Source organism: Rhamphochromis longiceps, linkage group LG15 (genome assembly GCF_057381845.1).
Source record: "Rhamphochromis longiceps isolate RC_006_pf linkage group LG15, R_longiceps_female_GT1.1, whole genome shotgun sequence".
In the NCBI taxonomy this organism is placed as follows: domain Eukaryota; kingdom Metazoa; phylum Chordata; class Actinopteri; order Cichliformes; family Cichlidae; genus Rhamphochromis; species Rhamphochromis longiceps.
This window is the reverse complement of record NC_140571.1, coordinates 27,074,361-27,280,398: the sequence shown is the minus strand read 5'-3', so window position 1 is coordinate 27,280,398 and position 206,038 is coordinate 27,074,361. Positions and strand designations below refer to the sequence as shown.

Genomic DNA, 206,038 nt, shown 5'->3' with positions numbered 1-206,038 from the left:
AAACGTGCTCCGAACTCGAGTTCATACCACAGATTTTTCACACAGTTTGAGTCTCAGTGGTCTTTAGCTCTGGTAAAACGTTTTCATGCTGTAGTTCCTGCTGCACAAGCGTACACTTTACCTGTGTTGGTACTAGACTTTGTTCCAAAGGTCGGCGGAAGCTGAAGGTGTAAAAGGCACAAACACCTGTCAGGCCCAAATTTAAAGCTTTAACAGGATCAAAACAGGTGAGTTTAAAAAAAAAAATGTTCTCAGATATTTCTGCCATGAAGCTGGGAGTCTGGAGGGCGCCTCAGGTGGACATTAGAGGAACTGCAGCACACCCATCTGGCCCTACTGGCTTTACGTTTCAGTCCTGGAGGTCTCACGTCGACAAATATCTACAACAGCGACTCACAGCTTTCAAAGTGGAGCCCTCTTATGAAAACATCAGCTTCGGGCTCACAAACTCATGCTGCCGTTTAATGAAGTAAGAAAGTTTTCTGAGAGCAAAGAGACAGAGAGAAAAAACAGTGAAAAAGGAGCAGGCTTATATAATATTAATAAAAAGGAAACAGTTTGTTCCTGGCAGATCCACCAGAAGAATAAAAGCACTTTTATGACAGAGGACAGAACAAGAAGTACAGTGACTGGAATCGGCATGAAAAGTTAAAAACGAGTCTTTCAGGCTTCAGTCTGTTTGTCTTCCAAATATAGAAGCAGCAATGCTTCAATACAGAGAGATTTAAAAAAGCAGATGAAGACATATGAACAAGGAATGAGGAGGATGCACTGATCACAGGTCTGATTCTTTCCGAATCTTCATAATAATCAACAACATGCTGAAACAATAACGATCTCGGCATTTAAGACTTTTCAGGTTTGAGGAACTTCACCTTCAATTTTTACCATTAAAGAAAAAACTCAGTGACTCAGTGTTTTATCAGAATGATGATTAGTTTGATAGAGAAGTGCATTTATGTCTGATGATTAAAGCGTACTTTCATCTCTCACCCTGTCTCCCCGTCTAAAACAAAACTCACTCTTCTCTTCCAGTGACAATCTTTATTCGTGGAGTAAGTAAAGTAAAACAATCGGTCCTCCAGCTTTAGTGATCTAACATACAGGAGGCCTCTCTAATAAATCTTAGAGGAAGCGGCTAAGGCAGGTTTATGTTGACATAGAGGAACTCTTCCTGTTATAAAGAAGCCGGTGATTCAGGTTCTGGAGCAGCTGTGGGTAAATCAGACCGTTTGAAACAGAAATCAAAACAGCGTCTGCTTAAAGCAGGGGTGGGGAACTCCAGGCCTCAAGGGTCAGTGTCCTGCAGGTTTTAGATATCACCCTGGGTCAACACACCTGAATGAAATTGTTCTCCACCCTTTCCTTTACCTACCAGACCCTTGTACCGCAGGATTAACCTGAGTGTCCCAGTCCTGGACTTTTTTTTTGTTTGTTTGTTTTTTTTTTAACTGGGAGGATCCCAGGCCTGATTTTTGTTGATGTATTATAAATGTTCTTGTTTTATTGTTATTTACTTTATTCTCATTAAATACATATCCATTTGAAATTTCATGTTATGTTCATACATGTTAAAAATACCTGCAAATAAAATGAGTTCAGTGACAATTACTGTTTGTTTTAATCAAATTATTGATAACACAAAAGTTAAACTAATGCAACACATATAACAACATAACGAATATATTCAAATAAATACATTTCTTCATGCATAACTCATTTTGGAACGAATCTTTCAAGAATTGAAAACAGTCTGTCCATCCTTTCCCTGCTCTCTTGCGCTCTCCTCTCCTCAGCCTCTCTTTGCTGCCTCATGTCCTTTCTGATGAGGTCTAGCAGCTCATCATCCCTGTGTCTTTTCCTCTTTCTCCTTGTTGTGGGTGGCTGACTCACTTCCTCATCACTTTCGTTTTGGTCACCCACTGCTGAAATTAGGACAGGAGGCCTAATGGAAAGCCTTTGTCCTATCACCTATCACATTCATGAGGACACTCCAGTGCCAAGTACCAACAGTGAGCTTCCCACTGACTCCCTCTCCTGCGCCTGGATACTTGCAATCCTAAAGGCAGAGGAAATCAAAAAAGACAGTAGACAAATAAAAACAACACAACGACTCTTAGTAATTGCACATTTATTAATGTGCGTTCTTAAGAATTATCTTCTTGATAACACGCATACATACTTTGTATTTTTCTTTAAGATTTCCCATTTCTTTCTGGCCTGCAAAGGGGTGACTTTCCCCTGCAGGTCCAGCTTCTCCAGAACTGCCCTGATCACACTCAAAAAATAAGAGAAGAGAAAAAACCATGGCAACTATGTTAATCTGTAAATCCAAAAGTTTTCACAGCAGAACACAAGAGCTGTGAAATCTGGACATCACAGGTTCTGTACAGCATGAGGGTTAATAAAACTGTACTCATATGAATATGATGTGTAAATTGATTTATTCATGTACCTCCAATGCCACAGTGGCCAAATTCTTCACCCCAGTGAAGAGGTGATGATTTTCTCCTCTCATTTTAATAAACTGAGCCATTTGGTCTTTGTTCCCTAAAACTCATCACCAAAAGGTTAATTTGAAAAAATAAAATAAATAAAATAAATAAAAATTAGCTGTATGTAAGTGGCAATACATGAAAAACTGCAGGACCCACCATACAAGCTAGTTTACGCGCAATTTTTACGAAGATTATTTTAATTACACAATAACCATAAGCAAATGCCAAAGCCTAACAACACAACTGCTACTAAAATGTAACTTTTGTACCACCAGACTTTCTTATACTTACATTGAAAAGTGCATTCCTCTCCCGCATTAACTCCCGCTTCGACAGCAATTGTTATGAGAAAAATTCTCCTGTATGACCCGCAATGAATCCTGGGATATGGCTGGCCACAAAGGATACACCTGACCCATCTTTCAAATCTGGGGAAATGAAAGATGCATTTGTTGCCACATTTGGAGGACTCCTCAAATTTGGACAGCCTTCGTCGCATCGCTGTGATGTAAATGCCTACAAATGCGGCCATCGAAGCATGCTACCCCTGAATGGAGACAACCGTTGAGGAGGTAATTTAGCCATTTAAATCAGCTGTGTTGGATCAAGGACACCAGCCCTTGAGTTCCTCACCCCTGGCTTAAAGATGTATTCTCCCATTTGTCCACCAAGGCATCCTCCCTGCGCCAACTCTGTGGCTCTAAAAGTTTTCACTTCTAATTTCCAGTGAAAAGGTTGTGGAGACATGAACATTTAACTGTGACAGGTTAAGCTGGACATAACTCAGAGATTAGTATAGGTAGACATGCTGAAGTTTTGACGATAAGCTGGGACGCCTCACCTCTGACCGTCCCCGGCTGGTTCCTTTGGACTCTGCAGAAAACATCGTTGTGAAGCAAAGTGAAACAATGTGTGGCCACATGACACAGGAAACCCATCCATAACAGCCTCAGCGAGTCCTCAGGAGGATTTCTCAGAAAGGAGAGACTGACCAGAATCAAACACTGGTTCAGTCTTCAGGACGAACCCTTCTCAGCAGTTGTGGCTTTGCAACACGATCTGCTTTACCACAGATGCTCTATGTCAAATTAAATTGTGTTGGGCACCGCTTTAACCCAGACGTCTCAAACTTGAATGTGTCTGCATCATCACAGGAAGATACTTTCCTTAGTGCTGCAGTCACAGTTGAGAAAGTGGCTGCTGACTGCTACAGGCCCTGAATCATTTTACCTGAGCACGGACGAACTCGTAGTCTTGTAGCCGCTAAAGATCTCCAACCACTCAGTTTTTGTCGTCTTGGTGTGTCACTGTAGCAACAAGATGGAGTCAGTATTGGTAATTCTATGAAATCTGCCTACAATAATAGTTAACCATGACAAATCAGCAGACATCACAGGTCCTCTACACAGTGACATCGTTTTTTTACCTGCAAAATGGAAAAATGAAAGTATCACCAGAACCCAACCAGCTGCAGCGCTTCCGACAATCCAGTCCTGTAGGAAGACGTGTTGAGGACGAGTTGGACTCATCGATGCAGAATCATTTTCATTACTATCTGCCTGCATCTATAAATGAGCTGAGAGTGACATCATCAGTCCCACCAGGAGACCTGTCTGATCAGCACAGGATTGAAAATGAGTAGAGTGTTGCTACTAATATGAAAAAAATCAAAGCAATCATCTTCCTACTTGCAGGAAGTTGTGGTCTTATTTTTACTCTGCTGTTACCGAGCCGTGAATTATTCCTCATTTTCTTCGCTGTAGATTTGTGGTCAATATTTAGACGTGTCCTCGAACCTGTGAGCGGACATGAACCTGTGGTTGGTCTGCAGCCCTTTGGAGCGGGTGTTTGGAGTTGTTATTCAGTCACCGGCAGCAGATTAAAAGACCTACGCTGTTGAGTTGTGTTGCTGCTCTTTGTGATGGTTAGCTAAATGAGACTAATAGTAGAAGAAGCCGAGAGCTGCTGCCTCCTTTTGAAGAAATGGGTCCTCCCCGAGGGGCGGCTCAGAGACGACCACAGAGCACCGTCTGCAGGCTTCGAGGGTTTTCCTTCAGTGTTGGAGGATCTTTACAGCGCTGAGCTAATAGCAGGCTCCATCTGGTCCTACTATAAAGATGCAGATTTCATTAACATGGAGCTCATTCTGCTGCACGTCTGTTGGGCTTGAGCTACACATGCTTTCATTTCCAACACAGTGACATCAGTTATGAATAAAACACAAACAGGAAGAATCAACACTGCTGCGCATTTCCAACATTTTATTCAAATTGCTGTAAATCACTGATTCTGACAGAAGCTTCGTGCAACTCTGAAAACCTTCAAACAAACCAAGAATGATTAACATTAAATAAAGAGAAAAGAACTAAAGCTGAAACAACAACTGCCACCCCCCATCTCCACCAGCACACACACAGTGATATGTCAACATGAAACAAGCTTTCAGGAGATAATCCTCCGCCTCCTCGGCCACACGACGAGTCAGAAGGCCGACAGCCACGCTGCCCCAAGGCCTCGCCGCCTCCATTTATTCTGCATCACTGAATATCAGGACAGCGTCCGTTTGACAGTGACACAAATGAGACAGTTTTCTGTTACAGAAGAGCAAAACGCCAACAGCCAAAACAATCACAGCGAGCAGTCGCAGACATCCCGACAGCAGTGATTCAGACACAGACACTTTTTCCTTTCTGATATCGTAGAAGAAGAGAACCTGAAGCAGGGAGCTGAAGGCCGTCTGAAAACGAGCATAGCTCGTTCAGCGTCTGTCGCGTGTCATCTCACACTCTTGGCATTCTGAGGAATACTCTTATTAGTTTTATTGTGTGATGGGAAGATTGACATTTAGGTTGTTTTTTTTATATACTTGTGTGAAGTTCGAAGCTGCACTTAGAAGATGAGCTGATCGAGTCCGAGATCACTCAGCGCCCTCCGTCGCAGTTAGAAAAGACGTGACATGGACTCACTCGTGAAATCTCTGAAGATTTTGGGTAATTTTGCAGGAAAAATGGCAACAAAAAAACCCCCCAATTACTTAAATCTAGCCGCCAATTAATTTAGTTTGGCCCCTGAAACTCTTACAGTTGTGATTTGTCATTAATGCTGTGTCAGCAGAAAAAAGGTTGAATGTTGTGACCTTAAAGTTACTTCGAGCTTCGAGTTGAACATTTTTTTTCTCACCATATACACAGAACACAAACAGAGCCTGCTGCACTCAAACCAAATATTTCCGCTGTTTTTGTTGTGTCGATCTGCGAGTTCCTAAATCGTCGTTCTGCCTGTGACACAGTTTAGTGTCAGGAAAGCAGAACATTTTCATTTTCTTGTTTATTTCTCTTTAAAGTTTGAACAGAATGATTTCAGACTTATTTTGTACTTTTTGTACTTTTTGTAAAAAGTGATGTTTCAGAGATTTGCTTTCCATGGTAACGGTTTACCGATGCGTACGCGGCGAGCTCCGTGATGTTAAATGGCAGCCCGAGGACCTTCTGCTGTCTTCTCAGACCAATGATGAAGCTGTGATGTGCGTCAGTCGTCAGAGTCGCCGTGTTCTGCCGTCGGACTGTTGTCCTGTCAATCAGTGCGACTCGCAGCCACACACAGGCAGCTATTGTTGAACGCTGATTTCCATTGTGTCCTCGTCTGATGGCGAGCTCAACGGCCCTCTTCAGTGTGTGTGTGTGTGTGTGTGTGTGTGTGTGTGTGTGTGTGTGTGTGTGAGAGAGTGAGCTGCATCCTCAGCTCGCTGTTGGGCCGGATCAGTGACGGATAGAGTGGCGCTGCTGGAGTGAAAGGGGGGGGGGGGGGGGGGAGAAAAGAAGGGATGGAGGAGTGGGCCGGCAGGAGGACAAGGGCCTCATTCTTTGCCGGTGGTGAGGAGTTTCAGGGCTTTCTGGAGGTTCTGGATGGCCGTGCCCACGTCCTCGTACTGCAGGGCGCTGCCGGCGTACTTGCAGTATTTCTGGGCTTTGGTGAAGTCTTCCGGGGAGAGTTGGATGCCGCCTGGAGGGAGGGAGAGCGGAATGACAGGAGGATAAAGGATGGAGGGGGGCAGAGAGAAGGAAACTAGTGAGATCAGATATAATGTACAACAACTACAAAGCAATCAGAGCAGCTCTGAGGGCCGATCGCGCTTGAAGACTGATTTACTGAGAAACACAAAGGGGAGGATTGATGCCAACCATGGCACATTCCATCAAACGGCAGACAGACAGATCTGCACAAGCAACTGTTGAGTTTCCTTAGCTACAGGTGGCTTTAGGAAAGGAGACAAAAGAAAGGAAAACAGCAAAGGATCCCTTTAATGTAGATAACATCAACTCTATGATCACACCCAACATGAAACTTTATCTGTAACATGGAAAAAATGTCCCACAAGTGTTACAGTGACTTGAAGTATTTGGTTATTACTTCTGATGCTATACAACAAAAAACCCTGAAAGTTAAAGGTTACAGATTCATTTTACAAATTTCTTCTCATATAACAATACTTGTGTTACTGCCACTGTGTGAGACACAGGATGGATGGATGGATAACATGGTAAATGAACGGTTCTTCTCTTCTACCCCTGCAGTCACAGCTGTTTATACCGAACGCCTCATTTACTCATACGAGCACGTCTCTGCACTTCCTGTCTCAGCGATCAATATCTAAGCCACAGAAACATGCAGACTGCAGCAGGAAGGGTCACCTCCTGAGCTACAGCTGGGCCTACGATGGATGAATGGATGAATTCAGGAATAGCTGGAATTTTTCTAAAGTTTCCAGCAGCTCCACTCAGTTTTGTTCAACTGCTGCTTTGAATAAAGTTTCAATGATAAGAAAAAAAAAATTTTCTGGGGGTTATAATCAAGCCGCTGTCATCCCATTTTACCAATTTCCTGTAAGTTTCAGTTGTCGTCCGTTTTGTTCTGACCTGCTGCACAAAAAAAGTGTGTTTGATTGTGAGCATTGGAGAAACGAAGCACAGCATGAGTCTTCTGCTCTGCTCGGAGTTTATTTCTGACTTAAATTGCCTTTAAAACACTCGAAGTCCCGCTGTGATCCGCGTCAGCCCATCACTGTCTGTCAGTGTCAAGGGGATTGTGGGTAATTCATCTCTGCGATCAGAATGTATTTAAATAAAGACTCATCAGTAATCGGCCCGATGAGGGGAGGCGTCAGGGAGGAGACACAGCGTCTGTGTGTTGTTTAATAAAGAGATGTGAGGCTGTAACAAGTTCATGATCCTCGGAGATAAACCGCTCCTTGTGAGATCATCATGTCGCTCAGCCTCTTGCTCTAAACTTGTCCACGATCTTTTGTTTTAAATCTCAACAATTAAAGAATCAGGTTTTTCTTATCATCTTCTCCCGTCCTCCCCTCTTTGTCGTTTTACCTAAAATATTAAAAATGATGTGATGTTGACCGGTTTTGACCCAGCTCAGTTTAGTTTTATTCTGCGTAGCAATTAAAGAAAACACGAACAAAAGAAGTGTAAAAGTGAAGATCCCGACACTCCTGAGCCATTTAATCTAAAGTTTTACACCCTGTGTACAAACTACCAAACAGCAGGAGGTAGAAGCTCAAAACTTATCGAGACCGACTGCTTTTCGTCAAAAAATAAAGAAGTTAAAGAAAGATTTCAAGCTGAGTTACTCTCACACTGAGACGGCTCGATCGGAGAGATTAACATTTCCCATATTAAAGTTGAACACGAGCATTCCTCTCAAAGTCAGTTAATCTAATAAAAAGTAAATTTAATGGTTCACGGTTTTATTTATAGTCTTTATAGCTGAAACTTCATAAAGGTTGGCTTTCTTATATTTTTCCTGAGATATGAGTAATATTGAGTATCCAGGATCATTTGTAAATTCTTATTTCAGATGGGTTTTACTAATTTTAATATTTATACTCCGTTTCACAGTGGTGGAATTTTTAAGATTTCCAAATATTGTGAAATTTTATGACATTCTGTGTTTTGTTTTAATTAATTAATTAATTTTTAAACAGTCAAAGAACATCTTCAGATAATTTTCTACTTCATTCAGAGGTTGTTCCACGTTATTTCCCTGGCACACTGGTGTGTGACATCGGCAAACAATATGACCTTCAATGACTTTGACATTGCAGCCATGTCATTGATGTACAGTATAAAAAGCAGTGGCCTGATGACAGATCCCTGAGGAACCCAGCAGAGATTGATTGAGCTTCCAAGATAACTGTTAACCTATACACACACACGTCGTGGGTTAAGTAAACAGTTGTGATCGACTTTCTAACAATGATTTTTTAGATCTAAAAATATTTTCACAGCTTATTCTTTGGTTTCATTTGTAGGTGTTACTGAATCTATAAGGTCAAGCCTGCAGTGACAAAAAGATGTTTGTTTTTTCTTCTAAAATTCAAAAATGTTCTCTAACCAACAAGAACAGTGAAAAAAGGCAAGCTGGGGTTTTATTTGCAGCATATTCCACTCTTGGCCCTCCACCCATCAGAGTCTCTAGGGGCTCACAGCTCAGCCTGAAGAAAACACAGCTCTTAATGTGGGTGTAACACTATAGGATACATAGACCCTCCTTCACATACAGGACTCCAGAGTATTCTATAGGGGAAAAGAAAAAACCCAACCTTGTAAAGACCCTGCCTCCAGGAAACTGGATCATGAGCTCAGAGCATGTTTCTCTTTCCCTTACCTTTATTGCCCTCTTCTACTTGCCCCTCTGATGCTTCCTCCCCAATGTTTAAGCGCATGTTTTGAACGTTCCAGCTAGGAGTAACGGTTGTTTGGTTTCTACCTCTCTGACGATTTTGGAGCTTGGTCATGGACACGGATATGTTCCACCGTCTGTCCCTGCTTACCGGTTACCAGCAGAAACTTTGGTCCTTTAGCACTGCTGTTGGAGCTGTGCTGCTGCTCTGGAAAATTAGGTTGATGTTGTATTGTTAAGAAACCTGACCACACAAATGTAGGGTGAGCAGCTGATATCAGACTGAAAGTTTCTGTGAGGTTTCAGACTGAAAATGGCTCACAGTCGCTGCTCCAGTTGTGAGATGGGTGGAGTTCAAGTTATTAACTTAAAAAAAACAAACTTGTTTTTATGAAGTATGGGGTCACTGTGTCAGCACGAAGCAGGGAAAGATGGAAACAACTGCAGAGGCATAAAGATTTGACTCTTTGGACGTACCATTTCAGCTCTATGAGGACAGGTTACAGGTCATAACAGATCAGTGACCAGTCCAATTAACACATACTGTACAAACTGCCTCCAGCCATCAGATTCATCCAGTTTTAACTATATTCTAACTTTCTTCTCGTTCATGATCTTTTGCTTCTTACCTGTCTATCCTTGATTTTACTGTCTATCCAGTCACAATTCATTTATTTTTGCAAAATCGGTAGACATTAAAAAAAGCAAGAAATTTCAACACAATAATACAAATAAAATCTTGAAAGAATCCATTCCTAGAGTCCCTGACATTTATGTAGAGTCTTTGCTCCCTTGTTGATTTGCTTTCTTGTTTGAAACTGTTCCCTCCTCTCTTTGCATCTATGGGTGGTCGATTGGCTCCTTTGGAGTCCCATCATCTCTCTTCTAGCCTTTACCCGATCATTCCATTTTTCCCTCTTTCATCACTCTACTTGTTCAGGATGTTTCACTCCCTCAGTCAATCCTTCCCTCCTCAGAGGACACTCTTTAATGTAAACCAGGCCTCTGCTGCGCTCTCCTCGCTCTACGCTTTGCTCTGCAAACAGACCACGAACGTGTCCATACTTGCCGAGTTGGGCACGAGGCTCAAGTCATTACCATACCATGGTAACAAATCCAAAGATGATCTAAGATGCGCTACATATTTCTGTTAGACAGTTCGGACATAGTGAACCTCCATTTACAGGGTGTTTCCAGAAACCAGGTTTCTCTGAACAATCCTCAGACGTGACAGTGAGCAGCTGTCACTGGATCTACTTTGTACTCATAAAACAGTCTCACAGAAAAGCAGTGATAAAACATCCAACCATCTGCACAGTCTAAGGGCGATAACTGTCTCTTATGGACAAAGAAAAAAAAATCAATTTAACAAACCATAAAACATGGTGAATGAGCAGATTTCACTTGGAGATTCCACTCAATTCCACTCTTAATAAAAACGGTTTCTGTCTGTAGTTCACTCCCTTCGAGTTTCTTCACAAGTGGAAAATGATGCACATCATCTGCATTGAGCGCCTGTCTGAACACAAAGTCTTGAATATCCACTACCCACAATGCAAATCTCTGCAGCTTTTCCTTCCCACTGTTGCCACAGCACTTGGCTCGTATGGGTCATGTGATTGTATTGTAGGGTCTTCACCTTACAATATCAAGCACCTATCTAAATAAAACTGAACTGAACTGCATTAAATGCATCCACCCTCTTCCTGTCACATAAAAGATGAAAACTAAGATGGAAACTGTCCTCAGCAGTTGTCCTGAAGGTGGCCTCCAAAAATGCCTGCGTGTAGATAGTTTCCTTAAACATGAGAAAGTTAAACGCTGAGGTCACTTGTGTATTTTTGGGCATACAGACCGCAGCAAGACTTTTCTTCCATTAAACAGAGGGAATAAATCTACAGATCCATCCAGCTAATGCTTCTTCTGCACAGTTAATGTGTAGCATATGAAACAATAATAACACCAAATTAGTTTTCTACTTTAACATTAACATGGTGGGCGCCTCCATAAAGGACCTCTGAGAGTCTCTGACAAGCAGGGCAGGCTGAAAGAACAGATCAACAGATAATATCTCTCTTGGCTCTGCGGCTCTCGTAAAACACGCTCCTCTGCTCTTAAAAGTGTCCGGGAGAAGAACGGGAAAGAAATGATTGAATAATGTTTCACCATAAGCTTCTAATCCCCTGGCTGATTTCTCTGAGCTGGGAAAAGACTGGGAAAATATGCTGACTGCATATACTCCACAACTAGAAGAGCCTGAGAGGCAGAGGAGGGGGAAACGTGGAAAAACCAGAGACCACAGCGCTTAACGTGGAGGGAGACATTTGAAGAGGGGTGTTTGGAGAGGTGGTCGAAATAAGAAATGATCTCAGGAGTCATTAACTGCAGGATTGCTTGAAATAAAAAGAGTAAATGAAACGAGCTGACAGCTTTCATAATGAGAAATCAATTAGTTTTCAGAAGGTGAGCCAGGAAGGACCCCAGCTGAAACGTTCCTGTTACTGACTGACGCCGTTTCTAGATCTTATTATGTTTCTTTGTTCCTTCACTGGTTTTGTTTTCTGTTACAGTGACACATCTTTGGGGTGTTGTGAATTCATATTATTTATTTACATTTGCAGCACTCTGCTCTCCCAGAGTCTCGTCCAGAGGGTTAAATCAATGAAAACTGAAAACCAGTGCAGATATTCTTTGTGCTTCTCATGCTGCTACCTGTGCACAATGGTAAATTCTCACAATCGCCCTGCCCAGCCAAAGAGCCACGCAAACAGACACCAACCAGGAGCCATAAATCACACACGGGAGATTACTGCTATGGAAACTGGCATGAATGGGGATGTATATGGATGTATTAGTCCCTGTGCTCATTGGGAACGACTGCGTGCTGTAAAATCTAACGCTGGTGCATTTACAGAGGCCCAGAGTAAGTCAGTGGAACATAAAAAAATCTAGCTGATAACTATACAGCTCTGATATCTTAATGGCATTTCAACGCTGCAGTAAAACTCTCGTACAAAATCATGCCAGTGGTCAAATAAATGAGTGACAGTTTGTTTAAGGGTTAAAGATTAATGGTACTCTGTTACATCACACGTAAACTCAAAGAAAAAAAAAGAGGAGACTGACTGAATTAAAAAGTTTGACCCGGCTGCAGGGGAGACGCTCAGGGCTGCCGGAAAGAAACACCTGCTTCTTCACCGCATCTTCATTTCAGAGTCTTTGACGAGTTTTAACGGAGCGCTACGAGCTCCATTTTTCTTCATTATCTGCCTGGACTGAGGCTTAATGCGCTGCATCAAAAAGGCTTTTTCATTTTAATTATAACAGCGATTGGACAAAAGTTTAACTGCCCGAGTCACACGGTTTATTCAGAACATCTGAACTCACCTTGACAGAAAACTGAAGTTTGAATGATTCAGTGATTTGTCATAAAGTTGCTGCTGAGCCGGCCGACTGAATATTTTTATCTGAGGAACTGCGTGATGCTAGTTTATGCATGACTGGCTGACTAAGCAACCTGCTCAGTCTTTAAGGTTATATGGTATAATATGCTCTATGGCTGCACTGTGCACACTGCAGCAGCGTACAATTCCTCTGCAAACATTTTACTTTTTGCTTGCTGCATGAATGACACGTAATCACTGACTGTATAAAGGTGGGCAGGTTTAAGCCTGTGCACCTGCTTCATTTATCCTTGCTGGTAGCTATGCCCATCGTTTATGTTGAGTCAGTGGTCTTCATGGTCTCAATTAAATTTCTTTATGTATTGATGTCACAATAAAGCTGGTTAATCTGCAGCTCATAAACACAGTGATGTGTTACACATTACACAAGCATATATTAAACACTTTTCTATAATCACGCTGTGTTTGCACTGTAACTATCATGAACAGAGTAAAGCAGAAGGCCGCTGTGTCCCTTCTGAATGCATAAATACATTAGATACAAACATTAAACACGTCCCACGTGAGCCATTGTCGTATGTAAAGCCTATTTTTCGGCTGTTCTCAGTTGTTGTCACAGGTTTTTCTTTACTGAGAGCCTTTGTGAAGCAGTTTTTTTTTAACTTTGTGGTTCTTCTGTTCGTGCCATAATAGCAGGTGAATGGAAACACTGAAGCTGCTCAGCTCAACCTGCTTGTGCTCTGCCAGCCGCTGAGCAGCTTCTCTAAAACAATTTGAAACCACGCGTTTAAAAACAGCAGCAAAGTGTGAATTACGGGAATGATGCTCATCCTGCCCTCCAACCACGCTCCCCCTCTCCCTCTCATTCTGCGGCTGACCGCCAGCAGCTAATGACAGTCTAGACAGCGGCGAAGCGGCGGTGCTGAGGTCGTAATGATGTGTTAGATGGCAGACGGACGGACGAACGGCGCGAGGTCCAATCAGACAGAGGCCACCATCTCCTCGAGTGCCACTTTCACTGGTTATCTTATGTCTCCTGGTGCTCAGGAGGAGAAAGAGGAAAGCGCCGTTTCTCAGCCTGGTAATGGAAACTGGAAAACGATCCTTCCATCATTTCATCAGGCTCAGTGTGGCAGATTAGCTGCTGTCCTCTTTTTAATTGAGAAATAAATATGAATGGCTCTGCCATCAAAGTCCTGATTCATCACCAAAGTACTCGGCGGGGTTAATGAAACGCTCCGACTCATTACACTCCAAGGCTGTGAGTGAATCTCTGGGAATCTTGTTAGATGTTGCTCTTTATAATTCGCTCTGTGTAACATATTCATGTCGACGGCGTCTGAATTCAGTTCCTATCATTAAAGTCCATTAAGCTCCTTAATGCGAGTCCTCTTGTGCTACTCATTAACCACATACCGTTAGCTTCCCACTCACTCTCTGGCTCGCCATGTTCGCATCTTCCTTGGTTTATACTCGAGGCGTCTTTCCATCAACAAGTTTTACACATGCGTTTATAAAAAGTTTAATAGGCAAAGAAAAATCCAACAGATTCAGTTTAAGACTCAGCAGCAAAAACGTCCTGTCTGTTTGCAGCGGCGAGGACAAAGGAAAATGAAACACATGAAGTTCTAAATTTCTATGTATTAAATTAAATAACTATAATAGTATAAATTATACTTTGTATGTGTGCACAGAACAGAGGAGGAAAACAAAGCTTTTACTATTCTGAATAAATTCTTTGGGACATTTTTGAATGATGTGTCAGGCCTTACTCTCCAACATCATCGAAACAGCAAATGAAGGAAAGTTACAGGTGAACGGTGCTCATCCAGAAGAGTTCAGCTCACACTAACACACTTTACCTTTGATTTTTTTAATTTAATTTGTCAGCTGTGCACAGAAATATGATTCCAGTGGAGTGCGGTGGAGCGACAGACAGAGACCATATGCAGAAACTTTTTTTCATCCTTATATTAATACAATATGTCTGGTAGAGAGCGCTAAACGGAGGCCACCGGGGTCTCAAACTGGATTTAGAGGCAGTCAAAGTTTGGAAACAGTCTCAGGAATTTATTCCAACTTCACATTTTTGCATTTTCACTATAGGAACATTCGGTATCCAGATGAGCGTAGAGAGCAGCAGGAATGGTTGTTGGCCTTAAACCAGTGAGACGTCTTTTACGAAGCAGTTTTTAAACCAGTTCAATGTGAAAGCAGGATTACCTGCAGACACCAGAGAGCCTCTGACTCAGGTGAACCGCCTGCAGTCTGAACTTTGTGTTTATAGGGAGTTGGAAGGAAAAGCAGTTGTGTATCGTGTCTGCAGTCATCTGTAAGTGTGTGTTTTCTTACCCTGCTGCTGGGCGCTGAGCAGTGTGGGGTCAACAGTGGGCACTGATCGGGGCATAGGCACAGGTTTAACAGCTTCTGCTGGTCAACAAAAACACTTCAAATTATGATTGTGGTAAATATTCAAGGAAATACTCAGTAACGAATGGCCAAAACTATATTTCTAATAACTATGCCAGTTATCAATAATCAGCAGCACGGTGGGGGGATAGGTTAATTGGATAATCCAAATTGCCACTAGGTGTGAATGTGCGAGTGAATGTGAGTGTGAATGGTTGTCTGTCCCTATGTGTTAGCCCTGCGACAGACTGGCGACCTGTCCAGGGTGTACCCCGCCTTTCGCCCTATGACAGCTGGGATAGGCTCCAGCGCCCCCCGCGACCCTGAAAAGGATAAGCGGAAGCGAATGGATGGATATATCTAACACCTGCGTTAGAGTGCCAGAGATGGACAGGTCAACATCCATCATCTTCCTGACCTTTACCCAGCAGGCCACAGTATTTCAGCCCCAACATACCCCCATTAGATTATTGGATGCCGTCCTATTTTTCAGTCTGTACATCTCTGAAGCCTCAATCTCAGCTCTGACTGCACAGATATGAATATTTAGTGACAGCTAGCAGAAATCCAGACAAGAAACAACACAATCAAGCGTCTGAAAACGACCAAGCTGCCAACAGATGCTTCACTTTGGATGCTCTCCTAGTGGAAATGAACGAAACGTCACCAACAACACGCTGCGTCACTGCGATCAGGTGGTTACCTTGGAACGAAGCTGCTCTGTAAACCTGTCAGATTTCAGAGCTGTCCTCTGAAAAGTCCCCCTGAGCGTTCTTCATCAGTGAGACAGAACTAAACTTTGCACTCAGCCAAGCATGTGAGGAGAGCCCCAAACTCTTTCCCACACACCCGGGCTACAGCCTATCACATGGGTCTGAGCAAAAGCTTTGTTATCAGCAGGGTTCAGTCTCTCCTTGTCTGTCAGCAGGAGCAGGTCCACCTCTGCCGCTCCTCTTTGTGCAGCGGTGACGGTGGACCGATTGTGTGTGTGTGTGTTTGTGTTTGGGGAAAGTGTGTTTGGACGGTGTGTGCAGCTCTTTCTGCAGAAGCTTGTGTAATCTATAATCACCTTGAATTACTCGAGGTTTCTGCGTGAATGTTTATTTTTCTATTGTGCCCCATCACTCTGCGCAGGAAGCAAAAAACTAAACACCCAATCCTCCACGCAGATCTATGAGGTGGCAACAGTGCCTAGACAAGTGCTCTTATACAACATTTTGCCTTTACGCTGTTTCCATAAGGGAACAATTACATCTCACTTTGGAGAAATTTTATCTTCTTTATATCCTCCAGAGAACATCTGCAAACATCTGCGCCAGCAAACATGTGTACATGCGTCTCTCGGGGAGGAGTGTCACTGAAAGCGTCGCCGGTAAATTGCGAGGCCGTCACATACTTGGTGTTATCAGGGGAAATTAGCAGGATTACAGGGCGGGTGACAAGAGAGGCAGCTCTTCTAGTTTAGACCTTTAATGATGGCAGAACAACAGCACGCTGGAAACAGCAGTCAGGTGATCATGGCATCATTATCGTAATTCATTTATATAACACAACGTTTTTTGTCTATAATTAATCATCCACGTTTCAGTGATTGGACAGACCTGGACCCTCACTGAGCATATGATGAAGCTAGACCACTAACATCTAAACAGCACTGTGTGTGTGTGTGTGTGTGTGTGTGTGTGTGTGTGTGTGTGTGTGTGTGTGTGTGTGTGTGTGTGTGTGTGTGTGTGTGTGTGTGTGTCTGCTGCAGCGACAGTCTCTTTAAATAAAGTGCTCCATGTGCTGCACAACACAAGTCCCATATTCGACAAATTACAGTCTCTCAGACTCTGAAAGTCAGCTGCTGTAAATGACTCTTTCTTAGAAATATTGTACAGCACAATATTATTTACTCTGTTTTAAAGCTACAGAATTTTAAATTGCTGCTATTATTTCATGTTAAACCTCGATGTTCAGAGGCACGGCGGGCCCAGTGTGCTCAGAGGAAGCAGGATTTAATACTGGCGTTTTAAACTGTTTGCATCGTAACGTAGTGACCTCAGAGAGGTGTGGCAGGCACGGCGGCAGGCTGATACGAGGTGCGATCGACGCTCGGAGTTTGGCTCACTACGGTGGTGACCTAGTCTCGAAACAGAGCTGAAAGCTGTTTTCATGTGTTTGCACACAGATTTCCAAACACGGACAGATCTGATTGGTCCTCTGAGCTAAATGCTGCCGTGTGACAATGACATAAAACCACTGTGAGATTTTCGAAAGACAGCAGAACTGTCTGTGTGGAGCTGAGGCTGATGGACAATGGGAAGTGAAATGTTTTGCTCGACAAGGACACATGTGTCAAACATGGAGAGCTCAGCACGTACACTCAGCTTGCTATAGACTAAACCGAGTGACCAGCGTGTTGACATGTGGCCACGCTGTTTGTACACACAGCCAACCTCTGTCGTACCTGTAGGCGGCGGCAGCTCGGCCGGCGTGTTGGCCGGAGCGTGGGCTCCTGGTGGGATGTGGATGTTGTTGTAGTTTGTGGTCGGAGGACCCGATGGGGCTGATCCTGGACCGGAAGCAAAACCTATGCCAGGGGCGGGGCCTGGAACCGAACTGTGGTCCTGGTCTTCGGAGGCCTGTGAAGGAGGACCACCTCTAAAAGAACCCCCGTGGGAGAGGCCCAGGCCGGAGAAGCCTTCAGCACCAAACTCGTCTACCAGAGGGAGAGAGAGAGAGGGGGGGGGGGGGGTCATTAACTGTGAAACAGGAAGATTTCTTCAATGGACAGCAGCTCCAATAAAAACTACTGGAACATTGTTTATGGAAACTCATTTTGCTTTCACACTTGTGTATCACTTCCATATCTCAGAGTTTCAGTGGATCATGAAGGAATTTCTGTTTTCACTGGCACGCGGTTTCTCAGCCGAAGAAACGTGAGAGCAGTGTGGCCGGGATCAGATCCACCCACCTGATTTCACCACTTTCCATCCCGTCACTGCGCCCTAATCTCTAATAACTACATATCTGTCCACACAGGGTAAAATGGAAACACAGGGATAGAAGTGTAAGTGACGGATCGTGAAATAAGAAAAGTCTTTGTAGCTCACATCAGCCTGGATCATTTACAACCAGTGCCTTTGGTGCTCATCATGCTGCTTACCCTCAGACTCGGTTCAAGTTTCTGTGTCTAAAAGTGAAAAAGGACATTTTTTACCACACATCAGGATGCAGGAGGTGAACAGAGAAGCTTAAAGCTTTTGGCCTCACTTGGTTTCAATCACACAGTGAAAAAGGGTTCTTCATCAAAAGCACATCAGGTGGAATCCAAAAATGAGTTTGGGGAAAATGATTAGAATTCATGAGAATCTCATTAAAGTGAACAGAAAGGAGGTGTGTAAATCCCACAGATATTACATCAGAAATTGGTTTCAGATGGAGTGTGCAGCGGGGCATGTGTGAGCATTTGATGGAGCGACTGCAGGACTGCAGGTGACTGATCGCCCTTGTTTGTTGGTATTCTGTTGCACTTTTAAACACATCACAGGACTGGGGACGTTACACCAGCCACTGACTCCTCTGATTACATTACACCAGTTTATTTTCTGTTATCGACCCGTTAAGCATCATTTATTCAATATGGAAACACAGTTTACAGCAGACCTTCCCAAAGTGTGGGGCCCACCCCCTAGGGGGGGCGCAGGGCCATGGCAGGGGGGCGCGGTATGAAAAGAAAAAAAAACAAAATGCTTGGACACTGCTAGCACGGGGCGCCCACAGAAACACAAAGCAGGAGATGAAGCATGGCTGAATATGTTTCCAAACCAACTTCATTCTAAGCCAAAGACTAGAAAATATGGTGAAGCATATCTTTCCTTTGGTTTCACCTACACAAGTGCCAAGGTAGGTCTCCGCTGTAGAATTGGTCTTCCCTACGTCAGGAGCAGCGCTGGGCTCTTCAAATCACGGACAAACAGTATCCCACATTCTTGATTTTTAGTTCACAAACACTTGTTGTAATGACTAACTACTCCTGACATTTTGGAGATGTTAGCTCTTTATACAGTAAAGTTACAGTGGGATACAAATAATATCAGGCTGATCCTGCCACGATTTGTTCCCTCGGTTCAAATCACGGACAAACAGTATCCCACAGCTGTTTATGTTTTTAAACCCATTTTGCACAGAAAGGCATTTTTAAAAAAAAAAAATTTGTTGATAGCAATGTTGAATATTATTATACAGGGGGAAAACTACACGTAAAATAATCACACCGTGAGGCCTCTGCCTTTGTAAATGGAGGGACAGTAACTGCGTGTAAAACCTGAAGACAGTCAGATTAACAGTAACAGTATTTCGTCTCTATCTGCTATTCTGCAATTCATCTCATGTAAACAATAACGTGGCGCACAGCCTGACGTGAAAAAAGGCACACGCCATTAGGGCTGGGCCATATTATACCGTTCACGGTAATACCGGTATAATGTTAGGCAATGATAGGAAAATGAAATATCGCGATAGAATGGGAGTAAAACGCGCATGCGCGGTGCCTTTGTTTTCATACGCACATGGCCGATTGTTGAGTGAAACAGATGAACCAGAATTGGTTTGTAAAAATGGTGCAACTTCCGTGATGTGGAACTGGTTTGGTGTTTGTCCGTCAGATACACAACAAAGCACATTTTTTTGCAGAACATGCAAGCGGCCGTTGTTATTGTCGTATTTGTCGGACTAAGATGCTCTTAAATCTGGGAGTAATCTGGGTCCTAAACTCCTTATACTTCAGGTCAAACAACACTGCAGCATCACTTAAGAGTTAAAAACTGTCTAAATTCTTTCATCTTTAATAAAACGATCAGCATTGCTGCTTTACCAGGTGTAACTATAAAGTTTAACTTCCAGGCATCCATGAAAACAAAAGTTATTACATTTAACAGAGTTAGAAGTTAGCAGGAAGCTAGCGGAAGTTAGCTCGCTAGTTTCGCTAGTTACCTAAGCATGATATTGCATGTTCTGACTGAGAGATTTCTGAAAAAAAATCAAACGTACAGCTCTGCTATCACTTCCAACATAAATGAAGACAGGAAACTAAACAGCAGTGACGTTTGTAGGGTTACTGAAGTTGGGCTAGCTGGTATATAATGATGTGCTACGTGATCGCTAGCGACACAGCTATGTTAGCATAACATAAACAGTGAAGCTGGAGGACGAACACTAACACTTTTCCACTTATAAAAGTTAACGTGAAGGTTCTTCATGGTTAGAAACAAATGCAATCGCATGGCAGGATGCTGTAAACGGACCAAACTTCAGTCAGGAGAACAACTGAGATAATCCATCTGTTAGATTTGTATTGTTGATTGTCATTTATGCTTAGAAATATTTACTTATATATGCTTAGAGTTTTGTAATTAGTTGTAGATTGGTAGAGGTTTTGATCCTTGATAGTCTGCAAACTTTGTGTGTATTAGACAGCACTTTGGGAGCATGAGAGGTCATACCGTGTCTTATTGTTTTATGGTAGGATTAACGTAGTTGCGTCTGTTCTAGTCTAAGTGCTCTTTGTTTAGATGAACTGCAGGACTTCCTCACCGTGTTATCTAGGATGAACCATCTAGGGTGAGGGGGAGGCTACCCTCTTCCTGACCAAGGATGTTTGACCCTTTGATCAGCAGTCCACACACACACACACACACACACACACACACACACACACACACACACACACACACACACACACACACACACACACAGGCAAGGTACTCTTTGTTTGTATGTAGACGTCGTATGTTAATGAACCTATGCATATTCATGTAACCTCAATAAAAGGACAGTGTATGGGAGAACGGACGAGAGCTACTGGGGTCAAGCGAAGGGACGGCGCTCTGTCCAGTCTCTCCCGTGCACGAGTACCATGAAGAAGTTTGCCTACTTGCGTCTTGCTTGCAGTGTAATTATATTGTCTTAACGTTCCAGCGAATAGGTTCAAGCTACAAACCTATCACCATCCACAATACGAGGTTAGTCATTAATATACTGCAACAACATGGGAATAGAGCAGCTGCCAGAGAATTCAACATTAATGAATCAATGGTACAGAAGTGGAGGAAGCAAGAAGAATGAGTTTAATAAAGTTTGATTTATCTGACTGCTTTGTTTCACTTAATGTGCCTTATAATCCCGTGCACCTTATGGTCCGAAAAATGCGTACTGCACACTGCAGTTTAATGTTGCAAAGCACCTCTTTTTAACTTCAGTGGATATTATACATGGTTATGCTCAGGATATGTCAGCCCATTTCTACTGGAAATGCCTTTTGGTTAAACTTTCAGCAAGGAATTTGCATTTGCACTGTTACATTTTTATAAAGCTTTAATGTACATAAAAACCAGCTTCTTGTTTAAGTGAAAATAAATGGAAGGTTGTCTTTTTGCGCTAGTAATGTTGTGGAGTTGTATTTTGTCTCGCATCAATTATATCGTCGGTTATATCGTTATCGCAAATTTTCAAATATATATCGTGATAAATATTTTTGGCCATATCGCCCTGCTCTACACGCCATCATGTAAAACAAAGGGGGGCCCAACAAAAAAAGTTTGGGAACCACTGGTTTACAGTGTTTACGCATCACCCTAAAGCTCAAAAGTAAAAATCCCCTTCATTTTTCAAGAGAGTTAAAAACAACAACAACAACAGACACAAATTATTACACATCACTGGATCTAAGTAACATAGCACTGAAGGAGTTAACACAACAGATATATGTGAAAACTGAAGGTAACACATACATCATCATGCACCATCATACACCATCAAATCTGATGATGAAAGAGCAGAATTACAATAATGGAAGTTCTGCAGAAAATGGAAAATGATACAAACACAAGGCACTATGTGTCTGAATGTCCCAGCACCCACATTTATATTTAAACACACTGTTCTCACACAGCAGACTGTTAACAACATTACTGCTTCTTCATACACTGAAGCTCTACATGAACATGGAATATTTATTACTACAAAAACATCCTAAAATTTAGTAAGACTGACATAGCTGGGACCGAGATCCTCTTCACCAAAACAACAGGCTTGGCTTTTATGAATGATGATAACCCTCTTAATGCTTATCAGTCACACAAAAACAGCGAGTTGAGCTTTTTTTTTTTTACCATGTTTGGTAACTTTTGTAAAACAGACTCTGATGTCTGCGCCCGGCCCCTGACCTGTGACGCGTGCTTAGTGAAGAAGAGGTTACATTTGTACCCGATCATCTGCTGATGGTTTCTGTGTTAGCAGAACATTTCCTTTATTGAGTTACTGACAGTTTAAGTGACTTCACCATTTATTTTTTTTTCGGTAAATGCTGTTTTCATTGTGGCCTTCGACCTTCGAGCCCTCACTCAGTGGCAACAGGTACACTGAGGTTTGTCACACCTGTACACTCACGTTCAGAGTGGAACTCTGGGAGGTAACGTCATGAACAAAGGTGTCAGAGTTGAACATGCAGCGACAGAGAGTAATAATAATCCTGAAACAAGGACAGAGCCTTGTGAAACACATGAGACTGCAGTGATTTCACGTCCTGACTGCAAGCCCGCAGACTCAGCAACCACACCTAACACAAAGAAAACACTTCTTGACAGCCAGAGATGTTTGCAGAGATTAAGCTACTGGGCTGGATGTGCAGACACAGGCTGGATTCGACACCACGTTAGAGCCCAGCCTGTGTCATTACTGCATCAGAGACAAAAAGGCAGACGGGCATGAAGCAGAGATCTGACACTTTAGCTGGACCGCTCCATCTTTCATTAAGTTGTTAAACCGTGAACGTCCACACCCCTTCATTGTGGCATGCACGCACACACACACTTTCTCAATGCTCAAATATTTGTTACGATCTGTGCATCAGACTGAAAACTATATGAATAAACTATATTACAGTCTGTAAGTTTTTTATCTCTTATTTGTTTTTTGTTGGTACACCTGTACGTGTACAACTGTGTGTGCACCTATGCCTGTGCTCCAAACAGCTCAACACTCTGTTAATGTTCATGTACTTTAAATTTTATTTCCCCAGCATTAAAGGTCCAGTCAGCGCTCAAGCAGCAATAGCATGCTACCAGGGCTATGCTGGACTTACAGAGGAGACATTATAGGACTGAAATCTATAGGAGCCTTATGCAACAGCATAGACAGCGGGAGTGTGACCTCTGGAGGAAAGTTTCCTTTCAAGGCAATTACAGCACTTCCCCCCCTCCTTTATTTTCTTATAGACTGATGAGTCTGTAAATGCAGCAGTTTTGGTACGCCTTTAAAATCATGCACGAATACACAAAAGCAGGAGCCTCCTTAAGGAAATCATTAAATTGAATCCACAGCTGCATCAACTCGACCACAGTTTGCCCCACACCTCACCTAAAGAACACACACACACGCACACACACACACGCTATGATTATTCAGGGAATGATTTTGGGTTTCAGCTCGAAAAGTCTGTCAGACTGACTCTTAGTTCTTTTTTTAGTTTGTTATTTGTTTATTTTGCCGTTTGATGTTTGTAAAACTGCTTAAACAGCACTAATAGCATCTATCAGATTAATTACTGTTCACCCCTCGCTGCAGTACTGGGATAACAAATAACTCTTTCTTCAAATAGATTTTACATTGCATCAGTTAAGTAATATTCATGTTTGATATTCTTTCATGTCACTTTGTGAGTTTCAAAGAATATGATTTTGTGGGTCAACTGAAAAGTACACATTATTATTTTCACCCTGGACATCAATGAAAAGGTCAAACATGAAATCCGAGACTCAAAGTTTTCTGTGCTCTCAGAGTGTCAGTTTGCAAAGTCACATCAGATCATATTAATTAAGGTGGAACTGCTTTTTCTCCTTTTTATAACTGCTTAATTAGTGATAATCATCTCGCTGTGAATGGCAGTGGATCCTGAAAGGCACTTTTCCCCACACTACTGTAAGGTTTCAGTGGAGCTGTGTGCCATGAATGAAACATAGAGTGAAGTACAGCATCAGCTTTTTTGCCAGCAGGAGATTTTCTGAAGGTCAGAATGGAGACATTACAGATTTATGTGCAATCATAGAGAAAGTATCGACTCCATTTACAAACACAGTATCAGGCGTGTTAACACTGGGCAGCAGCTCATTATGTGGTTATGAGTTTTTGTCTATATCAACAGAAGTTTCACTCAAAGTTCCCCTGTTTACTCCCGTCTTCCTTTCTCTGCTCTCCCTAAACCACTGAATGATAAACACCTGGCAGCCATGACACCTGTAGCTCATTCAAAGTGTTCTGTAACTGAAACCGAAGAGCAGACAGGGAGCTCACAGCAGCCAAACTATGAGCGCTATTAACTCTTACTGCTGCCCAAATCACACTCTGAACCAAGTCACATCATCATCATCATCAATATTATCACCATCCCCTTTTATCGTTCTAATCAGGCTGGTACAAAACTGGTGAGTGAGCTGTGGGAGTAAATGGAGATTGTGGCCAGTGTTCTTCCTGCTCTGCTTCCTTGTTTACAGCAGTGGGTGAGTGAATTCCACAGCGGCTGTCCTGCTGCCGGACGCTGTGCAGCTCTGTGGTATAAAGATTGGCTTAGTGTCTTGCCAAAGGGCACTTGTTAAAAAGCAGTTTCTGAGCTCGGCATAGCTTCAGACAGACCCTCAGCCCTCCAGCTGGCGTCGGGAGGCCGGTCGCTGCTCTTAAGCACTACTTTGAGCCCTTCTCTGCTTTTGTCCCTTATGATATTCTTTTCATTCATTTTATTTATTTATTGCCTTTTTCTGTTGCACTGGATGAAATATGTTTTCCCCTTTCTAAGGACCTGTACATCCCCAAACTCATTTCCACCGTGGACACCAGCCAAGGCCACGAGCTGCTGTAGTCCTGCTTAAAACTCCTGACCAGTTGTTGAGAGAAATTACACTTCATAGTTTTCATGCCTTTAAAAATCATCAAAACAGCACCAGTTTCATTATCACCCGCTTTCTATGAAAATCTTATCGACAGTGAGCCATTCAGCTGCTTCTGCCTGCCCACAGCTGTTGTTCATCTGCAAGCTGCTTAGCAACCCACATCCATCCCAGCTCCTTTCATGGCTTTTGTGACTTTATCAGTGGGATATCAGTTCTCATTTATTCTGACTGTTGTTTGCTTTTAGCTGATTGGAGCATGGACCAAGGTCCCGGGTTTGCCTGTTGTTCCCTTGTTTTATTCATTCTCTCACTTTTGCCATATAATACATACATAAAAATAACACACAAGAAGTTCTCAAGCATTAGACTTCCAGAAAAGATCCAAAGAACAGACAATGTCTTTTCTGTGAAGGTTAAAGAGGTGAGGATCACATTATTTAGACACGATTCACAGATTGAAATAATCCTCATTTATTTTCTGATGAGCATTAGTTAACCCAGAAGCTGTTTTGGCCCCTCCCCCTTTCATCCAAGGTTCTTCTGATTTGCTGCCTGTTGATCACAGCAGGAGGTTGTAGCTGACGTTGTCTGAGAAGACCATATTAGGGTCTGAGAGCCTGAAACAGTGTTTGGAGATGGAAACTTAGGGAAAGCACAACAGCTCCACTTTGATTTAACCGTCTCTAAATTTACTTCACCAACCCTCGCAACGCATCAAAGAACCACTGTTGACTTGAATCCTTCATAGGAGGGATAATGGCCTCTAACCTATAAAGCTCTTTAATAACTGTGTCACTAAGGCTACGTTCACACTGCAGGCGAAAGCGCATCAAATCCGATTTTTTTGACCCTATGCGACCCATATCCGATCATGGTATGACAGTGTGAACGGCACAAATCCGATATTTTCAAATCCGATCTGGGTCACTTTCGTATGTGGTACTGAATCCGATACATATCCGATGTTTTAGAAAGCGACTGCTGTTTGAATGGTCATGTCGCATTAAATCCGTCTTTTACGTCACTGACACAAGACAGACGCCAATTATCAGCTCTGGAGAAGCGCCCGATAAGACATCGTGAATGCTTCCTGGCCATCCAGTGTAGATGTCAGTGAAACTGTTGGGAAGACAACGTTGGAGAAACGTGAACATTTTATTTGTACTGTATAATCTGCAGATTCTGACAGAAATCTGCAACTATCCTTTGAAGCACCGCTCCTCTCTAAAACAGCAATAAGGATAATTATGAGGTTATTTACATTATTATGTAAATAACAAAATAACTTAAAGCAAAAATTAGGAAACATAAAGTCCGAAGTCTCTATATTAAGGGCCATCAGTCAAACAATACTGTTTGCTCTGGGTCTAAACAGAGCGCGTTGTGTGTGACGTCTTCTTTTGCGCATGCGGGCCGCTTTGTGGGTTCACACTAGAGCGCGTTTGCTGTCGCATTTTATCTGTAGTGTGAACGAGCAGACAAAAAAAAAAATCGGATTTGATCAAAAAATCGGAATTGAGCATTAAGACCTGCAGTGTGAACGTAGCCTTAGTATTATACACCAGCCGGTCTGTCAGAATGGATTTGTGGGCTTCACAGGGCCTTAATTTAAAATCTGTTTATCCAACTGTCACTAAGGACCCCCCTTACACACACCGACCTTCTGTGTTGCTCGATTTGACTTTAATGTTTATGAAAGTCATGTTTCAATAACTTTCACCATATAAAGCATATTTTCAGGTCACAGAAAACATGCTTTATATTTTTAACAACTCGGCACGGGACGTTTTCTCCCTGTGCCCCACACCCACCCCCCAAAACCTCCACCCTTTCATTCCCTCCATCCCTTCCTTTCCTCTTGCTAAATACATCCTCCTCCAGCCAGCAGAAAGTCGGCGCAGGGCTGCTGGGAGACAATGATCTGCCTGTAATGACCGCTTGTATACTGGTGTTCTGCTGTGTGTGTGTCCAACTACTCTCTAGAGATCAATTAAGCTACTTACAGTGGATCAGTGGAGAGTCCGGTGCCTGCTGTCATGCATGTCCAGCAGCACGGGGACACACAATTCTAACATCACAGACTCACAGGTGGAGTCTCCATGTAATGATAAAATAAGGTCCAGGATCATCTCCTGCTAGCGCCTCAGAGACAGCGGTAAAGGGCTAAGAAGCACGATGTGATCAGGATTTGTGTAACACTGCTGTGAAACAGACCATGACTGTGCTGGCGGGCGAGTCTGCTTTAATAAATGAGTTTGACGATCGTATGGATTCTTTTGTTCAGTGAGTAAAACAGAGGAGCATTTATCGATTTATTTTGTAGGTTCGCTCCAAGAAGTGATTCTTTTAAGGTAAATAACAGCTGTGAGATCATAACCTTTTGAGAAATCCTGGGAAATTACACAATATATGGAGGGATTTGTGAAAAACATCGCATGAAATTTAACCAGCTGTTCCAGACGAGGCTTGTAATTGAAGGCTCTGATCTTTAAAGGTCAAGTCCGTAATAAAAAAAAAAATGTAAACACGTTCCTTTGTTCTAACAACCTTATCACATGGGAAGTTTCCCCTCTGTTCCTTGCCCTGGGTGAAAAATTTCTGAACTATTGAGATGTGGAAATAATATCTCACAAAGTTACCACGACAACAGTGCAGTAAATAAATGACGCCTGGACAATATATGGGGCCTTTGTTAATCACTACAGCTGACATTAACAGCGGGCATTCACTCGGTTCGGCACACCGAACCCAAAGAATCCACGTCCGAGTGTTCCTAAAAGTCAAACGTTTGATTTCTACTTCATTTGTTTTAGTTTACCACCCTGTGTGATCTGAAGGCAAAGGAAACATGTGGCGATACAGACATAGTTTATTCTTGGGGGAATCCCCCACAGCAACAGAAACAGGTAGCAGCTAAATCAGTTTTTTATTAACCGTGTGCATAAGTATTTTTTATTTGTGCACAAAAGCTGCCACTGACCCCGCCCACCTCTCATCAAAGATTAATTCAACTGCCAACAAATCACAGAAAAAAAAATAGATTCTTTAAGCTGCAGACAGTCACAAAGGTTTTAACCATTACGGTGAAGAGAGCGAGCACCCTGAAGTTCACTCTTTGGAGCCAGCAATGGCTGACATGTTCGTCACAGCAGGAGAAACAGAGAAACAAACTCCACAAATCATGTTGTATTTGCAGGAGTATCAACAATAGTAATAAATCAAAAGTGATCCTATCAGAAAGGAATGCTTTCTGATGGAGAGACAGATGTGCTCACTTTCCAACACACACACACACACACACACACACACACACACACACACACACACACACACACACACACACACACACACACACACACACACACACACACACACACAGAACTAAACTAAACATCAGGGGCCTGTGCTTCGTACCGCGCTAAGTGAGTTAGCTGGATTAGATTGTTGACGATTTCGCGTGATCCTGGATCGTTCGGTTCCCCGAAGCCCATCCGGGACTTGCTGTCATAGCAACAGAGCCGTAAGCGTAAACCTGCTGGGGAGCAGGTTCACTTTATGTAAACAGGATTAGATCGTGGCCACGCAGGTATGTCCGCGTCATTCATACGAAAGCAACAGCGATATTCCACCACTGTTTCACCATAAATAAATAACATCAATGTAACTAAAGATAATGCAGCACTTGATCCTTTTATTGATTTCACACAGATACATACAGGTCATTTCCTAAAAAAGGGAAATGTACTATTAACATTCTATTACATGTATGTGATTATTACAGATGTAATTCATATTTCAGAGTAGTAATTGTAAATTACTTCGTGTAATCAAGATGAGAGACCACGGCTATAAAAGCGAAGGTGGATTTGGGAAGCCTGTCGCAGCCATGTCCTGTCCGTATACGCGAGCCACCCATTGCGGAAGGTGCAAGATTGATAAGGAGAGTCCTCAGAATTCAGCGTATATTGCGGGATAGACAGGATCCTTTAGCTCAGCGCGACAGTGTGCTCATAGAGAGATATCGATTTTCCCGTGAGGGTATTATTCACTTAACCAACTTGTTGACGAGGGGGTGCAGGACCACCACCTGTCTTTTTTTTTGCTCTGCCCTTTTCTTGGTTGCTGTTATGAACAAACAAACAGATTATTTCAGGGTCTCTTTCCAAGAGACTAAAAGCAATATAAGTGATAAATATTACCATTCTGTAGAATATTCTTATATTTCACTTTTACTTGTTCCCATGTTCTAGTGGGTCCTGTTGTGGCTCTAATGTGAAAGGGGATATAATATAACATATTATAATATAATATAATGTAATATAATATTGGATAATATGGTGTGATATGATAAATCTACCCTACCGCCTACTGGTGTTGGCCAGAGGGGCCGATGGCGCAATATGGCAGCCTGGCTTCTGTCAGTCTGCCCCAGGGCAGCTGTGGCTACAACCGTAGCTGCCTCCACCAGTGTGTGAATGTGAGAGTGAATGAATAGTGGCATTGTAAAGCGCTTTGGGTGCCTTGAAAAGCGCTATATAAATCCACTCCATTATTATTGTTATTATTGGATTACTTACGAGTTTGATTTGTCAGCAACTTTCTGCCAGCCCTCTCTCTTTGCTTTTGCAGCCTTTGCAGTGTTCCCTTGCGTTTTAATTAAACTCTGAAACTCCTGAAATCCCTCACTCAAGAGTTCTTGCTCTGCTGCCGAAAAATACCGAGCGCGCTCCTTCGCCATTTTCGCCAACCAATCAGCGGGTTGCCGATCACTGTTTCTGCTATCGATGCGTATCCCCTTTTACGGCACCCAGTGATCGCACATTACTTCATCCAGCTATACTAATCGTCAACAGCAGGTGTGTTCGGGGAACCGGATTAGCGCGCTCGCGGTTAGCGCGATGATTTGATCTTGGATGTTTCATTTGATCTTGGATGTAGTAAGCGACGTACGAAGCACAGGGCCCTGGGCTGTCTGTGAGTCTGTGAGAAAGGACAGAAAGAAAACGGACACACACACACACACACACACACACACACACACACACACACACACACACACACACAGTAATGGTGTTGGAATCTTGATAAAATCCTAATGGAACAAAAAACCCCAAAACAAAACAAAAAAATACAGTAACACTGGAACACACACACATACACCATCCATACGTGCAGGGTGGATGATATCGCTATCATGATGTCATCACTGACACAGAGACCCCAACGCCGCAGGGAGAGGAGGAAAGCGTGAAAATCTGTGGCAGACATGGTCGGAAATACAAGAAAAAGTAAATGTGCTGTGTGTGTGTTACATGCGAGTGCAGATAAGCGCTCTTTGAGGTGATGTCACGGTCGAGCACGCCCGCGTGTATGTGGACTGAGCGGGCGTGGCCGAGCAGATGGTCGTTTTTGTAGCGAGGAATTCGTCAACATCACTCCACTGACATGAAAACTACGCTTCGAGTTTCCCCTGCAGGGACGGGAGACGTGTGCAGGCCCGGAGGTGCTCATGTCAAAACACACTCGTGTTTTCTCCTGGGCCTTTTGATGCAATTTCTCGCAGTCTGAGTGCAATCTGAAAATGAGTCCAGATGGCGTGGTATAAAATCGACTTGTAGATAAAGTCACCAGAGTTTAGGAATTATTAGCATAATCACATAATGCTCCCAAGAGATGTTGAGACGCCGAGCCACACAATCGCACTTCGCTTGTCCGATTCCTTCTGAAGGACCTGAACTCATCGATCACAAGCACATTTTCAAAGAGAAAGTATACCCCTCACATCACATAAAAATTAATTAATTAATTACAATTAAGAATGTCTTTCACAGAGAACTGAGCAAGTCTGCAACAATCAAGCAAGTTTCTGAAGGTGAGAGAAACCATGAGGCAAGAACACCAAAAACTGTTACCATAAAATGTATCCTGGATCTGTGAGTGACCAATGCTGCCGTAGCATGTCTAATTTAACGTACGACGTACAGGAATACAAGGAAAAACGAACTTTTGTACCAGCGAATGCGCGCATGTTGCCTGAAACATGGAGGAAGTCCGTTCACATGAGTAGGGGAAAGAAAAAAAGGAACAGCTCAAACCATTTCTATTCTGATGTTTAGATTTAACCCAGAGAGGCAGAGAATTACCACTTGCCAAAAGACAAATGCTGTAAGTTGCAGGATGGTCTGCAAATTGGACCACTTAAAAAGCCACTTGAGCAAAAACTATTATTCGGAGGTCGTAATCTATTGCAAATCCCATGTCAGCAGCTAAAGTGGCGAACATTAGAAAAAGGGTTTGTTTCCTTCCCTACATTTCTGCTTTTAAGAACAGGGTGAACTTTAAAGGCTGCTGTGGTCATTTTGTTGGTGGACTAATTCGGTCAATCTCCCCAGGATCTCATGGCGTTTTCCCCCATGCTTTCTTTCTATTAAAGGTTACGTTTTATGGTGCAAGCCTGGCATCAGCAGCCAGAACGTTACAATGTGACAAAGGTCAGGGATCTGTGTTCAATATGAGGAAACCGAGAGTAATAAAATAAATATCAGCTCATTCTCATGTATACACGAACACAAAGATCCGGCACAGCCTAGCGGCACACGCGCACTCAGGTGCATTTTCACACACATTTTCTTAGTTTTCTTAGCCAGACTGTGCTAATTTGAATCATCGTCACACATAAGCACAAACTTACTGTGGATGTAAGAACAGACCACATGACTAATCTACTCTCCTCACTCCTTTAATCTCACAACGTCTCCAGTTTCACCGCATGACTTTCCTGCTACAGCCCCAGACCTGATAAGGCAAACAATGCAGAGCCAAGGTTTATACACACACACACACACACACACACACACACACACACGCACGCACGCACACACACAAAAGGAATTTGGCCTCAGCATTCATTAAAGAGAACTCACACAAGAGAGGACTGTTTGGTAACGGGGAAAGAGGGGTGTGTGTGTGTTCCATATCAGTGTGTCCCACCTGCTTCCTCATCCTCACCCATGCCAATGGGCCCGGGCTGAGGCGTCTCCCCATTCTTTAGACAGTTGTGGATGTAGGTGGCCTTCCAGCGGGCATACTTCCTGTGCTGGATGTTCTGGTGAAGGCGAGAATAAACACACATCAAGGAAGTTATAACTGACACAGGGAGATATATTTTTCCACAGCTTTTACCCCAAAAACTAACTGCCGGTTAGTGTAAAACATGCGATATGGTCAAAGGTCGAGGCTGCTGAAAGGTATGAATTTAGTCACTGTAAAGGACTTGGAAGTTCAAACTGAACTCTCATTGATTGAGGTTGTCAATCATTAGTTCCTAATGATGTCATAATCATTAGTTTCCAATTCTCCTTTAATGAGGTCTTCTGAAAAATAAAAATGTTTGTGGGTCCCAGGGTGCTCCGTTCAAAAGCACCCAGTTTCACCAATCTAATTTTAACAAGTGGAACCATTTATTCTGCTCATGTTTACCATGGGTCCTAAATTCATTGTCATACACCAGCAATGCAGGATAGGGGCTCTCTTTGTTAAAGACGTTTTGCAGCTGCAGTCATGATCTGGATGAGGAACTTTCCAGACTGGAAGTCACTGGAACACTGTGGACGTCACCGGATCTACCTGAGACAGCCAGACTGTGACCTGGGCACTCGACATATAAAAAGCAGAGCTAGTACTGCTATATTGGAAGTCCTAATCCAAGTGGCACTTGACAAACGTGTTATGTTCGGTCCCCAAACAAAGAGAAGAAGGCAGAAATTGTTTGCTGCACCTGTCACATGCCAGCGTGCTCTGAGAGTGAGGCAAACTGTATAACTGCATGAAGTGTGAGCTTTGCTTAGCTTTATTAGTTTCTGGTCCCAGTACAGCTGTACAGGACTGGGTTTACACCGCCAACAAAAAGTAAGACTCATTCTTGTGAGGGCTCTGCTTTATCAAATATTCTGTTCCTAACTCTTGGACAGACTTGGACACGTGGACAGGCACAGTTGAGGAGTGGAGGGTGTTAGAGTCAGGATTTTATCTTTGCTTTTGCTGATGACATGGTTCTTTTTGTCAGGTGCTGACCTCTACCTTGCACTGGGGTGGTTTAAAGGTGGGATTAACACAGTCAAAGCCACGATTCCTCAGCTAGAAAAGATGGAGTACCAACTCCGGGTCAGGGATGAGTGTCTGTAGGTCTTGTCCATGAGTGAGGTGAATGGAGCTGAAAAGACTGACAGATCCTTCCTCTCACCAAGTGCTGGAATATTTATTCAGTGTAGCAGGGAGTGGCTTGCGGTGCCATGCAGGGAAGGCGGACGCACCTGCACGGCATCCGCAATCATGCCCCGCCGACTTAAATACGGTACTGGGTCCTGCAGGATGGTGGTTGTTGTCAGTGTGTGTGTGGTTGGCAGTGAGATAGAGAAAGCTGCAGCCAACAGTGTGTGTGAACAAGCAACCATTAATAAAGAGATGCTGCAGAGCATGAAAATGCACCGGGTCTGCTGTGGGTTTGTTACAGTGGTGCCGAAACCTAGGATGAGGACACAGCAGACCTGCAACTAGGCCAAATGTGGAAGGAGCTGACCCAAATGGTGGCTGAGATGGTGGCTACACAGCAGGAGCAGGCGGCAGTGTTGCGGCGCCGGCAGGAAGCATGAACATGCACTGGGGTCTGCTGTGGGTTTGTTACATTCAGGTCTCATTCTGTTGGCTATCCGATTTCCATCAGTACTCTAGAACATGGACCTAATGTGAATCAGGTTAGCTTTTAAAGCAGGGCCAGAGAAAGGAAGGTGTAATTTATTCTATGATAAGTAGAGAAAAGATACCAAAACTGAGTCTGAAACGAAAAAAGCATTACTGGTTTAATTTGAGCCAACTTTTAGGACCTGGATTTTAAATGGGAGGGTATAACTGCTGAAGGCCTGAAGACAAAGAAGCAGGTAAGTAGTTTTGAAGGGTATAAAAAGGTGTAAGCTATTTGAATTTGAAGTTAAAGAAAATAAAAATACTTCAGTCCCAAGGTTCAAGGTTCAGGTACTGAATAAAGTTCCATCCATCCAACCCAGAAAAGAAAACATACATACACTGTAAGGCTGTTAGAGGTTTTTATCCAGTGGCTCAGTCCCCTATACGACTATAGAGTCAGAGTAACAAAGTTCTACCAGTGGGGTTAACAGGTACTAAGTTGGGCACTAAACCTCAATTATACACTGGTTTGCACTCAGGTGTGAGTGATGTAAAATTTATGATCAGTGCGCATCTGCCTTTGCTTGGAGTCGCCCACAGAGAATTTACATTACAATTCATAAACTGCGTGTCCCAGGTCCTCGGTGTCAGGCAGTGAATGATCACGATGTACTACAATGGAGGTGTGAGGAGACGCAGTAGAGTGTTAATGGGGGCACATTAGAGTGAATCAAGGCTGAAGGATCTTTGAAATATTACAATAGGAGTGACGCTGATAAGACCTGTGAGAATTTCCTGCTTATTCCAGTTAAGTGCCAAATTCACAGAAGCAGCTCAGAAACAACACGGAGAGCTGACGCGTATTTGTTTAGCCTTAGCATTACCATCGCAGATGGATGAGGCTCCGGTTATTTTAATCCCTGGAAAAACACTTTTGAGATATTAAAGCACGCAAAGGGAAAGACAGGAATGTAACCGCTATAAAAGTTTCAACAGAAAGGTCACACATTGTAAAACTCTCGGTTAAACAATAACTCATAGCAGAGGGAAGCACATGCTCCCTCATGGGGCAATTTGTTGTCTTTGCATTCATTTAACACCTAAACAGGACTTTTGTAGAAGGCAAAAAGACTCAACAATATCATAAAGACAAAAAACTATGTTCCCTCTTCGGACTGTGCCTGGCCAGGCCCCATAGACTACTTGGGCCTGGCCTCAGGCGCTCGACCTCGGGCATCCTCCCTGGGCCTGGCTCCAGGGCGTGGCCCAGTTAACCCCATCCCGGGCAGAGTTTGTTCCTGGGTGAGGGACCAGACAATTCGCCATGGATGACCCTACCATAGGGCAAAAGCCTCAGATAACATACCCCCTGGGATCCCAGGGACACACAAACTCCTCCACCACAATAAGGTAGCAATTCACAGAGGGAACCACTGGACTTTAAATCTTCATTTGGACATTTGGTTGGTAAAACCTTAAACGTTTCAAGATATGATGAACCACGAATGCTTCAGTTCTGAATTACTTTCAACATATTTGTTGGAAACATCATTATCTTCATGCAGTCATGTGATAAAGTTTTGTGCACAACTGTGAAAACTTTTTCATGACTGTATAAAAAAAAAATCCAGATTCTTTTATATTCTAGGTGATGATCCAATTTTCAAAGAGTGACTCAGGAACATGTAGTTTCCCCGGCTGCTGACTCTTTTCTGTGAAGTACCACGATTAGGGTCACAATGCTTTCAATTCCCGTAATTTGTTAATGTAAAATGCATTGGCTGACAATGTCCCCAGGTGGGCTCATGGCCTCATGGTGGAGAGACATAATTATAGTCAGAGGCAGATGGTCCACGCTGCCTTTGTTAGTAACAATGTAGTGCGGTGACAACCGGAGTAGAAGAAGTACGCATATGAGCTTTCTGCTCGTGTAGATTTTTATGTCCAGTGCACGCTCTCGGCCAGGCACAGCAACAAGGAACTAACTGAAGAGGAAACAACTGGGTAATAATTCCAATTGATCAGGCGTAACAGCGACTCCTCGTGTAAAAGCAAAATTGTATTTGTTATATCAGGCCTGAACATAAAAACTCAACAGCTGCAGGAGGAAAGAGAAAACAATGGTAAAGTTAAAGATCTGGCAGCTTGATGCAGTTAACATGAAATCACACAGCCGTGTCTTCACATCTGAATATGGATGCACATCCAATTAAATGTACTGGAGGGCTGGACTGGGGCCAGATTGAGGATTAATGGTGTTCTTAATGAACAGAGATAAAAGGGAACGATCTCCTCTAATGGTGTCATCTCTCTTTTCAACTTAAAGTTTGTGGCCACATTAACAAATAGACAATACAATTCTAACCAGCTTCAAAATCTGCATTAGGTACGACAAACTTAATTCTTCAGTCTGAGCTCTCTGAGCTTTCTGTCATTTCTTTAAGTATCTTCAGGAAAAGATCTCCAGGATTTGTGAAGAGTATTTGAAGCTCTTGTTTAGAGGTTTTCTGCCTGTTTTTCCATTTCAGATATCCAGGAAAGAATCTCCACCCTGTGTCACAAATGGCTGCAGACTCTCACTGTTGGACCTCCTCCTGACCTCCTCGTACATACTGACCATGATGTGGATCCATCTCTCCATCAGACCTGTTCATGTAGTTTTCATAACTCTGCCTTTTCTCCCCGTTTCCCTACATTAAGAACTGCTTCCTGACAGCCGTCCTTTCAGTAACTTTCAGATACTGTTTATTTGCTACAGGCAATTGTTTTGGTTATTAATTTCTTCTTCAGTCACCTAGTGTTCTAAAAAACACACCATGCTGAGATATGGCAAGGTTTCAGTCAATAGCTCTGTGGGAATCACCTTGTTGGTGTTAACTTTGTTATCCTAGGCAATTTTTATAGATTCACCTAAAAAAATAAGAACAAATTATGAGTTTTTGTGAAACACAGGCTGCTCATAACAAAAAGCCACAAGATTCCATTTCAAACTGGTTCCTGAGTTGTCTGTTTTGTGTGAACAGCACTGGTTCATCCCTTGAGTTGGCTTTTTATTCTTGAAAATAAAATTAAAATAAATAAATAAATAAATAAAACAACTGATTATTGTTCAGAAACCCTGGAGAGCTGCTGCTCAAGACCACTTTACAGGACAAACGGGCTCCTTGGAAGCAAAAACATCAATAAATGACGGGTGGTACCTGCTGACAGGCAGGACATCACCTGACATCTGAGTGCTTGCTTTGAAGAAATGTGTGACATTAAATGTGTGCCAGCCTCAGTTACAAAGGCTAGAGTCATTTTTGAAAAGCACTTCTGAAAATACTGAACTGGATAGTCGTGTTTTTCAAAGTCACTGACTCACTTGTCGGGTTCAGAGACTGTTACACGGCAGCTACAGATTCGGTTTCTCTCTCAGAAACAAGTCAGTGGGATGAATTCTGACACACATGGGAACACATTGAAGGCATTCACGAAGTATAAAGGTCCCTGACGGTAACAGTGTTACATAAGATGGTGGCAACACTGCTGAAAACCTCTTTCTGCTGCCTGAAACTCAGTCACCAGTGGGTCTCAGTGTGGGAACATGACAGCTCACCATACATGAACTAAGTGCCCCATCATGCTTTAATGGTTTCTGGGTGATCTGGGAATCATACACACCAGGTGTTTACAGGAACAGAGCTAAGCAGGACTGTGTTCATACCTCACTTTCACAGTAAAGATTCGTACGCGGTCAACTTTAAGCACCTTGTTGTTGTGATTTGGTGCTATACAAAGAAAATGTCTCTGCAGGGTTTCCTAACGACAGGGTGAACTTTTATAATTAATGGTAGTGAAATATATTTGGGGACATACTTTGGCCATTTTTCAATCCATCTGGGAGAATCTCATTATCTGTTGTTAATTCACTGAGCCATAAGCCTACCCACTCTTATTTTGAAAGTTCAGTCACTGTCTGGGTGTCTGATCTCAAGAGGACCTCATCCCACAGCTGAACTCCAACATGATGGTCTGCAGTAGTCGATCATAACACCTCTATGCAGAGCTCAGCGCCCCTCAGAGGGACGAGCTGCAGGCTGACGGTGGAGATAACGGGCAGATGGCTGCAGAGACATCTACAGCTCCGTTATGTCTTCATCACAAACGCTGCACATAAAATGTTCAGAGCAGCGGCACATTTGAGCAGAATTTTTAATCACTTTTTTTAGAAAGCGTGGGACTCCTGCACCACACGTACTGTAATCTGAATCTGTGGGAAACGCTGCGCTGTGTTTCACACCTTAAGGCACAAATAACTCCCAGCCACTGCTAATAACCACTAAACTTAAACCTTTGCTTCCAATGATGAAGCTTTAATTTGCTCAGACTCTGATGTTCACACAGACTCTGTGGTTTGTTGTGTTGTGGCTGCACCTTCTCATCAAATGGAAATATTTAACGTGTTTGTGCATCTCTTCCCTGAAAATTCAGCATGGCACATTTGGGATCTTTGAAAATTTTTGGCTGCGAAATAAAATAAAGTTCTGTGTTTTAACAATGTCGGGCTGTGCGGCCAGTCTGTAAAGGTTCGCTAATAACTGCAGATTAGCGGGAGGATAAGAGCACAAATTTACACAAAGTCTGTTTATCTGCAGCACCCTGAATACATCGCAACAGCTGAGTCAACGCTTGGCCTCACAGCAGCTCTGTTATGAAAACAACAACAATGAAATATCAGAAGGAAGGGATTGGAGAATGACCTGAAGTCTCCTTTAATGACATTCCCACAGTGCAGTGACCTGATCGATGTCACGACTGTGTCACTTTCTCGTGTCTGAGTCGAAAGAAGCAGATGCATGACTGCTGTCAGGATCTGGCTGCACAGACAGGCCTCGGCAGCAGGATGAATGTTCTGTTGGTTTTGGTCTCTTTGGGGATTATTGGATCATTTATAAATGATTAAATAAAGTCGGCATCATCCTTCAGCCAGTTAACTGATAAATGAGCTTCCTATTGGGGTTGGTCATCATTATAACTCTGCAGAGATCAAACCTGGGACTCCCAGCAGGGTCTTTATCTTACCTCCTCTGACAGCTCCCCAAAAACAGACAAGACATCCAGCAGCAGACTTGAAGTGTAGAATGACTTGATCATGTTCCTGGAGGAAGGAAAGAGGCAGAGGAGGGGGACAGACGGCAGGAATTATGGGATATACGAAGGAGGAAAGGGGGTTGAAAAAAATGGGCAGAACAGAAGTGAATGAATAAGATGGAAGAACGTCCATTAGTCTCTTACTGTCTCTTACTCCATCACTGAGAGAGCCTTGTTTCTACAACAGCGATTTATTTATTTGCCCATGAGCAATTTTGCCAATAATGTTGGTTGAAGCTAAGAGAAGCAGTCAACGGAAAAACAACAAAAAAAAGAAATAGGGCCGTTTTAACGGCACCGTCTGCCAGCAGCTTTAGCGTGATTTGGTGCATTTCAAATAAATAAATTGTTAAGGTTCAAAATATTGGGGATGGAGACAAGAGAAAAACCACAATAACAACACTGGTCCGGCCGGGTTAAGTCAAACGATGATTTTAATGAACACCCGCGTGGGAGATGGACACTGTATGCAGACAGCCTCAGATCTCAAAATGGTGGAGCATTGCTCAAACTCTTATAGCTTCTGGTTCTCCCACCTTATCATAAAAGCCTAAACATTCACATGCTTTTCTCTCACACGGCGCCTAAGCTACGACCTTGGCTCCCCGTTTATCTGCTCCTGCTGAGTTGGGGCAGAAAACTCCAGTATATTCTGTTCTCTTCTAATCAGACAAATAAGGCGATGACTTTCTGCAAACAGTATTTCTTATAACATCATAAAACAATATCATTCATCCACAATAAATCAGCAGTCTAATGTAATGCAAATCAGTTTAACGAATGCAATAGTTATCAGCTTCTTCTAATTCAGGAGAATAATGCAAACTAAAACTACATAATAATTCACAATCTTTAGTTAGGGGTATAACATGGCATAAAATAATATTATAATCTAACAAAATAAACAAATAATCCAAAAGTAGCTATATTAGCAAAAGCACTTTCGATAGAGCTGAGGAAGCTGGTGATAGCCTAGCATACTCAGCCGGATGGTGGACACGTAAACGCTCATGCACATTAGTCGTGTTTGAGTCCTTTGCTGGCACTATGCGTCTGCACAAGCGGCACACCCCTTTGGTTACATCCTCAGGTTTGCCTCTTTGAATCTTTCGGTTTGAAGCCAAAGAAATCCCAAATTGGTGACTTTGTATTTTTTTGGGCAACTAGTTGCTCCATGTTTGGACTTCTGTGTTCTAAACGCGCAAATCAGTCTGTGCATGATTACATTGCTCCGCCCATCAAAAAGTCACCTGCACGAATATATCGCCTATCGTCATTTATTGGACTCATTAATGTGGGTTGGAAAAATTTCACATATCGGCCAGCCTTAATCAATACCAACTAAAAGTGGTCCAAGCTACAAAGGAACAAACCACTGGAGCAGCTGCAGGCTCAGCACCACAGGACCGCTCCAGCGTGCTGTAGAGCACAGAGCACGCAACACGCAAACACGACACAAACTGTCTCCTGAGACATGTTGGATTCAAACATGCATCAGTGCCAGGACACTGTATAAACTCACTCGAGTTTTAAAAGTGTCTTACAATCACATGAACTCAGATATGTCACTGTTCGTATAAAACGGCGTAATATATATTGGCTCAGAGTTATTACATTTGGATCATTGTTTTAAAAAAGAAAGCACCTTTAAAACTTTGGCTGGTGCAGGTCGAGAGCCAAACATTTGTGTTTTGAGGATTGCAGATTATCTTTCAGTTATCAGCATTTTTGTTTCCATTACTGTCCCACCCACATGAGCTGGGGCAGGGGCTTAAAAATGCCACTTAGACTGGAGGGGATGGATCTTCTATTTCTGTATAACAGCATTACTCATTTTACCTCTAACGTCACTGTAAACCTTTACTAAGCTTTTATTGTTGTTTATTAAGCTAACGTATACGTTATTACTAGTTAATTATTTGCTTAGTATTGTTTACTTTTTGTTTACTTCTTTATCTGTTATCTGACTCTTGGTAAAAGATTTTAAACAGCATGTGCTTGTGTAAGATGTTGATCAGATGTTGAGGCTGGCCGGGCTCTCTGGTTTGAAGAGTAGATACGTTTGGTAACCACAGCAACCCATCATCACACACACACACACACACACACACACACACACACACACACACACACACACACACACACACACACACGCACACACAGGTAAGGACAAAGAATGGGCTCCTTGTAGTGCAGAGTGGGAAGTTTTCAAAAAACATTCAGCTGTGTGACTCAAAATGAAGACATGTAAACATGTACGCATTTACACCTCTGTATATCCGTGTGACTGTGTGTATACCCGTGTATATCCGTGTGACTGTGTGTGTGTGTGTTCAGGAGTGACATAACACACGGCTGAGGCTCATGTTGGCAGCAGACCGCTGCTGCTTGTAAAACCGCAGGCGGGTTTGCTGACCAGCAGCAGAACAGAAGCTTGAGTCAGTCCTGCTTCATATACCTGCTGGAAACAGCTTTTGGGCTGTGTTTACACCACAAACAAATCCAGAGACACGTCGCCTGCATCCATTCATCCTGCATGAGCTGCTGCAGGATGACTGACAGAAAGGGAAACCGACTCTGCACGTTTCTCCCATGTCAAAGGTCAAAGTGCAGAGTCTCCAGAGTTCACAGAGGAGACGTCATGCAAGTTTCTGTCTTTTTAGCAGATCTGGATGCTACTGATATGCTATTGAATTGAATTGAATTAAATTGAAATAAATTGAATGAAACCCCCTTTTAACAGGAAGAAACCTCAGGCAGAACCGGGCTCGGGGAGGTAATAAAGTGTGGAGTGATAAAGTTGCAAACTTGCGGGATGTTGGAGCGGGTGTTTTCCTTAAGGATGAGCAGATTTAATTACTTTAATGAAATAATAACTCCTTTGGTTTCTGCTGTGGTGATGATGTCACTGTATTACTGATGACTATCTTTCTATCGGCTTCAAATTCTTTTAAAACTTTATTAATACAGCAGATCTTAAACAATGCTGCTGACCAAAGCTTCTCCTCGGACATGCTCACACCGCTGCATTGTCTACAGCAGCTGTGTTCATGCTGAGACTTCATCAACCTGTTCATCCATGCTTCCTATTGTTCAGAAGCATGGATGGACCAGCACCGCACCTATCATGTGAACGTGCAAGGGAAACTCCAGGTGAACTCACAACCAGATAACCAGCTCAGCCCGATAACTGCTGTTGGGTACCTGAATCCAGGTAATGGGAGGATAAGCGGGTATCTGAAGTCACTTTGTCATGCAGGCATGGTGGATTTCTTTGTTTAGTTGAAAGGTTACAGCAGTTGCACAGAGTTGCAGGTGCTTCTGTTTTGTTGTTCTTTGTCTCATTCCTAGGAAATGGTGTGTCTGAGTCAGACACAGGGTCCAACTTTTTAAAGACAAAGCAAAGAAAAAAAAGATTGAATTCCTGACTGAAATATTTGGCCAGCCTCACTTAATGTACCATTAGAAACGCAGATAAGACAAACAAAGAACGCATTGAAATCGTGTGGAGAACGTATAAACACTTCTGATTATTTCCAAGGTGTTTCCTGTCGGGCAGTCTCATTCCAGGTGATAAACTGGGGGAAGGAGAAATTACAAAGGAAAAGAGTAAGAAACACACATTTTCCAGAGAAATCCCCCAAATCAACTGTTCCAATAACCTGGTGTCATGTTATTCTTCCCCGTTAAATATGAGGATTTAACACAACCAGAGTCACTAACAGAAGAGTAATGATTACAAACTAACGTTTTTGGTTTTAATCCGACTTCATTGGTTCAATTAGCTCCAAAGGTTAAAGCTGTGATGGGTGTGAACACTGTGATTAGCAGCAGAAACATCTCTGCTAAAACACTCTCAGCTGAACGCTGAATGAAGATCAACAGGCTGAGGTGGTTTCCTGACCTAAATAGGCAGCATTTTTCCACATGATGCCTGAGTTACTGCTTCCATGGAAGGAGATGTGACCGGCTTTCCACCAAACGGTCTGGAACTGGATGTACGGACGCAGAAGTCCCCCGAGACCAAGACCGTCCCCAACAGGGCCGTCGACCATCTGATGGTGACGGCAGAAACTGAGCGTGCACTACAAGGAGCAGCATTCCTGAATATTCCTGAATATTCCTGAACATTCCGGAAAATTTCCCACTGTGACACTGTGACGCCTAAAGGGGGGCAGCTGTGCTTATTTTCTGCCATGAATTCTGCTCCATTCGTGTAAGTTCATATTAAAAACACAGGCAGAGTTTCAAATAATGAGCTCATTGTGCAGATGTGAGGAATTCAGCCTGCTCTAAACTCTCTGCTTCACCCAGGCCTTTCTACTCTTGGCTCTCGCTGACATCACTGAGTGGGGATAGCCCTGATACGGCCCCCTCATGCACGAGTGTGGGAGGAACCTAATATTGTGTTTCAGAGTGAGGAAAGGCTGAGGAGCTGCAGTATGAAAGACATAAAGTGTTGGGGTGTTTCCAACATGTCTCCTGTCAGAGGAAAAACATCAAGACTCAAAGAAACTAATAAAAGAAAAAATATAATTATCCAGTGAAATCCTCCAACAAACCCTTCCAGTGACCCGGTTAGATACTGACCTTCCTCGTGAATGATCAGATTAGAGAGGAAGGTCATAATTAAACCATGTGTGAATAAAACGTCAGACCGTCACTAATCGATTTATTAATAATTACAAACTTTCATTCTTGGATGGGCGAGTAAAACCTTTTGGTTCAAAGCAAGGATGAGCTGCACTGTGGCCCAGTATGAGTATAAGAAGAATTATTTTGAACACTGAATCATGCAAAGCTGGTCTTATAGAGCCCACAGTATAAGTAACGGGTCTAACTGGAATCTGAATATTACCTTTATCTGAGAAACTGAGTTTCTTTTGACAGAAGCTGTGCTCACATTTTCAAAGTCACAGATCGTATTGTTGTGGTCCACAGAACACCAGTGCACCAGGTAGTCTGTGCATCCCGCTTATTCACTGAGGTTTGAGATATTTTTTTGAGCAGAGAAACAGCAGGACTGTGTGGTTCTGAGGGCTGGGAGCTGCTCTGTGTTTCTTCCTGCAAGACGACTCCTTCCATGAAGTACTTGTACTCGTGAATACAAATCTCATATCAAGTCCTTTGTAATGGCAATCTAATGTTTAGACTCCATCATGAACTGAAGGTTTAAATACCTCAAAGTTTCTAATTGGACTAATCAGAGCATCATTCAATGATTAAATCATTACACTGACAAACCAGTTACGCAGGGCCATTACACTCTTCTGGGATGTTATGATTACAGGCCAAAGCCAACTTCAAAGTCCTGCTAGTAAGTGCACACACACACACACACACACACACACACACACACACACACACACACACACACACACACACACACACACACACACACACACACACACACACACACACACACACACTCTCTTAAGGAGTGGCTCGGTTCTCACTTGTGGAATCGTCCTGCTCTGTCCTCGTTGTCAGCGTAGAGGAATAATTTTAAGGCATAGTTTTCGATGTGGGCGTTCCCAACCACCTCCTGACTGATGGACTCGTTATCACTCAGCTCCTTCTTCATCTGCAGGAGAAACAAAAACAACGACACATGAACGGAACCGTGTAAGCTCTGCAGAGAAAAGCAATAAATCTGTTTTAGTGTCAAACTTTGGTTGTGAAAGGTGTAATACGTTTTAGCCTGAAACTGATCAACAGATCAGAAATATAGAAGAACATCTGCACACGCTCACGTTTGCAAACGGATAGACCTGCAGAGCTATTAGACCAGGTACTGTTTTAACTGCTGAATCAGGTGACACACACTCAATGCATTCACTGTACGAAGACCAACACTTACACACCAGTGCCCACAAATTCACACAAAGCCATCATTAAAACAGGGCCTCTCTTTGACCAGCTAAACCCTTTTTCTGGAGTATTCCATCTACTGGATGTACTTATCCCAGTATCTGCTTTATTTACAGTTTTTAAAACTTAGTAGGACCTGCAGATGATCCTTTAAACATCCAGCGGAGGCCGGAGAAACTAACCCTGATCCCTGGATGTGTCGCTTTTGGTTTGGTGCACGGAAAAACACTTCTGACTTCTTAGCTCAAATGTTTTAACTCAGGCAAACACGTCCTCGCTTCAGCGGGTGCCATCTAGCATGATGCTTGATTAGTCTCGCTCGCTCTGCTTCGCTTTGACTAGGTTTGCTCCACCTGTAATTGCTCCTCTATATGAAATGCCTAGCTCTGTCCATTACGGCGTCCAGCAGGCTTCGGGTTTCTTGTAAAAGCACTAAAGCAAACACGCAGGTTGCTTCCAGCAGGTGGACCCTGGCCGGGCTGAATAGATACTCTGTTCGCTGACTGTGAGTCGTAGCGGAGGAATGTAAAAGCACTGAGCTGAGCGTAGGACAGCAGAGGACAACTGGCCTGGGAATACAAGAATGTGGGATGAAAGGAAAGTCGCTAAACTCAGCCATGACTCTCAGGCTCGCTCGCTCTGGTTAGGTTTCCGTTTGACAGGCGACCAAACTTAAAGTGAAGCAGAAGAATTAGCGCCACTTTTTAAATGTAAACCTGGACCAGGTTAGAGCGAAGCAAGCCTTTGATACGAGACCGTGACGCCTTATTGACTCTGGGAGCAGCGAGTGTGACGCACGGAGGTGCAAACCAAGTCCAAACCAACAAACCGGGGCCGCTTCCCACAGAAATCCACACATGCACAGCAGTGTGCATGAGCGACGGGACGCCCAGCCACGCTTTCATGAGCTCTGTTAATAAATGAAGACCATAAATATGTGAGTGACAATGAATCACAGAGACTCCAGCTCCAACACCTCTGACTGCAGCTGATGCTTTATGCTCAAGTCTGCAGCCTCGGCCCACCTCTTCCTTTCCACTGTCGCCAAAGTGCTTGCTCATAGGGTCATAGTACGAGTGTTGGGCTTTTCTCTGCATCTATTATTGTAGGGTCTACCTTACAATATAAAGAACCTTGAGGCAACTGTTGTTTTGATTTGGTGCTGCATAAATTAAATTAAATTAAAATCAATTCAAATCTAAATTCTAGTTGCAGTCATTTGAATTTTCCTCCATCATCCGCTGAGCAGTGTTCATGTGTCTGAGCTTCAAGTCAGTGTCTCTAAACTCAGAAAGCTTTGAGTGTCTGAGATCAATACATGTTTCCTTGACGTTAGTGAGGTCTTAACCCTTTTTGAACCATGAACCTGGTGGTCCGTGTAAAAGCACGCTTTACTGTAACTCTGTTAATGTTTGTGTTAGAGACGAAAATCAAACGGTTTTGGAAAAAAGAGAACCTGTGCTCTGCAGTGATAGTTGGTGTACCAAGTACTCACAGAGTGGCATGAAAAATCAGCTCCACCGGGATTTTACCGTAACTCCTCGACCGCTCAGGGCTCAAGAGGAAATTCAAATAGCTGGACACATGTATCCATCTGGGTTTGGGTCTACATTTCTGAAAACCTTCAGTTCAGTCCATGATGTGGTTCTGATAAAGTCCATCTTTGTTCAGATGCGCGTAATTCCCACAGTCACAGGTGATCAGAACCACCACAGACTCATCGAACAGGCTCCAAGAAATCTGAGTCTTTGTACAGTATGTTTGATAAGGCTGCACAATTGATTGAATTATAACCTCAATCATTTTGGCTTCTCACCCTTAAATGAACACGACTGAGCAACAATAACAATGTGTTCTCTGCCAATAAAATGCAAAGTAGAAGCAAATCGAGCAGCTTGTTAATCTGCTTTACTTACAGAGCCAGAATTAGCCGCATTACTCATTCGCTCACTCCATTCGTAAAGCGGCTGAGCTGATTTTAAACTGGTGTGTGTTTTACCTGATAAACTCTGCAGGTAAAACAGATTGATTAAGTCACAGAAGAAGGACCACCTGTTTGACCACCCTGATCTCCCCGCTGTGAGAGACCACGGCGCTCATCCTCAGTGGCTGCTGCAGGAGACAAAGATCTAAATTTAGCAGCATCTACCATGACTGGCATCTCTGAGGTTTCCCATCCTGCATCACATGAAACTGATTTTCAAACAAGTGATCTTCCACCGTCCCAGTGAAAGGCTTGAGCTGGCAATGACAGTGGAAAATAAAAGTCCAGCATGCCTAATGCCTAGTACGTACGAGCCAGGTCAGTGGGGAAATTGGGAGGGAGGATTGGGGGGGAGGAGTGGGGGGTGGGGGTGGGGGGTGGGGGGTGGGGTTTAAATCCTGACTCAGAGCGCTGCAGAATGAGTCACAGCAACAAGCAACAGTTCATTAAGGAGTGGAAACCTCGGGGTGTCCCCGTGTTTCACAGAACTTGTTCGGGCTCCATCTGGACAATAGCAGCGCTTCCACATGATTAATTGGGTTTGTGCTGGTGTGATCACAGTCTGACTGCAGCTGAAGTTTACCGAGCAAAACCAAATCAGAATAAGACGGAGCCTGAATCAGGTCCGTGTTTGAACCACTCCTGCTGCCTGCTATCAGCCTGGGAAACAGTTTTGCAACAGGTTCACAACATGACACCAGTTCTCTCTGTAAAACCTGAAACCTGCTCTGAAAGCTGGCATCCGGTTGTTCAGTGATGACGTGACGAATCCTACTTCCGGGTCTAAAGTAGTCTGCGTTTAATATGGCTTTTGTGTTGTTAACATGTTTAATGTTATGTATTTTCTTCTATTTGATCTCAAAAAGCTCCTAAAACAGTCAGTGATCCCTGTTGACCTCCCTCGGCTTTTATTACCGCTAATCATTTATTTAAGCTCAGTTTTTAAAACCTTAGGATGTAACTACAGCCCAGCCCATGCAGCAGTATAAATGGTAAATGGTAAATGGCCTGTATTTGTATAGCGCTTTTCTAGTCCCTAAGGACCCCAAAGCGCTTTACACAACCTGTCATCCACCCATTCACACACACATTCACACACTGGTGATGGCAAGCTACAATGTAGCCACAGCCACCCTGGGGCGCACTGACAGAGGCGAGGCTGCCGGACACTGGCGCCACCGGGCCCTCTGACCACCACCAGTAGGCAACGGGTGAAGTGTCTTGCCCAAGGACACAACGACCAAGACTGTCCAAGCCGGGGCTCGAACCGGCAACCTTCCGATTACAAGGCGAACTCCCAACTCTTGAGCCACGATCGCCCCATTCAGTATATGAATGACTAACCTCGTATTGTGGATGGATTATCTCAGTTGTTCTCCTGGCTGAAGTTTGGTCCTTTTACAGCATCCTGCCATGCGATTACATTTGTTTCTGACCACCGAGAAAACTCACGTTAACTTTTATCGAGTGGAAAAAAAAGTTAGCTTGTTTATATTATGCTAACATAGCTGTGTCGCTAGCGGTCACGTAGCACATCATTATATACCAGCTAGCCCAACTTCAGTAATCCTACAAACGTCACTGCTGTTTAGTTTTCTGTCTTCATTTATGCTGGAAGTGATAAGAAAGCTGTACGTTTTAATTTGTTTCCAAAACCCCGCAGTCAGGACATGCTATATTGTATTTAGATAGAAGCTAGCGAGCTAACTCCCTGCTAACTTCTAACTCCATTAAATGTCATAAATTCCGTTTTCATGGATGCCTGGATGTTAAACTCAATTGTTACACCTGGTAGAGCAGAACGCTGATCATTTTATTAAAGATGAAAGACTTTAGACAGTTTTTCAACTCTCAGTTATGCCATAGTGATCGTTTGATATATGGACCTGCAGCGGAGTTTAGACCCAGACACGGCTAGTGACGTCAGACTTAACAACCGGATAGGCCCTGATCACTAGGGCTGGGCCATATTATACCGTTCACGGTAATACCGGTATAATGTTAGGCAACGATAGGAAAATGAAATATCGCGATAGAATGGGAGTAAAACGCGCATGCGCAGTGCCTTTGTTTTCATACGCACATGGCCGATTGTTGAGTGAAACAGATGAACCAGAATTGGTTTGTAAAAATGGTGCAACTTCCGTGATGTGGAACTGGTTTGGTGTTTGTCCGTCAGATACACAACAAAGCACATTTTTTTTGCAGAACATGCAAGCGGCCGTTGTTATTGTCGTATTTGTCGGACTAAGATGCTCTTAAATCTGGGAGTAATCTGGGTCCTAAACTCCTTATACTTCAGGTCAAACAACACTGCAGCATCACTTAAGAGTTAAAAACTGTCTAAATTCTTTCATCTTTAATAAAACGATCAGCATTGCTGCTTTACCAGGTGTAACTATAAAGTTTAACTTCCAGGCATCCATGAAAACAAAAGTTATTACATTTAACGGAGTTAGAAGTTAGCAGGAAGCTAGCGGAAGTTAGCTCGCTAGTTTCGCTAGTTACCTAAGCATGATATTGCATGTTCTGACTGAGAGATTTCTGAAAAAAAATCAAACGTACAGCTCTGCTATCACTTCCAACATAAATGAAGACAGGAAACTAAACAGCAGTGACGTTTGTAGGGTTACTGAAGTTGGGCTAGCTGGTATATAATGATGTGCTACGTGATCGCTAGCGACACAGCTATGTTAGCATAACATAAACAGTGAAGCTGGAGGACGAACACTAACACTTTTCCACTTATAAAAGTTAACGTGAAGGTTCTTCATGGTTAGAAACAAATGCAATCGCATGGCAGGATGCTGTAAACGGACCAAACTTCAGTCAGGAGAACAACTGAGATAATCCATCCACAATACGAGGTTAGTCATTAATATACTGCAACAACATGGGAATAGAGCAGCTGCCAGAGAATTCAACATTAATGAATCAATGGTACAGAAGTGAAGGAAGCAAGAAGAATGAGTTTAATAAAGTTTGATTTATCTGACTGCTTTGTTTCACTTAATGTGCCTTATAATCCCGTGCACCTTATGGTCCGAAAAATGCGTACTGCACACTGCAGTTTAATGTTGCAAAGCACCTCTTTTTAACTTCAGTGGATATTATACATGGTTATGCTCAGGATATGTCAGCCCATTTCTACTGGAAATGCCTTTTGGTTAAACTTTCAGCAAGGAATTTGCATTTGCACTGTTACATTTTTATAAAGCTTTAATGTACATAAAAACCAGCTTCTTGTTTAAGTGAAAATAAATGGAAGGTTGTCTTTTTGCGCTAGTAATGTTGTGGAGTTGTATTTTGTCTCGCATCAATTATATCGTCGGTTATATCGTTAGCGCAAATTTTCAAATATATATCGTGATAAATATTTTTGGCCATATCGCCCTGCTCTACTGATCACAGCCTTATTTGTGGCCATCCTCACCTGCAGTCTTCTCCTAAACTCTTGCTGCTCCTCAGAAAAAAAGGAAATTAAAGTTTTCTTTTCTTTACCAGATGTTGCATCAGCTTTCCCTCTCAGACTCTCCTTGCTCCTGCAGTGATGCATGGAGACGTCTCAAGCAACCGACCTGCTTGCGACTCCAAGCTGGCAATAGGCGTCAGAAAGACGACGCAACAAACGCGGCAGTCGTCACTCCATGTTCACAGCATCAAGCAGAAGCTGACACAGTCAGGAGTGACTGTTTGATATTTTACGACCAACAGTTAATATTCATATTTTATAAATGCTCACACTGAACAAGTTTACCTAAGAATATTTCCCTAAAAAGACTCCACCCAGAGCAAACTGCAGCAGCCAGCGGAGCATGCTAACATCACCACCGTGACAAGGTGACACCAGGGACAGCAGCTCATTGAAAAGGAGGACAGAAAATTATATATTGTGAGAAATATTTTCTGAGAGTAGTGCAATGCAATGTATGGCTATATACAGCAGGTGTGTGTCGTGTCGGGAAAGCGACGCACATGTGTGACGGAGATCCCTGGAGCTTCTGTAAAATCAGGCTGCATCTGATTCCTTTAACTGTTCAGACCCACACCTGATTTGCCACGTAGCAAGTTAAACTTGAAACGGTAAACGTTGGATGTAACCGTAGAAGTAGAAACATGCGCGATGAGGGTGGGAAACTACAGGATCAAAATGACATGGACAGTAAAACTGAAGCTGACGGATGTGTTTTAGAGCTTCATCACCTCTCCGTGGGTTCTTCTTAGTCTCGATAAATTCACTTGGCCCCCCCGCTGGGACACTCTCAGCCCGATCACCTGCTCCCTCCCTTCCTCCCGTCATCATAACAATTCCACAAAATCGAATTAGCCCATTCCTGTTAGCAGACAGGAGACAGCCTGCATTACGTAAATGTGACTCACGGAGAAGCACAAGATGTTCTCGTAAGCTTGGAGAACAAACAGACGCAAACCAACGTGTCTTATTCCAAAATTAAGTGAGACTTGTGGCACAAAGAGTCCCTAATGATAAAGATTATTTACCATAATAATAATACCATTTCACATTAAATGGTGAAAAGAGATAAAACCCAAAGAGTCTTCACCTGATGGAGCAGGATAACTTTACATCGACCTCAGCAGGAAAATGTCAGCACTGGTCAGCTGTGAGTGGGGGTTAAGATAACCCACAACTTACATCATCAGGCCTTTGCTCTCATGTGAATGACTGAATGTAAAATCTCTGATCAGAGGTTCAGGCTGAATGGTATGTGAAACAAAACCTTGTTATTGTTAGATTTATATATCGTTCGTTATCAATATAAATCTCAATATAAATCAAAGGTTGTTGATTACCTTGTTGTGGTCGGCTTACACTCCCTGGCAGTGAGGCTCAGGACTGTCTTAGTAAGGCATCTGTAAATATGTGCAACTTGACCACATATCCAGAGTGACAGTGAGGTGTGGCACAGCTGTCCAGCTGTCGCTCTGCACTCTGTGCCATCTGAGAGAAATGTTTCTGGCCCGCGAGTCGCTAACGAGGGTCAGTAACTTAAATGACGCTTAAATCCGACATTCTCCTGTCCTTGTACACACTTCAGGTTCAGAGCGCAGTGGCAGGAAATGGGGAGAACATTGTCTGGGTTATCACTGGGTTTACGTCTTATTGTGCACAACATGACATTTATTTTAGAAACCATGTACCCGTCAGAGTCAAAAAGAAGGCTAAAGCGGTGCATATTTCAGGATGGTTTCCTTAGATCCATACTTCACTCACCACATCTGCTTTTGAGAAAAATACAACAACAGCTAAAATGCCAAGTTCAAGGAAAAGTTCAAGAACTTTAGATACCAGTGTGTGACATCACATTATCTGCAGCCATCTTTTATGTACAGTCTATGGCTTAAACCATCTTTAAAACAATACAGGCTCAGAAATAACAGGCTCAGGCTCGTTGCGTGACATGGCACAGAACGTACTGATGAAAGTGTTCGTAGTTCATACATATATGGACAAATTGAAGGAAAACTTGAAGTATTATGACATTACCTGGCCTGCGAAGTATGTCTGCTAACAGACCTTTTGAAGGCTTTACTGCATTACTTATGATATCTTGCTGCCCAGCAGTGCATGTGACCTGTAGGGGGCCCTCTGGGGTCACTGGGACCCCAGCAGTATTTTAACCTCTCCGAGGAGAGAAACCTCAAAGCTCTGAGAGGACCTTATGCAGTGAGTGCAGCCTCTGATAACCAACAGGTAAATGTCAAGCCTTTTAGAGGGCTGCGTTGTGTGTGTGTGTGTATTCATATCTTTGTGGGGACCAAAGATTTAAAGTTTACTATACTTCTGGGGACCAAAATCCTGGTTTGAAGGCATTTTTGAGACTCATAATGTGGTTTTAGTGTCAGGGTTAGAGTTAGGTTATGGTTATGTTAGGTTTAGGATGAGGGTTAGGTTTAGGCATTCTTTTTTCATGGTTAGGGTACGGGGCTAGGGAAAGCATTATGTCAATTAGATGTCCCCACAACATAGTAATACCTGACGTGTGTGTGTTTTCTAAGAAAAGAGCCATTCAGCCGTGTGCTGCTGAGGTAGAGGCGGTGTACAGGCAGCGGTGCAGCCAGCGTCACAGGCTCGGAGCAGGAGTAACGAGGCTGTCGGCTGGACCGTGCAGCTCAGCAGGAGGTCATTGTTCTTCACGTAACACGTCACTTAAAATCTGATGTATATGAAATCCAACAAGATTCTTATCAACCCTCGAGATACTTCTATTCATATCTCTTATTAATTTACTAAACCTGAGCTGTACAGCAGGGGCAGACAAAAGCTCCTCAGACGTCCTCTATGAGCCTCGGTTTCTTACAGATAAATAAAAATAAACCGGGCTGATTTAATCTGGCAGATTTTCTCGATGCAAAGCTTAAACTTCAGTATAAAATAAATAAATAAATAATCCCAATGAAAGTATGAGCTGCAGCCTGCATGGCCTCGAGGCCTGCACAGAAACCAGGGACCCCCAAGCCCGTGTGTCCTCTCCACAGAGGGAGAGGGAGTCCAGAAAAATCAAGAGCATGTTTATGAAACAAATGCAATGACCATCTCATCTGCGTGTTTTTGTTCTCTTAATCACTTGAAGTCAAAAGCAGGAATGAAAATCAGACCCAGCGAACAGACCCAAATTAATCTTTCTCATTTAGATGCAGTCAGCAAGCTCCTGAAATACTGAAGCTCCTGGTTTGAGATGATTAAGCTAATGCGCTTCATTTACTCATTATTCAACGTGACACAATCAGCAAGAGAGAACTAAACAGGAAAAAGGGTCCGCACTGAAGGAGGAACAGGACTAAAGGGAATCCAACTCACCGTCTCCAGCTGGTCCATGAGTTTGACCAGGAACTTTCGGCACTCGGGTGTTTTGCTGTCCAGCTTCATGCCCGTCTGCATGGCGTAGAGTCGACCTGCGGGAGAGCACGGGGAGGAGATAAAAAAATTAAACAAGTCTGTTCTTCCACAGCTTCGCTCACACAAGACTCGACACAGAGTCCTCTTCATTAAAGTTTCACACAAGAGCTGCTGAAGATGTTTTCTTCTCTTCCAGGAGGAGGAGGGAAAGATTTCCACCTGAGACGAAGCAGGCCTGTGTGGACACACTCATGATCCCTCACCTGTCAATTATTTCTATTCTTCTCTAACATGATGTAACCTCACACCTGAGCAGCAGCACCGGGCCTGCAGGGATGACCTCCAGAAAAACTCTTAGAGAACTTGGACTGGAATTATTTTCCAAAAATTATAAAGCTAGTCAGAAAAAAGGTGCTGGTATGATAAAGTGTTTTCATATTACTGTAACGGAGGTCAGGGAGGGCTCGTGTTTCTGTGATGTACCTGCAGCTCTTTACTCAGTGTTCAAAAACTGTTATGAATATGACAGATATGCATTTACTGAATGTATCTGCTGGTATAGGGACATTAAATCCAATGTTATTTGAGCCAGAAAAATACACAAAACATTCACAAGGAGTGATACAACCTGAACTCCACGTTCAACACCACAGACTGTATTTAAAAGATTGCCCAACAAGACTTCACAAACAATGAAGAGACACTTGCTCACACAGTCTATGCTCACAACACAAACCTCAGAAAGCAGACTGAGAATGATGTGCACAGCTGTCACACAACACATTTTCAAAAACTGAAAAGAGCTCCCCATCAACAATACACACACACACACACACACACACACACACACACACACACACACACACACACACACAGAATTCAGCTGTTTGTTGTGTGGGTATCCAGGTTTCAGTTCAGGGGTGTGGCTCGTACACCTGAAGTCCGTCACTGTGCTTCGGTTTGCCTCGTGGCTACACAAACCATGACTTTACACCCCGTTAGAGAGTTTGTGTGTGTAAACGTTTTATGGAACCATGCTGATGCCTTCCTGTAGATTCTGGGCTGAACTGCACTGCAGACTCATCTCTGTGTGAATCAGCCCGGGGTTTGTTAACCAGATGGATGGTGCACTGTGTGTGATCGCTGTGCGTGCACACAGCTGCTGTCTCGACCCATGTTAAAAATGATTGTCTTTAACTAAAATGAGAGACACTTTGAAGCGCACACGGCTTCCTCCTCCATCAGCAGGAAATACAGACGCTGTGTCTGCAGGATAAACACCTCACAGTCGTCCTAAACCGGCAGCAGAAAGGCTTTTCACACTCTGCTCACTCTCACACAATCACAGGTGTGTTGGAGTAAAAACCTCCACCTGTGCTGACAGGCACGCAGACATTCCTCAAATCATCTCTAATCCACAGCTCTGTGTGTGTGTGTGTGTGTGTGTGTGTGTGTGTGTGTGTGTGTGTGTGTGTGTGTGTGTGTGTGTACACTTGTAGTGCAACAGGCACAGTGAGCAGACTCAGCGCTGCACTATCAGCGCAGGGTGAAGTGGCCTCAGAGTTCCTTCTCTGCGAGGATTACCTCAGCAGATTGTGCTGTTTGTGTGGAGGCGGAGTGCGGCGTGCAGCACAGAGCGATGAGATCAGCGCGGATTTTACCCTTTGCTGAAATTCTCTCTTTTGAACGTGGACCTCATTTTGGAACGTGGAACCTTGTCGTGTTCTAGAAATTGACGGTTTTATTAAAAATCACCAACGTTTCAAATAATAAGTAATCTCTGTGAGCCACGTGCTCAGGTTGTAGGGCATCGCAGCCCCACCCACCTGCTGTTAAAACCTTCTGTCTGTGAGGGGCAGCCAATCAGAAGACAGCTGGCATAAAGGTGGAGGAGCCCAAACTGCTTGCTTCAGAGTGACTGCAGTAATGCAGCATCACATAAATAAAGATTACTGTAAATTGTAAATCATGCAGAGCTACTCTAGTAGAAGAATATAGAGCTGAAAGCATGTGGAATGGTGCACGGTAAGAAATCTGAGTAACTAATTATAATTATGTTTATAATTTAGTTCATTAATTGAACAAAACTCAAAGGTTGCAACTTGTCTGTTTTGTTTTATGCCTTTAATTTGAAAATCTCCGGGTTATAGTTTGTTGGTCAGACACGGCCGACATGACATGAGCTGGAAACGTTAATAAACATTAAAACATAACTAAATAAAATTCTACCTATTGATATTGCTCCCACAATTACTCTACACTTATTGTACGTTATCTGAAACATGCACAGGCTGTGCTCAGAGCGTCTGCTGCAGCGGAGAGAGAAAGCCTGAATATTAAGCAGTATTCCAGCGTGGACGGTCGGGCCTGTCGAGTTACCAGGAGACCATAAACATCGTGTTGTACTCTGCATATATTTGAGTAATCCGTTTCCACCTCATGTTTGAGTCACAGCCCTGCGCAGCATCAGCAGAACAATGGCCCATTTCACAGCAGCAGAATGGCGGGGAGCCTCTGTCCAGCCGCCAAGGCCAGAAGCACTCAGTGTTTCCAAAGAGCGGCACCAGTGTGACACGCATGTACGCATGTACGCATGAACAAGAGAGCAGCAAGCCACACAGACAGCGGGTCCTCCAGCAGACTGACAAAGGAAGGCTTTGTGTCATCGCGCTGTACAACACAACCCAACACAGTTAGACTGCAGACACACACACACACAACCAGTGCTGGAGCCCCCTTGTGGTGAGTGAAGGTGCAGTTTGTTTCTGCATAGGAATCATTTTTCATTAATTTGTATTTTGTTCAGTTTATTCTTCTCACCCTGAAAACTACATGTAAGCATCAACAGCTCTCTGCAGCCCAGTAAAGGACAGCAGCTACCAGTGTCACTGCAACACATAAATAGTAGTTTGTTTTAAAATGAAAAACACTCAGAATTAAACAAAACATCTGAATTTGATAAATTACATTAAATTATATTTAATTCCATCTTTAAACCAGCAGTGTAGACTTCAGCTGCACAGATATCAGCACACAGGAGGACTTTAACTGATCTCAGTGACCTGCATTCATCTCACAGGAAATAAATCATCCACATCAGCTACCAGACATTTTAAACCAGGCATCGCAAGTTAAACCTTCGATGCCCCTCCGGTCTGCAAAAAGCTGCAAAAGCCTGAAAGCACGCCAGCTGGGACACATCCTCTGAGGAGACGATGGCTTCAAGTGTTAAAACCTGTCAGGCTTTTGTTTCCTGCGATTATAGGGTCTCTGACGAGCTTCCCTCTCTGCTGGCACTCCCAAAAGTAAGTAGGGTCCAAAAAATGCTTTTAGCTCCGGCGTTTGTTTTTCAGAGGTGATAAGCTTCAGTGGAAGGGCTGCTGCTGCCAGCTCACGCAGAGGAAAAAGTTTGTGAGAAAGGATGTGCACTGAAGGTGTTAGACGAAACACTGAACAAATGCAGTGAAAAAGCAAGAAGCTGCATTTCCAGAAAGTTCAGCTCGTGACTGGCAGCAGTGCAGCTTTCTGACTTCTATGTCTCTGAGGACTCTGATATCGGTCTAATTTGCCTCTCTGTGTGTGTGGAGGTGAGCTGGATGCAGGGACTGTGGTCAGAGAGCATCTTCGGGATGGAACAGTGAGCCTCTCGGCCATCGGTGCCTGACGGGATGGTTTACTGCTGATTTGTTATGACAGTGCATTCATTGGGTTGCACAGCACATAACTGAGCACGTCAACACCAGTCAGTACGATGTGAGCCACATCAGGTAGACCTGTGATGTGCTGCCCAAGTTTTCTGCAGAGGCTTCTACAGCAGAGATTTCACGTGTACAGACACTAAACTCTGCTCTGTCAACACAGCAGTTTCCCCAATTTCCTCGTTTATCTCTTGGCGTGACAGTGACTGTTGTAAGAAAATATATTTAGCAGTGAATAATTAACCCTCCTGTAATGGTGCTGGCAGGACGCCGCCACCGCCTCGATGCAATTTTTGACATTCTGTGCCAATGTGAACGTGGGCCAGAGCAGTCTCTGTGTCATATGAATGACAAGGACTTCATTATGGAGAATAGCTGAGTCGCTCTGTGTGTGTGTGTGTGTGTGTGTGTGTGTGTGTGTGTGTGTGTGTGTGTGTGTGTGTTTGTTCGTTCAGTGTGACCAGAAGACAATCGAGGCCCACAGAGTGAACACACTGCCACAGATTCTGGAGGTTCATTCCAGCACAACATGCTGTAAAGCGTGACTGCAACAGCGAACACAGAAACCGAGCACGACGGGAACAGATCATTAAGAACAAGAAACTCTGTCATATCTGTTCTGCTGTTCTCACAGCATTTCTTTGGTTTTGGTATTAAAAGCAGCTCGGCGTAACTTCCATTGTTGTTCCCATTTCTTCATTCAACCTTATGAAAAATGCCACCCATTACCCATTTTCCTGCAAAATGTAAAGAAGGGTGTAGCTCAAGACTTACTGTATAACACCCTCAGTTTTATCTAAATGTGAGACAAGAAAATTACAACATCCAGGATTTTATTCTTTAGAGACAAGGCTGCAGTTTAACTGGCTTCACAGATAGACCATCTGCATAGCAATGAGCTTTTGAACAATACTGCCTCAAGGAAGCATGTATAATGTAAATGCAGTTGATCCCAGCACTCCATGACTAACTTCTATGTGTGGAGAAGAAGCCACATTTACATGCACAAATAATGTTACCAAGCAGTAGAGTTGGCTAGCTAGCTTTAACTTGGCTGCGTGGATGAATCCGGTGATGGTTTGGTAACGTTAGCTGACGAAGTGATGTGAATACGGTCACATCGCTTTATCAGATCAGCACTGGAATGATTTAGCTGACCTTATCCACTCAGGACAATATAGTGACAGCGTGTAATTCACAGAGGTAAGCTTGAATCAGGTTACATCAGCCAGGAGAATCACACCTCACAATGAATTCTGTCTCGGATGTCAACGGTAATTTTCCTCAGAACTTTCCATTTCGCCAGATGGCTTCATTTGTTAAAACTTTAGGGAAAGCTGGTGGGAGCCAGAACCAGTCACACACTGTTCTGTTTGAACTTAGTTGGAAACTAAGACTAAGTTATAAATCTCTAGTGAGGTCATGTCTTGTACTACAGTAAGGGTCATTAAGAAAATCTAGACCACTGTCACCACACTAGCATCATTCCCTTCATGCTGAAGAGATAATCATCACGTTCAGCTGCAAACTCTGAAATCGTGTAATTATAGCCAGCATGTGGACGCAGCGACGGCTGAACTGGCACAGTCTGCCACTGTGCCCACTTCCCAGGCAGTCCAAACTAATTACATGGTAGGTCTTATTCTTTCTAAATGTTTTAAAGCTCGGCGGGGAGAGGATGGAGGATTGAGTGTGAGACGTAATGGTCCCAGTTTCCATCAGGTTACTCAGCAAAGTCCTGTTTATCAGAATCCAATCATTCTGAGGAAGCCAAATAATCACAGCCAATCAGTGCAGTAATGAATAAAACAGTGAATTAAAAAAAATTTAAGTAAAAAAAAAAAGAAGCTGCATGCATGTTTGGATATTACATACAAATAAAAGGAGGAGTGTGTTCCCCTCCCGCAGACAGAGGGATGGTACCCGTGTTCACCCTCTCCTCATTTATAACGTCGACAGTCCAATCAGTGTGAAACGGCATTTGTAACGCTGCCAAGTGCTGTCGGCCGGGGGAGCTGCAGGTGAATTATGTGGCTTCATTACAGCTAAACAAATCATGGCGTTGACTCAAACCTCCATTGATTGGTCTGTTCTGGGGTGGAGGTGAGGTGAAATATTGCCCGGCATTAGCTGGCTAATTTAGATCGACCTGCTGATGTGGAGCTGAGGCTGAAGTAGAGCTGGGCGATATGAGATTTTTTCATATCACGATATGTTTTTTTCATTTCAGGCGATAACGATATCTATCACGATATAAGCCAAATAACTATATTTGTAAGATTTAAATGTGCCGTTGCTCACAAGTAAAATGTGAAATAATCAGCAGCTTGTTTTTATTTAAATATTTATTTCCCATAATAAGTTCAACAGGGTAGATGTACTTAAGGAACATGAGACTTTTTCAGATAAATAAAAGGCAAATATTGCAAACTACACAAAAGGCAGCCGCTAAAGCGTTTAAGTTTCAAAATAGGACAAACGAAACAGACTAAATTGTCAATTCCACTTAGAAACAAAATATTAATTCTAAAAATAAATCTTAGTTTGTTTTACAGAAGAACAGACAAAACTGACTAACTTTTGTCAATATCAAATAAACTGAGAACTAAAAGGAAATTCTCAATCTCTCCTTGTTGTATAGCTGAGCTTTTCAAACAGTTTTAACAGTTACTTTAGTCTGACAAAAGCCGAATGACGAATTAGCGCTTCCAGTCAGAGACTGAGGCTACGTCCACACGTACACGGGTATTTTTGAAAACGGAGATTTTCCGTTTTCGTTTTAAAAAAATAATCCCGTCCACACATAAAGGCAGAAATGAAGGAAAACGCTGCTATGAACATGCCAAAGCTGCAGGTGGCGCTAGATTCCTAACCGTGCCGAAATGTTGGCCAATCAGAAGTCTAGAAGCCTCGGTGGGAAAAAGTAAACAAAGCTGGGGCATAGAAGCAGAACCGAGTCGTAAGTGTGGAGGGACAGTAACTGTGTGTATATGTAAGCATTTAAACACTGCAGAGAGTAGAATTAACAGTAACAGTATTGTAGAAATTCATTTCACCGAAACAATAACGTGGCGCACAGTGTGACGCATGCACCAGTTTATTGTATTTCCAGACTTGCTTTCGGCACAATTTACAGTGCACGCTACTCTATTTTTGTCAGACTTGAAATAGCCGAAATACCTTCACACTACGGAACTTCTTTGGCTCTTCCGTTCGACAATCTCTCCGGCATTGGAACCATCATCTGTTTTCTCTTCGGTCACGCTCGGTTGATTTTTCTAGTCGGCACACTCATTTCCTCCATTATGCGCTGGCTCCATTACCCGCTGGCTGCTTCCCAAACAAACACACGTGCGGCTTGGCACTTGTGCTGTACGTAACAAGTCACGCGACGTGACGCTGCGGCTGTGATTGGTTCGGCTCTGCGCTACTTAATTTGGATTGGCTGACCTTTTTTTTTTTTTTTTTTTTGAGGACAAGAGCGGCGAGGTCTATCGCGATAGCTTAATTTCTCTATCGAGTAAAAGTTATATCGCGATACATATCGTTATCGTTCTATCGCCCAGCTCTAGGCTGAATGATGGTAAACGCTCTAGCAGTCAGACAAAAAGGATGGAAATAAATCTCTGCGAGCCCTGGCCTCATCAGACCCACATGATGGACGGCTTCCCTGATGAGTTATTTGTGAAGTTCTGCATGTTCAGATGTTTGCTCGCTGAAAATATACTCTGCACTGCCAGTCATAACGCCTCAAAGCACCTCGAAGAAGCACACCTTTACTTTGGTACAATTAATTGAATAACACAGACACGCACACACACACACACACACACACACACACACGCACACACACACACTCTCTTTCTGTTGGAGACAACTGTCAGATTTCCAATTTATTGTAACATTTATTCCTTCCCCTGGAATGCCAGATTTGCAACCATCTGTTAGCCAATTAGCAGCAGTTTTCAATTTGTTTCAGTGATTGAGAAAAAGAACCTGTCAGAGAAAAGAAGAAGCAGCATTATCACCTTAGTGTGAGCGGAGGTGGGGAGTAAATTGTGTTTACTTCAGGGATGCACACTTATAAAAGTCTAATTAAAAGTCTGATTTTGTCACTTGTTAACAGGAATGACTGATACGAGGACCAAAATGCAACTTGAAGCCATCAATGTGGCAGATAAGAGCTTCAGTTCCTCTAATGGCCACTTGATGCTTCAAAAGTGAGGCAGTCTCCATAGACATGTTCATATTTCCAAACTTTGTTTTCAGCCTGATACAAAATGGTTTTGGTCTTTACAGCTGCATGACAACAATACACGCAGGTTACCGTTTTAATGCAGAAAATTATGGATGCAACCACTTTGATGTGAGTGCCTTTTAGAGTACATGAAATAATTTTTTCCTCATATGTCTTTTATCAGCTCTGTGTTTGTGCGATGCACTGTTTTTCCCCACCTGACCAACTGGTCCAACAGTCAGTCTCAAACCAGCTGCCCTGTTAATATTAATGCAGTATTTCTACCTCAGTATCTTCCCTGTAGATAGGGCTGTGCGATATGACCAAAATCTCATATCCCGATATAAGAATTCTATCGTCCGATAACAATATAAATCACAAAAATGTAACATTTTCTGTAAATTCTGTGAATCTCGGGCAGCTCGTCTTGCGGGAAGCGTTTCCAGCTGCGCGTCATGTAGCTGGAGTCGAGTGTTTAACCGATGCATGAAACGATACATTTTTAGACATAAGTTGTAACGGCCGCTGTTTTCTTTGTGAGTATTTATTACACGGCGTGCTGCAGGGAAAAGCCTGTTCTAACGTTTGAGTCGAAGGTTTATTGGCGGCTCTTTTTTACTTCTCATCCGTAAATAATCTGCTTTTACACGTGATTCAGTTTATTTTGAAAAGTCTCAACAGGATCTTGAGCTTTATTGTGAAAGGTTTATGTGGAACATAAACAAGCAGACACACGATGGTGTTACCATCGTTGTTGCTAACCACAACGCATAAAAACAGGTGCTTGTCTGTCTGTAGTGTGGTTATATAAAATATAAGAGAAAGAGAGAACTTTAAAAAATTAATATAGCCACTACAGTGACCATCAAAACGATGAAAAAATATTGCCGTAAACAGTTTATTTTGTGACACCACGAAACAAACGATAGCGTAAAATGAAACGATAGATGTTTTTATATCGTCATCTGATATATATCGTTATATCGAACAGCCCTACCTGTAGAGGGAGTTGGAGTAAAATCAGTTCAGCTCACAGTAAATCTGAGTCAGAGACAACGGGCAAGCTGCTGGCCCAAAGAACAAGAGCCAGGCCGAAGACTGAAACACGAGCAACGGGCTGTAAATGTGGGTTTCTTCACAAAGTTTTGCCTTCAGCAGATTCTGACGGTAACAGATGAGAGTCTCATTCACAGTCTGCAGCGCAGTAAAGGTGATGAAATCCTGCGTTATCGAGTCGCAACTTTAGTCTTTTTCACCACCTGCTGCTCATCTCTGGAATTTTTTTTCGCTCTTTTCCAGTGTTTTCCACTTGGCTGGTGTTGCTGTGTTTTCCTGCAGGAATGAATAGAGTCCTGGAAGACTCTTGTGCCAGTCCTTTTATTAAATTCAACTGTTTTTCACTCCTCTTACTGGCAGTTTGGCAGAGTTTGCAGCGCACTTTTGTTGAGGTCACTTAACCAAGCATCTCCAACCAGTTCACATTTCTCATGTATGGGTTTCTCATCACTGAAGCCAATAACCAATACATTTTTAAACTTTAGAACTGGTAGCCATATTTGTTGGGTGGAAATGTCTCTATGTCCATTTCTCTGTGACTCAGATGACTTTTCTGGCCCAGTTGCTAGTTTCAGGTCACACTGACTTTTAAAAAAAGGATCAAGAAGGATGGTTGTCCATGACAGGTTTTTGGTGTACAGTTTCAGTCAGATCCATCCATTTCAAAATACCAGCATAGTGACAGCTAACATGCTCATCTCAAGGTATCAAAGCCTTCATAATGTCACTAATCAAAGAGTGACATCAGGGTAAAACCTGCAAGCATGCCTGGTAGGAACTGTACACTGATTCTGAATGATCTGATTCAGTGCAGTCGACCAGTTTAATTGTAGACCTCGCAGACCCCTATAAAGGCCGACAAGTGTTGTTGTTTTTTTGGTTTTTTTACATATTTCAAAGCTTCCTTCTGCCATTTCCTTTTTTCCTGCTACCAAAAACATGCACCCAACTCCAGACATGGCCGACATCTGTTATTCCAGCTCTAGTGTTATTGCTCCCATAATCAGTATACATGAGCATTAACCTATTTCTATTCTTTTAAGCCTTGCTTCACTCATCACGTCACATCTTATTCTTAAAAAGATCTTCTTGCTAATATGGTGACGAAACACACTCATAGTCCACTGCTCCCCATCCCTTAAACACACATACGTTCCCTGTTAAAGTTAGTGTACGACCCGCCCCTCCCTCTCTCTCCCTCTGAGGCCCAGACACATGGTGCTGCTGACCTCCAGTGGTCTGACTGGGTCACTGGTCCAGCACACATCCACACTGACGGGGCCACCTTTCACACCACAAACACACACTGAGTGCAGGCAGCTTGGGCTATTCACCTTCACCCTCCTCGGACTTGTCCGTCATGTTTATCTCTCCGCATCAACTTGAGTGATAAAAGGCTGCTGTTGCTGCTTTCAGATACAGTTAAACTGCTTATCTGCTCCGTCAGTCATGTTCCCAACATAAGCAGTATAAAATCCATTAAGCACTTGACCAGAGGACACACACAACACTGACAGGTAACTGGGCTCCAAATACAGACTCACACCTGAACTGCAGACCACACCCACAGCTGTACCTGCTGATAAACAACCACGAGAAAACAACAAACATATTGCATGATTAATATCAGAATTAATATCAGAATCAGAATCAGAGAGACTTTATTTATCCCAAATAAAGTCTCTCTGTAACTATTTTCAATTAAAAAAATGTTTTTTGTTTTCTCAAACTATGGATCTGACATCTTACTACCCTTTAATGGTTGTCTGCTGAAACCAGACTTAGCCCATATTTTAGGTCCTGTGGGGTATCCAGAGGACATGCAGGGCCAAAGCTGGTGTCTCACAGTCCAAATTCCCCCAAGAGATCATCTGGTAGAACATTCATCTAGTGTTCACAGGGTTTTGTTTTTAGGCTGTTTGCACTGCACAGAGCAGCTCGCAGCAAAGAGACCAAGGAGGCAAAAAAAAACCAAAGAAAAAAAAAAGAATAAAACAGACTGGAGAGGTGAGTCAATTTAATCGTCTAATATGAGCAGCAGCAGAGTGTTTTTCACGTGCCATGGACAGAAGCGGCGCTCGGCAAATTAATAACCAGAAACAGCACAAAGAGCGCCGCCACCCCCAAGGAACGATAATGACCGTCCCTGGGAGGTATGGTCTAGTAGTCTAGTAAAAGGGTCAGTGTTTGGACCCGCCGGGGGAGATTCAGAGTGACAGAATAAAAATAGCAGCAGCGCTGAAGTATTTCACTTTCACAAAAAGATGACAGGTGGGTGAAAAATCAGCCAAATTTAAAAGAGGAAAATCTGGTTTGATGATGGTGGCGGATCGCCTGCCATCATTTTGAGCTCAGCCACACACGCCATCGTGTACATCCACAGGCTGGTAAAGGTGAGCAAACACAGGTTCAACACAGAGCAAAGCATGCCTTGAAAACAGTGATGACCATGACCGTCCCATTTCCCGTTCTGCCTGTTTGAAGCAAAACGAGCTTTTTAAAGCTGCAGCCACATTATGAAGATGTGGCCTAACAGCTGTTTCCCAGAAGCTTCACCTCAGCTGTCACAGGAAGCACACGTCTGTCCGTCTGCCTGTCAGTCAGTGGGCTCCTGGTTTTGATCTGACTCTCTTTTCCTGCGTTGATATACCTCTTCATGTGCATCTCACTTACATCAGCTCAACTGGGTCAGACTCAGTCCCTGCTGTGCCCTCTGCATCACCAATCAGTCCTTTTACACACTCTGCCCTACTTAACAGGAAACAAGGCTGAGGACTGGGCACCTTTCTACCAAAACGTTATCTTTCAATAGAGCATTTGAAATAATTTACGTGGACCACTGATGACTGTGATGTGATATTCTGACCAACACTGACCCAAAAAGGTGGATCAGACATCAGAGACAGTGGGACGATGCCTGTTAGCAAAGGATCAGCAGTCTGGAGGTGCGTCAAGACAACAGTTTTCTGTGTGTGTCCAAACTGTGAGTGAGTAACAACAACACTTTGGTTTCTGTCTCTCTCTCACTCGTCTCTTCACCGATGCTGGTTTTGCTCGATCAGCGCAGATCAGCACCTTGAGCACACCTGAGAGCGGCCTCTGGTTGCCAGTACATCACAGGCCTAACACAGAGACACAGAAAACCTCACATTCACGCCTACCTCCAGTTTAGAATCCTCCAGTTGGTGCTGTGGCATGAAAACCAAAGTACCAAAGAGAACCCAAGCAAGTACAGGGAGAACGTACAAACGGCACACAGAAAGAACCCAGCAGGACGGGTTTTTGTGGTTTATGTTGTACGATTTTCAACATCTGTGATAGTGAAGGAGAGAAATGAATACCATAAACAATTATAAATTACTGTTAATACTTCATCACACCTGCTTTTAATGTGCACAAAGTTAGTTGTACAAATCTGTGAAATGGCTGATTTCAAAGTGAATATAAATCTAATAAATCGAAGCATACATAGTTCAGACTGATAAAAACATGTCAACACGACACTTTGCATAATAAGGAAAATAACACACATATACACATATATATATATATATATATATATATATATATATATATATATATATATATATATATATATATATATATATATATATAAAACTTACAAGACTAGCTCTTATTACTTGGTGGTTTCCTATTAAATGAAAAATAAAAACAGAATTTTGTGGAACAGCTTATCTGTTCTCAGAGTAAATATTGAACAAAAGTGTAGAAGTGATACGATCCCTGAAACTTAAGCATCATATTGGTTTAAATCACCAGGAAAAATATGGAAGTTTTATGCAGTCACTTGACCAAACAACAAACCAAAAACCACCTGCAGTTTTTCTCTTTCATGACCATTAATACCCCCCACGGCACTTTTACTTTGGTGTGGAATGAAAGACCGGGAGGCACTGGTGTTTGAGTAACATACTGTAGATGCTACTGTTACTGCCCGCTCATTAATCCAGGAAATCCCAGAGAGTAGACTATGTTCAGTCACAAGGATGAACAATGAAACGTTCCATCTGCTGAAAATGAACAGAATCAACGTTTTGGGAATATTGGCTGGATGTTTTGCATCTCACCAGAAAGTCGTCAGCCTAAATACATCTAAACACTCAGCTATAACACAGAAGTCAATATCTCACAGACACCAGGATTTGACGTAAATACGGTCAAATCACTGTCCATCAAATCAAGGTTTCAAAGGTTTTAAGGCATCTCATTAATTCAGAAGAAAAAAGAAAAAAGAAAACAGGCCAATTTTCATATTCTACTTGAGATCGGAGATACAAGCATTTTCTTGGAATTTCTGTCCTTGATTACAATACTTTAAACAAGCTTTCTATTTTTTGTTTTTTCTCTCTCCCATAATTTATTTGTGTTTTGGCCTCATCCCTCTCCACTCACCCCCACCAATCAGTTCCAGTTCTGCTGGTGATATTTTCCTGTAAAATCTGAGTTCTTCTACACCACTATTGCCAAATGCTGCTTATAAAGGTTCATAAAATTATGGGATTAAAAATAGTAATAATAATATTGTAGGTTCTTAATCTTGCCGTCTCAAGTGTCCTGACAAAATTGATGTTGTGGATTGGTGAGGTATACTGAATATATAACTTCTCATCACGCGGCTGCATTATACTTCTGTAGAAAATACTGCCACTGTGTAAGGAAAGTGCGACTGGGTTTCAGCAGGTATGCACTGGTGTGAAACATAGTGACAGACTGGTAAAAAAAACTCATGAGTCATGTGGAGGTGAAGTATGCAGGCAGTGGGGTGGAGCCCATTGTTCACAGCTGACTGTGAAGGCTCATGACTCTGTGACACACAGCAGGACAAAGAAGAAGAAAAAAACTAGCTGGACGAGGACTTCACGTCAGACTTTGAAGCAGCCCTGGAACGTTCTGGCCGGTACTTCCTGTCTGCTAACTCCAGACCTCACTGGCAGCTAGCCAGGTACGGTTACCTGGACAGTTTCTGGGTTGTTCCAAACTTCAGCTAAATTTAGCAGGATGAAAGCAGAGCAGGTTTACAGCCTCACAGAACGGAATCTGGAGGACTTTCTTTATCTGAGTCAGTGAGGGGAACAGTTTATGAATTTCCCAAATGGTCCCTGTTACTAAGGGAACGTTAGGAGGCTAATGAAGTTGGAGGTGTCAGAGCTAACGCTGTGAGACGTTCAAAGAGCGGAGTGATTTAACGCCGCAGTTCGGCGACTCCTCGAACATCTCACACAATCTGTAAGGACTTTTACTTTAAACTTCCCCTCTGGATAAAACGCTTGGGTCCTAAGCTCAGGCGGCTGTCAGCTCTCAGGTAAACAAAGCTGTCATGCTAACAACAGTAGCTGCTAACGCCAATCAGAACACACACTTACAGTAATAAGTCACCACCGGGTCCCGTTTCTCGTGTTCCTGCGCGGTCCGCAGGTGGTGCTGGATGATTCTGAACTGAACCGGCAGAGCCATGGTGGAGTTAAAACCGATCCAGCGAGCTCGAACAAATCACCAGAATGGACTGTTGTTGTTAGCAAGAGTTCCTCCGTACTTCCGCGTGTTTGTCCAATAGGAGCGGCCGCCCAGACGGGACGATGACGTCACCATCTCGCTGAAGTATTGGGTGAGGGTTTGAATCTCAAGGTGAGGCTCATTAAACCAAAGAACTACAGGTGAAACTATGATATAATACATATTCTATGAGCCTGAATAAAAATATATTATTGGTGGAAGATGTCAAAGAATTTTGGACAACAATAAACTGAAGAAAACTAGCAATATAATATCCAAAAGTTGATTCTGTTCATCTGGACGTAGCGTTTTGTGGGAGAAACTTTTCGTCACTCATCCAAGTGACCTCTTCAGTCTCCAAAACTGAAGACGTCACTTGGATGAGTGACTATATATATATATATATATATATATATATATATATATATATATATATATATCAATCAATCAGTTGGGATCATATTTTCTTTTAAGAAATGTGACACCAGACAGTGGCCACTGGAAGAAAGTCATGGCAAACGTGTGTTTAAAAACAAGCTTTAGTTACTTGGCACAATTTGTGTGTGTGCATGTGTGTTAGACAGATTCAAAATAATAAATTCCATGTTTAAATTCTTTTTAATATTCCAATATTGTCCCAAAAGTCAATCAAAACAAATGAATGTTAAAAAAGAATCAGCATAGTATTACACCTAGGATATTTGGACTGAGGTCAAGTTAAAGCCACAAACTGAGTCTGAATTCAGGCGATTGAGCCAAAGCATATTTGCAACAAAGCAAATGAAGTCTGATAATAAACGGTGTAAATCAAAGGGAACAATGATGTATTTCCAGGAAATTGGGTGGGCTTGGAGCAGAGAAGTCCGTTGCAGTGAGGGGAGTTTATGGGCCGTGGTAAAAACGAGAGCTTGGATCTGTTTGGTTCTTGTGGTCAAATGATCCTTTGACCTGGGAGGCTCAACAAAGAAACAGCATGACAGCTTCTCCGGGTTTCTCCCAAAGCCTGCCATGTGTTGACCTTATTGAGGCATGTCTGCTGGGTACCAGGTTTTCTTTGGTCCATATGCTGTTGTATGATTAAATTTGGTGTGTTAAGCTTCATGCTGCCCAGTTCCCACCGAACCTTGAGCTGGACTGAAGTCCATGAGGTTTGGAATGCTAATGTGGTCAGGGCTTTGGGTAATGAGGTCGTGAGAATCTGTTGGCTGACTGGTCGACTCTGGTCCAAGCCCACCCACTCCCTTGATGACTCAGTTTTGCACTTTTTGGCTCCGGTTATACTGTATTTTATTGGGGTTTTTTTATTCATGGGAACTGAGGAGCTTAGCTGCAAGGCTGCTGCACACAAACAGACTTTGAATCCAAATGTAGCTTGGATTTGGATGAGGCGGTAGTAATTGATGATGAGCAAAGCTGTATTTATTATCTGCAGCCTCCCTGGATGCACGAAATATGTTCTGAACAGTCGGCATGCAGACTAGCAGGTAAAATTCTGGACACAAATCATGAACTTTTTGACTCTAGTGAGGCCGTAGTTTACAAAAGAACATCATGTTTCGAGTAAGACGGTAACAATTCAGTTTGTAAACTCATAAGAAAATGTTTGGTGGGGTTACAAATCAAACCATCAGTGGGTTAATTTATTTTGGACTAACGTGGACAGAAAAAAACTGCATGGTGAGGATCACCTTATTTGATTTGTCAAGTAAATTAAATGTGATGCAGCCACTGCTGCTGAAAGAGAAGGATGTCAGCGATCCACTTTCTTGTGGATCACTGACTACCCGGCAGGCCAGTGTGTGAGACTCTCTGATTTGGAGATGTACAGTACGGTACAGGAGCTTCACAGGGGCACTGGAGTGTCTCCACTCTGATTCACCTTCTGCACCTCTGACTTTCAGTATCAACCTGGGTCATCACACCTGCAGTGGTTGGATGCATTAGTGATGGGCAGGAAGTGAGGTACAGAGCACTAGACTTTATGGTGTGGTGAAGATTTCGAATCATCTGCTTCTGAATATCAATAAGACCAGAAAGACGGGGAGCAGCTTCAGAGGGACCCTGTGTCTGTCCTGTGATAGGATACTGGTGTGGTGGAATACAAGTACCTGGTAGTACATATTAACAAGGAGAGACTGTATACAAGAAGGCAATGAGCAGGTTCTGTTTCCTGAGAAAGCTGAGATCCTTTGATGTGTGCAGCAAAATTATGATTTTCTATCAGTCAGCTGTGGCGACTGCAGTGTACTTCAATCTGGTCTGCTGGGGGAGCGCCGTTGGAGCTGTCGACATCAATAGAATGAATAAACTGATCAGGAAAGGTGGCTTTGAGATTGGCTGGACACTTCTGAAGATGTGGTCTGGATAAATTAATTGAACAAACTGACCACCCTCTGCATTACGCACTGGATAGCCAGCAGTCCTTCTCTAACAGACTGACTCAGCTCACTGCCACAAGGACAGATTCAAGAAATCTTTTATACCACATGCTATCACCATTACCATATAATAGCTGGTCAGTCACCTCTGACTCTGAGTTCGATAAGCATAAAAACAATGAATCAATGGAAAATAATCTTACAATAATGATCGTAGGGTATGCATGTGTATATGTCTGAATGTACCTCATCACCTCAACGGGTGGACCAACGTGAACCAAAACCATCCATCATAATATATACAGGGAGTGCAGAATTATTAGGCAAATGAGTATTTTGTCCACATCATCCTCTTCATGCATGTTGTCTTACTCCAAGCTGTATAGGCTCGAAAGCCTACTACCAATTAAGCATATTAGGTGATGTGCATCTCTATAATGAGAAGGGGTGTGGTCTAATGACATCAACACCCTATATCAGGTGTGCATAATTATTAGGCAACTTCCTTTCCTTTGGCAAAATGGGTCAAAAGAAGGACTTGACAGGCTCAGAAAAGTCAAAAATAGTGAGATATCTTGCAGAGGGATGCAGCAGTCTCAAAATTGCAAAGCTTCTGAAGCGTGATCATCGAACAATCAAGCGTTTCATTCAAAATAGTCAACAGGGTCGCAAGAAGCGTGTGGAAAAACCAAGGCGCAAAATAACTGCCCATGAACTGAGAAAAGTCAAGCGTGCAGCTGCCAAGATGCCACTTGCCACCAGTTTGGCCATATTTCAGAGCTGCAACATCACTGGAGTGCCCAAAAGCACAAGGTGTGCAATACTCAGAGACATGGCCAAGGTAAGAAAGGCTGAAAGACGACCACCACTGAACAAGACACACAAGCTGAAACGTCAAGACTGGGCCAAGAAATATCTCAAGACTGGTTTTTCTAAGGTTTTATGGACTGATGAAATGAGAGTGAGTCTTGATGGGCCAGATGGATGGGCCCGTGGCTGGATTGGTAAAGGGCAGAGAGCTCCAGTCCGACTCAGACGCCAGCAAGGTGGAGGTGGAGTACTGGTTTGGGCTGGTATCATCAAAGATGAGCTTGTGGGGCCTTTTCGGGTTGAGGATGGAGTCAAGCTCAACTCCCAGTCCTACTGCCAGTTTTTGGAAGACACCTTCTTCAAGCAGTGGTACAGGAAGAAGTCTGCATCCTTCAAGAAAAACATGAGTTTCATGCAGGACAATGCTCCATCACACGCGTCCAAGTACTCCACAGCGTGGCTGGCAAGAAAGGGTATAAAAGAAGAAAAACTAATGACATGGCCTCCTTGTTCACCTGATCTGAACCCCATTGAGAACCTGTGGTCCATCATCAAATGTGAGATTTACAAGGAGGGAAAACAGTACACCTCTCTGAACAGTGTCTGGGAGGCTGTGGTTGCTGCTGCACGCAATGTTGATGGTGAACAGATCAAAACACTGACAGAATCCATGGATGGCAGGCTTTTGAGTGTCCTTGCAAAGAAAGGTGGCTATATTGGTCGCTGATTTGTTTTTGAATGTCAGAAATGTATATTTGTGAATGTGGAGATGTTATATTGGTTTCACTGGTAAAAATAAATAATTGGAATGGGTATATATTTGTTTTTTGTTAAGTTGTCTAATAATTATGCACAGTAATAGTCACCTGCACACACAGATATCCCCCTAAAATAGCTAAAACTAAAAACAAACTAAAAACTACTTCCAAAAACATTCAGCTTTGATATTAATGAGTTTTTTGGGTTCATTGAGAACATGGTTGTTGTTCAATAATAAAATTATTCCTCACAAATACAACTTGCCTAATAATTCTGCACTCCCTGTATATTCCCCTTATATATACACACTTTTCTCTATAAATACCGTAGTCTGTAGTACTCTGTAGTCAAGTCAATCAACAATGAAACAAAGACAATTGTAGGACTTTTTAATAATCATCTCAAGACAAAACAAGTCAGAATTTACTGGTCACCTTCAGTAAACTGTAGCAAACAGATTTCTGTTTTAATATGGATGCACTGGTTGTAAACTTTGCCTCTTTGACAAAATATTTTCATATAGAGACAAACAGTGGTCAAAAATGTAATAAACCTCAACTCAATTTTAACAACTAACATAACATCACTGGTAAAAATCAAAGATGTATAAAAAAAAATAAAGATGAATTTGCATTGTTGTGTACTCTGTGTGCCATACCTGAATTTCCACAAATGACCCTGATACTAGTGGCCAAAAGAAGTAAATTAGCTTACAGTGGTGCTACATAACCCATATACCTCCCTACTTTATGCTGACGCTTTGACTTCTTTTACATGAGTTCATTAAAAGAACAAGCTGAGAATTTGTGGCCACCTTTTTAATAACTAGATTATATGTTTAATATCACATATACCCCCCAATATTTCCAATCTCTCCAGTTCTGTTAATTATCAGTGAATCAGCCTTGCAAAAATACAACAAGCTCTGCTTTCCAAGTTCTTCTAAGTTAATCATTCAAAGACAGATAAACACAGCTTCATGTACAAATTTGATTAAGCTCTTAACCAAGACTAGCCCCGAGGTTTGACCCTGCCAAATTAGCTTATGGTAAAAGCTAACAAGTGAACGCTGAACTTTGGCCAACCTGAGCAAAACATTTTCTTCTTGTGGATTTTAAAATGTCCTGGGTTTGTTTTTCAAAATTACAGATGATAGCATGAAACTAACCTGTTAGCTTGGTCACACCAGAAAGATTGACACAACCCTCTGAAATTACTAGAGGCTTAAAACCCCCAAAAGTTGATTCTGTTCATCTGAACATAGCGTTTTCAGTGGGAGAAACATTGCGCCACTCATCCAGGTGACTTCTTCAGTTTCAACTTACTACAGATTTCCCCAACCTTATAAACAGTACCTTTCACAAGGACTGAAACTAGCCCACTAAATGAACAGAGGCTTAAAACCTATAGAAATGTGATGTGCTCTGGCAACTTGCTAGCTAGTGGACAAAGAAGCATGAGCTGTTTAAGGTAGCTGCATTGCTAACTGCAAGTAAACTAGCCAGCTTGTCTGGTAACCAGAAAGTAAATGTGTACAGTCTAGTAAAAGAAACTGACTTCTCCCTCAGAAGTTCTTTTCTTAACATGCAACAGGTGCCAGAAGCAGCTTAGGTGAATGTTACACTAGTCTGTGTTACCTTGCAGGTGAAAAAAAGAAGAAGAAAGAAACTATTTGCACCATTGAACGGAAGCAGCACCAATGAGAAAAATGGGACTTTCGGGGAGTGTTCCAGGTGTGGTTAACGAGCCGAAACTATGGATCGTTGTATCAGGTGACTACTGTGAAGGGGACGGTAGCTACATTTAAATCAGGTATGGGTTTTACTTTTATCACCCTAGTCTCTGAATTTTTTGGATAGCACCTCGTATACCTGAGCAGTAGACTGAGATAGACCACTGCTATGGACTTAAATTAGTTTTATCCCATTTTATCCAGTGAGATTCCTGGATTTGTTCATTATTTGCACCACCTCGAAACCTTTTATCCTGCCAAATTCATCTGCAGTTGTTAATTTCATACAAACCAGGCCTTAGTCTTGGTGACAGAACTTTTAGAGGCAAAATTTAAAACCATCGTCCAGTCACAGATACCAGAACGCAGACAAACCCAAATCACAGGAGTCACATACCTGGTTCAAACCCTTCTAAATCCTGCAACTGGAGTGATGACACAGAGAGAGGAAAAGGGTTAAGGGTTTAAAAGGGTTCGGAAAGAGCGTTTGATCCACTTTTGTCGTGTAATGCAATTTTGTACCTGAGATGATGAACAGATTGCTGAAAACTTCATAACAAAAGTTGGATGGATGTCTGATTAAAAATAAAACATTACAAAACATGAGAGGTAATCTTTTTCAAAATACATGGACAATGACACCAAAGGAAAATATTACAGAAAGTATTAATACTTCAAGCAAAGAAAAAAAGGGTGAAGCAAAGGCGGGGGACTGAGGACACCTCTTCTGGTGTCCCAGAACGTTCAGAACCATGAATGGCTTGAACCTTCTCCAGCTTGGATTTCAACAAATCTGCCAGTAGGATTTTATTAAATACCTATTAACAAAAAATTAACATATGAATGTTCTAAATGGAGCTTGATGCTTTGTTTCAGAAATTTCAAAACCATTACAACTTTAGTACTACTATATAACTGAAAATTTTTCATTTCAACACATTTTTACAGCCAAATGTAATTGTAACTTTTTAACTCAGATTTTTCAGGTGATAGATTTTGATAAAGTTTTTTTAAAATATACATTACAAGGTGTTTTCCTTTTCGTAGTTCATTGCATCAAACCCATTTCATAATAAGTTGCATCTTTGGGCAGATCTTTACCTTGAAGAGTAAAACACTACATAGCAACCATTTTAGCAATGGCATCTTTGGTAAGACGCATCGGTGGTCTGAAGATGCCTTTTAATCTCACTGAGGTAAACTCAAGCATATGTTTAGGCTCAACCAGCACATGAGCTTGATGATCAAGTTGTTTAAGAACTACCATCCTATATGAAATGACAACAAAGTTGTGGCGCTTGTGTTGATTGAAGTGAAGGTCAAAACAGACCTTGAGCAACATCAGACACACATTGTAAGCGATAACTGTCACACATACAAGTGTCAGAAGCAATGGCACCTGCAATTCACTCGCCCATGGGTAAGGTTACTGGATGACAGTTTCTTATGCATGGCATGAGTGACAATCTGTGGCCAGCTCTGCGATGTGCCTGTCACGTTTGGTGGTTGCCACCTGAAAGGCAAGCTAGACAGTTACGTTCATCTGCACTTTATACAGAATAATGTGACTAGCTCTTCAGTTAATTGCATTGTTAACAGTTACATTACATGAAGACCTTACGCCTTCCAGTCAGATCTTTTTGCACCGTAAGAAGAACTGTTTAGGTTGGCACTCCATAAGTGAACAGAGTCCACAGAGGATGCATCAAGTTGGCTCGATGAACCATGATGCATTTAGTGCATGTTAGGCCCTTTAAATGGTAAATGGTAAATGGACTGGTTCTTATATAGCGCTTTTCTACTCATCTGAGCACTCAAAGCGCTTTAGAAAAAAATGTGTGCAGCTAATGCTTCTGGGGTTTCTTCTGTATAGTCAGATCTGAGGTACAACTCCAAGAAAAGATTGTTATGGGCCTTTGAGGTGTTTGACATTGGGCTGTAATCCATCTGGAAAGAGTTTTTAGTAGCACCATGAAGTCTGTCATTCAGCCATGTCTTGTAGGAAAAAAAAGAAAACCAAAAGTCTTTCTAGTCCATCCCCAAGTGTTCAGTAAGAGGTAACTATTGGCCACACAACACCTTTGGACACAACCAGTACAGACCCACTGATATCTGATATACAACCAGGGATCATCACTCTATAGTTATGGTTAAACTCTGGAAGTTATTTCAGACTTGCCAGCTCTAACATTGTTGGACTGTCTCAAATTTCTTAGTGCCACTTACTCACGATTGACCACAGGTGAGGTTTTGGTCTTCTGTTTGCTCCCTGTTTTATAAAGGTCCAGCCGTAGCCGGCAGGAGCCCGGTATAACTGGCAGATAAGGTGTCATACAGGTTTACCACAAGTCATTTTATCTGTGCACTTGTGTCACTGATTGTTGAGATAGCCCAGTCGTCGGCAGAGTATTTCAAATATCTCGGCAATACAGAGAAGTATGGTGATTACGGTGAAGGTGTACATGGCACTGAGGAAGATGGTTTTCTCAAAGTGTTCAGGTACCATGCACTTTGTCACATTAAAAGCCTTTTCCAAAGCACTGGCATCACACATGTACAGTGGGTGAACCTGGGGAAAAAGAGAGAAATGTGAGGCACTGAAGCTTCCATTCTTATCTCAACTTCTAGCCACTGGCTGCTCAAACCTTACAACTCATGAAGACAGGAATTTGATCCGCATTATTGCCAATGTATCTACTCTGGCTGTACCTATTATGTGCCGGACCATTTAAAACAGAGTCAAAAAGTACAATTACTACGTTTTCACACAGGAACAGATCCATGATCAAAGTAAAGCGGCAAACTTCCCTGGTACGTCATGCCTAAAGAGACTTATCTTGTACTGTAATAAAGGTCAATTTACCAGGTAGCAAAATCTGACCTTTCTGCCATCATAATAATGACATTTATATACCAATTATATTTGCATGGTGGGGCGGTCAGTAGCCTCACATCAAGAAGATCCCAAGTTCGATTCCATCATCTAGTCCATGAATGTGAATGGTTGTCTGTCTGCTGCCCTGCCTCGGGTGTGCCCTGCCTCGGGTGTGCCCTGCCTCGGGTGTGCCCTGCCTCGGGTGTGCCCTGCCTCGGGTGTGCCCTGCCTCGGGTGTGCCCTGCCTCGGGTGTGCCCTATGACAGCTGGGATAGGCTCCAATATCTTTTCTCATATCAGTGGATATCATCATCTATCACAATATAAATCAAATCACTTTTTCTGTCAGGTTTAAAGGTTCCTATTCACTACTGCTTCACTGGGTGAATGGGTTAAATGCAGAGGAACTATTTCCCTATGGGGACTAACACGCACACTTTACTTTACTTTACATGTAAATTATTTGTTTTCTATCAGAAGACAAACATGATAAACAAACCTACATTCCTGAAGAGAAAAATTAATTGTAGTGTTTGCATGTCATGTTTGATTCATTTCTGACTTCTCAGAAGAGTCCAGTGTGCTGGTTTAAATTTGGATATCAAATGTGAATCGAGTTTATTATTTGCCCAATAAATAATATAATTTTTAAATTTCTGAATTTGTTTTGGACAGATGTTTAAATATTTTTATGTCAGATGGACTAATAGGTTTGTTTACATTGTAGGTATGTATAATAAATTTAAATCTTCATTCTAAACAGTTATAACTATTAAAATTGGGTATTAATACAAAATAAAATGTTTAAAAAAAAAACTATATTCCAGACACAGTCACAGTTCTCATTGTTGCCATCCTTTGGTGTGAATATGGGTGAACATATGAATAAAAATATTTATCGTGTCACATTTCTCACCGACTGACCTGAAAGCCAAAGAGATGACTTTGTAGCCAGAAGGCGATGACTTCCAAAATGATGCGCAGGAGAACAGAAATGATGTAGAAGACTGTGTAGATGGGTCGCTCGAGGATCTCCTCCTGGTCTATGTTCTTACAGGCGGCATAAAGGTGGAATACTGCTCCAGGAACTAGGACTGTTACCAGCTGTAATGCCCAGAAGACCTGAAGAGGGGAGGAACAACGCAGGGGAAGTGAGAAAAGCTCATGGAAGTAAAGTTGATGGATTGAAGCAGGAAGAGGACTTCAACAAGAGCAGCAAGTCAAGGATGAAAATCGGGGGAAGGAGAAAAAGGTTAAATAGGGATAGAAAGTTAAAGAACAAAGTAAAAAGAACACAAGTCCATTTATTGTGCATGACTTCAGACACTGCTTTTAAATTGGCCTTCGAGATGGTGGAAATCAGTGAAATATAGGATTTGTGTCTCTGGAAAAGCAGCAGGCGGGAATCTGGTCATTTGCAGTTCAATGTTTGCTGAAATGTTCTTTCCCAAATTGACTTTTCCACCAATACGGAAAAAAGCCGTTCATGCTGATAACCACCTGCGACCGTTTTCTGACTGCAAATGCTTTTTATTGGATTGGACACATCACCATCTGTCCCCAAACATGCCTCAGCTGGAATATTGGAAACTTCCCTGATTCATGCATGACACTGTATTCTTCAACAGAATTTATCCAAACTGATAATTCACAACTGCTTTTCTTCATTGTACACATGCGATTTCTCAGAACTCAAACTCAATATGATCTGTAATGGTGGTCAACATTTACAGACATTTTGGGATATTTAGAATTGTTCGGATGTTTTGTAGCATTTACTTCGTGTTAATAAAAGCTGATGGAACCTCTAAAAGCTCATTCTGCTTTGGTTTGTGACATCAGAGGGATGAAAGTTTGGATGACGACTCCTACCTGCGGTGTTATGGGCCTAAACTGGTTGTAGCAGTAAAGGTTGAGTTCTCGGCGGTCAGGGTCGCAGCTGAAGTGCAGCGCCTCATTCCCATAGACGGCGAATCCAAGGACGCCCAGGAAGAACATCCGCACAGAGCCGAAGAACAAGGTGTGGAACTGGCCTATCACTGTAGGAGGCCTGAGCTGGAACACACACACACACACACACACACACACACACACACACACACACAAAGAGGAAAAACATCTTTTGTCAGCCAGATAAAAGCAGCTGCTTTGGAGGCCCTGAGCTCTGAAGGCTAAAACAAAACCCACTGAGAGGAAACATTTCCCATCTCATGTTTATCAGAAAAGGGCCCAAATGGCACTCACACAAAGCAGAGAGCCTCTTGGCTCACAAATATGTTGCTCAGCTACATAAAGACTGAAGCAAAATGAAGATTGACTTTAATTTTTTTTAATGTCTTTTCATTTTAAGCCACGGGAGGGACGTGTGTTAAGCACTGCTTCTCTCTAACTGTCAAAGCTTTGGTGAGGCAGGCTCCGGTTAGAGGAAGAGCCTTCCAATAAGTCTGAGTGATGTACTTACGCATCCTTCGTAGAAGTTTTTGATGTAATTTAAAGACATGGCTTGCTTCTCGGTGTTCCCCGTTTAATTGTAGGACTGCTCTGGGCCCTCATGGCCTGTCTGCTGCCGGCTCTGGGTACAGGCCACCAACAGTAGGTCTACCAAATCTGCCACTGACCCTCTGCCTCTGCCCCGCTCTCTCTCTCTCTTGAAAGCCATGTCAGTGCATATTTTTGGCCTTTTATCCCTCCATCAATTGACTCGCTCAGTAGAAAGAGAGACAACAGAGACAGAGGGGCCAACAATGGGCCATGAGGGCATGTGCTCCCTGCATTATAATCCCTACAGAACTATGTCAGCGAAAAACACTCCCCTGTTCAACACAATGCAGAGAGAGATGGCAAACACGCAACTAAATACAAAGCACACAGTGCGCTAAAGAACCCGGGAGCTCCACGGGACCTCAGAACTTACACTTTCTAACGGTCATGCTCACGATCTGGAACTTTATTTTGAAAACCCACTGAGCTGTAACATTTTCACACACAGGCTGTTGTATTAATGAGATTAAATAGAATTATGGACTTTATAGAACTTAACTAAAGCATCATTTTTGGTTTCATAAAGTTGAAATGGACACATGATTAATCAGCTCTGAGAAAACATTTTGTCGAAAACAAGAGTGATGACAACACACCCTGCACTGTAAATACTTGTGGAAGAGCATTCACGGAGCGGCTGTGGTCCCAAATACAGTCCGATGAAGAGCCACGAGCGAGCCACACAGAAAGAAACCCGATCAAAGTTCAAATCCCCCAAAACCAAAAGCGGACAAAGTGAAATAAAAGTCCACACACCAACCGTAATCCTGGCGGCGTGTTGTTCATTCCCCCCTCTTTTTTCCACTCACGGATCCTAAACTCATGCCAGCTGCGGGATTTTGCGGGACAGAGAGCGCAGTCAAGCCACACGGATAACCCTGCGCGACTTCCGGTCCCAGCTCTGAACACATCCAGAGGTGCACGGAGGGAACAGAGGGATTAACAAACACCTGAGGATTAGTCAGAAATATGAGTGAAATAACTGCGATTCAGAGCGAGTATATGAAAAATAAAACCACAAGAACCTCATAAAACACTTGAATATGTCTGAAATACATCATTAAATAAAAACGGGCAAATATAAAAAGAAAAAATCTTTACAGAAAAAATTTCTAAATAAGTAAAATAAAAACCAAAAATAGAAAGAAAGAGCTAAAGAGCAATGCTTTATAAATAAAAACTATATTTAGCATGATTAAAAAAAATCTAAAATACATTAAAAAGAATCAAACTAAGCTCTTCTTTATACACAAAGAGTGAAGCTTAAAAAGGCTAAATAAATATTTGGAGACTTTTTAATGCCGCATTGTCTTTTTGGCGATGTTGTGCTTTTAATTTGAAGGTCCGTTCTTGGAGTATCCGGCGTTACCCGTCCTAACTATGTGAGTTTTCCACAGCCAGGTGTGATACCTGGAGGAGGACGCCGTGCGTAAAAGCGCGTGAGCCACTGTTGGTACCGGGCATGCGCAATACAAACATTCTAATAATTAAAAAAAAGCTCTGTATATAAACGTTTAAAAGATTTGAGAGATTTTAATAAACCTCCAGTAATTAATGTACCATGAAATAAGATGTTAATATTGTTAATAATATTTATTTATTTTAACTCCAAAAGTTCGACTCAGACTTTGTTTCCCAATAAAAACTGACAATGGACTTTAGTGGATTCTTCTTTCTTTTCTCCAGAACCACAAAAACAACACAAAAATTATGTGAAGGAAAATGTTTCATAAGAATAAATGGAATAAAAAATGTAGCTTTACTTTTATTCTGCTGAAGCCACTTTTTTGCCTGTGATGATGGTGGTGTGCCTCCTCAGTTTTAATACCTCCTGCGTCTCCATGTTTTATTCCAAATGCAAAGTCTCTCACTCAATATCGTCCTCTTTATGAGTAGCGCTGATATGTTTGTCGGCCTACTGCTGAAAGAAAAAGCAGGAACGCAGTGAAGGGGGTGTGGATGTGTTTCTTGGGAGGTCACGGTGTTTCATGTTGTAGGTGTGTGGTGTATATCACGTTGTCAGTCATGCAGCTGATATTGTGTGTTTGCAGTGTTACATTGGTCAGGTCTCCATTCTTAGAGATTCAGTGGGACATCCTGGTCAAATAATAATGATAATCATCATCATCATAATAATAAATGTAGAGTGGACGGATGCTGAGATGAAACTGATTGTAACAAGAATCGATGGCGTGATTAACTCAAACATTGACATGGTTTTTGAGGTTAGGGGCGTTGATTCACAAAGCACAGATCGTGTAATGATGTTTGTGGGAGCAGAGAGTGAGATGTAATGCTGAACCATCGCTCTGAGGGGAAGAGAGAAACCCGTCCACAGTCGACTGTGGCAGCAGACTGCAGGTTTCCTCTGCAGCAGAGAAGTTTGTCAGAACGACTGACAGCCCGCTTTCAGTGCTTTCCAGAGTTCTAACAGCAGACGCGCGTCCGCATCAGCCGCTGACCTCGTCGCTCACAGCCTTCACTGTGGAACTGGGACCTGCTGAGATCTGGGCGCTTTAGCTTCAGTCCAGAGGTGTTTGGTTACAGCTGCCGTGTTTTTGCGAAGACGAACAGATAATTCCTGGATGACTGTTGGGAACAGAGATAATTTTACTCAGAGAATCTCTTCCTGATTAAACATCGAAAGGTTAAGCACCAGGCTGACATCACCAGGTGTGCTCTCAGCTGATAAGAGTCATTCTAGAAGCTCATCAGGTCACCAGGTCAGCAAGGTCCCAGAAATTTGAACCCCTGGAAAATGAAGCCCAAAATGATGCCTCCATTGCAATCACAGTAATAATAATAATAATAATGATGGGACGCCGCTTAACTGAAGGTGCTGCTGGCTGCGTTTTTGTAACAGCTACAGAGAGCTGAGGAGGAATGACCTGCATCTTTAACAGTTTCTGCTCTTAAAAGTGATCTCAGAGGAAAATAAGTCAGTCGATAAAAGGCTGGGTTCTAATTACACCCACGCGTAGTTCGTAATTATGCGAACCTGACATGAAAGCGATCAGACGACAGATTGGCTCTTTTAAAGAAAATCACATCGGATCAAATGACTCTGCAGCACTTCTGACTCGGCCATCTGTGGCTGTGACAGACAAAGCTACGCTCAGCCGCCGAGAGCGAATTTTAAAGTGAATTTGTCCATTTGAATGATGGAACGCAGAGACGGCAGCCTTCAGCTGCAACCTCGCAGCTCCAGGACAGAAGTTAGAAAAGCGGCAGGAAGGATGGAAAAAACTTAAAGAAGTCACGGGTCATGTTCAGGGAATATCTCCTGATACACAGATCTGCTGTTTGTTCTTCCGCCAGCTTTCAACTTTTTAAAGCACTTCTGGAGACGAGCTGACCTCAGAGCTCTGTTCTGCCTGTGCACGAGCACAGATAGAACACAGCTTTGTTTTTTTAAAATATGCAGCATAGGTCCGATGTCAAACGTTTTACACCTAAAAACACAAAATGCTTTTGACACGATTATAGATGACGCTGATGCTCTGACATAGTTCAGTGATGCTGTATACGCTTCCACCTACAGGAAGACAGGCTGCTTTTCCTTCTTTCTTTACATACAGACTGGATGTAGGTTTTTGCCAAAGATAAGGTACAACATACCCGGATGTTTGTTAACCTCGTTCGTCGCTTATATGCGGCTTTTGATCTGTTGTCAGTGGGAACATGACTCTGAAAGCAAATGAACAAATAAGATCATAAACAGCATCAACAGGCAGAGTGATTCATCACTCCTCTCTCAAATTCACCGCAGGCACTTCTCAACCGAGCTGCAGGTTCTGCTGGAGGGAAATTCAAAGAAGGAATCAAATCTGGAATGAAAAAACAAAAATCTGAACTCTGAATCTCCCCTCCTGCAATCACCGAGAGGATGAAGTGACCCCGGCATAGATGGAGGAAGGCTGAAACAAGGAAGAGGAAAATGGACAATTGATGATGAATAAAACCGAAGTGATGACGGGATGAAAGAGGAGAGAAGAGGTGGACGAGAAACTAAAGTCGGTGTAACCACCGGATATACATTGTTCTAAATCTGTGACATGTTCACTGCTTTACTGTTTCTTTTTCTTTGTGAGAAAAATGGAAAAAGAACTGAGGCTATCATCAAAAAGCTCAAACTGGGTGCGAGAAACATTTAAATGAAGCAAAGATAAAAACTGGACTGAATATAAAACATGTTTCAGTTTGGTCTTTTCCAGCCTGGCAGCTCGGTGAAATAAACCTGCTCTGAGCTGAGATTCTTATGAAATCAAAACAAACGAGATTAATATGAAGGAATATTTTTACTGAGGTGAATTAAAAACAGGCTTAAAAACTAAAATATTAAAATGATTCCGTTTGAGTGAAATCGGAGGCTGTCTGCACTCATGGATTTCATTTAAATTCCAGATCAACTTAGTAGAAATAAAAAGATCAATCTCAAATTTTCAGAAATCCTTGGGGGGAAATTTTCAAACGTAAAAAACCCGCTAAAATGATAATGGAAGATTAAAACATGAGCCCGGGTCTCACCTCAAACTTTCGCCCCCCCCCCGACTGCGGGTGTGAGAGAGGGGGGGGGAGAGACAGCGGTGCCTCCCCCCTCTTTACGCGCGTCAGCTTCCTCTCTGCCTTCAGAAGCTTCTCGGAGGAGCAGCTATTGGAAAACTTTTCCGTCTCTCTGGTCGTTGGTGCCGGTGTGGACCCCCCTACGCCCACACACCCCAACACCGTCACACACACACCCCTGCTGTCTCTGCGGCTTTACGCGCGAGCTTCCCTTTGCGCAAAAGCTGTCGACCCTGGCGTGGAGTGCTCCTCCGTGCGCACTCATGGATGACGAGTTCCTCTCGAACCTTCCCGCGGAGGCTCTGAGCCCCAACTCCACGGAGGTACCCGGCCCGTGGTCGTCCGCGGACGGCGCGGAGACCGTACACTTCGTGGTGCGCTGCGTGATGACCTCCGTGTATATTCTGATCATCGTCGTGGGTCTGCTGGGCAACATCACGCTGGTGAAGATCTTCATCACGAACAGCGCCATGAGGAGCGTGCCCAACATCTTCATCTCCAGCCTGGCGGCGGGAGACCTGCTGCTGCTGGTCACCTGCGTGCCCGTGGACGCCTTCCGCTACTTCTCCGAGGAGTGGGTGTTCGGAGAGGCGGCGTGCAAACTCATCCCCGTCATCCAGCTCACCTCGGTCGGGGTGTCGGTGTTCACGCTCACTGCGCTCAGCGCTGACAGGTAGGAGAATCACGGGGGCCAAAATCACAGAGCTACAGTGTGAAACCAGCAGTGCCACTCTGGTCCTTCACGGCACTGCGTGAAACTGTTAAACTCAATGATTCAAATTTGAAGCAGTTTTTAGTGTCAAATGAAAAATGAGGAGGTTAAAATGAAAGCACCTGTTACAGCTGATAGTTTTACGGAGCATATAACGCCAGCAGGCTGAGCGGAAGGTGTAGCTTGTTATTAAACATGTTCTGTTTCATGCTTGGTCGATATTTCAGAGGTAAGGTCGCAGTCAGATTGAATCCATCACACTCACGGTTGAAGCTGGCAGAAAAACCACACACTGAACTTTTTAAATGTGATTCACAGGAGATGAAAACTGCCAGATGTGCTGATTGATTTAAAGCAGGCGAGCTCTCTCAGACTTTGGCTTCAATGTCCTCACACCCCTGTAAGAACCCTGACAGCCGTCTATCGCCTCGCGGTCATCTCCACTTTTAGGGCGGATCGGTCCGCCGGCTGCTGCAGGACTCTGTGCTCTGACTGTGATCGCACGGATGAGGTGCAGCTCTCCAATGTAACCTGATTAGTGTGCAGCAGCTGAATGAATCTGAAAAAGCATTGCACACTTTCTCATTGTGGGAAAATATTAGTGAGTCATCTAATTAGCCTGCGATGTTCAGCGATGATGTTCTGTGGGAGCAGACGTCATTAGATTAAACTGCTGTAAAATGACTGCATGTGAATGTGCCATTTATCTGGAACTGCAGACAAAGAGCCTCTGGAGCCTTGTGTGCATGAATGTAGCCGCTTTAAGCTGATTTGTGGCACAGCATTGATGAGTGTTAGATAATGTCCGAGAAATGAAGGAAACTCTGAGGATGAGAAAAAGCTTGGCAGGACTGCAGCGGAGAGGCGTGGAAGAGGCGCTCTTAACCTTTTAATGAGTTTTAATGAGTTTCACCCTCAGCGAATGAAACTGTTTGACAAAGTGCAGAAAACCACTGTCAGCAGTTTAAAATCAGACCATCAGAGTTTCTCACTGAGACTTTCAGAAACTCTGAGGTGTTGCAGATAAGCTTGGTGGGTGTGCTTGGCTGACTGGATCAATAATCAGTGACTGCTGTTTGACTTTTAAGGCCAGACGTTTTGTTATCTTTGATAATTCGGTGCTCTTCCTCCTTAAAACTCACAGTAATTGTGGTTTTACTGTAGAGCTGAATGTGACACAGACTCAGAGCAGCAGGTTCTCTCTCCAAGTTCCATCTCGTGACCTTGGCGTGTTGGAGATGTGGCATCGACCCACGTTAAGTCTCTCTCCAGACATTACAGGCAGCTCATGACTGATGCGGCTTCAGCGTTTAAAACCTGCAGTCTGGACCAGACTGAAGACATGTTGGTGGTTACTTATGTTTCTTTATATTAATTTAATATTATTACAAGATAATGATGAGATGAATACTTGGCTGCCTCAGAATCAGTTTCATATCATTCAGTGTTTTCTTGAACTCATTCATTTTCTGCATGTTTCCATCTCCACTGTTGCACTCTGAGCTCCTTTCCCCTTTAATTTCTTTTCACCTTCATTTCTTCACTCCCTCTGTGGAATTAACCCAGCAGACTCAGACTCTGTGGGGTTTGTTGTAATTGAGTCAGACTTGTTTTTAGGAAGTGTGGACGTTTCTGGGAGAGCCTTAGCTGTCAGTTCATCCAGTGTTTTTGAGTTTTTGGGCCTTCTCGTTGGGTCGTTTAAATTTCCTATAGGAATCCGAGTTTGTTTAATGCTTAGAGTTTAATTCTTGATTTTTCCCTGTTTAGTTATCACACTTCCTGTTTTACTTTAGTTTTGCTTCGGCTCGTCTTCTGTGATTCAGTTCAGCTGTGTTTCGTTTTTCCACTAGTCTCCACTTCCCTGATTGGCCCTCTGTGTGTACACAGTCGCTGGCTGTTCTCCTGGTTTCCAGCCCTCATGTATTTTCAAGTTTAAGGTTTCAGTTAATTTACAGTTTTTGAACTTTATGTTTGACTGTTTGGATATTTTAAAAATTCATTTACTGACTTGCTTTAAGTTAACCTGTTTGCCTGCCCGAGAGTCTGCATTTGGTCCTTCTCTCTGCAAAACGTGATGTGACTGATATATTAATAGTGATGATATTGGCTGATATTAACTGTTTGCAGACACTACATTGATAATTGCTGATAAGCGACAGTAAAAAAGTAAAGAAGAGATGCTGAAACATCCTTCAGCCATGACGCTGACGTTTCCTAAAATGCTTGAGACACGACTGTGGCGTGGGTGTGGTCTCTGGCCAGCTGCAGAGGAGGGGTGAGGCAGTGAGCTCCCGGGGCGGTGCAGGGGCGGGGTGAACAGGTGTGCTGGGGATCTGTCAGTGATTGTCTCTCTTTATATGTTGGCAGTGACAGTCGGAGGAGGAGAGCGGACGTGACAGCAGTGAGACAGAGCGGGAGTGTCTGTGTCCCAGTACAAAACCACAGTATTAAATAAAAGTTCTGCTGTCGTAATATTCGCTCCGGCTTATGTTTCTTGGGTCCAACATTACAACGACCAAAACACTGACCTTAAACTGGATTAATGAATTTTCTCATAAATAACCACACATAACAAATGTGAAGGAAATCTTTTGGTTGACATATTTGACTTTCGTGGGCAATCGTGGTTCAGGGGGTTGGGAAGCTCATTTTGTCATCGGAAGGTTGCTGGTTCGATCCTCATCTCTGTCTGTCTGTCTTGGTCGTTGTGTCCTTGGGTAAGACGCTTCACCTACTGGTGTTGACCAGAGGGGCCGATGGTGCGACATGGCAGCCTCGCTTCTGTCAGTCTGCCCCAGGGCAGCTGTGGCCACAACTGTAGCTTGCCTCCACCAGTGTGTGAATGAATGGTGGAATTATAATGTAAAGTGCTTTCAGGGTCTTGAAAAGTGCTAACAAATGCAATCCATTATTATTATTAAATCAGCCAGTACCTTCAGACTCAGCTGGGCTATACGTTTTTGTGTATTCTTGATGGTTTGCTATACGATAAGGACTCTGGGATGTTTGGGCAGTCTTCAGCTGCTGGCAGAGCTGGCTCAGATCACAGTGAAGCTTACAGCAGTGAGGATCCACACACACAGAAACAGCTCTGCCCCTCACAGTGGTTCATTCTGGACATTAAATATGAATGACCACTGACACGTTTAAGGTCCGAGCCCAGCCTGTTATTCAGGTCTATGCACAGGTGTGTGTGGGTTGTACATGTTTAGTGTGATTTATAAGAAGGAGGAGAGACAGGGATGAGCAGCAGCTGACAAGAAGGAATCAGAAAAGTCTGGTTAAAAAGCTGAATGTGGTGGAAAGATGAGGTGAGAGAGAGCGTAGAAGGAAATGAGATCGAGGTCATCAGAAACAGCCAGAGTGTGGGTTTATTCCCACACATATTCCCACTCGACATAATGCACATTTACACCACGTTGAACATTTCTTATGTTCGCCATTCATAAAAATTTAACCAGCAAAGGTTAAGTGCATTGTGCCGCATTAAATTTTAATCAGGTAACAACACGACATAGAGCCAGAGCGCACAGCGTCTGTCATGTGGAGCGATTTCATGTAAGATGTCAGGCTTCACGCTGAGATGTTTGGAAGTATTGTGGGTTCAAGCACAAGCTGTAAGTGTGGGTTTAGTTAACAGGTTAACAACACAACCCACCAGCTTCATCCGTCCTGCAGGTGGAGTCATGGAATGGTTTGCATCAGGACCATCAGGAGCAGCAGCAACATTACTGCTGGACTGAGATCGGTGAGTGTGGAGAACACCAGAGTGCCGCGAACTCATCTCCGTGTTCAGGAAACCCGTTTGAGATGATCTGCAACACGATGTGTTATCCTGCAGGAAGCAGCCATCACTGTGGTCATACAGGGAGGGGCGTGGTGACTGACAACACTCAGGCGGGCGGTGGTGTTTAAATGATGCTCAGCTGTAAAAGTCTCAGTGACTCCATCACACCACCATCAGCCGGAACGACCGATCCAAGGCAGAATGGATCCACACTGTTTACACCTGACCCCACCTTCCGATCACGACAGCAGAAATGGAGGCTCATCAGACCAACATTACTCCGGTCTTGTGTTGTTCAGTTTCCTGCTCTTAGGTGACAGCAGTGACACCTGGTGTGGTCTTCTGCCGCTTTGACGTCTGACATGTTGTGCATTCACAGATGCCCTTCTGCATACGTTGGTCTTAACAAGTGTTTTTGAGTTCCCTCTTCCTTCCTATCAGCTCGCAGCAGTCTGGCCATTCTTATCCAACCTTAGACTTCAGTTCCTCTTTTTTCCTCTTTCTGCTGCTGGGTCTGAACAGGTCACCTGTATGTGCCAGAATATACTGATTTGCTGCCATCCTATTGGCTGATTAGATATTTGCACTAATGAGCAGGTGAACAGGTGTAGGTAATGAAGCGTATAAAGGCTGTGTTACATGGGTGGAGGTAGGGCAGGTGGAGGCTAGGGTTCAGGTGTGTTGGAGTTGGCTGTCACAGTGTGCAGAGGCAAATTGTGTGGAGTGCGAATAGTGGACCCAGGTGCAGACAAACCAAAGCATAGAAACAAACTTAATGGGAACTAATGGGAACTCAAAACAAGCCGTTTATTGTAGGCTGGACAAAGGTACAAAGCAAAAGGCAAAGGCAAGACTAACAATAAACTAAACTGGGTGAGCTAAATAAAAAAAACCAAAACAAGAACATGGACCTAGAACCTGATATGAGAAAACTGAACCATAAGGACTTCACATGAATTCATGACCTGGAAACGAAGCAGACAATCTGACAAGAAATGACTGAAAACACACAGACTAAATACACACAGGAGGTGATCAGGGGAAGTGGAAACACATGGGGAAACAGCTGAGGCTAATCTGACATAACGAGACAAAGGAAGCAAAGCTGACTACACTGACACAGGACACAGACTTTCAAAAAACAGCATGGAACGATGTAGGCATGATAACACAAGCTGGAAGAAAAGAAACATGACAGACTAACGAAGAAGACCTAAGTGAAGGATAACTAGACTAGACTTAAGGCAACCAAATGTTAATCCTATTACTTACCGTATTTCAAGGAATAACTTAAGAACTCAAAATGTAAACTGAAAACGCTGGGTCAGAGTCCCAGGATTATGACAGTGTGTTTGCTTTGTGTTGGGAAAACTGGGTCAGCTGCAGGAACAGATTATGGTTTGGGGTCAAACACTCTTTGGCTCACTGGAAGAGCCGGGAGTGAATGGTGATCAGGTACTGAAGGTTTGGACAAACTCATGCCACAGGAATGAAAACAGGCTCTTGAGATCTAGACTGGAAAATCTGCTGAGAGCTACAGTTTACTTGGATTCCATAAAATAAACGTAAAAATCTGCTGTCACATAAGCAGGAGCACTGCTTTTAAGAGAAGAAGAAGAAGAATAGCTCTTTATTGTCATTGTTACAAAAACAATGAAAGGCAGTTTGGCATCTCTCCATGTGTCTGAAGTACACAGTCGCATAAGTATTTACACAATAACACAGGCAAATTTACATTTACACAAGAAAGATATGTACAAGTTATACATACACCTGAATACATACGGATACGCCCATGCATACATACACGCACATACATACATATATGCATGCGTACATACGTACACACACATATTTCCACATACACGCTTACACACACACATACATGCCATTCGAGGAGCAGGTGCACTGTGAGGTGCAGTGTGATCAGTGATATTGCACATCGAGTGTGTGTGTGGGGGGTGATATTGCACATTGAGGCGGGGGGGAGGGGGGTGCTGTTGCAACTATAATAAATACAGTTTAAAGAGGTAGGGATGTTGGTTGCATTAAAGTATACATAGAAATACAGTTTATAAATAAAGTGTAATGTCCATGTGTGTTGGCAGTGCAGTTGAGGGTGGAGGTAGGGCAGTTGAGGGTGGAGGTAGGGCAGTTGAACCAGAGTGTGGTGCAACAGTAAGTCAGAAGGCTCTCGATGGTGGAGTGGTAGAAGTTTACTAGCAGTCTCTGGGGTAACTGGGCCTGACGCAGTTTCCTGAGAAAGTACAGCCTTTGTTGTGCTGTCCCTACCTGGTGGGAAATGTTTGTGGACCAGGTAACGTCGGCCGAGATGTGGACTCCGAGGAACTTAAAGTTTTCTAGAGTGCTCAGATCGCTTTGTTCTTCTGAAGTCCTTGGTCTTGGCTGTATTCAGATGCAGGTTGTTGTTTTCACACCATTGCTTCAGATGCTGAACCTCCTCTCTGTAGGCTGATTCATTGTTGTTGTCAAACACTCATGGGTGAAAAGTGCGTATAAGAGGGGACTGAGGACACACCCCTGTGGGACACCTACATGCAGAGTGAGGGTGGAGGAGGTGTGCGCTCCCATTCTGACGTCCTGGGGTCTGTTGCTCAGTAAGTCCAAGTCCAGCTGCACAGTGAGCTGCTGAGTCCTAAGTTGCTTAGTTTATTAACCAGTTTGTGGGATTGAACTGTATTGAAGGCAGAGCTGAAATCCACAAATAGCATTCTCACATAGGTGTTACTACTGTCTAGATGTGTGAGGGTTGAGTGAAGAGCTGTTATTATGGCATCCTCTGTCGACCTGTTTGCCCTGTATGCAAACTATAGATCGAGGTTTGCAGGGATGGCAGCTTTAATGTGTGTCATGATGAGTTGCTTTAAAGCCCGGCTGTCAGCAGCGCTGCAGTGTGATGAGATATTAGACAAATGCAAACAGCTGAGCAAACAGAGCTGGCCTTCTGAAGTTCTCAAAAGCATTTCCATTTTCATCGATAAATACTTCAGCAGTAGCTACTACACCACCTCCTCTCCCTGTAAATCCTGTCGTGGCTGTCCTCTGACGGGTGGAGCTATGCGGCTGCTGTCCCTGCGCTTCAGAGGAGAACAACTTTTTAATTTATGCTCTCAGCGACGTATATGTGTGTGTGCATGTGTGTGTGTGTGTGTATGCAGGCTCCAACACTGCTTCCTTTCACCGTGAAACATGTTATTTCCTTTCCGCTCGTCATCTCATTACTCCTGCCCAGCGATCACTCCGAGCCTGAACAACGCAGAGAAACCAATCTGATGATGCATGAAACACTCCTTTAATTATCTCCTAACGGCCTAATTCTCTGTGAAATCTTCTGCCCTCTGACTCACTTCAACCCGCCGTGATGAGATAAAGCAGAGAGTTATCTGTGCTTTGAATCCAAGGTCAGCTCCGTCTGGAAACAAACAAGAAAACGCCAGAACCACGATGCGTTTGGGGACGTAAACCAAAGCTGACAGCCACATCTCCCTGCGGGCGCAACAGGGACTAATGGGCTTCTGAAGTGAAATTCAATTTGCCCACGACATTTATAAACCACATAAAGCAGCGTAACATCCAATAAAGTGTATGAGCTGGACCGCAGGCAGGTATGAGAGAAGCTTGGATTTTCAGATAAGTGCGAATAAAGTTAAAATGTAGTCTTAGATCGATACAACAAGCAGGATCTTGCTCTGTAGAGCTTGGCACGTGAACTCCTCTAAAATCCAGTAAACCCACATTTCCAGTTGTCTGAGAACTGGCAGACTGATAAAAGGCTTTTGATATTGAATGACGTTCATCAGTCTTACAGTGGTCATCACTCTGCTGATCAGAGTTCGTCTAGTGGACAAACTCGTACTTGTTGTTTCATTTGGGACCTGTGAGAGTTTATCAATTCTCATTCACACCTATCACCTTTTTAATCACACTGCACCTCGCCAAGGTGCTCATTTTACAGACCTTTCAAGTCCATTTTTGGGGGGTACAGTACTGTGCAAAAGTCTTGAACCACCATGATTTCTTTATATTTTGCAAGAAAAACAGAAACAGGCGCAGCAATTATTGAAACATGGAAACACAACCAATCAGATGCTTTTCACATGTTACTGCATAGTGGATTCAAATCTGATGGTACTTTTCATGTGTTCATGATTCATCAGTTTATCAAAGAGCTCCAACACCACTGACTGACATGCAGCTGAAACCATGACAGGGCCTCCACCTTGTCTCACAGACGGCTGTAGACTCTCACCGTTGGACCTCACTTTAGTTTTAGCCGCCAAAAACCTGTTGTTTGGTCGTTTTTGATTGGATGTGACACAGTAAAAAATGATGAGCTGGGAGTGACAGAGTGCTCTCACTAATGTGATAACCTGCTACATATACTGTGACACTGCAGGGGCTCTTATGAAATAATTGTTTTATGACCCACACCTCTGTCTAAAATCTCACTCTGTGCGGGTGACAGGTTTGAGTCCGGGCATCGCACCTGCTGGATCTTCATTTGGTTTTGAGGTATGTTAAACAGGTTATGAATCGATCATGTGCTTGGTGGTTAAATGTTAATGGAAAGTGTGGGAAATGTATGAATTGATGCTGTGTCATACGTCACACTCTGCGAGCCGTGCACACGAGGCCATCTGTATGTGAAAAAGTGGATTCTTTTTAATCCAGCTTACATTTCACTTGATGAGATGAAGGCAGCGCTGAGCGCTGAGTGAGTCAGAGAGAAAGTGAAAGTGAACAGAGGGAAACACCAGCGTTTGCTTTAGAAGTGGCCGTCAGTCCAAACTGGGATCATAAATTGCCACTTGAACAGATGAATGAAGTCAACTTTCAGCTCAAATATGCTGCTACTTACAACTTATTCTGGTTTTAATTATTCACTGTGAGCTCAGAACAGATGGTTAGTTTTACATCAGCATCCTAATATTCTGCACAGCACTTTTATTTTTCACCACTTTCTTTGCTTTTAGTGTCCAAAATTTACTCTGAGACATTAAAAAGTTTCATTCGAAGCCGTGAGGCGGTGTCACAGTTCTGCAGAACTGTGACTTGCTTTTGCTCTAGCATCACCGTTAGAACTTTTTCTATCAGCCTCGGCTGATTTACTGCCACTTAACTAATGATAGATTTAGATACACAAAAGCAGCATCGAGGTCGACAGTAAGCACGTTCAGGCCCTCATTCACAGACAGTTAGTGCCTCTTTAACCAAGCATGACTGATCTTTGCAGGGGTGTTTTCAGGATCTTAGGTTTATGCATATAATGCAATTGGTCTGACACTTAAACATGCAGGGTGGTGTTAAATAATTTAAATCAAATCACCATGTTCTCCCAAACATAACCAATAGATGAAAAGAGAAACATGGAAGGAAGAAAACAAACTGCATGAGGTGAGCCATAGTCTTCTGGTTCACCCTGTGATGCATCCATCATTCCAGTCCCACTGAAATGAGGTGCATCACAAGTCATTTAAAAAGCTTTAATGGTAAACTAGTCTCTCAGGGAAATCTAGGAAAATATTTCTGTGCTCTTCATCAGCATCATGAGCTTGACTTGCAGTTTCAGCAACCTGTGTTTTAACTGCTATGCATTTGGTCTGATCACGCTGTGTGTGCATATGTGATGCTTTTAAAGACCCGAGCCAACAGCAGAAAATGAAGCACAAACAGAAATACTTCTGCTCTGATTGAAGGTCACGGATCTCGAGTACATGCGTGTCTGTGTGTGCTTGTCTTGTACAGTCAAGGTAAAGGTCAGTACTTTATGTGAAATGCATGGGACCAGATCAAGTCTGCAGAATGGTAATGCAGCTGGAATCCTCTTTAAATCCATTTGACCTTTGCATGCAAACTCAGAAGAAGAAAGGAAACAGGAGCAGATGTACATTAATACAGCATCAGGCTGTCGGAGGAGGTCTGTCTTCACTCTCTGTTTATCTGTTGACTTTGGTGTTTGCATGTTTTGTGGATCCATCCAACATTAATAATCAAAAGGAAAGAAAAGGATTTCCAACACCTTGCTTCAGCCTCTGTTTTTTTCTGTGTAAACTTTGGTAAATGTTTCTGAAGCTGTGCTCATGCTTTCCCAAAGGTACCTGAAGCTATCCACACAGCTGTTCCCGATATCTGCAGGATATCTACAGATGTCTACAGAAGCGTGCAGGAGGCCAAATATGCACGAGTCAAGGAAGACTGAGATCTTGTTGCACTGTTCATTGAGTATCACAGGCCTCAGTCACACAGGCAAGGAGACCTATCTGTCTCCAACCATCGACTGTAATGGAAAGACGCGTGTTTGCCTGACTATCCTGCAGTCGTTGTATGAAACTGGTTGCAAAGAGGCATGCACTGCTACACTGGAAGCCTCCCTGTGACTGCTGCCATCCCTAACAGATTGCTACAACTGCCAGACTTTCTGTAGGCCTTCGTGACTGAGGCACTGAATGGTGATTATACTCTGTTGTAGATGCAGACAGTTCACCTGAGGAGCAGAGCTGCTCTCTGGACAAGTCTGTGTAGCTGCAAAAAACTGATAGGCACGTGGACATCCACTCGTTGTTTGATGATGACCTCAGCAGACCCAAAGATGCAACTACCTGATTGTACCTTCATCCTACTATGGTTTATGGGTTTGTACCATCTATCACACCAGCATTGTACACTTTAGAGGGACTGCTTAACTACTTAACGAACTTATCACGTTTTTTTTAATTCAACCTAAATATAGAAGCAATAATGGTGATAAAATAAGTAAAATCTATAATTTGGCTATACACAGACTCCAGTTACTGCACTTTAAATCTAAAAGTAATGGCATAAATAATGTGGTCCAATAATAATAATCCATCCATCCATCCATCCATCCATCTGTCCAATAATAAGCTCTATGAGGTCCATTTGTGTAGAATTTGCCTATAGGGACAGAGTGAAGCAGACGGCAGATTTTATATGAAATCTATGAATATTTTAGGTCCTAGAAATGGTTGTCATGCAGTATGGGTGTTTTCTGATGTGATTAATAATTTCCTAAAACGCGTGGGTACAAAAATGGTTTAGTTTAGGTTTGGAGAATGTGGTGATCATCTCACTGACCACAGATCGCTCTGTTTTGGATATTCTCTTTAAAAAACTGTTGAAACAACTGAAGGTGACTTGGACTAAATGAATGAATAATTTCCTTCGATGACGTGAAAGGAAGCCTCTGTAATCAGAAGCCCTGCAGGGGCTCCTGTTCCCGTTTATTTACCAGCAGACGCGGTCGTCGTCCCTCTGAAACACCATGATATCAGCATGTTAACTGGAAACTCATTTCCTGATCGCACAGCTGCGAGTAGCGATCCAGCTGTGTGTCTGACCCTGATGGCCTCTAATGAGCCCCTAACGAGCCTAAAGGCCACTAACGAGCTCATAATGGCTCCTAACTCGCCTGAAGGTCCTTGAAGAGGATAAGAAGCCTAATGCATAATTAGCATGGTGATTGGAGTGGCTATTGGAGCCTAGATCGTTTCCCGTCAAGATGATGCACAGAAGTACCCCCTTCAATCCTCAAACCTATGAGGCGATCGGTGCCAGGGGCCCAAACTCTTCAACAGAAAGCTGGTCAGAGGCTGTAAAGCTCTGAACATCGCAGTATGTGAGAACACATTAAAAACTAGTTGTTTTTTTTCCCTCAGCCTGTCTGTTGCCAACACTCAGAGGCAGAAACCTTTGCTGGTTTTAGGTCCTCATTATCAGGCAACCTTTCATTTAGCATGGACGATTGAAGAAATGTCAAGGCTTCACCGAGCAGCCATCCACAGAGCTCTGTGTACATCCAACCCTACCAAACGTCCATGCACTCCTGCAGGAACGTCTTTGACATCTGACTGGTTTACAGAGCTCTCAGGGTCCCCCCCCTTTAGCACATAAATGTGAAGTTCTGTGGTGGATTTTGGAGAAACTATACCATGTGTCAGCTGGAAATGCAGAGTGTGCATGCATAATAGTTCACAGGTGTTCACCTGGCAGGTCAGCCTCCTCATTTTTTGTCATGTACACAAGCAAATTCCATAACGTTGGAACTAGAAATCCTCTGAGTGGGAAAAAAAAAGTTTTTTTCAGGTCTGACCCTCATAAAAAATGGAGAGATCGCTGACCTTCAGCAGGACAGCCATGACAGAATATTAGACTTGATGTTTAGCTGTGTTTTCAAATGCACACAGGGAGCTGGATTTCATGCATTTATGAAGTTTTATATAAGAAACTGAACCTCAGAGGAAATCCATCTGTGAGCAGAAACAATGAACTCCCATAGCCATTGAATCTAATGCTGAATGTAATGGTAAAAACTACCCCGCCCCTTTCTAAACAGTGAACACTGGGGGGGGGGAATGGGGTGCTAGGGCACCGTTTCCTCCCTCCAGGAATTCCTAGCAAGCTTTTGCAGTCTCTCTTTGGTGGTCCTGTAACTTAAACTCAGTACTTAAACCATGATGGGACTAATTAACGTGTAACAACATCAGCCTGATTCAGCACTGAGGGGCAAATGAGGACTGTGTCACGAGGTTTGGCTCCAGTAATGATGCAGTGATAATTACAGCACGAGAAAAAGCTCATCTATGAAAATATTAAGAAAGCTGCTTGAAAACTAACCATGGTGCAGTTTTCCAGTTTGATTCCAGGAGGAATTCTGGATTCCAAAGAATCCTTTATTAGATGCTGTGCAGCCCTTACATAGAGGCGCCATCAATAAACAAGCTTTCGTTTTTGTGTGTAGACAGAAGATGATGGTCTGTGTTTCTTGGTGAGCGCGTGACTCTGAGCTGAAAATAAGGAGCAGCAAATGCAGAAGTCAGGAATCAAATGTCATAGCCTCCTGATAACAGAGAGCAGCCCCTGCAGCCCAGGAGGATGGGTTTGTGTGATCAAGGATTGGCAGGGAAAGAAATCAAAGCTAAGCTGAAGAGGAAGAAAGTATTTCTTTCACCCTTTGTTTGTGGATTTGATTTTTCTTTCAACCGCCTGCCACCGAAGCACCGGCAGCAGGAGTCCTGAAAAGTGGAATTAAAAAACAACAAGAGAAAATCTGCTGATCTGATTTGTGACGTGATCATAAAATCATCTGATGAAGTGGGTCAACAGTATCACGTAACTTATTCTGAAGGGTAAAAGGTCTCAGGAGAGCAAAATGCTGCTGAAGTGGAGTATTTAAGAAGTGATTAAAGTGATCTTCAGCTTGCAAGAGAAATCTTTTTCTTCCAGCCATTTCACCCAAAAAATACTCCCCCCCCCCCAAAAAAAAAGGAAAAAAAAGAAAATGTAAATAAAATTTTAATTTAAAATGTAAAACTAAAATTTCCTCCTCAGCAGACCTCCTTCCTTGTTGAGTCATTATGAGCAGAAATCCTTTTTTTCTCCTGAATTGTTGTGTTATATGTATCACATATTTCATTGTCTATCCTTTTTTGCTACTTAGCCTGACCTGTCTCCCCAATGTAAAGTTTGTATATTGTATGTATGGTCGACTAGGTCTGTCATCTCAGTTGCAGGCAACTGCAACCGACAAATAAAGCTTATCCTTATCCATCACTTCACATCCATCCAGAGATGCACGAATGAAAGTCTGACATCTTATTTTTAACCTGCCACCAGGAGGCAGATCACCTACTAATCAGAAGGTTGTTGATTCGATCCCTGGCTGCTCGAGTCTGCGTGCCGTATATCCTTGGGCAAGATACTAACCCCAGGACTAAACTAAAAGCTTAGTCAGTACAACATCTACGCGTGAGCTGCCTTCTTGTTGTGACTCGTGGCTCAGCATACATATCAGTTTGTATACGTATTTGCCTACGCAGGGCACTTTCAAACTTACCCTACCATGCTTGTGTGCAGTTGTCCAAAACCCCAGCAGCCTGTAGCTCAGTGTGGACTACGCTATGTGCAGCTTAATGCTGACTGGTTGAAAAGTGGGCTGAAACAAGGATGCGAGCAATGGCAGCCCTAAAAAAAGAAAAAAAAATGCCTTTAAAATGGAGGACAGATGATCGATTGGGAGCCGAACGGGAGGTTTTAAATCTGTCTGATGTCTTTTTGAACTTCTGAGCAGCTGACAAGGACATGCAGCTGGACCAAAAACCCACAGCTGGTCAACAACTGTGTTGCTGAATAATGACATTTCTGGGGGAGGACCCATGCTGGCTTGACTGATTTATTTTTTAAGGTGTTGCTTTCTTCGCTTCTCTCAAAGGGCCTTTACACTTTTCCCCCTTCTCTCTGAGGCTGCCCGAGTCAAAACAACAATTTATTTATTTTCCAGTCCACGTCTTCAGTCTTCCTCTGCTGACTGTAAAACTATTGACAGTTTTATTTCGGTGTCAGTGAAAGCACCTTTTCTTTAGCTTTGGTCCTTCACAGCACCTTGAACCGCAAAGCCCGAACTGCAGACTGCTTTCACAGAAGCCAGGTCACGCGACTCGCCGCACTAAACTCAACAAGCATTTCCAGTTGTGTAAATGTGTCTGAAGAGGATGATTTACTGTTGTGTGAGGACAAATTCACACAGCAGCTGGTCAGTGTATGCAGCCGCAGGATGACTCACGACTGACCAGCATTGTGGTTTTATCAGCGGGGCGGCAAAGTCCAGGAAATTGCCTCCTTCACACGCTGAGAGTGTTGGAGGTATTCTGGGATGCAATTATAGCTTCATAACAAATCCTTAAAAAAAAACATAACTTGTGGATGTTCTTGGTGTAGTTGCTGTAGTAACTTGTGTTTTGGTAGGAGGGGCCATGTAAAGGCCATGTATGGATGTCAAGAACTGTTAATGGAACAAAGAACCGTGTATCTGCTGCAGAGACACAGAAGAGCTTCAGGTGACGTTTATGGTCCTCGGCGGTCAGCAGATGAAGTCGTGCGAGAACAAACAGAATGATTTCAAAGTCAAAGCTTGGCGCTCAGAGTCGACCATAATTGTGTTTTTAGTGTCATTCAGGCATGGAAGTGTTCATTTTAAGTCCATCATGCTGCAGACAGAAGGTGTGCTCATCCTGCTGAGAAAGGATCTATTTTTAAAACTTGAACTTTAAGGGAAAGTGTCAAGTCTTCGAAGTCTGGAGCTGTGTGTATCGGTTATATTCAGAGCCAAACATTTCCTCTAAAATCTACTCATGACCCTCAAAGCTTTTAGTTAAGAGATTAAATTATTTTTGTGGGGCATGACTTGAAGAAAAACTGTTTTATCATATGTCTTTGGGGACCATAGGGACTAAGTAAAGCACTATACGAATACAGGCCATTTACCATTTATCATATGTCTGCACTTTGAAAGGGCGCAGATTGGGATTGCTCAGTGTTGTTTAATTAGGAATCTGAAGGTAAGATTAAACATGCTGGTGTCCTGTGGCTTTGAGATACATTTCTGAGGGGCTTCTGAGAAACAAATCGCAGAGGAGTTGCCTTTTTGTTGAATGTTTGTGACACAACTGCCACAGATGAAAGGAGCAGTCGTCATTGTTTCAGCATGATTATCACCCATATTAACCTAAGAGAAATCTGAAATCATGTCATATATAGCATTATGTCATTTACATGTAATTTTGTGATTATGTATAATTTTCCAGTCTTGCAAGCCCATAATCTTGACTGTGAATAATGACCTCTGGACAGATGAATCATGTGTGTGGTCGCAGTTATAGCAGACATGTTTGGCAGCTGACCCCTTTTTACTTTAACTCCAGCTTCAGAATTGCTATTCTAATCACAGGCATGTGATGTCACAGCATGCATCCAGAGGGAAAAAGACGTTGGGAAAGTACAGACGTAGCTCATCCCACAGTGGGAGAAACAGTAGTGAAGCGTATGTATTCAGTAGATGGATGTCAAATAAAGCACTTTCAACCAGGAGTCAGGGCTTTGGGCCCAAGTGAGACCAACAGTTAGTTATCCATCGTTACCTTTAGAAGTTGTTGACTTCCTTTTCTTCCACTTGTCTCATTCAGGGTCGTGGAAGGGTTGGATACAACCCCAGCTGCCATAGGGCAAGAGGCGGGTTACACCCTGGACAGGTCGTCAGTCTGTCAAAGGGCTAACTCAAAGACAGGCCACCATTCACAGTCTTTTCAAGCTGTTAGCGGATATTTTGTGTTTTTTCTGTCAGAAAACTTCTCCCTCGTGCAGTTGTTTCGCAGCCTCACAGCAGAAAATCTATTCATGCAAGAACCTCGTAGCACCTGCAGTGGTGGAAATGTTCTGGTTTCAAGTTGCTTTGCTCCCTGAGGGACCGAGCTTTGAATTCTCCATCATAACAAAGTGCTTGAAGAAAGTGTGGAGCCATCTCTTCAAAAGCTGAACTAGAAGTATAACATCTTGGTTTTTAACTGACTTTAAAAATTATTAACATATTTTATTCTGAATTTACTGGTATTTAAATAATTTTTAGGTTCTCTTCTAAATTTAGCTAATTTCTAAGAGAATATTTTAAATATATATATTTTAGTCTATTCTTAAAATATTCTTGAGAGCTTGTCAGTGTTTATTTCCTACATTTTTCCTTTCGTATATTCATAACAGGTTTATTTTAATGTGTCCTGTTACTGAATCTGTTCTGAAATAAGACTTAACTGTATGAGTGATAGGGGAAAAGGTAAAACTCTAGAACTGGAGTGCTTTCTCTGGTTAATGACGTTTGGTGACAAACAGCTTTATAAAATAGGAAAAAAAGGTCACATGACTACTCTTATCTAAAACGCTGCAGTCCAAAGTCAGATGATTTTGATTGGCCAGATATCTTAAATATAACCTTTCCCTGCTTCTATCAGCAGTCACATTGGTACTAATGACTGGACTCCACTGGCTCTGGTGACAGCCTTACACGCTCTGGCATGATAGGCTGTCACACATGAAGACTTGAAAATGAGTGGGAGGAGACTTTGACAGATGATGTGACATTCTTCTCTCCTTCTCCATACTTTCTCTGCCCAGTTCATCTTGGTTTCATCTCTCCAAAGATTTTTTCTCCCTCCAAGTCCACTCTGGCCTAGGAGGTGCAATGAGATGTTCAGCCTATGTAGCGGCAACAAATAAAAACTTGACAAGATTAGCTTGTCAACATTTTGCTTCGTATGTGCCATCTCCTCTGTTAGTTGTGAGAATGCTAAAATACAGTATCCACGCACAACCGTGGAGATGTTTAGCTGATTACAGAATCCATCTGTGGAGGGAAGGTAGAAATGAGCCAAGTAACAGTCAGCCAGCAAGAGAAAATCTGGCTGCTGGACAGACTTGTTGAAAATCTGTTTGCTTCACAGTGTGATGCACTGAGCGCCTCTCAAGTCATTTCTCAACTTGAAACTGCACCACCACACTGCTCTTACCAACAACAGCTTCCTGACGTAAATGAATGTGAAGCATTGTGTCAATCTCAATAGATTAAAGTTTAGAATAACATGAAGCAGGTATGAATCCAGCAGGTGTGATGAATGAAGGGTTTCAGAAGCAGAAGGTCGCTGGTTGCGTGAGAGTCTCTTCAGACTTGTTCTGTATAAACAACTGAGATAAATGCTGAAGGTTCCCACTCAGTTTGTTTTTATCTTCTAAAGCAGAAATTAAATCAGACATTGTTGATATTGTACTCTGCAGTGGAGTTGACTCATAATTACACAACCTGTTTTCCTGGAAATTACATTGTGGTGTTTTGGTCTGTGTTTGAGGGACACATAACTGCTCTCTGGAGATTTTTCAAAAAGTTTATTCCAAAAGGTTTCAGTAAGTTAACAAACACAGTTCTCACTACAGTTGCTTTATTGGTGTCTTGTTCTCTGACATTTTAGACGTTGATGGGGTTTCTTTACTTGAATGACTGAGCATGCAACAGTCAATCCTTCTTTAAAGGTTTAGGAAAAGATGATTTACCACTAAAAGCTCTGTTTTATTGGTTTTATGGACGATGACCCCTGTCAGAGGATAACCTAGAAAAATATGTAGTCCAGCCACTAAATATACTTATTTTTAATTAGAGTGATCTGATCCCAACAAACTAAATCTGCAGAAGCACGGCAGTTTTGGTGGGATGTGTTAATAGAGAGAGGAAATGAAACAAATAAACTATGTTAAAACACTGCACTGATAATGAAGCCACTCTTCTGTCTGGTAATTATCTTTTTGCATCAGCATGGATATATCCATAGATCTTCACATCTCTTTGAGTCACAGTATACTTGTGAGACTCAGGTGAAACTATCATATTCTCCTCTGCATGAAACTGAAAAATAACACCAGCAGAAACTCTGAGAATCATCTTTAGCTGAGTTGAACTTTGCTGCAGGTGACCTGTGATGACAGCTTCTGTTGTTCACAGTCACTGGATAAAAGCCAGACTTTAGAAAAGCATCTGTCCTGCTGGGATGATGTTGTGAATTGCAGGTTGAGGGCCCAAACTCAGGACTCTAAAAGTCAGGCAGAAAGTAACAAAAAATGGACCTTTTATTAAGTTGATGGAAAGTCAAGCAACAAGGAAAAATCTAGCATTTCAGTGATTAGCCAGGCCGCCGATGAAGGCAGGTAAACAGATGCTCTGACAAAGAACAAGAAGAGACAGGACTATTTATACACTCTGAGGGCTAATCAGGAGAGTTGAAAACAGCAGGGAAACAAGGGGCAACTGAACACAATCAAGGAAATGAATAGATAGAAAGTAAAAATCAAGACAGGGCATGGGAGAAATTGACAACAAGTAAAAGTAAGTAAAACAGGAAATAAGAGGACCAAACTTAACAAGGACAAGAAAACTCAGACACAATACACAGAGAGCCACGGGAACGCTGGAATAACAACTGAGGACATAGAGCTGTCGCTATAGAGCCAGCATTACTCAAATAATGGTAATTATTCAAGAAACATGAGGTCTTACTCTTGAAAACAGAAATTGAAAAACCTAAATGGAAGCTAATCCTGAAAAGCAGAATAAGGAACAAAATACAAAGACCGTCCCACATGAAGACTTGAAAACGAGTGGGAGGAGACTTCAGAACGGAAATCAAAAACCAAACATGATTTAATTTTGGCTGATCTCACATTGACGATCTGACATGCCCGGAAAGCTTCCAGATGGGTCTCACGCTGATTTCTGGCACCGAATACTTTGTGATTTCATGTTGGATGTCAAACTTGCCCTGAGACAAGAAATAAAGATTTTAGATTCAATTTCACATCCTAACAGAGCACACGGCGTCTGCGTATATGGCCCAAAAATGTTGTATTTGGACACCCAAATTAAGACTTTCAAAAAAGGGCAACTTGTGTCACGATCTACCCTGAGAGCAGAAGATGATTCTCTCACTTCTTCTCACACTAAAACTATGTTTTCTGTTTGGGTTACATCTGTGCACCCCCATTTTAACCATCCTAAATACATCTGCATCATCTTGTACTTTATATCCATTTTTTGCCATCCAGCTTATTCAGCCTGGGGACACAGCTTTAAACTCTGAGCTCCTATATGACATAAATAAAAAATAAATGATTGCATTAATAAAACATGAAGTGCGCTACAGTGATATGATGTAAGATTTATGGGTGAGTGTGAGGTCCATGAATGAATCTTTGTGCAGACCAGTCCAAAATCCCCCTGAGCCCGTCTGTCAGTCACTGAATGTACAGCAGGGGAGAGAGACCAGGTTTGAGTCCTGAATATGAAACTGTACCGAGTCACAACGCAAATCTGTGACATGCTGGACGGGGTCACAGTGACACCAGCTCTGGAAAAAGTCTGCTTTTTATTAACATTCTGACAGTTTAACACAAGCAACAGCAGGACAGAGACTTAGTGCAGCATCTTTGTAGAGATGATTTTGTACAGAAGCAGGAGAGAGTCCCCCCCCCCCCCCCCGGACAGATTTTAACTGCAGAGAGGAGCCAAAAAGTTTTCTTTCATACTCCTGCTCCTGTCTTGAGAGAAGAGAGGAATGAAACCAGAAAGGCCAAAAATCCATATCGAAATAAAACTGAAAAACGATACTTTAGCGGTGAGCGCAGAGCAGCTCGGCAGGGAATAAAATGAATGGCATCCATAAACCAGTGCTTTTGTAAAACAAGGGAATCCATTTCTTTACATGCTGTGGATGATGCTGACCTGACAAACACATTTAATTCTTTTTTTCCTCATTTTTAAAAAGATCCGACTTCTTAAATAATGTTTCCAGGCTGAGGGAGCCTCTCACACCTCGAATGAGTCATAATCATAAAAGATGAGGTTGTTCATGATTGATGTCAGATTAGATCCACTGCAGTTTGTTTGTCATTCTAGACAGAGCACATAAGCATCTTGGAAAACCAAAATCTCACATGAGCATTTTGATTTGCAGATAAAGCCCCTGTGGATCGAATATATTACACTTTTTAACTGATAGCATTCAGCAGGTTTCTGTAACTGGTTGTCTGTGGCTTTCCACAAGCCTGTGTTCCTTCTCCTCTGCCTCTATCATCTACACCAGGGGTGGGGAACTCCAGGCCTCAAGGGCCGGTGTCCTGCAGATTTTAGATGTGTCCTTGATCCAACACAGCTGATTTAAATGGCTAAATGACCTCCTCAGCATGCCTTGAAGTTCTCCAGAGGCTTGGTAATGAACTAATATTTTGATTCAGGAGTGTTGACCCAGGGTGTTGTTTAAAAACCTGCAGGACACTGGCTCTTGAGGCCTGGAGGTCCCAACCCCTGATCTACACGGATAGCTACAAACTTGTGGGAGCCAAGTTAAGATAGTTCATATGTTTTAGTATTTATATTTTGCTGTTGTTAAGCTTGTTTGTGTAATTAATAATTTAGGAAGTAAATGCATGTTTATGGTGGAACTAAAATTATTTTATTGCTGTGTTGGTTTGGTTACGTAGTACCATGATTACATGTGCCTTAAAGACTCGTGCTTATAGTAAAATCCGGGCATCACGGATGTATGCAAATTAGGGCATGTGGTGCGGGAGGGGGGAGAGAGAAAAAGAGTTAACACGGCATAAGCTATAGGCGGCAGCAGGGTAGAACAGAGCCACACGGTTTTCCTACCGTAGTAGGTTATTTTGTTGAGGATAAGTTAAACCTGACCACTCCTGTAAGATGCAAACTGTGGAAAAAATTTTTTGTTACATCTTTTCACATCGGAGTCCCGTGGAGTTCTTTTTCCTCTTCAAACTGACGTACGCGAGTGAAGCACGGGAAAACTGGTCTCACGGCTTATACAAAACTTCTTGGCCATTTTCTGATGGCCATGCAGTCTCCTCTTCAGGGTTCACCGTGAGGTCATAGTGGTGTTCTGCCTGCACTGCTCAGGTGGTGTAATGAAAACTTGTTGACCTTAATGTGATTAATACTAAGAAAATAATCAATGATTTCCAGAATGACAGCAGTACGCCAAAAGCTGGAATCATACACCGCGGAAAAGTCTAAATTGCGGATACTCGGAAATAAATATCAGTGTAAATCCGATGCAGACAAAGTCAGTGATTAAACAAGGAAAACAAAGAATTTACTTGTTGCACACTATTTCTTACCATTTCTAAAAATATCTTGTGTCATTTCTTTATTATTTTACAGAAAGTCTTTTAACATTTTCTTTCATGTGCTGCAGTGGGCTTTCTGTGAAGGACAGGGATAGCTCAGTAGGTAAAGTGTCCCTGTTTTATTTTGTCCCCCTGTCTTGTTAGATTCTGTTCAGCTGTGTCTCATTTTCCCCAGTGTGTCCTTTCTTTCTAACTACCTCATGTGTGTATTTAATGCCTCAGTTTTCCAAAGGTCTTTGTTTTTCTTCATGGTGCACTCCTCTGGGGGTGTTTCTTTTGGCTCAAAAGATGCATGTCTGGCTCAGTTTTGCTTTGTATTTTCTGTGAGTTCTAGCAATTAAGCTATCCTTTCCTGTCTGCTACATAGCGTATCATGACAAAAATCTCTTATTTTACTTTTGCTAAGGTCTAAGGTTTGAGCTAACAGGTGCGGCTGTTTAATTTAGCTAATTGAAGTCACTGTACTGTATTAATGCTGTTTGTTTGGCAAATACTGCTTGCTGGAGTTTTAATGAGTGAATTTTCTGGATGTTATTTCTGTTACGTAGCATTAATGTGCCAGTGTCTGTCTGTATGATGCAAGTGTTCAGTTGATAGATATTGCTAACCAACCTTGCTAATATTCCAGACTGATTTGAGGCAAACTGGTTCACAGGTTCAACATTTTAGCCCTATAGTTTTAGGCAGGACTCAGACATGCTTTAGAAGTTATCAGTAAAATCTGAAAATCGTTTCTAAAAACCTACAGGAAATGTGTGGCATGAACTGCAGTATTGTAACCTCAAGAAAATAAAAGCTGACTCTTTTCACCTTGGTGGGTTAAAGCAACTTATCGATAATGTTTTTTAATTGGAGGAAGGAAGACAGAGCAGCTCCTTTCAGGTCAAATGAAACTATTAAAAAAATTGTTATTTAACTTTATGCTATCAAACTAGTGGACAAGGGTGGTCTTAATGGGACAGATCAAAGTGACATCTGATATAACCTCTAAATGCCTCAGACAGCATTTCACAATTTCTTTTCACTATTTCAGCAGGTGATAATCCAGGGACAAGCTAAAACAAAAGGATCCCTTTGTCCTCTGCATAGCAGGGAATGCGATGGGATGTTAGATCAATTTCCAAAGACAACTAGTGTCAAGAGAAATCAAAATAATCAATCAAAAATTGAACCTTGGGGTACACCACAGATTTCAGATAATGATGAAAATTAAAACCAACTCAGTGTGGCAAAGTTAATGCAAACCTGTGCTTCAAGAAGGGCTATCAAAATAGCATCATCAACACATGTTAAAAACAAAAAAGTTTAACTTTGATGCAGAGAAAGCACAGAACGTGGTGATATAAAGTGGAACTTCTTCCACTTCTTGTTTCTCTGTAGATGTGTTTTGCTTATTTGTATTTTCCCCACCTAAAGTCAGCAGTCTCATAGAACTCTATCAAAACTAACAGCCGTCCTCATCCAGCTAGAGAGAAATAACGCATGGCTGTTGGTCACTGGTATAAATTGCTGTGTCCCGTACAAACTGGATCCGCCTTCTTCAAAAGACTGGTTAAATATTGTTGGAGAAATCTATGCAATGGAAAAAATGACTTACATTTTCAGATTAAAGGAAGATATTTTCGTTGCTAAGTGGGAGAAGTGGACATTTTATGGCACCAAGAAAAAGAACAAAACATTTAAGGTCTATAACTCTGTATATCTATTGATGCATGCCCGTATAAAAGTACGTATATAAGCTGGAGTATGTATGCTGCGGAGTAAAGGCAGGCATGCATACGGTAGTTGATTAGAATTGGCACCCACACCTTTTGTTTGCTTTAGTTCTGTTTGTTTTGACTGTGTGCTTGCATGGTTATTTCTCCTGTAATGCAATACATGTTTATGTTTAAACTGTGACAAAACTATCAATAAAAATTACAGTGTCAAAAAAAAAATTGCTGTGTCCCTGTCAGCTGAATGACTGATCTGCTTGGCCTAATGAGGAATTTAAAATTCAGCTCCACGATTACACATAAAGAATAATTGTGATTAGTGTGACAAAGTACTATTGCGTCCCCTCCCCTGCCACCCGATGGATGATGTGGTTTCTCATTAAGTAACAAAGAGACTGGAGCCACTAATGCCAGCAAAAGAAAATGATGTGGTTATTAAATGATTTATGTTTGCATTCAGTGCGAAAATATGAAGTGTGATCAATGGTTAATGCAGTAATGATTTTTAGTCTTTGCACAGTGGCAGGACCTTGATGTCTAATTTGAAATTGTGTTTTCATAGAAATAGTTAAATAGTTTTTTTTTTTAGTATTCTGTTCATTTTGCAGAATAATACAAAATCATTTCAGGGCTGAATCCTTCAGTCCCTCGCATCCACTGTTGGACTTCCTCCTCACGGCCACAGGTTGGACTAAACTGCTTCTACTGCACAGGGAAGCAATACACCATTGGAGGTGTACTCTTCAGACCTGCTGCAAAGTGCTTCACCTGTGTTTGTATGAGTTTGATGAAGACTAACAGGGTCGGGGGTACCGCTTACCTTCAGCAATGAGCCCATTTTTTTTCAGCATTGTTTGCTTCAATAGAGGGAGACTCTTTACAGGCACCGCACGGAGGAAGTATGCGTCATTGTGCTTGCATTAGCTCTGTTTCCAGCTGTTTTATGACCATTTTCAAATAGAATATGAAAGACGTTTTAATGCTTTGCTGATGTGGAAAAGCTGGAATATCTTGATAAGCATAAAAACAAAAGTTACAAGATTTGTGTTGAGCACATGTTTTCTTTAAGTGATCTCTTCTTGTGGAAGGTTTTAATGTCACACAAGGAGCATCATCAACAGTTTATCTGATGCACATATGAAAGTAGCGGATAGAGAATATAAATACATTTAAATGAAAAAGCATTGTGTTTATTGTCCTTTTTCTTTAGCCTTCATTACATGTTTAGCTATAACACTCTGATTAAACATACCAAGGAAAGAAATACACTCTTTGTTGAACATATTTTAACATTTTAACTGTCTCTAATGGGTGTGGTGTTAATGCTCCTATGTGTTTGTTGCTTGTGTTTGCTTTTGATTGTGATGCACTCTTTGTCTTTAAGTGTCAAGTTCTTAGTGTGTCTCTATTCTGTCATTTTGCCTATGTTAAGTGTTTTCATGTGTCTGCACTGTCCTGGTTAGTTATAGTTCCTCACTTCCTGTTTTGTTTTGGTAGTCTTTTGAGCTCCTGTGTGGATTTTCTTTAGCTGATTGTTCACTCAGTACTGTGAGTTCATATTTGTCTTCATTCATAGATGATTTGTAACTCTGAGCCTAGGTGTTGTAGCACTAACGGGTCTAATCTTGTTGCCCTTATTGGAACACAGTTTTACTCTTGATTTTGGTGTTGCATTCTAAAACAGATTGTTAGTAATTGTAAAGTGTGCCTGATATGAGACCTGACCATCCTCAGCATTATAATGATGAGGTCTAACAATATTGCAGTGGCTAATCTTAATTATCACTATGAGTTCTTTCTGATGAATATGTTCTCATCAAAGAGGTTGAAGAGGTAAATACTGATGTGTAGAAAGTGTGAAATGTAAAAAAATAAAGTATATATATCTATATATCTATATCTATCTGAGGGTTGTAAATATTTAGAAGTGAACAGTAGGTCAAATTATATTATTTGCATCTTAGACTGATAAGAGTTCATTTCATTGTTCAGATGAGGTGCATCTCTCTTAACGTTATTATCTTCCAGTTTCACTGGGATGTTAATCTGTCTGTGCAGTGCAGTCATCAAATGCATGACAGCGGCAGATAGGAAGTTGAAACTACTTATAAAAACAGGTAGAAATGACCGAGGGGCAAAGTGAGTGGATGAGCTTCAGTCAGTGTGAGAGTGGCAGGAATCAGAAGGGAGTGGAGCAAAAGGGCAGGAGAAAAGTCAAGAAACAGGCAGGGAGGCAAAACCTGGCAGCTGATCAGAGAGGAAAGGACACCGAAGCTGCAGCAGGTATATGATAACAGAGAGCCAGGAGTATGTGATTATCATTGAGATAATGCTGTCAGACACCAGAAGCCAATGAAAACGCCTGCAGATGTCTCACATTGTCCTTTGGAAGTTGGATAAAATGAACACCAACTTAAACATTTGACATCATTCCTCCAACCAGCAGCTACACAGCAAACAGAGTTAACCCCTGAATTATTTAGTTGATGTTTACAGTCATTTAAATAAATTCCCACCCTTCAAACAAGCCTTAAAGTATGAATATTTTAACTGTTATGACTACAAAAGCAAATCTCCATGTTTCTTCATCCCTGTGTGCAGAGACTGAGACATACAGCTATGTGAAAACAGTTTTCAGTTTCTTTGTCTCTGTGTAGACAAAGAAACCCTTACTGTAAGGAGGGAGCAAATACCTGTAAATGCATTTGGTTAGTTGATCCTTAACAGGCATAAGTAAAACTGTAAATGTTTTTGCAGTTTGCTGATCTGGAGTGTTTAGGTGTGTTTTAACATAATGCCACAGAAAAGTGAGCTTGAATTCATCCACAGTGATGTGATGGACTGAAAATCACACAGAAAACAAATCTAAAAGTTATTGATGCTAAACATAAATCTACAAATGACTGAAAATGTTGTGTTCTGCAGTCTTGAGACTGAAGAAGTCACTTGGATGAGAGACAAAATGTTTCTCCCGCTGAAAATGCTACGTCCAGATGAACAGAATCAACTTTGTGCGATTTCCTTAGCTGGATGGCTGGGCATGTTACAATTACATGGACAATTACTGCATCATTGGAATGAGGGGAGTTTGGAAGGTGTGAGGAATCAGGTAGCTGAAAATGGGAAGAATGAAAAGACTGGAGAAGAGCAGTGAGGGAGCGAGCTACTTGTGGAGAAAGTGTAAGACTTTAAGTTTGCTGCTGTTACCCTGATGTTTCATCAGTGTCCACAATGAAGAGCAGCTTGTGCCCGTTTTAAAGTGTGAACTGGGCTGTAAATGTTTTTCTTTCACATAAGATTTTAAATAAGTTAACTGTTTTTGTTACCTGGGTACATGTAAAGTGTTTTATCATGTTCTTATTGTTTTATTCCATAAACGTTTTACTGACATTTCCCCCCATCCCTTGCAGGTATAAGGCCATAGTAAACCCCATGGACATCCAGACATCCAGCGCTGTCTTCTGGACGTGTCTGAAAGCTGTTTCTATCTGGCTGCTTTCCGTCCTGCTGGCTGTTCCTGAGGCTATTTTCTCCCAAGTCGTCTCCATGCAGGTACCATAACGTACATCAACTCCTGCAAACAGTACTAGTATTATAAGTTTCAAGTTTTATTGTCATATACGGATAAACAGTGTAGCCACATTTACCCGTAACGAAATTCTTTGGCTCATTCTCCTCAGCTTTACATGAACAAGGCGACAACAACTACAACTACAGCAACAAATAACAAAATACTAAACTATAAAATATTAAGAGAATTTAAGACAGTTATTTGGTATTTACATTTTGTGAAAAAAAACTTGCGCAGTGAGGATTTTAAAGTGGTTAAAGTGACAGTGTGTGTAGAGTCCAGTAGTTGTAGTGAGTGTGTAATAGTGTGTGCAGAATGTCAGCAGTCCAAAAGCCTGATGGCTTGTGGGTAGAAACTATCTCTGTGTCTGCTAGTGCGGGTCTGAATGCTCCTGAACCACCACCTATCATCATCAATTTCAGGAGCGGGACCACGCCTCATTCACGCCCCTTCCGGCCTCAGGCTATATATATATTCATGCCCCCCCTTTTTTTTCCCTTCTCTTCTCATTTTCCTTCTTTCACTTCTCGTTAATACATAGAGTTTGACAGACCACGTGACTTTCGCGCATTGCATGCCGGGAACTCGTGGCAAAACAATCCAAGTACCGCATCAAACGCAAGCATTTGCAGCACCGCAAAACGTTCATTCTCCGGTTCCAATACCTTCTTGCTTTATCTTTGTGCCCCAAAAAAGTTATGTACACAACAAAGGAGAACAATGCCGGTCCGTACAAAGACAGACTTTATGAAAAGTCAAAGAAAAGATACGAGGAAAAAATCAATCGAGTGAAAGGGTTAGACCCGTACGAGCACACAGAGTGGACAAAATACGTTAGCGTGCTGCCCAACTTTCACCACACTCATATTTATAATTATACGGTTCTTGGAGTGAGTGCATACACTCATTGTCATGGTGAATTGGATTAAAGGACTCAGGTGCGAGACTCCTTGCAGAATGACAGTGGATTTATTTACAGTGAAAAGGTGAGTTAACAGTTCAAGTCTATAATCCAAAAAGGGCAGTGCAGTGATACGGCGACCTCTCCTCACGGTGACAGTGCAGTAATAATCCACAACAACTCCTGGTGCCGGCTCCTCCTCCAATCCTTGAACCCTGGAGGCAGATGAGAAAAAACACACGCTCAATAACGAAAACGTCCTCTCCTTCACAAACCGGGTATGCTAATCATGACTACGCTACCCGGTTTAGTTCAACGTTCCAGCGTTGGTTGTGACTCAACCGCCCCGTTAAATAGGTCTGCGCTGGCAAGGTAATTCTGCACAGGTGCGATGATTCTAGCTTAGGACACTCCCCTCCGGTCAACTGCCGTTCCGTGCCACGGCTTCCGGAAGTACATGTTCCAGCAGAAAAACACATGCCCAGGATGGAGAGGAGAACACGACACAGTACACACAAACACCACAACAAATTGGCAAGACGATCAGTGAGGACCGTCTAGCCATGACAGTACCCCCCCATTAACGGGAGCCTCCCGGCGACCGACCAAATTTGTCAGGGTGCCGGCGGCGGAATTCCTTCACCATAGCATCATCCAGAATCGCAGACCGCGGCACCCAAGCACGCTCTTCCGGACCATACCCCTCCCAATCCACCAAAAACTGGAAGCCCCTACCGCGACGCCTGGCATCCATAATCTGCGTGATGGCATAAGCAGGAGCGCCGGCAACAACCCGGGCGGGTGGCGGGGGCCTGGAAGGCGGGCACAAAGGGCTGGTCCGGACCGGTTTCACCTGGGAAACATGAAACACATTATGAATCCTCATGTTGCGAGGAAGGGCCAAACGAACAGACACCGGATTCAACACAGCTTGGATCGAAAAGGGCCCAATAAAACGCGGGGCCAACTTCTTGGATTCAGTTCGTAAGGGAATATACCTGGAAGAGAGCCACACCTGCTGTCCAACACGATAGGCAGGGGCCGGAGTGCGGCGACGATCGGCCAACCTCTTATTCTGCGCCGTCGTCCTCAACAGAGCCGCCCTGGTGGCGCGCCACGCCCGCCTGCAGCGTCTCATATGATGCTGAACAGAGGGAACGGCCAGCTCACCTTCAGTGATGGCAAGTAATGGTGGCTGGTACCCCAGCGACGCTTCAAACGGAGACACACCAGTGGCTGCCGACGTGCTGGAATTGTGGGCGTACTCAATCCAAGCCAACTGGTCACTCCAGGTGGATTGGTTCGAGGAAACCACACAGCGTAACATGGTTTCCAACTCCTGATTCGCCCTCTCCGCCTGACCATTCGTCTGAGGATGAAAACCTGAAGACAAACTCACACAGGCCCCTAGTCCTGAACAAAACGCCCTCCAGACCCGGGAAGTAAACTGGGGGCCCCGATCAGAAACAATGTCTTGTGGAATCCCATGTAACCGAAAAACATGCTCGGTAAGGAGCCGAGCCGTCTCTAAGGCAGTCGGGAGTTTGGGCAACGCCACAAAGTGCGCCGCCTTGGAAAAACGATCTACAACAGTTAGTATGGTCGTGTTACCTGATGACGACGGTAGACCAGTGACAAAATCCAAAGCAACATGTGACCAGGGGCGCTTGGGGACTGGCAGAAGGTGCAAGAGACCGGCCTGGGGGGCACTGGGGGTCTTATTGCGAGCGCAGGTAGGGCAGGCCGCAACGTAGTCCCGAACATCCCTGAGAAGAGAGGGCCACCAAAACAAACGTCGCAGGAAACTCACGGTGCGGTTCTTACCAGGGTGGCAGGAGAACTTTGCTGTATGGGCCCAGTGTATAACCTTGCCCCGGACCGTTGTGGGGACGAACAGTCGTCCGTCAGGGCCCGTCCCTGGGTCCGGCTCCTGTTGCTGGGCCTCTTTAACCATCCTCTCGATCTCCCATGTGATAGCTCCCACGATGCATGTGGCGGGCAGAATGGGTCTCTGCTTCTCTCCGTCATCCGTGTGTGGTGCAAATTGGCGTGAGAGAGCATCGGGTTTCGTGTTGCGTGATCCTGGTCTGTAGGTTATAGTGATATTGAAACATGTAAAGAACAGGGCCCACCTGGCTTGACGTGCGTTAAGACGCTTAGCTGCCTGGATATACGCCAAGTTCTTATGGTCCGTCCAAACCACAACGGGGTGTTCACTTCCCTCCAACCAGTGCCTCCATTCCTCCAGGGCCAGCTTGATGGCGAGGAGCTCCCGATCGCCCACGTCGTAATTCTGTTCCGCTTGGGTCAGCCGTCGAGAGAAGTAGGCACATGGATGCAGCTTGCCACCCACCCGCTGGGAGAGAACGGCCCCCACCCCCGAATCCGATGCGTCCACCTCCACCACAAATGGTCGGGTGAGGTAAGCCTGGATCAAAATGGGAGCAGAGGAAAACAGTTGTTTCAAACGAGCAAATGCCTGCTGCGTGGAACTAGACCATAGAAAGGGCAGTTTGGGAGAAGTGAGTTGTGTGAGGGGAGAAACCACCTGGCTAAAGTTCCTGATGAACCTCCTGTAAAAGTTGGCGAACCCAATAAACCTTTGCAGTTCTCGACGCGTCTTGGGTTCGGGCCACTCCACCACTGCCTTCACCTTAGCAGGATCGGCTCGTAGCCGCCCCTCCTCCACAATAAACCCCAAAAACGGCACAGACTGAACATGAAACTGGCATTTCTCACCCTTGACGAAAAGTCGATTTTCCAGCAGACGCTGCAGCACCAGTCGCACCTGTTTCACATGTTCGGCTCGAGTCTTAGAGAAGATGAGAATGTCGTCTAAATAGACAAACACAAAATGATTAATAAAGTCACGCAGCACATCATTAACCATTGCTTGGAAGACAGCGGGGGCGTTGGTGAGTCCGAATGGCATGACCAGATATTCGAAGTGCCCCAAATGGGTGTTAAACGCCGTCTTCCATTCATCCCCCTCACGAACACGAACCAGGTGGTATGCATTACGGAGATCGAGTTTGGAGAAGATAGTCGCCCCTTGGAGTAGTTCAAACGCTGAGACAAGAAGAGGGAGGGGATATCTGTTCTTGACGGTGATCTTGTTCAGGCCCCGAAAATCAATACAGGGGCGGAGAGACCTGTCCTTCTTCTGTACAAAGAAGAATCCAGCCCCCAGAGGGGATGTAGATGGGCGAATTAAGCCGGCAGCGAGAGAGTCTGTAATGTAGCGCTCCATCGTCTCACGTTCAGGCTTTGAGATGCTGTAAAGCCGGCTGGTGGGTAATGGGGCGCCAGGGTGCAGATCTATCCCGCAATCATGACACTCATGAAGTTTAGTAACTTCAGGTCACTGCAACAAGCCCAGGTACAGTTTACCGACGGATGGGACAGGACCTTGAAATGCACCGTGTAGAACGAAAGACCATCGTACATATCATAAGTTTACCAGTCTCACAAATCGTCTTCATAAATACACATTCGTTAACCGTTTATTAATAGGACCTTTGAGCTCAATGGTAATTAATTAGTAGTGGAAATAATTTCTGGTACGTGTTACAGAAATGTAGCAGTGACAATAATATTGTATGCTGTAATCGCACTGGGCAATTAGTGATACAAAACAACTGTTTTATCCTGTGAATAAAAGTATATGTTTTTGTCAATGTACCATAATAACAGAAGCGAAACACAATATTGTGTCAGGACAATTCACTATTTATGCACAATAAACAAAGGAGCATAATGCGACAATTTCTGTTCAGCGCCAGACTTGCTTGTAACCTATATCACCAATTATGTTAAGAAAAATGACGTATTAACTAGGGGTGCAACGATACACAAAATTCACGGTTCGGTTCGGTTCGATACTTTGGTGTCACGGTTCGATATTTTTTCGATACAAAAAAAAATGTTCATGCCTTTTTAATTTGTCATTTATTAAAATTATAAATATATATTTTAACTCAAAAGTACAGTTTTTAAATTTAACCCTAACCCTTGTGCGTGTTTTTTATTTTGACAGCGAATGCGCACCTGCGGACCACTTATGTGCAGCCCTGGTTATTTAGCTCATCATATTGCAGCCACAGAAATTCTTTTGTCCATGAAACCATAAAGCTGCACTTTCTTTTTGCCTTATAGTCTGATTTGTCATAACTTCTCCGTTTTGTGGTAAGCTTTTCTTTGGCTGTCACTTCTTCACCCTGACCTGTCTTATTTGGCTCAGCAGAACTGAAATATATATCTGTCTGTGAAGGTTCTCAGTCATCCAGGTCATCGTAGTCAAATATAAATCCTGCTGCTTTTACACATGCACTCACATAAGCTCAGCGATTCTCTGCGCGATCAACCTCTCACATGTTTAAGCTTGCTGCGGGAGATTTCACTTGTCATGTTTGCACAGTAAGCTAACGATTGATAAGACGATGTCAGAGGAATTGGTGCACAAATTATCATCACTCACAGATCAGTGCTGTCGCTCTCTATACACAGTTCGCACGATTGCAAAGTGAAAGCAAAAAAAACAAGCGCAAATTCAAACGCGATTTCAATATGTCACATATTGACAGTGGCTCACCGATGCCAATGACATAATTACCCAGCTACATTTCCGAAAGAATGCAAAAGCATTGACATATATTTTTCCTTCCTACAATAGCCCGACGGGCAGGGCAGAGATAGATTTTGGTAGCCCGACTGGAAAAAATCGCTAGCTCCAGGACGTTGGACTAGCGATTTTGCGAGCCCTGTATCTGATTGAGGAATCACTCATCTTTGGAAAAGAGAGTTTATTACAGAGAAATGTCTCTTTCCAAAATAAAAGCTATACTATCCGCTTCTTCTGGGCTATATTCTCAGCAGCATATTAAACAGCTGTCTAAATGACTCGGCTAAAGTTAGTAGCATGCTTGTTGTTTTTGTCTTTGCACTAGGATGATGTCGGCGTAAATGTGCAGTCATATTCGTTGTGTTCCCACTAGTGCTTTCAGGTTAATCTCGTTGAAATGACCTTAACGCCACAACACGGCAAATCTCCGTTAACGAGCTACCGCCGATCGCCCCGTGCATGGGGCTAGACGGCCAACACGTTAACGAGCTAACTGCGCTAACACACTAGTTCCCACCCATGTAATTGAGCATTGCATGGCACATCCAACATACTGTTTTACTTTAGTCCATGACTCGCTTACCTTCAGGGTCATACGTCACATGAAAACCAAAATAATTCCAAACGCCAGATCTGAATGAGGGTGGGGGAGGTCCATGTTGTAAGGAGAGCTTAACTTCTGTCTCGCTAGCTTGCCCTGCGCTCTTCCTTCTGACGATGCTGTCTGTGTTGAGCGCTCAGTGAATCTGCGTTCGACTACTCCGCCTAGGCTGCACTGTCGACCCTAGGCGGAGTAGTCGAACGCAGATTCACTGAGAGCTCAACACAGACAGCATCGTCAGAAGGAAAGTTGATAAAATAAATTACAAATTTTGTATTGTTCGATACATATGCGTACCGAACCGAAAGCACTGTATCGAACGGTTCAATATCGATACGAATATCGTTGCAGCCCTAGTATTAACTACTACAAAACACTTACCTTTGTGTAAATGCTTGGAGCAGACTAACCTGTGAGCTGGAGGGTTCTGGGACGTTATATTTGGTCTTTGAATGGCTGCAATCCAGGCCATCCGTCGCCTCTTTGTTACTTCGGAAACATGGCTCAAACAATTTCTCTTCAACGACGTAATCCGATAACAACCGATCTCTTTACCCGTCGGCTTCCAGTGGCTGTCATGCGACCAGCTATTGCAGTTAATAATACAACAGCTTCTTGACATTTTTTGTGTTTCTTTTTATCGCTGTGTAATGTAATTTCAATTGAAAGCCTGCGTGCGCTAGTACCTCTTGCCACGAGTTCCCAGAATCCTTTGCGGTTTTACCCCTGAATGACGTCACATTCTCAAGCTCTATGGGGATCTGCCCGGCCCGGGAGCCGCTGCCAGTCCCCTTTGAGGCCTTCAAACCGCAGCACCAGTTCATAGTTCATCGCTTATCGTTACTGAGGATGTGGTCCCAGCTAGTGAAGTACTAGTACAAGTATTAGAAAATTCTGCACTGGCCTCAGCATCAGACCCTCTGGAGAGAAATGTGCAATGTCATTGGAGGGTAAAACGCTGCAGAATAATGTGGTAAACGTTTCCCTTTACAGTCCATGTTCCCCTCCTTTACCCGAACACGTCTTCACACTCCCCCCTTGCCCCAGTGGCCACAGGCTGGGCATCGATCTGCTGCGTTTTCGTGCTGGGATGGTGGATGACGAGAGCTGATGAAATGTCTCTGCTCGCTGATGTAAGAAACGTATTAGGGCAATCTCACGCAGGGTGACACAAAACAACCAGGATCGTTGTTTCTGAGCGATTTATAGAATATTAACGTGCTGCGTTTCCTCTGTCAGAGGAAACATTTAGTTTGTGTACCTGCTGCGTCCACGCTGTTGGAAACGAGTTTCTGGTTTTCATTCTGCCCCCTCCCATCCTGTATTTGTTATTTGTTTCCTTCTTGCTTCATTTCTCTTCACTGATTTTCTTTCTCTGTTTATCTGTTCCCTTTTTATTTCTCCTCCCTCGTCTTCATCACACTGAATACTTTTCTACATAATCTCCTCCTCTCCATCTCCTTGTTTCATTTCCTCATTCTTCCTTCAGCACTTCTCGGACATATTATTCATCTTAATGTGTCTAAGAACAAAAACACTTTCTGTTCTATTTCCTTTCCACTCCTCTCTTTTCCTTGCTGTCTCCTCTTTGTCCTCTCTCCTTTCCTAATTTCCTCTCCTTGTTTCCTCTCAGGGTCACAGGGACAACACAAATGTCACCTTTGTGAACTGCGTGCCCTACCCGCTGTCCAATCAGATGCATCCTAAGATCCACTCAGTGATGATCTTCCTGGTTTACTTCCTCATCCCTCTGGCCATCATCTCTGTGTACTACTACCACATTGCCCGCACGCTCATCAAGAGTGCCCATGACATGCCGGGGGAAGTCAGCGAGCACACCAAGAGACAGGTGACTGCTGGATGATGAGTGAATGAGTGAATGAGTGTCACGTTGTGCCATGGAGAATTTCTCTGGACCACAAAGAAAACATAAAGCTGTGAAGTCACGCAGGAGCAAAGTGAGTTAATAGCCTCCTGTGATTTGTGAATCTTGGGGGAGATAAAGCTTCTGTAGTTATGTTTAGGTGAGATCGACTCGGACGTGATGCTTTTTGCACCCACACCTCCCGTTCTCGGCAGCTTTGGAGGCCTCGGTAAACAGCTTGGTCATGAGGGAGGCTCGGCGCAGGGCCTGCGCCAGCCGAAATGAGTAATCACTTTACACAAGCTTGATCTTCACAGATGGAGGAGAGATCAGGCGGAGGGGAAGGCTGAATTATTAAAGCCCAACCGGCAGCAGGTCAGATCAGGTGTACACACTCGGTGAAGGAGTGGCAGAGCTGGGAGTCCCTGCTGTGTCTCCAGAGCATATGCTGACAATAATCAGTGCTGATGGAAAGTCCAGTTTAATGTTCTTCATCACTCTGATGCAATCAGAGTCTGGTCATACTCACCACTCTGAGTTTCTCTTGAAAAGAAAAGTTTTTACTTCCTGTCTTTCCAGCCATCAGTCGGAACCGACACTTCCTGGAGGTTTTCCACATTAAAAGCCTGATTCTATGCGCCATCTGTAAGTCTTTTATTTTCCGTGAACTGTCTGTGCTGAGTGCAGTCAGTCACACCGTGAGTAGAGCTGTTAGCATTGCAGAACCACTGACAGAGCTGACAGAGCCTGAGACAAGGTTTGTTTTGTTCTTTGGAGATTTGACTGGACAAAAACATTCAGATCAAACTCCGGCAGCTCTGACGCGCTTAATGTTGACTTTTTCTCTTCTCAGTAAGACTTTACCTGGAGTCACTGTGAAGGTTTCACTCATTTCAAGTGACAGAAATGGACGTTTCAAAGAAACTACATCAGACTAAACACACAAACTGGAGTTTATAAAGGTATAATGTGTGACAGAAATGTGTGTATCTCATGCATACTTCAGACTACATGCTGCTTTCACTCAGTTTGTGTTTCTGTAATCAGATTTTCTCAATGTCTCAGATCTCTCTCGACTTTGCATTTTTCTAATCACATTTAACTTCCGCTCAACTTGATTCGCCTCACTCTGGATCTGAACTGTGGTTGTTAAAACTTAGCCTGAGACGTGACAGTGACTGGCCTCAGACTTGGTCTGAGATCCCACTGAGCTCAGACTAATGACTTTGTCTCTGGGAGCAATGCGTGTTCAGCAGGATTGGTGTTGCAAGCTGATATAAAGGCTAAGAATTTGTGCTCCCTCTGCTCATTTTTGTTTGTAGTCATACTATAAATCTAGTTTCATAAAAAGGAAAAACAAATAAGTAAATAAATCAACACAAAATTATAGCCAGTGATTTTTAGTTTGAGAGGAGTAATGAATTACAGTGGAACCAAGCCAGAATACAGGGAGTGCAGAATTATTAGGCAAGTTGTATTTTTGAGGAATAATTTTATTATTGAACAACAACCATGTTCTCAATGAACCCAAAAAACTCTTTAATATCAAAGCTGAATGTTTTTGGAAGTAGTTTTTAGTTTGTTTTTAGTTTTAGCTATTTTAGGGGGATATCTGTGTGTGCAGGTGACTATTACTGTGCATAATTATTAGGCAACTTAACAAAAAACAAATATATACCCATTTCAACTATTTATTTTTACCAGTGAAACCAATATAACATCTCCACATTCACAAATATACATTTCTGACATTCAAAAACAAAAAAACAAATCAGCGACCAATATGGCCACCTTTCTTTGCAAGGACACTCAAAAGCCTGCCATCCATGGATTCTGTCAGTGTTTTGATCTGGTCACCATCAACATTGCGTGCAGCAGCAACCACAGCCTCCCAGACACTGTTCAGAGAGGTGTACTGTTTTCCCTCCTTGTAAATCTCACATTTGATGATGGACCACAGGTTCTCAATGGGGTTCAGATCAGGTGAACAAGGAGGCCATGTCATTAGTTTTTCTTCTTTTATACCCTTTCTTGCCAGCCACGCTGTGGAGTACTTGGACGCGTGTGATGGAGCATTGTCCTGCATGAAAATCATGTTTTTCTTGAAGGATGCAGACTTCTTCCTGTACCACTGCTTGAAGAAGGTGTCTTCCAGAAACTGGCAGTAGGACTGGGAGTTGAGCTTGACTCCATCCTCAACCCGAAAAGGCCCCACAAGCTCATCTTTGATGATCAAGACTCACTCTCATTTCATCAGTCCATAAAACCTTAGAAAAACCAGTCTTGAGATATTTCTTGGCCCAGTCTTGACGTTTCAGCTTGTGTGTCTTGTTCAGTGGTGGTCGTCTTTCAGCCTTTCTTACCTTGGCCATGTCTCTGAGTATTGCACACTTTGTGCTTTTGGGCACTCCAGTGATGTTGCAGCTCTGAAATATGGCCAAACTGGTGGCAAGTGGCATCTTGGCAGCTGCACGCTTGACTTTTCTCAGTTCATGGGCAGTTATTTTGCGCCTTGGTTTTTCCACACGCTTCTTGCGACCCTGTTGACTATTTTGAATGAAACGCTTGATTGTTCGATGATCACGCTTCAGAAGCTTTGCAATTTTGAGACTGCTGCATCCCTCTGCAAGATATCTCACTATTTTTGACTTTTCTGAGCCTGTCAAGTCCTTCTTTTGACCCATTTTGCCAAAGGAAAGGACGTTGCCTAATAATTATGCACACCTGATATAGGGTGTTGATGTCATTAGACCACACCCCTTCTCATTACAAAGTTGCACATCACCTAATATGCTTAATTGGTAGTAGGCTTTCGAGCCTATACAGCTTGGAGTAAGACAACATGCATGAAGAGGATGATGTGGACAAAATACTCATTTGCCTAATAATTCTGCACTCCCTGTACTGTGTGTGTGAATGAGAGGGAGATGGGTGGGAAGATTAGCATGCAAGGAGTGGAGAGAGCGAGGGTGGATAAGCTTAAATACCTGTGCTCAGCCTTTTGCTCTTCACACAGACTGTCCACCTGCAAGAAGCCAAAACCTGCTCAAACATGATTGGTCAAACACGACTCAGAAAATACCAATAAATCTGTCTTACCAGCCGATTCTGCAAATGACATTTGATTTGTATTTATTCATTTCAGTTTTATTTATATTGTACCAAATCACAACAACAGTCCCCTAAAGGTGCTTAATATTGTAAGGTAAAGACCTCAGTGATACGAAGAAAACAGAGAAAACCCCAACAATCGTATCACCCCAGTCTTGAGACTCTTGTATCTCCATGACCTGAACACACTTTAGCTTAACTCACTTCATTCTGCCTCAAATCTGAGTCATGATTAATGGAACTAAAGTTAACCTGTGTGAAGAGACCCTGGCTCAAGTACCATCCACTTGAATGATGCAGGTGATAATGCTTCTAGTTTAGCTACTATCTGTGTGCAAACACACAGACATGTTTTTCATGAAGGAGTTTAATAAGTGAACGTGCCATCTTCCAGAAGTTGGTTTATGAAGCGCTTGGTGGTTTAAGGCTGAAACTCGTTTATGAAGTTTAACTTTGGTCTGGTTGCTGCTGTATTTTATTACATTGCATCTACATATTCAAATCCTGCGTCTTGTACTCAAAGCCATAAAATACTTTTTTCCATTTTGCAGGGGTTCCAGTCGAGTTTGCACAACGTGAAAACACAGACGGCTCAAATGTTGAGCTTCCACATACCACAGAGAAATTAGGAGGTTGTCTGAATATGCCAAAAAAAGGAATTAAACTAACAAAAGAATTTATATTAAAATGTTTAAAAGCCAGAATCATCATGTCAACCCAACCAACTTCAAGCTCTACTCATCAGCCTCATCAGGCCCTTCATGTTATCTAGCAAGCAGCCGGCACTCGGGTTGCTGTTGTTGTGGTCCCTGATATAAATAAGCTGCTTCCATGGAGAGGATCTTCTCTCACGGTCGGACTGGAGCGGCTGATTTTAGGCCTGGTTCTGCTCTGCAGGGTTGGTCTGAACAGGAGCTGGAGCGGATGAGAAGAGGTTTATGTGCACAACACAGATGAGAGAATCACCTCAGAATAAGTTAATCACATTGGACTGTTATTTATCACAAAGTATTTGACAAATATAATTTTTGTAGGAGAGACTTATACAGTGGGGCAAAAAAGTATTTAGTCAGCCACCGATTGTGCAAGTTCCCCCACCTAAAATGATGACAGAGGTCAGTAATTTGCACCAGAGGTACACTTCAACTGTGAGAGACAGAATGTGAAAAAAAAATCCATGAATCCACATGGTAGGATTTGTAAAGAATTTATTCGTAAATCAGGGTGGAAAATAAGTATTTGGTCAATAACAAAAATACAACTCAATACTTTGTAACATAACCTTTGTTGGCAATAACAGAGGTCAAACGTTTACTATAGGTCTTTACCAGGTTTGCACACACAGTAGCTGGTATTTTGGCCCATTCCTCCATGCAGATCTTCTCGAGAGCAGTGATGTTTTGGGGCTGTCGCCGAGCAACACGGACTTTCAACTCCCGCCACAGATTTTCTATGGGGTTGAGGTCTGGAGGCTGGCTAGGCCACTCCAGGACTTTCAAATGCTTCTTACGGAGCCACTCCTTTGTTGCCCGGGCGGTGTGTTTTGGATCATTGTCATGTTGGAAGACCCAGCCTCATTTCATCTTCAAAGTTCTCACTGATGGAAAGAGGTTTTGGCTCAAAATCTCACGATACATGGCCCCATTCATTCTGTCCTTAACACGGATCAGTCGTCCTGTCCCCTTGGCAGAAAAACAGCCCCATAGCATGATGTTTCCACCCCCATGCTTCACAGTAGGTATGGTGTTCTTGGGATGCAACTCAGTATTCTTCTTCCTCCAAACACGACGAGTTGAGTTTATACCAAAAAGTTCTACTTTGGTTTCATCTGACCACATGACATTCTCCCAATCCTCTGCTGTATCATCCATGTGCTCTTTGGCAAACTTCAGACGGGCCTGGACATGCACTGGCTTCAGCAGCGGAACACGTCTGGCACTGCGGGATTTGATTCCCTGCCGTTGTAGTGTGTTACTGATGGTGACCTTTGTTACTTTGGTCCCAGCTCTCTGCAGGTCATTCACCAGGTCCCCCCGTGTGGTTCTGGGATCTTTGCTCACCGTTCTCATGATCATTTTGACCCCACGGGATGAGATCTTGCGTGGAGCCCCAGATCGAGGGAGATTATCAGTGGTCTTGTATGTCTTCCATTTTCTGATGATTGCTCCCACAGTTGATTTTTTCACACCAAGCTGCTTGCCTATTGTAGATTCACTCTTCCCAGTCTGGTGCAGGTCTACAATACTTTTCCTGGTGTCCTTCGAAAGCTCTTTGGTCTTGGCCATGGCGGAGTTTGGAATCTGACTGTTTGAGGCTGTGGACAGGTGTCTTTTATACAGATGATGAGTTCAAACAGGTGCCATTCATACAGGTAACGAGTGGGGGACAGAAAAGCTTCTTACAGAAGACGTTACAGGTCTGTGAGAGCCAGAGATTTTCCTTGTTTGAGGTGACCAAATACTTATTTTCCACCCTAATTTACGAATAAATTCTTTACAAATCCTACCATGTGAATTCATGGATTTTTTTTTCACATTCTGTCTCTCTCTTTTTTTTTTTTTTTTTTTTTTTAACTTTTAAAGAAACTTTAATGGGAATCACAGTGAAATTTCAATCAACTATGGGTCTTGCTTTTTTTTTAAAGATGATATCTGTCTGAAGTTTTCAATGGTATAGCCTCAGAGCATTACCATCCACAGGAAAAAAAAGAAAAAGAAAAATATTTCAAAGCAGAAATAAAGGAAATGCCCAGACTGCTGATTTTATTCTTGGGTGCTTTATCATTTGCTTATTATAGTGAAAAGTTGTGCACTTTTTAGAAAGCCTTCATATGTTTCTGAACCCTCCCATCCAAAAATTCCCAAAAGACACCAGGATGAAGGTTGTAAACATGTGGAGAAGCTACAACGACAGAGGCTAGCGTGGTTTTCATGCTGTTCCAAGCAAGAAAATGGCACATTTGTTATCTTTCCCAACAAAGGGATCTAACCTTGACTATGATGTGTCAGACCTGTGCCAGCTAAGCCTCCCATTGGGTCCAAAGACAAACAGCACATCCGCTAATTAAAAAGAACGCCAGATGACAAAAACCTCTGTGTAGTTACTTAAATAGTAAGTTTAAATTCATTTTGAGGCTGCAGTAAATCAGTTGCACAGAGTTGTCGTTTAAGAGTTTGTTATGAATTTTCATTTTTCTTTTTTTCTTTTTTTTTCTTTTTTCTTTCCTTTCTTCTGAGAAGAGGGACGGGGGAGAAGGGCAAAAAACAAAAACCAACAGAATGAGCAGAAAAAAAAGAAAGAAAAAAAAATGCATATATCAATCACCTGGATCACCTGCTGAGAAAGAAAAAAGAAAACAAGCAGAAGAGAACAAGAGTAATAGAATAAACAGCATCACAATGATATATGGGAATATGACAGTAAATACTAAATATTAAACATTATTGTGCAGCACATAAGATCAACAGAACAGTGTGCTTTGAGGTAGGAGCCAAAAAGGGTGTAGTTTGTGGGTGTGATCACCCGTGTGTACACCTGTGAGCATGAACGCGCTTGTTTTTTTTAAAAGGTTCCTTCATGTAATGATCTGCTAGAGGGTGTGGGGGGGCCACAGCCCCGTCCTCCAGGGCATGAAGCAGGTATGGAGGAGATCAAAACTCCAGACATCCAGAGGCCCCCAGAACACAAGAGACCAAGGAAGACCAACAGAGGGGCAGCCGCGCCACTGTCCCAGAAAGAGCTGAGGAGAGTCCCAGATGAGGGCTCACTCAGCAGCCGCGGAGCAGAAGCCAGGGGGAGTTGCAGTGACGCGCCCATGAGCTCCGCCGGCAGCCAGCCGTGCCTGAGTGACCGAGCCCCAGGCCGAGAGGCCGGGGGCACCCCACCTCCGAAGTGGCCCGAGCGAGCCCCAGGCTCCAGGTCCCGATAAGCGGCCGCCAAGGAGTGAGCCGGTGTGTACCTGGACGCCCACCCCCGGACACAAAAAACCACCAACGCACCGATGTCTGAGGGAGTCCGCCACTGGCAGGGGAAGTGGTGGTAGGGGGAGATAGGCCTCCAAACCTTGGAGGGCCTAAGATGTCCCCAGAGAGGTGGCGCCTGACACCCAACCTGACATATAGACACAGAAATGTCTATATGTCACATTCTGTAGACACATTCTGTCTCTCACAGTTGAAGTGTACCTCTGGTGCAAATTACTGACCTCTGTCATCATTTTAGGTGGGGGAACTTGCACAATCGGTGGCTGACTAAATACTTTTTTGCCCCACTGTATAAGGCATTATTTAATAATTCAATGAGGAAAGCGTGCACTGAAGGGAGCCTGCTCTCCACCACCACAGTCAGACTTTCGGTCTGTTGGAAACACTGCAGTCTTTTTAACTTGATCTTTATGTGGGAGGAGATGCAGCTGCTCATTTTGCTGCAGTAAGGTCAGGAGCCTTTAAAAGGGACTCACAGAGGCACACCTTAGGGTGTTTTTACATGCCTGGCTCATTTAATCTGGTCAAATCAAAGTGAAAAATCCAAGAGAACCAAAAACGTTATTGATGTGTCAGATGTGTCAGGGCTAGTTGCTAGCCCGTGTTGACCTTTAGACATCTCAGGCACTTCGCCACACCCCAGAATGTAAAGCCTACGTACCAGGCATGTTCTTGGTCATATCGAGAACTTCTCTGGAGTTCATCTGGTCTTGATGTAGTTGTTTTGTCCACGCCAGGGTGCGATTACCATACTCGCATCTGCACAAACAAACCAAAGTTTGAATTAAATGGACTGTAGAGTCTCTTTTTTATCTTTTCCTTTTATTCCTTATGTTAGTCTCACACATGGCTGTAATGTAGATGACGAGCATACATAGGGGCAATCGTGGCTCAAGAGTTGGGAGTTCGCCTTGTAATCAGAAGGTTGCCGGTTCGAGCCCCGGCTTGGACAGTCTCGGTCGTTGTGTCCTTGGGCAAGACACTTCACCCGTTGCCTACTGGTGGTGGTCAGAGGGCCCGGTGGCGCCAGTGTTCGGCAGCCTCGCCTCTGTCAGTGCGCCCCAGGGTGGCTGTGGCTACATTGTAGCTTGCCATCACCAGTGTGTGAATGTGTGTGTGAATGGGTGGATGACAGGTTGTGTAAAGTGCTTTGGGGTCCTTAGGGACTAGAAAAGCGCTATACAAATACAGGCCATTTACCATTACTTTTGGACACGTGATGCTAATGCATCTGATTAAATCAGGCGAGAGAAAATAGACCATCACGCACCCCAAAGTCAGAAATTTGCAGTATTAAACTCTCCTTAACTTCTTCCTGCACGTCTGTGTTGGTCTTGTCATATTGTGCAAGTCAACTAATTCAGCTCATTACAGCTGAATCCATCTGTTCCTTCATGAGGGGGACTGATATTATCAGCACTACAATAAATGGAGGAAAACCTTTTCTCACCCCGCCCGTATCTTCACATCTACAGGAGCGCAAAGACATTGTACATTAACTGCAAACACATCAATCCCAAACCCGCCAACTGTCTTATCAGAGGGCAGAGTTAATTCATTATGTTCACCCAAGATAAGAAATACATCAGAGGGCAATCGCACACACACACACACACACACACACACACACACACACACACACACACACACACACACACACACACACACACACATAGCAGCTGGAAAACTGAATTTAAAAACCACATCATTGACCAAACATCGCTGTATTGATTTTTGGTCGTTTTTGTATTTTGATGTTGTTCATTTAGACACATTTTGTGTGGACCGAAAAGATAAACTGCTTTAGAGAAATCCCTCATGGCATTGCTGTGAGCTGGGCTAATGTACTTAGCTTTGATGAGATGAATTACTTCAGGCTTATTATAGTGTCAGTAAACTGATTCACATTTTCTGGAGATTAATGCAGCCCCCAACTTTGTGTTGGGCAGCTGGAACTATTAATATCAAAAGAAAACAAATGGCTCATGCAGCCCAGTCAGGAAAAACATGGTGAAGACAAGAACATTATTTCCATTTTCTGTGTGGCTCTGTTCAGACATCGGTGGGTTGCAAAGCTGCTTGTAGTGGTGACCTGTGGAGAGACTAAATACTAAAGACTGATAAATGAGAGCTCATCTGCCCAGGACAAAGACACCTTAGAGATGTTGTCTTCAGTGTCTGCTCTATGACAGATATTCTGAAATGGTCTGGTTTTTGTATCACTGCCCCACCAGAGCCATAACTGGCTGGTTTAAATTCCTGAAACTGCACCTACCTCTCAAAACTACTAACTGCTCATCCACACGGAGCTCAGAATCAGGGGGGATCAGATTTGGATAACTGGGCTATGAATGAGTTTGTCCATCCATGGTCTATCTCTGCTCTGGCTGTCAGAGCGCATACATTTCAGGATATTCAGTTTTTTAATTTGTCGTGAGTATATTTAAATTTGGGTTTCTGTTGAGGTTTTCATACTTCAGGTGTTTGAAATTTATTTCTGTTTATTTGATGTCTGTGCTCCTGCTTTGATTTATTTGTTCTACTACAATGCAATTTCCTGTGACATCTTTGAGTTCTTGATTATTCTGCTGATGAGTTTCAGTGTTGCACCATGTTTCGTGTTAGTTTGGGCTCCCTCTGAGTTTTTCAGTGTGTTCCTCCTAGTCCTAACCACACCTCTGTGTATAAATAGTCCCAGCCACTTCTCTGTGCATAAATAGTCCTAACCGCTCCTCTGTGCATAAATAGTGCTAACAACGCATCTGTGTATAAATAGTGCCAACTACCCTTCTGTGTATAAAGAGTCCTAACCACTCCTTTGCGTATAAATAGCCCTAAAATGCCTCCATCAGTGTTAGATTCCTTGTCTGTGCTCCTTGTTGTATCTGTCTGCTCCTCACGTTTTCTTGGGTTACGTTTTTTTGTTTGTTTGTTTTTACTTTGAAAACAGCCAATGAATGGCTCACTTAACATCCTGGATTTGGATCCTCCACTGCTTACTCCACAGCACTTTCTGAATCTTGTTGTAGTTCTGTTAGCTGTGGTTCATTTTGAAACAGCAGCTGTTAGTAGAACATTGCAGTACAACCTAAGCCCATGATGTGAAATGATATACAGGATGGGCCATTTATATGGATACACCATAATAACATGGGAATGGTTGGTGATATTAAAGTCCTGTTTGTGGCACATTAGTATATGTGAGGGGGCAAACTCCTCAAGATGGGTGGTGACCATGGTGGCCATTTAGAAGTCGGCCATCTTGGATACAACTTTTGTTTTTTCAATAGGAAGAGGGCCATGTGACACAACAAACCTATTGGTAATGTCACAAGAAAAACAATGGTGTGCTTGGTTTCAATGTAACTTTATTCTGTAAGTGTTTTCTTTTTTTAAGCTGAAGTTTCTCATGAAACCTTTGATGTTAAACACAGAGAACTCATTACATGAAAGTTTTTATTTTTTTCCCTTTAGCCCAGCAGCCGGCTTAACTTTCATTTTCATGTGACAGTTGAGTGACAACTCCAGAATAACAAAAGGATGGTGTGCTTTTTGACAATATTCTCTTTGAGATTAGGCTGCAGATCAATCCGATGTGAGGGAATTACAGCCATCAGCCTAGCAGGTTGCATTGAACTTTCTGGTGGCACTCTGGCTCTTGTCAGTGTTACCATCTAAAAGAAACACAAAATAACTTACATCAGTTTTGCTTCATCAATTCGGAGGTCTAAAAATGACAAAAAAAGAGCAATTATTTAGCTATATAGAGCTTTCCAGTGCTTTCCAGAATTTACATCGATTTATTTTCAGAAGTTGAGGCTCAACTCACAGAGCAGTGAGGTTTTTTATGAATTGTTTTATGTAAAGAAATGCCCACTGTGAATGAAAGCCCACAGTTACCCACACAGGTGCACATGCAGAGTAAAACTACTGAAAGAGTCCTGTATGTATTGGCTGCTAAGCCAATTCTCACAAATGATTGGAAGTGTCATCTACCCATTGTTGTAATTAAGGAGAAAGGAATTGAGTAAGTCAGGTGACATCACTGCAAAGCCACAAAGATGACTGTTATTTGCTATAGCGAGGAAGTCGGGGTGGATGGATGGGTCAGCCTTCACGCTTCCTCTAAATTTAATGAAGTACTCATTTCAAACCAAACTCTGTTCTTTCTCTAACCCTAATCTTTTTTCACATCTGTCTGAAGCAGACCCCACAGCTTTACCATATCGCTGCCACATAATAACACAAAACAGACATCTAGCTACTTTCGAGCTTAGTTTACCTTTCCCCTTTGGCTAGTGAGTGAAAAACATAGTTTTTGGTCATTTTTGGGGGGCTTTTCAAAATGTAACTCATGGCAACTTTACTACATGTTTTAGTTAAACTTGGGCACGAAGGGGGAAAGAAACAAGTGTAATTACATACAATCTAATTTTCTGTTGTAGCTTGTTTCAGCTGTGTAGTTCTGCAGCACATTAACAACTTGAATCACTGCAAGTGACAGCTGATTGACAGCTGCAGAATTGAGCAAAATAATGTGCAAGGTGGGTAAGAGGAACTGGAACACTTGTTTCCAGTGTCAGTGCTGACGTGTGGCTGCTGTGGAGGATACAAGCCTGAAGCAAATCACGAATGAGGCTGGGACCATCACTGCACTGACTCGACTTGCAGCATTAAAAATAAATATAAAAATAAATAGAAGACAATAGAAGAAATATAGACTTTCTCAGGACTCAGTAGACATCGAGCAAGAAAAGGATGAAACTCATGAATAAGAGTGAAGTATTGAAAGTCTCAAGGATTTGGTTCAAGATATGTATAAAGTTATGGAAAATAATTATATCCTGTAGAAAAGAGAGAGTTTGATGATGTTTACTTCTTGTGTTTAAAGCCTCTTAGTAAGACTATCACGAGTAAGACCAAATGTGGCTGAGGTCAGGATACAGTGCAGGGCAGCCATATTTACTGCACTAGCCTAGAAAAACATGTTTCCATATGGAGTCCATCCTGTGTGTGAATGATGGAGGATGAACATAACGTGCTGCAAACAAAGAAAGAAGTGTTTGAACACTGATGATACGAGCACAAAGAAAATAAACCTGCCTGAAAACCTGTGATGAAGAAGAGCAGGAGCAACATCAGCAAACTACATGAGCTGCTGTCACATAGTTTAAAGTTACAGTGGTGTCGACGGGCTGGTAAAAGAAGTAGACCGTGTCAAGATCGGCACCAGACAAGTATTTGGAAGGTCTTTGCTTTCTGTGACTGAGGTTTGAGAAAGATCATGATTACAGGTGAGAAAAAGGTAACTGTTAACAGCAGGTTTCTGACTGAAGTTGTCCTCATTGTCACGGTGTGTGATGGCAGACCGTAAGGATGTGAGGAAATTGGACCCAAATGCAGGACGTGGTGCAATGAAAGCAGTGTGTCTATTTACAGTGAAGTAAATATTACACAACAATAAATCCCCGTACATTCCCTCTACGCCCGTTCTGTGTTTTCTTCCCAATAAGTCTGTGCTCCATGCTCTCCGCTCCTCTGTGTCCGCACACCCTCTGCCCTTTTGTGTTCCACGCTCCTCCTGAGGGGAAATAACAGAGGCAGCCATCAAGACACTTAATTCCAGCAGGCACACACTTAGGCTACGTTCAAACTGCAGGCGAAAGCGCATCAAATCCGATTTTTTTGACCCTATGCGACCCATATCCAATCATGGTATGACAGTGTGAACGGCACAAATCCGATATTTTCAAATCCGATCTGGGTCACTTTCGTATGTGGTACTGAATCTGATACATATCCGATGTTTTAGAAAGCGACTGCTGTTTGAACGGTCAGGTCGCATTAAATCCGTCTTTTACGTCACTGACACAAGACAGACGCCAATTATCAGCGCCAGAGAAGCGCCCGATAAGACATCGCGAACGCTTCCTGGCCATCCAGTGTAGATGTCAGTGAAACTGTTGGGAAGACAACGTTTGAGAAACGTGAACATTTTATTTGTATTGTATAATCTGCAGATTCTGACAGAAATCTGCAACTATCCTTTGAAGCACCGCTCCTCTCTAAAACAGCAATAAGGATAATTATGAGGTTATCTACATTATTATGTAAATAACAAAATAACTTAAAACAAAAATTGGGAAACGTAAAGTCCAAAGTCTCTATATTAAGGGCCATCAGTCAAACAATATTGTTTGCTCTGGGTCTAAACAGAGCATGTTGTGTGTGACATCTTCTTTTGCGCATGCGGGCCGCTTTGAGCGTTCACACTAGAGCACGTTTGCTGTCGCATTTTATTTGTAGTGTGAACAAGCAGACAAAAAAATCGGATTTGATCAAAAAATCGGAATTGAGCATTAAGACCTGCAGTGTGAACGTAGCCTTACTGACTTTTTACTGAGCTAGAAGACTGATGCAGTCTCACACAACAATACAGCATCAAGGAGCGCCTGTCATAACCACGCACACGCGCACATGCACTATAATATAATACAATATAATATAATATAATATAATATAATATAATATAATATAATATAAGTCCACAATTGCTCATGAACCCTGGGTTGCTCAGACCCAGTTCCCTGACACTCATACTGTTGGACGGAAACTTTGGGAGATTTTACAAACTCCAACAGGATGACCGTCTGAACTGTACCAGGCTAACTTTCATAAAGCTCGGCAGAGAGGTGGATCATAACTAAATCAAGAACCCAGTAAATACTGATGGCAGTCTCTTGTGCTTTCTTACTTAAACTGTCTGCATGAAGAATGATAAATACGGGGATGAGTGAGGCCAGTGGTAGGTCAACCGCTCTCCTGTCTACGGCCTTAAGACAAAAACTTTCAGTTACTGCTCTGATGAATTTTTCTGGAGTGCTTCAGGACCTAAACTGATCAAAGTTGTAATTAATTATCGCTGCATTTCTATTGTGTGGATCGTTTCGGAGAACATGTGTGTGTCTCGAGACCACTTTTACGTAGTCTTGGTCTTGTCTTGGTCTCGCTGTCTCGGTCTTGCTGTCTCAGATCAACATAGTGGTCGGGAGATTTGGAGTCAACAGTATCCATGATATACAACGGAATGTTGGATAATGTGTCATACGCAAAAGCATCAGCTCTAAGAGCCGTGCTTAGAGAGTGCTTTGTAGTGAATCAGAGTCGACTCCCATTGAGCGAGAGCCGGCTCCTCACTAAATTTCCTTTCGCTGCTCAGCTCTCACACAGTGGCTCAGCTATGCTCCAATCCCTCCATATTGTGGCCAATCACATGCAAGGATATAGAATAATATCATTATGTGAAAAACAGAGAGGGTGAGAGACGCGACAGTCAAGTGGAGCGTGCGTCTGTCCTCTCAGTAAGTGAGGGAGGTGATGTAAATGTAAATGTGTATGCGTTAGTCCCCGTAGGGAAATTACCCCTCTGCATTTAACCCATTCAAGCAGTGGGCAGCCACCAATGTAGCGCCTGGGGAGCAGTGTGTAGGGACGGTACCTACAGTCTTCTACCTCAGGGTAGCTGTTCAGTGGAGTCGAACCCCCAACCTTCCGATCATGGGGCAACCACTCTACCTACTGAGCTATCCCTGCCCCGAGGAGGGCTGTGCAAGTGCATCGCAAAAACACATAAATATGTCTAACACCCGTAAACAAGGCAGCATCTGGCTGCAGTTTAAAAACCTTTTTGTCTCGGTCTCGGTCTTGGTCTCGTCTCGGTCTTGTCTTGGTCTCGATACCCTCTGGTCTTGGTCTTGTCTTGGTCTTGGTTTAGGCGGTCTTGACTGCAAGTCTAGTGACCTTCACTGTGGCAGAGGCTGGATACAGCTGGGATATAAAAGGTTTAGAAGAAGCTAAATCACGAAAAAAAAATTTGTTTGAATTCTTTTGAGTGTTATTTTGAGCTGTACGGTCCTCATTAAGTTTATTTTACAAAGTTTAATTCAAACCAATCATTTTTAAAATATTCTCAGCGTGCCCTGAAGGAAAGCATCAAACCCTAAACTGTGTATGTGGAGCTTCTCTTTTTTGCCAACATAAAACATTTTTACTTGGGCTTTAGTGCCAAACAATCCACAGAGGTCAGACAGCTTCTGCCAGGAAAAGTTTGCAGAGATGACTTCATTAAAACTCTGCTGGCCGTCTTCTTCTCTGGAGAATTCAGCTCCTTTTTAAGCTCCAGGTATTTTCAGACCGCTATGTGCCTCTCACCCAGTCATGAAAATCAGTGTTGAGTCTGCACTGACCTCCCTCACGTTCTCCTCTGGGATATAATACAGCACCCTCATTGCTTTCCTGCTTCACTTGCCACCCTGCATCATCATCAACGCCGCCACTGGGGTTCTGTTGAGGGAGGCAGTTTGCACAGTCTCCACCTGCCACCAGTCTGCTCACGGAAACAACCACTTGTTTTATTTTAAAGTGTGCTCCGTAAGACTTCTGTTCTAAACTTTATCTGCTGCACACACAGCTGCCAAAAATCCAAAGAAGGTTTGGACCGGTGCTATTCATTATACATACATTATCATTAACAACACTGATATTACTGTGTAACACACAGAGCTGCACTCAGAGAATCCTTAATGTAAATGCATGGTAGGATTTCATCCCATTCACCCACTCTCTGAGCCATTTACTTGGGAGGAGGCATCCAGAGCGGAGAAGAAACTCTACCCGACTGGGTTCTCTCACTCCATTTACACACAACTATTAGGAAGCTGCATTTTTAAGCATTCGTTTTATTACTGAACTACTACAGTGCTCTAGGTCAATCCAAGATATTAATTAAAGTCAAACCTGAACATTTAAAAAAAGGAAGCGTGAGGCTTTGGTTTTTGTAGGAGAAAATCTCTGTGCACACAGCCACACACATCTTTTCAGCCTTCCAGTCATGCAGTCTGTCAGTTTCTTCATCAGCTTTTTGTGCAGCAGCCTCAGACGCTGCTCACAGAACTCTGATGTTCTTCTTTCACCATAAGTCTCTCGTTTAAAAAGGGCTCACAGGTGAGGTGAGGAAGGGACCAAGTTATTATTCTTTCATTATTTGGAGTGCTTCTGTGCGATTGGGCGTCGTCCCGCATAAAAATCATTGTCTTCTTTTTTTTTTTTTGCCTGTCCCATTTGGTTCTTTAGCCGTCAGAATTGTTGTCTGAAGACCAACAAGGATACCCAATGGATTTATTTTGCCAAATGGATCATCGTGGCATTGCCGTATTGGTCCATTTGATCGACCTTTGTTTTTATTATTTATTTTATTTTATTTTCAGTTGTTACAGATGGGACAGACATGAGTGAGGGATAGGAAAGGGAGAAAGAAAGAGGAAGGAAAAGAAAAACAGAAGGGGAGACAGACAGTGAGAAAGGGGGGGGGGAATCTCCTGGATCACCTGTTGAGAGAAAAAGAATAGAAAACAAGCAAGAAAACCCAAAGCAACATACTAAACACAACACCATCGCATTAATCCAGCTAAGTGTAAACAGCAGTAAATACTAAATATTCAATGTTGTTGTGCAGCACGCAGGACAGACAGCGCACAATGTGCTTTGAAGTAGCAGCCAAGAAAGGTGTAATTTAAGTCTACGAACAGTGAACACGCGTGTGCACACCTGTGTGGATCAGCGCGCTTGTATTCAAATGGTTTCTACATGTAATGGTCTGCAAGAGGATGTAGAGAGCCATAGCCCCGTCCCCCAGGGCATGAAGCAGGCATGGAGGAGATCCAGGCCCCAGACATCCAGAGGCCCCAGAGTGCGAGAGCCCAAGGAGGACCACCGGAGGGGCATCGGTGCCACCCTCATGGGAAGGGCTGAGGATCCCCGGGCGAGACATCACCCAGTAGCCACCGAGCAGAAGCTAGAGGGGGCTGCACCGGCGTGCCCGCCGGCTCTGCCGGCAGCCAGCTGTGCCAGAGTGAACCAAGCCGCAGGCCCAGAGGCCGGAGGCCCGAGGGCCCCCCGCACCCCGGAGGAGGCCTGACCGAGCAACAGGCGCCAGGCTAAGTAGACACCGGGAGTGAGCTGGTACATACCTGAGCGCCCAGCCCCGGACACCAAGAACCACCAATGCACCGACCCCTGAGGGCATCAGTCACCGGCAGGGAGTGTGGTGTGGGGAGAAAGGCCTTGGAGGGCCTGGGAGTTCCCAGAGAGGTGGAGTCTAAGACCGGACCTGACATATAGACACAGACAAACAGGCACACACAGACACAAACATGCATTCCCACCCTCATGCACACATATACAAACACTCAGCACTCACCCAACGTAAGGATTGACATAAATGGACATGTACACACAATCACACTCCCCAAACATACTCTATACCCCGGGTCCAGGTACCCTCGCCCCCAGAGGGGGAAACAGAACCCAGACCCAAGAGATGTTACCCTTCCCACCGGGGTGGAGGCAAGCAGACCGTCCCAGGCTCAGCAGCAGCAGGGAGGCCAATCGGACAGCCAACATCTCCTCCCAATCATTGTCTTCTTGAAAGAAGAAGCACCCACACACACTGGCGTCAAAATGGCAGCGGTGTGTGTGGCTGCTTGTCTGTCACTGCCAAGTTTGTTCCTGTTTATATTATTTCTACTTTGTGTCATCCATGAAACAAAGTCTCTGCTGAGGTATGATCGCCAGACACTGGATCTCAAACCTGTGGTCCAAAATATTGTGTCCTTTGGAGCTGGTGGGCAGCAACCCCTGCCCCCATTTGCATCGGAAATCCCGGGTTACCTGTACCGGGTTCCAACACTACTTTCCCAGCGAAAGCGCCATCGTTGCCAGGGTAAACGAAGCGGTCGCCTGGTTGTTTGTTTGTTTGTGTCTTGGCGTTTCCTGGATCCTGTTGATGCCTGTTTGGTGACTGTGGTCGGCTTTGATGATGATGCTCCTCGGCCTCGCTGCCCATGCCCTCCCAGGCTAAACCTCCGCCATCAACATTATCGAAACCTGAGATCACTGGGTCGGGTTTCTGGACCTCCTGAACACCGAGCGCCAGCTCCAGCTCCTGCCAGGATTGGCCTGGTGAACGCCAGATCACTTTTAAACAAAACTTTTATTCTTCGGGACTTTTTCAGTTCCTGTGATCTGGATTTTCTGTGTGTGACTGAGACGTGGCTGAGTGTTGGTGAGTCCAGTGCTCTATCTGAACTTTTACCAATGGATTGTTGCTTTTTTTAAAACTCGCCACGGACGTCAGGCAGAGGTGAAGGCACAGCGACTGTTTACATAAAGGATTACAAATGTAAGCAGTGTTTTCTACAGCCTTTGTTCTCCAGCTTCGAACTTACCTCATTTAAATTGAGTTGCACAAACCCAGTTTTCTGCACTTTCATCTATCGCCCCCCAAAATACAATAAGAACTTCATAAACGACTTTTCTGATTTTTTAGCTGGGATTATGCCCAACTATGATTGTGTTCTTATTGTTGGAGACTTTAATATACATGTATGTTGTCCTGATAAGCCACTGGTGAAGGACTTAAGCCTTATTGACTCTTTTAGCCTGGTAAAAAAGCCCTACACATGAGCACGGACACACACTGGACCTTGTTTTGTCATATGGTCTGCCTGTCACTAACTTGGAGATTTGTGACTATGGACTCTCAGATCATATGCCTGTGTTATTCAATGTTGGTTTTACTGCAGTTAAATCTGGCGCTGCTGCTCGGTGCCGTTGGGTTATTAACCCCTCCACTGCCACGCAGTTTTCTGCTGCTTTTAATCAGCTCGGCGGCCCTTCTGACTTGGTCTCCTCTGACACAGAAGAGCTTAATTCCTGGTTTTATTCTTGCTGTCAAACAATCATGGACTCTGTGGCTCCTTTAAAAACCAGGCAGCCCAAGGATAAACCTGAGCCTTCTTTAAAGAAATTTTTCCTAGTATACAACAGTATGTCCTTGACATTATTAACAGCATTGTGTCTTCTGGTGTGGTTTCTGCAAATTTCAAACATGCAGTAGTGCAGCCACTGCTTAAGAAACCTGGCCTTGATCACACAGTTTTAGCCAATTATAGGCCTATCTCTAAGCTGCCTTTACTTTCTAAGGTTTTAGAGAAAATTGTTTTAAGTCAGCTGAAATATTTTCTAGATGATAATGGCATCCTTGAGGCCAGTGGTAGGTGGACCAGTCTCCCGTCTACGGCCTTAAGACTAAAACTTTCAGTCAGGTTTTAAAACACTTCATACCACAGCATCTTCATTATTAAGGGTTTTTAAGGACATCCTTCTAGCATGTGATTCTGGTAACCATGTTGTTCTTGTCTTTCTTGACCTAACTGCTGCCTTTGACACAGTAGACCACAATATTCTAATTTCTCGATTAAATGATGTAGTGGGTATTGGTAGCACTGCACTTAATTGGTTTAGGTCTTATTTGCCAATAGAACTTTCTCTGTCAGCCTTCCGAATCATCCTCTGCTTGTCTGTCATGCGGCGTCCCGCAGGGCTCAATTTTAGGGCCACTGCTGTTTTTACTGTATCTATTGCCTCTGGGTTCCATCCTTAGAAGGCATGAGATCTCATTTCATTGTTATGCCGATGACTGCCAAATTTATTTGCCACTAAAGCAGAAGGATGGCATCTCCATAAAACCTCTCTTGACATGTCTAGATGAGATTAAAGCTTGGTTGGCTCTAAACTGTTTACATTTTAATGAAAAGAAAACAGAAGTGTTGGTGTTTGGTCCCTGTGAGTCCTCCTCCGGTGATTTGGGATCCCTGGAAGTCTATTTTAAACCTGTTGTTACCGACCTTGGTTTTAAGTTGGACACTGATTTTAAATTGGACAACCAAATCAGAGCAGTGGTAAAGTCCAGTTTTTATCATTTAAGGCGACTGGCAAGAGTAAAATCTCTTCTTTCAAGACAGCACCTTTAAACAGTGATCCATGCTTTTATTTCTTCCCGCCTGGACTACTGTAACTCACTTGTGCGGGGATCAGTCAGTCGTTGCTCAAACGTCTGCAGCTGGTTCAAAATGCAGCTGCATGACTCCGCACAGGAACTAGTAAAAGAGAGCATATGACCCATGTGCTAGCGTCTCTGCACTGGCTGCCTGTGTCTTTAAGAGTTCATTTTAAAAATTTCATGTTTTCAAATTCAAATGCCTTCACAGTCTTGCCCCGCCTTACCTCTCTGAGTTTCTTCATCACCACATACCCTGTCGGTCTCTCAGTTCAGCTGACCAGCTGCTCCTGGAGGTACCGAGATCCAGGAGGAAGCTCATTGGGACAGGGCCTTCTCTATTGTGGCTCCAAAATTATGGAATAATTTGCCCTTGCACATTAGAGAGGCCCCTTCACTGTCCACTTTTAAATCACATCTTAAAACCCACTTTTATTCTTTGGCTTTTAACCTCAGTGAGACTTAGTTTCTCTTTTAATTGAATTAGTTATTTAATTAATTATTTTAATTTTCTTTTGTTTGGTCTTTATTTATATCTCATGTAATTTTATTTTGTGGTTCCAATGTACAGCACTTTGTGTCAGCTGTGGTTGTTTTAAAGTGCTTTGTAAATAAAGGTGATGATGATAATGAAAGATGAAAACATTTCTTTCTAAAACCTGGAAGTCTGTTCAGGAGTTAATTTTGAGTCCATCTTCAGCTTGAAAAGGTATGACTGGTCCACCTTGAATAGCACCGGTCCAAACCAGTACACCGCCTGCACCTTCCTTTCAAATCTTTGGCCGTTCATTTGTGTGCGTGCGTTTTGTTTTTTCTAACAACTTGTTTCTTGTCTTTCGGTACCAAACACTCAGATTACAGGTGTCACTGATGTTGTTGCAGGTGAAATTATCCCCAGGTCCGTTTAATCACTCAATGCATGTACGGCTGCAGATATTGTCATCTATGTCAGGCTGCTGAGGGCTTTTCAGCTCAGCTTTAACGTCTTGACATTCACAAGCAGGAGCATAAATGAAACTCACTGTAGAGGTCTAACCTTTCCCCATAAGCAGCTCCATGTTTCCTTGAGGCATAGGTGTGAGCTCAGGTACAGCATGTTCCCACCTCGTGATTGTTTGGTTTGTGGCACAAAGTCATCGTGTTGCTCTTTACAGCCGCCCCACTTTCAATTAACTTTAGTCTTTTTCTATAATACAACAATTTATTTAGAATCATTTTCAAATCTCCAACCATGGTTTCCTGTCCGTGACTGAAAGCTTCATATGTCACAGAAATTATGACCACTGTAGCCAGTGAGACATTCCTATTGGATGAATTGTGAGCTGTACACAGTGTTGCCTCCCCTGCCACCAGCTTGGACTGTTGCTTTATTCTGATGTCTGAGGATATTAGGAGAAAATAAAAAGCTGCTGTGTGTGAAGAAACTACATGCAGGAAACAACCCCATCAACCAGCTTTGAAGCCCATCAGGATAATCTCGTTCTTCTGTCAGAACTTTATTCCCTTGCACATCTCACAGCGAAATCATCCAGTAAAAACAAAGTTATCACAAAAGCTTGTCAGCACTTAGAATAATCTATGCTGCTGATCTACAGGGACCACCTCTAGGGTTTACAGAGAATGACCCAGAACATCCAGGGAGAGCAGAAAATGCCTTGTTGAGTCGGGGAAGAGGAGAGCTGACAAGATGGCAACACTAACTCAAATAACCACTCACTGTAGTCAAGATATGCAGAAGAGCATCTCTGAACACAGCACACAGTCAGGATTTGGTGTGAACATGGACGCATGGATCCTGCCTGCCTTGTATCAATGACGTGATGATGAGGTGGTTTTCTTGACAGTCTTGTGCCCATCAGCAGCAGCTGAGCATCATTTAAACCCCACAGCCTTCCTCCGTGTTTCTGCTTACCACATCCATCCCTTTATGATCCCAGTGCACCATCTTCTTCCTGCTTCCAGCAGGACAGCATGCCACATCGTGATAACGCTCCTTTATAAAGTTGCAGAATCAGTAACTGTAGGCAGTATTCATTACATTTATAGGATATGTTATCCTTAACATTTCACTAATGGTAACTTAAATTATATTTACAACTTTTGCTCTGTAGGTTTCCTTAGCTGCTCCAGCTTCCTCCCGCAGTCCAGACAATCATGTTCGCTGTCTGAGGGAGCAATCAGTGAATGGGAGACAGGAGGAAAACACAGCTGGGACAAATCAGGGCTAATGAGGGAAGGGAAGCAAAAGCAGACACATTAACATAAGACATGGACTTTCAAAGTAAAACAGGAAACATAACACAGACACGCGGACTTGACAAGGGTATACACCTGACAAGGGAGACAGCGCAACCACGGAACACGGAGAGAAACCAGAAGACAGAGAACTCTAAATTGGCTGTTGGTCTCAATTTAGGATCAATAAACTGCATCAGTTCTACAGAATAAAGTTCTGTTTGAATGCTTAGTCTATGTAAATGTAGCCATTTTCCATTCAAAGCTCATTACTTCAGCTCTGTCACCGATGTTTGTTTCCAGAAGCAGCTTTTCTGCAGTTTCCTGCTTCCTCTCAGAATGGGACTGACAGCAGGCAGAGAAAAGAACAGGAGGGAAAAGCATTCGTTGAGCTTTGCTAAATATAACTGCAATCCATTTACATAGACAACAGGGACCAACAGTCAAATCAAAAGGTTTAGTCACACATGGCAGATATTTGGTGTTCAACTAAACTGGTCTTTGAGAAAATAAGAACCAATCACCAGCTGCCAAAAACACCTGGTTGAGCAGGAGGACAGAGCGAGCCTATCCATTTTTCCTGGGTAATCTTCACAACAGAAAAACGAATAATATTCAGAGCAACAGGTGGTTCAGTGTGACAAAGATGCTGGCAAAACACTTTTATACACTAAACAGTGTGCAGAGCAGAAAACTGAAGACAATTATCTTGGCTGAAGCTGTGCACTTTATTATGTCCACAGAAGTTTTAGTCCAAGTTAGTTTTTGCTTATGAAAAAGAGTTTCTACCAACTAAATGCTGGGATGTCTCTGAGCAAAAAGAATTAGTTTAATGAACTGGAAAGAGCAGAAACTGGCCTGTGACACCACAATATGCTGGTTGGAGGGCCATTTGGATTTGTTGGAGCTTGCTTCTCAAAAACCAAATAGCCTTTTTTTCAGCTAGCTCTAGTTTTTGTTATTCTCGGATTAACTGAAATGGTTAGCAAGGCATTTGTGATTTCTGTAAATAAATTAATGGTGTTGATCAAGAGTGTCCACATGAGCTATTTTCAGAAGTATGTATGCATGTTGCAGTAAGTGTCTTTCCTTTTCTGCTGTTTTCCATCACACGTGGCTCCCACCTCTGACCATCTACTGGTGCTTCCAAGCATTTGTAGGTCCTGTATCACAGCAGCCCCTCAGATAAGCAGTGGAGTATACATCATAATTAGTCTCTTTCTTGTTTTGCTGCCACATGTGCTTTCAGCAAAACCTCCAACAATAGCAGCAGCAGTAAGGGCCAACAACAACACACACAAAGGCTGCCACTTCAGAAACACACAGAGGTTGTTGCAGCAGCAGCTTTTAGTGAGACTTTTCCATCTTCTGTCTCTGATATGAAAACAGTGAGAAAAGTTCATGTTTATTCATGAAATGCTCACAAAAGAAAGGCCCACAGAAAAGCCCTCCAGTCACAGAGTTTACAAAACGAAACTGTAGTAGATGGAGTCTGAGTGCGTGTGTTTGGACGGGCTGCTCTTCTACATCTCTGCGAGGACCCTGCTCGGTTTTAGACCACTGGAGTGAGGCTGCTCGTGGTCTCTCACACTCCTGTGCGTTACTGGAAGGGCATTTAGCTAGATGAAGCTGAAGCTAACGGCCGGGCTGTTGTCCCAAAATTAAATGATTCACTGCAGTTTTATTTGTATAGCAGCAAATCACAACAGAAATCGCTTAAAGATGCTTTATATTGTAAGGGCCCTACAATAATACAGAGAAAACCTCAGGATTCAAAGAAGCCTCTTTGAGGAAACAATTGGTGACAGTGAGAAAAAAACCCTCCCTTTTAACAGGAAGAAATCTCCAAGCTCAGAGAATGCCAGCCATCTGCCAGGACAGCATGACAGTCCATCAGCGGAGGGTTGATAAACACGCAGAATATCATTAGTACCATATATAAACACACACACACACACACACACACACACACACACACACACACACACACACACACATATATATATATATATATATATATATATATATGTGTGTGTGTGTGTGTGTGTGTGTGTGTGTGTGTGTGTGTGTGTGTGTAGAGGTTTGTATGTGGAGCTTTAAGGACTCTGAAAAACTAAGTACACCCTTCCTGCTTTTATAGGAATTAGGAGGGTAAGTAGGACCCAGGAGCTGCTAAAGAGATTCTGTGACCACTCTGTAAAATTGGCATTTAACCGGTCTGGGTAAAAATTCCTAAAACCTTAACAGGTGTGTGATAAAATGGCACCAATCTTCCTAGGTTTGGACATTGCAGAAAATTCATCCAAAGTTCTGATCATGCAATGGTCAGAGAAACTCCAGGGTGTGCCAGCAGGGCGCCCGAGTGTGTAAAGCTGCATCTGCACAAACAACAAGACTTCTGTAATAAAGTCCTTTGGACTGTTGAGAAGGTGGAGATTCTCTCCATAATGCACAGCAGCAGGTTTGGCGTAAACCAAACACATCAGATCAGCTGCGCAGTTATGATCGTTTGACCATCTTGCAGTCACTCAGTGGCCTCATCTGTTTAACAAAGTATTCTAGAGTTTTCTATATGTGAGGCTGTCTGTCCCACAGCTAAAGCTGGGACCAAACTGGGTCATTAACAGGGCAATGATCCTGAGCACAGCAGTAAATCTGCAACAGAAATTTCCTGATTGTACTTCAAAGAACTGAAGCTATTCTGTTAAAAGAGGCTTACAGCAAACAACACAAGTTCTTATCGTCTTATTATTGAATAATGGGGTGTACTTAGTGTCTATGCAGTCTATGAAAAACGAAGTACACCCCATGATTCCTGTATTGATGCATGCATATTTGTTCCCTCTAACTTTATTCATACTTTGCTTCTGAGATGTTTTTATTCAGAGTTGTTCCTCTGAGTTCTGAAACCTTCATATCATGAAAGTTTTGTGTGGGTGAATGGACTCTGTTTTTTCCAACTCAACTACTGACGTCAGCATCAGAAATATGAATGAATCCATACTCACATTTCCCTCTGTAGCCTGGAGTGTGTGCCCTGCAGCAGAGACAAGTTCTTTTTGCTTCTCACTCCCAGATTTCTTTTGCTTTTCATGCTTGTTGTCATCACACATCCAACAACAGGAGTTGAGAAAGTTCAACTTCCTATGGCGACATTTAAAGTCTTTATGGTGTGGAGTTTTTCACGTATCCAGCCTGCTGCATCGAAATGTGTTTTTGCTGCATATGTTTGATAAGGTGCAGCTCTCCTTTTAAAGTGAAATGGCTCAGGTGGATGGATGTGTTGACAAAGTGTGTGAACTTGATACAAGAGAGGCCTGTTCGTGTCTTGTTTCCCACTAACAATCAGAGTTTTTCTTTTAATCATCACTGCGACTTTCCCTCAGACAAACAAGCTGTGAGAATCAAAAACAAGCCAAAGGCAGAAGTCAGACAATGCATGCACAGATAAGATGCTCCCAGCAAATTTCATTTCATAGTGCTGCATTTTGATCGAACAGAGATCTTTTCAGGTGCTGCCAACGAGAAGCCACAAAGCACACCGAGGAAGGTGGTTGATCTGCATGATTGAAAGTCAATTTTTTCTCAGGCTGAGACAGTCAGAGAAGAGCTGAATAACACTGTCTGAGGAAAGACACATGCTTAAATTCAAAGTGTAAAAAAAGAGTACACAAGTAATATTCACTGATTACGTCTAATGCATCAACATGGTGAAATACAAACGCAGTTTTACACTGATGTGTAAGGGTGAAAAGTCGACATGAGCAACAAAGCATCTGAGAATATGGAAACATGAATCCGAGGTATGGTCTGCCTGCGATGGATGACCACCATCAGGCAGCTCAACCTTAGAAAAGACCTAAAGCTAGACCTAAAGCTAGAACTAAAGCTAGAACTAAAGCTACATTTAAAGCTATACCTAAAGCTTTGGGGTACCGACAAAGTTGCTTTGTGAATGTTTGCATTAACATGAGTGAAACAAGGTCATGAAACCAACCAGGCTTTAGACTCACACATTGGGAGCTTCCTGTCTTGTCTTCCTGGGAAAGCACTGACTGGAATTTTGTTGAAAGTCTTCAGAGTGTTAATTTTTGGGGCTGATTTTAAGTAACAATGATTGACTAAAGGCATTATAAGAAACCGCTACAGATCAAAAATTATTCGATTTTGTTGAAATACTGCCAAATCACTATTATCTTTAAGGTGAACACCTTAAAATAATACAGACAAAAGCTCACATAGAGAAACACTTCAAATCCACTTAAAAGAGAAAAGAAGGTGCTAGAAGAAAAAAAAGGTGGAAGAAAAGCTACAAATTATTGTTTTCCTTCACCATCATTAAAACCAGTTAGTTTAGATAAGACTTTGAAATAACTGTCTAAATTATTGTGCAAAATCCTCAAGGTGTCCACACTAGTTTGGCCTCCCTGGGCCAGTAAATCAACTTTTATGGTCTGTTAAAGAAAACACTTTTCTGCTTGAACAGGTGGAGAGGTGGAGGGGTGATGGAGGCTGTCACTGGAACCGTGGTAACAAGTGTAGCTGTTAACTTTAGAAAAGCTCTTCACCTCACCTGCAGTGACTCCTTCCAGGAATACTGGCCTGATAACAACAACCCAAATATGATCCATATTTGCATTTTATTTGACTGGTAGTGTTAAGTCAAACTCAGCCAGTAGTCCACCTTGGTTGGGTCAAATGTCAGGTGTGTTGTGACATTTGAGTCTCAGCTAAGCCATGAAAACTTTCTGTGACCCACTTCCAGTCCAGCTGAGGACTTGTGTAACTTTTAAATCAGTCACTTGGCACCTGTGCAAAAGCAGTGCTGATTAGGCCCAAATGTGTCTGCTCCTTGAAGGACAATGGGAATGTCCACTGTAATTTATACTAATAAGATGTCATAATCAACCATTTTGCTCATAAGTATTTTTGTTTTTACAGTTTACACATGAGTGGAACACCAACACTGTGGAACCGTCCTCCTCCCAGGTTTATGATGTTTAGCAAGACACTAAGATCCGCCACACTCCGACCGAGTACGAAATGAAGCCTCTCCTTGCCGTCTTGGTCCCATGGTTTTTTCTAAAGTTTTTTTTTCTTTTTTAATTGTTTGATGAAGGCATCGGATTCTTGGGCTTCTACTGAGGGTTTATTCCAAGCGTCCTAACTTTGGATTCTCATACAGGCTAAGTTTTGGATTTCTTTATTATTCAACTATCAGGTCTGATTCCGTGTGCTATTGTTGAGTCCCTGATTTCTGTCTTCATGTTTCTGTATGACCCTGTGCTTTGGTTCATGGGTCTCACTGTCAGTTATGTGTATTGAGTTCTGGATTGTTGTGGCTTTTCTGGATATTGGCATTTTTGCAGCATGTGGAGTGTGAAAGCAAAATGACAGAGTGATGGCTGTGTGATGGATCCATCTCAGACGTACCTCTAATGGGAGCCGACAGCTCTCAACTCCCAGATGAGCACAAACACTCACATGCAGAGGCACAGGCACACACAATAAATAAATAATTTACAAACTGCAAAGAAATTAGAAGTAGGAAAAGTTTATTTGTACCTCTAAAAGTTCATGCAAACACACACTGACATAATCCAGCCTTCCAGATGAGTAATGGCCCGTAGCAGCAGGTGCCTAAGAGGATCTCGGGAAAGATGCCAAGCGCTGCCCGAGTGCTGGCAGCAAATCAGAGCAAACACAAATCAGCAGCCCGCCTGCAGCACTGAGATGATTCCTGCTCTGCAATCAGCAGAGTTTGCTGTCGCTTTAACTTTTTTTATTATACAAACGTTTCTCATCTTTAATGGTGGAGTCAGGTGAGGTGAGAAGCAGCTGGCTGCTGTTAATGATGTGTAGCTGGAAAGACACATCTGTTCTTTACACAGCACAACGTGTTCATTAAAGAGGTTCACTGTGTAAAAGAAACACATGCACGCCTCAGTTAATTTATTTACTTGCTGACAATCCTCTTATTGTGTGCAACTTACGCTTTGATACAACATTTAAACATCAGCAGAGAATTTCAGGGCCAAAGAAGTGTAAATAAGTGCTAACAGTGTTGTGTGGATAATGTCTGAAATAAAATACAGGACTTATGACCGTTATTATTAGTTGTAGTAGCATATTTGACAAGGATGTTGACCCTGTCCAGACATACCTAGTCTGTTACCACATGCTAACTGGCTGCTTAAATTAAAAACAAGACAAACCTGCCTCCAGATAAATAGTGAAACAGGAGTTAGGAGTGAAGTTACAGTGCAGCAGAAACTTTCAGTGAGTAGGAGAAGCAGCTGGTTGTGGCGACTGCAGGTTGCAGGTGATGCTGTCGGGAGGTCCTGCTGCGAATTCTCAGCTGCTGCTGGCTTCATGCTGCTAATCAAGCTGGCAGATGCTCGCAGAAGGGGTTTTACTACAATTAAAATCTATTTAAAAATCTATTATCTCTATCCTTTAAAAACATGAAATTTTCCCAAATAAAAATCTCTACCCCATGAAATTGATACTTGTGCGCTACAGCTTCACATGAGCCTGTTGTCTGCTGTGAAACTCAAAGTCCTGGGTGTGGGATGCTGATCATTTCTTTGACACGCGTCTGTGTGTCAACTTTGACTAAAACTAACAAATCAAATGACACAGAATTTAAAACTAACACATTCTGGTCAAAGGAGTGAAATGAAACTTCAAAAAGTTAAACAAGTCTTGAGAGGATTTAGGTGACTCCTGTGACAGCCAATCAGCAGAGGATATAATGAAGTTGACACACAGATGGCCCCCGGTCCTTGTTACTCTGCACCGGCTGATTGTTACTGACAAACTGTGTCTCGCTGCAGTGCTGTGACGTTCACGGCGAGTCACTGAAATATCAAAGAGATGCAAGCACAGAGAAGGAAAAAACCTCTGTGCACCTGAGGGGGAATAAAATCCTCCACCGAGTACTCCGTGTGGCCTTTTGTGTCAAACATCGTACTGCAGAGCTGATTTTCTACTTCTTTCTGTGTTTGCAGTGAGAAGGTTGAATGCACTCGGAGTTTAATTTGTGCTCATGAGGATTTTAAAAAGGGAATGGTGAAGGTCGGTGTGCTGCTCTCCTGTTTAAAGGAGCATCAGAAAGCCAGCAAGTCTGATGGGTGTGACCTCTGCCCTACACAGAGAAGCTCTTTGAAGAAACGCCGCTGACATATTTTGCGTGTTTGTATCGAGCTGGGCTGTGACCTGTGTAAAATGCATTTGACTGACATGATTGACCTTTTTCCATGTGTCTCTAACAATCGCTGAGCATCAGACTGACAAGGTCAGGTTCCTCTCATGATGGCGTACGCTCCATGCATCTGCTGGTATTATAATCCTAAATCCATTCTTTGGAGTCTCCGCCCATCACTCATTCTGTTTTCCATCCGTTTCATCGTTGCTTTTCATATGCAAGTCCCAATGGGAGTCAAACTGTCAGTTCCATCGAGCTTGAGTACATTTTTACACCAGAGTAAACAATCGAGGGGCAAAACTGCTGGATTTACTGTTTTTACTGCGAGGATCTCTCATGTTTGCTTCTAAGCATTTCCGTGTCCTGCCTGACAAACAAAAAGCAGCATGAATTCATCTTGTCATTGTCAATCCAGTGTTAGCATCTTACCATTTTTAGCATTAGCAGGTGGTTTAGTAGGTTCAACTATTTGTGAGGACAAAGACAAGTAAGCCCATTTAATTTATGCTGCTCAGATGCGTTTGTGGAAAGAGTTTTATTCTTCACTGCGATGACTCAGTTGGCAGTTTCTGGTCAGATGTGGCTGAATTATCATCTGGTTTTCATTGTATATCCTGCCATTAGGTCTCATTATTACTAGCTATAAACCATTTCTAGTCATCCGTATGCTGACGACAATCAACTGTGCCTCTGCTTTTAACTGACTTAATGCAGTGAATGGTTGGACGGTAAATATTTTTATGCAGTTTAACACAAATAAGACTGAGTCTTTCATTATCATTCTGGAGCTCTTTCTCATCCACTGTTCAAGCTAGCGCACATAACTCTTTAACTGTTGATGCTCATAACAAGTTTCTGACTCGCGCTTACTTTTTCTATTTAAGACATATTCCTAAACTTAGGACTGTTGTCTCAAAAAGTGAACTGGACATTCTTGTTCTTGGCTTCATCTCCTCCAGCATCGACTACTGTAATGGTCTATTTTGTTGTCTGTATAATGCATCTATTAATTGCCTCCCAACTGTACAAAATGCTTTCAACATACTCTGCTACAAACAAGTGTCTGAAGAGGATTCCAGTCAGGTCTAGGTATCATTTTAAAATCTTAGTTCTTTCTTTTATGAACTTACGAGACAAAGCCCGCACTTATATCATTGATAACCACTCCTATTCTCCACGCTGGATCCCTGGGTCTTCTCGTGATTCCATGTACCTGTCTGAAAACTAAGCTTAGCTACAAAACCTTTCCCTCAACACTGTGGCATCCTCCTCTGTTCAAACAGACATTTGGGTCAACTCTTGTGGGTTTTTTTTTACTTGCTTTGTTCTTATGTATTCATTTTTCAGATGTATGTACACCTTTTTCAAATGTAAACCCATTAATGAAGGCAACTGTTTCAACTCTGTTTGCCTTCTGGATTCATTCAATACAGTTACAAGTGTTTAATACAGAAAAATGGGACATGCTGTGGAGAGACTCACCACTTCTGACAACTCATTAGTCAAAAAATTACTATTAAGTCCTATTGCCTTTTGGTGCGACTGATGAAGACCATAGAAACTTTGGCTCACAGAATCTGCTTCTAACTAATCAGCATCAGACTGTAAGAAGAAATGGCCTACATGAATATTTGTTTGGTGTGACGTTGCCTTAAAGTGAGAACTGCATGTTGTTTTCTGATCTGCAATCACAAACAAAACTGACTGAGGTTGTGGGAAGATTGCAGTCATTATTAAAATAAACCAGCATGTCTGATTGGCGGACGCTGACCCATCCATCCACTTCAGCATCCTCCCTGAGAGCTTTTATTCTGCTTTGGTCTCCAGAAAGGTTTATTCTTCATCTTTAAATACAGATCAGTCTCCATATTTATATGCTGCTCACTTCCAACAAATAATATGTTTTGGGCAGAACCATCAGACACAGAAAAAAAAGCAAAACCATAATAATGGAAAGCTTTTCATGAACATCCCAGCTGTCACAAAATATTCGTACTCAACTTGTGTGACAAACATTTTTTATGGTGTTCAGGGAGGAGATGGTGGGTTTTCTTAAATTCTAATTAGCCAACGCTGAGTTTTGCAAAAACACTCATTAGTGAGACAATCCATGCAGTAATGACTTTATCCTCCAAAGACTAAAAATCAAGCCAAACAAATGTGTGCAGGCAGGGATACACAAGAACTCTGAACATAGGTTGTATTATTGGAGAATTACATCATATAAATAAGCGTACAAGTTATACTGTGTGTGTGTGTGTGTGTGTGTGTGTGTGCGTGCGTGCGTGCGTGTGTGTGTGTGTGTGTGCGTGTGTGTGTGTGCTTGTGTGTATGTGAACAGATAGAGGGTTGGACGATTCAATGATTCAGTGACTGAAGACATTTGTCACAGCAAACCTAAAACAAAACATTAATACAATAAAATAAAGTAAATAAAAATAAATGTCCAGATAACTTTGTGAGAACCTGGAAAGAAATTAGAGGTTAAGACAGGTTTAAACCTTCAAAAGTTTACCATACTATAATTTATTTATATAGCACTATCACACTAAAAACAACACATGGTCAACCAAAGCTGTACAGCAGAAATATAAAGAGAACACGAACTACAATAAATAACTAAATAAATAACAATAAAATAACAATGTCAGTTACCCAGTGAGTCAAAAGCCAGTGAATAAAAAATTAGTTTTCAACCTGGATTTAAAAACCACCGCTGATGTAGATTGCCTAACTTGAAGAGGAAGATCATTCCAAAGCTTCGGGACCACAATAGAGAAGTTTCAGCTGTGATTTAGGGAGTGAGAGCAACAGCTGCTCGGCTGCCTGGAGTGAACGAGGGGGGACATAGGACTGTACCACATCGGACAAATATACAGGCGCCATTTAAGGATTTAAAAAACAGTAAAAGGATTTTAAAAGCGATCCTAAATTAAATTGGAAGCAAGTGTAAGGAAATCCGAAGTAATATGCTCAAATGTTCTTTTACCAGTTAAAAACCGTGCCGCAGCATTTTGCACCAGTTGTAGGTGTGACCAAGTCCCCTGGCCAACCCCTATTAAAGGGGAGTTGCAGTGATCCAAGCGTGAGGTTATAAAAGCAAAAGGTTTAAACAAAAACTTGAATAATGCAGGTGACTTACTTGGGAAACTGCCATTCTTGTTTAACTGTCACCTGGTTCCTGATTCTGAGTTTTTCTTTGCAAAGCAATTTCCATGTAAAATGTATAAAAGTTACAAATTTCAGGAAGAATAAATAAAATGCATGCCCGGGATGGACTCCAACACGCCCTTTCTAATACGTTTGCAGCAGTGCTCAGACATATGCCCCCAAAACCATTGAATGTTCTTAAAAGGGACGACCAACAAAGCATCGAGTATGTGTGGCTGTGGCCCTGCATACAGGCGGGAGTAGATTAGATTAGATTAGATTAGATAGAACTTTATTAATCCCTCGGGTGGGTTCCTCTGGGAAATTCGATTTCCAAAAAAGCACAGCACCGACAGAAGTTACAGAGTTACAGAATATTATATATATATATATATATATATATATATATATATAAAATACACACACACACACACACACATATATATATATATATATAAATACAGAGACAATATAAATAAAATATACGAAGGGGATAAATAGAATAAATAGGAATAAAAATAAAAATAAAAATACAAGTAGGCAGGAGTCACTTTAACAAAGAAAGACCTTTAGCCAAAATGAGCTTCTGCGTTAGGGACGTCCCCGGGGGCCAGGAGTGTCGAAAAAGGTCACTGTGCCCCCTCAGCTGAATTCTACTGACACACTATTGCAGCTATAAGTAAAGGCTGTAATGGAAACAGTTAAACATTGAAAAGTTACTGGAGTAACAACATATCATAGTAGCTGAGTGTTTCTGCAGCAGTTACTGAGGAGGGCACTGCAGCTGATGGAGCTGTTGGAGCTGATGGGCCATCAAAGGCAGACTTTGGGAAGTTCCCTTCATTCCTAATGGAACCAAAAACAGATCATTAAACCACTGCTGGCTTTAAATCTTTAAAGACCTCACTTGAAAATTGCAAAACATCTGGAAATGTGTGGAGGACACTCTGCACTCAGAGTCTGTGACAAAGACACACACCCCATCTTTGTTTCATACCAACATGTCTGTAATGATCTGAAACAAGAAAGTGAGACAAATATAGAAAAGACTAAGAAGTCATGAAGGGAAAGTCCTTTATAAAGGACCATGTCTGTGTTTTTAAATGCACCTTTAAGGTTTTTGTATTCGTGGCATCTTAGTTTATAATCTGTGTTTATGGACGTTGTGGATGTGTGCAAGTGTAACATAGTGCACATAAGAGACAGCGTGAATGTCCCCTCCTGCTTTTGTTGAGCCATTTGCCCCCCTGTCAAAGTTTGTATCCCCTCCACATGCTCTCATTGTGACCCTGGCCAAACTATAAGAATCAGACAGTTCAACATGCAGAAAGATCCTTTTCTTTTCCAAGTCACCTCCACAGCTCATGTTTCCTCTAATGAATCACAGAGAGGTCTGATCATGTGAGATCCAGTGAGTTCCATTTGAAGATGTAGTTTGGAAATCTTTCAGCTCTGTTTACTGAAAACTGTTTTGTGTTCAGTCCCTCCAGCTTGTGATGTCTCATCGCTTTAAATCCTTTTCTTCCAGATGGAGACGAGGAAGCGTCTGTCTAAGATCGTGCTGGTTTTTGTGGGCCTGTTCGCCCTGTGCTGGTTCCCAAACCACGTCCTCTACATGTACCGCTCCTTCCACTACCACCAGATGGATCTGTCGCTGGCCCACCTCGTCATCACTCTTCTAGCCCGGGTCCTCAGCTTCTCCTCGTCCTGCGTCAACCCGTTTGCGCTCTACCTGCTCAGTGAGAGTTTCCGCAGACACTTCAACAGGTCAGAGTTATTGAGGTGCTTTTACCTGAGACGGTTATGTTACCTAACCAGATCCCTGCACTGCCCCAGAGAATAGAGACAGATGACACTGTTCTCAAACATCTCACAAACAATAAGGTGGGCAAGTTCCCCCTTTAATATTTCCAAAGTGTGCACACTGGTGTGCTCCTGCAGAGTGTTATTCATAACTGCACTGCAGCATTTGGATTAGTAAAATGTTCAGCAGCACTTATTTGGATACACACAAAACTCCCAGAAAAGAAAAATAATAAAGAATAATAATAAAAATAAACATATGGAAAAAGCTACATTTGAATACATTTCCCTTGAATTAATTTTTTCAGTGTCTATAAAAGACTAACATCTCACTCTGCTCTCAGCTGCAGGTTCAGCTGCTCCCACTGAAGATGTCCGTCAGTCATTCAGAAATATGTCAGTAATTTTCCCAAACAGCCTGTCAGTGCTCTACATTTATTTAAAATTCACTGGTGCCAGAATTGTGTGTTATTCAGAGTTAAAGTTACAAATATCAGCTTCAAAAATCAAAATCATCAAGCAGAGGCAGATGCTTGATGCCAGCCAGCGAATGCAGGAGCTTCAGAGCTCGTCTCGGCTGTTCTGTGATATAAAACACGCTTAATTACGTGGTCATGTTTATTTTACGTCGACTACTGAAGAAGAAATTAGATTGAACGTATGAATGCTGCTGTTTGTCTTCACTATAGGTAGAAATGTTCACGGCATGCTGATTTACTGGACGCTGCTACAGCTAACTCTATTACTGCTCACATTAACTGCTGTCACCATAAAAAGGTGGAAAACAAGCAGAGGCTGAATGCTCCAGTGAGTCTTTACTACTTTACTGATTGCATCAATAAAATGTGAATGTAGCTGATTTACAGACGGTGGAAGGATACGGATGGAAATGTCTTTGCATGCCGAGGCCGCGCTTCGTCTGCGCTGCACGCCATTGGCAGCGTGTTTGTGTTGTTTTGTGCTCCGAGTGTTTACACCGCATGAAGCTGCAGTCACAGACTAATCAAAACTTTCTAGAGGACGAACATTTATACAAGACTGAGCATTCAGATAAAAACCACACAGCGAGTATTTCATTCTTCAGTCTGAATGGATTCTTATAACTTGCTGAAAAATAATCATAGCCTCGCCATTTTCTAAAACTCCTCCTGAGTACCCAATAAACCTCCTGAAACTCATCATGTTTCTGCCTCCGCACGATGGAAACCCAAATTTAAACTCTTCACCGTAACCATGGCACAGCCTTCCCAAAAAGCGGGAAACCGTGACCCGGGGACGGGCTTTTCTCTCATTCAGCTCAGATTTGCAGCAGGTCGTGACACCTCAGAAGCAGCAGAGACGCCGCAGGAAAAGTAAAATGTGCCTTTGGGATGCAATTATAGCTATTTGCCTGTTTTGAAGAATGTAACAGGTGAACAATTTAATTTGTCCATGTGTGATGATTTACTTCAAGTACAGAAATGTTTCTTCGCCTTTTGCACCCAGAGAGCCAATTAACATGTGTGCCTGTTTCTGAGGATTATGACTTTTGGAAGAAAAATATCTCCAGCACATGCATGCTTTTTAGTTTTTAATAGTTCTTTGGAAAGAGGCATTCATCTGTGGCTGACGTGATGCAGATTTTCCATATAGGCTGTAATCAGTGATTAATTATTGGCTAAAAAAATCAGCATAGAACTAAATTCTTCATCAGCTACTGTTGAATGAGAATCTCTACAAAAGAGAAGTAGAGGAAGTAAAACTGCAGACAACCAAACTGCAGAGCTATGACTTAAAGCAGGAACAGCCGACAGCAGTCCTGTGGTCCTTGGGTTTGATGTATTTAAGGAGATTTGAATTCTTAGTTTCCTGTGTGAGTTCTGTGAAGGTTCTTCTGTTACAGAAAAGTCAGAGTGCATTCCTGTTTTGATTACTCCTCATTATTATCCTAGAGCTTCTAGTTTTTGTGTTTTGCTTTATTTCTACTCGAGTGAAGAGTTTCTGTGTTTTCTGGTTTCTGCCTGGAGTTTATTGAGTTTAATGCCTTCACTGCATTTCTTTTATGTTGGTGGTTATCTTTTGGGTTGTTTCATCTCTGTCTTTGAATTGTTTTCTTTTGCTCCCCCATCAACCCTCTGTGCATACATAGTCCAGTCTTTACTCCCATGCTGAGTTTTTTGTTGTTGTTCTTGTTCTTTTGTACGTCTGACTCTAGATGCAGATCTACATTTGTGCTAAAGTCTGAAAGAAGAACTTAAACACAGTGAATGTTCTCACATGCTGCAGACAGATTAAATTACACTGTTGTATTTTTGACCACCAGTAGTGGTATCGAGCAGGCAGGATCGTGTGCGCACGGTTCCAGATATTTAGGCTGATGGCAGTGACACAACGACGACCAGCAATGAGTCAGGGAAAGGCAGAAGAGAGCTAGCAATCCTCTCCTCCACAGCAGGTTTAAATGTTAAAAATTTGTTGAAACATGGAAAAAGATAGATGTGCAACCATTGCTGTGAGTTCTTTTGCCAAGACAGTTACTGAGTAAAACTCTGTAGTCCCAGGGCTACAATCATCTTCTCTATCACAGAGCTAATAAGACCTTTCAGAGATAATAAAGCAAAAGCACAAAACTCTTTGTAGTGGAACAAAGAAGTGATAAGTTTGAAATGTCAGCTTATGAAAACAGAATTCAGTGACATGAGTCTAATAAATGGAAACCAGACCTGATTTCTTTTTGCCCTTTCAGCTACGAAACTACGATCCTGTAAAACTTTAACACGCTAATCTCACATGCTTTCAGCTTCAGCAGACACACTGCATGTTCCCCACAAACCTCTCCTCATCTGTGAAATGGTAAAAGGGCTGGTGTTTATATCGGGATACAGAGGCTTACTGACCACTCAGAGGTTTACGCCTCAACCCACATTCATGCAAACTCCTAACAATAAAAATATCTGGTAAACAGGAATCCCGCCACTAACATCTGCACTGAGTTTTGCTTTCTTCTTCCTCCTTAGTCAGCTGCGATGTGGTCGAGGTCCTCGCCCTGAGCGCCAAGCCAGCTATCTGCATAGCACCTCCCACATCCGCCTCACCTCCATCAAGAAGAACACGCCCACTGCTGCCCTCGCTCCGGCAGCCAATGGAAACCCCAACAGACAGGAAGTGGCTCTGTGAAGCAGGACGCTAAGAGTCTGACATTTTCAGCTTCACCTCCTCCCGAGTGTGAAATGTTGGACTATCGTAGGAGAGGTTTTCTGTTGCGGAGCAGCGATGGATGGTGGAGGGAAGGACAGCGGACACGAGTCTTGTACAAGTTGAATGGCTGCAACGGTCGCTCCTTTCCCATCAGAGTTATCGTCTACATCCTTACCTTGGCAACCAAACACAAAGTGCCTCTTAGAAATACAAGACGGACAGTATAAAAACTAAGAACACTTTTTTCCAGGATGATTCTCCAGATTTATTAACAGTAACTGCATAAAAAATAAAGATGGATGGAATCAAATTTGTGAGAAAAGCCTCACAGACTTTAAAGCCGACAGCATGGCTGCAACGTTAGCATATCTGCAGCTATTGCTCGTTTTCTCTGTGCTTTGCTGCCGGGAGGCTCACCGTCAATGGACTCATCTAAAAAGCCATTTTTGTGTGTTGATTTCACTGAGTGGGCTCGTTTGTCTGCTGCACTCAGATAAAGGTTTCAGAACTCTCAGAGGAAAAATGTTCACATGTTATCCAAGGTCTTGGAGAATGCTCGGAGGCTACTCAGTGATGGGGTGTGGCCTGTCTTTATCCGAACTCTTCCTAAAACCACTTTGGAGATGAACGCACTTGAACCTGAATCTGTTTGGTAGCTCTTTGTTTTGTGGCTCTGTTGCTTGCTGTATCCACCAGGTTTTAACAGCTAACAGTCTTAAAACATTTTTTGTGAAAAGTGCTTCTCTGGTGCCAGCTTTAGTTTTTCTGGATGTCACATTACTGGAAGCAGCCTTAAACTCTTTAACTTGCTGTGTGTGTTGAACTCATAAGGACCTCTGATGAGAACAGGGTCTGGCAGGGCTGCTCTCGTTAGCCCTCTGGTCCTTGAACAATAACACAGGCGGTTTGAGTTGGAGGCCAGCGGGCATTTGTCCTCACCAAGGTCCTGCTTGTGTTTTCATGGAGCAAATCTCAAAGTGCTGCTGGGTGTTAGGAAAGTACCCAGTGTGGCCTATTTCTGCAGGCGGTAGCATCGCCAACCTGAGAAGCTCGAGCACAGAGTGTGATCCATAATCCTCTGCTGGAAAGCTGCGGGTCACTTTCTCTTGCTTCAAATTGAGTCGCTGGCCAAACTGAGGAAACATCTTGGGTCTGATTGAAAATGACTGACAGGCACATAGCTTAAGCTGCAGCTCTTGATTTACTCATGAGAAGGAAATGATCTTGCGATGTGAGATCGCTGATTTACTTTAATGTATATTTGTACAGGAGAAATTCCCCTCACAGCCAACAAACAGCAGCTCTTGCTTTTCATTTTAAAATGAATGCTGCTGTTGCCATAGTTTTGGTGTTAAAAGGGGAACCTGAACCCGTCTGCTCACATCAGCAGAGTCTCTGTTTTACTCAGATTCCCTGATGTTTCTGTTTTTGAACTGCAGACTTTAATGTTGCTGTTGTTTGGCTGCCAATAAACTGCAGAGTCTTTTGAAAGGCAGCAAACTGTTCCTCCTGCTTCTCATTATCCTTCGAGCTTTAAGAGACTTTTGCTCTCCTGATAGGTTTGAAATGTCTTTTTCTGTGAGTGGTTTTACTTGCCGAGTGTAGTGGCACGATTCCAGGCTTTCATTTATATCGGCCTCCACAGCTCTGAGAGAAGCAGAAGAAAAAACGGATTTTTACTGAACTACCGACCTGACACACTTCAGCCCAATACTGGACTTTATTATTGGCTCAAATGTGATGCATACTTTGCAGTGCAATCTTAGATTGCAGATTTAAAGTGGATTATGATCACAGGTGACCTCCAGAGGTATTACAAATTTCACTGACATCAATATTTGGAGCTTTGGCTCACGAGAGTATTTGACAATGGAACCGGAGATGTAAGTGAAAAAAGGGAAAAGCAGATTGATTCCAATTTAAGAAGCTGTTAAAGCCACGTAGAAACAAGAGGGCTTTAAACGTGGATTCAGGGTGTTCTGGAACATTAATAAGAGCTAAATTATAGGAAGTGCTTTGCTTCCAAACATATATTATTGGTGAATTAATTGTTAGCCTGCTTGTAGATAAATGCAAAGCATTGCCCTGCTGTGCACTTCATGAAGACTCCTCGGGTTATGAAGTAAGAGCGACTAGTTTGAACTCCCTTTTCCTTCCATAATTACTAACTAATTGCATCACAAATTTTTATGGACCTGTGAAATACAGAATTACACAGGCTTATGCTCTTGAGGACAGAGCTGTGACACTCATGCTCATTTTTGATCTCCTCAATGAATCCTGTTACCGACTGTTAACAATCAGGAGCAGCTCCTCACCCATCCATGGAACAAGATTACCATCATCACCCGACAATATCTTGCTCACCTGTAACTGAAGTCACCGCAGAATCAGATTTTGATAATAAGCCTTTCCTGGTGAATGCAAAACCTAACAGAGCTTTGTGCTTCTGCCTTAGCGTCAACAGCTGATGGAGTATCTGTGCCATATTTTCAAAGAGATGCTGTGACGTCCTGTTTACCGTGTTTTGGTGTCAGTTTTCTTCTCTTTTAAACTGAGTGTGTTTTCTTTGATGTTGTGCATGCTTCACCTTCCTGTGTTGGAAAGTCCTGTTCGAATGTCAGTCACAGAATAAATGCTTCTGCACAGGCACACACTCACACACCAATCTGCAGCATCATTGCCATATTTTAGTAGAAATAAATGTTTTTTAAAGGCTTATTTAAAGTGGAGAGAGGACAGGTTACAGGGCAGCCTGGCTGCTGGTCGTCACCTCAGGCTTGTAGCTTTTAAATTAGACAATCAAATGTAAGAAGCTGAAATTACAGCGTGCAGGCAGCTGTCAACGGGCTATAAGGTTCACATCTGTTGAACCTTATAGTTTGACCATGGCTCAGTTTCACAGAATAACCTTCATCAGAACTTTTATGGATTCAATCAGGCCAGTGATAAACCAGGCATGGCTCGAAACCCTTAACTAGTGAAAATATAGTAGTCTGTGTATGTGTGTGTGTTTTACGTCACCATTAAAGGGCAACAGTGCAGATGGATACACACTTCAGTTGCATCTGCTTGAGTCTTTTGTCGGTTTAGTGGAATGAGCAGCATCTCTGAGCCGCTATCATGTTCATCCTGTCACTCTGTACGCTGTCATTGCCGCCAGGGGTAAAAATGACCGTTTTGTCTTTTAAGGAGGCTGGTGTGATGACAGTCATGCCAAAACATCTGGGCATGGAAGAAAGAGGAACATTTTAGTTTTTAGTGTAGCTCAAAACGTTTTAAAGAATTTCAATCTACAAAGAATTAGAAGAACGCTCGCAGAAGGCTACATACAGCAAGGCTTCTGTCTGTTTCTTAAAGTTTAAAAAAAGTGACTCATATCCATGTTAAAAATTAAGTTCCACTTTTTCTCTGAGCTTTGGAAAGCTTGTTTTTTCCCCCTGAAATCTAGCTGCAGATTGTCAGATCTGAGAACTAAAGGTTGATGATTGGTGTTCTTGCCTGAAAAGGGACTCAGATAGTCAAACCGCTTGTTGCAGCTCTAATTCCACGTCTCGGCTCATTAAACCAAATATTAATTGTCCAATCAGTTTATGTTCCAGTGCCAAGATCTCTCCACAATATGTGTTTTTTCTCAGATATAAAGAACCACTGAAAGGAATCGAGCAGTTAATCTGGGTTCATGTATCACGCCTGCTTTGTTGAATTGCTGACTGTGAGGAAAGCTGTCAGCCTGTTCTGTGCCTGCAAACTGCAGAGCACCTCAAACTTGACCTGAAAGGAGCATTTGAAGGAGTGTTTCCCAGCTAGCTGCCCACCCTGGGTTTCTGTTCAGAAACGTAATCTGTTGGACGAGCTTGTATATTTCTAACTTTATAAAAGGATCAGCTATACTCTGTCAGAGTTTCCACAAACTGAAACCAGAATTTGAGACTGATTGAATGTTATTAAAATGGACCAGGCCTTAACAACTATTTAATCGGATTATTTAAGCATTATTTAAGCACTGTGTGATAACAGCAGCTCCCCCACCACATCCAATCATAGCAATCTATCAAACTGTGTCCATGACAAAAGTAATGAGAAAGAGCTGTTCCGGTCCTGAAATCTGAAATCCTTCCTTCTCTGTTTCACCTTTTTGACTTTGCTCTGTTTGTCTCTGCAAGACTTCACTTTCTCTAATCATTCTTCTGTTTATAGGACGTCTGTCTGTCTCTTTAAAACTATCCAGTTTCTGACAGGAGACTACAGAAAAGGAAAGCAGTGGCTGTTTCTAGGTTCTCAGGTCATGATTTCTAGTGTCATCTTGAGACTTTTTGTTTATCTCTACCAAATACCCAAAGCTCTTTGAAAAAAACAAAGAAAAAAGTATGCTATCTGCTCAGACAGTAACTATGAATACCCGCACCAACCGACACCACCTGTGTGTGTGGATGCGTCTAAACATCAACTGTGTGGGGTTGCAGGGAAAGTAGGACCCAAATGCAGGACTCTCTGTAATGAACACAGTGCATTTATTTACAGTGAGGTAAATATTAACGCAATGATAGATCCCCGTGTGTCCCCGACTTCTATGCCGTGTCTTCTCCCAGTGTCCGTGCTCCGTGTTTCCCTCTCGTTGGGAAATCACAGACGCAGCCATTAGTACATTCACAACGGCAGCAAACTCACACTTACTGACTGTCTTGCTTAGAAACTAACGGGAATTCTTGCAACGATCCGGCATCGACGCAAGGTCAGCCACTCCCACAGACGAGGCTGATCCGCTGCATGTCCCGGTGGGACACACTCTCTAGACCTGTTTCCCAGGAAAACCAGGACATCGCCACACACACACACGTACACACACACACATGCACCCCCCCCCCCCCCCAGTAAAAGGGATAACGAGGGACAACAGTGCAATACATAACCAAGGCAGGTCACCGTGTGAGGACTGCCGGCCCAAGACAACCCTCCTGTATATTTGTCACATTTACATGCTTCAAATCATCAAATAAATTCATATAGATAACCTGAGTAAATATAAAGTCATCCAAGCCTACCTGCCCTGTATAAAAAAGTAACTGGTAACGGGTATTTCACATCACTGTGGAGGAATTTTGGACCACTCTCTTTGTGGTGTAAGTCCAGACTTTGACTTGGCCACCCCAAAATCTTTGTTTATTGATCATTATCCTGCTGCATAACCTGACTGCTTGAGGAAATTCTCCTTCAGTATTTTCTGGTATGGAGCAGAATTCATGGTTCCATCAGTCACATCAAGTCATCCTGAAGCATCAGAGAAGCCATCACACTACCACCACAGTGTCTGACTCCTGCTGTGATGTTCTCTGTATGAAACGCTGTTAGTTTGATGTAGATGTAACGGGACTCAAACCTTTCAGAAATTTCAGCTTTTGTCTCGTCAGTCTACAGAATAAAAATCCCAGAAGTCTCGGGGATCATCCAGATGTTTGGTGGCAAATGTCTTTGTGATCTTTTTGGTCAGCAGTGGTTTTTCTCCCACGGAGGCCATTTTTGCCCCGTCTCTTTCTTACTGTTGAATCTGACCTTAATTGAGTCTGCAGGTCTTTAGATGTTGTTCTGGGTCTTCTGTGACCTCCTGGATGAGTTGTCCATGCGTTCTTGGAGTAATTTTGGTAGGCTGGTCTAAGGAGCCTGGAAAGATACCTCTTTAAGTCTTGGACCTCTTTAAGTTTCTTGAGGACGTTTCATCTCTCATCCGAGAAGCTGCTTCAGTTCTGAAGAAGGGGCCAGATGTAATTTTGGCACTCTGGTCACTCCTAGGAAGGTTCAGCACTGTTCTCTGAATTCACCATTTGTGGATAAAGTCTTTGTACACCTTTCCAGACTGATAGATGCTATTGACTTTGTTTATCAGATGTCTCTTTAGATCGTAACATGATGTGGTGCTTTCTGAGATCTTCTAGCCGGCTTCACTTTGTCAGACAGGTTCTGTTTTAGTTGATTTCTTGATTCAGTGGGTCTGACAGTGTCAGGGTTGCTGGGTCGTTGACCCAGTATTTTCAGTTCACGTTCACTGTTTATCTACTGCCTGTTCCACTTCCTGTTTTATTGTGTTAGCCTTGGTCTGTGTGCATTATGTTCAGTCCTCTTCCCATATATCATTAGTTCATTAGGTTCAGCTGTTCACTCACCTGTCTCCAATCGTTGTCATTGTTAATCATGTATTTAAGCCCTCTCTTCCCTTCAGCCCTTGTCGTGTCATTGATGTTATGTTGTCGTTCCTGTTAGCGCTCAGTTATTCAGCCAGCCACTCAGTCTTTCAGTCAGCTAGTCAGTTCTGCTGTTCCTGCTTTGTTCATTCACCCGGTCCAATAAATCCTCATCATTTCTTCACTGTGAGTTCTGCGTTTGGGTCATCTCTTCCACGCCTCCACACACAACCCCTGACAGACAGAAATCAGGCCTGGGTGTGGTTGGTGAAACTGAACTGCAGGATATATCATCATCTGAAAGGTGATACATATGCAAAAACTAAGAAATCAGAAAGGGGGTACATACTTTTTCCCAGCACTGTAGGCTGATCATGTGGTTTAGACTTAAATATGGCAGAAATCGAGCATGAATGTGAGACGGCAGTTTGCCCAGGTGTACTCTGTCATTATATTATTATTTTGTATGTTAAATAGTAACTGTCTTTAAAAGATGAAAATAGCAGCAGAAATGGTTTGTTGAAGCATCAACATGAGGATTTTTTAAGCCACTTTGAATCGGTGATTTGAAATGGGCCTGAATCACTGTTGGACCAGTATGAAGTGGAGGAAGTCCAGTTTTCAGCTTCGTTTTTCTCCTCAGTTTGCTAAAAAAAATACGATAAACATCTGCAAAGGATCATTCTGGTCAATGCAACAGAAACACGATGATGCTGTGGGCAACTTGGGTTAACTTGGGTGTATTGGTGTTTATTTCAGCTAATGAGTAATGATCTGTAGCAGGAAAACGCCAAGGATGAATGATATGATTAAAGCGTCACTGAGAATTCTATTTTTTTCAACATGTACTTCATGGATAAAAACACTGGGCCACCTAGACGTTACCATGGAAACCCACTATGAAGCACCCAGCTCACAGTTTCTGTGCTGATGTTAATGCTGAAGTGATACCACTTCCAGCTGATCATGGAATATCTTACAGGGACAGAAATCCAGTTAAGCTGACTTGTTGTACTAGTGGCATCCTGTTACAGCACCACACTTGACAATTTGTCTACATTAAAACTAAGAAACAAAATGACTTGTGCGCATCATAGTACTCAAGTTTTTTAGTCTTTAAAGAAAAGGAGAACTTGGATGTCGCTCAGTCTGCAGGGAGCAGGAGCTGTGCAGCCTGGGTGGAATTAACATGGATGAAGGGGTGAGTCGCCCTCCATCCCATCATGCTTCACTATACTAACTTAAAGCAGTAAAAACTGCTTTGCTTATTTCTTTCATTTTTGGTCACACTTGAGATCACATTGTGGATGAGGCTGCTCAGGCCATCAAATATATGGCCTGAATGTAATTGAAAACTCATGCGGTGCTGAATGCATATTCACATTATCTCTCATAGGAGAGAGCTGGAAACAAGGTGCTGCATGCTCGTATATTACCTCCGTGCAGCTGATAATGAGATGATTTTAAAACAGTTCTGACAGAGAATATCTGGGTGAGAACATTTAGGTCCAAGAAATCTCCCTCTTCATCATTTCATTTATTTAACAAGCACTGTGTTCATCGATCCAGAGGAAAGTAGCAGTGCATGAGCCACAGTTTGCCCTATAGGCAAATTTTAATCTTCTGTCCTCAGCCACATCTCCAAATGGTTATCTAAAACACAATAAAAAGGTCATAAACACTGCACAGAGTACAGATAATGCAGACTGACTCATACCGTAGCTAACTAAAGCTGTAATACAACCTTAGATACAAAATAACGCAGCAGAGATCATTAAATAACACACAAAACAAACAAGAAGGCAAAAGATGATGTTGGCGGCTGTCTGTGTGCCTTTAATTCAGTTTAATTCAATACATTCAATCCAGCGCCAAATCACAACAACACTCACCTCAAGGCCCTTTAAATTGTAAGGTAGACCCCACAATAATACATTTTTTATTATAAGTTGCATGACTTAAAACGTTTTTAAACTACGATGTGTGTGATATCTTCATCTTATAAATTTATAGAAAGTGATTTTATTATTTTTTATTTATTTATGATCATTATTCTATCTATTTATTTACACGTGGAATTAGAATCCTTGAAGAGCAAACATGACGAAGTAAAGAATGACTTTAGCCTGATGATGACATGCTGTTATTTTATGGGTTATATATTTCTGAGTAATATGCATATAGATATACATCATTGAAGCTTCTTTGTGAGCTGAAAAAAATGTCTAGCCGAAAGGTGGTTGAGTGTGGCCAGTTGGGTTCCCAGCTGCAGAGTAAAGACATTGATGAGTGGGGAAAGAAGATGATTATATGTAATCAAGTTGAGCAATTAGACAGAGAGAAACACGCCCATTATTAGACCAGTTTCATAAAGCTGCAGATACCGTTCAAATTTCAGAGATGGGGGTGGTTTTCTTTGTTTCCAAAGCCTTATCTTCACCCCTCTGTGCCAAACAGCTCCATTATTGTCTTTTAAAAACACACCAGTGAGTCTCTGTTGCTCCCACTGACACGTTCTTAATTACTAGCAGTACCTTGAATATTAGCTTTCACTGCAGTGTTTTCACAGTGACCGGTCCTGCTGCTACAAATGCTCACAGGAGCAGCAAAATAATGAAGTCACCGCCTCTCAAAAGGCCAACAAAATGAATGTTTCCTCCCGAGTGTTTGTTAGAGATTACAGTGACTTGCTGTTCTAGACAAATTCTGACCACGCTGTAAAAAATTTAATTTACATTTCACAATCAAAGAAAGTACGATCGTGGACCTTTCTCTTTTCACTGAACTGTTGTATAAATCAAAATAAAATATAGTAGAAGGTGCTAGGTTTGAATGCACCAGCTGGTTGGGTTCTTGCTGTGTGGAGGTTTCATGTTCACCCCTCTGTGGGTCTCTGTGGGTTCTTCCCACAGTCCAAAGACATGCATGTTAGTGTCAAGAAAAATGTTCCTCTTTTTTAACCAAATCATCGTCATCTCCTTCTACCCTGTGTTTACTGTGGTCAGTAGTAGATTGCTGCAGTTTCCTGTAGTTTGCATGAAAGATGCCAACCAGTCAGAATCTTCCATCCAAACCATGGGTGACACTAGCACTCTGTTTGCAAGCAAAGCAACTGCAAAGAGGTTCATAGTGCAACAGCAGCAGCACCGAGCATCCTCCAGCAACTGCTCGGCAACCAGTGAGGGAAAAACTAAAACCAGTGTAGTTTTGACACTGAGAACTTAGCCATTAATTTCACAGCGAGTGCCAGCAACAGCTTGGGAATAAATGTTTTTTCCTGACTGGTGCTCAGTAACCGGCCCCCTGCTTGTGTGGTGGCGGAACAGACATAACTAATAAAAACTGAAGCAAAGAATCCCTGAAAATACAACAAGACTAAAACCACAAAGTTTCATCTGTTCTGACTGGTTCCAGGAATAAAACTAGTTGAAATTTAGTTTTTAACATGAGACTGTACTGTGTTAACAATATGTACAGACAGTAACTACAGTAGTATTACACACTGCAATTTAACCAGTCGATCAAATTTATCCGGTATGGAGGGTATTATTATTACTCATCATTAATTTTCAGTGTTGGAAAATGAGAGGGGATTTTAAATCAATTAGGCCCTGTGGGGGCTGTCTCTAATATATACGGGGAAGCCTTTGTGGAATGAAACTGGGGCCAAAATTCCTTGAACAAATAAGACAAAAAACAGGACCGCCGGGCCTGTTAACCTGCTCGTCCAATCAGAGCCACATAGGAAGAATTAGTAACCAGTGGTTGTCGGTAAAATTTGCTTTATATTGCCGTTTGTGTCAAAGTGGTGCGAGGGGAGATAAGGACACGGTTCATGTTGGTCTAAGGGGACGAGCACACAATTATAATATTAAAGACTTTAATTAGTTGGGTTCAAAGGATCACAGGTTCTGTTCTCCTTCCAAGAAAAAATAGAAGAGTAGCTCAAAAAGAGAAGGTGACCTATGTAAACGTGTCAATGTGAGATTTATGTGACTAAAAGAAAATTAAAGCAAAAAGAAATGGTGGCGCATCACTGATGAGACCTGAATGATGAAAGCTTTCTGTATTGTGCCTGAAATGGAAAGAAGACAGTTATGTGCTCAGCTGTCATTTAAAACAAATGAACTGTGTGAAATTTTCTGTGTAAAGATGTTTAATTATCAGAGTTCTAGTTTAATAATGTTAAATTTGTGTTTTCCTGTTTCAGCTTTCTGTATTTTTGTGTTTTGATGCTTTGCAGATGTTACCTTTCTGAATGTGCTGCCATCGCATTGATGCACGTTGTAATGTAACCCTAATAAAGTACAGTCACAGGTTTCCAGCTTTGTGTGTGTGTATGAAAGAGCTGTAGCTCGTTGCATTGAAAACATTATGGATTTTTATGTTTTTAACCAAATGGTTGCTTGATGTTAGCACATGAAAAGCTCAGTGCTAACATCAAGCACAAAGACACAGTTTGTATCCAATTGATCAGTACCAAACTGCAGGAAACACCAGTGTGTGTGTCCATTTGTCAGGTGAGTTTCTTCACTACGAGCTAGCGTCTGTCAGGGCTGACTCGGGCGGTAGTTCTAAACAGACCCAAACACAGAACCAACAAGGACAAAAGTTTTAACAGCCTTTGTTTTACACAAAGAATGAGGTGGCAGCTGTAAGGGAACGGAGGAGGGGGGAAGCTTTCGAAGTCCAGGAGAGTTTGTAGGATTAAGCCAGACTCACACTGCACTTGTAGTGTTTCAACTTTGTCTTTAGCCCAAACTTATCACACATTTTTTTCTGCTCCTTTCACCTACAGGTTTAGTTTCAACTACCAGGTTCAGACTGTGTGGGTTAAAATATGTCTCCTCACAGCAGTTATCCTTCATGTTGGCGCATGGTGAGTTGGTAAAGACAGGCTGAAACCTGGAACATCAAGCTAGTGGCTTTAACAGAAGTGTAGTTTTTGACTATTGTCCTGTACTGTGGAGCTTATCTGGTTGTGAAGTGATGACTTGATGAACCCTGCTTCCTACTCTACTTTTATTAAGGCTGTTGTGTTTTTAACATGTTTTAATGCTTTTAATCTTGTTCTATTTAATCTGAACAAGCCCCTAAAAAAGTCAGTGACCACTGTCGGCCTCTCTTGGTTTTTATTACCACTATTTATCAGTGTAATGTTTTAAAGCTCAGTTTTTAAAACCTTACGGTGTAACTACAGCCCAGTCCATGCAGCAGTATTTTAATGACTAACCTCATATTGTGGATGGATTATCTCAGTTGTTCTCCTGACTGAAATTTGGTCCGTTTATCCTGCCATGCAATTGCATTTGTCCGTAACCATCGGGAATCCTCACGTTAACTTTTATGGAGTGGAAAAAAGCAGGTGTTCATCCTCCATCGCATTATGCTAACCATTGCTGTGTAGCTAGCCACCACATAGCACATCATTATTGTAATGTTTGCATGCCTCAAACATTAATGATGACACCTTCAGTATTTCTCAGTTCCATTCTTTAATTCTCAGGCTTGCAGCGGCAACACAGTCTGTAGCGCTAACTTGTTCATCTACCGTTTTTTTGTTGTCTCCTCTTTTATATCATCCTTCCGCCTTACATTCGACCTTTCAAAATAAAATTTCTGTAAACATCACAATCACCTTTTTTTTTTTTAACAAACTTGGGTACTCAGCGAGGTGAATTATTAATCTGAACCTATGACAACGACACCTAATAAAATTACTGAACGTTCTTATTACTTGAGTTTCTCCACACCTAAACATCAATTAAACAGCACTGCATCTGTGCAGATCTCTGACTAAACACTATCACTAGAATCCTGGTTACAGTGTTAGATTCAGGAACAACAAACATGTTACACGCAGTGTAACCTTTAACTGGTCACTCAGATATTCAAGTCTTAGAGCTGATGTAATCAGACAGATGCATAGGTACGCATCTGTTTGATCTGACTGGGTATCTGGGCTTGTCTGTTAAGGCGGGGTCGACATGCCGTCCAGGTGGGGCATCTTCAAGTCCATGTCGGATTTTCTTGAAGAATGAGGCATTCCTGATAATTGAGTGTCCATCCCTTGTAGCTGTAACTTCAGAGCCCTTAACCTTGGTCACTTTGTAGGGTTTTGCATTGTAAGGTGTGGATAATTTGTTGTTCTTGGGTTGGCGATGCAGCACTGTGTCACCCAGTCTTAGTGAGTGTGGTCTGGCGCGACGGGTTGCATCTGCGATCTCCTTCATCTTGATCTTTGCACTATCATCCTTTGCTCTCACTTTAGCATCTGAACACTTCCGCGGAGTGGTGTTAATGAAAGGGAGCTTAGTGTATAGCTGGCGTTGAAACAGTATATCAGCTGGTGAGCTCGCTGTTGCGCTATGAAGTGTAGATCTGTACTCACGAAGAAAGATGTTTAGGTGCTGTTTCCATGGTGTGCCCTGTGTTTCGGCAACTCTCAGTGCTTTGCCTAGGGTTCTCATAAATCTCTCAGCAATGGCATTCGCCTGAGGCCAACAAGGTGTGATTTTGCGATGATGAAATCCTAGGTAGCCTGCAAACTGAGAAAGCCTCACTGTTAAAAGGAGGACCATTGTCAGTTTTTACTGTCCTTGGGATTCCAAACATGGAGAACACTTTGTCAATGACTGGGATAACAGAAGATGCTGATGTTGAGCGTACACTTTCAACGACTGGATAGCGAGAATACTCGTCTGTGTTAATGAGCAGGTATTCCCCCGTAGGGAGTGGTCCATAAAAATCTGCACTGACACTGTGCCAGGGTGTTTCGGGTAATGGTGACATCTGCAGAGGGTCAGTGTGTGTGACAGGTGTGCTAGCTTGGCATGGCAGACACTTTTGAACTGCAGATTCTGCTTTCTGATCGATCTCTGGGAACCATACTTTGGTACGTAGTAGCGCTTTGGTCTTGACGATACCCTGGTGCCCTTCATGTGCCAGTTGTATTGCTCTTTCTTGTAGGACAGTTGGAATAACTATCCTCATGCCTCTGAGTATGAAGTCAGATGAGTCAGCTACTGTTAGTTCACTTTGAACATGTTTGAATCATTTCAAAATGTCAGCATGCTGGGATTTATCTGTTAGATGCCACGTGTTGTTCCTGATGTGACCGATGACTTCCTGCAGAACCTGGTCTTTCAGAGTCTCTGTTTTTATCTCGTGAAGTGTCATGGCTTTTGGGGTGGAGTGATAAGAGAAGAAATTGACATACTCTCCTGCAACCTTACATGCACGAGCACTTTCATTCTGCTGGGATAGAAGTAGGACATCGTCGTGTCGCTTGTGAGACTGACCTTGAGTGCCTGCAACGCAGTTTCTTGGTTTTGACCCCATGTCCAAGGGGTGGCCTTGTGTGTGAGCCTGCGCAGTGGCTCAGAGATCGATGAGAAGTCCCTGATGAACCTCGAGCAGTAATTGGCCATGCCAAGGAGACTTTTGATGTCAGCAGGGTTTTTTTTGGGTTGGGAGCGTGTTGAACTGCTGCAACCTTTTTAGGATCTGCTGAAATGCCAGCTGCAGAGAAGATGAAACCAAAAAACTCAAGTTTTGTTTTATTAAATTCACACTTCTCTCGATTCAGAGTAAGGTTTCAAAGCTCAAAATATTGAAACCTCCTCCTTTAATGACAAAGAAGGAACACCTAACTGTTTTGTCTTGTTTTTCCACCCTGCACCTGAATGCACCACACACAGGGAGAGATGTAGATGAGTGGTATGGGTAAATATTGATGTCTGTAGTAGACATGGATCGATTCGATATTACGAATCGGTATCGGTCCGATACTGACGTAAATTACTGGATCGGATATCGGAGAGAAAAAAAAAAAAAGTAATCCGATCCATTAAATATCAAAAAAGCACCTCACAGAACTTGCGACATGGCGTAACTCGGATCATAACCGTAGCACGTGGCAGCAGTATGCCTCACGTGATAGAGCCGCTGTGTGTATTTCTAGCCTCGCTACCAATCCGGCATTTCATCTCCGAGGAAGTTATCCCAGAGAGAAGTAAAGAAAATGTGTAAGTTCATCTCTTAATGTTTGTAAAGCATTCACGTGTTAAGCTTTACAACCGATATATGGAGCGACTGCCTCTTCTCTCTCTCTCTCTCTCCTGCTGCTATAGCAGCAGGAGAGAGAGAGAGTGAATACTTCAATACTTCAATATACTTCAATACTTCAATACTAGAGAGAGTGAATACTTCAATACTTCAATATACTTCAATCTCTTAGGAGATTGAAGTATACTTCAATCATGAAACTGATCAATGATCAGCTGATTGGTTTTTCTGTTGCGAGTCCGTCTCTCTTGCTTGTTTATCGCCCACTTCGCGCCAGAAAGAGGAAACCAGCGGCTGAACAACAGCAGCACGTTTAAGTTTGATAAGCTGTTGTTAGAATTTATTTAATATTTCTTTCTACTCGAGGATCTTTTTCTACGTAGCTGACGCTGGTAACTGTGCAGGGGCGGATCTAGCAAAGTTTAGCCAGGGGGGCCGATAGGGCATTAACAGGGAAAAGGGGGCACAAAGACATACTTTTCTTTCTTATTCTCATTTAAAATGTCTAGCTTTTAATAAATAATTATTCGAATCTTACACCCAACGTTTTAATCTGATGTAAAATGTATAGAAGTCCATTACTGTATATAGTAACTATTAAGTCTAATATACCCTAGTAAGCTATAGTACTTTTTCCTTTGGGAAGGTACCATCTGTGCAGTCTGCAATTTTGTTGAAGGGAGATGTTGAATCTATTTAATTATTCTTGAAAAATAATTTATTTCTGTGCATTTTTTTTTCACACTGCATCAAATTAAAGTTGATTACGTCGATTAAGCATCATGAGGTGGAGGGTGGTTCCCTATTTTTTTTTTTTTTTTTGCTGGGAGTTTTAGAGCCTTATTAGTTAGGTTGTTTACTCTTTAACACTTAGACCCCCGGAGAGCAGTCATTTTGGTTTTCTACCTTAGACCCCTGCGGAGTCATCATTTTGCGTTTCTACCTTTAAAAGCCGGAGAGCAGTCAGTCAAATGCTGGAGTCGTTCATATGTATATTAGGTCGTTACCTAGGAATTCTGGAGGGAGGGGAGTGGGGGTGAGTGATTGAGGGGGTTTGGGAGTGGAGTGTTTCAGTTTGCCATCTTAGGGAGAAATCAACACATGTCCTTTGTATGTCCTTTGTTGCTGACATTTATTGATGAAAACAGTACAAAAAACCAACCATTTGTACACATATTTACAAATAATGATAAAAAGTGAGTGAGTACATTTCAACATTTTCAGCAATCACTCACAATCCTGGCACTGCCACGGTATCTGTCGTCTGCATTTACCACATGTGTACCTGTAGCAGTGAACACATCGCACAGTGGCCTGATTTTTTTTGCATCTGTGTACTTGGATTTTAGGTCGCAAGCCACCCAAAACTTGCTCCATGCACCACTCAGCAGGCTATTTGTAAATATGTGTACAAATGGTTGGTTTTTTGTACTGTTTTTATCAATAAATGTCAGCAACAAAGGACATACACCCATGTGTGTTGATTTCTCCCTAAGATGGCAAACTGAAACACTCCAAGTTGGTGACTTTTGGAGATTTGTTTCCCTGGATGATTGAGAATGCATCAAGATGAAACACAAAAGGAAGCTCACCGCTTTTAGCAGCTCCCCCACCCCCTCAATCACTCACTGAGTGATTGAGGGGGTGGGGGAGTGGAGTGTTTCAGTGTTTCAGTTTGCCATCTTAGGGAGAAATCAACACATGTCCTTTGTATGTCCTTTGTTGCTGACATTTATTGATAAAAACAGTACAAAAAACCAACCATTTGTACACATATTTACAAATGGCCTGCTGAGTGGTGCATGGAGCATGTTCATTGGTTCATGGACCTCCCTGAACTAATGGCATTTACTGAAAATGTTGAAATGTACTCACTCACTTTTTATCATTATTTGTAAATATGTGTACAAATGGTTGGTTTTTTGTACTGTTTTCATCAATAAATGTCAGCAACAAAGGACATACACCCATGTGTGTTGATTTCTCCCTAAGATGGCAAACTGAAACACTCCAAGTTGGTGACTTTTGGAGATTTGTTTCCCTGGATGATTGAGAATGCATCAAGATGAAACACAAAAGGAAGCTCACCGCTTTTGTTGCTGCCATAAATGCCATTAGTTCAGGGAGGTCCATGAACCAATGAACATGCTCCATGCACCACTCAGCAGGCCATTTGTAAATATGTGTACAAATGGTTGGTTTTTTGTACTGTTTTCATCAATAAATGTCAGCAACAAAGGACATACAAAGGACATGTGTTGATTTCTCCCTAAGATGGCAAACTGAAACACTGAAACACTCCACTCCCCCACCCCCTCAATCACTCACCCCCACTCCCCTCCCTCCAGAATTCCTAGGTAACGACCTAATATACATATGAACGACTCCAGCATTTGACTGACTGCTCTCCGGCTTTTAAAGGTAGAAACGCAAAATGATGACTCCGCGGTCAATTTAGCCAATTTAGCTTCCACTTCCACCATTTGACTGCTCTCGGGTTTTATAGGTAGAAAGGTAGAAGCCTGGGGATGCTAGCGTTAAAATACCAGAATAGGGAGGATGGAGTAGGTTTAAGTTTATTAGATTGATCAGGATTGCTGAACTATGAAATATTTTGGGTGCAGTGCATTTTGTTGCATGCAGGTATAACAGAATAGATTTAGTGTTTTTTTTTTTAACTTGAGTATGAACTTATACAAAAAGCAGCAAGATATTAAACAAAAATCAGTTTTATTGATTAAAAAACACTATATCGGATTCATATCGGTATCGGCAGATATCCAAATTTATGATATCGGTATCGGTATCAGACATGAAAAAGTGGTATCGTGCCATCTCTAGTCTGTAGAAGTTAACGTAGGACGTGGTGTCAGTTTGTTGTAGGTAGCTTCAGTTAAGTAGTTAGCAGTGGCCCCAGAATCGATTAGCACCGGTATCTGGGTGCCCATTACTCTGACTTCAGTATGTGAGAGTTTAGGATGTTGAGCTGTGTCCACCACATATACATAAGCGTCATCACTGCTGGATGTGTGCCCTGTCTCCACATGTGCAGCGTTATCTGTTACCTGATGAACAGTTTGCGGTGGCAGATTTTTCTTATACTTCTTTCCACAATGTGTCTCTTTTTTCTTTGAGCGACATTGCTTTGCAAAATGATTGAATTTGCCACAAGAATTACAGATTTGGTCTTTGGCTGGGCATCCTTGCTCATGAGGATATCTCAAAATTTCTGTAAACATCACAATTATGTACCAGCTAGCCCAACTTCAGTAACCCTACAAACATCACTGCTGTTTAGTTTTCTGTCTTTATTTATGTCAGAAGTGATAGCAGAGCTGTACGTTTTAATTTTTCAGAAATCCCTCAGTCAGAACGTGGTATATCATCTTTAGATGGAAACCAGCGAGCTAACTGCTAACTTTGAACTCCGCCAAACTTAATAAACTCTGTTTTCATAGATGCCTGGATGTTAAACTTAATTGTTACACCTGGTAGCGCAGCCACTCTGATCATTTCATTACAGATGAAAGAATTTAGACAGTTTGTAACTCTCAGTGATGTTGCAGTGTTCGTTTGACTTTGGGACCTGAAGTCAATGATGTCAGACTTAAAGACCAGATACAATTTTTGGAAGTCTGAGCAATAACCATTCAATAAGTATTAGATAAACATGAGAAACATAAAGTTATCTTTAAGCTGATAATGGTGATGACATCTGTGCAAATGTGGTAACCCTATTATCACCAAACACCAAGGTTTACCATGGCGTGATTACACACAAAATCTGTTCAGTGAGATGATGTGACACCAGCCAAATCCCAGTGCAGTTTAACTACTGCGTCACAAAAACCCATCAACTGTTATTCTCTTGATGACAAGCTTATCGATCCATTTAAAGGCAGCTGGAGCTGTTTCGTTCCACTTATGTGTTAAAGGAGAGACATTTTGGGAGCCTCACATGTTGAGTTCTAAAAACACTACTGTTATTCCAGCTGTTGGTTATACTCGCCTTCATCCTGTGAACTGGTATTTGAGGACTTCGCTCCTGTATTCATACTTTTGCTGTAAAGTCACTGTGAAACAGTAAGTTAGTTTGTTTTTGTCATGAAGTTACTGCTGCAGCAGAGAGAGATTAGAGTGTTTGCACAGTAGGATGTAGATTAGTTTCAGCGAGTTGTCAAAACGAAGCAGCACGTTTTTTAAAAAATGGCTCTGCAGATGGCCTTAATCAAAACATCACATTTCCATCTCAATGTGAATACTCGCTTTGCATCAGAGGAAAATGCATCAAAGAGTTTGAGAATACTGTGATGAGGAAACTTTAACCTTGAAAATAACAGACATGTCATGTTTCTGCTGCGTCTTCTGCTTTATTTTCACCCTTTAATACGTGATTGTGGGTCTTTCTTATATAGTCTGGTATTTCACAGTTTTCTTCTACAGTAGTTTATTGCTATTGGAGCCGTTTGCTGCTTATCTGGACTCAGATTTAACACAAATTGAGTTAATGATTTGGAGGAACCCTGAGCCTAAATGTGTAAGTCTGCAAACCTCAGAAAACTTAAGCAATGAAATAAAAATGTGAGAGACTGAAAGTCATGACAATTACTTGCTAAAGGTGTGTCTACAAGCTGTCATATGGGGTGTACGTATTTTCTTATGACTGTATAATGGGCTCTAGGCAGCGAAGTGCTTTTATCAGACTGAAAATTATATAAAACGTCCTGTTAGATCATTGGCTTCGGGTGCGGATAATACACAGCAGTGATTCCACCCACTGTGGGCGTCTGTGATTACAGTGGCTCAAGCGGGTAAACCAAATTTCCTGAATATCTTCACACGGTGTTGACGTGATGACCCGGTCTCCAGACAGTCGACTTGCTAACAAGATGAGTTTTTTTGTTGTTTTTTCCTTTCAAAGGTGGCCAGACGTGACAGCTGGAGCACTAATGGGAGGTTTTGTACTGTGGAAAAAAAAGTATTTTTAGGAACACTCAGGTTTCATCAATTTTCTCAGCTGGTTTAGGACACAACAAAGCTGCTCTCTGAAAAATGACAGAGTACAAGAGGACATGGAACCGAGGCTGAACAGAAAAAGAAACGTCGCCATCGCAGTAACATTTACTTCTTTCTCTTTTTCTTGTTGTCCATGAGCTGGTGCGGCATTAAAGGTGAAAGCTTTACGTACTGCACTGTCAGTGTTTCATTATTTATTTTTGACATGTTTCTTGAATATAAAACTTAGATTTAAACTTTTTTCATTTTGCCACTTTTTCTGTTCATTAACTTGTTTTTCTGTGACTGACGTCAGGCAGATGGTGTACTTCTACTTGGTGGTCATGGATGGATGGATGGACTTTATGGCCTACAGCCCCATTACTAGCAAGTTTGAAAATGAAACGTATGTTTCTGTAATGTCAGTTTGGCCACGCATTTAAAGTCTCAGTGACAGTGACAGTAGAATCAATAGAATTTAGTGTCTGATTCTGCATCGACAGCAAACTATTATCTAGCAGAAATATCAGAAAGAATTCTTTTGATTTCCTCCTTTGTTCATGATTTCGATAAATGCCAGCTCAACAGGCTTTAAAGCCAAGTAATCTGATTGTAATTCCACCGGGCAAGAATTTTAATAGTGCAGAGACACGATAAGAGCAAAGTAAGTGAAAAAACATTTTGTTATTAAGTCATCATATTAAGAAATGTCCACAAATACAATTTTAATTCAGGTTCATGGTACAAACACACTGAAAGACCTTCACTAATTGATGACAGTGCTAATAAAGAAAAAGAAGGATGTATTGCAGCATAAACAGCTATGCTGCAGTAATCAGCGTTATTTATCTTCCATGTGAAAGAGTGGAGTGACTATGGAGAGTGAGTGGGCAGCTGGCATGCTTGGATAATGGTTTTTTAGTTCCAAACACTTCGCAGTTTGTTTCCAATCAATAAGGCCTATTTAAACTGTCACCGATGTATTCATCATCTAGGTCAACCAGCTCTACTTTATATTAAAGTCCTCAGGATCAGCACTTCTAAAGAGCTGAGATAAGAAGTATTTGCACCTGAATACATTGGAAATAAAGAACTGGGATGCCAGTTTGTGATTAGTGTAACTCCAAGGCTGCCCATTAGGGAAAGCAACTGGGAATTTGTTTTAATTTATTGGTACGCAATATTTTGAAAGAGCCAATTCACCTTGTTACTGATGCTTAACTTTCATTTAGATGTGAGTGAGAAGTGGATGGATGGATGTTTGCTCAGTCAGATTTGGCTTTGGGATTTTCGCTGACATCGTGAAATTTTTAGGCTTTACATCTTTACATATTAAATGACTTATTTATGACAAGGTAGGTCTCCCCTGAAGCGTACCCTGATTTATTGTTCTTGTTGTCCTCATCAAATGGAATCATCATCATCATCACCACACTCATCATAAATAACACGGCATGAGTGAGAACATAAATTAACAGAAAATGTTTAATGAGGACATAAAGCACATCAGCAGAAGGTTTATTTTCTCATTAACTTCTACACAATCAGGCTCTGATTTGCACCCTCAGGAGTCCATCCATCCATCCATCCATCCATGCATCCATCGTTACTTCCATCCATCCATCCATCCATCCATCCATCCATGCATCCATGGCATTCCCAGGACAGCCAAGAGACACAATTTCCTCTTCAGCACCTCACCAGGAAGGCATCCAGGTGAGTTGTCTGAACCTTGTAAAATGTCTCCTTTTAATATGGTTTGTTTTTTCAGCTCTCTTCAGTGCCTAAAGGTCTTCACCCCGTCCCTAGGACTGACCTTTCTGAGGAAGCTCATTTTCATCTTTCCTGTCTCTCTCTTCGTTGCACACCACATTATTGCAGACACAGCAGTAATCAGTCTGTGAGCTTCTACACGGAGCCGAGGGATGGACAGTGCTGGGCTTGATGGTCTCAGGATCCCATCCCTGCTTTTTGCATGTGACTGGTTTCTGCTGAATATCACCTCCATCTCGAACTGCGGTGATTTCTGGGAAGTGTGGATGTGATGAGAATTAGCCGGTCCAAGTCTGAGGCCACGGCTCACAATCAGAAAATGGCTGAGTGCCAACTCCAGGTCAGGGAGGAGTTGCTGCCACAAGCGAAGGAGTTCAAGTATTTCAGGGTTTTTCTTAAGTATGGCTAAAATAGTATTAACACTCTTTCCTCTTTTAAAACTTTTATGATTACTGGCAGAATAAAACAACTTTAAAAAGTTTTCACATTAATATTGTGATCTGTGACTCCTGACTCCTGCCTCCTGCTGTCCACCTCCATCCTATTCTGGATAAAAGAATCCAATAGCTTAAAAGGAGAGCCACTTAACACAACCCACAGGAAACAGAAGATGCCAACAGCGAGATGAAAAAAGGCAGTACAATGCTAGAAACTTCAGTCTTCTGATGCCAATCTTCTAAAGAGTGGCACCGTTTGAGAGCGAGATCATCTCACACAGTTTGACATGTGCTGAATATAAATTACCTGCCTGCTGGAACAGATACTGCTACCACCAGTCTCTTGGGAGGACTGCATGAGTGATAAAGAGGGTTAACCCCCACTGGAAAAAAGCAGCACCAATACCAAGCATGCATTTGAGTTCATGTAGCATCTGTTTTAACTTGTCAAATGCAAATGCACATAAATACAGTGGCTACAGTAGCAGCTGATTTAGCACCATTCCCTAACTTACAACCGTCCTGCCATTGTAAATGTCCTCACACCTTAATTCCCACCCACCTGAGCTTCTATGCAGGAGGAAGCAAAGTGGTTGAGGTCTGACCCACTGTCAGCTGACACGTCTCAGTCATGATCAACCCATAGGTCTGCAGTGACACATTCAGAGATGCCACGTGCTCTCTGAAACATGAACAGAAGCTGCTCATACAGGCTGATTGTATGTCTTAACCCTCTAATCCAAAGAAATATTAAAACTAGTAAAGATAAGACAAGTGAAAATAAACAGAATTGGGAGGGTGGCAGAAGGAGTGAGAGTGGATTTTTTGTGTCTGTGTGCGAGAGAGATTTGAGGGAGTTTTTATGTCTGTTTCTTATCACTAACGCTGTCTCGCCTCTCAGGAAAGTTGAATCACATAAGTGGATTTTGTTCTTAAGACCTTCTGTTGACCAAAGGAAAGATAGAGCTTGTTGTTTCCTGAGGATATGAAAATTTCTGCACACGCCAGTCTGCGTAAACTTATCTGGAGCTTATCTGGTGCCACTAAATTTAAGATGCAAACCTGTCTGAAGACTGGGGTGTATTTTGGTTATTCTTATTTAGAGATAAAGTCACTGTACACAATTGTGGGAAAAAAATACACAGCAACTAAGAAATCTGCAGAGGCAGTGGACCGAGACTTTTATATATGCACCTATGTGAGAATCAGGGCAGATTGTTTTCATTTCCAGCCTGATTTAATTGATTAAAGCTTTTCTCAGTGGATCGATCTTGGGCAAACAATAATGTGAGGAGGAAGCCAGAGGTAAGAGGCATTAACAGAAAAAAAATAAGGAAACCAAGCTTCCTGACATCTGGAATGTGCCTGAGCTTCCGCTAATTGAACTTAAGTGATGTCTCTCGGCAGACAACCATTTCCTGCTTTAGATTTAGGGCAATGCGACCTGCCTGCGCCTCGCCATTGTTCACCAGAAGCATTTAAGAATCAATGGGTCAAAGATGATGTTCATTACCTACATAGGAGAGAACCTTATTGATCTTTCCACTGTTCTTATAAAGCAGAGTGGGGCTTAAAGATTGAGTCCAACTAGAAACCCATGATTTCTTTCTGTGTTCTCCCACATCCCACAGTTCAGCGTGAGCTGGCTTTGTGTCTAAGTGTTTAGCATATCTTAGCTGAGTGTGTCTCATGAAGGGTGCCAACAGTGGATTTTTCAGTCGCAACCAAAGTAGTCAGCTGACCTCAACTTGATGTAAACACAATGATTTTGTTATGAAGCAGCACCTAATTCAGGGCGAAAGACTGTTGCTCAACCTAAATAAAGCCTAAAAAAGGAAAAAAGCTTGTGTAAAAAATTCTCATTAAGAGGCTAAATGTATATATTAGGTTCCCTACTTGTAGTGGCTTTGTATAGCCATTTAAGAAACGCTAGCCACCAGTGAGGCTCAAGATCAAAACAATAACAAACCTCTGGCACAGCTGGAGAGACACGGAGACCATGACACAAACACAGAAATGCCAATAATTGAAGTTCCTTTAATGGCCCCTTGGTGCTGTTTCCAAATCTGAGTCAGACCCCAACTTTACAGCTCAAGTGAACACGTTTAATATAAACTCCAGAACCACACAGTTATGATATATACTGCACTCATGTAGTTTCTAATGCATTCTTTATTGTAGTTGATAAATTAGCAGACCACACTCACACTGTCTCAAAAAACATCATATTAGCATCCAAAATGCTAACAGGTTTAAGAATTTAGGGATCAGTGATGACATAGTCGCGTTGTTCATCTTTTATATGGACTCAATAATTCTGAAGGCACTTTATTTATTTCACAGAGCACATGAGATGATGATTTTATTAAAAATAAAACAGGAAGTAGCCAAACATGTAAACATATGACGCAGAAAAGGAGTCTTAACAGACACAGCGAGGACTAGAAAACTGAAATCCAGTGATTTCATTCTAAACAACAACTTGTATTACAATTTAGAAAAGAAATATGCCAATATTGATATTGCATATGGCATATTTTTAAGAATATTCATGGAGTTGTACGATAAAACTGTCCAACAATAAAATACAACAGAAAGCACAAATATTCAGATAGACCATGGATCACTAAGGGTTTACAAAATGCATGTAAAAAGAAAAATACACTCTATAGGGAATTCCTAAAACAAAGAACAAAAGATGCTGAAAATAAATATAAAAAATACAAAAATAAGTTGACCAATATTATACGTGTATGTAGAAAGGAGTATTATAGTAAAATATTGAACAACAATAAACATAATATGAAGGGAATATGGGATGTTTTAAACGGTATCATTAAAAATAATTCTGGACAACAAAGTTATCCTCAATACTTTATCGACAATGGCAATATTATGGAAAACACTGCTGATAAGGTCAACAGCTTTAATCATTATTTTGTAAATATTGGACCAAAACTGGCAGAACAAATTCCTGAGTCACTGCCATCACTAGACTGTAGTGAAAACCTGATTGATAGGAACCCTACCTCAATGTTCCTCACATCAGTGGAGGAAAAAGAAATAATTGACATTGTACACATGTGTAAATATAAAACATCTACTTATTGTAATGATATTGACATGAAAATCGTCAAGAAGGTCATTGAAGGAATTGTAGGACCTCTAACATATATTTGTAACTTATCATTTCCGACGGGAAAAGTGCCAAACAAAATGAAAATAGCTAAAGTTGTGCCGCTGTATAAAACTGGGGATAGACGCCACTTCACAAATTACAGGCCTGTTTCTTTACTACCACAATTCTCCAAAATCCTAGAAAACCTGTTTAATAAACGATTAGACAAATTCTTAGATAAATATAAATTACTCTCTGACAGTCAATATGGATTCAGATCAAAAAGATCAACATCTCTGGCATTAATCGAATCAATTGAGGAGATTACGAATGCTATAGATCAGAAACAGTATGCAGCTGGAGTATTTCTGGATCTCAAGAAAGCATTCGACACAATCAATCATGACATATTAATTAATAAACTGGAACGGTACGGGATCAGGGGGGTTGTACTGCACTGGGTGAAACATTTTTTAAGTGACAGGAAACGTTTTTGTGAAGCTGGGTGTCCATTCCTCATCATGCTTGGACATTGCTTGTGGTGTTCCACAAGGCTCTGTACTGGGTCCAAAATTATTTATTATTTATATAAATGATATTTGTAAGGCATCTGATATATTAAAATTGGTATTATTTGCAGATGACACAAATATTTTTTGCTCTGGGGGGAATCTAAAGGAGCTGCTGGATACAATTACTTCAGAAATGTGCAAAATTAAAAAATGGTTTAACAGGAACAAACTATCGCTAAATCTAAGTAAAACTAAAATTATCTTATTTGGAAATTCCCTTAGAAATGCACAAGTGCAGATTCATGTAGATGGTGTGGAAATTGAAAGAGTACTTGAACATAAGTTTCTTGGTGTGATTATAGATGATAAATTAAACTGGAAGTCTCATATAAATCATATACATAACAAAATTTCAAGAAGTGTCTCAATCTTGAGTAAAGTAAAACACATTCTGGACCACAAATCACTCCACATTCTCTGTTGTTCCCTGATTGCACCGTATTTGAATTACTATGCAGAGGTGTGGGGCAATACTTACAAATGTTCGCTATCATCAATCTTTATATTGCAAAAAAGGGCCATAAGGATAATCCATAAAACTGGTTACAGAGATCATACAAATCCGCTATTCTTAAAATCAAAAATTCTAAAATTCACAGATCTGGTTTATTTTCTCACACCACAAATTATATATAAAGCAATAAATAACCTGCTTCCTGACAATATTCTAAAAATGTTTTCTAAAAGGGAACGGGGATACAATTTGAGGGGGGAATTAAATTTAAAACATCCTCGTATCCGTACAACATTAAAAAGTTTTTGCATCTCTGTGTGTGGAGTGAAGCTGTGGAACAGACTAAGTAAAGATATGAAGCAATGTCCAAGCATGGCGCAGTTTAAAAAGCGGTTTAAGGATATGGTTTTTACAGGGTACAGGGAAAAGGTAGAGATTTGATAGGGTGTTCTTGTCTAATATTTTCATGTGTGCGCGTGTGCACGGGTATGTTGGTATGGGTGGGTGTATATATATATATATATATATATATATATATTAGGGGTGCAACGATATTCGTATCGATATTGAACCGTTCGATACAGTGCTTTCGGTTCGGTACGCATATGTATCGAACAATACAACATTTGTAATTTATTTTATCAATTTTCCTTCTGACGATGCTGTCTGTGTTGAGCGCTCAGTGAATCTGTGTTCGACTACTCCGCCTAGGCTGCACTGTCGAGCGCAGATCCACTGAGCGCTCAACACAGACAGCATCGTCAGAAGGAAGAGCGCAGGGCAAGCTAGCGAGACAGAAGTTAAGCTCTACTTGCAACAGGCAAATTGAACCTCATTCAGATCTGGCGTTTGGAATTATTTTGGTTTTCATGTGACGTATGACCCTGAAGGTAAGCGAGTCATGGACTAAAGTAAAACAGTATGTTGGATGTGCCATGCAATGCTCAATTACATTGGTGTGAACTAGTGTGTTAGCGCAGTTAGCTCGTTAATGTGTTGGCCGTCTAGCCCCATGCACGGAGCGATCGGCGGTAGCTCGTTAACGGAGATTTGCCGTGTTGTGGCGTTAAGGTCATTTCAACGAGATTAACCTGAAAGCACTAGTGGGAACACAACGAATATGACTGCACATTTACGCCGACATCATCCTAGTGCAAAGACAAAAACAACAAGCATGCTACTAACTTTAGCCGAGTCATTTAGACAGCTGTTAGCACATGATTCTCCTTATGCTGCTGAGAATATAGCCCAGAAGAAGCGGATAGTATAGCTTTTATTTTGGAAAGAGCCATTTCTCTGTAATAAACTCTCTTTTCCAAAGATGAGTGATTCCTCAATCAGATACAGGGCTTGCAATATCGCTAGCCCGACGTCCTGGAGCTAGCGATTTTTTTCAGTCGGGCTACCAAAATCTTTCTCTTCCCTGCCCGTCGGGCTATTGTAGGAAAAATATATGTCAATGCTTTTGCATTCTTTCAGAAATGTAGCTGGGTAATTATGTCATTGGGTGAGCCACTGTCAATATGTGACATATTGAAATCGCGTTTGAATTTGCGCTTGTTTTTTTGCTTTCACTTTGCAATCGTGCGAACTGTGTATAGAGAGCGACAGCACTGATCTGTGAGTGATGATAATTTGTGCACCAATTCCTCTGACATCGTCTTATTAATCGTTAGCTTACTATGCAAACATGACAAGTGAAATCTCCCGCAGCTTACACATGTGAGAGGTTGATCGCGCAGAGAATCGCTGAGCTTATGTGAGTGAGCGTGTAAAAGCATTTCAGTTCTGCTGAGCCAAATAAGACAGGTCAGGGTGAAGAAGTGACAGCCAAAGAAAAGCTTACCACAAAACGGAGAAGTTATGACAAATCAGACTATGAGGCAAAAAGAAAGTGCAGCTTTATGGTTTCATGGACAAAAGAATTTCTGTGGCTGCGATATGATGAGCTAAATAACCAGGGCTGCACATAAGTGGTCCGCAGGTGCGCATTCGCTGTCAAAATAAAAAACACGCACAAGGGTTAGGGTTAAATTTAAAAACTGTACTTTTGAGTTAAAATATATATTTATAATTTTAATAAATGACAAATTAAAAATGCATGAACATTTTTTTGTATCGAAAAAATATCGAACCGTGACACCAAAGTATCGAACTGAACCGTGAATTTTGTGTATCGTTGCACCCCTAATATATATATATATATATATATATATATATATATATATATATATATATATATATATATATATATATATATATATAGGTTGTGTATCCTTGAGGTGTTAATGGGGTTATTGAAAATGTGTATATGTATGTATGTGTGTATATACATATGTATGGATAGATAGAAACATATATGTATATATATATAAAAAAAATTACACATAACATATAATGTAATTGCAATGAGGTATTTCTGTAGTCTATTGATACTAGATAGTGGAAAAGGGGTGGGATTAAATAAGCTTATGCTTCTTCCTGCTCCTTTTTGAACATGAACGTTATTTGGAGTTGTGTTTGCTCGTTTTCCTTTTGTTTTGCTTTGTTCATTTGTCTCTTTTAATTCTATTTTGTTGTACTTTTTCAACATGTTCAAAATAAAGATTCAATCAATCAAAAACACAGCCTACACTGAAAATAAAGTTATACAAAACAAAACATGAAATAAAGTTAGAATTCAAAAATCTACATAGTCAAAGACCCTCGATCACAACCTTAAGAGCAGTTAGACCTGAAGGCTTACAGTACTGGAAATAGTCAGCTCTCTTTATTAAAAGCAGTAATGCCATTATCAGACCCTGCAAACCCTGTCAGTATTTAGGCAGTTTAATACTCTGAGGCACTGAGCACTTCATTGGTTCTTTTACTTCTAAAGAAACTAAGAGATGTACTTGAAAGCACCACCAGACTGGATTCACTTGGCAGACTCAATCTATTGATACTGTTGAAGGATTTAAGACGTGTTCGGTGGTTTATCTGAAGTGCTCTTTGAATTTCATTGATTGAGTGCTTTGATAGCCCTGTGCCTGCAGCACGACTTTAGGCAGGCCAGATTCAGAAAATGTCACACGATGGCATACATATTTGTTATTTCAGTGCTTGTCTGCTTTGTGGCACCAACATCAGTTTAGAGAAAATAAAAAGTTCGCCCTGCTGTCCTGCAGTCACTGTGAAACAGGCAGGTTCACATAAATTGGGCGACTTGAATCGAGCTGCATGTCATGAAAAATGTCGGAGGGGATTATTATTTTATTATCTTTGGATTTATGTTCAAAAAAGATAAATTTCACAAAGTGTTTGTCGTTTATCGCTGACTGCACCTGTCGAGGAATAATAATCATGAAAAAAGCTGAATTTGAATGGACGGGGATGTGGTTTTGATTTGCTTTACAACACTGTCACGCTTCATCATTTACTCACAAAAACATTCAGTTGTATACCCACGCTGGGACACTTAGCAGCACTTCAGCCAAGGCAGCCAAAGCAAATAATGCAGAATAAGAGCGACTATCTTCCCTCTACACCTGAGCAGCTTAGAGCTGAATGCACACATTTTCCTTTTCAGACAGCTGAATGAAGAATTTACATGGTCCCCAAATTATTTCAAATGACTTGTATTTGTAAGCCACAATATCCATAACCAGCTGTCACATCGGCAAGATGTCACAATGCTGAAAGAGCCACGAGTGGGGCATATGGCTCCACGTCCATCAGTGACACCAAGTGATAATTCGTACATTTCTGCCTCTTCTTGCTTTAAACATTTATCCACCGTGTGACATCCGCCTCTTCCTCATCAGCCCCACTGTCTGCTTCTTCCTCCGCTGGTCAACTGCTATCACAGCTAAACAGGGCATGTCAAGGCTGGCATGAGTCTGCATGAGTGGGTTCAAAATCTGTGCCATTTGGTGTTCACGGGTACATGCAGGAGCATGTTTCTGTGCTCGTCTGTGATTTTACAGCCTTTTAAATTGTATGCAGAAATACGTTCCACGTCCTTTTGCATTTGTCTGCATCTAATAGAAAACAGATGGTTGAAACCCAAACAAAATGTAAACAAAGTCACATAAACCTGAACAGAATCAAAGACTCGTCAAGTCTGAATGGTAGCAAAAGGTCCAATGAGGAGGTGTTTAGAAGCTTTTTATGATATTACATTATTCGTCACAGGGGGCTGGAGCCTACCTCAACTGTCACAGTTCACCCTGTCTCAGGTTGACCTGATCACCTGTGCAGCTCATCAGTTGTAGGGCTAACACAGGGAGAGAGAGAGAGAGTTGTTCACCGTCACGGCCAATTTAGAATCGCCGTAGACCAAGCTTGCTTGTCTTTGGACTTTGGGAAGCTGGAGTTCCTGTACAGAACCCAAACATGCAAACTCCAGACACAAAGGCTCCAGCTGGGCAATGGATTCTAACCCAGGACCTTCTTGCTTTGAGGCATCAGTGCTACCCTATCAAGTTATCTTCACATAAAATATATTAACTCTTTATGGCCGGTCAGAGCGGGCACGCTCCGTTTTGCGTAAATACTTTTAAAGCCCCTAGAATTGCAACCAAATAAGCTAGCACAATAATTTTTTTGCATATGAAAGCAGAGGAATTGTACATCTTATGTATTCAGTTTGTCCTAGGTCACTACCTGCCCGAAACCGGAAGTGGCGTCATTTTTGCGGAAAATGTAGTTTTTTCCTATAGGGCATTTACAAAGATATGCTGGTGTTTTTAAAAGTCATGTTTGAGTTTATGCCTTTCTGTATAGTTTCTGGGATGCTTGGAACTCAAATTACACTATTGGAAATAGTTTATTTTGATGCACATGCTGTTGTTTTGCAAATTTGCATGATAATATTTATTTTCGTTTTTCCTGCAGTATATAAAAATTGGTGTATCTCAAAAATAAAACTATGAAGACACGCAAAATAACCCTGGAAAGGATGGATGGATATGTGTAAAACAACAAAACAAAAATGATTTTTTTTTCAGTTTATTGCACTTTTTTCCAATTTATGTATTTACTATGGACTTATTGCATACATATTATAAAAAATTTGGGATATAATGGTTGTATTGATGTATAGCAACTTGAAATACTCCCAAAAATGCCACTACAGCATGTAAAAATATAAAGATAAGCTCTGGCGGACATGGTTCTATAGTAGGTCTTAAATCATTAAGACCTACTATATTAAATCATTTTAATTTGTCAATTTAACAACCCAACCTGGTCCATATTGAAACTTAAAATGAGATGCAAATGTGTGTTGCCTACCTCAGGTAGAGCAGGGCATCTACTAACCAGGAGGTTGGTGGTTCAATTCCTTCCTGTTCCAGTTTGCATACCAAAGGTAGTCTTGGGCTAGATACTGAACCCTGAGCTTCTCCCAGTGCATTCATCAGAGTGTGAATATGAGATGGAAAGCACACTGAGTGTTTGTGTAGTATGTAAGAACCAGTCCATTTATTATCTTTTCAAAAACACCTCTGAAGGGGTCTTTGGACCCTGACCACTGTGGAAATCTCATTATATATCATTTTTATGTTTGATTTGATCAAAGTTTGCCTTCCTGGTGCAACCCTTCACATTTATCCAGGCCTGGGCCAAAGAGTACACAGGTTTGTGATGTACAGGGAACAGCATTACAGCATTACAAAGCAGGAAACAGCAGTTTCCTGTAGCCAGACATAAACATGCTTTGTAATGCTGTAAAGTTCAACATTTTAGGATGAGAATCTAGAGGCATTGATTTGCTGTTGGAGTCTTAAGTGAAAGAAAGAGAAAGTGCAGTTTTTGCAGTTTCCTAAACACTGGTTCCGGTTTCAGCCAGAACGGGGACAGCTCCTGAGTTTTACCAGGTCTGGCTCCGTTAAAGGGGAAACTCAGGAGTCTATATGTACAGTAACACTGCTGACTCTCCTGAAAACGGCCACAGATACATACTGGTGTACATCCTGCGAAGTACAGCCCTTGTAGGAATGTTTAGCTTATTTTAGAGTTTAGGAATGTGTTAGATAGGATATAGAATTGTGAGACATTGACACTGCCCTGGATATAAATAAAGGCCTGACTTGTGTCATGAAGTTAGGAGTAGATTTTAGGAGACCCTCCCCAGTTGAACTGTGAAAGTAAGACAAAGAGGAGTTAATGCTGAGTGGAAATTCCCCAGAGGATACCTGGGTGGGGGTCTCAACATTTGCAACTGGATAACTGTGGTCTGGAAGGGAGATGGACTTTTATGACCGGCAGGGAGTCACGTACGCAGAGACACACACACAGTGCTTAAACTGTTACACTCACACATCGACACGCACACTCACTCACGTGCACTCACACATACACACAGGTACGCGCATACACTCAGTCACTCACGTGCACTGACATAGGCATACGGATACGCACACACAGGCACTCACGTGCTCGTGCATACACACAGACACACAGTTTGCAGCTGGGGTCGCTTCTATAAAACTGGCTGTAACTAACAAAGGAGTGAAGATTTTGAAGAGGGACATCGGCCTCGTCTTCCCTTCTAGTAATGCATGCTTAAATTAAGATGAATAAAGGTTTTGTGAAATAACTACTGAGTTCCGGTGCCGTCTCTGGAAGTTTCGAGGAATAAAACAAACCGGGGTGAAACTGATTTCGCAACACCCTATACAGAGGACTTTGACAATAATGATAGAATATTTAGGCCATAATGATGTGGCAAGTCAGTACTACTGACAGTTTTTAGCATGTGACAACATAAAATCCTCTGCAGTGCAGCATGTTTCCACAGACCCTGTCAGAAGACATAAAAGCCTCTAAAACGTGCCTTTGAGACGCATCTTTGCACTGATTTTTCACAGACCGCTCCAACAACACACCCGTGCAGCTTTTAAACTGAAACAATGAACCTGAACACTCACAGGAGAAGTCCTCTTTAGTTCTCTGACCCCCCAGGTTGTCTGACCTGCTGCTGACTGCTGTTTAATTTGCCTCATGAAGCCCTTCTGCTGCACGTTTTAGCTCACACACACACACACACACACACACACACACACACACACACACACACACACACACACACACACACACACACACACACACACACACACACATATAACCATCTCTGACCTGACTCTGTGTGTTACTGACTCAACAGCACGAAGGGCTGTGGTTTGATTTTTCATAGTGATGGAGCGAGAGTCAATAACACTGTTTTCCTTTGTCTCACACACACCACACACAGATTGCTGTGCGAATGGACAGCATGTGACATGAAGCACCTGTTGACAACAATAAATACCTGTGTGCACCCCTGACTTCCGTGCTGCATCTTCTCCCAAAAGTCGAAAACTTTAGTGCTCTCCGCTCCCATGTCCCTGTGCTCACTGCCCTCCTGTGCTCCACTCTCCACCTGGAGGAAACAACAGATGCAGCCGTACTCACTCACTCACTCACTCACTCACTCACTCACTCACTCACTCACTCACTCACTCACTCAACTCTGAGCTGACACTAACGTGGAGTCTCACACAACAATCCAGTGTGGAGGAGCGCTCAGCCAAACTGTTAAATAGCTCCCCGACGAGGGGAGCTATTTAAAAACAAGCCATGTGTGCGATTCTCCTCCGCAGGTGTGGCCAGGCTCCTGGCTGACACACCAACCAGGCCTGAAGAACTGGTGCTCTGTCACGCCCACACACACCCACCTATACACAAACACATGGAAACAAAGGACAGCAGCACCGAAAATACACATGTCCATATTTATTCAAAAACCCTGGGTCCTTCAGACCCGGGCCCATGACAATATAACCACATAGGGGGAGTCCACCAAATCATCGAGCACTTAAAGTTGTCATGGTCCTGGGTCGGTTCGACCCAGTATTTTGAGTTTCTTATGTTTTGGTTTATTTTTGCATTATGGATTAGTTCTTATTCTCTGGTGATACCGTTTTGATTATAATTATATTCTGATTCTTTAGTTATCCAATGATGATGATGACGATGATGATTATTTCTGGTTTAGGTTTTGTTATCTTGCTCTCATGTTTGGTTTAGGTTGCCTGTGCTTAGTCTTCTCTGCCCGTATGTCCCGCTGTTTGCCCATGACGTCATTATGCCTGTTTACGAGTCTGTGTCTCTGTCTGTCGTGTGCTTCCTGTTTTATTTTGTAGGTCTGTGTCCTATGTCAGTGCGTTCAGCTTTGTGCTCTCCCTGTCTCGTCAGTGTAATCAGCGTCAGCAGTGTCTCCCAGCTGTTTCCTCTTCGCTCCGTTCACCTCTTGTATTTAGTGTCTGTGTCTTCCCCTACTCGGTGTCGCGTCGTTAATGTCTGTTCACCCTCGCTTCCTCTGTGTGTTCCGTTTGCCAGCCAGCCTTCCTGCCTAGTTATTCTGTTCTTCCAGTTTAGTTAGTGTTTTTCTGTTCTGCTTCTTACCAGCAATAAAGATGTGTGTTTTGAGTTACTTCCGCCTCAGTGAGTCCTGCATTTTGGGTCCTCTCTTCCTGCCTGCCTACACACAGACATGACAAAAGTAGCATTATTCAGTAGAGACACTAGGAAATCCACAGAACCCCACAGAACTGTACACCAAACTCTCAGGGTTTTGAGTATCTTTTGTCTTTATAATTTTGTATTGTGATTCATGTTAAAGATTCTCGTTGTTCATCTTAGTTTATTCCATAGTGTCTAGTGTTCTAGTTTAGGTTTCCTGTATTCTGTTTCGTTCCCTGAGTATTTAATATGCTTCCCTCATGTAGTTGCCCTCTGTGTCTCCCTCTGTGTGTCTGTGTTTACAGTATATTATGGTGTTAGTTCTGGTGCCGTGTTCCCACTCCTTGTGTTCTGTGTTTTCTCATCCCGTTATGTGCTCCTCCATGTTCTCTTTCCCCCTCCAGGCTGTCTCTGTGTACTTCTTATTTTACTTTGAAGGTCTGTGTCTTATGTTAGTGTATTCTGCTTTGCGTCTGATTTCTCTGATTTCTCCCAGCTATGTTCCTCTCCTGTGTCCCATTCCCTCATTGCTTCTGTGACTATTTAAGCCCTGTGTTCTCTTCTGCTTGTTGCTGGTTCGTCTGTGTTGTCTCCCCTCGTTCCTTCCTGTGTTCCATTCATTCACTCCCTTAGCCTGTAGCTCGGCCAGAAGCTCAGCCATTAGCGCAGCGTGCTGCTCAGCTATTAGCTGTTCAGTATTCAGCTCAGGAGATAGTTTCATCATTAACTGTTTTACCAGCTCCATCAGTAGTTCAGTCTCCTGTCTTCGCTGAGGGGTCCGAGGAGCCGCTTCCACAATTTGTGTCCGCTGACAGCTCAGAGTCCACTCACCTCCTGCTTCTGGTCCTGCCTCATCTGGTCCTGCGGTGGCCATGTTGCCACCTTGTCCGTGTCTGGCTCAGCCTGCTCGACCTCGCCCACGTCCGGTTCATCGTCGGTGGCCACTTTCCAGGCCGCTGACTGGACCTCTTCGCCGGCGCAGACAGCCTTCGGACCTGCTCTATCACCTCTGTCTTCTACGCGGCTGTCCTCCTGAACTGTTTCCATGCCGCCACTGTCTTCCGCGTGGTCCGCCTCTGGATTTTCTTCGTCTGTGTCACCGCCACAGCCGTCCGCAAGTCGGCCTCTAGAACTGCTAGAACTAAATATATTATATTATATTTAGCGTTGTCAGCGTTACTCTTGTTAAAATGACATTAATGGCTTAACCGCATTAATGCGGCAAATCTCCGTTAGTGAGTTAGCGCGGATCGCCCCGTGCGTGGGACTGCACAGTGTCAACGCGTTAGCGTGGTTAGCTTAAAAGGGAGAAGATCACGTTTAATTGGTTATAACACCGGGTCAGAAATGTGAGTACCGACATTTATGGTATCCACAGAAACCACTGAATCCCAGCTAAAATCTCATATAAACCATTTCTACAACCACCAAACACAACAAAAACAAGCCATGAGTAAAAGAGCAGTTACAAAAAAAGTCAGCTAAAAAAACAAAACTGAACCAGAAATTCTCCAGACTTCATGTAACCGGCTTAAGAAAGGCTATTTAGCCTTCAGAGCTATCACCGATTCCAAACAGCAAGGTTCACCACACTCTCACCAAAATTCACTGACAGATCCACAAAAGAAGACCACAAAAACGCACAGTGGCGCAAATGCGCTAAGACAGAAATTGGCTTACTATCCCGATTTCCTCTGTTATTTTCGCCATTAGCCGATAGGCTCATAATTATCACCAGCTACCACAGCTAACTAGCCCCATCAGAGCCACTTCCGTCAACAATCTCCTTGCAACTTCTGGTTGGTAAGCAGTAATATGAGTTACTTTGCTCAAGTGAAAGCTTTAAACATTAGCCAATACATAACTAGCCAACTTAAGGTTTTCTGATTAACCCTCTGGGGTCGACGGACCCAGAGTCTCTATTTCAACTTGGGTCGAACGTGCGGACTTCAAGCTATACAGGGAGTGCAGAATTATTAGGCAAATGAGTATTTTGTCCACATCATCCTCTTCATGCATGTTGTCTTACTCCAAGCTGTATAGGCTCGAAAGCCTACTACCAATTAAGCATATTAGGTGATGTACATCTCTGTAATGAGAAGGGGTGTGGTCTAATGACATCAACACCCTATATCAGGTGTGCATAATTATTAGGCAACGTCCTTTCCTTTGGCAAAATGGGTCAAAAGAAGGACTTGACAGGCTCAGAAAAGTCAAAAACAGTGAGATATCTTGCAGAGGGATGCAGCAGTCTCAAAATTGCAAAGCTTCTGAAGCGTGATCATCGAACAATCAAGCGTTTCATTCAAAATAGTCAACAGGGTCGCAAGAAACGTGTGGAAAAACCAAGGCGCAAAATAACTGCCCATGAACTGAGAAAAGTCAAGCGTGCAGCTGCCAAGATGCCACTTGCCACCAGTAGTGATGGCCAAATGAAGCTTTCTGAAGCACTGAAGCTTGTATTGAAAAACGGTTCATTACGCAAAGCTTTTCAACACAGTCCTCTCTGGTGACATCTGGTGGCCAAAAATATGAAGTGCAGCTTGAATCCACAAAATAAAACCAACCGCTTCATTATGATTGCTCACTCTACAGAGTGGAATTCTGTCTGATATTGGGCCGCTGTTGTGTTAGTTTGAACGTGTATTTTTTGGTGGTTAAAAAAATGTGTTTTATTTGTTTAATAAATAGTTTTGACCAGTAAACTCTCCTTGTTTAAATATGCACCATGGTGTGGTCTTTCTTTGCTTGTGACTTCTTGATGTTGGTAAATACAATAATTGAAAAATACCACGTTACATATAATATATACATATAATAATGTACAACACATTATGGAGTATGCTTCTGCTGTGAGGTCTTGCCTCCATGCACGTATGCATTTAATCGCTAGACGGGTGTATTTATAAATAATATTATATTAGGGAAATTTTCCCAGACATATTTTTGACCTGGGGGTAGAATTGATTGAGAAATGGAAAAGGAAAATGCTTATGAACTTGCAAATTAAAAACATGATGCATTTAAGGTAACCCTTTTCCATTTTTATTTAAAAAGAGAATTTGTTCTAGTGTGCGATGGCCGAACCTGTTCCTTTTCGTGGAGATAATTTCTCCTGCCTTAAGGAAGATCCCTTCACATGGCACAGAGGAGGCTGGAGTGCAGAGAAACTGGTAGAGATGCAGTTATACAGTCTACCTGGGCCCCACAAACTATCAGCTAAAGAGAATAAATAAATTCAATTGCTGCACATTTGGCAGACTAACATTTTCAGATTAATTAAACAATAAAATATATATTTTTACAACATTACATGTAAAGAATCAAGTGGAAGTTTTTCTAAAGTTATTTAATGATATTTATATTATGGAAGCAGATGTTTGACATTTTACCTTTTTCCCGTTTTCAGATATAATAAACACACACAAAACAAAAGCAAACGGCCAGAACACAAAGTTGGAAAACCAACCCGATTGACAAAAATCAACTCAAAATTCTCCCACACAACAGAACCTCCTCTATTCCTCGCTGGCTCCAAATCTCTCAGTAGAATGATCAGTGGTTCGCTATCTGTCACCATCAAAACACTCTACATATCCCGCGAATGATTCGCTTCATTATAAACCATTGAATCAGACACCGAAGCAGTTAGGTTCTAAATGAAGCTTCGGACATCACTGATCACGTGACTCTGGCCAAACGAATCAAGCTTCGACACAGTGCTTCTGAAGCAGTGTGTTGATTTTTTTGACACACGCACCGGAGCTTCAGCTTCAAGCGGGCCATCACTAGCCACCAGTTTGGCCATATTTCAGAGCTGCAACATCACTGGAGTGCCCAAAAGCACTTCTTCCTCCTAGCGTTTTTCCCGCTCGGTTGCAGGGTCCGCTTTTCTGCAAAGTCGTCTCCACTTGGGTCGGTCAAGGGCGTCGGTCAGATCGGCTTCGATCTTCTTCACGTCGTCCTTGATTCGGTCCATCCATCTCCGCTTTGGTCTGCCTCTAGGTCGACGTCCTTGGGGGCTGAGCCGCAGTGCTGTTCTCACCACTGAGTTCTCATCGCTCCGTACCACATGTCCGTACCACCGCAGCCTCGCTTCTTGCATCTTATCTGTGATTGGCGCGATGCCCATCCTCTTTCTAACGTCGGTGTTCATGACGTGGTCCCATCGTGTCAGGCCTAGGCACCATCGCAGCATCCGCATTTCCATCGTGTGAAGGGCTTGTTCGTGCTTTGCGGTGGCTGGCCAGCACTCGGATCCATAGAGGGCGACGGGGCGCACTACACTCTTGTAGATCTTTGACTTGAGGCGATTGGGCATTCTTCGGTCACACAGGACGCCGGTGACTTGGCGCCATTTCATCCACGCTGCGTTGATCCTGGCTCGTACATCTAGTAGGATATCGCCGTCATTGCTGATCATCGATCCGAGGTATTTGAAATGAGGTACTTTCGCCAGATCTTCTCCATCGACGCTGATCGTGCCGTCGGTCTGGGGGCCAGCCTCTAAGTATTCGGTCTTGTTGGTGTTGAGCCTCAGGGAGGTGAGGGAGGGGTGACTGGAGATCTGCCGTCGCAGTGTCCATGCAAAGGATGAAGAGCAGCGGGGAGAGTGCCGAGCCTTGGTGGACGCCCACATTGATGTTAAAGGGCGGCGATGTTCCCACTGGGCTTCTGACCACGCTGGTGACTTGTCGGTAGAGGAGCTTTGTCCAGTTGACGTAGGCTTCAGGAACTCCATGTGATCGCAGGGAGTGCCAGATGAGGTCGTGTGGGACACGGTCAAACGCCTTTTCCAAGTCGAGGAAGGCCATGTGGATGGTCTTGGACTTCTCTCGGTGCTTCTCCAAAAGCAGGCGGGCAGCATGGATGGCGTCCGTCGTGCCACGCCCCCTGATGAAGCCACATTGGTTGGGCGTTAAGTTGACGATTTCTCGCATCCTGGCGTCGATGATCCGTTCGAAAACCTTCATGGTATGGCTTAGGAGTCGGATCGGGCGGTAGTTGGAGCATTCAGCCACATCGCCTTTCCCTTTCCAGATGGGCACCGTTATGCTGGTTGACCAGGCTGCTGGGACGGTCCCGTCTCTGATGATGCTATTGAACAGGCTGGCGAGGACTAAGGCGCCTTGGCGCCCGAGCAGCTTCCAGACTTCGACTGGTATGTCGTCTGGTCCGGTCGCTTTACCATTCTTCATATTTTTAACGGCTGTTTCCACTTCCTTGATGGTGATTGGCGGGACAGGTCCTGGGACGGGCGGGGCACTGTGGATTGGCTGGTGAGGGAACTCCACGTTGCAGATATCAGAGAAATACTCGCTCCAGCGATTGAGGATGGCGGGCGGGTCGCGGAGGGTTTGATGGTTGGCATCCTTGATGTGTTTGACCTGGCCAATATCCTGTGTTGCTCGATGGCGGCTGCTGGCAAGGCGGTAGATTTTGTTCGCTCCTCCGGGCGTGTCCAACTCTTCATACAGTTGGTCATAGTGCGATGCCTTTGCCGCTGCTACCGCCTTCTTTGCGGCCGATCGTAGGGCCCTGTATTGCTGGTAGTCGCCATCACTGCGGGATTGAAGCCACACTTTGAGTGCCGACTTCTTTTCCTTGATGGTTTGCTGCACGCTATCATTCCACCACCATACTTGCTTGTCGATGAAGTGCTTCCCTGGCTTCGTCGCCCCAAGGGTGTTGCCTGCTGCATCACGTATTTGACTGGCGATGTTCTCCCAAGCCTTGTCCACTGGCTCATTGGAGTCCACATCGAGGTGTTCAAGGGCATCCATAAGCTGCTGTTTGCACTCAGGGAGGCGCCACCACTTGATCTTCTCCACCGTCGTGGTTGGTGTTCTTCGTCGTCGTTGGCCAAGGTTGAGTCGGAGATCCATCACAAGTAGCCGATGTTGAGGACCAATATTGGTTGATGGTATGACTTTTACGTTCGTGACTAGGCTGAGATGGGGTCTTCGGACTAGCCAGTAGTCGATTTGGGTGTCTCTGCCGCCGCTGGAGTACGTGATGAGGTGTGCCGGCTTCTTTTTGAAGAAGGTGTTGGTCACGGCAAGATCGTGGGCCTCTGCGTAGTCCAGTACCCGGCAACCGTCGTCGTTTCTGGTCCCAAATCCTTGGCCGCCATGGAATCGGTGATATCCGTCTCTCCCCTTGCCTACATGTCCATTTAGGTCGCCGCCTACCGCCACGTGTTCCTCAGGGCTAATCGTTTGCAGGTGGTCGTCGAGGGCGCGCCAGAATTCTGTCTTCTCCTCGTCGGGGCAGTTGGTCTGTGGTGCATAGCAGGAGATAATCCGTAGGACGGTCGGGTCGGCGTCGATCTTCACTGACATGATGCGATCCGATATGCGGGTAACTTCGACCACGTTGTCCCGGAGCTTTTGACTCACCACTATGCCCACTCCATTCTGGGCCCGGTTGCCATTGTAGAAAAGCTTGAAGCCTTCTCCAATGTCCCGTGCCTTCGCTCCCTTCCACTTGGTTTCTTGAATGCACGCGATGTCGATGCGGCGGGTCTTGAGGGCGTCAGCCAATTCTCGACTTCTTCCGGTCATTGTTCCGATGTTCAGGGTTCCAAGGCGGATTTGGGCTTGCTTCTTCAGCCCACTCCGTCCATGAGCAGGTAGCCTTTGTCCACTTCTCACGTCGTTCAGGCGGGGACGAGGCACGTCGCCTGCGGGGGACGCCCTAGCTTTTTGAGACGTCATTGCATGGGATGTGACTGTGGAATACATCGACCGGCGCGTCACTCCACCTGACGTCGAGGACCCTCACCGTTAGCCAACTTCCCGAGGGTCGTTGTTTCCAGCTGGCACCGCGAGGAGGTGGTGATGGGATTTTGCCAGCCGAGTGCCCAAAAGCACAAGGTGTGCAATACTCAGAGACATGGCCAAGGTAAGAAAGGCTGAAAGACGACCACCACTGAACAAGACACACAAGCTGAAACGTCAAGACTGGGCCAAGAAATATCTCAAGACTGATTTTTCTAAGGTTTTATGGACTGATGAAATGAGAGTGAGTCTTGATGGGCCAGATGGATGGGCCCGTGGCTGGATTGGTAAAGGGTAGAGAGCTCCAGTCCGACTCAGACGCCAGCAAGGTGGAGGTGGAGTACTGGTTTGGGCTGGTATCGTCAAAGATGAGCTTGTGGGGCCTTTTCAGGTTGAGGATGGAGTCAAGCTCAACTCCCAGTCCTACTGCCAGTTTCTGGAAGACACCTTCTTCAAGCAGTGGTACAGGAAGAAGTCTGCATCCTTCAAGAAAAACATGATTTTCATGCAGGACAATGCTCCATCACACGCGTCCAAGTACTCCACAGTGTGGCTGGCAAGAAAGGGTATAAAAGAAGAAAAACTAATGACATGGCCTCCTTGTTCACCTGATCTGAACCCCATTGAGAACCTGTGGTCCATCATCAAATGTGAGATTTATAAGGAGGGAAAACAGTACACCTCTCTGAACAGTGTCTGGGAGGCTGTGGTTGCTGCTGCACGCAATGTTGATGGTAAACAGATCAAAACACTGACAGAATCCATGGATGGCAGGCTTTTGAGTGTCCTTGCAAAGAAAGGTGGCTATATTGGTCGCTGATTTGTTTTTGTTTTGTTTTTGAATGTCAGAAATGTATATTTGTGAATGTGGAGATGTTATATTGGTTTCACTGGTAAAAATAAATTATTGAAATGGGTATATATTTGTTTTTTGTTAAGTTGCCTAATAATTATGCACAGTAATAGTCACCTGCACACACAGATATCCCCCTAAAATAGCTAAAACTAAAAACAAACTAAAAACTACTTCCAAGAACATTCAGCTTTGATATTAATGAGTTTTTTGGGTTCATTGAGAACATGGTTGTTGTTCAATAATAAAATTATCCCTCAAAAATACAACTTGCCTAATAATTCTGCAATCCCTGTAACTCTCACACACGCAGCCTAATGCAGTTAACTCATAAGCTGGAGACGAAATGGTATTTTGCTTTATAAGAAAGTCCTCTATAAAGCTAGAACATGTTACTCTTCATCGCTGACTGATCCATTCCTACAAGACTGCTCAAAGAAGTCCTACCATTAACACAGCAGCACAGGTCTAAATGTTGACATCAGCTCTTTGCATTGGTTCTAAATTCTTTCCTGAAAAGAAAGAAAACTGATAGATGAAGTCTGTGTAGAAACAAGACACAAAAATGTTTTAAGCTAATAAAAAAAAAAATCCATTCACAATACAGCAATTACGGCGACAAGAACAGTGTTGTGTGACTTGCTGCTGCAGACAAAGATCTGCTTTTACTGACTGGTTTAAAAGGAAACTCCACAGGGTGCCTGTAACAGGCGGCGGGGACTCTGAGGGCTTCCTGCCAGGAAAATAAATAATTCTGTCATCAGACAATGCAGGATCTGCATCTTCTGTCCTCATTATGTGTGGCTGCATCTGGTGACCAGGACCGACTGCAGAGATTGAACCATCACGCTGGAGCCATGAACCGTTATCGCTGCAGGTTTAAAAACTGAATCCATCAGGGCTGCTTTTAATGAGCAGAGAAAGGGCGACCGGACCTGCTCGTTCATCTGACCAGCAAACCACAGTCTGGCCTTTTCAGCTGCCTAATTAAACTGATTAAAAGTCAAAGAGTGCTAATCACACTGACAGAGGATCTCTCTCTCTCTCTCTCTCTGTGTGTGTGTGTGTGTGTGTGTGTGTGTGTGTGTGTGTGTGTGTGTGTGTGTGTGTGTGAGAGACTAGATGTGGTGTCATGGACAGTTAAAGTGGCCTGATTTGACAAGGCGTTACAGGTCAATGCAACACCAGCCGTTCTCATCTCGCTTTGGAGTCAGTGGGTGCACACAAACCTGAGGATATGTGGCCCCGCTTCCTTCTGAGGGACAGAATGCAAGCACAGAGTCAAACTATGAGGATGGCAGGGTAAATATATTTGTTGTGCAGTAGGTATTAAATGTAGCTGGCTTTCTCCCAATGCAAATGCAGCAACCAGCACCGTGCCAGTGCGGGCATTTGTAGTGTGCATGCTTTAATGATGTAAATGATGAATCATGGTGCTGCAGGTAACTGTAAGAATGTTTAAATGTGCAAGCAAGAGTCAAAAAGTGCGTTTGAGTGTTTTAAAAAAAATCCCATTAGCCACTTGATTTAAAATTTCAAAAATTTCTAGCTCAGGAAGCAGCTTTTTAACCACCAAATTTCAACCTCTGGCTCAAACTCACAGGTTTTTACTCCTCATTTCTCTGTTTTTTACTGCAAGGAAGGAAGACCCAGACCACCTCTGCACCCGTACCTGTTCTTCGGGTGGGAGGCCTCAGCCCCAGAGTCCTGCCTTGTGGTCTGACTGGCCAAAAGAACATACAAATCTTTATGTTTCATCCAAAAAGCCATTTAAAAGTGGCTTTTAAATGGCTTTTTGAATTTGTGGATTTTTGTGCTCCAGATTTTTCTTTGCTCTGTTCCTGTACACAGCATGTAATTAATTTGACTGTAATGTCTTTGATATGCCGCCCACCAATGGTGGTGATTCTCAAAACTAAGCCAATGAGAACGATCGATAAGGAATCAAATCGATAACTAATATAAATAATGGAATGGGAATCGCTAAATTCTTATCCTTTCCCATCCCTACCAGCGTACTACTATAGCACACGAGGTTGAACACGTGTTCTTGAGGCTATTGGAGGCCTGGGTTTGTCATTCCGCCTCGACTCTCCCTGCTCTCCTGTCTGCTCTCTGTGCTCTGTCCAGTCTGATCAAGGCTAAAATCTTTAAAAATAATTTGTCACAGATATTATGTAACATTGCACTCAGTGACTCCACAACATAAAACAATGACAGAATTATGAAATCGTTCCTGTCTTGCACCCGGTGAGCCAATCAGGAAAGGCATCAGTCAGTAGTGTTTCTATTTGGATTCATGTGTGGAGGGAAGTCAAAATAGAGAGATCTATCACTATCTCTTATTACAGCCATAGAAACCCCATATAACTGTAGCTGTTGTACTGACTGCCTTTTAATATCCGCTGGTTTTTATGGGGTCTTATTACATTTGAATCCAAAAAACATACAAATCTCTATCTTTCCTCCAATAAATCCTGACCTCGCAGTGTCAGAGGAAGCTGGGGCAGACCCATCTCCTTTCCCAACCCTCTTTGGTGATATTTATTGTTTCAGGTAATGAGGCAGAGAGGCCATTAAAATCCCCTGAAGGAAACTAATGTTTGGGGCTGTCAGATTTCATTGGTCAGTTCAGTTATTAACTTTGGAAAGAAACAAACACACAATAATACGTACACTTTAAAAAAGCCCACACACACACACACACGGGCTCCAGTATTTCCTCTGTAGGGCAGGAGACTGAAAAAAATGTGGGGCGGTGGGTGGAGTCGCCAACAGTGCTGACTGCTTTGCAGGATAGGCAGGTGTTGGAGATTTCCAGGAGGGAGAGGAGTAAGCCACCAATCATCCTTCCTGCTGTACTTACAGCACTCTGCAGGGTCCTGCAGTTGGAGGCAGTGGAGTTTCCAAACCTCACAGTGATGCAGCTGGTCAGGATGCTTTCAGTGGTGTCTCGGTAGAAGAAGCACAAGATGGGCGTCCAGGGTCTCGCTCTCCTCATTTTGCAGAGGAAGTAGAGGCGTTGCTTTGCAGTGTTTTACATTTAGGAGAGGCCGTCTGTGACACTGTGCACACTCAGCCACAGAAGTTTGTGTCATTATCATTGCTGTCTCTTTGTGTCCAGACGGGTGAGGGCTGAGTGGAGGGCAAAGGAAATTACATCATCATTATCAGTCAACCTGTTGGCCTGACATGCAAAGTGATAGAGTCTGGAGAGGGAGGTGTGACTATCCTTTCAAAACCCTTTCTGATGATGGGGATCAGCAGGTTTAGGGGTCTGCAGAAGTCAGTGAATCATGACGGCATGGGAGATAATATGGTGAGAGCTTTGAAGCATGTGGGGAGAGCTGCTTCACTCCAAGAGGTGTTCAGGGTGTCTGCGAGGACATCTTTGAGCTCCTTAACTTAGCAGTCAATGAAAATCAAAATGCATTTTTTTTTAAAAGGTGATATAAAAGCTTGTATTCAAGCCGCTTTAATAATCTGCATTTTTTGGGCTACACAGACGGTTTGTTTGGAGGAATACATGCAGTACTGTGCAAAAGCTTTAGGCAGGTGAGACAAAATGCTGTAAGCAGAGAATGCTTTCAAAAATGGAAGTGTTAATCATTTATTTTCAGCAATCAACAAAATGCAGTGAATGAACAAAAGAGAAATCTAAATGAAATCAATATTTGGTGTGACCAGCCTTTGCCTTCTTCTAGGTACACTTGAAGGAACTCGGCTGGTGGTTGTTCCAAACATCTTGGAGAACTAACCACAGATCTTCTGTGGATGTCGGCTTCCTCACTTCTGTCTCTTTGTGTAATCCCAGACACACTCGATGATGTTGAGGGGAGGGCTCTGTGGGGGCCATACCATCACTTACAGTACTTCTTGTTCTTTTTTATGCTGAAGATAGTCCTTAATGACTTTGGCTGTATGTTTGGGGTCATTGTCCTGCTGCACAATACATCTGCAGAAATAATCAATATTTCTGAAAGCAATACACACACACACACACACACACACACACACACACACACACACACACGCGCGCGCGCGCACGTATATATATATATATACAAAGTACAAAGTACAAAGAGAGTAAAAGGAAAGCTAATGGGACCTCCCACCCCACCGTCCTGCAGAGACAAGTGGCCACACACTGTCAGAGTGCTGCTTAATGGCCCACACTGGCACTGACCGCACCTTGTCTCTTGACCTTTGTACTGCTGGTCTTGATGAGAAGAGTACTGCTCAGTCACCTGCTGCAGAGGCAGAAAAGGGCAGCGTCTGAGGAGCACTGGAGAGAAGGAGAGGACAGCAAACTCATTGTGCTGCAACCTTCTCATAAGCACAAATCACTTTATGCATTAGTCATGATTTAATGTGAATGTTCCACAGCTGTGCTGTGAGTCAGTAAGCACACAGTCTCAGACGCACACAGTTTGTTGAGTTATTGCTTTCGGCTTAAAGGTTGGCCAGCTCTGCCGTAGAAGGTGCAAATATAAAGTTCCACGAGTCTCCACATTAAAACAAAATGGTGTTATCTAAATTTGATCTGTCACACAGGTTTTCCAGCTGGCTGGTACGTGGTTGCTGGAGGTTGCTCACAGTCTCTGGGTGAAAACGGGTGCAATGACAATATTGCACCAAAATCTCTTAGCAATTGCTTTGATCTGTCAGATGGCCATGGTTGATGGTAGTTTGAACAGCACATGCCAACTTGCTTCAGCCAACACATTTACAGCGGCACAACTTTTACTTTGAAGGTAAACAGTTTCCATTTCCTGTTTCACAGTTTCACTAACGCTCAAATAATAATTGTTGAGTGTTTGAAGACCAGTCGGTGTCTTCCAGACAAACTACAGGTGACCGTGCCAGTGAGCCAAGCAATGGCAAATAATGGTGCAGCATAATTTAACAATCTGTCTATCCAGTCAAAGCACAAAACATAGTTCATACTTGCATGTATACCAAAAATAGATGGTATTCTGTCAGGAGTTCATTAAACTGGTTCATATTAAACTGAGATTTTCCATCATCTCAGATCAGATGGCAAGAAGATAATTAATGGCACCCCAGTGCCTCTGGTTCGTCACAGTGTTCCTCAAATAACACCATGTGTGCTGTTTTAATGAATAAATGTCGCTCCTCATCCATGTCTACCTGCAGCTCGGTGACAATACAGAGACTCGTGCTGTGTGCGCCCTCTCGTTCCTGGTCATTTTCTTAATTTTTCAGTCTTTCTGGTGGAGTGGAGGCCGTCCTGGAAAAACTGGTGATATAATAGAGCCTCACATCAGACCAACCAATAAAATGATGCACCAGTCTCAAAAAAGGGAATGATTGGAGTTACGACCTGGAATCAGGAAAGTGAAAAAGTATAAAGAAAAAAAATTCTCCTTTTTATCTGATGCAGTTGCAGCTATAAAAGCTGCTGTGGAGCACCAAAGCTACATGCTGTAACCATGAATCAAAAGATGGTGTTAGGGGGAGTAAATACGAAGGTGGGGAGGTTGGTGGGGGGCATCAGGAGAGAGGTTTCATTTGTTAGAAAACTGGAGGTGTTTGCAGTAAATGCAGAGCCAAGGGGGAAGAAGACTGAAAGATATAGAAGCCAGTGCTTTAACTGTGAGTCAGAGGACAACACATCCCGACTGAACAACAACCACAACACAAACTGATGGAGTCATTAGATGGATGAAGCACTTCACCAAAAATAGGCAACTCATTTAAAAAGACTCATAATAATAAATGCAGCTGTTTTTGCACGACTCACATGTCTCACATTAAGCGTTGTACTTTTAACTTTTCATAGCAATAGAACGAAAGTGATGTTTCTGAACCTCAGCTGACCAAAATCAGCATCACCTTTAACTAATTCTACCTCAGGTTCAAGCTGTCACTAGAGTGGAGGCTCAGAAAACTCAGTGGATAAAGTTCAAAATTCAAATCACTGTCATTGGAGTTTTGCAGCAGTACCAGGCCTCGGTGTAATACTCTACATATGTGTGTTTATAGGAGTGTGCTCTCGCAGCTTATGAGGACCTTTAAGTGTCCCCCTGTAGGTTTCCATCTGCATGTCTGGTCTCGACATGTCTGCTGCTGATTGGTGTCCTGTTATTTTACAGCCAGGCTCTTTAGGATTATGACGTCAGCACACTGACAGCAGCAGCTGTCATGGTCTTTGACCTGGGAGGTACCCAGGTCCAAGAGAAAGCTCAGAGGGGATAGGGCCTTCTCTATTGTTGCTCCTAATCTGTGGAACAATCTTTCCCAGCACATTAGAGAGGCCCCTTCACTGTCCACTTTTAAAACACGTCTTAAAACCCATTTTTACTCTTTGGCTTATGACTATTCATTCCACCTCATTCATTTCTGTATTTTATGCATATAGGTTTAGATTCGTTATTTATAGTTGGTTTACACAGCTTTGTGTGTGTATGTGTAATGTGTATATATAGACACGTGTGTGTGTGTGTGTGTGTGTGTGTGTGTGTGTGTGTGTGTGTGTGTGTGTGTGTGTGTGTGTGATTTACATTGCTGTGCTTGAGAGCCACCATCTACGGGAACCAAATTCCCTGTATGTGTCTGCACATACTGTATACTTGGCCAATAAACACGATTCTGATTCTGATGACACAGTCTGACCCTGATTTTATTGTTTTAATCTAATGTGCTGATTTTATTGTTTTAAATGTGTTTTTTTTAAATATATATATTTTACTTATCTTATATTATTATTACTATTTTTTCTCATTTGTTTTTAACATGCTCAATGTATCATGTTTGGCATGTCAAGTGTACAACACTTTGTGTTCAGCTGATGGCTGATCTGAAAGCGCTATATAAATAAATTGCTTGCTTGCTTGCTCCAAATCCAGTCTGGTTAGGCCTACAGGGTTTGTAGTAAGTGCTTTTTATCTAAATAAATTATTTCCCTTTCATCGTGTGCAGCACTGAAGCAAAGCGGGTGATTTCTTTCTGTTTTTGATGAGACTTGGTTTCTGTGCTTTTTTTCCTTGGTTTGTTTTAACTTCTGCTTTGCTTGATTTGGGTTTTCTCTTTTTTGCCGCCCATTTGCTGTCCACTTGGAACATGGTTTCTTGTCCTGCTGTTGAGGAACAGCTGGAAAATTCATTAGAGATGCAACAGAAATGAAGACTCGATTGCTGAACTTTCCATTTCTTTCCATCTTTTCCATTGGCCAAACTCATGTCTGAGTCATGCTTTTAACTCTAGATCAGGAATGAATGTGGAGAAAGCATCTCAGCAGAAGTCAGAGGGCATGGTTCGCTGAGACGAGATGTTGGCACAACATCAGATTACACACAAAAGGTCCAAATCTAATTTAGTGGCTGCAGATAAAATGTGACTCAGACATGTAGGGAGGAAATTGTTCTTTGTTGCTACAAGAGCAGAAAGGATTTAGAAACATGTAAACACAAATAAATTTCCCCAAGGATTAAAACCTATTGCCAAGTGAACGAAAACGGCAACGTCATTCAGTGTTCAGGTGCAGACAATGAATACGACACAACACCCACTTCGGAGAGTGAAAGAAAACACATGTTGGTGAAAGCGGAAAGGAAGTCCTGAGCAAGCTTTTAGAATAAAACGTATTTTTAAAATGGTCTTATTAGATATTAAACTCTACTTTGTCTTGCTTTAGTTTACAATAGTTGTCACTTTCACCTGTTGTCATGCATCACCTGATGCTCTTTATCTAAAGGGGAGATTTTTCAGGATGACCACAAATTATGCAGATTTCAGATGAATAAGAAAGAAACTTGTTTTTTTATTGTTCTTGTTTAGTTTTTTTGTATGGAGGGAAATG

General features: G+C 42.7%; 3 protein-coding genes and 1 long non-coding RNA gene across 8 annotated transcripts; 2 read left to right on the top strand and 2 right to left on the bottom strand.

Moving 5' to 3' along the window:
- Positions 1–4,744: 4,744 nt before the first annotated feature.
- Positions 4,745–68,033, bottom strand: vta1 (vesicle (multivesicular body) trafficking 1). Of its 3 annotated transcripts, none has more exons than XM_085382929.1 (8): positions 67,832–68,033; positions 53,418–53,512; positions 44,199–44,326; positions 38,674–38,749; positions 31,918–32,032; positions 17,451–17,702; positions 14,945–15,019; positions 4,745–6,500 (listed from the first exon to the last, which is right to left on the bottom strand). In XM_085382929.1, the coding sequence occupies exons 1-8, from the start codon at positions 67,920–67,922 to the stop codon at positions 6,355–6,357; spliced, it is 978 nt and encodes a 325-aa protein (XP_085239055.1). In that variant the 5' UTR covers positions 67,923–68,033; the 3' UTR covers positions 4,745–6,354. The 3 variants fall into 3 exon arrangements, with proteins under 3 accessions (XP_085239055.1, XP_085239054.1, XP_085239056.1); XM_085382928.1 differs by having other exon boundaries at positions 14,945–15,022; positions 67,832–68,032; XM_085382930.1 differs by lacking the exon at positions 14,945–15,019.
- LOC146652811 (uncharacterized) lies at positions 67,963–78,492 on the top strand. Of its 3 annotated transcripts, none has more exons than XR_014907677.1 (3): positions 67,963–68,093; positions 73,553–73,720; positions 78,358–78,492. It is a non-coding gene; the product is annotated as an uncharacterized LOC146652811 (long non-coding RNA). The 3 variants fall into 3 exon arrangements; XR_014907675.1 differs by lacking the exon at positions 78,358–78,492 and adding an exon at positions 77,573–78,314; XR_014907676.1 differs by lacking the exon at positions 78,358–78,492 and adding an exon at positions 77,447–78,314.
- On the bottom strand, positions 73,714–79,972 carry gje1a (gap junction protein epsilon 1a). Its single transcript, XM_085382931.1, has 4 exons — positions 79,813–79,972; positions 78,388–78,570; positions 77,440–77,637; positions 73,714–76,209 (listed from the first exon to the last, which is right to left on the bottom strand). Exons 1-4 carry the CDS (start codon positions 79,840–79,842, stop codon positions 76,012–76,014), a joined length of 609 nt encoding a protein of 202 aa, XP_085239057.1. The 5' UTR covers positions 79,843–79,972; the 3' UTR covers positions 73,714–76,011.
- A 3,619-nt stretch (positions 79,973–83,591) lies between these two features.
- On the top strand, positions 83,592–159,643 carry nmbr (neuromedin B receptor). Its single transcript, XM_085382927.1, has 5 exons — positions 83,592–84,292; positions 110,794–110,935; positions 118,711–118,926; positions 153,054–153,292; positions 156,325–159,643. The coding sequence occupies exons 1-5, from the start codon at positions 83,883–83,885 to the stop codon at positions 156,482–156,484; spliced, it is 1,167 nt and encodes a 388-aa protein (XP_085239053.1). The 5' UTR covers positions 83,592–83,882; the 3' UTR covers positions 156,485–159,643.
- The last annotated feature ends 46,395 nt before the right edge of the window (positions 159,644–206,038 follow it).

Bases quoted from the DNA above. Each gene is read 5' to 3' on its own strand.
- vta1 (XM_085382928.1), bottom strand. From the start codon at position 67,922: ATGGCTCTGCCGGTTCAGTTCAGAATCATCCAGCACCACCTGCGGACC. The intron at 38,750-44,198 runs GTGAGAACCGAG...TCCTTCCTCCAG, and splicing joins AGAGCAGGACGATTCCACAA to GAACATGATCAAGTCATTCT. The intron at 6,501-14,944 runs GTAAGAAAACAC...CCCTCCCTCCAG, and splicing joins GCTCAGCGCCCAGCAGCAGG to GCGGCATCCAACTCTCCCCG.
- gje1a (XM_085382931.1), bottom strand. From the start codon at position 79,842: ATGAACAACACGCCGCCAGGATTACGGTTG. The intron at 78,571-79,812 runs GTGTGTGGACTT...TGTGTGTTCCAG, and splicing joins CGCCGCCAGGATTACGGTTG to CTCAGGCCTCCTACAGTGAT. The intron at 77,638-78,387 runs GTAGGAGTCGTC...TCCCCTCTTCAG, and splicing joins TTAGGCCCATAACACCGCAG to GTCTTCTGGGCATTACAGCT.
- nmbr (XM_085382927.1), top strand. From the start codon at position 83,883: ATGGATGACGAGTTCCTCTCGAACCTTCCCGCGGAGGCTCTGAGCCCC. The intron at 110,936-118,710 runs GTACCATAACGT...GTTTCCTCTCAG, and splicing joins CCCAAGTCGTCTCCATGCAG to GGTCACAGGGACAACACAAA. The intron at 118,927-153,053 runs GTGACTGCTGGA...CTTTTCTTCCAG, and splicing joins GCGAGCACACCAAGAGACAG to ATGGAGACGAGGAAGCGTCT.